Raw genomic sequence first — 286430 nt, 5'->3', positions numbered from 1 at the left:
GAGCAGTGTGCATAGGGATTTGTTCATAGTTTTTTTTTATAGTCTGGCCCTCCAATGGTCTGAGGGACAGCGAACTGGCCCCCTGTGTAAAAAGTTTGGGGATCCCTGATGTAGATACTGGTACATTTAAAAATCTCAAGGAATTTTCACTATTGAAAATACCTACAGTACCAGCACCCTGATCAAGAGACAAAACATTATTACCAGTATACATAATCCCTCCTTGTGCTTCCTTCCAATACTGCTCTTCTGACCCCCGAATGTAAACACCACCTGATTTTCTTACCCATACTTCATTTTATCAATCTTGGAACTTTACATAAATGCAGTCACTCAGCATTATTCTTTTTTTTTTTTTTTTTTGCAGATTGAGAGAGAGAAACAGGCAGGGAGAGAGATGAGAATCATCAACTATAGTTGTGTCATTTTGGTTGTTCCTTAATGAGAGTGAGGGCCTCAAGCCCAGCCAATGACCTCTTGCTCAAGCCAGCGACCTTGGGCTCAAGCCAGCAACCTTAGGATCATGTTGATAATCTTGTGCTCAGGCCAGTGATCCTGCCTCAAGCTGGTGAGCCCGTGCTCAAGCTGGCAACCTCAGAGTTTTGAACCTGAGTCCTTAGACAATGGATAGATAGTGTTGACACTGTCCACTGCGCCACCACTAGTCAGGCTTAGCATTATTTTTTTATGATGGGCTTCTTACACTCAACATTGTATATATGAAATCTATTCATGTTGTGTGTAGACACAGTGCTCATTTTCATCGTATTCTATTGTATGAATACATCGATGTTTATTTATCCATTTTTTAGGATTATAAATCATTTTTTTATTTATAATATCTTTTTACCAAGCATTATTTTATTTTATTTTTGACATTTTTTATTGATTGATTTTAATTTATTGTTTTTACATAGATTCTAGTGTTGCCCTGAAGGCATCCCCCCTCCCCCATATTCCCCTCAACATCTCCCTGGCCTCCCTCCCAACAGCTCCCTCCCCCCTTCCCTTCAGGTTTATCCCATTCTATCATCCCCTTTTCCTCTACCCTCTTTTCCTCTGGTCTCTTTGATCCCTCCTCTGTCTTGATTCCGTTCCTCAGTTCACATTGTTCATTGGATTCCTCAAATGAGTGAGGTTATGATATTTTTTTTTCTGCCTGGCTTATTTCACTTAACATAATAGTTTCCATGTCCATCCATGTTGTCGCAAAAGGTAAGATTTCCTTCTTTTTCATGGCCCCATGGTATTCCATTGTACTATGTATTCAAAGTATTTCAAAGCATTCCACTGCTTTTTAATCCACTCATCCACTGACAGACACTTGGGCTGTTTCCAGATCTTCGCTATTGTGAACAATGCTGCTATAAATATGGGGGTATATTTCTCCTTTTGAAACAGTGCTATGGTGTTCTTGGGGTATATTCCTAAAAGTGGGATAGCTGGGTCAAAAGGCAGTTCAATTTTTAATTTTTTGAGGAATCTCCATACTGTTTTCCACAGTGGCTGCACCAGTCTGCATTCCCACCAGCAGTGCAGAAGGGTTCCCTTTTCTCCACATCCTCGCCAGCACTTATTCTGTGTTGTTTTGTTGATGAGCGCCATTCTGACTGGTGTGAGGTGATATCTCATTGTGGTTTTCATTTGCATTTCTCTAATGATTAGTGATGTTGAGCATTTTTTCATATGCCTATTGGCCATCTGTATGTCCTCTTTGGAGAAGTGTCTATTTATTTCTTTTGCCCATTTTTTGATTGAATTGTTTCTCTTCCTGGTGTTGAGTTTTACAAGTTCTTTATAAATTTTGATTATTAACCCCTTATCAGACATATTGTCAAATATGTTCTCCCATTGTGTAGTTTGTCTTTTTATTCTGTTCTTATTGTCTTTAGCTGTGCAAAAGCTTTTTAGTTTGATATAGTCCCATTTGTTTATCCTATTTTTTATTTCACTTGCCCGTGGAGATAAATCAGCAAATATATTGCTGCGAAAGATGTTGGAGAGCTTACTGCCTATGTTTTCTTCTAAGATGCAGTGGTGTAGCAAGGGGGGGGGCAAGGGGGTCTATCATGCCCCGGGTGCCACTCACAGAGAGGTGCCAAATGGTCTCCAAGACAAACAAGAAAAGCGTAGTAGAAGCGTAGTTAGGGGGGAGGGGAGCCAATAAAGTGTCATGCCCCGGGCACCAGTTATGTTCCCTATGCCACTGCTAAGATGCTTATGGTTTCAGGGCTTACATTTAAGTCTTTTATTTATTTTGAGTTTATTTTTGTAAATAGTGTAAGTGGGTGGTCTAGTTTCATTTTTTTGCAGGTAGCTGTCCAATTTTCCCAACACCATTTGTTGAAGAGGCTGTCTTTACTCCATTGTATGCTCTTACTTCCTTTGTCAAATATCAGTTGTCCATAAAGGTGTGGGTTTATTTCTGGGTTCTCTGTTCTGTTCCATTGATCTATATGCCTGGTCTTATGCCAGTACCAAGCTGTTTTGAGTACAATGGCCTTGTAGTATAACTTGATATCAGGAAGTGTGATACCTCCCACTTTATTCTTCCTTTTCAAGATTGCTGAGGCTATTCGTGTTCTTTTTAGGTTCCATATAAATTTTTGGAATATGTGTTCTATATCTTTGAAGTATGTCATTGGTATTGCATTGAATTTATAAATTGCTTTGGGTAATATAGACATTTTAATGACGTTTATTCTTCCTAACCATGAGCGCGGTATATGCTTCCACTTGTTTGTATCTTCCTTGATTTCTTTTATCAATGTTTTATAATTTTCTGAGTACAAGTCTCTAATCAGCTTGATTAAATTTACTCCTAGATACTTTATTTTTTTGGTTGCAATAGTGAAGGGGATTGTTTTCTTAATTTCTATTTTTGACATTTCATTGTTGGTGAATAAAAATGCCTCTGATTTCTGAGTATTAATTTTATATCCTGCCACTTTGCTGAATTCATTTATCAGGTCCAGTAGTTTTTGACTAAGACTTTAGGGTTTTCTATATACAATATCATATCATCTGCAAATAATGATAGTTTTACTTCTTCTTTTCCAATTTGGATGCCTTTTATTTCTTCTTCTTGTCTGATTGCTGAGGCTAGGACTTCCAGAACTATGTTGAAAATGAGTGGTGAAAGGGGTCACCCCTGCCTTGTTCCTGATCTTAAGGGGATTGCTTTTAATTTTTGCCCATTGAGTATGGTGTTGGCTGTGGGTTTGTCATAGATGGCCTTTATCATGTTGAGGTATGTTCCCTGTATTCCAACTTTGCTGAGAGTTTTGATTATGAATGGGTACTAGATTTTATCAAATGCTTTTTCTGCATCTATTGAAATTATCATGTGGTTTTTCTCCTTCCTTTTGTTTATGCAATGAATCACATTGATTGATTTGCAAATATTGTACCACCTTGCTTTCCCAGAGTAGATCCCACTTGATCATGGTGTATAATTTTTTTCATATATTGCTGTATTCAGTTGGCTAATATTTTGTTGAAGATTTTAGCATCTAGATTCATCAGAGATATTGGCCTATAATTTTTGTTTTTTGTGTTGTCTTTGCCTGGTTTTGGAATCAGAATTATGCTCGCCTCATAAAAGGAGCTTGGAAGTCTTCCTTCCTCTTGAATATTTTGAAATAGCTTGAGAAGGATAGGAGTTCTCTTTGAATATTTGGTAGAATTCACTTGTGAAGCCATCGGGCCCCAGGCTTTTGTTTGTTGGGAGTTTTTTGATAACCGTTTCGATCTCATTTGTTGTAATCAGTCTGTTTAGGTTTTCTGATTCTTCCCTATTGATTTTTAAAATATAATTATATTATATGTTTCAAGGAATTTCTCCATTTCATCTAGGTTGTCTAATTTTTTGGCATACAGTTCTTCATAGTATTTTCTTACAATCCTTTGTATTTCTGTTGGGTCAGTTGTTATTTCTCCACTCTCCTTTCTAATTTTATTTATTTAAGTCCTCTCTCTTTTTTCTTGGTGAGTCTGGTTAAAGGTTCATTGATCTTGTTTACCTTTTCAAAGAACCAGCTCTAGGTTTCCTTGATCCTCTGTATTGTTTCTTTAGCCTCTATGTCATTTATTTTTGCTCTGATCTTTATTATTTCTTTCCTTCTACTACTTCTGGGCTTTACTTGCTATTCTTTTTCTAGTTCTTTTAGATGCAGGGTTAAGTTGTTTATTTGAGCTTTTTCTAGCTTCTTAAGGTATGCCTGTAATGCTATGAACTTCCCTCTCAGTACTGCTTTTACTGTGTCCCATAAATTTTGAGTTGTTCTATGCTCATTATCATTTGTTTTTAGGATTTTTTAAATTTCTTTTTTGATCTCATTGTTAACCCATTCATTATTTAATAACATGCTATTTAGTTTCCAAGTGTTTGAGTATTTTTCAGTTTTTGTGTTCTGGTTGATTTCTACTTTCATGCCATTGTGTTCAGAGAAGATGCTTGATATGATTTCAATCTTCTTAAATTTGTTGAGACCGCTTTTGTGCCCTAACATATAGTCTATCCTAGAGAATGTACCATGAGCACTTTAAAAGAATGTATATTCTGCTGCTTTAGGGTGAAATGTTCTGAAAATATCTATTAAATCAAGCTGATCTAGTGTGTCCTTTAAGTCTGCTGTTTCTTTGTTACTTTTTTTCTTGAGGATCTATCTAGTGATGTTAGTGGGGTATTGAAATCTCCTACTATTATAGTATTGCTTTTTATCTTGCTCTTTATATCCATCAAAGTCTGCTTTATATATTTAAGTGCTCCTATGTTAGGTGCGTAGATATTTATAATGGTTATATCTTCCTGTTAGATTGTTCCCTTTATCATTATGTAGTGACCTTCTTTATCTCTTACTATAACCTTTGTTTTAAAGTACACTTTGTCTGATACAAGTATTGCTACCCCAGCTTTTTTTTCATTTCCATTTGCATGAAATATTTTTTTCCATCCTTTTACCTTCAGTCTATGTGCATCTTTTGTTTTAAGGTGTGTCTCTTGTAGACAGCATATGTATGGGTCCTGTTTTCTTATCCATGCAGCTACCTTATGTCTTTTAATTGGATCATTTACATTTAAGGTTATTATTGATATGTAGTTGTTTATTGCCATTTTATTCTTTAAAGCTGTATTCCTCTTTTGCTATATTCTTTTCCCCCTTTGATCTGTTTACAATAGGCCACTTAACATTTCTTGTAGCATTGGGTTGGTTGTAATGAATTCTTTGAGTTTTGTGTTTTTGTTTTTGTTTTTTTGTTTTTTTGTTTTTTGTCTGGGAAGCTTTTTATCAATATTCCTCCTTCAATTTTAAATGATAGCCTTGCTGAATAAAGTAGTCTTGGTTGTAGGCTCTTGTTCTGCATTACTTTGAATATTTCTTGCCATTCCTTCTGGCCTCAAGTGTTTCTGTTGAGAAGTCAGATGTCATCCTTATGGGGGCTCCTTTGTAGGTGATAGCCTTTTTTTCTCTAGTAGCTTTTAATATTTCCTCTTTTTCACTTAGCTTTGGTATTTTAATTATGATGTGTCTTGGTGTAGATTTCTTTGGGTTTCTCTTTAATGGAATTCTCTGTGCTTCTTGAACTTGTGTGAGTTTTTTTCTGCATCAATTTAGGGAAGTTTTCAGCTATGATTTGATTGAACAAAGTCTCTATTCCTTGTTCTTTCTCTTCTTCTTCAGGAACCCCTATGATGAGGATGTTATTTCTTTTCATGTTGTCACAGAATTCTTTTAGAGTTTCCTCAAACTTTTTGAGTCTCTTTTCTTTTTGCTGTTGTGCTTTCGTGCCTTTGTTTATCTTGTCCCCTAACTCGTTGTTTTGATCCTCAGCTTCATCCATCCTGCTTTTAATTCCTTCCATTGTGGTCTTCATTTCTGATATTGTCTTTGTCATTTCTGACTGATTCTTTTTTATTATTTCAATGTCCTTTTTTATACTTGCTATCTCTTTATTTAGTTGTTCATTATGATCATCTATTGTTGTTATAAGATCTTTGATCATCCTAACAATCATTATTTTAAACTCTGCATCTGATAATTTGGTTATATCTGACTTATTCAAGACCTTTTCTGGGGATTTCTCTTGATTCAATTGGGTTTCATTTCTTTGCCTTCCCATTTTGTCTGTGTATAAGAAGGGTGTGGCCCCTGTAGTCCAATGGGTGTGGCCTCTGTGTTCCCTAGGTGTGGTCTGTCTGCAGGCCCACCACTCCTTCTGCCTTTGCCTCGGGCATTCAGGTATGAGTGTTGCCAGCACCAGTTGGCTGCGGCTGTTGCTGAGGTTTCCACCTCTTCTCCAAGGGACAGGCTGTGTTCATGTGCCCAGGTCTACAAGCCTTGGCTTTTGCCTCACCGCCACAGATGGGGTTGTGCTCTGCACCTGGGGTCACAAGCCTCGGCACTGCAGGCAGGGGTGAGCACCTTTGCTCAGTCATGGGTCTTTGCCTATTCCCAGGCTTTTGCCCCACCCCCACAGGCACAGAGTTGCGCTCACACATCAGGTCACAAGCCCCGGCTCTGTGGGCCCGGTGGGGCTGCGTGCCCACGCTCAGCTGTGGGTCTCTGCAGATCCCTGGTTTTGCCTTTCCCCTGCAAGCAGGATTGCAGGTTGGCTTGCAGCTGGCTGGACCGCTTTTGTGTGCCCCTTCTGCCCCCACTCGGCATGAGTCACACTGGGCCTCAGTCATGGCCAGCCAGGCTTCCACCCTCGCCTACGGGAGTTCACTTCCGCGTCCCTCCACTGCCCACCCTTTGGCTAGCCTTCAGCAGTGTGGTTGGGGACACTGCACTTCAGACCCTAGACTCAATACTGTATTCCTTAAGGCTCCCTCTTTCTAAGCCAGTGGTCCCCAACCTTTTTTGGGCCATGGACCAGTTTAATGTCAGAAAGTATTTTCATGGACTGACCTTTAGTGTGGGATGGATAAATGCACAAAATAAAATTATGCAACTGGCGTAAAAACTGTGGTATTTTTAAATATAATTGTCAAACTTACGATATTTATTGGGCTAAGTTAAAGGAGGAACAAGCATGTCCTCATTATTCAGGCTGTATTTAAATTTGTTATTCTGACAACATTTCATGTCTGACATCAATATGTAATATGATAGGTTCAGGCTCGCTAGCAATTATGAACCTACGACAATAAAAATAAACATGAATCCACTATGTACTCATATGTAACTTTATTAGAAGCGTCCTCTTAACATCGCACCAACAACATAACATGAGTAACATCCTCTCTGCCTCCAAACACTTTCCAGTTGCTATGGTAATGTTTAAACATGCCTTAAAAGCCTGACCAGGCGGTAGTGTAGTGGATAGAGCATCGGACTGGGATGCAGAGGACCCAGGTTCGAGACCCCAAGGTTGCCAGCTTGAGCACGGGCTCATCTGGCTTGAGCAAAAAGTTTACCCGCTTAGACCCAAGGTCGCTGGCTTGAACAAGGGATTACTCGGTCTGCTGAAGGCCCACAGTCAAGGCACATATGAGAAAGCAATCAATGAACAACTAAGGTGTCGCAATGCGCAACGAAAAACTAACAATTGATGCTTCTCATCTCTCTGTTCCTGTCTGTCTGTACCTGTCTTTCCTTCTTTCTGACTGTCTTTCTGTCTCTGTAAAAAATAAAATAGAATTAAAAAAAATAAACATGCCTTATAAATAAGATACAACACAAAAATAAATATAAAGTGCATGAAAAATACAACTCACCATTGTTATGAATATTGTAAGTTAAGGGTTATTTATTATAATGTTTATATAGAATGAGAGATAGTAGCCTATCTCTCAACAACCATGATGCTAAATCAGTGGGAGCCCTGAGCTTGTTTCTCTGCAAGGAGACGGTCTCATCTAGAGGTAATGGGAGACAATGACACCCAAAGTGTGTTGCTTATGTCCAGTCTATTCCATAATATTGTTTTGGTTGCTGTCACTGCAGAAAATCCCGCTTCATGCAAATAGGATGTCGGAAATGGCAACAGGGTTTTTAGTGCTTTTGTGGTGATCTCGGGGTATTCTGCCATGATTTTAATCCAGAACACCGGCAGAGTTGTAATCTCGAACATATTTTTAAGGCTGCCATCATTTGAGATCTCCAGTAGCTGATACTCTTCTTGCATAGACACACTGAATTCACCTGGTTTGTTGGCAAATGGATCGCGGATCCATTCCTTGGCAATTCGTGGGTCTTTTGTGGTTGGGAAGTAGCATTCAAACTCTTTTAAAAGCAAATACAGGTGATCGTGCACCAGCTGGGACAATGAAGGCTTGGGCTCAGTCTCTTCCAAAATTCCCACGAATATTTGAAACATCTCAAATATACCCCTGTTCACGCATCATCCCCACAAACCCAGTTTGGCTTTAAATGTAGCTACTTTATCTGCCAACTTGAAGACAGTTGTCATTTTCCCCTGAAGTGACCAATTGAGTTCACTGAGGAGGTTAAATATGTCACACAAGTAAGTGAGTTTTGCGACCCATTCCTCGTCACTGAAATGTGCTGCTAGCGGTGACTTCTTTTCTGAGAGAAATCTCTGCAGCAGCTCTCGTAATTCAAACACTCTGGCCAGGGACCTCCCTCGGGATAACCATCTTATTTCTGTGTATAAGAGAAGGTGTCTGTGCTCCGCGTTCATTTCCTCACAAAGCTGCTCGAACAGGCGTGAGTGAAGGGAGTGTGCTTTGATGTGTTTAATAACTTTAACGACAGCATTCAATACGCTGTTAAGTTCCGGTGGTATATTTCGGCTAGCCAGCATTTCCCTGTGAATGACACAATGCGTAGACTCGCATTCAGGTGCAACCTCCTTAATCCGAGTAGTTAAACCAGACATCCTTCAGGTCATGACAGCAGCTCCATCTGTGCATATGCCGACACAAAAAGACTATTTCAGTTTTCCTGATATATAGTCATCCAGCGATTTAAATAGTTCTGCGGCTGTGGTTTTGGTTTGTTGACAAATGGATCGTTATGTGCAATGATAGTGCACATAACATATCCTCATGCACATCCTCTTGATAAAGATAACGCACATAAACAAGTAGCATTGCCTTGTTGTCAATATCTGTAGATTCGTCAACCTGGAGAGCGTACCACGGTGATTTATTAATCCTTTCCAACAATTGTGATTCAATGTCCTCTGCTATTTCCTTAATGCGCCGTGTGACGGTGGTAGCTGAAAGAGGCATCTGTGCTATCTTTATTACTGCAGCCTCTCCTAGAAGTTCACGACAAATGTTTTTAGTGGCTGGAAGGATCAATTCTTCACCAATGGTAAATGGCTTCTTAGCCTTAGCAATACGATTAGCCACCAAGTATGATGCTCTCAGTGCACTCGCATTTATTGATATAGTGGCCACCAGTAATTGTTTCTGTCCTTCTTGTTCATGCTTTTTTTCTTTTGAAATACTCAGAAGGCTTGTCTTTTAAAGTAGGGTGCTTGGTCTCCAAGTGGCGAAGCAGTTTTGAAGGTTTCATTGCCTCATTACTTAGCCAGTCGCCACATATTATGCAGAGCGGCCTTGGTGCGTGAGAATCACCAGTTGTGATAAATCCATACTTCAAGTAGGACCCCTGGTATTGTCTGTTAAATGAAGCCTTCTTTTTCTTCGAGATTGTAGGTTCTTCTTCTGTCTCCTCACTGGTCCTTTTCCACTTCGCAAAAAAACTTTTGATGGAATTTTGGTTTTCACTCATTTTCCTAGTTTATGGGTTTAATTTTAGCAGCAACGTATCACGTGACCGAGACAAGCGTCAAGAGTGAGTCTTAGACGGATGTAACAGAGGAAATCTGGTCATTTTTAAAAAATAAAACGTCATTCAGACTTAAATTTAAATAAAACGGAAATAATGTAAGTTATTTATTCTTTCACTGTGGACCAGTACCAAATGGCCCACGGACCGGTACCGGTCTGCAGCCCGGGGGTTGGGGACCACTGTTCAAAGCGACTCTGCTCTGAGTGCCATGGAAAAGCTTGTTTGGCTGGTGTCCTGCTTCCCTTTGCTAGTGTTGCTGGTTCCAGGGGAAGTATTCACTTCAGATTTGGGGAGTGACTCAGCCCAGGGGTTAGGGTGGCTGTCCCTCAAAGTGTTTCTGCCTCTGCCTCCTAGATTACACTCTCTTCCTGCTTCTCCAGTCCTCTCCTCTCTCCCCCTGTTGCCCGGCCCCGGGGGAGTGATTGTGAAAGAGGTTTTCTGCATCGTCCCTTTAAGAAGAATACTGGGTCTGAGAAATCTGTCTTTTTCTCACAAACATTATCCTGACTTGTTTCACAGCTAAATACTGTCCATACACTTCTTCTAGGCTCTGGGGCTGCAGGCTGGGGCTTTGTTCCTGGGGCTTAGTGCCCTCCTCTCTCCACTAAACTCACTTTCTGCTATGCCAGTCTCTCCAGGCTGCCATTTGCTCCGGGGAGCTGGGCAGCCCTCTCCACGTTTCCGCTTTTCCTACCAGTCTCGGTGTGGCTTCTTCAGTGTTCCTTGGTTGAAGAGTCCTCTTAGTTTAGTCCAAAGTTGGTTTTTCCAGATGATGGTACTTAAAATTAGGTTGTAATCCACTTTGGTTCTGGGAGGTGGAAGTTGGTACGTCCGCCTACTCCAGCGCCATCTTGCAGCCCCCTGTTTATCCATTTTATTGTTGATGGACACTCTAGCCAGAAAGAGAAAAGCTTCAAGTGCTATTGGATTGTGATACTAGTTCAGTGAGAGACTTTACCTAGGCATTTGTCTTTGAATTTTGTTCTAAATTGTGTCTTTCTTTGAATGTGCATAATTATATGTAATGATGGTTACTAATTAATTTTTAAGGTTGCTACAGGAGTTTTAAAGTATATTTTGTGGAAAGGTTTACAGAGTGATGAATATGTTCTGTGCTCTTTGGGGCTTGTCACGCCATATCTTTCTTTGTCCTAGCAACGGTCATGGGCAACACCTTCCACTGATGACAGCTTCCTAAACTGCAACCCTGATGTGTAAAGAAAGTTAATTGCCAGTTTTTCAAACCAGGCATTACTGCCAAATGTTACAACCCAGAGCATAACTTATACTTGGGCCAGTGATAAAAGTCCACTAATTTAAATGTTAATCTCATAGAGAAAACACCTTCAAGAAACATCCAGAAACTCTTTGACCAAATATCTGGGCATTGTGGCCAAACCAAATTGACACATAAAATCGACCATCACAGATACCCTACATTTTGGATAAGTAAATGTCCTAGTTTTTAAAGAGCTTGTCATAAATCCTGAGTTTGTGTTAAATTTTATCAAGCAATTACTTTTATATTACTATTCTCATTTTGGTCTATATATTGTTAAATAAGATGTATACCTGTATAAGATCTGTCATGCCCTCCCTGGTTGGTTGGCTCAGTGGTCGAGTGTTGGCTTGGTGTGTGGATGTCCCAGGTTTGATTCCCAGCCAGGGCACACAGGAGAAGCACCCATCTGCTTCTCCACCCCTCCCCCTCTCACTTCTCTAACCCTTTCTCTCTCTCTCTCTTCTCTCTCCTTCTCTCTCTCTTCTCCTTCAATTGAGCCATGGCGAGTTGGCCCTGGGTGCTGAGGATGGTTCCATGGCTTCCGCCTCAGGTGCTAAAAATGGCTCCGGTTGCAACAGAGGGCCCCAGATGGGCAGAACATTGCCTCCTAGTGGGCTTGCCAGGTGGATCCTGGTTGGGGTGCATGAGAGAGTCTGTCTCTGCCTCCCCATCCTCTCATTAAAAACAACAACAACAAATAATGTCATATAAAACCATTCTTGCATTGTTGAGGTAAATCCAACTTGATCAGGAAAAAGAAATGTCTCTCAGTTCATCCTTTGCTCACCACTCCTACTGCCATCACCTGTGTTGGGCTGTTGGGCAGAGAGCAGAGGGCCAGCCCAGTTCCAGGACTGTGATGAAACAGCCTCTAGCACCTTCCTGTCTCTATTGCCAGCCCCAAGAGGGGCCCACAGGCTGTAGGAAGAGCCTTGTGCAATCCATCTTGTGGGTAGGGCCTGACAGCAGCCTGAGTCACAGTCCTCACCCAGAACAGGGTGGGGTTGACAGGACCTCCTAGCCCTTGAGTGGTCAGGGGGCCTAGGGTAACAGAAGCGAGTCAGAGAGTGGGGGAGAGACAGACAAACATACTCACACACACACTCATGCACCAGGTATGGTCTTAGTCCTAGCCCAGCCCACACTCAAGCTATACAGAACTTTGCAATGTTTTCTCTGGCTTTATTGAAAGTTTTCCCAAACTGAATGAATCTTTTTTTTTCTGCTTGTGCTCCTCTCATTCTTCAGAGCATAGGTGTTCTGAGTCCATTAAACTGCAAGGTTGAGGGCACAGTCCTCCAGACTGCCAGGTCTGTGTAGGACTTCTGACCCCACTTGCCAGGGACTTACCAAACTGTGCAGTCTGAGGGGACTGCCCCACAAGACTGCCTCACTCCAGAGACCAGTTGCAAGGTGAGGGGGTCTCAGGACCACTGTCACTTCAGACCAGCTGGCAACATATTTGGGGGTCCCCAGAACTAATCCGTTTTGATAATTTGTTAGAACAACTCACAGAACTCAGGAAAGCTCTATAATTAAGATTACAGCTTTATAAATTTTATTTTGTTTTTTTGGGGTTTTTTGTTTGTTTTTTTAAGTGAAAGTTTACAAATTAAAAGCAGCCAAAGGAAGAGATGTACTGAGCAGGGTCCAGGAGGGGAGGAAGGAGTAACTGTCAAATTTGGGCTTGTGTGAGGTGATTTATGGAATATTCAAGTAAGCAAAATGTTGGTCTGGATTGGGTGCTGTCAGAAAGTGAGGGTGATTTTTTGACTGAGTATCTTAATAATTTTTATCTAAAATTGGTAAAGAAGCAGCAATCTTTCATGCTAAACAGGAGAGGGCAAAACTCGGTCATTTTTGGTCATTCTGGATTTCACAGTCAGTTTGTGTTTGTCTCTGATGGTGGGCTGGCATCTGTCTCCCTCCATCACAGTTGTGTGGTGGTGCTGTCATCTGACGCTGGGTCTATGGGACTGTGTTCTGCAGAACACCCCAGTCCAGCAGCTAGTCCCAGATCAATCTGGGGCTGACTCTTTTCTTCTCTGCCCTGAGTTTCATTGGTAATAAAATAAGAATTATTCTACTGAATATATTGGGGAAGCCGTGAGAATTAAGGGAAATAAGGTAAAATGCCTGGCATAAACTAAAACACAATAGTTGTGTAAAATAATAAGAAATATATATATTTGTCTCTGTTCCTGTTTGTTTGATATGCAGCTCCTAAAAGTCCTGCAGAAAGAGGTGCTAGGAGATCATTTGTTCGGACATTTACTCTTTAACCCCACTTCCTGACAAAGAGCCCCTATGGGAAATCGGGAAATCGTAAGTGTGGCAGCAATACAGAGAAAGGATTACACAGGGCTGAACAAAAGTAGGCTTACAGTTATTAGTATGCAAAATACAGTTTATCCTGCATTATTAATTATTGTATTATTTTCCACACAAACAACTGTAAACTTACTTTTTCCCCACCCTGTATATTATGATAAATCCCACTTGGATAAGTCAATTATCTCAATACATCATATTCATAAAATAAAAGGGGAAAACTACATAATTATATCAATAGACACAAAAAAGCATTTAACAAAATCCAACACTTTTCATGATAAAAACACTCAACAAACTAGGAATAGAAGGGAACTTCCTCAACTTGCCAGAGGGCATCCAAGGAAAACTACAGTTAATGCAATACTTAAAAACCATTTTTAATTGGTTTTAGAAAGAGAGAATGGGGGAAATAGAGAGAGAAACACTGATTTGGGAGTTTTTTGGGGTTTGTTTTTTGTTATTGTTGTTTTTTTTTACAGAGACAGAGAGAGAGTGTCAGAGAGGGATAGATAGGGACAGACAGACAGAAACAGAGAGAGATGAGAAGCATCAATCATCAGTTTTTTGTTGCTACACCTTAGTTGTCTATTGATTGCTTTGTTATTCTCATATGTGCCTTGAACCGGGCCTTCAGCAGACCAAGTAACTCCTTGCTCGAGCCAGCGACCATGGGTCCAAGCTGGTGAGCTTTTGCTCAAACCAGATGGACCCATACTCAAGCTGGCAACTTCGGGGTCTTGAACCTCGGTCCCTCCGCATCCCAGTCCGATGCTCTATCCACTGCGCCACTGCCTGGTCAGGCAACAGTGATTTGTTGATCCACTTATTTATGCATATTGATTGATCCTCATATATGTCCTGACCAGGGATTGAAATCCCAACCTTGGCACGTCATTACAATGCTAGTGCTCTTACCAACTGAGCTACCCAGCCAGAGCTAATGTCATACCTAATAGTTCCAGATTGAATGCTTTCCTCCCAGATTAGGCTCAAACAAGGATATCTGACTCTTTTATTTAACATTATACTGAAAGTTCTAGTTGGGACAAAATAAATAAATAAAAGGCATTTAAATAAAAAAGGAAGAAGTAGTTGCAGGGGGCATGATCTTCTTATATGTAGAAAATTCTAAGCAGTAAAAAAAACTTATTAGAACTAACAAACATTAGCTAATAAACAACTTCAGCAAGATTATAGGCTATAAGATCAATATAAAAAACTGTATTTCTTTATAATACCAATGGACATTCCAAAAATAAAATTAAGAAAACTCAATTTACAACATCATCAAAGAAAATAAAATGCTTAAGAATTTAATCAAGCCTGACCGGGCGGTGGTGCAGTGGATAGAGCATCAGACTGGGATGCGGAGGACCCAGGTTCGAGACCCCAAGGTCGTCAGCTTGAGCTCTAGGGTCATGGCAATACCCCCCAAATTCATCTACAGATTCAATTCAATCCCCACCAAAATCCCAGGCTCATTTGGTTTGAGCAAGGTTCACCAGCTTGAGCCCAAGGTCACTGGTTCGAGCAAGGGGTCACTCGGTCTGCTGTACGCCCCCCCCCCAGTCAAGGCACATATGAGAAAGCAATCAACGAACAACTAAGATGCCACAACGAAGAATTGATACTTCTCATCTGTCTGCCTTACTGTCTGTCCCTCTCTCTGACTCTCTGTCACAAAATAAATAAATTAAAAATAAATAAGAATTTAATCAAAAAAGTTTAAGACTTGTGCACAGAAAACTACTAAACCTTGTTGAAGGAAATTAAAGAAGACCTAAATAAATGGAAAGATATCACATGTTTATGAATCAGAAGATTTTCAATTGTTAAAATGGCAATACCCCCCAAATTCATCTACAGATTCAATTCAATCCCCACCAAAATCCCAGCTGTCTTTTTTACAACAAGCTAATTCTAACATTCATACGTAAATTCAATAGCCAATACAATCTGGAAAATGTAGAGCAAAGTTTGGAGGACTATACTTCCTGATTTCAAAACTTATTAAAAAGCTAGAGTAATCAAGACAATGTGAAATCAGCACAAGAATAGATAAACAGAAATAGAATCAGAGTCTAGAAATAACTGTCACATTTACCCTTAATTGATTTTCAACAAGGATATCAAGACAATTCAATGGGGGCAAGAACAGCCTTTTCAACAAATGGTGCTGGAATAATTGGATATCCACGTGCAAAAGAATGTAGTTAAACTTGTACTTCACACCATTTATGAAAGTTAACTCAAAATGGATCGAAAACCGAAATGTAAAGCTAAAGTTACAAAAACTACTAGAAGAAAACATTGGTGTAAATCTTCATGACCTGGAATTAGGCAATGGTTTCTTAAATAGGACAACAAAAGCACAAGCAACAACAACAAAAAATACATAAATTGGCTATCATCATAAAAAAAAACACACCTTCTGTGTTTCAAAAAATATCATCAACAAAGTATACAGACAACCCACAGATGGAGAAAAACTGTGAATCATACACTAGATCAGGGATTTCTATGTAGAATATATAAAGAATTCTTACAACTTAACAATAACAAGATAATACTCCAATTAAAATGGGCAAAAGATTTGAATAGACATTTCCCTACAGAAGATATATGAAAGGCATATAAGTATGTGAAAATTTATTTATCTATTTATTTATTTATTTATTTATTTTTAGGTGAGAAGAGGAGAAACAGTGAGACAGACTCCTGCATGCACCCCGTCTGGGGCCAATGCTTGGGTCCCAAACTATTTTTAGCACTTGCGGTGATGCACTCAGACCAACCAAGCTATCCTCAGTGCCTGGGGCCACGCTTGAACCAATTGATCCACTGGCTGCAGGAGAGGAAGAGAGAGGGGAAGGATGGGGAGAAGCAGATAATCACTTCTCCTGTGTGCCCTGACCGGGAATCGAACCCGGGATGTTCATACACCGGGCCAATACTCTATCCACGGAGCCACTGGCCAGGGCTATAAAAAGATTAATAACATCCTTAGTCATTACAGAAATTCATAGGACTACTACTTCATACCCACTAAGATAATTATAATAAAAAAGACAGACCATAACAAGTATGGCAAAGATGTGGAGAAATAGAACCCTTCTACAATGGTGACATGAATATAAAACAATGCAGCTTCTTTGGAAACCAGTCTGGCCCTCAGGGTGCTGGGGCCCCTGAGGAGCTTCAAGACTGTGCCCCTGGAAGCCTGGCCCCTGGGGCCTGGTGCTTCAGAACCATCCTCAAGGCCTGCAGGATGACACCCTGGCTGTTCTGAACATTGTAATCACTGAGTTGCAGTAGGCGATCAAAGTCTTCCTCCTTGTAGGTCATGTTGAACAGGGAGTAGGGTGAGGTGGCTTCAGTGAGATCCACCTGGCCGGCCAGTAGCTCTGTAGGGCTGCGCTGGACACCTGCTCAGGGATGAGAGAGAGTTAGGAGCAGCACCCAGAGGCCTTGCAGCTGGGCAAAACTAAGTCTCAGAGCTGGGCACAGGGGTGGCTGCTCCCAACTGAAGGGCTCCTTGGTTCTCTATGTCCTTTGCCCAGAAATACAAACATGGATAGCAGGATACTATTTTGAGATATGAAGAGCTTGCTGCTCCCCACATTTTCTTGTAGCAAACACTTCTTCCATTATTCAGATAAGCTCGTATGTCTATATCACCTTCAGGGGTAAACTGGAAACAGCCAGAACAGAGTCAATTAGGTTAGTAAACGGATTCTCACTAATGATGGAAACTAGAAGCAGAAAACCAAAGGGCATTTGCTTTGCAAGAACCCGCCTTTGCTGAGAGAAAAAGACAATTGTGAGATGTGTGTTGAGCATGTTAAGAGTAAGGCTGGAAGGTTTAAAATTATGGTGCAAAGTAGAAAACCAGGAATAATGCACAAAGGCAGAAATTTGGTTTTCCCACCAAAATGAGAGAAATGTCTGAACAGTTGGCTTGAAAGGAATGTGATAAAGGTTTAGATAAGGGTCACCAATAGAGGCCCAGCTCACTGAGAAAGGACCCCAGCCTGGGCTAGGATAGGATAATAGAGGCCAAGTGAAACGGCAGGTAGGTTTAGGGGACTCTGGGAGAGTGGGAACCGGGGCCTATCTCTCCTGCTTGTCTAGCCTGGAGAGCTTTTATGAAGTCCTCCAACAACTTGGTGCCTGAGCAGCTGGCTGCAGTCAGCAACACCACAGGTGCCTCTGGATGCAGGGATTCTTTGAACTCCACGCCACAAAGCAGGAGAGCTGAGGGGCCCAGGTATAGCTAGGAGAGTTTGGTTGGGGGGGACAAGGAACTTGGGGTCATGACAAAGAGGACAGCAGCACAGTGACTGCAAACAGAGGGCCCCTGAAGGGATGCAGGCATCTATACAGACACCAGGGAACTGCCATGCCCAAAACTGGATGGAACTAACCTCAAGACTCTCCTCCACCTCTGTTGGCCATGGGGTCTTTGGGGAGGGCCTAAGGCAGTGTGTCTGAGAGGCCAAGCTGCCAGCCTTTTATGGAGGGAGGGGCTGTCTCACCTGGGGCTGAATGGTCCTTGAAGGAAGCATTGACCAACGGGAAGTGCAGCAGGAGAGGAGCTTCGGGGCAGGCGGGGTCTGAGAAGAGGTAGCACTCCTTGGGCTGGCATTGGTCCTGTGGGCTGAGCTCCACGTGGGGGAATGGCAGCCCCTGGCCTTGACAGTACACCTCAGTCTGCTGCAGCGTCTGGTTGGGGAGAGGACCCCAGAGAGAACCAGCTGCTTCCCGGTCATCCCAGGTTGGCCCTCTAGCAGATGCCAGGATGGCCCCAGCCCAAACTGACTGCTCAGTGTCAAGACAGCCTGGTTCTTGCTTATGATCCAGTTAAGCTCAGAGGGAGGCAAAGGATGCAGGTAGTCTGCAAGGCTATTTGGTTAAAATCTTCAGGTGCAGTACGCCCCCGCCCCCATTTAGGATTGCTGTTATTGGGTTACGCAGTCCCAGAACCTGGAGGGCTTCAGCAGGGGAACCACTCCTGTATCAGGACCCTACCCCCGCCTTCCCGGAATCCCCAGTGAGGCTCTCGTGGGATGGACATGGACAGGCCAGGGTCTCCCCTAGCTCCGACAACTGTTCCCCTTGGGGCAGGCATGGCAGACTTTGTTCCTGTCCACCTGTCCTGTTAACCTGGGGCCCTAGCATCTCCACAGCCCTTCCCAGCCAAGGACCCTGCAGGAGCTGGTGGGTCAGAACCCTGTCACTCCTCCCTCCCCATGGGGACACAGGTGGCCCGGGCTAGTGGCCCAGCGCCCTGCTGCTCGCCCCTGGAGCTCAGCCTGACCAAGCAACCAGGAGCACCTCAAAAGGCGAGGATAGGGAGTAATCGAAGGAGAGTATGAGGTCCAGCCTGCGGCCTGGCCGGAACATAGAGGCAGAGCTGGTGTTGAGGAAGTAGCCGGCATCCACCAGGCAGAGGTGGGGCTCCTGTGGGGTCAGCTGGCCAGGGGTGGAGTCTAGACGGCTGTCTGATGGGGGAGGCAGAGGTAGTCAGGGGCAGCGACTCTGCCACAAATCATTCACTCGCAATGCACCCACCCTCATATTGCATTTGATTCCACGTCCCCTTCTTACCTCTGGTATCACTCCTTGAATGCACATGACACCTGCCCTTCCCAAGTCCTCCAGGCCACATACCCCAGAATTGGATGCTATGACCCAAAGGCCTCTGCCAGTCCCAGCCATGGCCCATCTCCACCCATGGGTCTAACCTTGTTGCCTAAGGATGTATAGCAGTAGCCTCTACCTGCCCAGACAAAGAAATCTTTCTGATCACGGTAGTCCCGGTGCAGCTGGAGGCCCTGGAGGAAGTTGGAGCTGCGCTGGAAGAGCGGCCTGTCTGTCAGGAAGCCCTTAAACGCCTGGGCCAGCGCTGTTCCGGGCTGCAGCCACAAGGCCTCCTGCCATGAGGAGGTCCTCAGGGAAGCAGGGCGGTCCTCTGGGCCCAGAGAAACAGATATTGGTCCAGTGAGGAGCCTAGAGATGCCTGGCCTGCCCCCTCTGACAGCCTCCCACTCCCAGCATCTGGAAGGGAAGCAGCCTCATCCCAGGCTCCCCTTGCTCCTCCCTTTCCTACCCAGGTTCCTGATTTTGTCCTTGATTTGCTGCTTCCAGGCATCACTAGAGCTGGTGAGGTCATACCAGGCGTCCAGCAAGTTTAGGGAGAAAACATTGCTCCAGATACCTGAAGGCCAAACCCTCGTGAAAAGTCAGTCTCTAGCCTCAGTGCCCCGCCCCCCATGGCTTAGAAGCCAGGGGCCCCCACCCCTGGGTGTAGGTGGGAAACGGGAGGGTGAGCAGGCATCCTCTGAAACGCCTCTTCCCCCCAGTCCAGTGCCTGCCCCCACCCGGGGCTCTGCCAGACCTGGGGGCAGGAGTCACGTCCAGTCAAGGAGGCCTAGCACGGGCCTGGCCAAGGCCTTCAAAGTGGCCGCCCTCACCTTCCAGGAAGCAAATCCGGGACTCAGGGAGCCTCCTCATCAGCTGCCCCATGAAGAACTTGGAGCCGAAGAGCTCAGAAGGGACATAGGCCCCATACTTCAGGAATCCAACCTCATAGGGAGAGAACTCGACCCACTCTAAGGGGCAGGAGGGAGAAGAGAAAATGAGGGAAGAGTGGGGGGGGGGGCAGCTCTGACAGGAGCCAAAGAATCTACCCCCAGCTGGCCTCCTCCTTTCTGCCTGCTGACTCCTAGGCTGACCACTTTCCCCACCGAGCCCCTTGACCATATTCTCACCACCACCATCACCACCACCACCAACCCACCCCCAGGACAGAAATTCCACTGTCTGGTTCATCAGCTCACCAGAACCACCACCTTCCAGAAAGCCGCGGCCATCTATGCAGGCGTTTCCTGTTTGAATTCTCTGGGGACCCACAGGGTACAGAGTTGATATGCATGTGTACATGTTTGCATGTGTACGTCCGTGTGTGCACATATGTGTATATATGTTGGAAGGTGGGGTGGACAGGACTGAGGATCGTACCCTTGAAGTCTAGAGTCTCCAGACTGTTCTCTTTGACATTGAGGCTCAAGTAGAGGGGCAGAGGGTTTTGGCCGCGCTCCAGTGCAGCTCTCTGTCCTGACAGCTTCTGTTCCATCACCTAGGGTGGGGGCATGAAGGCCTAAATGAGGTTAAGAGCACCCTAGAGGCAGTAACTCCATCAGGACAGGGGTGGGGTGGGACACAGGCTGGGGGTAGTTTGGGTGGATGTACACCTTCTGTTATGATTCCTGCCCCAATGTTTTGCCCAGCCCTACATACAGGGTCACCATGTGGGGCTAGCAGGTTGTGCACCTGAATCTCCCAAGAGTGCCATTCACAAGGACCACAGCACAGTATCAACAATGACACCCCCTCTGCATCCTGTGGTCCTAGTGGCCCCATGTTTATGGGATGAAGGGTGGACACAGACACAAAGGGGCATATATACCTGTGTACATGTATTGCTTCCTAGAAAGAACCCTGGAATCCTCTTTTAGGTTGGAAGTTGAACTGACAGGAAGAGGAGGAGGGAAATTGATGAGATGGATTGGAGATGGCCTGAGTTAAGGCAGTGGCAGTGAGGTTGGAGAAGTGTTTTAGAGGTAGAATCAATACCACTTGAGCCTGACCAGGTGGCGCAGTTGATAGAGCATCGGACTGGGACATGGAGGACCCAGGTTTGAAACCCCAAGGTCACCAGCTTGAGCACGGGTTCACCTGGTTTGAGCAAGGCTCACCAGCTTGGACCCAAGGTTGCTGGCTTGAGCAAGAGGTCACTTAGTCTGCTGTAGTCCCACAGTCAAGGCACATATGAGAAAGCAATCAATGAGCAACTAAGTGCCGCAACAAAGAATTGATGCTTCTCATCTCTCTTCCTATCTTTCTGTCCCTATCTGTCCCTCTCTCTGTCTCTGTCACACACACACACACAAAATACCACTTGGCCTGGTTGGATGTGGGGGCCTGGCCTGTCACGGCTTCAGGTGCAGGGTGAAACTCCTGACACATCTTTTCAAATGTAGAAGGCCACACGGATTTTACAATCATAATTAGTTTAGAGTTAGAGTGTGGTAGTGGTTAGAACAATGACAGGAAACTCCTGGTACAGACTAGGGTAGATGGGGGGCAAATAGAAGATACTCTCTTAGAGTAGTCAAGAAAATGCATCTTGCCTGACCTGTGGTGGCACAGTGGGATAAAGCGTTGACCTGGAACACTGAGGTCACCGGTTCAAAACCTTGGGCTTGCCTGGTCAAGGCACATATGGGAGTTGATGCTTCCTGCTCCTCCCCCTTCTCTCTCTCTCTGTCTCTCTCTCTCTCACTCCTCTCTCTCTAAAAAATAAATAAAAAAATAAATAAAAAGAAAAAAGAAAATGCATCTTACTTGATGTCATGGACTTTTGCCCAAAGAGACAGTGAGGAGCTCATCTACAAGGAAGTTCAGACCCTAATATATTTTCTAGGTAATTGTTTAAGAGTGAGGAAAATAATACTGGTTCTTTTAAGCTGGAAATTTTGTCCCATAACTATGTTTCTTTTTCTTTTTTTTTTTTTTTTTTTTTTTGTATTTTTCTGAAGCTGGAAACAGGGAGAGACAGTCAGACAGACTCCCGCATGCACCCAACCGGGATCCACCCAGCACGCCCACCAGGGGCGACGCTCTGCCCACCAGGGGGCGATGCTCTGCCCCTCCGGGGCGTCACTCTGCCGTGACCAGAGCCACTCTAGCGCCTGGGGCAGAGGCCAAGGAGCCATCCCCAGCGCCCGGGCCATTTTTGCTCCAATGGAGCCTTGGCCGCGGGAGGGGAAGAGAGAGACAGAGAGGAAGGAGGGGGTGGGGGTGGAGAAGCAAATGGGCGCTTCTCCTATGTGCCCTGGCCGGGAATCGAACCCGGGTCCCCCGCACGCCAGGCCGACGCTCTACCGCTGAGCCAACCGGCCAGGGCACTATGTTTCTTAATATAAGCAGGAATTATATATTGAATATGTAATCTATCTGTATTAGCTGCTGTGCTCATTTAAAAGTCAGCTAAAATACAGTACAGCAATTTTACCTCAATGCTAAATAAATAAATAATAAAGGGAGAAGGAGAAAGGACTCCCCCTTTAGTGCACACTGTAAGCTCTGCCCGGGGGTGCGCTGCCCCTTCTCGGTTCACCTCAACGCAGTTCAAGTTCTAGCCCCTCCCAAATGCTTTCCTGACATCCTTGCCTCCCCTTCTGTGCCCCCACCCCTTGTCTACTCTTGCCTCCTGTTTATAATATCCTCTTCAGTCACACTCTAGGCTCTGTCTTTGATAGCAAGGACTGTGGCTTGCCTTTTGGGAGTTCCAGGGCCACAGAAAGGTCTCATTCCTTCCTGGACCAGAGAGGAAGACAGGGTACATCTCAAGCATCAACAAGGTTAATGGTGGTGGTTGCCTGGAGCCCCACTTTGGGAGGAGTCCTTTGCCACAAGCCCTGGGCTGTTTCTGACAGAGCAGTGCATGTGCCATGAATGTGCCATCCCTCTCTCAGGTTTTCTGAGCTGGACGGCACCTTCCTCAGCAGCTAGACCTAGGGGCTTCCCAAGCTGCCGTGTCAGCCCTTATTCTCAGATTTACTTAGAGAGTCTGTCAAATATACAGATTACTGGGTCGATTCTGAGAATGAGCAGAAGCCACTGAGGAATTTGCTTTTTTCAAACCTCCCCCAGCATCCCTGGCTGGTTGGCTCAGTGGTGGAGCATTGACCTGGCATGTAGAAATCCGGGATTTGATTCCTGGTCAGGGCGCACAGGAGAAGTGACCATCTGCTTCTCCTCCCCTCCCCTTTCCTTTCCCCTTCTCTCTCTCTCTCTCTCTTCTTCTCCCGCAGCCATGGCTTGATTGACTCAAGCACACTGGTCCCAGGCACTGAGGTTGGCTGGTGGAGCCTCCACTGCAGGCACTAAAAATAGTGTGGTTGTGAGAGGCCCCAAATGGGCAGAGCATCGGCCCCAGAAGGTATCTGCTGGGTGGATCCCAGTCAGGCACATGCGGGAGTCTATCTCTGTATCTCACCTACTCTCACTTAAAAATAATTAAACAAACAAATAAATTAATAAAAATAATAAAATCTCCCTGGTGGTTCTGAGGATGAGCCAGGTGTGTGTCTCAGGACTCGAGCCCAGCCTGTCCAGTGAGGAGTCCCTTCTCACCCTGGCAAAGCTTCAACACTCTGGTGAAACTTCCTCTTCCCATCAGCCCTCTGTCACTAGATGAGAGCAGTCATGTATCACCCACAGTCATCTTCTCCCTCACTTCCTCAGTGACACCCAATATGACTTGAGTTATGGAGATTCCACAGGAAAATCTCCCCAAATGGCTTAAGCTGTGCGTACTGACAATTTGTCATATACGCAAGTCCGTCCTGTAGATGTGAATGTGTCTAGGTGTTGATTCATACCTGCAATTTTTACTCTCAAAGTCAAAAGAAGTTAGGAATCCTGTTTGCCTGGTTGTGACACATACGATGAGGGGAAATGCGTTCTTTTACTACAGATGCATGATGTCTGCCCTGGGGAAGGTTTGAGACAGGAGCAGCACGCCCTCCACCACCTGAAACTGGCTTCTTTTCCCATTACCAGCTCCTGGGTAAGTTGCCGCAGGCCACTGGATCTCTAGCCCCCTGGTTCCCAAAGTGAGGATCCCTAACCCAGCATGACACCACTCAGACGACTCAGGGCTCCCTCCTGAAGTGAGGGAGCTGGGTGCAGCATTGGTGACATGTTGACGTGGTTGGTACAGGATGGGACTAATGAGTATGTAAGACTTTTCGTCCAAAGTTAAAAAAAATCCGTAAGACCTTAACTCAGCAAAAGATAAGAGAAAACTGAATTTCCTCTTGAACGATGAGCAGCTTCTAAACTTTAGTGCTCGGCAGCAAAAGGCTAAATAAAGAAAGAGTGTCAGATAGTTTGAGAAGCTCTTATTATAACTAGTGTATTTTACAAGGTTTTTTTTATTTTAACAAAAACAAGCAATATTATAGAAGTATGTGAACTAATAAAGTTGTTCTGAATAAAATTCAAGGTATGATATTTCTCTGATAATGCTTAATACTAATGAAATTGTAATTTGTTGTGAATGGAGTTATAATTTCTGGCATTTAAAAATGGCTTTTAGTACTGTAGATTAGTATAGTATGAAGGTACTTATTTTCATCTAAAGACTTAAATTTGAAATCAACACTAAATTTGTCTGAATAAGTAATTATTTTAAAAAGCATACAATAAATGTTAGCTTTAAGAGAGAAAGCATAATAACTAAGAAAAAAAATATTTGAAACCTTTCCTGTTGAGACACTTAAAAGCCATATGGGTACTCATTTTAAAGAATACATTATAGTTTAATAATACCACAAGAATTTTTATTCTTGTGAACAGGAAAAAACTAATTAAGTTTGTCTTTTAAAAAATGACTATAATAAATCATATACATAAAACTGTGCATTGAGTCATTACTGGAGGATCAAATGTTAATTAAATTAAAGTCTTTATCAAACTGCATTTTCTAGCACCTTGTAAAGAGAACTCCTAACAATCTTCTCCTATTCTACAGTAACTAATTGGTGCCACCAGGCAGAAAAGTCAGATAATAAAACAAACATCCTCAAAACTGAATATGAACTTAAACAGTAGACATAAAGAATACATAGAATGTGTTAATAAAATAAAAATATTTTAGGTAATTAGAATTGGTTTTATAAATTCAATGTCATTTCAATGAAAATCCCAATAGCATTTTATCGTAAAATTTGACTAGCTGATTCTATTATGTATGTAGAAAAGCAAAGAGCCGAAAATAGCCAAGATCATTCTGAGAAGAACCAAAGTGGCAGGTGGGGATAAATTTGCCCTGTCAAGTACCAAGATTTATTCCAAAGGTGGAGTGACTAAGCCAGTGCGATACTGGCACAGGGATAGAGAACCGGTCCCATCAGAATGGAATGAGGAGCTCAGGAGGTGGCCTGTGAATGTATGAAAGCTGCCAAGTCAGAAGTAGCAAACCAGTGGAGAAAAAAGCAGTAAGTGATATTGGGAAAGTTTGCTATCTCTATGTGAAAAAATAAAGCTGGGATCCTAGTCACGTAATACCTGAAGAGAAACTCTGGGAAGACTAAAGTCCTAATTGTAAAAAACGAATCTTTACATCTTTTATAAGAATATATAGGAAGATAGTGCACCTGAAACCTGTATAATTTTGTCAACCAGTGTCACCCCAATAAATTCAATTAAATAAGCCAAAAAAAGAGAACATATACAAAGATATATGTCTCTTTGGGGAAAGATATGATACATTGGATATTGCTAAAATTATGCATTAAAATCTATTAGAACTGATAAAGGATTAATATCCAGAATATATAAAGAATTCCAACAAAATAATATAAAAAGAGGAATTAAATAGAAAAATGTAAAAGAATTTGAGTAGGTAATCTATGACAAATATACTTGAAAATATGATCAATCTCACTAAAAACCAAAGAAATGAGAAATTTCATTTAAATTTATTATAATAAAATTTCATTTCACACCCATAAAATAAACAAAATTTTTAAAATGTGAAGTGTGCCTGACCAGGCGGTGGTGCAGTGGATAGAGCATCAGACTGGGATGCCAAGGACTCAGGTTCAAGACCCCGAGGTCGCCGCTTGAGCGTGGCTCATCTGGTTTGAGCAAAGCTCACCAGCTTGGACCCAAGGTCGCTGGCTCGAGCAAGGGGTTACTCAGTCTGCTGAAGGCCCGTGGTCAAGGCACATATGAGAAAGCAATCAATGAACAACTAAGGTGTCACAATGCACAACGAAAAACTAATGATTGATGCTTCTCATCTCTCTATTCCTGTTTGTCTGTCCCTGTCTATCCCTCTCTCTGACTCTCTCTCTGTCTCTGTAAAAAAAAAATTAAATAAATAAATAAAATAAATAAATAAATAAAAATGTGAAGTGCACATACAGAAAAGAAACCATGATACACTGGTGGTAGGAATGTAAATTAACACAACTCTTTGGAGGACGAGGTTGCAATAGCTAAGAAAGTTGAAGGGACATGTACCCGGTGGGCTAACAACTGCACTACTGAGCTTAATACGTAACTTTAAAGTGTAGAGAATCTCTAACATGTGCACTGGAAGACCTATACAAAACCATTTGAACCATTTGTGTAAATAATATATTTTTCTTAAGGGTATGTATTTTAAATAAAAGTATACATAGTAAAGGTATATATAATAAAGGTACATATTGATATATAAATTATGTTATGTAATTATATATTATATAATGCAATAAAGTCTACAGATTGCAGATATGCATGTGATCACAAACCTAAATTCAGAATGGTGGTTACCTCTGGGGATGGGAGGAAAATGGGATAGGGGAGGGGTCCACTGGGGACTTTAACTATTTCTGTTACATTTCATTTTTTAGGCTAGCTGGTGAGATCATGAATATGCATTTTCTTTTCTTTTTTTGAGAAAGACAGAGAGAAACAGAGACAGGAAGGGAAAAACACAGGAAGGGAGAGAAATGAGAAGCATCAACTCATAGTTGCATCACTTTAGTTGTTCATTGATTGCTTCTCATACATGCCTTGATTGGGGGCTCAAGCTGAGCCAGTGACCCCTTTGCTCAAGGCAGTGACTTTGGGCTTCAAGTCAGTGACCTTTGGGCTCAAGCCAGTGACTTTGGGATCATTTTTGATGATTCCACGCTCAAGCTGGTGAGCCTGTGCTCAAGCCAGCAACCTCGGAGTTTCAAACTTGGGACCTCAGCATCCCAGGTTAACACTCTATCTACTGCACAACTACCAGTCAGGCACTTTGTTCATTTTCTTAGGTCTGAAGATTATTGTAACAAATACTTAATATAAATATTTTTAGCCTAAGCGGTAGTGCAGTGGATAGAGCATTGACCTGGGATGCTGAAGACCCAGGTTCAAAACCCCAAGGTTGCTGGCTTGAGTGCAGGCTCACCAGCTTGAGCATGAGGTTGCTGGCTTGAGCATGGGATCATAGACAGGACCCTATGGTTGCTGGGTTAAGCCCAAAGGTTGCTGGCTTGAAAGTCAAGGTCTGTGACTTAAGCCCAAGGTCTCTGGCTTGATCAAGTGGTCACTGGCTCAGCTGGAGCCCCCCAGTCAAGGCACATATGAGAATGCAATCAATGAACAACTAAGGAGCCGCAACGAAGAGTTGATGCTTCTCATCTCTCTCTCCCTTCCTGTCTGTCCCTGTTTGTCCCTGTGTCTCTCTCTCTCCTCCACTAAATAATAATAATATGAATATGAATATTTTAAAGTAATAATTTTAATAAAAAATAAGAATGGATGGTTATTTCCAAGAAGCATTGTGCTTGATAGCAAGAATAAAATTTTCGCCCTGGCTGGTTTACTCAGTGGTAGAGCGTTGACCCAGCATGTGGAAGTCCCAGGTTCAATTTCCAGCCAGGGCACACAAGAGGAAATTGTGTGCTTCTCCATCTGCTTCTCCATCTCTCCCCTTCTCTTTTCTCTCTGTCTCTCTCTTCCCCTCCCACAGCCAAGGCTCCATTGGAGCAAAGTTGGCCCTGGCGCTGAGGACGGCTCCATGGCCTCCGCCTCAGGTGCTAGCATCATCCCCTGGTTGGCATGCCGGGTGGATCCCAGTCGAGTGCATGCAGGAATCTGTCTTTCTGCCTTTCTGCTTCTCACTGTAGAAAAATACAAAAAAAAAGAAGGAAAGAAAAGACTCTTTCCTCTGCTAATATATTTGATAGTCTACTTTTTGCTATGCATGTTAAATATACCTTTTGTGTTTTAGTTGTTTCAAATGTTTTAAAAGAAACTTTGTTCAAATAATTCTATGTGGTAAAAACAATAGTGTGAAAGAAATCAGATTTTAATAATTGTACCAGTTAATATAAGGTTTCTAGGTAATATACTAAGCTTTCCTTAAAGAAGCTATATATAAAAAATTTATACATTAAGTTTGTTTTACTGGTGTTAGGATAATAATTAAGAAATATAGTAGCTACTTGGAAATGCTGAGGTCGCCGGTTCGAAACCCTGGGCTAGCCTGGTCAAGGCACATATGGGAGTTGATGCTTCCTGCTCCTCCCCCCTTCTCTCTCTCTCGGTCTTTCTCTCCTCTCTCTCTCTGTCTCTCTCCCTCTCTCTCTCCTTTCCAAAATAAAAATAAATAAATAAATAAATAAATAAATAAATAAAAACTCAAAAAAAATTTTAGAAAAAAAAAAAAGAAATATAGTAGCTAAAACTAGATGCTTATTCTATGCCAAGGTACACTGAATGCTCACAGAAACCCTGTTAGGGAAGTACCATTCTCATTCTTATTGTACAAATGAGAAAATTGAGGCACAGAAAGGCTAAGCAACTTGCCTAAGGGCACACAGCTAGTAAGAGGCATAAGGAGTAGAACCCAAGGAATCTGTCACCAGAGTCTGTGCTTTTAACACTACCATGAAGATGAAGAGAAAGAATATGTTTCATATTGCAGTATAAGTAAAAGAAAAGCTGTCTGAGCAACCTCACTGATTCAAACACATGTAAAAGCTTTGTCTGCTGAGCTGGCTTTGGTATTGTCTGGTTCCTAGCTCTTGGGAGATCCAGAAATTTCAGTTTTATGGCAATTTAATTGAAAACTAACCTGATTCAAAAAGGCGGCACTTGAACGTAGTGTGAAGTGTCCTATCCTTTTCTATGAATCCCAATTTGCCTTAACTCTTTTGATGCTGTAGCTGTTTCAGTAAAGGTTAGTTCAAACTAATGATGTAGAATGCTTTGACCAAATGAGCTGGTCTACTATGCCTTGTAAAACAGCAGCATAGGGCTTTTAAAAGGTAGTCAATAAAAGTTGCTGAAATTTTGGCTTTAAAAAAAAAAGGCAGCACCCCAAAGTTGGGCACACACTGAAACACAGTGGTTCCCACATTCTACACTAAGGGTCTAGGACTCCTACCCTGCAGATAATGCACATGCGCGTCAGCTAGCTGCATGGCTGCCCCAGCCGGCCCTTGCACTGGGCTCCACCCCGCATGCAGAGGTGCTCTACCTGGCTGTGCAGCATGTATTCTAGCACCAGAGCCCACAGGTCCACAAAGGTTGTAGGGTGCCCCTGCTCCTCTCTCAGCTCCAGCTCCCGGTGGTAGTTTGCCAGGCGCTCTGGGGAGAAGGCTTCCAGCTTGTTCTTGGCCAGGTGCTTCTGGGCATATCTGATGGGTTCCTCGAGGTCCCTCTGCGACCACTCAGGGTCCCCATATAATTGGGCCATTGTCCTGGGAAAACAAAAGGACGGTACAATAACATGCTGAGGCCCAGCTTGGGTCCTGCAGCTCCTCCTGTCCACCTGTGGCTTCTCCCAATGTGCTGCTCTTGCCAAAGCACCACCTATCTGGAAAATGTCTCAGGGCTTTCTCTCCTTTTAATTCAGCGCTGCCCAATATAAATATAATGTGAACCACACATCCAGAAATTTTCTAGTAACCATACTTTAAAAAAGTAAAAAGAAAAGAAAGAAAGAAAAAGAAAAGAAAGAAAAAAAAAGAGGAAAAAAAAGTAAAAAGAAACCTGGCCTGTGGTGGCACAGTGGATAGAGCGTCAACCTGGAATGCTGAGGTCACTGTTTCGAAACCCGAGGCGTGCCCGGTCAAGGCACAAATGCTTCCTGCTCCTTCTCTCTCTCTCTCTCTCTCTCTCTCTCTCTCTCTCTCTCTCCTCTCTTAAATGAGTAAACAAAATCTTTTTTAAAAATATTATAAAAAAGTAAAAAAAGATAATTAAAATTTAATTTTAATAATATATTTAATTTAGTTTAATATATCCAAAAATGATCATTTCAACATGTAAGTAATATTAAAAACATTCTTCCAAACAGTCTTCAAAATTCACTGTGTGATTTACACTTATAATACATCTAAATTTGGACTAGGCGCATTTCAAGTGGTCAATAACTAGAGATGCCTAGTAGCTACTGTATTATACAGCACAGCTCCAGACTCTACTGCCGTCTTCATAGGTCTGTCTGGAAGCTCTTTGAGACAGCTTGTCAACAACTGTCACCTAAACTTCTCTGAGGAGATAACTCCTTTTACTCCTTTGAAGCCACTCTTCAGGAAGACTCAAAGGAATGCATCTCTAACAGTAGAAACTATAGGCAAAGGGGGGTGTAGGGAAGCAATTTTGTCTTTAGGTAAAATAGCATCTCTTGACCTCTATTTCCTCATCTATGCTATAGGAACAATAAGAGAAACTACCCTAGAGAATGTTAAGAGTATTAAAGGAGGCCCTGGATGGTTGGCTCAGTGGTAGAGCATCGGCCTGGCATGCAGGAGTCCTGGGTTCAATTCCCGGCCAGGGCACAAAGGAGAAGCACCCATCTGCTTCTCTACCCTCCCCCCTCTCCTTCTTCTCTGTCTCTCTCTTCCCCTCCTGCAGCCAAGGTTCCATTGGAGCAATGTTGGCCTGGGCACTGAGGATGGCTCTGTGGCCTCTGCCTCAGGCGCTAGAATGGCTCTGGTTGCAACAGAGCAACACCCCAGATGGGCAGAGCATTGCCCCCTGGTGAGCGTGCCAGGTGGATCCTGGTCGGGCACATGCGGGTGTCTGTCTGACTGCCTCCCTGTTTCCAACTTCAGAAAAAAAATACAAAAAATAAAATAAAATAAAATAAAATAAAAAAAGTATTAAAGGACGTAATAACAAAGAAAAACAAAGAGCTATCAATTTGGAGCTCCTAAAACACATCAGACATGTTAAGTGTTTTACTTGGGCTGTCCCACTCCAATCCTGTGAAGGATGTACTGTTAGTACCACCATTTTGGAGACGAGTCAACTGAGAATCAGAGAAAATAAGCTGGTCAAGGTAACCCGCCAGTAAGTGGTGTTGCGGAGACTAAAACCCAACTCCTTCTGAATTGGCTGCCTTACACCTCTTCAGTAGCAAAGAGTGGACATCCTATAATGCCTCATTCATGCAGGACCATTGTAAGGTCTACTTCCTCCCTTTTGAGAAAGCCACTTGTCACTCATCAGACCATACTGCTCACACCTACTTGGTTTCCCCATATAGAGAGTCCCTCTGGCATCCATTCCACTCCCCTCTAGGACCTTGTCATCTCTGCTTCTCCAGTCCCCAAGGCTCTTACCAGGTAGCTCCTGAGATGCCACTGAAATAGGTGACACAGTCCAGGAGTCCCAGCTTTTTCAGAGCCAGCAGGTGGCCATAGAGAGAAGTCATGGCCCGGACACCTCCTCCTGTGGCCATGATGCCCACGATGGGGACCTGGACCACACAAAGACACAGGCTGGCTTAACAAAGATAGGGTTAGAGCTGCCCCCTGCCTCCAGAGAAGGGACCTGGTCAGGACCATGGTCAGGGCCTGGTGGGGTCAGAGTTAGAACCAGCACCCACTCCCTCCTCAGGAAGTGACTCCTCTCAGACCTGCACAGAGCTCCAAAGGGAGTGAGAAGCATACCCATGCCCCAGATCTCTTCCTACATGCTCACTTCCCAGTCTCTGTGGACTGGGGTGTCTGAAGAGGGCACAGTAATCGGGTACTCCCTTAAGGTCAGTCTAAGGTATCTGCACCATCAGCCCCTACCCCCGATCCCCACAAACCTCATCTTCCTGTAGGTCTCTGTCCAACTGCAAGGCCTTCCTCAGGGCCTTGGCCACCACCTGTTTTCTCCTGCTCAGAAAAGCTTTCTCCTCCGCACACAGATCGAAGCCCAGGCGCACGGCCAGCTCCTTAGGACTGGGGTGGCAGAGGGTCCAAGGATGAGGGGGTACTGGCAGAGCTCAGCCACTGGTTGGCCAAGCCCACAGTACCTGCCAAATAACCTCTCTGCTCCCAACCCCGAGGGCCGCTCTGTCCACAGCAATCCCCTGCCCCATCACCACCCCTCACTGTCCCTGACAGATATCCATGTCCCTTACCAGCCCGCAGCCTTGAGCTGTAGCCTCACTCCTGGAGTCTGAATTCAAAGCAAGAGATCTTATTCAGAATGTCCTAGACTTTGAGAGAAATGTTGAGTATCCTCTGGGGTCCTTGGGCTCCCCATCTTTCTTCCCATTGGCATTTCCCACCCAGGTGAGGCTACTTACATCTGTAGCTGGAATGTCAATGGTCATCTCCTTCCCCATAGTCAAGGACTTGAGAGGCACAGTGATGTGCCCATCTGAGTTAACTGTATTCCAGCTATTGCTTTTGGAGCTCTGGAGGGAAATATTCATTTATTCATTCATTCATTCACTCAACAGATTCTTACCGAGTATCTAAACAGTGATCCAGACAGATACAGTTCTTCCTTGATAATACAGAAATAATTACAATATTGATAATTATTAAAATTATAATTACAAAAATAATAGCTAACATTTAGTGTAATAATAGCTAATATTTAGTTATTGTTCTAACTGAACCATGCATGAATTTATAAAGAACTTATAAAGAAATGGGTAATAAACTGATGTTAATAACTGTTGTAAAGGAAATAGCAGTGTGATAAGATAGAGTCACCAGAGGTGGGATATGTGGGGTCTATTTAAGGTGCAGCGGTGAAGGACTGCCCCTCTGAAGAGGTGCCATTTGAGCTGAGATCTAAAAGAGGAGGAGGAGCAGGAGCTGTGGAGGGAGCCAGAGGAGGACAGGGAAAGCTTTGGCACGCTGGAAGAGCAAGAAGAGGCAAGTTATGGCTGGAGCATCATGAATGAGGGGGAACACTGATCAAAGTGAGGCAGCAGAAGTGGGTGGGGGCCGGGCTGGGCAGGGCCTGTGGGCAGTCACCATCGGAGGATCACTGGAGAAGCCATTAAGGGTTCGAACAAAAGACATGATGTAACAGCCCCCCACCCACCCCAAGCCCTTCTGATCCTCCTATCTGCCAAGGGCATGTACCTAACTGGGGGAGGCTAGCAGGGGACTGGTGTTGGCAGGGGACAGGCCAGAGAGGGGCCTGCAGCAACTGGAGCTGGCCCAAAGCTTAGGTTAGCAGGACAGTTCCAGAGTCAAGCCCCAAAGACCCACCCTCAGGCGTCCACTCAGCTCTGCCTCTTGAGCCCCTAAGTAGTGAAAGCAGAAGGCAGAGGCTGTGCCCAGGGCAGATGTCTGTGTGTCCTCATATGACCCTTTCAGCACCAGCTCCAGCTCCAAGTTGTCCTGGTCTAGGGAGAGAGGGGGAAGGTTAACACGTGGGAGACAAGAGCCCCAGCAAGGACCCAGAACACTGGCAGTACTGCCTGGGCATGCTGGAGGCCCCTGGCTGGACCACAGCAGAAAGGCTTCTGGAAAGGGCCCTTCTCAGCCTGCCAGGCCCCCAACCCCATGGGACTCCCGCCTCCTGTGACACACCCGTCTGGTCTGCGGGAAGGAAGAGGCAGCTCTTCCCTGCTGCTCACCTCCTGCCCTGCATGGCTTTCCCAGCCTCCGCCCCTCCACCCCACATTCCAGGCAGAGGTCAGACCTGGTTCTGAGCAGGTCTCACGTGAGACCACGGCTATGTTTCCCGTGCTCTCCAGACGGACGTCCAAGTGTGACAGCTCTCGAGCCTGGGGCAGACCACATCATGGGCAGGGGGCTCTGCTGGGGAATCCGAGGTCCCCTCAACCTCACTCTTTGAGCCCCACTGTCACAAATCCACCACACACAGAACAAGAAGTGGGGTTCAGAGTGGGACTGGATGCAGAAACCCTTCACCAGGGGTTTGCAGATGTGCTGCCACTGCTAAGCCAGATGCCCTGGAACAGCCAGGAGAGCCCCCGCTCCGCCCACCCCCACACTCTCCTAGATTTACCAAACTTCTGGAATCTCTGCAGGACCCCCAGCTCTAGGCACAGTGTTTTCTTCTCTAGGTTTCTCTACAGCCTCAACCTGGAGGATGCATTAATTCTACAACTGCTCCCAAAGAGTATTATATGAACTACGGGTCTACAGGGTAATGGAATGGATCAGAGAAACTCTTAACATGTTAGCTACTAGAGCACCTCCGGACCGTGCTCCTGTCCTGACTTGCCAAACGAGCCTGCTGCATTCTCTCTGCAATGTGTGCCCGCTGGTAGCGGCAGCCGCTCAGATCTTGCTATTGCCCCTCCTGTAGAAGTGCCCAGTCCATCACCATAGCCCTGGTCTCCATCGCCTCAGGTAAGAGGCATCCGCAATAAGGATGATGATTTTAATGTGTGAGCTTGCTGTGTTTTAGGAGAACTCACTCCAACTCTCCACTGTCTCAGGAAAGAGCTGACTGACCGCTGACCCTATCCCAAAGCTCCCAGATTGGAAGCACACCACCCTGGAAACTGCCTCTGGGCCTCAGTGTTAACAACCTGAGCCAGGCCTGGCCTGCATGACTTTCTTGCCAGGGCTTCCTCTCCCAGAACTAAGAACTATGAGTCATCACAGGTGACCAAACATACCAGGAAGCGCTTACAATTCCCCCAACACTCTCTCAGCCACACAGCCTTGGGCCGGAACCTTCTCACGGCAGAGCCTCAGCCACCCCTTTCCTTGTTCCCTCTAGCCCCAGACCCCTGTGAGACCCCTGCCCCTGAGCACATTCCCAGGTGACCACCTAGCTGAGAGGCCAGTGGTGGTCTTACCACAAAGCCCTGTCCTTACTTTGCCCCTTCTGGCCCACCCCACCTCCACCTCCGCTCCCACTCCCAAGCCTGGGGAAGGTAATGGTTACCACAAGGACATTGTTGGTGATGAGGTTTTCTGCGCAGTCTGACCTAGAAAAATCAAACCATCCACAGTCTGGCCTTGCAAAGGCAGAAGCTCCCTGAGCTGACCTGTCCTTTCGAAGCTGAGGCTCCACCCACCTGGGCACTCCCTGGATGGCACTGAGGGTTCTCTAAGTCCTGAGTACTATTCAGGGTGTGGGGAGATGCTTCTGAGGGGTGAAGGTGAGGAGAGAGAGAGAGCAGGGCAGAGGAAACATTGACCTCCTTCTCGGTTCTCCAAAGGGATCCCCACCCTCCAGGCTGACAGAGGTGGGGAGATAAGGGACAGGGACTCTGGGCTGGACAGACCAGTGGGGAGATCTGAGTCAATGACATTTCCCTAAGTAAAGCCTGGGTCTTTAGACACTCCCTGGGCTATGGGAGACTACTCACATTTTTTCCATCAGGAACTCTACATCCAATTCCTCCTGTCCCTAAAATAAAAAATGAGCAAGTCATCAAAAGTTATATAAGTCTTTACAGCTGACACAGTTCTTTTACGTTCACCGTTTCATCATTTCAAGTTTCTGAGGGAGGCATGGTATTATAATTCTTCCCATTTTACAAATGAGTAAGTTGGCAGAGAGCAGGCCTCTGGCAAGACTGAGCCTGGAGAAGAGGAGTACAAGTCAAAGGAGGCTTGAGGATGCTCGGGGCCCGTTTCACCTTTCTCTTGAAGGGGATCCAACCCCAGAACTCTGGCCACCCCCCACCCCCCCAGTCTTCACCTGCTGGAGAAAGAACACAGAGACCTTCGTAACGCAGGCCTTGGCCACATGGGAGGTTAGAGGCAATAAGTAGAAGTGATGAAACCACAAACGTCCAAAGGGTTGATCACACTGAACTGTGTTTTGAGGAACATTAGGAAGCTCTCCACCACCCCAAATTCAAAGGCAGTACAATTTCTTCATTGAGTGATTCAGTCCCTAACAGTTAGGTGTTGCCTTTCCTATTAAAATATAAAGGAGTTTGCATCTTTTTGTAAATGAATTTAACCTGGCCATATCTTAAAAGATGGGAGAAACTGAGCAACTTCCTCAGCCTGGATCCCACTGGGACTCCCCACGCACCTGGGGATGCAAGAAGGTCTTCCGGAGCAGCTTGCCAGGGAGGACTTCTGAGATGTCATAGAGAAACGTGAAGCAGGCATCATCTTCTGTGACTGAATCCTCATCATAGACACTTAGCTCCAGGACATTCTAGGGACCCGAGAACAACTTAGCCCATTATTTACTCATAGCTGTAGCCCACATCTGTTGGGCCCTTACTTGAAAATCATAGCCAGGTGCCTGACTGCTGGTGGTTCAGTGGATAGAGTGTTGATCTGGGACGTTGAGGTCCCAGGTTCAAACCCCTGAGGTTACCGGCTTGAGCATGGGCTCATGAGCTTGAGCACAGGGTCACTGGCTTGAGCACAAGATCATTGAAATGATCCCAAGGGTGCTGGCTTGAGCAAGGAGTCACTGGCTCAGCTGGAGGCCCCCACTCAAGGCACATATGAGAAAGGAATCAGCCTGACCAGGCGGTGCACAGTGGATGGAGCATCAGACTGGGATGCAGAGAACCCAGGTTCGAGACCCCGAGGTCGCCAGCTTGAGCGCGGGCTCATCTGGTTTGAGCAAAAGCCTACCAGCTTGAACCCAAGGTCGCTGGGTCCAACAAGGGGTTGCTTGGTCTGCTGAGGGCCCGTGGTCAAGGCACATATGAGAAAGCAATCAATGAACAACTAAGGTGTTGCAACGCGTAATGAAAAACTAATGATTGATGCTTCTCATCTCTCTCTGTTCCTGTTTGTCTGTCCCTGTCTATCCCTCTCTCTGACTCACTCTCTGTCTCTGTAAAAAATAAATAAATAAATAGTCTACGGCCACACCACCCTGAACGCGCCCGATCTCGTCTGATCTCGGAAGCTAAGCAGGGTCGGGTCTGGTTAGTACTTGGATGGGAAAAAAAATAAAAAAATTTAAATAAATAAATAAAATTTTAAAAAATCTATAAAAAAAGGAATCAATGCACAACTAAAGTGCTGCAACTATGTATTGATGCTTCTCATTTCTCTCCCTTCCTCTCTCTTCCTCAAAAAAAAAAAAAAAAAAAATCAAAACCGGGAAAGATTACAACGCCTCCACACTTTGTACTTCAAAATAAAAATAACAGTAAAATTTACAAGCAATAATTTCCTCTGCTAATTGCTGCCTTTATAAAATAATAAAATTGTCTCAGAAAAACACATAAAAATAACATTCTTTCAAAGAATTCCCCCTCCAATTGCACCCCTGCTTTGCTGGTTTCTTAATACACTGTGTATACCAAGCCCTGTACTAGGAGTGCATTATTTAACTTCACAACAACCCAAATCAGGAGGGGAGTCTTACCATCTCCATTCCATAAATAGGCATAGTGAGAACCAGCCACTTGCTGGAGGTTAGGCCCCCAACAGCTGGGTTCACACATTCGCCCATAGCACATCCGGACTGGAGCACAAAGACACTCACTCCCAGTTTCTTTAATCCCAGGAGGAAAGTGTGTTCCACCCCAAGAATCCTTGCTGAGCAAGGTACAGCCTCAGGTGGGTGGCCTGACCCTTACCTTGACCTGACTCTGGATTAGGAAACTGAAGGTCTCATTCCATACAGGATGACTGGAGTTGGTGATCGTTTTGGTCTTAAACTTTATTCCAGGTGCAGTTGGAAGTTGTAGGACCACATAGGGGTCTGCCTCGCTCACTGACAATGTAAAGAGAGCCATTGTAAGAGAGAATTCCTCACATCCCTCTCCCGGGGCCTTGCCAGATTCCTACCAAGTCTCCGGAGGCCACAGTGGGCAGACCAGACCAGCCAGTCCCGAGGCATCTGTCTGGGCCTTTCCCATAGGACCCACACACCCCAACGGCCTTGAAACCCAGGAGACAGATACTCACACAGGTCAGCCCAGCCCAGGCCCCGTGCCTCCAGGACCCTCACGGTGAGCCGCCAGCAGGCAGAGGCCTCCTCCTGGAGAGAAAGAGCAAAATGAGCCGCACCAATCTGGGCCCAGGATTCCCCTGAGAGGCTTGTGACATTGCCAAGGGCTCTGGAGCCAAGCCACCTCTGTCCTGGGGCGCTGTCCTGGGCTGCAGGAGTAAGGGAGCGGCAGACCCCTGAGGTGGTGTGGAATTTGTGACACTCTCTCCCCTTTGGGGACAGGATTGCACAGTATACTGAGGAAAGCAGGAAACTGAGGACTAAGGAATGGTCACCACACTGGATATGTCAGTGTGGGGTCGGCCACCCCCAGAGCTCCAAGGGAAGGCAGACCTTTGGTAAAGCATGTCACCCTGCTGTCCAGCATGCCCACCATCCTCTGGACAGGAAGTGAACTCCAGGAAAGCTGACACTTGGGCAGCCCAGTGGTTTGTGATAGCCACAGGTGTTCACCCTCTCACAGGTGGAAATTAACCTCCATACCTGCCTGACCAGGTGGTGGCAAAGTGAATAGAGCGCTGACCTGGGATGCTGAGGATTCAGGTTCAAAAGCCCAAGGTTGTCGCCTTGAACATGGTCTCACCAGCTTGAGTGTGAGGTCATAGACATGACCCCAAGGTCTCTGGCTTGAAGCCCAGGGTTGCTGGCTTGAGCAAGGGGTCACTGGCTCAGCTGGAGTCCCCCAGTCAAGGCACATATGAGAAAGCAATCAATGAACAACTAAAGTGATAGAACTATGAGTTGATGCTTCTCATCTCTCTCTCTGCCTGTCTGTCTGTCCCTGCCTTTCTCTCTCTCTCTCACTAAAAAAAAAAAAAAAGAAAAAGAAACTCCACACCTGACTAGGTGGTGGTGCAGTGAATAGAGCATCAGCCTGGGATGCTGAGAACCCAGGATCGAAACCTCAGGGTTGCCAGCTTGAGTGCGGGCTCACCAGCTTGAGCACAGGGTCACTGACTTTTTAGATCATAGACATGACCCCATGGTCGCCGGCTTGAGCAAGGGGTCACTGGCTCAGCTGGAGCCCCCCCCCTCTTCAGGGCACATATGAGAAAGCAATCAAGGCCCTGGCCGGTTGGCTCAGTTGTAGAGCATCAGCCCAGTGTGTGTAAGTCCTGGGTTCGCTTTCCGGTCAGGGCACACAGAAGAAGCGACCATCTGCTTCTCCACTCCTCCTCCTCCTCCTCCTCCTCCTCCTCCTCCTCCTCCTCCTCCTCCTCCTCCTCCTCCTCCTCCTCCTCCTCCTCCTCCTTCTTCTTCTTCTTCTTCTTCTTCTTTCTCTTTCTCTCTCTCTCTCTCTCTCTCTCTCTCTCTCTCTCTCTCTCCATATATATATATATCTTTCTCTTCCTCTCCCACAGCCATGGCTCGAGCAAATTGTCCCTGGGCACTGAGAATGGCTCCATGGCTTCACCTCAGGTGCTGAAATAGCTTAATTGCCAAGCAGCAGAGAAACACCCCAGATGGGCAGAGCATCACCCCATAGAGGGTTTGCTGGGTGTATCCCAGTCAGGGTGCATGTGGGAGTTTGTCTTTCTGCCTCCCTGCTTCCCATTTAATATTAAATAAATAAATAAATAAGAAAGCAATCAGTGAACATCTAAAGTGCCTGCAATGCCAGTGGCCATGACCAGGCAGGTTCACATTGGATTTGGGCGAACTGCAGAGCCAGAGAGGGTTGGGCCATTCTGTTCAATATAGTCTCACAACAGCGGACAAGCACACAGTCAGGGGAAACTGCCTCTCAGGCAAACAAACAGCAAAATGGCCCCTCAGAGTGGTGGGCAGGCAATCTGAGCATCCCCAATCTCCCTGAGCGAAAGCACTCATAGCCTTATATAGGCCATACACATGTGGTGCAGTCATGCAATCACGTACCAATCAGGCAAAGTGCTTGCAGCTGGTAACCCCACGAGCAAGCCTAACACAGATGCCCCACAGTGCCACAACTACGAGTTGATGCTTCTCATCTCTCCCTTCCTGTCTGTCTCTCTCTCTCTCTCATTAAAACAAAACAAACAAACTATATATATATATATGCCTCCAAGAGCATCAGCTGTTACTGTAAGCAGTGGATGAAAGGTCATTGTCTATTAAGATGCTGGTGAGATCATGTCAGCCTAATGAGGAGGAGGAAGAGACTAAATGGGCAGAAGCTGGGAGGGGCAGAGAAGATGAGCAGAAGGTGGCAGGAGGAGAAGCAGAGGCCAGGTAGTGTGTGGCTAAGTCCTGCTGGGGACAGGGCACCGGGGGACTCCTATTACTGAGGTCCTTGGTACTGCTGGGATCCAGGGTTTCTATTCTTCTAGAGGCCTGGCTGTGTAGACTTTTCTGGGCACCCTGAACAAGTTTCTTATAAGCCCCTGTGATCTGAGGCAGACGCAGTACCATGCTTGCAAGGTGGGCATTCGTTGTGGCATGGTTCGGGGACTGTGCGGAGAGGAAACAAGCCGCCTCCTGCCTTGCACCCTCCCAGGACCTGTCCCATTTTGGTGCTTGTGACCAGGAGTCTCTTCTTCCACCAGGAACCGGTCTCTGCTCTACACAGGTGCTCCTCAGTAGGGGCTGACTCGGTGTCCATGGTACATAGCTCTCCACTCCCCGCAGAGAACCTTATAGGACAATAATGGACCACAGCAAAGCCACTGAGTACACATGTCCCCACCCCCACTCTTCTCCACTGGGCCCCTTGACAGAGTGTCCCTGTCATCCCTGTCATTCCGGCAGAGCACATATAATCCCCCAGGGAGGCAGACTCGTTTCTTCCTTCCTGGAGACTAACTCCAGTGACACCAGCAACATTTCAACTTTGCAGGTCTTAAGCCAGAGATTGACATTGGAATTTAACGAGTTTTTAGATACCTGGCTCCATTTCTCCCTGTGCCCCATTTCTATCAACGCATGCCACAGAGAAGGTCCTGGTTGGGACCCTGAGGTCCTGCAGGGGAGTGTGTGTCAATGTCCACTTTAGCATGGAGGGCAGGGGCAGCCCACCCTCTCAGTCCTCGTGGGGCTATGAAGAAGTGCCCCAAATGCTCACTGTCCATCCAGTCACATCGCCCAGTTTGAGCACTATTGCCCGTTTCCCCCTCCAGTCACCAGAATCCCTTAACCTCAGAAAGCCCCCCACTCCCATTTCTCTTCACCTCTAAGACCATCGCTAACACAGAGCACCCAGAGGAGGGGCTCTGACAATATTTATGACTGATCATTACCGGGACAACAGAGCAGAGTGGTCAAGGGCAGGCTTCCAGCCAGCTGTCTGGATCTAAACCCTGGTCCTCCACTTACTTGCTGTGTGACTCTGGACAAGTCACTAAAATTCTCAGTGCCTTTGTTTCCCCATATATTGTGGGATTAATAATAGTATCAACCTCACACAGTGTTCTGAGGCTAAATGTATTAAAGCTTATAAAATGTTTAGCAAAAGAGCAAGCAGTGTCTAGATAATTGCTCTTATTACTATTTATTAAGTGCTTGCTATGTTTTTAGGTGCTGTACTAAGCACATTACATATACGAACTTGATTTATCCTCCCAACAACTTTATAAGATAGTATTCTCATTTCCTCTCATTTTACAGGTAAGAGAATTGAGGCACAGTTTTAACTTGCCCTCAGTCTCTGAATTGTTAGGATTCAAACCCAGATCTTCAAGGCCTGAGCTCGCAACCCCTGTGCTAGTCTACCTTCCCAGGACTTTGCCTCTTTGTAAAGCCATGTAAAATTTCCTCACTGACTTGTGAATATCTAGACACTAGAATTGCATAGATTTGTTTTAGCTAAATATGATTATTGAATTAACATGTTAACTAACAAAATTCTTTTTCTCCTGAGGGCATTGGAACTTCATCTTCGCTTTTGAATGATTGTCTCCTTGAAATACTGGCTTAATTGATGACTGACCCTGGACACTTATAGAGTTCTCCAGCAGGGACCCCTAACCCAACTTCCTGTAAGATCCTGGGATTCCTGTAGGATCCTGGGAGTGCCTCCCTACAGACAGTTCCAGCCACTGTCTCTCCCCTGGCACGGAGACTCCAGGACCTACTCCATCCTCCTACCTGTGGAGAGGACCATGGGGGGTGTGGCCCAAGGGAATCCCCAGACTAAGGTCCAGAGTATCTGGGACCACTGGGTCTTTAGCAGGAAGAGAGAAGTGAGCAGGCTACATTCTTCGCCTGCTGGCACGAGGGAGCCCGGTGCGGCAATGAGGAGGTTGGAGAGGAGTGGAAGCTGCAGCAGTCCTGGGCCCCGCACCTCCTGAATCAGGCTGAGCACAGCAGGAACATCCCAAAGCAAGTTCTAGATGCTCAGCCTGCTCTGCCAGTCAAGCACCTGCTGCCAGAGCAGGCTCCAGTCTTCTGTTCCAGTGGGAAGGAGCCCTGGGTGAGGATGCTGCTAAGGTTTGCCTTGAAGGCTGGGCGTCAGGGGCCTGTTCTGGGAGGCTCAGCCAGCTCTAGGAGCGTCAGCAGGAGACAAGGTGCTTCCCATATGTGAGGGCAAACTCAGGCTCCCGGGTCACTAAGCACTGGGCTTTAGTTTGCCTCTGCGCTGGGCCTAGAGCAGGCAAAGGGTGGGAAGGGAAGGCTGCACAGCCTTCTCCAGGGACATGAGGATGAAAGAGGACACTTCAGAAACCTCCCCAGCTTGGTGTGCTGGGGCTCATGGTCCTGACAGGAAGCAGAGGAAGCCAGAGCTTTCCAGCACCTCCACCACCCTGTTCTTGCAGCTTTGAGTTTCTCCCACACCCCCATCAGGGCATTTCCACTGCTATCCACCTCACAGAGTGCCCTCCAGGTTGACACCGGCTGGGGCAGCAGGTGTTGTCCTGCATTGGACGGGTGCCTCTCTATCTTTCCCAGGGTTCCTTGGTGTGTGACCTGCCCCAGGTGAGCCTTTTCCGGGAGGAACAGCCTGGAATAGCTTGTCTAGACTCAATCAGACCTGGATCTCAAGGCCGAGGCCAGAAGCCTGGTAAGGTTTGCAAATAAGATATATGCCTCAGGATAGTGAGCTTGGCACACTCAGCCGCTTCGTGGCCACCGACTGGGATTCCAGGGGAGACCTGAGGAGCCAGTCGCTCTGGCCTTAGTGCCTGGCAGAGAATGAGAAGTCTGGGCTGAGGGGAAGCACATAGCAAGGTCGGGGTGAACAGTTTGTAAGCTTCCTTGGCCTGCTTGCGGCTTCATCACTCGGGGGCGCAGTAAATAATTGGCAGTGGATGGGGATTTGGGCTGGCAGAGTTTTGAGGCAAACTCGGTAGTTCCTGGGCTTCATTCAGCCAGTTCCACAAAGTCCACTGCCTACAGTGCTGGGCTGTGGGCCCGGTGAGATCTCCTTTCGTGACACGCAGCCACTGTGCTCCTCTAAGGGAAGGAGGGAATGGTTACCTGAGGAGGATGGCCGGATGGTCCCCTGGGTTTCAGTCTCTCCATGTCAACCCTTTCAGCTCCGCGTCAGGCTCAGCTCCTGCCAAGATTCCAGCTCCCTGGCTGTCTGGCAGCAATTACTGCAATGGGATGGAACTGACTGAATCCGCCAGCCTCTGAGGAGACATGATCCTATAAATAGGTTGGGGCTCCACCCTCAGATCACTCCCTCAGCCTAGAACCTTCTCTTCTTCCCCAAGAGGCTGGGTCAACCAGCATCTCCAGAAACTTCTGGCAGGGCTCCAGGACTGACAGGTGGGGCACCACTTTCAGAGGTGGGGTGTCATGTCAAGATGGCAGATGCCACAAGACAGGCAGGTGAGTCCCAGGAACAGTGGCAGGAGCCTGCTCCTCGGAGGCAGTGGGCCTCAGGTGGGATGGGGGCAGGGCTGAGGAAACCCCTACAGCCCAGCCCCAGCCTGCGCCAAGCCAGCCTCTTGGGGAGGAGGGCTGTGCATCTGAAGGCAGACAAGGGGCCAGGCCTCCTTGGCAGCTCCACACAGCCAGGAGCCTGCGTGTATAATAAGGGCAGCAATGGAAAAGGCCCTGACTGTACCTGGAGAGCTGTAAGGAGCTCTGGACCCGGGTTCTAGGCCCCTTACCATCAACCTTACCTTCACTTCTTCCATTTGGCCGGTCCTAGGAGTTTTGAGAATTTTCATTAGACTCAAATGGCAAGCTTGGTAATAATGGTAAAAGAGACCAATCAGAAAACTCTTAGGCAATATCATAGAAAGAAAATTTAGTGAAGTCATTTGTTCAAACTATTTAATGTACACAAGAATACTATATGTTCTCCTGAAATGACATAAATTCAGTCATGGTACTGTCAATTCACTATGTAATTAAACAATTTGTTTTCAAAGGCAAATGAAATGAAACTAATGTTAAATTATTACAAATGGATCTAAAACATTAATACAGAATCAGCCAAAAAAAAAAAAAAGAAAGAAAATTGTGGTCTAAGAACAAGTAAAAAATAATTGAATGGAAAATATCTCAGCCTGACCTGTGGTGATGCAGTGGATGAAGCATCCACCTGGAACACTGAGGTGGCTGGTTCGAAACTGCGAGCTTGCCTGGTCAAGGCACATGTGGGAGCTGATGCTTCCTGCTCTTCCACCCTTTCTTTCTCTCTCTCTCTCTTTCCCCTCTCTAAAATGAAAAATTTTTTTAAAGAAAAAGAAAATACTTCAAATTTGCATGAAGCAGATATAAAATCTATGAAAAAGTAGAAAATGTAGAAAACTACAAACAACTTATTCCAAAATGAGTCATAGATGAAGCAGTGCATGAAGTCCCCAGCTGATGAGAGGCGAGGGATTATACTCTCTGGATTGAAAGCCCATCGCCTCCCCAGCATCCATCTAACATGGAGTCTTCTGTAGCCTCCATGACCTGGGCCAGTCCCAGAGCCATCCCAGGGCTGCGAGTCCTGAGGAAATACATCCTCCTGGGGAGTGACTTCACATCTCCCTGAACCGATGGAGGCTTCATCTGAAACCACATGGAGGGGCCTAGGGAGGCAGAGCTGCAGTATCACCCGCCATGAGGTGATGCCCAGTCCAGCCCTCCACACCAGTATGGGAGGGTCAGGCAGCACCACGCCCCAGAGGGTTCAGCTGGTTGTGCTAGAAGAGCAGCATCTTGGTTCTCAGTTTTCCCACATCTGTGCAGTGACAGTGAGGTTGAAGCTGGGCCTATTGAATACCATACATTCCTGACTCAGAAAGTTTTACAATGAAATTAGGGCCTATAGATCGGATTTAGGGTACTCTCCCCAGTTCCTAAAATTATAGTCAAAATTATATGGGTACAGCCTGACCAGGCGGTGGCGCAGTGGATAGAGTGTCGGACTGGGATGCGGAGGACCCAGGTTCAAGATCCTGAGGTTGCCAGCTTGAGCGCGGGCTCATCGGGTTTGAGCAAAGCTCACCAGTTTGAGCCCAAGGTCACTGGCTCGAGCAAGGGGTTACTCGGTCTGCTGTAGCCCCCTGATCAAGGCACATATGAGAAATCAATCAATGAACAACTAAGGAACAGCAACAAAGAATTGATGTTTCTCATCTCTTCCTTCCTGTCTGTATGTCCCTATCTGTCCCTCTTTCTGACTCTCTCTGCCACAAAAAATAAATAAATAAATAAATAAAATAAAAAATTGGTACATATGCATGTCAGTTCTTCTGGAAAAGGGTCTAGAGCAGCACTGTCCAACAGGAGTGTCAGTGAGCCACATATGTCATATTAAATTTTTTAGTAGCTACATTTAAAAAAGCAAAAAGAGTCTGACCAGGCAGTGATGCAGTGGATAGAGCGCCGGACTGGGATGCAGAAGACCCAGATTCAAGACCCCAAGGTTGCCAGCTTGAGCACGGGCTCATCTGGTTTGAGAAAAAAAAAAAAAAAAAAGCTCACCAGCTTGGACCCAAGGTCGCTGGCTCAAGCAAGGGGTTTCTCAGTCTGCTGAAGGCCCGCGGTCAAGGGACATATGAGAAAGCAATCAATGAACAACTAAGGTGTTGCAACGCGCAGCGAGAAAACTAATGATTGATGCTTCTCATCTCTCCATTCCTCTCTGTCTGTCCCTGTCTATCCCTCTCTCTGTCTCTGTAAAAAAAATAAAAATAAAAAAGCAAAAAGATACATGTAAAAATACTTTAATAATCCATAGATACAGAAAATAGGGTAGCAATAGCCAGAGGGAAAGGGGTGGTAGAAGTAGTGGGAGGAAGGACAAAGGGGGTAAAATGAGGGTAGAAAGAAACTTTTCATAGGGTGTGGGGGGGCATAATGGGGTGTGTAGAGGGTGTCACATTGAGTGGGACACTTGAAACCATGCCAATACAATAAATTAAAAGTAAAAATTTTAAATTAAAAAATTACTTTAGCCTGGCCAGGTGGTGGCGCAGTGGATAGAGTGTCAACCTGGGATACTTAGTACTTAGGGTCAAAACTCCAAGGTTCCAGGCTTGAGCACAGGGTCATTCAGTTTGTGTGTGGGCTCACCAGCTTGAGTGCAGGGTCACTGGCTTGGGATCATAGACATAACCCCATGGTTGCTGGTTTGAGCCCAAAGGTTGCTGGCTTGAGCCCAAGGTCATTGGCTTGTGCAAGGGGTCACTGGCTCAGCTGAAGCCTCCCCTACTCCTGGTCAAGGCACGTATGAGAAAGCAATCAATGAACAACTAAGGTGCTACAACTACAAGTTGATGCTTCTCATCTCTTTCCCTTTCTGTCTAAATGTCCCTCTCTCTTTCACTAAAAGAAAGAAAGAAACAAAAAAACTTTAGTAATATATTTTAGAATAATATCCAAGATATTATCCAAGATATTATCAATACACTATGTAATCAACATATAAAATGATTAAGGAGATACTTCACATTTTTTCATACTGAGTCTTCAAAAAACACTGTGTTTCACACTTACAACAAACCTTATTTCAGGCTATATACATTTCAAGTGTAATGTGGCTAGTGGCTACTTGATTAAAGAGTACAGGTTTATAGGGGGGGCCAGCCACAGAGTTCTACATGGATGAGGGAAAATAGAGCCCTCCAATAGCAGTTGCAAGACTATGTGCCAAGACCTAATGATTTTACTTGGTTAAACCCAAGATGGAAAGGGGGAGAGGCTAGAACATAGAAAGCAAAGTACAAAGTTGTTGGCTTAAGTTTTACTGATCTCCTTGCCCCTGATTCTGCAAGGCTTTGATTAGGAATTTGGCACAAAAGAGGTAGGCCAAGAGGGAAAATGGTTAGGGAAAGAAGACAGAAGAGAAGCAGAAGAAACCTGGAGGCAGTCAAGTCTGGAGCAGAGCCAGCAGGCACAGCAGGGCAAGGCTGAGGCCACATATTACTCAGCCAGGCCAGTGGGGTCTTCAAGAGAGGGACATACCTATAGGAGGAAGTCTCAACACCTCCATTTCCCATTCTGTCATCCCTCTCCCTTGCTGGTATGGAGAAGGAACAAACTGTTCCCTACCCTCAAGGTTCTTTTAGCTGTTCTAATAATCACATAGACATGAGATAGGTTAGCAAGAGAAAATAATCAAATTTAATACACATTTATTATGGAAACCTCATATCCATGAGAGAATCAGAGACACAACAAGTGAAGAAGTTCAGAGACAGATAGGGAACATGAGAATATAAGACATCATGAGGAGATTCTGTTTCATGATGTCAGAGTAATGCAATGTGAGAGATACTCCTGATCTTTCCCCTTGAAATGTCAACAGATTGAACAACTATAACACAGAGAAGGAATCCCAGCTGGACTCGCAAGTATGCCTGAAAGATCCACACACCAAATGGACTAAAGCCCACATTCAGTAGAGACAAAGAAAACTAAAGTGCAGCCCCCCAGCCTCCCAGATCCTGCCTCCCTCACCTTACAGGTACAGAGAATGGCAGAGACAAGCCCTACAGCTAGCTCTCCAGACCCACTCTCTCCCCTGGAGAACAGAGGTGCTCCACTTCTGGTCCCCTGGTCTGTTGAGACATGGGGAGGAGCACCCAGAGGCCTGAGATTGCTGAGATTGCCACTGCTAGAGCTATAAAGCCATAAAGCCCTCACAACACGCCCCACCCACCAATGCAACTGCAGCCCCAACTACATCATTGCCACAGCAACATATCAGTGGAGGACAGTCCAGGAATTTCACAGAGCTAAAACTTGTAATACAGTGACACCTACTGGAAGAAACAGCAACCTCTCAAAACCAAAAATTATTTTTCCTTTTATTTCTTATTCTTTTTTCTCCTTTTCTCTTTAGAATTTCCTTTTTTTAAAATTTTTATATATATTATTCTTATTTGTGTGGGGGTTTTGTTTGTTTTGAGGGGTTTGTGTTTTGATCTTTGTTTTCTGTTTTTTTCTTTTTTAATTGTCATTATTTTTAAATGTGTTATTGTATTCTCATTTCTCTCCCTTCCAGTCTGTCTGTTCCTCTCTCTGTCTCTGTCAAGACATTAAAAAAGAAAAAAAAGGGGCCCTGGCCGGTTGGCTCAGCGGTAGAGCATCGGCCTAGCGTGCGGAGGACCCGGGTTCGATTCCCGGCCAGGGCACACAGGAGAAGCGCCCATTTGCTTCTCCACCCCTCCGCCACGCCTTCCTCTCTGTCTCTCTCTTCCCCTCCCACAGCCAAGGCTCCATTGGAGCAAAGATGGCCCGGGCGCTGGGGACGGCTCTGTGGCCTCTGCCTCAGGCGCTAGAGTGGCTCTGGTCGCAACATGGCGACGCCCAGGATGGGCAGAGCATCGCCCCCTGGTGGGCGTGCCGGGTGGATCCCAGTTGGGCGCATGCGGGAGTCTGTCTGACTGTCTCTCCCGGTTTCCAGCTTCAGAAAAATGAAAAAAAAAAAAAAAAAAGGGGGCCCTGGCCGGTTGGCTCAGTGGTAGAATGTCGGCCTGGCGTGCAAGGGGTCCCGGGTTTGATTCCCGGCTAGGGCACACAGGAGAAGCGCCCATCTGCTTCTCCACCCCTCCCCCTATCCTTCCTCTCTGTCTCTCTCTTCCCCTCCCGCAGCGAGGCTCCATTGGAGCAAAGATGGCCCGGGCGCTGGGGATGGCTCCTCGGCCTCTGCCCCAGGTGCTGGAGTGGCTCTGGTTGCAACAGAGCGACGCCCTGGAGGGGCAGAGCATCGCCCCCTGGTGGGCAGAGCGTTGCCCCCTGGTGGGCGTGCCAGGTGGATCCCGGTCGGGCGCATACGGGAGACTGTCTGACTGTCTCTCCCCATTTCCAGCTTTGGAAAAATACAAAAAAAAAAAAAAAGAAAAAAAAGGGAAATCTTCAAGTGTCAATAATTACCTTAAATGTAAATGGACTGAACTCACCAATAAAGAGGCACAGAGTAGCAGATTGAATCAAAAAGCAGATCCCAATCATATGCTGCCTTCAAGAGACACATCTTAAGCTGCAAGGACAAAAGTAGACTCAAAGCGAAGTGTTGGAAGTGTTCACCAAGCAAACAATATTCAAAGAAAAGCAGGTATAGCCATACTCATATCTGACAATGCTGACTTCAAGACAGCAAAGGTAACCAGAGACAAAGATGGACATTTCATAATGATAAAGCAGACATTGTATCAAGAAGACATAACACTTCTTAATATATATGCACTGAACCAGGAAGCACCAAAATATATGACATCTACTAACTCATCTAAAAATAAAAGCAGACAAAAACACAATCATACTTGGAGATCTCAGCACACTATTGATGGCTTTAGATAGATCATACAAACAGAAAACAAATAAAGAAATATCAGCCTTAAATGACACACTGGACTAAATGGACATAATAGACATTTACAGGACATTTCATCCCAAAACATCAGATTTTACATTCTTCTCCAGTGTGCATGGAACATTCTCAAGGATAGACCATATGTTGGACTACAAAACTAACATCAACAAATTCAGGAAGATTAAAATTATACCCAGCATATTTTCTGACCATAAGGCTTTGAAATTAGAATTCAACTGCAAAAAGGAAATAAAGAAACTCAAAGTAATATGGAAATTAAACAACATACTTTAAAAAATGAGTGTGTCAAAGAAGAAATAAAAGCTGAGATCAAAAGATATATACAGACATACAAAAATGACAACATGACATATCAAAATTTTTAGGATGCATCAAAAGCAGTAATAAGAGAGAAGTTTATATCATTACAGGCTTATATCAAGAAACAAGAGCCTGACCAGGCGGTGGTGCAGTGGATAGAGCATCAGACTGGGATGCCGAGGACCCAGGTTTGAGACCCCGAGGCCGCCAGCTTGAGCAAGGGCTCATCTGGTTTGAGCAAAAATTCACCAGCTTGGACCCAAGGTCGCTGGCTTGAGCAAGAGTTTACTCCATCTGCTGAAGGCCCGCAGTCAAGGCACATATGAGAAAGCAATCAATGAACAACTAAGGTGTTGCAAGGAAAAACTGATGATTGATGCTTCTCATCTCTCTCCGTTCCTGTCTGTCTGTCCCTATCTATCCCTGTCTCTGACTCTCTCTGTCTCTGTAAAAAATAAATAAATTAAATTAAATTAAAAATCAGTGACTAAGAATCCTCAAGGCAGTGAGGGAAAAGGAGAACATAACATATAAAGGAAGGTGTCACAACTCTCCTACAGTTCTGCTATTCATCAGCCTCCACTGGTGGAAAGTTAGTCCCCTACTTGTAACACAGACATGCTTCCAAGACCCCATGTTTCCTTGTCAGAAGTCCAAGATCCACTCAGAAAGTCATCTATACACAGTTCTCCTTTCCAACTCAAAGGTTCAGCCAATTAGAAGAAAACTTTTCATCATCTTTCTTTAATTCCTGATCCAATGACAAAGAATTTTTTGAACCACTCTTGTTGATGTAAGGACAGAATAAAGACACACTGCTAGAACAGAACCTGTAAAAATTATATGACAATTCTACTACTACAACAATAACTAATCAACAAAAATAACCTTGGAAAATTTGATAGTAAACTTGAGGAAAAAGTTTCTTAAGATATACTTTTAGCCTGACTGGGTGGTGGCGCAGTGGATAGAGCGTCGGACTGGGATGCAGAAGACTCAAGTTCGAGACCCCAAGGTCGCCAGCTTGAGCAAGGGCTCATCTGGTTTGAGCAAAAAGCTCACCAGCTTGAGCTCAAGGTCGCTGACTTGAGCAAGGGGTTACTCGGTCTGCTGAAGGCCCATGGTCAAGGCACGTATGAGAAAGCAGTCAATGAACAACTAAGGTGTTGCAATGTGCAACAAAAAACTAATGATTGATGCTTCTCATCTCTCCGTTCCTGTCTGTCTATCCCTCTCTCTGATTCTCTCTGTCTCTGTAAAAAAAAAAAAAAAAAAAGAGATATACTAGTAAATATATCAACTAAAAGAAAAACACTGAGAGAAAAAGAATAGTTTCTGTTGAGAATGTCATAATAAAATGTGAAAATAATTTAGAACATGTTTGCTAGTCCCATTTCTTTCTCTCCTTTCACTTACCATAGAAAAGAAGCACATGTCTCTACCAAAGGCGATATCTAAATATATTCATAAGCCGCCTGACCAGGCAGTGACGCAGTGGATAGAGTGTCGGACTGGGATGTGGAGGTCCCAGGTTCAAGATCCCGAGGTTGGCTGCTTGAGCGCAGGCTCATCTGGCTTGAGTAAAAAGCTCACCAGCTTGGACCCAAGGTCGCTGGCTCGAGCAAGGGGGTTACTCGGTCAGCTGAAGGCCCGTGGTCAAGGCACATATGAGAAAGCAATCAATGAATAACTAAGGTGTTGCAATGAAAAACTGATGATTGCTGCTTCTCATCTTTCTCTGTTTCTGTCTGTCTGTCCCTATCTACCCTCTCTCTGACTCTCTCTGTCCCTGTAAAAAAAATAAAAATAAAATAAAAAAGATATATATATTCATAAGCCAAGAACCTTTCTTCAAGAAGCACATAATCATTTTATTTTGCCTGGGAAACAAAATACCATCAGACCAAAAGATTTACTTATGTCCCAATTAGAAAAATAAAATAATTGCAGTTATATGAAATATAAGTAAAGCTTTGGCTTTTCTGTTTCTTTTGTAATTCTTCTAATGCTTCTTTTATTTTAGTCAAATATTTAGGTACAACTTTGGAACTCACTGAATTCACTTTTAAAATTTTATTTCCCGACACAAATGTGATAATGAGCTCTGGGGATTAATTAAATCTACTATCAACGAGTATTTTCTTTTCATGCCTTTAAAAATGTACCCTGCATTTCATAAAAGTTTTCAGGGTATTATAACAGACCAAGACAACTCAATTGCATTGGTATAATTTTTTTTTTTTTTTTTTTTTTTGTATTTTTCTGAAGCTGGAAACGGGGAGAGACAGTCAGACAGACTCTCGCATGCGCCCAACCGGAATCCACCCGGCATGCCCACCAGGGGGTAACGCTCTGCCCCTCCGGGGCGTCGCTCTGTTGCAACCAGAGTCAGTCTAGCACTTGAGGCAGAGGCCATGGAGCCATTCCCAGCGCCCGGGCCATCTTTGCTCCAATGGAGCCTTGGCTGCAGGAGGGGAAGAGAGAGACAGAGAGGATGGAGAGGGGGAGGGGTGGAGAAGCAGATGGGCGCTTCTCCTGTGTGCCCTGGCCGGGAATCAAACCCGGGACTTCCGCATGCCAGGCCGATGCTCTACCACTGAGCCAACCGCCCAGGGCCCCACCCTTTTTGATGTGGGGTGGTATAATCCCATCATGCCTCAGATAAGTGACTTTGTATTAGAGGCTTCCCTATTTTGTATATTGGATTAAAAGGTTTCGATTTCTGCACTATAAAATGGGGGCAGAACAGGAGCTTGTTCTCTTGGTTCCTGAGATTAATATTAGAGGAGAGAGCAGAGAGGAGAGCAGAAAGAGGCCACGTGGAGGAGGCCAGGAGAAGCAGCCAAGATGGTGGAGTGCTGAGAGAGAAGCCAGTTTGTGCAGAGTTTGTGCAGGGAGAAGGAAGGAGATGGGGAACAGAGGTGAATAAATCTGGTGAGCTAGAAACCTTTGATTCTAGGAAACTCGGATAAGTCAGTAGCTTTGTGAGCACTGAATGAGTGGGTTTTGGAGCCCAGTGTGTGTTTTTACTTGCCCTCCCGGTGCAAGCTAGGATTAAAGATGATGGCCCACCAGTTTTTGGCTCCATTGTTTCTTTTTTTTTTTTTTTTTTCCTAGTAATTGGACGTTAGATGGGAGAGAGATAAGAGGTCAAGAGAGGCCCTGGCCGGTTGGCTCAGCGGTAGAGCATCGGCCTGGCGTGCAGGGGACCCGGGTTCAATTCCCGGCCAGGGCACATAGGAGAAGTGCCCACCTGCTTCTCCACCCACCCCCCGCCCTCTCCTTCCTCTCTGTCTCTCTCTTCCCCTCCCACAGCCAAGGCTCCATTGGAGCAAAGATGGCCCGGGCGCTGGGGATGGCTCCTTGGCCTCTGCCCCAGGCGCTAGAGTGGCTCTGCTCACGGCAGAGCAACGCCCCGGAGGGGCAGAGCACCGCCCCCTGGTGGGCAGAGCGTCGCCCCTGGTGGGCATGCCAGGTGGATCCCGGTTGGGCGCATGCGGGAGTCTGTCTGACTGTCTCTCCCCGTTTCCAGCTTCAGAAAAATACAAAAAAAAAAAAAAAAAAAAGACGTCAAGAGAGACTTTAAAAAAAATTTTATTTATTTATTTATTTATTTATTTACAGAGACAGAGAGTCAGAGAAGGGGACAGATAGGGACAGATAGGAATGGAGAGAGATGAGAAGCATCAATCATTAGTTTCTCGTTGTGACACCTTAGTTGTTCATTGATTGCTTTCTCATATGTGCCTTGACCATGGGGGCTTCAGCAGATTGAGTAACCCCTTGCTCAAGCCAGCGACCTTGGGTCCGAGCTGGTGAGTTTTGCTCTCAACCAGATGAGCTCGCGCTCAAGCTGATGACCTCGGGGTCTCAAACCTGGGTCCTCCGCATCCCAGTACGACGCTCTATCCACTGTGCCACCGCCTGGTCAGGCCGTTGTTTCTTTTCCATCTGTCCAAATCCAATGCGAACCTGCATGGGCCAGGCTGCTGTGATGTTGGCCATGCCTAGAAGGGGTGAGGGGACGGGATCAGAGAAGGTGAAGGGATTAGTCAAATTATATATACGTAACACATAGATACAGATAACAGGACAGCAAATTCCAGAGGGAACTGGAGGAGGGAGTCAGGGAGAGGAGGACAAAGAGGGTGTCATGGAGGGCACTCTGCTGGTGGGTGAGGGTGTTATATTGAGTGGGACATTTGAATTCATGTTAACACAATAAATTTTAAAACAATAAAGAAATATTAATTTATTCTCTCTGAATGCAGTAAAATCTATTAATAACATGGTAGTTGTGATATTATTATAAAGATATAAATTACTACTTTCTAAAAGTATTTTTCCAGCAAAATTATCCTTTTTCCTTTCCTTTTAGTCTGTATTTCTATAGTTGTTTTATTATAGTAACATTTTAGAAATTCAGATTCAAACTGAAATTTAAAGTTCATATTGCTCACTACCTTATTTTAGAGAAAAAGTAAATTTCTATCCAGACAAATCAACAATCTTATTCTACCCATGTAATTAATATAGAGAATCTGCTATAAATAAAGCGGCTTTCCTTATACCATTATAAAAATAATTTTAAGGAATTAAACTGTCAATACAAGTAATCTTCGCATAATTGATGGCAGGAAAAATTTTAAAATTCAAATTTCTCTAATTCAATGCTATTATGGGCTGGGTTGTGTCTCCAAAAATTTATATGCTGAAATCCTAATCTCCAGTACCTCAGAATATGACCGTAGTTGAAGTCTTTATAGAGCAGGGGTTGGGAACCTATGGCTCATGAGCCAGATGTGGCTCTTTTGATGGCTGCATCTGGCTCGCAGACAAATCTTTAATAAAAAAAATAATAACGTTAAAATTATAAAACATCCTCATGTATTACAATCCATTCATTTCCTACTGCTCATGTTCATGGTTGCGGGTGGCTAGAGCCAATCACAGCTGTCCTCCGGGACAACACCAAATTTTTATTTTTATTTATTTATTTATTCATTCATTCATTTTTAGAGAGAGAGGAGAGAGAGAAGGGGGAAGGAGCAGGAAGCATCAATTCCCACATGTGCCTTGACCAGGCAAGCCCGGGGTTTTGAACCGGCGACCTCAGTGTTCCAGGTCAACACTTTATCCACTGCGCTACCACAGGTCAGACAACACCAAATTTTTATTGGATAATGCGTAATGTACATAGGTCGTTGTATGGCTCTCATGGAATTACTTTTTTTTTTTTTTTGTATTTTTCTGAAGTTGGAAACAGGGAGGCAGTCAGACAGACTCCCGCATGCGCCCGACCGAGATCCACCTGGCATGCCCACCAGGAGGTGATGCTCTGCCCATCTGGGGTGTCGCTCTGTTGCAACCAGAGCCATTTTAGCGCCTGAGGCAGAGGCCATGGAGCCATCCTCAGCGCCCGGGCCAACTTTGCTCCAATGGAGCCTTGGCTGCGGGAGGGGAAGAGAGAGACAGAGAGGATGGAGGGGGGGAGGGGTGGAGAAGCAGATGGGCGCTTCTCCTGTGTGCCCTGGCCGGAAATCGAACCCAGGGTTCCTGCACGCCAGACCGATGCTCTACCACTGAGCCAACCGGCCAGGGCCCTGGAATTACATTTTAAGCTTAGTGGGGTTTTTTGTTGTTGTTTTTTTTTACAGAGACAGAGAGAGAGTCAGAGCAAGGGATAGACAGGGACAGACAGACAGGAATGGAGAGATGAGAAGCATCAATCATTAGATTTTCGTTGCGCATTGCGACACCTTAGTTGTTCATTGATTGCTTTCTCATATGTGCCTTGACCGCAGGCCGTCAGCAGACTGAGTAACCCCTTGCTTGAGCCAGCGACCTTGGGTCCAAGCTGGTGAATTTTTGCTCAAACCAGATGAGCCCACACTCAAGCTGGCGACCTCAGGGTCTCGAACCTGGGTCTTCCACACCCCAGTCCAACGCTCCATCCACTGTGCCACCACCTGGTCAGGCCGGAATTACATTTTAAAATATGTGGCGTTCATGGCTCTCTCAGCCAAAACGTCTCCCGACTTCTGTTATAGAGGAATTAAGATTAAATGAGGTCTTATGGATGGACGCTAATCCAATCTGACTGAAGTCCTTAAAAGAAGAGATTACAACACAGACACAGGGATCAAAACATGAATTCACAGGAAGATGTTGGCCATCAACAAGTCAAAGAGGAGGCCAGCCAACATTGTGATTTCAAACCTTTAGATCTCAGAACTGTGAGGAAATTTTTGTTTAACTGCATAGTCTGGGGTACTTTATTATGGCAGCCCTCACAAACTCATTCAGATGCCTACTAAAAAGATGCACTAAGAGAACTAATCCATTCTGTTTTGGCGCTATGACTATTATTTATGAAAGATACATAATAGAAGAGTGAAAGGAATCTAATTTTTTACTTTCCAAAATTCCAATCTGTCTTGGAAAACTCTTATGGCTTGATAATACCATTCAGGTTATTTAGGGTTATTCAAACCCTATTATTAACTTCTTCTTGTAAAAGTTAAAGTATGTAGAATAATGTTTTGTTTTGTTTTGTTTTTTACAGAGACAGAGAGAGTCAGAGAGAGGGATAGATAGGGACAGACAGACAGGAACGGAGAGAGATGAGAAGTATCAATCATCAGTTTTTTGTTGTGACACCTTAGTTGTTCATCGATTGCTTTCTCATATGTGCCTTGACCGTGGGCCTTCAGCAGACTGAGTAACCCCTTGCTCGAGCCAGCGACCTTGGGTCCAAGCTGGTGAGCTATGCTCAAACCAGATGAGCCCACACTCAAGCTGGCGAGCTTGGGGTCTCGAACCTGGGTCCTCCGCATCCCACTCTGATGCTCCATCTACTGCGCCACTGCCTGGTCAGGCCTGCCTGATAGTTTTATCTACTGGCAATACTTTCTCCGCAGGGAGCCAGCATAGTGACCTAAACAGATATGATTGCTTTAGGGCACATTGCAAGGTTTTTTTGTTTGGGGTTTTTTTTTTTTTTTTTTGTATTTTTCTGAAGATGGAAACAAGGAGGCAGTCAGACAGACTCCCGCATGCGACTGACTGGGATCCACCTGGCATGCCCACCAGAGGGCAATGCTCTGCCCATCTGGGGCGTCGCTCTGTTGCAACCAGGGACATTCTAGCACCTGAGGCAGAGGCCATGGAGCCATCATCAGCGCCTGGGCCAACTTTGCTCCAATGGAGCCTTGGCTGCAGGAAGGGAAGAGAGAGACAGAGAGGAAGGAGAGGGGAGGGGTGGAGAAGCAGATGGGCGCTTCTCCTGTGTGCCCTGGCCGGGAATCTAACCCAGGACTCCTGCACGCCAGGCTGACGCTCTACCACTGAGCCAACCAGCCAGGGCCTGCAAGGTTTTTAATATAACTTATAAGGCCCTGGCATTGCTCAATGATGAAGAATACTAAATGAGAAAGGTTATCTTACACAGTAGAATGGCATTAGATATGCTAACTGCAAGGTGGTTTATATACCATAATAGACTCAGAATGTTGTTTATATTCCAGATGAGCAACATAGTGTCAGCCAGGCCTTGTATGCCTTGGCAAAAGAAACCTGGGAGATGGAACCTCTCACTGGAGACCCTCTCCAGGAAGGGCAGGCGTTCCTAGCATCAGGATGGCATACGATGCTGCTTGTTATTGTTGGTATAGCTTGCTCTCTGTTAGTTTTTGCTGCACTCTCTAGTGCCGTTGTGTGATATAGATAAAATGTACCTCACTACTCACACAGGGGTGCTGGAGGAAGATGCCCATCGCATACATTGTGAGGCATGCAACCCTAAGGGGTGGAGTGTAGGGAAAATAGTTAAAGTTAAGCTTGTTCATTTGGTTTTTGGCTGTGTAGCTATAATTCATTTTGCAAACAAGGACAGAAGACCTTGAGCACTACCTTAATGTTAGCACCTTATGTCATTAAGGACATGTTTAGTGGCTAAACGCTACTTCTGTCTAGGCAGCCCATAAGAAGCTGGGGGCCCTAGCCTGGAGGACGCTTTTCTGGAGCAGTCGCTGACAAAGAAAAGGTTTACTTGGGGAGGAGTTTCTCCCTCTTTTTTCTCACATGCCGCTGCAAGAAGTAGCTCCTTTCCTTGCCTGTCTCTCGCAGGCCGTGCGAGACTAAAAAAATCCAGGAATGAGAAACCCTTCTCCAGCTTCGTACATGTTCTCTGGTCTGACCGAATCTGCAGGGCCTTGACCTCTCGCACAACCTCAACAATGCGTTCAGGTAAGCTTTCTAACACTTCTTAAAATTCTTCATTTTTATTGATTGATTTCAGAGAGAGGAGAGAGAGATAGAGGGGAAAGAGGAATGGGAAGCTTCAACCCACAGTAGTTCCTCCACTAGTATGTGCTGTGACTGGACTAGCCCAGGCTTTTGTACCTGCGACCTCAGCACCTCAGGTCGGGGGGTTTCTAACATTTCTTTTTATCAGTCTTCTCATCTGTGGAACAGGAGTGATAGCAGTTGTTACCACATTTTTGTTATATCTGATCAGAATTCAAAGATGTTTAGCATAAGGTCTGGCACACATTATTGCTCTGGCTCAATGGAAAAAAATCCGGTAGCGTTCTGCTTAGAGCATGTTGAGATATTAAACATACCATGGCCGTACAGGGCCTGGCCTCCTGATCAGTACCTGGAATAAAGAATGACCCTGTAATGTCCTTTGGAAAATCTTGCTTTAGATCCCTTTGTGGCAGATTTTCATAGAATCTGGGGTCATGCCCTGAAATTTAATATAACAGAACATCAGAGCTGATAGAAATCCCAGGAACTAGCTGCATTTTAAAAGTATCTGAAAAACTGAAAGGCATGTTCAATATCACACAAAAACCAGGAATGTGACTGTGTGAGTTGGGAGTAAGGCTATACAGAATAAGGAGGAAGTTACTCCAGATAGAAACTTGGTTCAATCTTGCTGGCTGTCCCTTTTATTTTTTTAATTTATTTTTATTTTCTTTTTCAATTTTTTAATATATTTTTTATTTATTGACTTTGAAGGAGGGGGGAGAAGTGGGGAGCATCAACTCATAGTAATTGCTTCCTGTATGTGCCTTGACCAGGCAAGCCCAGGGATTTGAATCAGCGATCTCAGCATTCCAGGTCGATGCTTTATCCACTGCGCTACCACAGGTCAGGCTTTGCTGTCCCTTTTAAATCACTAGACTGACTATCTATCTATCTACCTATCTATCTATCTATCTATCTTCTATCTATCTATCTATCTATCTATCTATCTATCTATCTATCTAATCTATCTAGACCAGCTATGTTAGTATTCTAGGTGTCCAGGCACAAGATGGCAGTGGCCTGAACTAGGATGGAAGCAGTATGGATGGAGAGAAAAGAAGCTTAAAAGAAATTACTAAACTAGCTTTTCTAACACTGGAAGGGAGAGAGGAAGAAGCTGTCAAGGATGACACTAAGTTTCTGGCCTGAGATGGAGTAAGTTGGGAGAGTAAGGGAGAGTCTAGATTTCAGCTTTGGAGCAGCTGAATGTGTGGAGGTGATGGGACACCCAAATGAAGATGTCAGTAGACAGATGCGGTCACAGAGGGAAAACACCCAACTGGCTCTTCGAAGGGCGAGCACTTTTTTTTATCTTAATTTTTTATTGATTTCAGCAAGAGAGAAATGGGGGCTGGAGGGAGAGAGAGACACACAATCAGGAACATCTAGCTATTCCTAAATGTGCCCTGACTGGGTATTGAACCTGCAACCTCTGAGCTTTGGGACAGTGCTCTAACCAACTGAACTATCCGACCAGGGCGTGAGCACATTTTTTATTGACAATGACTCCTTTTTAACTGCCATACTGCTTAATGTCTGTAACTCCTCTCCCATTCCAACATAAGCTTCAAGAGAGTAGTGTCCTGTCCATCCTTTTTATTGCTAGGTACCGCATGCTCCGTGCTAGGTGTAACAAATGTACGTATTGAATAAATACCGGCATAACGAATGAATGCATAACCACTGCTCCTTGCATAGGAACCAAGGTTTGCTTCACCTCTGGGTCTCTATTACACAGCCTGGATTAACTATCGGTTCAATGAAGATCTACTGAGTTCATCAAGGTGATATGGAATGGCATGGGCACAATGCAAGGGTGAGAAAGAGCTAGTGGTAGGCAAATTGAGGAAGAGCTTGGAGTCCCTCTGAAACTCTTCTAGGGATCTATCTATCTAATCTAATCCACCTAATCTAATCAAATGTCACTCAATCAACCCCTGATTTAATCAGAGGTTTGATCTAAATCAGTTACTCAAGCAAAACAGCCGCTAACCTAACCAACCCCGAAACTGATCAGCTGCTAATCTAATCAGCACCACCTGGCCAGCCATGCGTTTCCTCTTTTGCAGGATGAAAAGCTCTGACAGGCGGCCCTGGCCGGTTGGCTCAGTGGTAGAGTGTTGGTCTGGCGTGCAGGAGTCCCGGGTTCGATTCCCGGCCAGGGCACACAGGAGAAGCGCCCATCTGCTTCTCCACCCCTCCCTCTCTCCCTCCTCTCTATATCTCTCTTCCTCTCCTGCAGCCAAGGCTCCATTGGAGCAAAATTGGCCCGGGCACTGAGGATGGCTCTGTGGCCTCTGCCTCAGGCACTAGAATGGCTCTGGTTGCAACAGAGCAATAGCCCAGATGGGCAGAGCATTGCCCCCTGGTGGGCATGCCTGGTAGATCCCGGTCGGGCATATGCAGGACTCTGTCTGACTGCCTCCCCGTTTCCAACTTCAGAAAAATACCAAAAAAAAAAAAGGAAAGGAAAGCTCTGACAGGCTACAGAATGATGCCCACTCTTGTGTTTCCACCTAGCCTCAAAGGGAACCACACTTACATCTGTGTTCACCCTAGTCATCTTCAGAACCTTACTTATTTCCAGCCATCCAGGGAGTGTTGGAAATGGGATAGAAATCGAGTACAATAGACTAAACTAAAATTTCTCCTCACCTAGGAGCACAAGCTGAACTGGCCAGGTCATCTTTAACTCCCAACGCTTCACCCTGGTTGGCTCCCACACATTTAAGCTTGAAGATGTTTTCTCGTTCTGTAGATGAGGTCACCCCTGCACCTGCTGACTAATTTCTTGGCTAGAGCACCAGACAGACCTCCCCATTCCTGCCCTCCAAACTTGTCTCATGTCTTCCCAAACCTAATTTGAGTCAGTGTGGCATTTCTTATAATTCTGTGAATGAAGCTTGTACCAGCTCTGTACAAGCTCACATGACTGCTTTCTTCACAAAACTTGCTGGTTGGGAGGGCAGACACCAGCTCCCCCCACCCTGGAGGTGGTGATCCAATAGTGCAGCAGGGACCTTGTTGTATGCAACTTTTCATATACATTTGTAGTTTCCTTGCTAGGATGTCCATGGCTTTTGTAAGATTTTCCAAAAAGATACAAATAGGTTAAGAACCCCTGGAGTAGAATGTTACACCCCTTTTCATGGTTGGTAGGTAATGAACCATCTCTTTAGACTATGGGATCCTTGAGAATCTACCATGTGCCGTTACTGCTCTAAGCACTGGGGATACAGCAGCAAACAAACAAAACTTTCTGCACTTGAGGGGTTTACTTTCCAGAATTCAGAGATAGCCTGAGACTGTATGAGGCATTAAATGAAAAAGATTCTGAGTTTTTTGTTTTTTTGTTTTGTTTTGTATTTTTCTGAAGCTGGAAATGGGGAGGCAGTCAGACAGACTCCCGCATGCGCCCGACCGGGATCCACCCGGCATGCCCACCAAGGATCAATGCTCTGCCCATCTGGGGCGACGCTCTGCCGTAATCAGAGCCATTCTAGCGCCTGAGGCAGAGGCCACAGAACCATCCTCAGCACCCGGGCAAACTTTGCTCCAATGGAGCCTTGGCTGCAGGAGGGGAAGAGAGAGACAGAGAGGAAGGAGAGGGGGAGGGGTGGAGAAGCAGATGGGCGCCTCTCCTGTGTGCCCTGGCCGGGAATTGAACCCGGGACTCCTGCACACCAAGCTGACGCTCTACCACTGTGCCAACCAGCCAGGGCAGATTCTGAGTTTTGAGCTCTATGAAGGTCTAAAATTTCTGTGAACTCTATGAGTTCCAAGTTCTAAGAAATATATGAAGTTCTAAGTTTTTTTGTTTGTTTTGTTTGTTTTTTCAGGGGAGAGTGTGAACGCAGTCCCCCACTATCACAAATTATGCAGTAGAATTTCCCACATTTGGGGAAATCGCAGGGGTCAGCACATCTGGAGTGCAATGGATAAGCCTTGCCCTGGGAAAACCACCTTCGTGATCATGGTATCTCCTCTGCCAGTTAAGTATTGAAGTTCTAAGTTTTGAACACTATGGAGAGCCCAGTAAACAAGTTATTGATGATGGTGGTGGGCACAGCAGTGGTGAAGACAGGATCAGCTCAGGGACCAGCCTGAGGCTGCCCCAAAGGGAGCCACGTACTGCTGAGACAAGAGGCAGGGGTGGTGGTGGCCTATGATGAACAGCAATGCTGCTCCCACCCCGTGCAAACCAAAAGCACTGGTCCTTTTGAGGCCTAGCTCCCTCAGTCATTCCAGCTCATGTCCAGGTGGACACCTGGGGGGTCCCAGGCCAGGCCAGGGGCACAGGCTGGGACCCAGGCACCTTCCTCCCAGCTGGAAGCCAGAACTAGGGTCTGCTTCCTAGAGTCAGGACGCATGAGGCTTCCTTACATAGGTGTCCCTGATTGAAAGAACGGTGCCTGCCCTGTGGTGGTGCAGTGGATAAAGTGTGGACATTTGCTGAGGTCACCGGTTCAAAACCCTGAGCTTGCCTGGTTAAGGCACATATGAGAAGCATCTATAAGTTGATGCTTCCCACTACTCTACCCCGTTGCCTTGCTCTCTGTCTCCTTTCTCTAAAATCAATCAATAAAATCTAAAAGGTAGGAAGGAAGGAAGGAAGGAAGGAAGGAAGGAAGGAAGGAAGGAAGGAAGGAAGGAAGGAAGGAAGGGGAAGGGAAGGGAAGGGGAAGGGGAAGGGGAAGGGGAAGGGGAAGGGGAAGGGGAAGGGGAGGAAGGAAAAGAAGAAAGAATGAAAGAAAGAATGAAAGAAAGAAAGAAAAGGAAAGGAAAGGAAAGGAAAGGAAAGGAAAGGAAAGGAAAGGAAAGGAAAGGAAAGGAAAGGAGGAAGGAAGGAAGGAAGGAAGGAAGGAAGGAAGGAAGGAAGGAAGGAAGGAAGGAAGGAAGGAAGGAAGGAAGATGAATTTGGGTCCTGGAGAGCGTGGTTGTGTGTAAGAGAGTGAGGCAGGGGTGCAGCCAAAGAGTGCACTCCCGGGGCAGTGGGCAGTAGAGCATGTGTGTGCTGAAGGGAGTGTGCCCGCTGGGCCATGAAGGGCCCCAGGCAGCTCAGCACTGGGTGGATCAGGGCTGAGGAGAACGAGGCTGCAGAGCCAACAGCCTGAGGGATAGGAGGACCTGGAGAGCCCCAGACCAAGCCTGGCTAGAGTAACCTCCTCTCCACAGATCTAACATCTACCCATGCTGGAGAGACTCCAGATACTTGGAGGATCCCAGGAGCATCAGAAGAGATAAGAAACAGGGAAAGAGATTGCCCAGATCATCAGTTACATCTGAGTTCCCAGCAGGCTCCCTCCACCGCCGCCCACCCCTGACCAACAGACTGCTGCTCTCCAACCTGCCCTCATTAGGAACACGCACACACATGCAGCGCACTTTCACTCTGCCCCGATAGGTGGATACACCCTACACACCCCGCTGGGAATGGTGAGATTATTTGCATGAGGTGAAAGCTGTTTACATGACAAGGGAATGTGGCCCAAGTTTAAAGAGTGCAGCATAAGTGATGAACAGGGAGCCAATGTGCACACCCACCAGCTAGAGCCTGGCCAGGATAAGCCATCCTCATAGCCTTCAGGACACTGAGCAGAGAAGGGTGGTGAGCTGTGAGGAGGGGCGGGGAGGCCAGAAACCAAAGGAAGGTTAGCAAAAAGGACAATGGAGATAGTGACCCAGAGTGGCAACCCATGTGGCGCCCCTTTATTCTTGATAGCACACTGTATCCAGGAACTGGGGACCGGGCAGGGGCTGGTGAGGAGAGGGTGTCAGGGACTGGGCCACATGCACAAATGTGGATTGGATGGATGCATCTTTGCTTTTGGTCTCAGTTTAAGGAGATTACCCTGCACCTCAGCTCTCACGCTCCATTCTGGTGAGGGTCTGCCATCCTTCTGCATGTGGGGTGGGCCCTGCGGCTAGCCTATTGCCTTGACCCCCTCTACACGCTCCAATGTAAAATGAGCACTGCTTGCTACTGCCCCTCGCCCCCAAGAGCCCCAGGAGAGACACACTGCCCCATCTCCTCCCAGAAACACATATGAGAAGGCTCTGCCCCAAGTCCAAGCAGCAATTCTGCAGGAGTTTTTTTTGAGGTCTGGGGGACATTAAGGCAGGTCCCAACAAGATGGGAAGCAGAAGCCCCAGAGTCCACTCCTCCTCTGCCCAGCCCTGGTCTGGAGCCCCACAGTCCCTCTTGTGTCACAGTCCCCCACTCCAGCCTGGGTCAGCCTCCATCCTGGGCTCCAGCCTGCTGCCGGCCCAGAGCCAGCTGGAGGGCCTGCTTCATAGTCTCCACATTGTTCAGAACGTTGTATCGACTCAGGGCGACCAGCCTATCAAACTCCTCGGGCTTATAGGTGAAGTTCATCATGCCATAGGGGGTGTCTGGTCCATTGATGTCGAAATCCCCAAAGGCCTTCTCCTCAGCTGTTTGTCGCTCCACACCTGTGGGTGCGAAGTGGAGGAGCTGGGGCACTCTGTGGTTAGAAGCTGCCAGCCCAGAAGGCCCCCTTGCCCTAGGACATCTGGCTAGTTCTTTGTGGGCCCTTCTTGGGCTCACATCCCTGCTCTCTTGCCCATCAGGAGGAGCTGGGTCAGTGCCAATGTTGAGGTCCAGGAAGCAGAAGGCAGCAGTGGCCAGCTTAGGCCCTCTAGGAGGGCAGTGTGCTTTGCTACCTTTGTAAGGGGATCCACTGTTGGAACAGCACCCCATCACCACCCCAGGGCTCTATGAGCCAACCCAGGCCCAGGGCCCCCTCACCTGGGGCCAGGTATTTGCGGAAGGTACGGTTGACAAGGGGAAAATGCAGCACAATGGGTGCACGGGGGTCCTCGGCATCGGCAAACAGGTAGCACTCCCGGGGCTTCTCCAGGTCCTCAGGGAGCACCTCGATTCTGGGGAAGGGGATACCTCGGTCCAGGCAGTACTTCTCTGTCATCTGTAAGACCTGGCAGGGAGACAGGCTTCTGACCCTGCCTGATCCCCACCTGGACTCACACAGGGCCGCCTCTCAAGGCCAGCTCTGCCTCTTAGTAGCTTCAGGCACATGACATAACCTTTTTGTGTCAGTTTTTTTTTTTTTTTTTTTTGTATTTTTTTGAGGTTGGAAATAGGGAGGCAGTCAGACAGACTCCCGCATGCGCCCGACCGGGATCCACCAGGCATGCCCACCAGGGGGCGATGCTCTGCCCATCTGGGGCGTCACTCAGCCGTAATCAGAGCCATTCTAGCGCCTGAGGCAGAGGCCACAGAGCCATTCTCAGTGCCCGGGCCAACTTTGCTCCAATGGAGCCTCAGCTGCGGGAGGGGAATAGAGAGATAGAGAGGAAGGAGGGGGGGAGGGGTGGAGAAGCAGATGGGCGCCTCTCCTGTGTGCCCTGGCCAGGAATCGAACCCGGGACTCCTGCACGCCAGGCCAATGCTCTACCACTGAGCCAACTGGCCAGGGCTTCTGAGTCAGTTTTTTTAATTTATAAAATAAAAATGAGAACAACTCTCTAGTGGGTTTGTTGTTCAGATTTACAACAATCACCAGCAGCATTCTCACTGACCTTCCTCCCTGTCACTCTTCACTACTTCCCTTCTCTGACCCTCCCCGCTCCCTCTGAGGGGGCTGATTTCAGTTTCACAAGGTTGAGATCAAATGATTACAGACGATCATATTGGACCCGAGAGGAGGATAAGGAGGGAGAGCAGTAGGAAAAGTAGGAGGAGGAGGAGGAGGAGGAAGAGGAAGAGGAGGAGGCCAAAGAGGGAACAGTGGGCCCAACAGCATGGTCAGAACCCACACCCAGAGGGTGAAACCTGTCCACCACCTCACAGGATTTGAGATGCTTCCTGAGGGAATCCTGATGGCTCTGTTGTTACCATAGTAACAAAAGGACAGCAGACCCAGCCCCAGGCCCTGATGGGAGCAAGGAATGCTATCAGGTACAGGCAGGTTCTTCAGCAGAACAGAAGACAACTGAGGACCGTCTTTGGCTCCTTCTCCCAACTCTCACTCCCTCTCATAACCTTAGTAACCCTCTCCACCAACTGGGAAGACCAGTGCCACTCAGTGTGCCCAGGGCGCCCCCTGCACATTAGAACCCAGGCCCTCCACAAAGGGCCATCCCCAAAGGCACACTCAGGCTGCCTTAACAGAGGACCCCTACCCCTTACCTCAAAAGGGGCATCCAGGGAGTAGTCAAAGGATACAAGGAGGTCCACCGCTCTCTGCGGCAGCAGGCTCAGCGGCAATGGAGAGTTGATGGCAAAACCCCCGTCCACCAGGTACAGGCAGTCCCGCATGGGAGTGAGCTCATTGGGGAAGGCATCCGGGTGTGTGTCTGCACAGGTACAAATGCTTGCTTTTCTTAGCAGCCCTCTACTCTTCCCACTGGGAATGCCCCTCTCTATAAAAATCTTGCTTCTGCCTCTCTCTCTGACAGCCTCTCTGGGGTCTTCCGCGCCAGCCCCAGCCCAGCACAGTCATCCCTCCATCAGCCGCTGGACAGCAGAAGCCCACACCCCAACCCCAGTCAAAAGGCAGTGCTGGCCCCCTGAGCCAGAGGCACGGCAGCAGGCGGACCTCACCCAGAGCAGCCCACCTTTCCAGGCCACAAACTCTCTGCCGGCCACATAGTCCTTGTGCAGACAGAGGCCCCGGGTGAAGTTGAAGTTTTCCGCAGACGTAAAGCGGGAGGTGAACAGGTCTAGCACAGCCTGGGAGAAGGGCCCCTGGGAGGTGAAGAGCCTCGTTCGCAGCCTCGTGGGGTCGTGCAGCGGGAGCTTCTGGTGGTCCTCTAGTGAGGGTGGGGCGGTGAAATACAGGGATAAGTGGGGCCATCCTTTGTCCAGCGGCCTCTATGGCTCAGGGGAACCCCCTCCATCTCCTCCTGACATCCCTCCTCCCTGACCCCACCTCCCAGGCCTCTGACCACTGCTTCCCAGAACCACTTTTAAATGACTTTTTTCTGTCACGTTTCTTATTTTCTGAAAGTTGCCTATGGCATTGTTTATTAAATAATAAGTTATTTCCCCCCTTTTTTGAAAATTAAGTTGTATATATAAAATATAATTTCCAATCAGAATTTCACCCATTAAACACCCATCGAGCAGCGGCTACATGCCGGGCACTGCGATAGGCACCAGGGATGCCAAGCTGACGAGGGCCTGGCGCCCGGGACCCACACCTACGTAAGGGGAGTCACAGGAGAGGAAAGGAGTTCTAATGTCCGACAGTAAGGACGACGGTGTGCTCATGTGGTCTTGCAGGGACCGTGGTGGTCACACTGTCAGCAGCCCAGAGGGATGGAGTGGGACAGAGAAACTCCCTGACAAAATGATGTCTCAGCTGAATCTAAAGAGCTGAGCAAAAGTTACCCAGGGGAGAAAGGTGGGAAAAGGTATTCCTCGGGCAGGGAGCTGACAGGCCACTTAAAGAGCAGACTGAAGAGGAGCGGTGACATGCGGGGACAGAGTGTCAGCCAGATGCCCTGTGGTCCTGGGCTGAGTCGGCCTAACTGGAACCCAAGCAGCTGATTCAAAGCTGTAGCCTGATTATACAGCACTCACAGCGCCCACTGGGTTTTCTGCCTGGGGCCCTCTCCCAGCCCCCACCCACATTGCCTCTGCAGAGGAGTTGTTTCCTTGGACTTCTCTGAAACCAGTGCGACAGCAGCCCTTCACCATCCTCTCCCTCATTCTCTATGCCTCTGCCAGGGCTCTATTGCTGGTAAGACAAATGGGGTGTGTGTGTGTGTGGGGGGGGGTAAGTCTGATCCCTCACCTGTGATGTTCATACTGCCTCGGTGCCGGTCTAGGAAGCCAAAGCTGGAGCCGGCGGTCTTCTGGAAGATCTCGTCCAGGCTGGCTGCAAAGGCACTGCCCCACACACCTAAGGAGACAGGCATGGCCCAGGTCCTCACATCCTCTCCACCCACATCAGGGCCTGGCCTGGTGCCTGCCTGTCCCCAGCCCTCCAGCTTAGACTCACCCTGCAGGTAGCAGATTCGGGGTTCCGGCCAGAGCTTCAGCAGTCGCCCCATGAAGAACTCGGAGCCAAAGAGCTTGGTGGGAACATAAGCTCCATACTTGGGGAAGCCGACCTCGTGGGGAGTAAACTCACACCACTCTGGGGACCCAGAGTAAAGGGAATGTCACCAGGGGCTTCCCACCAGAACCCCAGCGTTCCCCCTGGCCCTTGTGACTGTTCAAGAATTTTTGCCTTGCCAAGAGCAGGAGGCAGCAACCCCACTGTGCTCCAAGGCTCCCAAATGTACCCTGATAGACTGGCCTCTTATATGATCCAACCAACAATCGCCTCCGCCTCCCTCCTATGTCTGCACACCCAGGCACCTGCAAAGTCTTCCCCGCTGATGTTGGTGCGGACGTTGACACTGGCGTAGATGGGATAAGGGTTCTGGCTCTGACGAACTGCTTCCTGTTGGCCAGATAGCTTGGTGGGGTTTTCCTGGGCAGGAAAGAAGGGAAGCTGACTGGCTTTGTGGGAGTTCCCTTTACCCATCCCAATGTCCTCAGGCTGGCACCCTGCAGATGTCGAGCCCACCAGAGACTGTGGTTGCCAAGGCCCAGGGCTCTAGAGACAGCTCTCTAAGGGACGGGCTTTAGGTTGCAGCAGAGGTAAGTCGACTCTGGGTTTTGTGCAATTCCAGGATCGTTGGGAACACCCTTCTTTCCCATTCAAGAAAGTATATAAAAACCAAAGAGTCTGAGTGATATTTTAAAAGGAATAACTAAAAATTCAGTCTACTTTCTTTTTTCTTTTTCTTTTTTTTTTTGTGGCAGAGACAGAGAGAGTCAGAGACAGGGACAGACAGGAAAGGAGAGAGATGAGAAACATCAATTCTTCTTTGCAATTCCTTAGTTGTTCATTAATTGATTTCTCATATGTGCCTTGAGGGGGGGGGGGGGTACAGCAGACTGAGTGACTCCTTGCTCGAGCCAGCGACCTTTGGCTCAAGCTGGTGAGCCTTGCTCAAACCAGATGAGCCCGCGCTCAAGCTGGCAACCTCGGGGTCTCGAACCTGGGTCCTCCACATCCTAGTCCAATGCTCTATCCACTGCGCCACCACCTGGTCAGGCTCAGTCTACTTTCTTAAAAAGGCAAATCTCTAGAAAACATGAATTCTTTTCTCAGAAATTAGAATAACTTGATTTCTTTTTCTTTTTCTTTTTTTTGTATTTTTTTCTGAAGCTGGAAACGGGCAGGCAGTCAGACAGACTCTCGCATGAGCCTGACCAGGATCCACCCGGCATGCCCACCAGGGGGCGATGCTCTGCCCATCTGGGGTGTAGCTCTGTTGCGACCAGAGCCACTCTAGCACCTGAGGCAGAGGCCATGGAGCCATCCCCAGCACCTGGGCCATCTTTGCTCCAATGGAGCCTTGGCTGCGGGAGGAGAAGAGAGAGACAGAGAGGAAGGAGAGGGGGAGGGGTGGAGAAGCAGATGGGTGCCTCTCCTGTGTGCCCTGGCCGGGAATCGAACCCGGGACTCCTGCACGCCAGGCCGACACTCTACCACTGAGCCAACTGGCCAGGGAATCACTTGATTTCTACGTATTTATTGTTTTTATTTATTATTATTATTATTATTATTATTATTATTTTCTTTACAGAGACAGAAGGACAGGTAAGGACAGATAGACAGGAAAAGAGAGAGATGAGAAGCATCAATTCTTTGGTGCAGCATCTTAGTTGTTCACTGATTGCTTTCTCATATGTGCCTTGACCAGGGGGCTACAGCAGAGTGAGTGACCCCTTGCTCAAGCCAGCAACCTTGGGCTCAAACCAGCAACTTTGGGCTTCGCTCAAGCCAGCAACCATGGGGTCATGTTTATGATCCCATGCTCAAGCCAGCAACCTCGCACTCAAGATAATGAACCTGCACTCAAGCTGGCGACCTTGGAGTTTCGAACCTGTGTCCCTGTGTCCTAGTCCGATGCTCTATCCACTATGCCACCACCTGGTCAGGCTTATTTTTTGTTTTCTAACTTTTTATTTATTTTATTTTTTTAGTGAGAGAAAGACAGAGAGAGACAGACAGAAAGGGAGAGAGATGAGAAGCACCAACTCATAGTTGCTGCATTTTAGTTGTTCATTGATTGCTTTCTCATACATGCCTTGACCAGGGGACTCCAGCTGAGCCAGTGACCCTTTGCCCAAGCCAGTGACCTTTGGGCTCAAGCTAGAGACCATGGGGTCATGTCTATGATTCTGCACTCAAGCCAGATGAACCTGAGCTCAAGCTAGTGACCTTGGGGTTTTGAACCTGGGTCCTCAGCATCCCAGGCTAATGCTCTTTCCACTGCTCCACCACCTGGTCAGGCAGAAATCACTTGGGATATACATCCACAAATAATAGCCATACACCAGTGGGCTAGACCCCCCACGGCTGGGACCCTCACTCAGCTCTGAATCTCTCATCTCCCAGTGCATTCTGGGCTTGCAGTTCTAGAAGCCTCAACTGTAGTTGGAATCACTTGGAACACTTTCAAAACACACTTGTGCTAGTGCTCCAGCCCACAGCAATCAAAATCAGTGTTGCCAGAGTGGGGCTTAAGCCTGGGCTGTGTTTGAAAAGCTGCAAAGGTGATTCTAATATGCAGACAGACCTGAGAATGCAGACCAGCCTATCCCTCCCTAGAGGTTAGGAGCCAGGAAATATGAAGGGGTGTCTGTTCCCGCTCTCCACCAGGATCTCACTCTTTTCCCTCAAGGAGCTCAGACCTAAGGGATAACTTTACAAATCTCAGATCTTAGCCTAAAAACTAAGGAAGAATTAGTGCTGGAGGGGAGAGGTAGGAAGGAACCATGTTTATTTGTTCCCTGTTCTTCTCTTACCTCCTGGTATAGGATATATTCAATGAGGAGGCCCCAGAGATCAATGAGGGAAGCCCTGCGGCCTCTGCTTTCCAGGTTCCCCAGTTCCTCGGCATAGTATTGTAGGCGCTCCTTGGACATTGCTCCAATCTTACTGCTGCAGACCCGAGCCCGGGCACACTCAATAGGGCCCTGCAAGGCCACCTGGGACCAAGCTGGGTCCTTGTAGAGTGTGGAGATGCACCTGGGCATGGAGAAAATTTGGGGCAGTTAGGGGCAGAGGAGCACAGCAAAGGGAGAGAGGAATGCAGGTGTCTGTGAGTAATCCTCCTCCCCCATCACTTGTATCCACTGCCCTGCATACCCCACTCAGGGGGTCCCTAGGGACTCAGTCCCTTCCTGCCCCTCCTAAACCCCTTGGAGGGAGGCTCCCCACCACCCCACTAGGGACTGCACCAGATCAGCAGGTCACGCCCCTGCCCCTTCCTTTACTCTGTACCCTGCTTCCACCTCACTTACCAAGTGGACCCAGAGACCCCACTCAGGTAAGTCACAGTGTCCAGGAGGCCAAGCTCCTGCAGCCCTGCCAGGCTGCCATACAGAGAAGACATGGCACGGGTTCCTCCTCCAGAACCCAGCACAGCCACCACAGGCACCTGGGTACAGTAATAATCAAGATAACAACGACTACCACTGCCATTTTTATATTATTGCCTATAATGTCAGACACTGATCTAAGAGCTTTACATGTATTATCTCATTGAATCGTCACAGCAGCCCAATGAGATCTCCATTTTACAGATGAGGGAACTGTGGCACAGGAAGGTTAGATAATGTGCCCACAATCATATATTGATAGTTAGCAAGTGATGGGCTAGCAATCCAAAACAGCACGGCTCCAGAGTTGGTCAACCATTACGCCAGGAAGGGATGTACCTGCAAGGTATATTGGGTTCACCCAAACAGCTAAAACAGGGCTTCTCAGTCTTGGCACCACTGATAATTGTGGACCAGGTAATTCTATTCTATGAGGAACTGTCCTGTATGTTGTAGGAGGGTTAGCAGTGTCCCTGGCTGTTACCCAATAGATGCCAGTATCATCCCCCTCCCCCTCCCCAATTCGTGACAATAAAACTTGTCTCTAACTTTGACAAGTGTCCCCAGGAGTGTGTGTTGAAATTGCCCCCGGTTGAGACCCACGAAGCTAAAGTGACAAAACCCCCAAGCAGCTTGACCTGCCCAGCATGAGAGGTACCTGTGGGATCAGACTAGAAGTTTTTTGGTTGCTCAGCTTTTCCATCAAGGTTTCACTCATTTCACCCCAGATTTCTGGTTCCTTTCCCTGTCCTCCTTTATTCTCCTATCTTTAAAAAACTGTCCAGCAAGGGCACTGCCCCTTCAGAGAACTGGAGGAGACATAGCTCCCTGTAGGCAGCATCTGTGCCCTCCTTACTCTGCACCTATGGAATGGAGATTAGCACAGAGTGGGCATTACCCAAACAATCTAGTCTTGCTCTCAGCTTGTCAGCACCGGGCACAGGCTGTGTCTCCTGAGTACACCTGCAGCCCAGAAAAGGCCACTTGTTCCTGATTTACCCCAGGTCTCACCCCCAGCACTTTCCTCCCATCTACTGTTATGGATTGAATTGTGTTCCCACTCTCCACCCTACCACCCAATTCAAATGTTGAACCCACAGTGTGATTTCTTTTTAAGTGAGAGAGAGACAGACAAGAAGGGAAAGAGATAAGAAGCATCAACGGGGTCGTTGCAGCCCTTTAGTAATTCATTGATTGCTTTCTCATAAGTGCCTTGACCAGGGGGATCCAGCTGAGCCATTGACCCCTTGCGCAAGCCAGCAACCTTGGCTTCAAGCCAGTGACCTTTGGGCTCAAGCCAGTGACAATGGGGTCGGTCATGTCTATGATTCCACGGTTAAGCCAGTGATCCCACACTCAAGCTAGTGAGCCCGCGCTCAAGCCAGCAACCTCAGAGTTTCAAACCTGGGTCCTCCGCGTCCCAGGGCAGCACTCTAGCCACTGCGCCACCACCTGGTCAGGCCCCAGTGTGATTATTGAGGAAAGAATAAAGTTAGGAAAAAATTAATAGGGTCTCTTTTCAGCCTACTGCTACATTATTTAGATCAAGAATCTAAATCTTGAGGAAAAACAATAAATATATCCTTGACATTTAAACTTTTAAACTTCCCTATAACTCTTCAGTCCTGCATTATACATTCTACAGACTTTCATTATACAGTACTTGTGGGTGCATGGACTCTAATCAAATGTAAGACCTCCTCAAAGACAACTTCTGTGTGACCAGACTGCCTGACACTCCACGTGACGACAACCTGAATTCCATTATCATAAATACAGACACTAGTTCATTCATCGTAAGGAACCAAATAGCTAAGAATGTAGGGCCCCTTTCTCAATGTGACTCATTTACACCATAAAAACAAATAATATTTCTTCGTTCCTCAAAACATTTCCAGACTTATTCCTAGTTATGTTTCCAATTTGCAAACTCTAAGACACTTGAATAAATCTCTGTCATCTATTTCTAGCCAGAGCCTTCTTTGCTAGATTATACTCGACACTATATTTAGAGAAAGGGCCTATAAGGAGGTGACATAGGTTATGTGTAGTCATGGTGTGGGGCCCTGATCTAATAGGACTGGTGTCTTTGTAAGAGGAAGAGAGATCTCCACCCCTGCACATGCACAGAGAGTGAAGGCCATGTGAAGACATGGCAAGAGGTGGCCATCTACATTCGGGAAGAAAGGCATCACCGGAAACCAGCCCTGATGGCATCTTGATCCTGAACTTCCAGCCTCCAGGTAAGAAAATAAATGTTTGTTGTTTAAGCCCCCCAATCTGTGGTGGTCTGGTAGGGCAGCCTGCGCTGACTAATTCACTTCCCTTGGCCAGAACTGTTCAGCCCTCATAACATATGGGCTCCTACCCCCTTCCCTTCTGCTTCCCACGCTTCCCCCAGGCTTCTTGTCCTGTCTTAGCCATATAGTCCTCTCAAGCGAAGAGACTGGATTTGGTTCTTGTGACGCTGGAGTTGCCTCCATTCCATACCTGGCCACTGTCGGGAGCCTGGCTCAGTCCTAACACCTGCTGCAGGGCCTTGGACACAATCGGCTTCCTCTTGTCCAGAAACTCTCGTTCCCCATCACAGAGGTCAAAACCAAGCCGCAGGTCAAGGTCCCCAGAGCTGCCTCAGGTTGGGTGGAATAGGAGTGTTAGGTGACTGTTCAGTGGAGGAGAGCCTCGGGGCGCCAAGCCAATTTTTCACAGGAGCAGACCCACACTGCATGAGATCCCTCAGAAAGATCCCATCAGGACAGCAAACACACATACCCCTCACCCTGCAGCTAAGCAGTGCCGGTAAGAGGGCCCCCACACTTCCAGCCCAGCCCCAGACCCTCACCCCTAGCTTCCAGCCCAGCCCACCCCTACACTTCTAGCCCAGCCCAGCCCCCACAATTCCAGCCCAGCTCAAGAGCCTCCCTCTTGAAGCGAGCCTTCCTCACCTCATTTCTGCCTTCATAGTCAGAGCCACCTCCTGGCCCTGAAAGAGACACAGCTGTCCACATCGGTGGGATCATTCCACTTGCAGCCCCTGTTGCTCTGGTATCTCTGGCCCAGATGTGGATCATGGCTGAGCTCCTGGGTGGTCTGATCTTGACCCCCTCTCAGGCCCCTCCCCCAGATTTTTTTGGTGGTCACAAAGCAGGCAGGTGTCCCTCAGACTCCCAGGCTGAGCCTTACCTCCTCCATAGCCACCATGTGCTGTTTTTCCTGACCTAGGGCCAGGGAGGAGAGCAGGATGTGCCCCTCACCCAGATTTCTGGTCTCAGCCTCCAACTCAGCACTGGGGTCACTCTGCAGGGAAGAAAACACCAGGTAGCTCCCAGAGTGAAGGAAATGTGCCTGCTGTGCGGCAGCCCTGGAGTGCTGCTTGAGCAAGACTGATTCTATCAGAACCTGGGCAAGGTTCTGGGTTCACTCACTTACCTGCAGGCCCGTGAGCTTCTCTCCCAGCTCCACATCCAGCCTGGAGCAAAGCACTGGATTCACGTGGAAGGTGAAGGTGGCCAGAGGGCCTGCCTCCGCAGGAGGCTGCAGGGGCAAGATCTGTGGTTTCTCGTAGGCCCCAGGCACTGCCAGCCGAATCTGCCTAGACCCTGGGAGCAGAGGGCCCAGGTGAGTGGGTGAGAGCAGGGGGTGTGTGGTGTGTGTGTGTGTGTGTGTGTGTGTGTGTGTGTGTGTGTGTGTGTGAATACCTCATCACCCTGCTCTCTCTCTGGCACTGTGACCCATAGCAAAGGCATCATGAAGGACACTCGGGATCCTCTAATGTGCCCTGGTTAGAACTGGGAACCTGGGGAAGTGGGAAACACGCATGCCTAGGAGAGGCAGAAAGGCGGGGTGGGGGAGGACCCCCTGCCCCGAGCTAATGGAACTGATGATTTTGAGATCATTAAGTATATAAAATATAATTTTACAAAAATTATAGTTATCATATATTATTACATTAATTACCAGTTTTCTACTGGTAGTTCCCCTATCTCTTGCCCCCAGTCATCCTCTGTGCTCATCATCTTGGAGGGGTTTGTGGCCAGGACTCAGGTCTCCCAGTCCTTTGTTTCCAAATTATAAGATCTTGGAGAACACAGATGGTTTGCAGAGGATGTAAAAGGAAGAAGTGGGTTCCTAGGCACAGAGAGAACAGGTGGCTTGGAGAAGCAGGGGATAGCCAGCCCAGGCGGGAAGGTGAGGCCAGGATGCGGAAGGCAGAGAGCCTGTGGCCCAGGAGCAGCGTTCTGGGGAGGAGAGAAAGCAGGCCCTCGGGGAGAAATGGCTGAGCAGGAGACCCAGGCAGAGGGGACCCAGGCACCTCAAGAGCAGACACCCAAATGGAACGCCTCTCCTTACACACACTCCTTGGCATTAAATGAGACCTGAAGACTTGACATGCCCCGGGGGGAGAGAATTAGAGAAAGTAAGAAAAGCATACTTCTCTCACACTGTGGTTTATGGACCGAGATTGATATGTGTGGGAGAAAAAGGGGCCACATACTAAACTAGACAGGCTCAGGGGAGGCCTGCAAACTCAGAGACCTAAAGTAATCACATAGGATGGTCTAAAACAGGGGTCCCCAAACTTTTTTCACAGGGGGCCAGTTCACTGTCCCTCAGACCGTTGGAGGGCCAGACTATAAAAAAAACTAGGAACAAATCCCTATGCACACTGCACATATCTTATTTTAAAGTAAAAAAACAAAACGGGAACAAATACAATATTTAAAATAAAGAACAAGTAAATTTAAATCAACAAACTGACCAGTATTTCAATGGGAACTATGCTCCTCTCGCTGACCACCAATGAAAGAGGTGCCCCTTCCGGAAGTGCAGCGGCCGGATAAATGGCCTCAGGGGGCCGCATGCGGGGCCCGCAGGCCATAGTTTGGGGACCCCTGGTCTAAAACTTTCTAACTAAAATCAGTTTATGGCTGGTGGGTAGTCATATCCTAGGGCAGTACTTTTCCCTAACAAAAGTCAATGTTTACCTTAAAACTGAGCTTATCTATTGTCTTTTACATCTATAATAATATACCTGATAACATGCCTTTAAAAATAAGGGTAATATAACTTTGAAATTTAACAGTCATCTTTTCCAGACCCCATAAAGTTACAAGCACCACACTACAGCAGAGACCACAAATCCCTTCACTGTTATTATTATCCTGTGAATTGTTTTTGTTTGTTCTTTTATTTACTGACTTTAGAAAGGGAAGAGAGAGGGAGAAACAGGCACATGGATCTCTTCCTGTCTGTGCCCTGCCTGGGGATGGAACAGGCAACCTTTATGCACCAGGCTGAGCTCTAACCAACCGAGCTATCATGTTAATTGTTAACTATCGTATACCTGCTTATGCAAAATAAATATGTATATTTTTACTTAATCCCAGAGATTTCCCCACTTTGCTTTCTTCTGCCTCTGTAATCTATCACCAATGAATTTCATAATCCTCCCTTACATCTTCCCTTTTGATTCTGATGTATAAAATAAGTGGTGAAACTGCCATTTTTCACCTGACCAGGTGGTGGCGCAGTGGATAGAGCGTTGGACTGGGATGCGGAGGACCCAGGTTCGAGACCCCGAGGTCACCAGCTTGAGCGCGGGCTCATCTGGTTTGAGCAAAAGCTCACCAGCTTGGATCCAGGGTCGCTGGCTCGAGCAAAGGGGTTACTCGGTCTGTTGAAGACCCGCGGTCAAGGCACATATGAGAAAGCAATCAATGAACAACTAAGGTGTTGTAATGCGCAACGAAAAACTAACAATTGATGCTTCTCATCTCTCTGTTCCTGTCTGTCTGTCCCTATCTATCCCTCTCTCTGACTCTGTCTCAGTAAAAAAAAAAAAACAAAAAAAAAAAACCTGCCATTTTTCTAGAGCATTTTCTCAATCTGTTGATATTTTGGTTTCTGGCAACATTTTTGCTTGTTGTCAGTTTGGCTAAAAATAAACTCATAATAAAAATTCTTACATGTTTGGACATCTCTTATGTTGACATATGCATGTGCTGTTCATGGTGAGAAACAACAGCCTCTGGGGTGGAGAGAGCGGATGCCCTGGAGGGTCACCGACCCGCTTTTGGTCCTGGCTCCTCCACTCACTGGCTGTATGACATTAAGCAAGTTTCGCCTGACCAGGCGGTGGCACAGTGGATAGAGCATTGGACTGGGATGCCAAGGACCCAGGTTCAAGACCCCGAGGTCGCCAGCTTGAGCACGGGCTCATCTGGTTTGAGCAAAAAGCCCACCAGCTTGAACCCAAGGTCACTGGCTCCAGCAAGAGGTTACTCGGTCTGCTGAAGGCCTGCGGTCAAGGCACATATGAGAAATCAATCAATGAACAATTAAGGTGTCGTAATGTGCAACGAAAAACTAATAATTGATGCTTTTCATCTCTCTGTTCCTGTCTGTCTGTCCCTGTCTATCCCCCCCCTCTGTGTCTCTGTTAAAAAAAAAAAAAGTTTCTTCTTTGAGCCTCAGTCTCATGAATTAAAAGAGGACAATGATTTTTACCTACTTTACAGGGTTGTTATGAGGATTAAACGATAAAACACATATCAAATGCTTAGCACAGTGTCTGACTCATAGTAAGTGTGCCTTCCATGTTACCTGGGCGGGACTTGTCGTGTAGGCTCGGACTCCCAGCCTCCCTGCCTCTCAGGATTGGAGGGGACCTTAGCTGTCACACAGCCTCTGCTCGACTCCCCACCTGACTCTGCCCCTGAACAGCTGCCCTCTGTGGCAGATGCATGGGTGGACCCAGCTCTTCACTTCTGGAATTCTCCCTCTTTACCATGTGACTTCAGTTACTCCCATTACAAGCTAACTAAATTCCCCGCCCTCCATCGTTAGGGTCAGCCTTGGGACTTGTTATGACAACATACTGTTAGTGGCCGTGATGTGACTAAAGGCTTGAAAAGCACTTGTTAAATTGGGCTTGCTATCTTGCACCTCTGCCCTGAGAACATGCCCATGCTAGTCCACTGGTCACGGAAGGTGGATGAGGGACACGTGGTACAGAGCCAAGTCACTCCCACCAAGCCCAGCCTAGATCAGCCAAACCCCAGCTGACCACCTGATGTGTGAGCTAAGTAAATACTTCCTGTGAGATTTGGGTTTGTTTTTTGTAGAGCAGTAGTGGGACTGATACAATGTCTATGCTGAATACTTAGTAGTGGGACAAAAATATTCTGTACTTCCAGAGGCAATCTGTTTCATCTTTGGGCAGCTTTAAGGAGTGAAAAATGGAAAACTTTGTGTTCAGACCCATCTTCTTGAAATCAGCAGCCCCCTCAAACCCCCAGGAGAGAAGGAAGGACCCAAGGCTACAGGCCAGACTCACCATAGTTTTGGTGTGAAGCTGTCCCATCTCCCCTGAGGGAGCCCTGGATTTTCAGACAGGGCTGAGCCTGAGGAAAGCAGAGACCTGTGGGAACCAGACAGTGACAGGGCCCAAACCAGAGGTAGGGAAAGTAAAAAGGAGAGGTATCCAGGACAATGTCCAGACAACAATCTTCCCAGGACTTGTGCCTTATAGGCAGGGTCTTCTGCAGCAGCCCCTAGTCCTAGGACTCAGAGGAAGTGGTCGCTGGTGGGAAAGGGGGAGGAGGTGAGGCCCCTGCTCCTGGCTCCTTTGGCAGTCTCGGAAGCTAGCATCCCAAGTGGGTGATATGCTGTGTACAGGTACGAATGCTGGCTTTTTGGCTGTCCACTCAGCTATGAGGCAGTTTCTTTCTCCCTTGTTGCTAGAAATGCCTGCTCAGCACACCTCCAATCTGAGGAGGGGTTGGCTGTCCTTCAGAGAAGCAAGTGAGTGTGATGGGCTCAATTGTGGACTCCTCAATATCCCCAGCCCTGGGCGGCTCAAGCTGGCCTTCCCTACTTACCACCAGGACACCATTGGTGATGACTTCAGATGCAGGTACCTGGCTGCAAAGGATGGTGGGCTCATTGGACATCTGGGCCCCTTAAGGTGACTGTTAGTATAATCATGTGACTAAAGCAATTGAAAGAGCCTGGGGAACATGGCAGGGTTTGAGGGGTAGGGGCGGGTGTTGGCCAATACTCAAATGGGCATCAAGACCAGGACATCTCCTCTTAGGCTGGCCAGCACAGGACCTGGTGACTGACAGCTGGGCGCTGTCCATGATTTCAGAGTAGATGGGAGGGCATAAGCTCCACCTGGACTCACCTGTTCTCCAGAACAAACTCCACCTGCAGCTCTGGTGAATCCTAATGGCGGGAGCAAGGAAGCACCAATGTTCCATGAGCTCCCTCAGGGATCATCCCTGTCCCCTAGCCCTGCTCAGCTCTAGGGACTACAAGAATAGACTGTTGTTGTGGCTTCTCTGGGCACAGTAAGGGTAGTGGCATCTCCATGAGCAGCTCCATCCATTCAAAACTATGTGGATGCTGTTCTAGATGCTGAGGGTTCAGACAAAGTGGTCTGCTCTCAAGAAGCTTACCTGCTGGCTCTCCTCAAGGAAGAATTATTTGAGAGACTCCTCGGAAGGATCAGTGGTACAGCGTGGAGGGTCTGACTTGGAGGCCTGGTGTGCACTGACCGGGACCCCCTCCTCAGTGCCCTGGGTGGGGTGTCCTCTATTTGAGCTAGGCTCATTGCTGGCACAAGTGAGGCAGCTCACCTGTTGGTTGAGTAGGAAGGTGTGTCTGTGGCGTTGGCCGAGCTTGAGGCTCTTCAGGTCAAAGAGCAGCAGGGAGAGTTTATCGCTGTCCAGGACGTCCTTGTCATAGAGGGTGAGCTCCAGGACATTCTGAAGACAGGGAAGGCAGGAAGTGGGAACTTGAAGTAGGGCAGGCACTCAGGGGGGCCTTCTCCCTCTGCCACCACAGCCCTTTGCTGGCCCTCACCTTCACAGCGCCTTGTATCCGGTAGTGGAAGGTCTCGTTCCATTCAGGGTCACTGCAGTTGCCTATCGTCCTCGTCTGGGTATGGCTGGGAGATGCTGTGGGCAGCCACAGACGCACGTAGCAGTCAGCTTTGGACACTGTGGGTATGATAGGGGAGGGGTCCTAGCTTTAAGCTCTTATAGATGAAAAGGTTGCTTGGAGGAGGCTGGGCTGGGAGGGGAAGGGGCAGAGCCAGGAGAGGAGGCTGTCCACGTGGCAGAGTGGGTTGGAGAGATGAAGGGAGAGCCCTTATCCTGGACTCCATCTCCACCCGTTGTACCTCTCATTCAACTGAATCGAAATCCTGCCCAGCACACCTCCCCTCTGAGGAGGGTTTGCGTGTCCTTCAGAGAGGCAAGTGGGTGTGTGGCCAGTTGAAAAGATCACCTGGCAGCACAGACCACTGTGTAACTAATTCCCAGGAACGATTTGGTTCAGGGACACACTCCCCACCCAGTGTGAGCAGTGGCATGGAGACTTGGTGGACTGTAGACGTTGACTTCTGGCCATAGCAGCTATCACACACTCTCCTAGGCGGTCACCACTCTACTTGCTGGACTCCGGGAGGAGTCAAGGTCTCACAGTGCTCCCCTCAAGCTCCTGCGGGCCAGCTCTGGGGCCGTGTCCTGGGCTCCTTCACCTGCCCCCACAGTCAGCACCAGCCCCTCTGCCCCACTCCAAATATACACGCACACACTCAGACCAGGCCCTGCTGCGGCCTCAGAGAAAGCAAGGGGAGAAAGGGTGAAATTGGGGGGTCACTCACGCAGGTCTGTGCCCTGGATATTTCTGGCCCTCAGCACCTTCACCTGGAGGTCATAGTATGGGTGGGTTTCCTGCTGAAACAACAGAACTCAGGGGACTCCGATCCAGGAGGCCAGGGGTGGGGCCTGATCTCCTTGCAGTGAGGTCCAGCTCAGGTTTTCTCCGTCCCATCCCAGAATAGCAGCCTGGCCCAGGACCACTGAGGTTGCTGTGTCCGGGACCTGGGAGGCCTTGGCAGGGCAGGCGTTGGAAGTTCAGCATGTTGGTAAAGCCTGGACCTTGGAATCAGTCAGGCTGGCTTCAGATCTAAGCTCCAACATGGACTAGCTGAATGGACTTGAGAAAGTTACTTGATCTCTGTATGCTTTAGTTTTCCCATCTACAAAACGGGGGTTAGGAAGACAATCTCATAGGGTTGTGGTAAGTTTTCAATAAAAAGTCGTGTGATGTACTTGGCCTAAGAGTTCAATACATGTAGCCATTTTTACTAATTATGGTTGTCATGCACCACAAACGTTCACTCCCCTCAGACCACAGTGCCGCTGCTGTAGCTTGAGAGGTGAAGTGATGTACGTAAAGGGCATTAAATATCAGAAGAGAAAGTTGTGGTCAACCCCACTGACTAGCTCCTCCTGACAAAGGCTAGATGGCCTAGAAAGCTGAGGGCAGCTGAAGGGAAACCAAGAACCACCCCGCTTGTACTGGTCAGACGAGACTGCATCCAGAGCTCAGGAGATAAAATATCCTGGGAATGGGGCGATCTCTCAAAACCCAACACCCAGGCTAGGGCAATCCCGGCAAAATGCTGCCAGCCGCGTGTCACATGGCCTCCCCCTCCATTCCTAATTGGGAGGATTATTTTCAAGATCCTAGGTCTTGGCCAATCTCTCCAATTTAGACTCCCCCAGGTTGTCTGGAGCAAACTGGTTGCACCCCAACCCCCGGGCTGGCCTGTCTTCACAGCAGACTGCACTCCTAGGACACCCCCAGTCCACCTCTCAGGGCACTTTACCTGCCAGCGACTCCACTGATGTCTCCTCTTCTCTTTCTTTCGCGGCAACATTATCCCCAGGAGGGACAGCCCCTGGCTTGCCAGCCACCGTGGCCAGAGTGCCCAGTGCATGGCCCAGCAGCCCACTTCCCAGCAAGAAGCCGGCTGCTTTCCAGAACCACGTTGTTCTCTTCTGGATGCACTCACTGCTAGCTCAGGTCTGACAGGTAGCAATGAGGTGGGGAGGGTGGAGCTGGCTGCTCTGCCGAGGACTCAGCCCTGAGCCCGAGGCTGGAGGTGGGGTTTGACAGGCTCCAGGAAGTGACTGGAGTCCAGTTTCCAGGAGGCACTCTTCCCAATCCCAGCCCCTGGTTGGTTATCACTGGGCTGCTCATGGAAAATAGACACCTGAGCCCCCCACCCCCCATATGATTTGGTTTAGTGAGAGTGGGCAGAACCACGTTGTTCATATTTCCAACAAGGCTTCTAGATGATCTGACAGCTGGCCCAGGGAACAGCAGCCAGGAGGTGCTACATCAGGGCTGTCCTGTCCAGCTATCAAAAAAGCCTAAAACCTTTCAAGTCCCGCCTTCCCCATAGCGTGGAAGCAGAAGCATGGCATTCTCTGGTTCAGTGTTGGATTTGGACTCCAAGGTGTTTTTAATCTCTCCTGGCTTCCCTCATTTGTTCTCAGGGGTTGCTGTGTACAAGACCCGCACCAGGCCTTACTCAAAGGTAAGGAGAGCCCATCAGTGTCCTGAAGAAATTCACAACTTCATGACTCCCTGTGGCTTCTGCCCCGGCCCTCTTCCTGGATCAGTGGAAATCCTTGGATGGTCCAGGTATAGAAGGGACATGGTCAAGTGGTATCAATAAGGGCAGATACAAAGAAGATCTGCCAGTCCTTAAACTACTAGAGATAAAGGCTTTAAAGTTCTCTGTTGACCAGCATACCCCTTATGCTGCAGATGGTATACGATGTCCCACTTCCTGTGGCCGACCATCTAGGTGGCGAAGACAAGGCCCAGTCTGCAGAAGAAAGCACCCCTGGGGCACTGAGCTGTTGGAAGATACATTTCTGTTCCTCAACCAAGACCCAGTTATCTCCACTTTCCTCCCCAAGGCCTGAGGTGGAGATTGGAAAAAAAAAATCTGAAAAACAGGCTATTCAACTTTAAAATAAACCCTGTAGGCAAGTTCAGGCAGGAAATTCCCAAAACAAAAGATAACATGACACCCATGACTGGACCCCAAGGGGTGGACCTCTTTCTAAATTGGAGCATGAAGCCAAGACCTCACTGGGATCACAGAAATGTTAGAGCCCAACCCCCTTGGTGACCTGTACACACAGCATGTAAAGACCCACAGGCCCACCGAGGAGCCCGAGGGAGGGACATGGAGTGAGCTGGTCTGGCATGCAGATGTCCCGTTTGAGTGCTCTCTGCTGGCTGTATGTACCACACTGCTGGAAGTCATCTGCCCATGCCTCAGTCAAGTTATGCCTCTTGTTTCCAGATGATTTTCATTCCCCGAAAAAACTCAGGATGGCCACAGAAGGCTCAAGAGGGGGAATAAGGTCTGAATAACCTTTCCGGAGCTGACCCAAGTGAACCAACATTTCTCCACTCCTCAAAACATCACTGGGTCTGTCAATCCTACCAATTCCATAGCTTCCATGACCTTCATGGTCATTGTAGACTGCAGGAAGTGGCACAAAGCCCTGGAATTAGCTGGTTGCAGTGTGTCCAGCAGAATGCTGTGATGCTGGAAATGTCCTGCATCTGTGCTGTCAGTACGTCAGCACACTGCTGTGCTGGACGGCACACCGAGGCTCACGTAACAGATGTGTTATGTTGATCTTCTCATAGGCCCTAATTGACTTATTCTCGGTTCTTAGCTAAATTATGATTCTCGTTATTTTCATCAAACTCCACAGGAAGGGGAAAAAAAGAGACCCAGATAGGCGTAGTTGGTTACTTTATGATGTTTATTACAAGACCCTCTCAGTCCTCAGGACTACAGCCTTCTGCACAGCACTTTGCAGAGGGCAAAGACAGTCTAAGGAAAGAAGACTGGAATTTGGGGAAACTGGGTCATTTATGTATTCCAGAAGGGGAGAAAACACACATTCTTTGCTTCAAACTGATGTGCCACACAGGTAGGGGGAATGAAAGATACAAACACAGCAGGCCAGGAAGGCGGGGGGGTGGGGGTGGGGGTGGGGGTGGCGGCCTGCTGATCACACTGCTGCTCCATGAGGAAGCTTGGGCTTTGCTGGTGCAAACAGGGCCAAGGGCAGCACTGCCTCCTGGGGTGGCTGCGGCCAGTTGAGATGTTGGTTCCTGTGAAGTGTTCTCGGCCTCCAAAATGTGAGCAGAATCCCCCATCTCTGTGAATGAGTGTCGATGCCACTCACTGTCCCTTTGGACCCTCCACAGAGCATGTGTCTAGGAGAAGCCGAGTCTACAACAGCAACAAGTCAGTCTACAGCAATGGCCAGAAAAGCACAGTGCTGTGGCTTAAAAAGGATCACTGCATGTCAAGGATAGGCCACTAACCAGGGTCAGTGCTGGGTACCGTCACTGTCACTACCATTAAAGACACTGAGGAAACAAGACAGCAAGTCTGCAAACCCAGGGAAGACTCTCCGCATGTCCTCTTCCTGCAGAGCTACACTCTCCTTTCGGCCTCTAGGGTGCCCTGTGGGAGGCAGGGCCTCCCCCCACAGGTGCCCAGGGGATCTGGCAGTGAGATACTCCATAAACCCACGTGCTGCTGCCCACCAGCCACAGCACTCCTGCAGTCCCTGAGCACCTCACAAGTGTGCCTGACATTACCTCACTGTCCGTGCCTGATCTGACTATGCCCTGAGTGTAGCAGAGGTCCACCTGCCTATAACATCTCCGTGCCTCCTGACCTCTGCACAATACAGCTGGAGAACGCTGGCCACGCCAAGCTGTAAGTGGATGGCACTGGCTGGAAAGAGAAAGGCTCCCCAAGCACAAAGCCTCACTCATAAAGATGAAACCAACCTGCCCTGGAGCTGGCGGGTGAACCAAGATGGAGCCTCTGCAGATGGCAGCCCAAGAAGTCATACACCCAGTGCGGTGCTGTCCGTCCTTAGAGCTACTGTCACACTTGGCCCCAAGGGGGTGGGGTGCACAGGGCCTTTCCCAGGCCGAGAAGGGCGCTCTCCTAGGCATCCAGGCATAGAGCAAGGAGGAGCTATTTACACCGTACCTGACAGTCAATTAATTATCAATGCATCCCTAGAAAATGGGACTTCCTCTAGCTTCTCACTTTGCCTTGCTTAAATATTAGTTATTCCCGGTGTCAGGAAAATACGGAAGAAAGCTTAAGTGGAGCAGTGAGGGGACAGATATAGAAGAAAAATAGTGAGAAAGCAAAGGAGACTGAAAAATAAAGAGATGAGTGGGGAGGCTCCTGGGGACCCAGGGCATAGTGACCATGGAGAAATGACTGTAATGCCTAGAGAATGCACGTTTGGCCTTTGCAGCTAGAGAAGCTCAGGTACTGCTGACTCCGTCAGCCGTGCTGAGGGCTTCTTGTGAAGTCCTGCATGTGTCTTACTGTGTAGAAAACTGAATAAACAACCCTGGGGTTACAAAAGCTTGAGACAGTTTCCTTATTCAGGTGATTGGTATGCAAGAGCAAGACGGTGCCCATCGCTACATCCTCCAGTCCAAGCAGGTATTAAAATTCTCTGGAATTGGCTGCAACATAACGGTATATAAAGTATAACTAATCTCTTTTCCTACTAAAAGCCGGTGACACTAGACCTCAAGTCTGATTAATTCGGAGATGTTCCAGGGCTCAAGGTAGCCAGTAGTATCCAAATGGGGAGACACCTGGTGGTGGCCGCAGCCTCCGATTCCTAAGCCGGTTTCCCTTTCCCTCTCTGGGATGGCCAAGCTGTCCATATGCCGAGTCCTGGGCGTGCAGGGCTCAGGTGTCCGCTGGGTTTACCTCTTTGGAACAGAAGTAGTGCACGACCACTCCATTGGGGTATCTCGCAAATGCACTGCAGGAAGACAAATGACTTGAGAGTGAGGACTGCCTCTAGAGACTACTACTTACTACTTCTTACTAGAAAGGGCACCTGACCGGGAGCCATGCCAGAAGCAGCCCACCCTCACTGCGAAGGTTAGCTTGTCCCTAGGGCCTCTGGATTTACGTAGCCATAATCTCTGACCAATAACTAAACATAGATGAGGTCCACTGAGTTTGAGTGCACGGGGATCTTTCTTGTTAAGTCATCGATGTGTAACACACAGGCAGATGGAGTTGTACACCAGCCTGGCTCAGCACCAGCTGGCTGAGTCAACAACGCTTCTCAGAATGAGTTTCAGGCTAATTTTAAAGAAGGACAGAGAGTTAGGTCTTTCTAAGGAAAATAATTCTTCCATGTAAGAAAAAGGACAAATTACTCTCCCTTAAGGGAAAGGGGTCTGACTAGAGTATATGTCTTTTTTTTTTTTAGAGTATATGTCTTAAAATATTGTAGTATATCCAGGCTCAGGATTTTATCCAAATCATGAGCCAGCAGGTTCAAAGATCTTTTTCTTCCTTCAAAAGTACATCCTTAAAAATAAGAACTTTCTCCCCACATACAACTCTCCCATACCTACTACCTACACCCACAACTTCTAGCTTCCAGAGGGGAAGGACTTAATGGGCAAGAAGTCAACAGCCCCGTGCCATCATCTCAGGTTTTTAACTTCTCAAAACCCACCCCTGAAAGCACCGACTGCCATCTTCAGCCTCAAGAACTAAATATGCAACAACAGTTAGCAACTGTGCTTTCCCCTTCAGTTAGAGCACAGAACTATCGTACAGCCTGAGCACGGAGCAGGCTCACCTGTTCCCAATCTTCTTCTTACACACCATGCACACCTTCTCCTCCGTGATGATGCACTTCACCTGCTGGTGTAAAATCCGCTCTTCCTGGACCTGGGAGGGTAGAGAGATGGGGAGAGAAGTCCTATTGTCTGGACTGCAGAGATTCCTCTAATTGAAACACTTGTGACTAAATGTCAAGTTGGTTAAAGTTGTGTTAAAGGAACACAGAGATGTGCTTTTGTCTAGAGCAGGGGTAGTCAACCTTTTTATACTTACCGCCCACTTTTGTATCTCTGTTAGTAGTAAAATTTTCTAACCACCCACCAGTTCCACAGTAATGGTGATTTATAAAGTAGGGAAGTAACTTTATAAAATTTATAAAGCAGAGTTACAGCAAGTTAAAGCATATAATAATAATTACTGCCCTGGCCGGTTGGCTCAGCGGTAGAGCGTCGGCCTGGCATGCGGGGGACCCGGGTTCGATTCCCGGCCAGGGCACATAGGAGAAGCGCCCATTTGCTTCTCCACCCCCCCCCCTCCTTCCTCTCTGTCTCTCTCTTCCCCTCCCGCAGCCAAGGCTCCATTGGAGCAAAGATGGCCCGAGCGCTGGGGATGGCTCCTTGGCCTCTGCCCCAGGCGCTAGAGTGGCTCTGGTCGCGGCAGAGCGACGCCCCGGAGGGGCAGAGCATCGCCCCCTGTGGGCAGAGCGTTGCCCCTGGTGGGCGTGCTGGGTGGATCCCGGTTGGGCGCATGCGGGAGTCTGTCTGACTGCCTCTCCCCGTTTCCAGCTTCAGATATTAGAAGAAAAAAAAATAATAATAATTACTTACCAAGTACTTTATGTCGGATTTTTGCTAAGTTTGGCAGAATAAATCTTTATAAAACAACTTACTATAGTTAAATCTATCTTTTTATTTATACTTTGGTTGCTCAGCTACCGCCCACCATGAAAGCTGGAACGCCCACTAGTGGGCGGTAGGGGCCAGGTTGACTGCCACTGGTCTAGAGGAATATGCGGTAACTGTCTTGTACTAGCCCACTAGGTTTGTGAGGCTCATACCCGCAGGAACTCTGCATGGAGAAGGTTCTTGAGCACTTGATTGAACCGTTTCTTTTGTGCATTTTCTTCCAAGACTTTTTCCAGAAAGATGCGTATATCATTAATCTGAGTGTTTGCTGGCAGAAGGTTGAGGGCCTAAGGATGGGAACAGAATGAAATGGGACAGGAGTGAGAATGAGAAATGACTGAAGCCACAGAGCTCAAGAACCCCAGTCCCTTTCTCCATCCCCTCCTCTAGTTCCATGCTCCCTGCAGAGCAGGGAGAGAAGGGGGGGAGGAGGTGGAAGCATCAACTCCCATATGTGCCTTGACCAGGCAAGCCCAGGGTTTCGAACTGGCGACCTCAGCATTTCCAGGTCGACGCTTTAACCACTGCGCCACCACAGGTCAGGCTCAATAAATTTCTACATGCTTCTGTAGCATTTCTTCTTTGTTGAAATTCGTATACAATACAGTGGCATAAATGAACTTTATCAGTAGCCATGAGTACACTATCGCTTCACACATAAGACTAATGTGAATCAACTTTGTTTTAGTTAATTTGCTATGTCAGTATGTATACATTAAGTGATTAAAAATAGAGAGGCACACATGCGCCAAATAAACATGTGCTTATGTGTCGAAACTTGTGATAGAAATGGACAGAACTTTCCGGTAGACCTTTATATAAAATAAAGTAAAATATTATTTTATTTTTATTTTCTTTCTTCTTTTTCCAAGTGAGAGGAGGGGAGATAGAAAGACAGACTCCCACAGACTCCCCAAGACGAACTGACCTTGGTGGTGTCCAATTTGCTGTGGTGCAGCTCGAGGACCTGCAGGGCAGCCTGGAGGTTGGCTTGTGGCTCTAGCAGTTCCAGCTTGATTGGCCCCAGGCAGTGAACACTGGGGGGTGACAGGTACATCCGCAGCAGGGACAGATACACCTGTCTCATAGAGGTACAAGCCATGCATGTCAGCCTGGCAGCAACCACCCCTCAGAACACCCAGCATGACCACACCTACAGTTAAGAGGGGGAGTCCATGCCTGACCAGGTGGTGGCGCAGTGGATACAGCATCAGACGGGATGCTGAGGACCCAGGTTCGAGACCCTGAGGTCACCAGCTTGAGCACGGGCTCATCTGGTTTGAGCAAAGCTCACCAGCTTGGACCCAAGGTCACTGGCTCGAGCAAGGGGTGATTAGTCTGCTGAAGGCCCGCGGTCGGGTCACACATGAGAAAGCAATCAATGAACTAAGGTGTTGCAACACGCAACGAAAAACTAATGATTGATGCTTCTCATCTCTCTTTGTTCCTGTCTGTCTGTCCCTGTCTATCCCTCTCTCTGACTCTCTGTCTCTGTAAATAAATAAATAAAAATGAAAATAAAATAAAAAGAGGGAAGTCCAGGTGCTCTCTGTCTCGGCAGCATGCCGTGCCTTTTCCGGCTCCCTCCTCTTCTTTCCCAGGCATGTTATCTTTACCTTTCTTGTCCTTTTTAATTTTTTATTTATTTTTCTTGTGGGAGAGACAGAGAGAGTCAGAGAGAGGGATAGGGACAGACAGACAGGAAGGGAGAGAGATGAGAAACATCAATCCTTCATTGCGGCTCCTTAGTTGTTCATTGATTGATTTCTCATATGTGCCTTGAGGGGGGGGAGGGGGCTACAGCAGACCGAGTAACCCCTTGCTCGAGCCAGCGACCTTGGGTCCAAGCTGGTGAGCCTTGCTCAAACCAGATGAGCTCGCGCTCAAGCTGGCAACCTCAGGGTTTCAAATCTGGGTCTTCCGCATCCTAGTCCGCATCCCAGTCCGACGCTCTATCCACTGCGCCACCGCCTGGTCAGGCTGCACTTCTTTTTCTTAAGCTTCAATGGCTCTTTCTTTTGCCTCTGTACTTGTTTCCTGAGCCCATTTCTTCTACCACACATTTCTACCTCTGTGACTTTCTAAATAAACTTTCTCTTAGTTTAAGTCTTGACTCTGAATTCTTTCTTAGCCAGAACACAAGTATCGAGGTTGCTAAGTTGCAGTCTGGTCTGACCCCACCGGCCTAACACCTAATGCAGTGCTTGCCGCCAACATAACTACTTTTAGTGAAGACACAAGTAATAAAATCCTGGCTGCTTCAGACACTAGAAGATCCTCAAAGTAGCACTTCCACTGGCAATGAAAGCAACCAGGATTTGGTTTCATCAGTTTCCCAGATAAATTTATGCACGTGTTTCAAGCTTTTCTCTAAAAAGAAAACTTTTACTCCGATTAGAAAAAAATACCAAATTCATCACATTGATTTGGGCAGTTACAGAACAAGCCTGGGTCCTGAGTCAGCACTGTTTTTCATCTGCAGCAACAGAAGAAATTCAGCAAAGTAACATCTGTTAGTGCCCACCATCTATTCCTCCTTTCCCAGGCATCAGTATTCAGACTACCCACTGAGAACTGCACACCTTACCCCTACCATCAACTTGCAGTGTTAAAATTATGAGGCCTTAACTTGGACAGAAATAGGAAGGGCCTGTGGGAAGAGCTCTGTGGTGGCCCAGCGGATTAGCGCACGGTGCTTATACAATTATGTATGTTCATGCAAAGTGGCTCGCCGTGTCTGCACATATTGGATTGTAATCTTTTATGTTTCTCAGATACATCCCTTTTGGTGACCTAGTTGACTTTTGTTTTATGGTCGACATCAAGCTGTATGGCCCAGGATTTGTTTCCATCCCTAAACCCAGGAACAGACCCTGAAATGGTTTAAGGCAAATAACATTTGCCATCCCACTGGCCACACTAATTAGTTTAGGGTAGGGCACATGACCAACTGGTCAGAGAAGAACTAGGAAAAGTACTGGTAAAGGTGAGAGGACTTACATGAACTTTAATTTCGTAATTCGTGGCTCAGGATTGGATTTCGACAGTTGAGCTCTGAAGCTGCCTGCAGAGTATGACTTTGCCCTTTCGGGTGCTGGAACCGCCTGCTGAGCCAGCAGCCCCCCGTGCTGACTGTACTGTTTGATAAATGTACTCCTTGTATCGTTGTTAAATAATACTCCCTGTACTATGATTGTGCACCCAAAGTCAGCCTTTGTGTTCTACACGCCTGAGCTGAAACTAGGACCTGATAAATGTTTAATCATAGATTACCCATTGTTCTCCTCTCACAACCCCACATGTTTGACTACTGAGTCAGCCAACCACTGAAAGTCCAGCTGCCCCCACCAATCAGAAATAAATGATAAAAGTTTATGGTCTTGTCTCCCCCAGCAACCCATCTCTTTCATCAACAGCTCCTTGCAACTTCTCCCTTTATAAACTGTTCCGTATTCCCTCCATTTTGGAACATATTCTTGGTTCATATTAAGGACTACATTTACCAGTTTGCAAATCATTATCTGAATAAACTCTCTTAAATTTTATTAAAAAGGTATCTCCAGTCAGGGGTCCCCAAACTTTTTACACAGAGGGCCAGTTCACTGTCCCTCAGACCATTGGAGGGCCGCCACATACAGTGCTCCTCTCACTGACCACCAATGAAAGAGGTGGCCCTTCCGGAAGTGCGGTGGGGGGCCGGATAAATGGCCTCAGGGGGCTGCATGCAGCCCGCGGGCCGTAGTTTGGGGATGCCTGAATGAAGGTCATGGCCTTCCTCTTCCATGCCAGACTTGGTGGGTGCTGTGGTGAGAAGTGTGTTCTCTGGACCTTCTGGGATAGGTGAGCAGATCCTACACAATAACTCCACTCTCACAGTCCCTTGTCATCTCCCCTGGATCTCTATCAGTAAGGACTGTGGTAAGGACACCTCCTTTTGGGTTACACTTTCATCTTCAGGGACCTGCTGGGACTTGAGTCCAGTAGCAAAAGAGGGTCTTGGGAGTGGGTCCTAAGAATAAGCATTGTCTTGCAAAGCAACTGCCTCAGGAGAGGCCATTACCACTTCCACAGGCAATGCAGGGTAATCCCTTCAGATGGGAGCAGAAAGCCTGCTTCTGCAGGTATAGAAGACTCCTCAGAATTTAGGGGCTCAAAGTCCCCAGCTCTGTCAGTCTTTGGACATGTCCTCATTCCAATTTTCATGATACCATTCCTTCTCAATTAATGCTCTCAGTTAAACAGTGGACACCTTCTGAGGCTGGAAATTCAATATGCACTGTAATTTAGCCACTCACAGGATGAGATTCTGGGTTCGGGTTCCAGCAAATCCAGCCCTGTAGGCAACAGGATACAAGGGTCTTTTTCAGGGTAGACAATGAAGATTTTGGGTCATTTTATGAAGTTTTTTTTTTTTTTTACAGAGAATCAGAGAGAGGGACAGACAGGAACAGAAAGAGATGAGAAGCATCAATCATCAGTTTCTCGTTGCGACACCTTAGTTGTTCATTGATTGCTTTCTCATATGTGCCTTGGACCGCGGGCCTTCAGCAGACTGAGTAACCCCTTGCTCGAGCCAGCAACCTTGGGTCCAAGCTGATGAGCTTTGCTCAAACCAGATGAGCCCATGCTCAAGCTGGCAACCTTGGGGTCTCGAACCTGGGTCTTCCGCATCCCAGTCTGATGCTCTATCCACTGTGCCATCGCCTGGTCAGGCCCATTTTATGAAGATTTTGAGATGCAAATTGAAGCCCTGAGCTCATCTTTTTCTTTTCCACTTTGTCCAGCACAAATAGGAGCAACCGGCCAGGCTCATTACACTCTTTAGTTTGACTAAAATGTTTGAAGGTAGAAAATATAAAAAAGGTGTTGGTCTACAGTAATAGCTGTCATAGAGTGCTTAAAACTCATTATCTTCACCTTTTAAAGATTTTGGTAAAATCAAAGAGTCAAATGAAAATATAAAAAATTAAGGACTGTGGTTTCCCTGAGAGAAAAAGAAATGCCTTGTATTTGTTAACCATTGACAAAATGCCAACACTGCAAAGTGACTCAGCTCCCTCATTTCCCTTGGCTTTGAAGGCTGAGCCCTTGCCATATTTTTTGGCAGGTAGGAAGGTATAGCATTCCATTTACTAGGAAGCTATAGCATTTTCAGTTCCGGACAACCCAGAGCATGACAGCCTTGCCCCACTTAGGGGATTAACTGTTCCACAAGGGAGCGAGAGGCCCATCCCCAGACTATGGGGGGAGATGCTTCTATGCTTCTACTTTAAGGCATGTGCAGTGGACCCAAGATGGTGGCCATAGAGGCTGTGAGTCTATCCTAGAATAAGGATCTGAATGGTTAGAGGAGGGACCATGAGAAGCCCAAGAAGATTAAGAAACTGGTTGGTTTAAAGAAAAGCTAGTCTTGCCTGACTGGTGGTGGCGCAGTGGATTCCCAGTTTGAAACTCCAAAGTTCCCAGCTTGAATGCAGGCTCACCAGCTTGAATATGGGGTCACTGGTTTAAGTGTGGGATTACTGATGTGATCCATGGTCACTGGCTTGAGCCTAAAGGTCACTGGCTTGAGCCCAAGGTTGCTGTCTTGAGCAAGGGATCACTGGCTCTGCTTAAGCCCCCCAGTCTAGGCATGTATGAGAAGCAATCAATGAACAACTAAAGTGATGCAACTATAAGTTGATACTTCTCATCTCTCTTTCAAAAAAGAAAAAAAAGAAAGAAAAGCTAGTCTTTCCCAAAACATAAACACAGAATCTGGCAATTTCTTTTCTCTCTCATGTGTGCATGCACTCACTTGGAAACACATGCTTGCCCCGTTCGTTTATGGGTTCTCGAAGCAGCCATTCTGCACGGGCTGGCAGCTGCACACACTCCCAAGTATGGGCTCCGAGCAGGGCCTGGACTGGACTAAGCTTTGATATGGGTTGATCCATGGCACAGAATATCTGGACACCTATCTTCCTCCTGGGCCTCACGAAGACTAGTCTTACTGTGAAAGCCTTATCCCCTCCATCTGTGAGTCCTGCAGAAGCCATCTCTGAGACTCTGTAAAAGAATGCCATTTTCACCAGCAACAAAACCAGAGGAGGTTGGGAATGCCAAGAGGGACAGTGGAATGCATGTGCTCCCTGGGGCCAGGGTCACTACTTACATCTTTGTTGCCATCTTTGTTTTGGTCATAATGCTTGCGGCAGTACCTGCAAAGGAGAAAGAGCTTAGACAAGGCCAAAGAGGCCAGTCTAGAGAAAAGTAATCAACGCTGCCTGCCTGAGCAGCCTAACAAGAGCCAAAATCAGAGCCCAGCACAGAAAGTGACTCTCCCTCCACTGCAGAGTAGAGGCTTTCTTGGTCTCCTACACATCTCATCTTTCTGGAGGCCTGCTTTTAGACCACTAGGGAGATGGGATGACAGGGCCAACATACTCCTCAGCCATTTTTGTATCCTTCAGGATGTGGACATAGATGAAGAGAGCTTGTTCATGTTTTCCCATGCGTCCCAGCAGGAGAGCACGTTCTTCTAAGAGGCCTAAAGGGGAAAAGGAAGAAAAGTAACAATCACCACCACTACGCAAGCACAAGGCCAGGGGCTAAGCTATTAGAGAAATGGATACTGGAACAATATAAACCAAGAGAAAATATTTTTATTACTTGGGATATGTTTGAGGTAAATATGACTCAAATTTTAAAAAGGGGAGGGAGCTGTTTTAGGAAGTACTTTATTCCATCTCTTTGCGACCACTTACAAGCACATTCAGGGCATAGTAAGCAGCTGCAATGTGCTAGGAGGCACTTCAAGCAAGGAAAACAAACACTTGCTCTCTGTTCTCACTGAGCTAACACATCAGATAAACACAGGCCTTTTTCAGACAAATTATGCCAGATTACAAAAATTGCTAAGTAATGAATATGGCCAAGAACATGGACTGAAGCAATAAACAGGTTTCAATCTGGCTCTCTATTAGCATATGGCTCACACCGAAGAGACTTCTCAGTCACAGTACAAAAGAGAGTCCTCAGAGGGGACAGAACAGGAGCACTAGCCTGAAACAAGTGGTTTTTTCCAAGGTCCAACTTTTTAGCGACTGGGGAGCTGGTAGAGGGAAAGGTCCATTTTGGCATCACTAGCTGAAGTGGCCCCTGGTCCCACTCCCAACACTCACCATCGAAAGGAAAATCACAGATGAGCCGGCCTGGGTCATAGCAGTCAGAAATTTCTAAGAACATAAGGAGCTTCTGTCGATATTCTCCCAGCTCCCCCTCTTCCTCTCCAGCAGGAACTGGAGTTTTGCCTTTAAAAGAACAAAACTCAACATGAAAAGATGCTGTTGGGCAGCAATGTACAGTTGTCAAGAAAAATAAGGGGGACAGGGTTCAATGATGTCACCACAATCATCAGAAAGGGCTTCCAGAAGTGGGGGAAAGGGCCCCCAGAGTGGTTTCCAGTTGGCCTTATGATAGTTTATGGTCTCTACATGGCCAAACACTCTGGTAGGCAAACCTGTTTCTTTATCTTGAAGATAGATCTGTTCCTTCTCCCTCCCCCAGGGGTGTTGCCCATAAATGCTTAGAGATGCCCAGATTGTCTACGGCCATACCACCCTGAACACGCCCGATCTCGTCTGATCTCGGAAGCTAAGCAGGGTCGGGCCTGGTTAGTACTTGGATGGGAGATGCCCAGATCCAGACGATACTGGTCTCAGGCTCTGGGTCACTTAGCTGCCTGGGCTCCTCTTCGCTGCCTACCTGGGGTCCGCAGAGAAGTCTGCTTCCCCACATTACACACAGCACCCTGGGTTGCAGCTTGCCTGTAAGGCCAGGGACCCCGTGGCTCTCTAAGGAAACTGGTACCTGCAGGGAAGGTCAGAAGATACTCCTTCATCAGACCTTGCACCTTCTCACAGTACAGCTGGATCAGGCAGTTGTGGAACCGCGAGCCCGTCTCCTCCCAAACGTGGATGACATGTTCCTGAGGAGAGACAGGTCTGCCTGGTACCCTCACTGCTGTGACCCAGCCCAGCCACCCAGTCTCCCTCACATTTTTTGAGGTCCAACAGGTACCATCTAGATTGTCCTCTAATTAAGCTGTAAAGATTACCAAGGGACAGTGCTTCAAAAACCACCAGGAAATTTTACAATACATCCCAGCAACACTGGGAATTCTTCTCTTGATTTCCAATCAGCTCCTTTATTAATTTTCTCATAATCCTCCAATCAGCCCACGTAACTAAGGTTCAATACTTGCATCCTGGTACTTAAAGCTGATTTGGTTGTCCTGTGGTCACAGCTGAATGAGGTTGTATAAACATGGCTTTGAAATGCTTTTTCTCAAACAGCCTTCTCTTTATCCCTCTGTACTTTATCTAGATTTAGCAGGTATTAACAAAAGTAACATTTCTAGCTGGCCCACTGGAGTCTCTTCCTCAGAGTGTGTTGAAAAAACTTTCTTTCTTACATTTCTAGCAACCCACAAATGACACAAATCGCCATCTGAACTGTGTAATGACTGACCCATGAGACCCTGGACTCTGGGTGTGAAGCTTTTTAGTTCAGACTAAACAATATCTTACCAGATAAGGAATAGCCAGGCCCTTAAAATTTTCTACTAAGAAGCCAAGCACTCGGTCTCGCGGCAGTGACTCCACCTCTGGGAGGTCTTCGGTAAATATCTGTTAAGACAAACCCCAGTTCCAGCCGCAGAACCACTGGACTGCAACGCTTCCAAGTGCACAAGCACACAAGGGGACAGACTCTGGGAGGGGAGGGGGCGTGAGGCTTCTGCAGCCGTCAGTGTGAGATGCAGATGGAATAGGCCGCAGGTCTCCTGATACCCGTGTAAAGCTCTTCCCACTACGCACACTGCCCTTTCACATTTCCCAGTTTCATCTTTTGAACACCAGAGAAACTGCATAAATCCTTCCCCTCTCCCCACCCACTCCTCTCTGAGTAGAATCAGGACCAACTGTGGTGCCAGATACACCTGAAGATCTCTCATGACCTACCTTCAGGCCATCCTCTGGGAAGTCTCTCAGCACCCACACTGAGTAGGAAAAAATCAAGTGCAGGTTTTCTGTGCCTGGAGGAAAAGTAAGACTTGTCTGCCCACAGGACTGGGAAGGCAGGTGGCCCGGCTGCCCCAGGATTTACTGTCTAGAGAAGATAGCTCTGTCCAAGCACCAGGCACTCAGGGCTGCTTGGCCCCACTGGGCTGGCTGCAGACCATGGGGCTGTCATGGCTTCACCACTGCGGAACATTGTACTGCCAGGCCCAGTGTCCCCTCATACCCCAGTGCAGGATGGACAGGGCCCAGGTTTGTTTTCCTCTCCTCCCTTTCCTGTGTCCCACAAACAGGGCTCATAGAGTCCTACTTCTATCCCTGTGAATCAGGAAGAAGCTCTCTCTCCTCCCACTGGGGACTCAGGGCCTGTGAGTGGACTTTAGCAAGTCTGTGAACAAGGGGGAGGAGACTGACCAGCCAGAATCAGAGATGGAGGGAGATCAGGTCCGTCTGGACATGATCCCTTTCTGACTCCCCTTCTAAAAGCTGGACTTACCCAGATGTTGCAGATACTGCACCGTCCTCTCATGGCCTTTCAGAGGAGAGTTTGCTTTCTTGGACTGGTCCACCAGTACCTGCAGAGCTGGCCACGAAGCCCAAGAACAAAGTCACGAGCTTCTTCCAAAAGACTCACCCAGATTCGCTGCCCTCAGTTTCCCTCCCCACCTCTGGTCACCTTTCTCGTGCAGCCCCTTCTTCTCGTACAGGATGATCAGCTCACTGTACTTGTGCGCCTTCTTCAGCACGTGCTCGCTTTCTTCAATGTGGCAGTGATTGTTCTCCAGGCGCAGCAAGGGGGCCACCAGGGCCACGTTTGTCTGCAGAGGAAGCACGACTTCAGCAGAAACTGCTTCCTGGGGAGCCCCACCCTTCCCCAGCCAATGTCTGCTTCAGGCTGAAAGGCCAGGACTTAACAAAAAGCAAGAGACACCAAACAACCCTTTTTCAGTACTACAGGTAGTGGCTGTTATAGCTTTTATACTCCTTTACACACGTTTTAATAATTTGGGGGGGCGGGAAGGGGAGATAAGGGATATTTCCCCTTATCTCATAGCGATGAGGAAATACTGTTCACACTGTATCACTAGCCCCAATCTTACCAGAGAAGACCAGCCCAGTGTGACTCTGGGTCAGTATCTTGACTTAAACTCTTAATTCCAAGAAGCTCTCAGGCATCAGGCAAAGACGAGGTGGTTCCCAACATCAGAGATCTCACTCTTATTAACAGCAGGTACCCCAAAGTGGCGCTCCTCCAGTTTCAGTAGGCTGGGGGACTGTGGGGACCTGAGTGCTCAGAGAACTCACGTGGAGGTAGCACTTGAGCAGCGTGGTGTCAATGATTTGCAACAGCTTCTTCTTGGATTTGATGGTAGGAGTGCCTTCCATGAGCGGGGAAGTGCTAGACTGGTGATCGGAGTCATTCAGCTTTTTTACCAGCTGGCTTCGTTTCTGCAAAAATCAGAAATGTGGGATCAAGGCCAGGATAAAAATCTTCCTTTATCACTGATCTACTGAATAATTCCAAATATCTCCAAATCAGCTCATACCTATCCACATTCTAATCTCACATTAGCAGACAATTTTCTTTTAAAGTTTAAATATTTAATGGCTCTTTAAAACTTAAGTATATTAACAATGTATTGCTCAATTGTACTTTAATAATAATTATTACAATTCAATTCAGATGACATTTTTAAAAATGTAGAATCATTTGGTTGCAGGAAAATTTAAAAAAAATTACAAGGACATTTTTTTTACAAAGATATGACAAAGTACTCAATGAAAGATCTTCAAGCACAAAATGTATATAATATTGGGATCAAATTCTATGGAGGGGCCCTGGCCAGATGGCTCAGTGGTAGAGAATCAGCCCAGCGTGTGGATGTCCCAGGTTCAATTCCGGTCAGGGCACACAGGAGAAGCGATCATCTGCTTCTCTACCCTTCCCCTTCTCTCTCTTTCTTCCCGTCCTGCAGCCATGGCTCTACTGGTTCAAGCACATCAGCCCCAGGAGCTAGAATAGCTCTGAGGAGCCTCCGCCTCAGTCACTAAAAATAGCTCGGTTGCAAGCATGGCTCAAAATGGGCAGAGTATCGGCCCTAGACAGGGGTTGCCAGGCAGATCCTGGTCGGGACACATGTGGGAGTCTATCTCTCTATCTTCACTCCTCTCACTTGGAAAAGAAGAAAAAAAAATTCTATGGAGGAAGTGGAACAAAAATTAAAATTCAAGGAATAGAGGAAACAATGTTAAATTTTTTTTTTGAGAAAAAGCTTTTTAAAAATAACTGAAATCCATAAAGCATTAAAATTTTTTTTTACTTATTGATTTTAGCGAGAGGAAGAAAGGGAGGGACAGGGAGGGAGGGAAAGAGAGAGACAGACAGACAGGAATATAGATCTGTTCCTGTGTGTGCCCTGACTGGGGATGGAACTGGCAACCTCTGCATTTTGGGACAATGCTCTAACCAACCAAGCTATCCCGCCAGGGCACCAACCTTTTGTTTTTTTAATTTATTGACTTTTAGAGAAAGAGGAAGGGAGAGAAACAAAAACATCTATCTGTTCCTGTATGTGCATTGACCAGGGATCAAACCAGCAACCTCTGCGTATCAGGACAATGTTCTAAGCAATCGATCTACCCAGCCAGGGCTAGAGCATTTTTAATGTACCATAAACAGTGCTAAGATTTTCCTTGATACAGATTCTCCTCATTTAATCCTCAACAGACACTCCCTGTGATAAGCACATAATTTCTATCAGGGATCAAAGCAGAGGACTGCCAAAATGCCACAGATTATAACAATTATTTATTGAGTATTTACTACATACCAGCACTGTGTCAAGCACTTTGTATATTATCCTATTTTAAACCTAAAACAAATGCAGGCATTATTATCCTCATTTTACAAATGAAGAACCCACAGCACAGATGTTAGATACCTCATAAGGGGCAGAGGCAGGTTTCTTTCTTTTTTTTTCTTTTTTTGTGAGGCAGGTTTCAAATCAGGGTCTGAACCCAAAGTCCACGTTCTTTTATTTATTTATTTTTGACATTATTGAGGTATAAGTTACATACAGTAAAATGTACCCTTTTAAGATGTATTTTGACAGATATAGACATGCATGTAACCACCATACCAATCAAGGAACAGATTTCTATCAGCTCAGAAAGTTCCCTTCCCAAACAAGCCCAGCCACCCCCTACCCGACTGATCATATTTCTACTGCTGAAGATTAGTTTTTACCTACTTTAGAACGTTACATAATGGGGTCATCCAGTTTGCTATTATTTTGTGTCTGGCAACGCCCATTGTCTTATATGCTGTGCCATCGCTCTGGCACAATACTAGTTTCAGCTACCTCCATACATTCCAAACATCAGTGGTGAAGACCAGAGAAGAGCATGTGCCTGGGGTCTGAAAGCTGAGACACTGTAAATGGAAGGCCTTTTGTAAAGCCACAGGCTTGGCAGACACTCTGTCCCAGAAGCCTTTTATGACTTGGCACATGGGCCATGCAGTGTGTGCATAGAGGCAAGTTTGCGTGTTCCTTGCAGGCTGCCAGCCACAGCTGGGTACCCCTGGGGCCCAATGTCAAGGAAGTGCCACAGTTATGCACGCCTCATCAGACCTGAGGGACATCCACTGACCCAGAAGCAGGTGGTGGGAAGCTGGCGTATAATGTTCCTAGCAATACTGCTCAGTACCTACCCCGGGGACCCCTTACAAAGGTCTACAGAGCATGTAAAGGGAAAAAATACCAAGTTCTCTGATTCTGAGTGGGTGCACAGGAAATAAGTAATAGCCTTCTGTGAAAGAACTCTGGGATTAAAAAGCTTCAGTGAAGATGTTAGTTTTTGTGCTGACTTTAAAATTTCACTTATCCGTCAACAACAAATTGAAAAAAAAAATTTTTTTTAATCTAAATACTTCTCTAAAAATGTTATGGAATATTTATTGACAAGGAAGCATTTTCTCAATATATGGCTAAGTAAGCTATATAGTTTGATGTCCCTTTGTAATAAATAAACCAATAAATAAATAAAACCTAATTCACAAATACATAAAACAGTCTGGAAGGACAACACTAAAATGTAGTTACTTCTCTCCAGGTTCTAGGCAGAGTTACAGGTGATCTGTATTTTTGCTTTATACTTTTCTGTTTGCTGCATAGAGAGGTATTTTCTCCAAAATTATGTACACTACAAAAAAGTTTATTTTAAAAAATTTATTATTTTCTATCAAATAAAATTTACTCTTCTTAGTTTCTGAACAGCTTAGTCAGTGTGAATTTACCAGGAATCGAGTGTTTCCTGGCATCAGGATTTGGCAAAAAGCAGCCCAACGGTACAGGCAAGCAGGGAAAAGGAGCAGAAAGACTCTTCACCCACCCAGACGTCAACAGCACTCACTTATGGAATGCCTGTGGCATTACAGAAGGCCCTCAATTCCCTGCCATAAAGAAGCAGGTATTGGGACTTCCAAGGAACTCTTTCATACACCTCTCTCTTATCCCTACCTGTGTCAGGTAGTCAATCAGAGCTAAGTGAGCCTTCTCCAATTCAGCCCCGGAGAGCACAGGCAGGGGATTAGGATACTGCAGCTGCTTCCTGTAGTCTGTGGGCAGCAGGTCGGGGTACAGGCCCATCACATGGGTAGGATCTATATGGAAGGTAAACATAATTCCCCAGAAAGAAGCACAGCAATTTAAGGATAAAATAAAACAAGTTCCAGACTGCTTTTATTTTTAAAAAGAGCTACTATGCTCATAAAGACTCAGCTCTACACTTATAATTTGAGCAATATATATATATTTATTTATTTTATTATTATTTTTTTTTACTAAAACACTACAAAAATGGTATAACTCTATTCCAGGACACAGCCACAGACACATACACACAGAGACACATGCAGAATTAGAATAGAAAATTTATTAACTCTCTAAAAGCACAAGAGAAAAAACTTTCTAAGGAAAAACTGTTAAGGCATTAAAGTTGAAAAGATAAATAAACTGAAAAACAAAAAATTACATGTCAAAAGGAATATTACTAAAACAAAAAGACCAAACAACAAGCTAGGGTAAAAATTTGCAGTATATAGCAAAAGGCTAATAGTTACTCTATAAAACAAACTGAAAGAAATTGGTAAAAAAAACAATTTCATTTGATATAAGGGGAAAGACATAAAACTGACAAGAGAAGAATATAAATAAGTAGGAAAATGTTCTGCTCCATTAACAAAGTGGTACCCGTTAAAAGTGTCAGGTGAGTCAATATTATTTTACATTGGTTTTAGGTGTACAGCATAATGGTTAGACATTTTATATAAGAAGCAATCTCCCCAATAAGTCTGGCACTCACCTGGCACCATACATAGTTGTTACAACATTGTTGATTATATTCCTAGGCTCTACTTGACACCCTGGAGACTATTTTGTAACTACCAATTTGTATTTCTTTACTGCTTCACCGTCATCCCCCCATCCCCCAACCCCCTTCCCCTCTGGCAGTCTGATCAGTCCATTCTCTGTATGGATGAGTCTGTTTCTGTTTGCAGTTTTGTTTATTTTGTTCTTTAGATTCCATATGTAATTGAAATCATATGGTATTTGTCTTTCCTAAGAGATGAAAATTTAAGCATCCTCATAAAAATTTTAAAAAAGGTAATTTTGTGAGATGATGGATTTGTTAATTAACTTGGTTTGAGAAATGTATAAGTATACCTAAACATCATGGTGTAAAATTTAAATATATTATGATGTTATTTTTCAATTATACTTCCCTAAAGCTGAAACCAATAAAAATAATAAACTATTTTAAAACAATAAAAAATGTCAGGTGAGATTTTCATATCCATTTAATTAGCAAAAAGGGTATTTTTTTTTATGATACTATCCACTGCTTGCAATGTTGTGAAACTGAATCATTCTAACACTGCTAAGGCAAAATATACTGCTATCTCAAAAAAAAAAAAAAAAAAAAAAAGCACTCACAGCCCCAAATCCAACTTCTAGGGGTTAATCCTAAAAAAAAAAGAGCCCTGGCCAGTTGGCTCAGTGGTAGAGCGTCAGCCTGGCATGCAGGAGTCCCAGGTTCAATTTCCGGGCAGGGCACACAGGAGAAGCGCCCATCTGCTTCTCCACCCCTCCCCCCCTCCATCCTCTCTGTCTCTCTCTTCCCCTCCCGCAGCTGAGGCTCCATTGGAGCAGAGATGGCCCATGGCCCGGGCACTGAGGATGGCTCCATGGCCTCTGCCTCAGGCGCTAGAATGGCTCTGGTTGCAACAGAGCAATGGCCCAGATGGGCAGAGCATCGCACCCTGGTGGGCGTGCCGGGTGGATCCCGGTCGGGCGCATGCAGGAGTCTGTCTGACTGCCTCCCTGTTTCCAACTTCAGAAAAATACAAAAAAAAAAAATGCAAAAGATAGGGGGAAAGCAACATCTGCATGTTACAAGCATTATTTGTAACAACATGATTTTGGAAACAATATATACTTCCTTCAACAGCAAAATAATGTACTTTTCACTCAACTTATAGAGTATTATGCAATCATTACAAATTATAATTATGAAAGGCACCCAGAAACATGGAAAAGCACTAATAATTTTTAAGTAACAAAAGCTATGAAAGTATAACTATATCTGTTAAAATATATACATGAAAAGAAGCTTAGATGAGGAAGAGATAAAGAGTCAAGATTGGAGGTGAAGTTTTATCTTCACATTTAATAAATTTTTTTTTACAAGCATTACTTAATAGATTAAACAAACAATGCTGGAGGAGCACTCTGTAATGGGCTGGAGTTCTGCACCTGCTGACCAGAAGGGGAAAGCTACACAGCCTTGCCTTGAACCCTCCAGAATCCACATTATCTTCAAGATACCTGTGTCTGGTCAGAATATTCTGCCAAGCCAGGAAAACCCTGTTCTTCAAGATAAGAGAATTATGATAATATGAAAAAGGCGTAAAAAGGGTCAACTGAACAGGGCAGTTAGCAGTTCTACAGGAGAGCCACACAGAAGCACAGTCTGAGGGAAGAAGACGGCTGCTGGGATGATACTATCCACTGCTTGCAATATTGTGAAACTGAATCATCCTAACACTGCTAAGGCAAAATATACTGCTATCTCAAAAAAAAAAAAAAAAAAAAAAAGCACTCACAGCCCCAAATCCAACTTCTAGGGGTTAATCCTAAAAAAAAAAAAAAAAGCCCTGGCCAGTTGGCTCAGTGGTAGAGCGTCAGCCTGGCATGCAGGAGTCCCAGGTTTGATTCCTGGGCAGGGCACACAGGAGAAGCGCCCATCTGCTTCTCCACCCCTCCCCCCCTCCATCCTCTCTGTCTCTCTCTTCCCCTCCTGCAGCTGAGGCTCCATTGGAGCAGAGACGGCCCATGGCCCGGGCACTGAGGATGAATGTGTGGCCTAACTGAATGTGTGGCCCTTGCTGAGGCCTCATCCACATCCTGTCGCCAAGGTTTGTGCTTACAAATGTGATTATTCTACTTAAAACCTTGTGTTATCATCTGAAGCCTACTAAACAAAGCCCAAACTCCCTTGTAGTATTTAAGGTCCTCTAAAATCTGGCCCCAATGTCCCTTTATAGTGTGATGCAGCAGCACTACAATGTCACCTTGGGGTCTGGTTCTCCCTCAGACACTGGATTGGATCCTCCACCTCTCCTTTGCATCCTCTGGAGCTGGGCTCTGCCCCTTCCTCCTGGGCAGACCTCTTCACTTACTTCTCTATGCCCCTGGAAAACTCCACCCTTAGCCAGTGTTTTACTTAGCTTTATGAGCAGGTTCTTTGTGCACATATTAATTCCTGAAGCCCAGGATCAAAGGCTGAGCTGGCATGGCCAATACTTATCTGATTTGCCTTTGGAATACCTTGTTCTCTGAGTCCAATTAAATCCCCAGTCAACAGACATGTAATTAACAATGAAATTATGCCCCTTATACAGAACAGAAGATAGGATCAGCTGGTCTAGCCATATAGATCTGGCTGTTCCCTGAACATAGGTGGCATTCTTCCAACTTCACTATATTTGTATTAGCTTATTCCTCTGCTTAAATACTCTTCTCTAGATTTCTGCAAAGCTCATTAAATCATTTTCTTAGGGTTATAAATTAAATGTCTTTTTCCCAAAGACACTTTTCCTAGCTATTTTATCTTAAATTGTAATCCTAACTCCTATTTTCAGTACTCCTTATCTCCCTCCCCATTTCATTTTTCTTATACTTATCACTTTCCAACATATTATAATTTTGTTCATTTATTTTGTTTTCTGTTCCCTCCCCATCAGAAAATAAGCCCTACTACTTGATACCTAGAATAGTCTTCAGTACATGGTAGAACCTTGATAAAGTTTTGTTGAGTGAAAGAATAAATGAGTAAATAATGAGTATAGTATTTTAATCAATTCAAGATTTAAATATGGGTTTCAAGAAATGTAAGAACTGCCTGACCAGGCGGTGGTGCAGTGGATAGAGCGTTGAACTGGGATGTGGAAGATCCAGGTTCGAGACCCCGAGGTCGCCAGCTTGAGCGCCGGCTCATCTGGTTTGAGCAAGAGCTCGCCAGCTTGGACCCAAGGTTGCTGGCTCGAGCAAGGGGTTACTCGGTCTGCTGAAGGCCTGCGGTCCAAGGCACATATGAGAAAGCAATCAATGAACAACTAAGGTGTTGCAATGCGCAATGAAAAACTAATGATTGATGCTTCTCATCTCTCCGTTCCTGTCTATCTGTCCCTGTCTATCCCTCTCTCTCTGACTCTCTCTCTGTAAAAAAAAAAAAGAAATGTAAGAACTATCTCACACCCACTCTAGCCATTCCACACCATCACATTCAACGAGAAAGAGCCGAAAATGCCAGGGCCTCAATACAGTGAGTCTTTTCATCAAGCCCTCCTGCAAATACCTGTAGCACTTACCTTTCTACCTTGCATTAGATCTTTTTATACACAGCTCTAGATTGCTATAACGAAGTAACTCTAGAGGTTCACATTTTTACTGGAACATCTGAGAGAATTTGATGAAAAGTACTGATCCTCTCTTTAAAAAAATCCACATTTGAATAAAACCTCTTTTTTTTCTTCTTTTCCAAGTGAGAAGAGGGGAGATAGAGAGACAGACTACTGCATGTGCCCTGACCTGGATCTACTCAGCAAAACCCGTCTGGGGCTGATGCTCTGCCCATCTGGGACCATGCTCACAACCAAGCTATTTTTAGCACCTGAGGCAGGCTCCACGGAGCCATCCTCAGCAACAAAGCCCAATGTGCTCCAACCAATCGAGCCATGGCTGCAGGAGGGAGAGAAAGAGAGAGAAAGAGATAAAGGGGAAGCAGATGGTCACTTCTCCTGTGTGCCCTGACTAGAATCAAACCTGGGACTTTCACACGCCAGGCTGATGCTACCACGGAGAAAACTGGCCAGGACCATGAGCAAAACTTGACATCGAGTCCAGGGTGGTTCACAGATTTGCTAAAGTCCACTCATAGGCCCTATGTCCCCAGTGGGGGGAGAGAGAGCTTCTTCCTGATTCCTAAGGGATAGAAATAGGACCCTTATGAGCCCTATCTGTGGGACACAGGAAAGGGAGGGCAAGCATTCTCACAATTAAAAAGAAAGCCTTAAATCCAGAGAGACCGAATGAAAAGGAGCTGAAAAGCCTACAAACGTGTCTTCTTTTAGTGCAAGTAGTGGCTTGTTAGTAGCTTCAAAAATCACTATACTATATCAAAAACCACTTCTCTATTAAGTTAAGCCATCTGGGGAAGCTGAGAGTGAAAAAGAAGCAAAGATGTTTCCCTATATTATTATTTTTTAAAGACTTTATTCAATTTTCAGAGAGGAGAGAAAGGGAAAGAGGGAGAGAGAGAGAAAAGAGGGAGGAGCAGGAAGCATCAACTCCTGTATGTGCCTTGACCAGGCAAGTCCAGGGTTTCGAACCAGCGACCTCAGTGTTCCAAATCTATGCTTTATCCCACTGCGCCACCACAGGTCAGGCTCCCTATATTATTTTTTTAGGAATCTCATAAAGAAATCTATACCCAGGATCACATTTTTTACTGTGATGGAACTATACTGCTCACAATAACTAGGGGATATTTTATTGCTTCATATTCATTTTGAAATATCCCCTAATTTTTGTGAGCAGTATAGTTTCCACTAGAATCAAATGTTGAAGATTTGTATCTCAAAGGAAAAGCAGACCCCCAGGGTTTAAGACTGCAACAAACTATAGTTCTGGGTACCAAGACCAGCAGGAATTTAATTTTAGTAGGACTGTTGTATTTACTTGTGTTCTGCTTATACAGTTGCTTAGGTTTAGAATGGTCATTCCAACCTTATTTTGCCCCTAAACCCTGTTATTTCCCATCAATATTTGTTACAGAATATAATGTTTTGCAGAACCATACTTACGGCATCATAGTAAAAATGCCTGTACCTCAATAAACATAAAAAAGTGTACCCTGGATGAATATTCTGGCCACTGGAAAGGGATCTAGCCTCCTTACTTAATAAAGGGGTAGTCTGTCAATATACTGGCCTCATGTGATTTTGGTCAAGGGAAAGCCTATCACCAGTAGTATGATCATTTCTGCAAGCACTAAGATCATCCACTATTGGACCACAGGACTAGACCTTAGACCAAGGTTTGTCAATGTAGGTACTGCCTGAGAGGTCCAGTCAATAGCCAGCTGTCCCCTGCCACCAGTATGCACCCTCCTGCTACCAGAAAGGATCCACTGGGCCTTAGCTTTCCTATTAAACTATTCTTTGAAAGCAGAATTCCTGTCTGATTAGTTCTGCTTGGGCCCAGCAGAGTGTACTAAACTCTTTAGGAGCTCAGTATATATTTGTGGGATGAGTAAGTTAATAGGTAGTAGCTTCACTAGGATTGAATTTAAAACTTTGAGATTGGGTTCAAGTAACATTGGTATATGAAAAAATAATCAGAAATTCTATCTTATTCCAGTGTCTTTTCAAAGAACTGGTAGATAAATGCCCCAACTCATTTCATTCAGAGCAAGGATAGTAGATATTTATGGATTTCAGCTTGCCCAGCTTCCAAATCCATTTCCTTCGAGTGAGCTTCCTCTTCCACACCAGGTATTGTCTGAATGGGAGAATAGTTCTAGACACTCACCTTTGCTTTCAGAAGCAAAGGGGGACCACAAACTCCTTTCCCACTCCTGCTAGTTAGAGGGAGTCAGACTATGACCTAATCCTGGACAACCAAATCACCGACCTTGAGAAAGTGATTCAAGGATGACAAGCAGCGCAGCACACATCATACATATATCCTTTCCTACATGCTCCTCTTATGTAAGGATATTCACCCATCAAGAGGTGGGTCTGTGTTTCCTTACCTTAAACCTGGAAGGACCCTCATAAATTAATAGAGTATGGAGAGTGACAGTCATAAAAGGTAGTAAGGCTTCTAGCTAGGTCTCTTGGATTGCTTGCTCTGGGAAAAGCTATTCACTCTGCATGAGGACACTCAAGCAGCCTTGTAGAAAGACACCCCCAGTCCACAACCAGCACCAACTTGGAAGCTATGAGTGAGCCACCTTCGAAGATCCTCCAGCCCAGTCAAGACTTCAGATGACAGTAGCCACGCCTACATACAAATGCAAACACATGAGCAATCCCAAGTAAGAACTGCCCAGCTGAGCCCTTCCCAAATTCCTAATCAGCAGATATCAAGAGAGATAACAGATAATTTGTTATTTTAAGCTACTAGGTTTTGGGGTGGTTTGTTACATGGCATTAGAAAGTAATATAAGCTGGTAGGAGATGATTTTTATTAAGGATGCAACAACAGGGGAGGTAGTGGCAGCAAGAGCTAAGGAGGCGGCTGTGCCAATGGAGGGCTGTCCAGCCTGTCTACACTACAGAGGGGCTGCTGATCAGCTTCCTGTCCTATATCTTGCTGGGAGGTCTTCCAGAATTTCCTTGGTTCCTATCATTCCTGAGCCTAGTTCCCCATTAATTGTTTTTCTTTTTCTTATTTATTTTTATTAGAATTATTGAGTGTAAGCTTAGTAATTTTTTCTTTTTAATTTAAAACATGAAGATTATCAAGCTGTTTTTTGTTATTTTTTTACAGGGACAGAGAGAGAGTGTCAGAGAGAGGGATAGACAGGGACAGACAGATAGGAACGGAGATGAGAAGCATCAATCATCAGTTTCTTGTTGCAACACCTTAGTTGTTCACTGATTGCTTTCTCATATGCCTTCAGCAGACAGAGTAACCCCTTGCTCGACCCAGCGACCTTGGGTCCAAGCTGGCGAGCTTTTTGCTCAAACCAGATGAGCCCGCGCTGAAGCTGGTGACCTCGGGGTCTCGAACCTGGGTCCTTCCACAACCCAGTCCAACGCTCTATCCACTGCACCACCGCCTGGTCAGGCGTCCCCCATTAATTTTATGGGATCCTCTTCCTGCCCTTGTATTCCCCTTATATTCCAATAAACCATGCTTAATTTATCCAGGTACTGCTTGAATTATCCAGACTTGGTCTCCACTGCTCACAATCAAGACCTTTAACTGATACGGGGAATTACTTACAGACTAAGGGAAGATGGAAAAAAAGCAACCCAAAAAGTAGAAAAGAGGAGAGAAATAATACTATATAGAGTCTAACCAAGTATATATAGATTTATCCTAATTAAGAAAAAATGAAATATATAGAAATAAAAAGTTTAATAATAGCAAACAATTGGCACTTGAGTATCACACACTGTTCAAAGCACTTTACATAATCTTCACAGCGACACTAGGAGGTATTACTATTTATTGGCCCTGTTTTGCAGAGAAAAAAACTGAAAACCAGAGAGGTCCAGGAACTTTGCCAGAGGTTAGGCCAGGCATGGCCAACATCCAGCCCATGGGCCACATTCGGCCCGCATAATGAATTTATGTGGCCCGTGATTAAATTTTTAATATTCTCCGCTACTCTAAAATCTCAGCTACTCAGAAGCAGAAGCGTCTTTGATTACTGGAAGTCGAAATATTTAAGAAGATAGCGATACGCAGAAAAGAATTCTGCGTGTGACTAATCTAGGGTTAACTTCCAATAATTGGTAGAATAAATTCGAGATACTTCTTTATTTTTTTTAAAAATTCCATTATAAAGATTTACAACTTTTGTACTTGTCTATACTCGATATGAACTGTTCGACGTTTAACGGCGATGTGAAATCCACATTCTTTTAGGTGGAGTTTACCAGTGTGCACCCAAGGTCAAACAATTCATTGTTTTTGTGGTCAAGTGTGCTGAATCAAGTGGCATTGTAGCACAGACAATAGCTGTAGTTGATAACTGAAAACGTGTCCAGGCTGCTTGTAAAACGAAATAATTGTTTTATTTGCGATATAACCCCTTCAAGCTCATTCTATTAATTAAATAGTTTTGATTGATTGTGATACATACAGTTTGGATATTTATAAGGTATGTAATTATATTTTTATTAAAATAATATTGTATATTAAAATTTTTTTCACTCACTTACATTTATTCATAAACAAATTACATAATAAAACTTTGTTTACTTATATGAATCATTTTTATATTTAACATTTTTAATTTTAATATTCCATCCAGCCCATGAAAAAACTTTTCTTTCTAATCTGGCCCGGGGGCAAAAACTGTTGGCCACACCTGGGTTAGGCAGTCTGACTACAAGGTGCATGCTTGTCACCTTGATGCTCAGTGTTTTTAAGACACTGAGAAAAGGGCTTCACAACACTGCCCTGTGCTGGTTCTCAAAATGACCTACTGTTGTCTGACCAGGTGCTGGTGCAGTGGATAGAGTGTCGAACTGGGATGCAAAACCACAATGTCGCCGGCTTGAGTGCGAGCTCATCTGGCTCGAGCATAGGCTCACCAGCTTGAGCGTGGTGGGATCATAGACGTGACCCCATGGTTGCTAGCTTGAGCAAGGGGTCATTCGCTCTGCTGTAGCCCCCAACCCCATCAAGGCACATATGAGAAAGCAATCAGTGAAGAACTAAGGTGCCGCAATGAAGAATTGATGCTTCTCATCTCTCTCCCTTCCTGTCTGTCTGTCTGTCCCTATCTGTCCTTCTCTCTGAATCTCTCTCTCTGTCTTGGTCACACAAAAAAAAAAAAGATCTACTATTTAATTCTACTAAGCTCAAGTCAGAAACTGTGGACTATAATAGCATTCACAGTTGGCAAAGTAAATACTAGATCAGGGGTCGGGAACCTATGGCTCGCGAGTCAGATGTGGCTCTTTTGATGGCTGCATCTGGCTCACAGACAAATCTTTAATAAAAAAATAATAACGTTAAAAATATAAAACATCCTCATGTATTACACTCCATTCATTTCCTACCACTCATGTTCATGGCTGTGGGTGGCTGGAGCCAATCACAGCTGTCCTCTGGGACAACAAGAATTTTTATTGGATGATGCTTAACGTACACAGGTCGTTGTATGGCTCTCATGGAAATACATCTTAAAATATGTGGCGTTCATAGCTCTCTCAGCCAAAAAGGTTCCCGACCCCTGTATTAGATCATTGAACAATCAAACACACATTTGTTCCTCTGAATGACTTCCCGTTACCTTTTCCTAATGGCAAGGGTAAATCACTCTGGAAAAGAGGAAGTCCATCTGTATTTATGGCTGAGATCAGATTCATAAGATTAGGCCTATAAATATGTAACCAGCATGGTCACCGCAAGATCCCGTTAAGTATGAAGATCAATTTAGATGAGCATAAACTTTCCCCTTTCTCAGAAGTCTGGCGTCATTTCTCCTTGTCCTTCTCCCCTTCTCTCCTCATGAGTTCCTTATCCCAAAGCTGCACCCATTTGTTACCTGTGCCAAGCTTAGCAAAGACCTGCATGGATTCATCAAAACGCTTCTGGCAGAAGAGGTTGAAGGCATACAAGTTCTTGATGTGATGGATCTGTTGTTGCTTTTCAGTGTCGGAATCATCTTTCATTTCCTAATGAAATTGTAGAATAGGTAAGAGCTCACTCAACAAGTGTTTATTGAGTATACACTAGGTGTTCAGCAATATCCCAGGAGGCACAAATGCCAATGTGTACTGACAGCCACATGGTATCTGCCCTCAAAGACCGCCCTTACAGTCTAACCATAAAAGAGATAAGCAATTATGTAATTAAAATACAACAGGATTTCTACAAAATATACCTGACCAATATTCCTGAAAACTATCAAGGTCATAAAATGCAGGGAACAACTAAAAAACTGTCACAGATCAGAGGACACTAAGGACACATGACAACTAAATGCAATGTGATTTCTGCATTTAAAGCTAGAACAGAAAAAAGAAACATTAATGGAAAAACTGGAAAAACATATATAAAGTCTAGAATTTAGTTTTAAAAACAACAAAAAAGTCATATAAAAATAAAATAGGCCTGACCAGGCAGTGGCGCAGTAGATAGAGCATCGGACTGGAATGTGGAAGGACCCAGGTTCGAGACCCCAAGGTTGCCAGTTTGAGCATGGGCTCATCTGGCTTGAGCAAAAAGCTCGCCAGCTTAGACCCAAGGTCGCTGGCTTGAGCAAGGGATTACTCAGTATGCTGAAAGCCCATGGTCAAGGCACATATGAGAAAGCAATCAATGAACAACTAAGGTGTCACAACGAAAAACTGATGATTGATGCTTCTCATCTCTCTCCGTTCCTGTCTGTCCCTATCTATCCCTCTCTCTGACTCTGTAAAAAAAATAAAATAAATAAAATAAATAAATAAAATAGGGTAAAAATGATGACAGGAGCACCTGAGAGAGGCATGCAACTTAATCTGAGCAGTGGGACCGGGAAGAGTTCCCGGGAGGACGTAAAGTGAGGCATTCAGAGGGAGCCGGAGCTAAGGCAGGTGACAGAAGGGAGGGGGACAGAGAGTGTGATCCGAGCAGAGAACAGCATGTGTGTGAGGCCCTAAAATACTAGAGAGAGAACACAGCGTGCTCAAGGAACAAAAGACAACACAGCTGGCACAGTTAGCAAAGGTCCTGTTCACAGCTATTTATTATCTCTGTATCTTTCTTATAACCTTTCCACACTCCTATCTCCCTTTCAATCAATCTTTACTAAATTTAAATTCTTCCTTCAAAATGTCTTTCATTTTTTTCTCTTCCTTTCCTCTCCTTTTCTATTGTCACCACCCTAGTCCAAATCATCATCAGCGTGTGGCAACACCGGTCTATGCTCTCCTGCTTGGTGCTTTAAGATTTTTACTTATTCATTGGGGGGGGGGGGGCAAGAGAGAGCAAGAGCGAGAGCGAGAGCGAGAGAGAGAGAGAGAGAGAGAGAGAGAGGGAGAGAGAAAGAGAAGGGGGGAGGAGCAGGAAGCATCAACTCCCATATGTGCCTTGACCAGGAAAGCCCAGGGTTTCAAACCGGCAACCTCAATGTTTCAGGTTGACACTTGATCCACTGCGCCACCACGGTCAGGCCTCCTGCATGGTGCTTTAAAGGCTTTCAAAACCTGTTGCAGCTTCCTCATCTAGCTTATTCCCACACTTTCAAGCCATACCCTCCAATCCAGTCAGGATGAGCTAAAAACATACTGAAAATACTTGTTACCACTTCTTTCACTTCCTTGGGCTCTTCAACGTGCCTTGTTTCCATATATATAAAAGTGCAGCCCTGCTGAATGCAGCAACTTGAAGTGACAGCAGACTCCCTGAAGAAGGCCTGCTTGTCCACACACACACAGCAGTCCACTGCTGAAAGGGATGCTGAGAGCCCTCTAGTGGTCATACTCAACCAGACTGTAATCTTACAGTTACATGTTACTTTACTCCAATGTTGACATTGTCTTTAATTTTTCAAGACCAGACTATATCTATTAGGTTATTTTATTCTATTAATTTTATAATACTATAATTCTAATGAACATTCTACATTTTCCAACTGTGGCAGTCAGACATTGAGCCCAAACCCTCAGACTTTCAGCTCTGTGTTCTTCTACCAGTCAATACCAAATATGAAAAACTAAACCTAAACTACCTACTTAGGAAAACAATGAGAAAGGCAGGCTCACACCCATATCTTAGAAACAAGACTTACTGCAAGCTGCAAAGCCAATTCAAACTGTTTGTCCTGGAGCAGCTGTTGGATTTGGGTTGCCATGGGGACAGGAATGAGTCTCCAGACAAAATGATTGCTGGCTACATATATAATGTTGGATCTGGAGGCAGGAGAATAGCACAGAATATCAGAATAGCACAGGTTTTATGATGACATAGCTGGCTTTAAAACTTTGTAATAACATAGCAGCTATAGTAAAGAAATTCCTTACCCTCCTGAGGTGATGAAACGGGGCCTTTGCAATTCAATGCTCTGGACCAGAAGCCTCGGCTCAAATGTTCGGATCTCCACATATCGAGGCAACACTGCAATGATGTAGGGAGGCTGGTGCTCTGTGCAAAAGAGAACATCTTGTGGTTCTGTTCTAAGACTTTAGATATGTGGACTATCAGCTGTCCATTTCTAAGCTGCCCTTATTTTATTTTATTTTTTTTTAAATAACTTTTTTATTTTTTAAGCTGCCTTTAAATGGGATCTCCAAAAAAGCCCAGTGGTCAAATACCAAGCCAGGATCCTACAATGTGATATATAAAGACAAAAAGATTGTTTGAGTAATGTTAAGAGAAATGTCTTAAAAAAAAAAAAAAAGAAAAGAAAGACAGCCTGACCAGGCGGTGGCGCAGTGGATGGAGCGTTGAACTGGAATGCGGAGGATCCAGGTTTGAGACCCTGAGGTCGCCAGATTGAGCGCGGGCTCATCTGGTTTGAGCAATGCTCACCAGCTTGGACCCAAGGTCGCTGGCTTGAGCAAGGGGTTACTCAGTCTGCTGTAGCCCCACAGTCAAGGCACATATGAGAAAGCAATCAATGAACAACTAAGGAACCGCAATGAAGAACTGATGTTTCTCATCTCTCTCCCTTCCTGTCTGTCTGTCCCTATATGTCCTTCTCTCTGACTCTCTCTGTCTCTGCCACAGGGGAAAAAAAAAAAAGACAAATCTCTTGCACAAAAAGGATGTAGCTCACTTTGCTGAGAGTAACCTGACCTCACTCCCACAGCTTCCCCCTGAGAAATGGATGGAGCTTCACTTGCTCCTTCTTCATCAGCCACAAACTGAGGCAGGAGGGCAAGAGTTCCACATTTCTGGCCAGTGTTGTTTCTACTTGAAATTTTTACAGGTAAGAGATACAAAACTCCACTTAACATTTAATGGCTCATGGAGAAGGCAGCTGGATTGCATTGTCAGTGTAGCTGCTTTCTCGATGAGGTATCTGGAGTATCCAATTCACAGAAACAGAAAGCAGAATGGTTGTTGCCAAAAGCTAGGGATAGGGAAATGTGCTGTTGCTTAGTGGGTACAGAGCTTCAGCTTTGCAAGATGAAAAAGTTCTGAAATCTACTGTACTACAATGTAAGTCTATGTTAACACTACTGAACTGTATGCTTATTAAGAAGGCAGATTTTATGTTGTTTTTTACTACAATTAAAAATAAAAAAAAAATTTAACTAGTAAAATATGAACCATTAGCTGATATACTTGTCATACAGAAATTTAACCTCAAAGAATATATATTGTATAATCATAAGCATAGTTTCTAAGTGTGGCTAATTTGCTATGAATTAATTTTCCTATTTTCTGATAAATTTCATTTTATAATTGAAATTTATACTCTAAATGAATAGTGAAATAAAATTTTAAAGAAGGGAACTCAGAAGTGAGGAAACTGAAGCCAAAGTAAAATGCTATTATTATTACGCTGTTATTTTTCATCTTGCCAAAGATAAGATTTTAAAAACATGCTTTGTATTGGATTTTTAAATTTTATTTTTAATGCTGGCCTCATTTCAAAAAGCTGGTACAATTTTCCTTAATGTTAATTTGCATAAATATGTAATATTTCCCTTTCCTTTTTAAAACTTAACAAGGTTTGATTTTTTTAAAAAAAATGTAATCTATAAAAAGAAACCCTGTTGGTTGTCACACCTGGTTGTTCAGTCTCTCCAGCCCTCTGTGCCTTACCACTCTTTCTAGGTCAGGTGGGCGACTTGCCATCTGGCAGGAGGAAGACTAACTTCTTTGGTTGTTATATCTTATCATTGTTCAGTCTCCTCAACTCTTCAGCAGTGTCTCTCAAAAACAGTAAAGATGGTCTGGATCTCTTTTTATCTTCAAAACTTGGCAGAGTAGTTCATGTGCAGCAGCCATATAATAATTGGCTGACAATGACAGTGATTCATCGATTCCACAAGCATTTACTACAAGGCCACATTCTAGGCACTACCCAAAGTAGATCAAGACACAAGCCCCGAGCTCAGAGCTCTTGCACGAGCAGAGGGCACAGACCACTCACTGCATCCAGAAGGCCAGTGTGGGTGCCATGACAGAGAAATCTCAAAGGACTCTGAAAGCAACAAGGGGGAAGTGACTAATTCTGCCTGCTGGTTGGAGAAGACTTCATAGGGAAGTGCCACTGAATGGGCCTTGTCACATGGACATTGCTGGGTGAGAAGACAGGGAAAGGCTAGAGCGCAGACAGCAGCAGTGAGGGGGAGTCCAGAAGGACTGGAGCCTGGGCGAAATAGTCAAGATGACAGCAGAAGTATAAACGAAGTATAAAACGTATGCCGTTCTAAGAAATTTAGTCTTCCTCCTGTCAGATGGCGAGCCTCCCACCCTACCTAGGAGTGTCCTCTTCTTCAGTGTAGTAAGGCACAGAAACATTTCTGAGAAACACTGCTGGGGCACTGGGTACTCACAAAAGTTTTAAAACAGGAACTCTCACACTGGGGAATCAGAAACACTTCAAGCAAATTACACAAATCTTCATCTAACCTACCAATGTTCTGAAAGGAAAACAAGGGCCCCTAGAACATCCCGAAGTGTCTTGTGAGGCTCTTAGCCCCTCAATCTCATTAATATACATAATCTTGGGCCTTTATAAAATGTTACCCATTTGATTTATCCTCCTTCTGGTCTATTCATCTCTAATCACCATTGGAATAACCAACCCAGAACTCTATGCTTTCAAAACGTTCTACCATTGAGGAGGACATGCCTGCTGCTGACACAATGAACATATTAACTAAAGGAGTACAAAAGTGCCTTTATTGTTTTCTGGAAGATGGTAAGACCAGATGAATAGTTTAATGTCTTTTCTGGCAGTGAGAGATGGAGTCAGGGACTTTGGCAACTCAAAGGAGCAGTAAAATGGCCATGTGAAAAGGGCACTTTGGAAATATAGTAATGACAGCAATATAAGATGCATGTTGTGACCAAGATTTACTCCTGAACATGTCACCATAACATCCCATGTGCTGTCACTCTCTACTGAACCAGACAGTTCGCTATTAGAGGAGAAGGGAGTCTTTCATTAAATATCAATAAAGGTAACTTCAGGACTTCAAAAAATAAAACAAAACAAAAATACAACATTCTACCATTGAGGAATCTACTGGCCTCTCTACCCTTCGCATGGGCCTCTGAAAACTGGCCCTAATCTTCTTATTTTTCCATAATTTAGACCACGTGTGTTAGCCAGCTCAGTCTCTGTCATGCCTTCTCACATGTCTTCTACATTTCTACTCATTTTTCAAATTATCCTTTCTACCTAAAATAAAAAGGATTTTTCTTTAAGCAAGATCCTAAACTCCGTGCCTGATCTAGTCCAATCTTACTCATGTACTGAAACTACTTTCTGACTAATGCACTTCCCCTTTCTGAACTACTGTACTGAATATCAATTCATCTAATTTCACACTTTAAGCAGTGCCTGAAGCAGTTCTGTATCTTTATCCAAAATTCAATTTTTGTCTCTGAGCTAGAGTCCTTAAAGTCTGTATGCCCCACTCCATAGCCGTAACTATAATTTAAATGCTCTTGCTACCAACTGGCAATACTTTCGCAGACAGCTGGGAGCCTGAGGCAGGCATGGGACAGAAACACCTAATGCACAGGACAGAGACTGACACTTAATAGCAGTCTACGCCTCTAAACTACAAAGCAGCAATAACCACCACACAAAGAAACATTTCTATAAAATAAATGTTTATAGAAAAACATTTATTTCTATAATGTATATACCGAGTTATATACATTATAGAAATAAAAAAAGGAATTTCCACTATTTGGCAGAGGAAACAATAAAACCATTAAAAAGAAACAAAGAAGTAAAAATAGCAACAATTCATTCTTTCTTTTTTTTTTTTTTTTGAATTAAATGAGAGTAGGGGAGGCAGAGAGACAGACTCCTACATGCACTATGAACAGGGACCCACCCAGCAAGCCCCCTACGTGGACGGGTGGGGGAATGATGCTCTGGCTATCTGGGCAGTTGCTCTGTTGCTCTACAGCCAAGCCATTTTTAGCGCCTAAGGCTGGAGAGATCCTTAGCACCCTGGGGCCAACCTGCTCACCAACCTGCTACAGGAAAGGGGGGAGTGGAGGAGGAAGGAGAGGTGAAGCAGATAGTCATTTCTCCTGTGTACTCTGACTGGGAATCAAACCTGGGACATCCACACGCTGGGCCAATACTCTACCACGGAGCCAAATGGCCAGAGCTGACAATTATTTCTGAAATGTACAATTCTAGCCTGACCTGTGGTGATGCAGTGGATAAAGCACGCAGTGGATAAAGCATTGACCTGGAACGCTGAGGTCGCTGATTCGAAATCCTGGGCTTGCCTGGTCAAGGCACAAAAGGGAGTTGATGCTTCCTGCTCCTCCCGCCTTCTCTCTCCCTCTCTCTCCTCTCTAAAATGAATAAAATCTTAAAAATTTTTTTTTTAAAAAAGTACAATTCTACTTAGATTTTAACCCCCTCTGGGGCAAAAATCAGCTTCCTACAAATACCAGAATATCCCATTTTTAATAAGCCTACAATAGTCATCTATTATAAAAAGGGAAACTGAGAGTAAATGACACTAAACCACAGTCTGCTAAAGCAATGAATGGATTCCATTCTTGAAGGTGGCACACAACCCCATCCATCCCAAAGTGGGCAGCAGGAGCTGCTGCTGGTCTCACCCATAGCCACTGGAATGTCTGTCCAGTTGAGGGCACACTTCTGTGTGCAGATCCCCTCCTCATTGAGCACCACAGTGAGATCATCCTGACCGACTGCCACTTTTCCATCTGCCAGAGGTGCAACTAAGGGCTCCAGCTGTTTTCCTGTTGGAAAGAGCTCTTTGATTGACCCCTTTCCATCCACCTACAGGAAGAGACAAAGTGAGTCACTCAGCATTCTATGGCCAGAGACATGAACATGGTCGAGAAAAATAAAGATAAAACCCCAAACCTACAGAAGCTAATAACAGTCCTTGTTTGGCATAAGGAAATAGATAACAAATAGAGTTTGTTATGAAAAATGTTGTCATCATTACATAGAACCAGTTATCTTTTCTCTAACATAGAGACAAGCATCTGGCCTGGCAAATAACAATGTCTAGTGCTGGACAGGATGAAGAGCAACGAACTCTTACACTGCCTGTGAGAATGAGAATGCAAAATGGCACAGCCAGCTTGTTTGTTTGTTTCTTTTTTTAGTGAAAGAAAAAGACAGACAGACAGACAGAAAGGAAGGAAGAGAGATGAGAAGCATCAACTCATAGTTGCGTCACTTTAGTTGTTCACTGTTTTTCATATGTGCCTTGACCAGGAATTAAACCTGCAACCCTGGCATGCCAGGTCGATGCTTTATCCACTGAGCCACCCAGCCAGGGCCATGAAAATAATATATATATATTTTTTATTAATTTATTGTGTTTACATAGATTCTGTCACCCGTGTTCCCCAGTACATCCCTCCTGTCTCCCTCCCCATAACGCCCTCCCCCCTTTCCTCCAGGACTTGCTTTTTTTTCATCCCTTCTTATCACCCTGTCACCCCCTTTCCCTCTGTCCGCTTTCCTTCTGGATCCTTTGATCCCGCCTCTGTCTCTGTTCTGCTCCTCAGTTCATATTGTTCGTCAGATTCCTCAGATGAGTGAGGTCATATGATACTTTTCTCTGCCTGGCTTATTTCACTTAACATAATAGTTTCCAGTTCCATCCATGTTGTCGCAAAAAGTAATATTTCCTTCTTTTTCATGGCCCCAGAGTATTCCATTGTGTATATGTACCACTGCTTTTTAATCCACTCGTCCACTGACGGACACTTGGGCTATTTCCAGATGTTGGCTATTGCAAACAATGCTGCCATAAACATGGGGGTGCATTTCTCCTTTTCAAACTGTGCTATGGTGTTCTTGGGGTGTATTCCTAAAAGTGGGATGGCTGGGTCAAAAGGCAGTTACATTTTTAATTTTTTGAGGAATCTCCATACTGTTTTCCACAGTGGCTGCACCAGTCTGCATTCCCACCAGCAGTGCAGGAGGGTTCCCCTTTCTCCACCTCCTCGCCAGCACTTATTCTGTGTTGTTTTGTTGATGAGCTCCATTCTTACTGGTGTGAGGTGGTATCTCATTGTGGTTAATTAATTTGCATTTCTCTAATGATTAGTGATGTTGAGCATTTTTTCATATGCCTATTGACCATCTGTATGTCCTCTTTGAAGAAGTGTCTATTCTTCTCTTTTGCCCATTTTTTGATTGGACTGTTTATCTTCCTGGTGTTGAGTTTTACAAGTTCTTTATAAATTTTGGTTATTAATCCCTTATCAGACGTATTGTCGAATATGTTCTCCCATTGTGTAGTTTGTCTTTTTATTTTGTTCACATTGTCTTTAGCTGTGCAAAAGCTTTTTAGTTTGATACAGTCCCATTTTTTCATCCTGTCCTTTATTTCCCTTGCCTGTGGAGATAAATCAGCAAATATATTGCTGCAAGTAATGTCGGAGAGCTTATTGCCTATGTTTTCCTCTAGGATGCTTATAGTTTCATGACTTACATTTAAGTCTTTTATCCATTTTGAGTTTATTTTTGTGAATGGTGTGAGTTGGTGGTGAAAATAATTTTTTTAATACAAATATTCTAAAAGATTTGGTGGGGGGAATCTCAAAGTCTTAAAAATATTTAAGTTAATACTATAATTAGCTTATAATTCCTGAGCACCAAAGCTTAAAGATAGTAGTCCATGATATTGCTGTTGGATAGAGTCAAGCAGTCCTAATTATCTGTTCCAATAATTGATACAGGCTATGGATAATTCATTATGTAGAGAACTAAGAGTTGAATCTGCCTGGCCTCAGATACACAGATATCTTATGATATCTTATTAATGGATGATACAGAGAGAATGAAAAATAACCAAACATAAACACAAACCCTGTTATGCCAAAAATTCTACTTAAGGCAGTCTCTTGACTTATACTTGAGAAACAAAATAATCATCTCCCCCAAGGCAAACTGATGATATTTGAAAAACAATAATTTTTACCCTTATTAGGTAGTAGTCTCTCTTGAAACCCACACAGATAGAATTTTCACACCATGCCATGGACTTGGGCACATCTGGTACACTAAAGTCCCCCTGAAGAGAGACAGCAAGAGTTCAAATGGAAAGATGTTAAAGGAAAAAACCCCATGATGTTCCTGTAATTCCACCCCCATTCTACAAAATCATCCTCATCCTCATCTGAATTCAATTCTATAAGCACAAGACAAGGAAACTACCCATAATAAAAATACAGCCGGTCCTTCAATAACGTCACTGATGAGATACTGTAGGAATTTAACTCTTGTTTATGTCAATTATCCTATTTCATTATATGTCATTTTGCCTAAAGTTGCAGAACCTGCAATGACATTAAGTGAAGACTTACTGTAAGTTACCCAAGAACTGGACAAGGTGAATTTGGAAAAGATGAAAACCCACTTTGAAATAAACCAATCTATACAGACGTTGTACAATTGTATTAGAGTTGCCTCAGAGACCACGAGACTTTGACCAGTGGGCATGAATAAATAAGCTCTCATGTACATACAGCAGAGCATTTATTTGGAGAGAATTCCAAGACTAAGATCCTGACTTTCACTACAACTGAACCATGAGTTTTTCAAGCTGTGAGTCAACTAGCAGCACCTCCCACCAAACCCACAGACCAAGTAATAGTGGGCTTTACCTGCAATTCATGAAATTCCCTGTCTTTCCAGAAATAGAGCTGCAGCTTCTTCTTTACAGCTACACACATCCGTAACACCTCCTCACCAGTTTCTATGTGCTGAGAAGACAGACCCAGAGCAAATGAGGATATGTACACAATGACTCAATAACTGAATGACAACTAGATTAGAGATTTTCTACCTTGAAATGGCTACTAATCTGAAAATCCCCTGTAATATGAAGAAATTATGTTGCCAAATAAGCTGAGCTAAAAAACACCATTCTCTATGAGGTACTCAGAAACATCAAGTTAAGGAGCACTTCCTACCCATGGCTGCCCATAATGGCCCTCACACCAGCAAATCTTGTGGACATTTCACAATTCAGAGAGGAAAATCCCAGGGCAGGCCTTCACCTACAAAACTGCTTCTCCCTTTTTTCTTAAATGTTTCTCACTCATGGCTGTCTGTACATGCTGGGTCAGAGATCAGCATACATCAGTAGCCACTTTCAATCCCTTAAAGGAGTTTGGGGAAAAGAAAATGTCTGTGCATAAAACAATGCAGTGTTGATGCACACCATAAATACTAAAAAGTCATCAAAGTTGTGAGTAGGGCAGATTTTGAAGAATGTAAGGGTAATAAATTGGTAAAAATAAGGAGAAATGTCTTTCCTGAATAACAAAACTCCCTAATAACAAAGACCACAATGATATGCTTAGAACATGGTCAATTTAATGTCTCACAGTTCTGTTCATGGTACTGTTACAGGTTGGATTTCCCAGTAACGGTTTGTCAATGACAGGTGTTTTTATCCGTGGTTAGTTCCTCCTGTGATACATATGTCTGCTGCTCTCATTAGCACACATACCAGGAATGCAAATAATTCAACCTCAGACCATATACTAAGGGGAAAATTTCTCTAATATAATCCAAAATCAAATATTCTCTGTGGAGGCTCTGTTGGGTTTGGATATCAATGTTATTCTTCTCATCTAATGGTACAAAATATATAAAAAAGACTATTTATTAAACCAGAAAGTCAACTTTCACCTTGCCTACACTTACCTGGAGGTCACATGTGAAGAGTGACGCTCCCTTTGCCTTTGAAACTGTAGTGATTTGTTGAAATGTCAATAGGTCATGGACATAAATATTATTTTCTGTTTAGAAAAAGGTAAAACATCACAATAAATTATCACAATTTTCTACAATAGCCACCTTCAAGGCAAAAAATATGTAACAACCAGAACAACCAAATGGCAAATGTTGGTCAAAGATGCACCTTCAGTATCACTAACAATGACTTATTTGGTCTACTACAAAACATTTAAGAGGTTAGTTTTCTGAACTTGGATATTTTGTTCCTTTAAATTTGGGCTGGTTTGAATAAAAGAGCTCTTCCACTTCCAAAGTACTCTTATACTCTTTCTTAAGTCTAGAAACTTGTGATGCAATATTTGTACAAGAAATGGTTTTCAAAGCTTCAGTAAGAGAAAGAAAATCCTCTATAGATTTAGTAAAATCCATCACAAGGATTTCTTTTCTAGCAAAGCAAGCAAAATAATTTCATTTGGGCCTCCTAATCTAACTTTTGTCATGAAGATTGAGTTACTTTAAATGTTCCTCTCTCAACCTAGAACTTAAGTTTAAAATGATTCATTTGGGCCCTGGGCTGAACAGTCCTGAGTGTGCAGCAAGTTTCTAGTCATCTGCTTGTCAAGAAAAGTCCTCACTGGCCTGACCTGTGGTGGCACAGTGGATAAAGTGTCGACCTGGAAATGCTGAGGTCGCCGGTTCAAAACCCTGGGCTTGCCTGGTTAAGGCACATATGGGAGTTGATGCTTCCAGCTCCTCCCCCCTTCTCTCTCTGTCTCTGTCTCTCCCTCTCCTCCCTAAAATGAATAATAAAAAAAAAAAATTAACAAGAACAGATAAAGTAATCAGTATCTAAAAAAAAAGAAAAGAAAAGAGAAGAAAAGTCCTCACTGGCTGCTCCAGGAAACAATCTGGCCCCGATCTGTCTTCTACCTGTCTCTTCCAACTCTCTACCAAATAACCTAAGTCTGGCCAGGTCTCAGAACCTTTGTTTAAGCTGCTCCCTCTGCTTACAATGCTCTGCCTACCACTTTCTTACTGTCAAAATCCTCATCATCTACTAGATAATGTTGTCCCTCCCATTACTAGGATCCCACAACACTTTTTATAACTTTCCTTTGTAACTTAGCACATTGTATCATGATCACTTTCTGTCATTTCAGTCTTCACAATTAGAATACAAGATAGAAACCATGTCTCATTCAACTTGGTATCCCCAATGCCTAGAGTAGGGCTCAATGAATATTTGCTTGATTACTGAATGAATGAACGAAGGAGTGAATAAGTGAAGTGACACTCCTTGGAGAACAAGAGCTCAAGTTTATGGGGGATGTTGTTGCCTTAGTTTTCTGTGTACCCTACTATACCTGGTTTGGAACATGTCAGTTTCTTTGTTAAGTAACAACTATCAAATTAACCATGAAAACATAGCTTGTGTTTTCTTACCTAACAAGCTGACTAGAATCTTAAACTGGGAAACCACATGGATCTGGAAAACAGCAAATCATTACTCAATTAAACATTTCTGACAAGGGTTAGCAAACGTTCATTTAACTACAGTACTAAAAAGAGACTAAAGAGCCTATAGCAATGACGGGAATCTGACTTATATTTATGTGCACTCAAAATTTCTGCTTGTGAAAGGATCTTGGGCACATGATGGATGAACACAGAACTACGCAAAAATGGGAGGACACAGAGCAGAGGATTCAAAGAATAAATAATGTTACCAAAGTTCTAGCTTTGATAGGCTCTCATAGAAGTCAAATATAAATGTAGCAATTGTCATCACTGCATACCTGCTGAATCTTTTTGGAGAAGTTCTTATTGGATTTCTCTAGTGTTACTTCAAATCTGTTGCAGCCTATAGAGAAGAAACAAATATTCACAGTTCCAAAGACAGAGATACATATAAAAATAACTACCAAAAAAAAATGCTGCTCCATACTGTTCTCCTACATGAATCTTTTTTTTTTTATTCAGTGAGAGGAAGAGAGGCAGAGAGACAGACTCCCGCATGCATCCCGACGGGGATCCACCCAGCAAGCCCACCAGGGGGCAATGCTCTGCCCATTTGGGGTGTTGCTCCATTGCTCAGCAACTGAGCTCTTCCTTAGTGCCTGAGGCAGAGGCCATAGAGCCAACTCGCTCCAATTGAGCCATGGCTGCAGGAGGAGAAAAGAGAGAGAGAGAGAGAAGCAAGAGAGGGAGGAGTGGAGAAGCAGATGGGCACTTCTCCTGCGTGCCTGGACTGGGAATTGAACCCAGGTCATCTGCACATTGGGCCAATGCTCCACCACTAAGCCAACTGGCCAAGGCCAGCATGAATTTTTTAAAAATTCCTGAAAGACTAGAAGTCAAAGATGTAAAAGAGCCATCTGTCTTTACCGCATATAGTAAGTTGCTTCCAACTCCAATTTTAGAACAGAGGGTTTCATGCACTTGGAATTAGCAGACAGTATCACACCACAAATGTTTACTAAAGCTGCAAGGTACTGGTGAGTCTGAAGATCTTATCCTACAAAATAGTACCTTGGCAAAGTATTTCACAAAGAGAAGAGTGTAAAAAGTAACAAATTTAAGAGCCCAAGCAATGAAACCCAGCTCAAAGCATCCTTAGAACCAGAACCGACTAAATCCCAGCTGTTACCCAATGTCCTCGGGCACAGCAAACACACTCAATACCGTCCCCAGAGCTAAAGCAATTTAATGCATCTACACTTACTGCCACTTTCAGGTGATGCCACATCTGTTGGCACTGTTGCAAAAAATGGGAAATAGTTATATACCATAAAAACATGTAAGGTCAGCCTTGCTGGGATGACAAAAATACTCAGCCTCTATAGTCACCAAAGAGTCAAAAAGAAAATAATTAATAATAACAGCAGATATCATTAGTTGGGTTTAAAAATTTATAAGTGTTTTCTGTAACCTCACAACTACCCCCAAGAAATAGATATTATATTCCAATTTCATATCTGAGGGACCTGATGGGTCAAGCAGTTAGGTAGCAACCAAGTGGGACAGCCCAGAAATAAACTAGGGGTTCGCTGGGAAGCCTGTGCTGAGTCCACACCTTGCTACCTGCCTCCGAGCTCCTGGAGAAACTGTTCACCAGCTGCTCTTTGAGGCAGCCACAGAGCCCATGCCACCAAAGCTAGTCATCCTTCCTCCAAGTGTAAGTCTGCAGAGAAGATGAAGAAGGGGCCCTGAAGTTTTGGGAGGTTTAGAAGCATGTCCTGCATTCTGTCATTATATTTCACAAGAAAAAGAATAATTCAGTCTGCTTGCTAATAGAGTTCTCTATTTGAAAAGGGCTTTATTATTACTTCAAACAATTATAAGCAGAATGCTCCACGGCAAAGATTCTCAAACTTTTTGGTATCAGGACCTCTTCATAATCTTAAAAATCACTGAGGCCCCCAAAACTTTTATGTGGGTTATGGCTTATAAATGTTTGTAATATGAGAAATTAAAACTGAAAAAAATTTAAATATGTATTTATTAACTTAAAAAAAAATAACAGTAATAGCCTGACCAGACGGTGGTGCAGTGGATAGAGCGTCGGACTGGGATGCAGAAGGACCTAGGTTCAAGACCCTGGAGTTGCCAGCTTGAGCGCAGGCTCATCTGGCTTGAGCAAAAAGCTCACTAGCATGGACCCAAGGTCACTGGCTCGAGCAGGGGGTTACTCAGTCCGCTGAAGGCCCGCAGTCATGGCACATATGAGAAAACAATCAGTGAATAACTACGGTGTCGCAACAAAAAACTGATGATTGATGCTTCTCATCTCTCTCCGTTCCTGTCTGTCCCTATCTATCCCTCTATCTGACTCTCTCTCTGTCCCTGTAAAAAAATAAAATAAAATAAAAAAAATAACAGTAATAAACCCATTACCTTCCCCATAAATATTTTAATTAAAAAACTATTTTTCTAAATTAAAAAAATGCATTGCTTTATATTTTTGCAAATCTCTTTAATGTCTGGACTCTCACATCTGCTTCTCGATTTAATCTGTGTTGATACATTGTTCTGGCTGACATACAGGACAAAAATCTGTCCTCACAAAGGCATATATAGTTGGACAAGGGAGGACTATTTTAATAGTTTTTCCAGGTAATTGTGGATCATCTCCTCTGATACTATACTAAAACTTGACAAATTAAGTTTCTCACAATGTATGATCTGAAACCTACTAACAAAGTCTTCTGTTCAAGTCCACTGGTCTACCTCACACTTTGGTTCTTTTACTCATGAGTTAGAAACTTCATACACTTGAAAATATTGGGTTACTGAGTTATGCAGATTTTCCAAATGTTGGTATATTTCATTATAGGATATTTAAAAAGAAATCACACCCATTATCCCTCCTCCCATCTCATCAGAAAAATCTTCAATATTGAGAAGCTGTCAAACTCATGGGGGTGGATACAAGTTTTCCACAATTCTAATTTTCTCTTGAAAGCTCTAACTTCATTATTAGCAAAAAAACCTGCCAGTTCTTTTCTTTGAAGAGACAAACTTCCTTTGCTAATTTTTTTTTTTTTTTGGCAGAGAGAGAGTCAGAGAGAGGGACAGACAGACAGGAAGGGAGAGAGACGAGAAACATCAATTCTTCCTTGTGGCTCCTTAGTTGTTCATTGATTGATTTCTCATATGTGCCTTGATGGGGGGGCTACAGCAGAGCGAGTGACCCCTTGCTCGAGCCAGCGACCTTGGACTCAAGCTGGTGAGCTTTTGCTGAAACCAGATGAGCCTGCGCTCAAGCTGGCGACCTCGGTGTCTCGAACCTGGGTCCTCAGCATCCCAGTCCGACGCTCTATCCACTGTGCCACTGCCCGGTCAGGCTCCCTTTGCTAATTTTTGAGAAAATATCTACCAAATACCCAAATAGTCTGAAAAACCAGTTTGTCAGTCATTCTTTTAAGCAAAAATGATGCTCCAAGAAAAAAGTGGCAGTATGGCTCATAACACAAATGCACAAGTACTCTTCCAAACTGAGATAGGCGCTGTGCTTCCTGCCTTGGCACCCGTGGAAAAGCTGTATGTGGACTTCCCATTACAGCACAGAGATTATGAAAAGATGTGTTCTCACAGATCAAAATATAATAAAATTAATGACTTTTACTGCCTCACAAAGAACATTCTTAAGTGAAACTGGCTTTAACAAAACAAAAACCAGAACCACTATTGGTGCATATGGAAAGAAACGACTACTTATACAGTTTGGTACCAACAAGTTTGCTGACCCTTGTCTTGAACCTGTAAGGGGCGAGCAGTTTTAGCTACCATTGCTTTTGTACCATTAGTGCAAAGCAAATGTCAAAAATTGTCAGTGGAAAAAAACACAAAGTTTTAGTGTTACTGTGAACTTAGTTTTGACCTTGTGGATTCTCTGAAAGGATATTGGGGTCCACAGTTTGAGAACCACTGTTCTAGGCAGACAGCACCACTGAAATAACATAAACAAATCTCGCCTGGCCTCTGGTGGCACAGTGGATAGAGAGTCAAACTGGAATGCGGAGGTCGTGGGTTCTAAACCCTGGGCCTGCAGGTCAAGGTACATACAACAAGCAATCAATGAACAACTATGAGTTGATCCTTCTCACTCCACCCTCCTCTTTCCTCTCTGTAAAAATCAATAAATACAATCTTTAAAAAAAACAAAACCTCAGATGTGAACTTATCTAACCCCTTTGTTTAAGATATAAGTAGCCTGACCAGGTGGTGGCACAGTGGATAGAGTGTCGGACTGGGATGCAGAGAACCCAGGTTCGAGACCCCGAGGTCGCCAGTTTGAGCGCGGGCTCATCTGGCTTGAGCAAAAGCTCACCAGCTTGGACCCAAGGTTGCTGGCTCGAGCAAGGGGTTGCTCGGACTGCTGAAGGCCCATGGTCAAGGCACATATGGGAGAGCAATCAATGAACAGCTAAGGTGTCGCAATGCACCATGAAAAACTGATGACTGATGCTTCTCATCTCTTTCCATTCCTGTCTGTCTGTCCCTGTCTATCCTTCTCTCTATCTGTCCCTGTAAAAAAAATTAAAGTTTTAAAAAAAGATATAAGTAGGGTGGGGCCTAGACTTTTTTGTGCTCAAAGGAGATGACTCAGGTCGTCATATCCAGAACCTAAACCCCCTTAATCCCAACCTTTCCATGACATCTTAACACCTGCTCCCTTTCTTTAGAAAGTCTAGTAGCAGCCCTATCCAGGTTTGGAATATCTCAGAAACCAATTTAGTTCTATGGCTGATTCATGGACACCCAGTTCTAGTTCTGGCTCATAAACAGACCAGAGCTGGGCCCAAACTGAATTGCCTTCTAAGGACATAGAAAAAAAGTAAAGTTCCTAAAAAGATTTGATTTCCTAAAGGGGATTAATATTGCTATTCAAGTTGCCTATGGGGAAATTGAGGGCCAGGAAGGTTAACTAACTTGTCAAAGGTCACATGGTGAATTAATCACAGGACAAGGAACCCCACCAGGGTTGCAAGTCAGACTAACACTAATATTATCAGTTTGAGTCTGTAATATGTTGAAAGATCTATTTTATTTATTTATTTATTTGAGGGAGACAGACAGACAGGAAAGGAGAGAAATGAGAAACATCAACTTATAATTGTACCACTTTACTTGTTCACTGATTGCTTCTCACATGTGCTTTGATGAGAAGGGGGCTTCAAGTGACCCCTTGCTCAAGTCAGTGACCTTGGCCTTCAAGCCAACAACCTTTGGGCTCAAGCCAGCAACCTGGGATCATGTCGATAATCCGTGCTCAAGAGGATGAGTCCATACTCAAGCCGGTGACCTCATGGTTTCAAACTTGGGTCCTCAGCATCCCAGGTTGCCACTCTATCCACTGAGCCACCACCAGTCAGGTGGGAAGATTTATTTTTATAGTCTAGTTTTCAATTCCACACTACTTATACAGAAATGGTATGTTAAAAAAGTCACTTTATTATATAGTATAGTCGTCCCTCACCATATTGCTGTTCACCTTTTGTGGTCTCACTGAATTGCAGATTTTTAAATTGTAAACATCTAATTTTGTATTGCAGATTTTTTGCTATATTGCAGGATTTTGCAGTATATACGCATTTTTATATATTTAATATTTTAATTATCTTGCAGTAAAATAAGCATTTTCTAGCCTAAAAATTGAAAACAATATAAAAAATATTAATTAAAACATATTAAAAGAATATTAAACCGAATTAAAATACTACTGGTAAGTACCCATATAGAATTTTATATGTTGTTAAAATGACTAGGTTTAAGAGTGTAGAAAGCATTTAAGAGCATAGGAAGTGTTTATAAGAGTGTGGGAAAGGTTAATAACAGTCTGGGAAAGGTTTATAAGAGTGTGGGGAGGGTTTATAAAGCCTTAAAACATATATACATATAAATAATAAAATAAATATAAGGTTGCTACTTCGCGGATTTTCTTCTATCGCGGGGGGTTCTGGAACCTAACCTCCGCGATAGACGAGGGACACTGTATTTAGTATCTGATGGTAGAAAGAACTGATTATCTATTAGGGAAAAAGAATATTAGGCTCTTATCTCTGTCCTGCACATCCCTTCACTTACATATTGTCTAGGGATGCCTTTTCGCATCAATAGCAGGGTTGAGTGGTCACAACAGAGATCTTATGGCCTGCAAAGCCTAAAATAATTACTATTAGGTCCTTTTTGGAACAAGTTTGCTGATTCCTGATTTAAAAGAAAGTTGAAACACTTAGAAATGAAATAAACCCTCTGTTTTGAACTTCTGGTTTCTCTTCTTAACTCACCACAGAACCTGAGCAAGTGCCTTCCTCTTCCTTTTGCACCAGTGAGGATAGCAGGATATGCCACCCTGAAATATGCTACTTTGGCTTAAGAATTATTTTGAGCTGAAAGCAACTGAGAAGTTGCAGATATATAAAAAAAAATCTCTCTTCTCCTGCTATCTGCCTAAAAGGAGGACATAAATTCACAAAGTTGTTTCTCCTTCCTCTCTATCAGGAAGTACAGAATTTAATTACTGGAAACAACACAACACGCTTATCAGCCCAGATATGGCAGCAGAGGAATCTTCATAACATATCCAATTAGTTCCCCCACATATTTGCTTTCCCACAGTTTGCCACTCTAGAAACGCAAGATCCTTTTCCTTTGGCTACTTCTCAAATTTTCTGTTTTCTTGTAGGATGTTACAAAGGCCCATATTCTAATCATCCTTTGAGCTATTCAACTCTGAATGTTCTCACGTATATGTATAATGCACAAATTAATAGACCTCCACTTGTTTTTCATTTGTTTAATCTTACACTTGTTAATCTATCTTTTGTCAGTCTAATTTACAGGTCCCTAGCCAATGAACCTAAAATGAGTAGAGGGGAAAAGAATTTTTCTCCCTCCCTAAATTAGTAAGATGTTTGTTTCCCCTAATGTTACCTTTGTTTTAGGTCCTAAAGAGAAGGCCCTATTTCCACTTTTCCTTAAGCTATTTACTATAGAAAGTCATATATTAGGGTGAGAGTTATGAAATTTTGCTTTGTCTAATATGGCCAAATAATGATAATTTCATATGGTTCAACCCATTGTGGCATTAACAGCAGATTTCTACAGCCTGAAGCTCCAGGGCACAATATTCAAACATACCAATTTTCCAAAAAGAGAGCAGAGAAATAAAATTAGGAAAAGGAAATGAGGTACTTTTTTCTGTAAGAGGATATTCTAATAGAATATATTTCACATTTTTTTTAGTTACTATTCTACATTTTTACTAACAAAGTCATACTTGATCAGAACTTCAGTTTTTAAAGTCCTTTCAAACATTTTATTGCATCTGATGCCAACAAGTCTGTAAGAAAACAGATGGTTTATGAAAGAGAAAAACAACACTGTAAAGGACCTACTCTGTCAAGTGGCCAAAGAGAAGTAAAGCTGGACTCAAACCAGGTCCTTTTCCTCATAGTTTACCCCTCACAAGTTAATAAGGTCTTTTAATTCAATGGTTCCTATATCTTTCCTGCTACCAGAAATCTTTCCATTTACAGAAAAATCTTATTCCCATCAGTTATATTTCTTATTTCTGGCAGTAAGTCTCCAAAAAATGAGATGGGGAGGAACACCTAGTCTCTCCCCTCACTGTTCTCCCCCCACCCCACCCCCATGGGCACATAGGCATACAGACTGAAAAGAAAAAACCTAGATTCGCATGTTTCTCAAGTTTTCACTGTGCTACTCCCAACCACCCATCACTCTTTCAATGGTTCAGTAATCACTGATTTTATGGTTGTAGAACCATCAAAACTTTTTTTTTTTTTTTTTTTTGTATTTTTCTGAAGCTGGAAATGGGGAGAGACAGTCAGACAGACTCCTGCATGCGCCCAACCGGGATCCACCCGGCACGCCCACCAGGGGCGATGCTCTTTCCACCAGGGGTCGATGCTCTGCCCCTCCGGGGCATCACTTCTGCCGTGACCAGAGCCACTCTAGTGCCTGGGGCAGAGGCCAAGGAGCCATCCCCAGCACCCGGGCCATCTTTGCTCCAGTGGAGCCTTGGCTGCGGGAGGGAAAGAGAGAGACAGAGAGGAAGGAGGGGGGGTGGAGAAGCAAATGGGCGCCTCTCCTATGTGCCCTGGCTGGGAATCAAACCCGGGTCCCCCGCACACCAGGCCGACGCTCTACCGCTGAGCCAACCAGCCAGGGCCACTTTTTTTTACATGGATAGTATGTTATTTCCTTCTCAGTTCTGGAAAGTTTCCACTTACCAACGTCCTTCCGTATCCTATAAAGAAGAAGATGTCCTTGTTTGGTTCCAACAAGAAGCCATTCCTCTGGAAAAGAAAAGAGCTGTGAGAATCTGCTTCAGTCAAACCCTACTTCTTTACCTGGGAGTTGTAATCAGAATCAAAGTGTCAAGAAAGTGTTTTGGGGGTGTTTTTTTTTGGATAGCAGGTATCTTGCAAAACTAAAGAATGTTTATAGTCAAGAAATACTTGAGCTTTGGTGTAGAGCATTGGCCTGGTGTGTGGAAGTCCCAGGTTCGATTCCCAGTCAGGGTACACAGGAGAAGTGTCCATCTGCTTCTCCATCCTCCCCCTTCACTTTCTCTCCCTCCCTCTCTCTCTCTTCTCCTCCCGCAGCCATGGCTCGAATGATTCAAGCAAGTTGGCCCCGGGCACTGAGGATGATGGTTCCATAGCCTCGCCTCAGAGGCTGAAATAGCTCAGTTTGGAGCAATGGAGCAGCAGCCTAGATGGGCAGAGCATCGCCCCCTACTGGGCTTGCTGGGTGGATCCCGGTCTGGGCACATGCAGGAGTCTGACTCTGCCTAAGTAGACCTCCCGTCTCTCACTTAATAATAAAAAAATAAAATTAAAAAATTAAAAACAAATATTTGAGAATCAACCCATCAAGAAGCATTTATTTAACAATTACTAGACATATTAGAGAATACAAAAATACCCCTGGCTTCATTGTTTCAAGAAGAAACTGACCAAAAATATCATGGATATTTATAAAATCATAAAATGGGTAGTATAAACCTGAAACTAGGTATTTAATCTCAGAAATAACAACTAAAAGGCATTCTTTGAAAGTTTAATGATTTAACTTTTGGGAAAATAAAAAGTGCCATAGTATATTAAGCTTATAGAATTATTATCTCAAAAAATGGTCTAGCAGATAATAATAAGTGTTAATGAAGATGGGGATAATTGGAACCCTCATACATTGTTAGCAGAAATATAAAATGGTACAGTCACTTTGAAAAACAGTCTGGCGCCTGGCCTGTGGTGGCACAGTGGATAAAGCATTGACTTGGAATGCTGAGGTCGCTGGTTTCAAACCCCAGGCTTGCCCAGTCAAGGCGCATAAAAGAAGCAGAAGCAATCAATGAACAACTGAAGTGAAGCAACTATGAGTTGATACTTCTAGCTCTACCCCCAACTCCTCCCTCTGTAAAATCAATAAATAAAATCTTAAAAAACAAACAAACAAAAAACAGTCCAGTAGTTCCTCAAAAGATTAAACATAGAGTTAATATATAACCTAATAATTCCACCCCTTGGAATATACACAAAAGAAATGAAAACATATGTTCACACAAAAACTTGTATACAAATGTTCATAGTAGCATCATTTGTAATAGCCAAAAGGTGGAAACAACCCAAATGTCCATCCACTGATGAACAGATAAACAAAATGTGGCATATCCACACAATGGCAGCTGTTAAAGGAAATGAAGCGCTGATATATGCTACACCAGGATGAACGTGGCTTTATGCTAATTGAAAGCAAGACCAAAGAAAAGACTACATAGTGTATGATTCTGTTTATATAAAATGTCCAGAACAGGCAAATTTACAGAGACAGAAAGATTAATTGTTGCCTAGGACAGGTGGGCTTGGGCAGTGGTCCCCAACATTTTTTGGGCCATGGATCAGTTTAATGTCAGAAAATATTTTCACGGACCGGCCTTTAGGGTGGGATGGATAAATGCATCACATGACTGAGACAAGCGTCAAGAGTGAGTCTTTAGACGATGTAACAGAGGGAATCTGGTCATTTTTAAAAAATAAACCATCGTTCAGGCTTAAATATAAATAAAATGGAAATAATGTAAGTTATTTATTCTTTCTCTGAGGACCGGTACCAAATGGCCCACAGACCGGTAGCCCGGGGGTTGGGGACCACTGGGCTTGGGGGGAATTAGAAGCTGAATACTAATAGGTTTGGGGTTTCTTTTCAGGGTGATGAAGATGTTCTTTTTTTTTTTTTTTTTTAACATTTTTTTAATCAATTACATTCAGGAGAAGGTTTTTTTTTTTTTTAAATCTTTTTTTAATTTTTTTATTTTTTATTTATTCATTTTAGAGAGGAGAGAAAGAGAGAGAAAGGAGAGAGAGACAGGGGGGAGGAGCTGGAAGCATCAACTCCCATATGTGCCTTGACCAGGCAAGCCCAGGGTTTTGAACCAGCGACCTCAGCATTTCCAGGTCGATGCTTTATCCACTGCGCCACCACAAGTCAGGCAGATGTTCTAAAATCAACTGTGGCAATACTTGCACAACTCTGTGAACATACTAAAAACCACTGAATTGCTCATTTTAAATGGGTGAACTGCATGGTATATTACAGGGGTCCCCAAACTTTTTACATAGGAGGCCAGTTCACTGTCCCTCAGACCGTTGGAGGGCTGGACTATAAAAAAAAAACTATGAACAAATCCCTATGCACACTGCACATATCTTATTTTAAAGTAAAAAACAAAATGGGAACAAATACAATATTTAAAATAAAGAACAAGTAAATTTAAATCAACAAACTGACCAGTATTTCAATGGGAACTATGGGCCTGCTTTTGGCTAATGAGATGGTCAATGTCCGGTTCCATATTTGTCACTGCTAGTCATAACAAGTGATATGACGCGCTTCTGGAGCTGTGACACGTGCGTTCTGCGACACCAGTAGTACTGTACATGAGCGACGCCACCACGTACACTACTCCACATACAGTACTCTCACTGACCACCAATGAAAGAGGTGCCCCCCAGCCTGACCTGTGGTGGCGCAGTGGGATAAAGTGTCGACCTGGGACGCTGAGGTTGCCTGTTCGATACCCTGGGCTTGCCTGGTCAAGGCACATATGGGAGTTGATGCTTCCTGCTCCTCCCCTTTCTCTCTCTCTCTCTCTCTCTCTCTCTCTCTCTCTCTCCTCTCTGAAAAATTGAATAAATAAAATCTTTAAAAAAAAAAAAAAAAGAAAGAAAGAAAGAAAGAGGTGCCCCTTCTGGAAGTGCGGCGGGGGCTGGATAAATGGCTTCAGGGGGCCGCATGCGGCCCGCAGGCCGTAGTTTGGGGGCCCCTGGTATACATTTCAATAAAGCTCTTATTTAAAAAAGATGGTTGAGGTCCATGGTTCTTGAGCTCTGGTATGTTATCAGAATTTGAAGGTTTGTTAAAACAGATTGCTCAGCCCTGACCTGTTTCTTATTCAACAGGTCTGGAAGTGGGCCTGGGAACTTGCATTTCTACCAAGTTCCGGGTTATGCTGATGCTGTTGGTTCAAGAGCCACATTTTGAGACATTGGTCTACACTACAAGTAAAGAGGTTCTGAAAAAGTTTAAATAATTACCCTGATAGAGCTGTATTAAGTCACTAAGAGAAGTTAAGGACATATACTATTATAGATAGCTTTCTGAACTATAACACAGAAGTCAATCATACACTCTCTTGCTCTTTTGTAAAATAAAACATTGGATGATGGTACAAATAGATAACCAATATTGAGCGTGCATTTTATTCCAGGAAATACTAAGCACATAGCATACGTTATTTCATTAATCCTCAACTATCCTATGAAATCTGTGTGGGTGTGGGCCAGAGGCTGTCTGGAAGGCAGTGGTTATAGTCATAAAAACAAGTCAGAAGCCACCTCAGGAACATTTCCCCAGGTTGATGTCTTTAGTCTTCTAGGAGAAGATAATGATTCTGTCTTTTTTTATCTTGCATCTTAAAGCAAAGGCAGTACACAGAAAGTGAGACCCTGTGTGCTCTTAATCACGTATGTGGAAACCAGGAGTAACACTAGCTCTAACGGAATGCTGGAAATATATGTTGGAAGAGAACATAGAAAAAAAAAAAAAAGAATTCTGTTTACAATGCTTGCTTTGTAAAAGATATTGTTTAGATATCATGGTATCAAGCAACTGGTAATATTAAAGTTTATTTTTAGGATGTCCATTAATATTTCAGATATAAATAAAATAAAGTGGGATTATTTTAAAAATCTTACACATAAAAATCTATAATTAGCCTGACCAGGCGGTGGCACAGTGGGAAGAGTATTGGCCTGGGACGAAGAGGGCCCAGGTTCAAAGCTCCGAGGTTGCCAGCTTGAGTGCAGGCTCACAAGGTTTGAGCACAGGGTTGTTGGCTTGAGCAAGGGCTCACTGGCTCAGCTGAAGCCCTCACCACCACCCCACCCCACCCCCGTCAAGGCACATATGAGAAAGCAATGAATGAATAACTAATGTGCCACAACTACAGTGTGTCCATAAAGTCATGGTGCACTTTTGACCGGTCACAGGAAAGCAACAAAAGACGATAGAAATGTGAAATCTGCACCAAATAAAAGAAAAACTCTCCCATTTTCATACCTATTCAGTGCAGTTCAATGTGGGCTCATGCAGATTTTTTAGGGCTCCTTAGGTAGCTATCCTGTATAACCCCTACAGATTTGTCACTGACTGATGGCCTACCAGAACGGAGTTTCTCCACCAAACTGCCGGTTTCCTTCAACTGCTTATCCCACTGAGTAATGTTATTCCTATGTGGTGGTGCTTCGTTATAAACGCGCTGATATTCACGTTGTACTTTGGTCACAGATTCGAATTTAGCAAGCCACAGAACACACTGAACTTTCCTCTGTACCGTCCACATCTCAACTGGCATGGCCGTGGGTTGCTCTGCTGTATACATGGTATTACGTCATCATCTGCGCATGTGCACATGCTGCCACATCATCCTATAGAAACTGGAAGGGTTTTTCCTTTTATTTGGTGTAGATTTCATATTTCTATCATCTTTTGTTGCTTTCCTGTGACCGGTCAAAAGTGCACCATGACTTTATGGACACACTGTATGAATTGATGCTTCTTACCTCTCTCCCTTCATATCTGTCTGTTCCCCCCCCCCTAAAAAATAAATACTCTATAATTAAATGGTCAACATAATGTTCACCATCTTACCTATGACCCAAACTCTTGCCTGTTCTTGTGTTTTTTTGTTGTTGTTGTTGTTTTTTTACAGAGACAGAGAGAGAATCAGAGAGAGGGATAGATAGGGACAGACAGGAACGGAGAGAGATGAGAAGCATCAATTATCAGTTTTTCATCAGTTTTTTTAGTTGTCCATTGACTGCTTTCTCATATGTGCCTAGATCGTGGGCCTTCAGCAGACAGAATAACTCCTTGCTCAAGCCAGCGACCTTGGGTCCAAGCTGGTGAGCTTTTGCTCAAACCAGATAAGCCTGTGCTCAAGTTGGTGACCTTGGGGTCTTGAACCTGGGTCCTCCGCATCCCAGTCCGACGCTCTATCCACTGCGCCACCACCCGGTCAGGCTGTTCCTGTTTTTCTTTTTTAATTTTATTTATTCATTTTAGAGAGGAGAGAGAAAGGGAGAGAGAGAGACAGAGAGAGAAGGTGGGGAGGAGCTGGAAGCATCAACTCCCATATGTGCCTTGGCCAGGCAAGCCCAGGGTTTCGAACCGGCAACCTCAGCATTTCCAGGTCAACACTTTATCCACTGCGCCACCACAGGTCAGGCTGTTCCTGTTTTTCTTTATCTCCTTTTACAGCCTTACCTTCTACTAGGTCTGCAAGGCCTACCAATTTTACCTCTACAAAGTTCCTTCCTACAGCCCTCTCCCATAGTTTCTCCAGACACTCCTGTGATGGCCTCAACTGGCCTCACTCCACATGTTCTTTCATGTTTGCTGTCAGTTACTTTACAGCAGATCTCTAATGCTGTTACTCTGGGGGTTGAATTCTCATGAAGCTGCACTATCACAATATGAAGTCAAACTGACAAGCATTTAAGAGCCATTTTCCATTCTTACTGAAATATTTTTTTTTGCCAACAGATGTTTCTTATCAAATGTCTACCCTATTGGTCATAAAATAAAATCAGATGAGTTCACTGAAATTGTTTTTAAAATGTTTAATTGAAATCTTATTTGTCCCTTTTCAAGCTTTCATTTGGAGGTGCTGAGGAAAACTGCCTTTATCATATATGCAAAGTACTTATAACAACTTTTATTTATTTATTTATTTATTTATTTATTTATTTATAGAGACAGAGAGAGTCAGAGAGAGAGATAGATAGGGACAGACAGACAGGAATGGAGAGAGATGAGAAGCATCAATCATCAGTTTTTCGTTGTGGCACTTTAGTTGTTCATTGATTGCTTTCTCATATGAGCCTTGACCGGGAGGCTACAGCACACCAAGTAACCCCTTGCTCAAGCCAGTGACCTTGGGTCCAAACTGGTGAGCTTTGCTCAAACCAGATGAGCCCGTGCTCAAGCTGGCGACCTCGAGGTCTGGACTCTAGGTCCTCTGCATCCCAGTCCAATGCTCTATCCATTGCGCCACCACCTGGTCAGGCACAACTTATCTTTAAATAGTAAAAGCACCATACACACACTCATTCCTAATCCTCAAAGTCATAAGGAAAATATAATAGCACAGAACCTTCAATAGACTTGATTTAATTACAGAAATCAGTGGGGGCTCAGGTGGCCAGAGGACAAGAGTCACACTGGGCCTTCACATTCTATGATGACATGCTATCATATAACACAGCTAAACATGCAAAACAAAGAATGAGAAGCCTGCAGAGCAGGGACAGCACAGGGTAAACAGTCCCTTCTGAGACTCAATTCTGCCGATCAGAAACACACACACAAACAGAAAATTCCTGACAGCCTAATTCTCAGATGCATGGTTGGACTTGATCCCTCCTGGGAAGTCAGTAAGACTGTCCCTTCTTGCTCATAATTACCCTATTGAAGCTCTGTCCAACAGTGAAACCATCCCACCTCATGTAATAAACAATTCCATTTCTGGCCCAATGCTGGTCACTGTAGGGAACAAGCTGGGGATCACTTCCCTTCATGGGGCATAGGCCAAAGACCAGTGTTTCTCAAAGTATAAGCCCCTGATTAGCCACATCAGAATCACTTGGACTTATTAAAAATGCACATTCCTGAGCCCTGCTCCCAGAAAGCCTGAGTCAATGATTCTGCATTGGTACCCTGAAATTTGCTTTTTTTTTTTTTGTAGCAGAGACAGAGTGAGAGAGAGAGAGACAGATAGGAAGGGATAGAGATGAGAAACATCAATTCTTCGTTGCGGCTCCTTACTTGTTCATTGATTGCTTTCTCATATGTGCCTTAACTGGGGGGCTCCAGCTGAGCCAGTGATCACTTGATCAAGCCAGAGACTTTGGGCTCAAGCTGGTGAGCTTTGCTCAAACCAGATGAGCCCGCGCTCAAGCTGGCGACCTCGGGGTCTTGAACCTGGATCTTTCACATCCCAATCTGACACTCTATCCACTACGCCACTGCCTGGTCAGGTGAAATTTGCATTTTTAAATTTCATTTTATTATATGAGACATTTATTTCCAAAGTTAAAACTGTAAAAAAAATCTAACTTTCATCCTTGTCCCCTCTACCCTGTTCTCTCTCCCTTCTGCTATAGCTAAGCATTTTAGTTATTTGTGATTTATCTTTCCGTTGTTTCTTTGGATAATATAAGTAAATGTGATGTGTATAAACACAGATACACACACACAAATCTGCATTTTTTTTTTTACCAGCTCTGAATATACATTCAAGTTTGGGAACTAGGTTCTGGAATCAGACATAATTTACTAGATATATGACCTTGGAAAATTTACTTAAATTCTCAGGTTCTTCCTCTGCAAATGGGCTTATTATTTTTATAAAAGCTCAATATGATTTGCACTCAATAAATGAAAGTTATAACCATTAATATTATTATTCATTAGTTAAATAAATATTTAATGGATACCTATTACAATGTTCTAGGCACTGCAAATAAAGCAATATACAAAACAAAGTTCCTACTCTGAAGTAATTTATATCCAAATATGAAGTGAGAGAGACAATGATAATATATAAAATAGTATTAGATGGTAATCCATGAGAAGAGGAAAGATAAGACTGAGTGAGAGAACATCACATTGGTGGCTGTTTTATTCTCTTTAATATGGGACAGTTAGAGAAGGACTTGCTGGTATATGTGACATTTCGGCAGAGACCTGAATGAAATGAGGAATGAGACATGAAATATTTAAGGCAATATTATTCCAGACAGAGGAAATAGCAAGTACAAAGGCCCAGAGATAGGCATGTGCTCTGCATGTTCATGAAACAAGAAAGACTGTATAACCAATACCAGATAGTTGTAAGGGGTAAGAGCATAGGAGATAAAGTCAGGGAAGTAACCAGAGGCCTGATCATGTCAGGTGTAGCCAGTCACAGCAGTCACAGTAAAAACTTTGGAACTTATTCTAATTGTGATAGGAAGAAGCTACTTCAGGATTTTGAGCAGAGAACAGATGCGAACAGAGTAAGTTTCAAAGGATCACTCTACCTCTATGTGGATAAAAAACTGAAAATGGGACAACGGCAAACACAGGATGATCAGTCAGAAGACTACTATAGCAATTTGGATGACAGACCTCATCAAGAGTAGAAAAAGTGGAGACGGAAAAAATGACTGGATTCTAGTGTTCTTCTGGAGGTGGAACAGACGAGCTTTGCTAATGGATTAGATGTGGTATAAGAAAAAGAGAAGTCAAAAATGATGCCAAGACTTTGGCCTTAGTACAACAGGTAAACAAATGCCATTTGCTGAGATATGGAATGCAGGGGACAGGCATGTTTTGAGAGAGTAACCATCAAGTACTGTTCTGGCCATGTTACTAGATACCCAAAATGAAGCTGCTTAAAAGGCAATTGGAGCCCTGGCCACATAGCTCTGTTGGTTAGAACATCGGTCCAACGCACAGAGGTTGCTAGTTCAATCTCCAGTCAAGGTACATACAGGAATGGATCGATATTCTTGTCTCTCTCTCTCCCTCCTCTCTGGCTGAAATCAATAAATAAATTTTTTTAAAAAAAGGCAGCTGGGGCCCTGGCCGGTTGGCTCAGCGGAAGAGTGTCGGCCTGACATGCAGGAGTCCCGGGTTCGATTCCTGGCCAGGGCACACAGGAGAAGCGCCCATCTGCTTCTCCAACCCTCCCCCTCTCCTTCCTCTCTGTCTCTATCTTCCCCTCCTGCAGCCAAGGCTCCATTGGAGCAAAGTTGGCCTGGGCGCTGAGGATGGCTCTGTGGCCTCTGCCTCAGGCACTAGAATGGCTCTGATTGCCGCAGAGCTACGCCCCAAGATGGGCAGAGCAGACGCCCTAAGATGGGCAGAGTATCGCCCCCTGGTGGGCATGCCGAGTGGATCCCGGTCGGGCGCCTGCGGGAGTCTGACTGCCTCCCCGTTTCCAACTTCGGAAAAATACAAAAAAAAAAAAAAAAAGGCAGCTGGACTGTACAACTCTAGACTTTTGGAAGAAGTCATCATCATCAGTACTCTCATTTCCATTTCCCAACAGCTAGATTATGGTTTCTCAAAGACATCAATCATCTCAAACAAATATTGTCTGGCCCTAGATGACCTGGATTGTGAAGGTTCCTGGATGAATGTCAGGTAAAAGGGATAATCACTAGAAAGAATAATATATATTTATTGCTGCTAAAGTCTGAAAATAGTGGTTTTTGTTGTTGTTTTGTGACAGAGACAGAGACAGACAGGGAGGGAGAGATGAGAAGCATCTATTCTTCATTGTGGCACCTCAGTTGTTCATTGATTGCTTTCTCATATGTGCCATGACCCAGGGGGCTACAGCAGAGCAAGTGACCCCTTGCTCAAGCCAGTGACCTTGGGCTTCAAGCCAGAGACCTCTGGGCTCATGCCAACGACCATGGGGTCATGTTGTGATCCCACGTTCAAGCCAGCTACCCCACGCTCAAGACAGATGAACCTGCGCTCAAGCCGGAGACCTTGGGGTTTCGAACCTAGGACCTCTGCGTCCCAGTCCAACATTCTATCCACTGAGCTACCTTCTGGTCAGGCAAAAATAAAGTAGTTTTGAAGCAGGAGGCCATAAATGACCTCTTGTAGCTCAATACCTACCATAGCATCCTAGTAGGCAAGACGCATTTCTCCTGTTTTACAGGAGATCAAAGCAAGTTAAAAGTTACCTACCATTTCAAAACTGTGTTCCTGAAAAGCACAGGTATCAGAAATCTTTACTGTGACAAAGTGGAGTCGGTGACAGAGGCTGAGATATGTGTATTACTAGTTCCACAGGATCAGAGTCAAGCATTGTGACATGCTAAGTAGAGTGTGGTAAACAGCTGCACTCATCTTTTTCAGAAGTATATGTCCTAGGCAGAGTTGGGTACCGCTCCTTCATGCCTCCTTATAGGCAGCATGTGTCTCTAGTATCATTTATCTTGTATCATAATCTTTTTATGTCTTTGTCCCCCCCACTGTGTTTCCTAGAAGCACAGGTACTATGTCTTACTCATCCTTATATTTATGTTCCTAGCAGAGACACTGGTCAATGTAAACACTTAATATGCATTTGATGAAGAAATAGGGGAATGAGTCCCTTTGTGCAATGTCAGGTCTTCCAAATTATTTTTCTCCTCTGATTTTAAGTTTTACTGAGAGTGTTTAAAGACAGAAAATAAAGGCCTTCTTGAGATATCTGGAGGAATCAGGATTCTCTCTTAACCCAAAAGGACAAGGACAGCTTACTATAGAGATGTGATTTTAAAGAGGCCCAGAGCTGCTAAAGGCAACAGAGGTACACATTAGCATGAAGATCTGTAGTGAAAGCACCATGCTGAAGAGGCTGTGCAGAACTCTGCAAGACTGACTGGGTGGCACTGTCCACAGATTATACATAAGATGCCAGCCACCACCAAGATTCCACCAGGCCTATCATCAGTACTTAATATATGATTAAGGGTTCTGGGTCACCTTTTTTTATGGTCCCTGATTTCTAGTATCTGGACATTAACAGGGAAGACTGAAATTATTTGTTTGGTCTTTGGTGGCTGTTAGACACAACCAGTCTTAGGTAAGATCATAACGTTCATAATTAAGAGTTGAAGTTTAGGCCCCTGAAACCTTCTGCATTTTGGAGAATACAAGAGCTAAGAGATGCTTGACCCTCCTCTATGCAATGGCCACTCCCATGAGGATTATGCAAATTTTTATGGATTAAAGTTCAGGACAGCCTGAAATGATGCTCTTCTACCTACAGTTGGGTAACTTGGGACACTTGAATGTCAGGCAATCAACCATTTGGCTAGTGAGAGTTTATAGCATAACAACAGTGAGTTATCTACAATAACAAGAAGTGCACAATGAATGAACACTAAGGGAAAAAAAGGCATATGGTGTTAAATTGTTCAAACCCCCCCCCCCACACACACACACACAACCACCTCCAAACCAACACAATCAATCACCTGGGGGAAGTTCAAGTCCCTGGCGGGCTAAAAACTTTCCGCTGCTTGTATCTCCACTCTAAAGATTTATTGGGAATCGAAATAAACCAAAGCTGAACACAGTAAGGAAAGCTCAATCTCCAACTCTGCACCAAGAGCAGGTGGAACCTCCCTAAAATGCCTGGGTCCCTGGGGATCTCACAAACAGCCCTACCGCCCTCGCTATCTATAATGCTCCGCACGCCTTCTTCCCAGTTCCCTTTCGGACAGCCACCGACCCGAGCCCACACAGCGAGACGCCCGTCCACTTCCCCAGCCTAGTGAAAGGTTCGGGCCGCTCCCGCGCTGCCCGGCTCGGCCCCTGGGTCTCTCGGCTCACCCCAGGCAGCCAGACAGTCGATCTGCAGAGGCAGCTTTTCCAGGATTGGCACCGGCTCAAAGGCATCGTGCATGGCTGCGAGCAGAGAGTCGCCGTGACAGTCACCCTGAGCGTGCCGAGTCGGGTTCGTGAACAGAAGCACGCCCAAGGAAGAATCGACTAGGACCCGGCCAAGGACCCCACTACTGAGCCTTCCGCAGCACAGCCATCACTAACACCGGACTTCCTGCCGGCCTAGCCCACCCCTTCCGTAGCCAAAGTCCCGCCCCTTCCGCCCGGCTCCTGAAGCACCTACAAGTAATGCACCAGCGCTTGTGTTCCCACTTCCCCGAGATCCTTCGTCCTGGAGTAACCATAGGCTTAATTAAAAAGGGAAGATTTTAATCTTAGATCTGTCTTAAGAAGTGTAGTGTGGTAGTGAAAGAATTCAGGTTTTGGCGTCAGACCTGATATGGAGATCTGCCATATAGGAAATTAGCAGTGATATTTAAGGAATTTAATCTTCTATGGACTTATATTTCCTACCTGCAAAAGGATGGCAGTTTTATGTACTTTCCAAGCATTGTAAGCGTTTAGCAATGCCAGACACACTCAGCACTCGATAAATGGTAGTGTATTACCATTATAATCACAGATTTACTTTTACATTTTAAAGGTTGTTCCAAGCCAATGGTTCTCCATGGGTGGTCCCTAGACCAGCAGCATCAGCATCACCTGGGAACTTGTTAGAAATGCAGTTTCAGGCCTTATTCTAGCTTTACTCAATCAAAAACTTTGAAGGGGGGTAGGGTAGGGGTGGAGGTGTCCAGCAGTCTGTTTTAATGTTTCCAAAGATAGTCCATGCACTTGAAACTTTAAGAACCACTGCAAGAATGATCAGTATCTGGCAATTTACTCCCAAGAAAACAGAAGGTTATGTCATAGCATTAAGCATTTTAATTTCGAGCAAAAATGTAAAAGAAAAATAAGGGTGAGTCATGATATGAAGTAAAAAAAAAAAAAAAAGGTCCTGGTCACTTTATTTTTTATACAATGTCAGTTTCTTCACCTGTAAATTATGAATATTTTCCTGACTTTAACAAATTGTTTCTGATGATAATCAAATGAAATATTTTCAATAGTAAGAAACACAAAAATTACTAAACAAATCTTATGTCTCATTTTTACCATAGAAACTGAACATCTTGAAAATTTAGAATTGCCAGCAGCTGTGCTGGAAGATGGTCCAAATAATATCTTGTAGTTCCAGGATCAAGGACCAAGACTGAAAAAAAAAAAAAAATCACCATGGCAAAACAGCTATAGAGAACTGTTAACACTGTCACTATAGTGTGAGTTAGTGAAGATTGTGGTCATGTGGTTATTGGTTTCAACAGATGGGAAGACAATATATAATAAAAACCATGGAAGTAAAATTCCCACAAGAGTTTAGAGGAAAGAAGAGTTTTTACAGAAAGTCTAAAAAGAGAGAAAAACACACTAATTTTGTTAAAATTTTTTTATATTAAAAAATGGCATGAACTTTCTATATAGAACAAAACTCTTGGGAAGGCAAAATAGACAAAACCATTAAAACAGAAATATAATGCTTCAAATGAATCCCATCACCTTGTGATGCTTCTTATAACAAGTCTCTAAACCAACACCAGATACAAGAACAATTGATCCTAAAGAAAAAGCAGCAGTCCAGGGCCTCCATATTACTTCATGCAGGAAAACTTTAACCTAAGCCAAAAGAACCTGTTTCCTTTATATTAGCTCCTGCTTCTGAAGAATTATAGTCCTTAAGGGGGTGCTCTCTCACAAGCACGTAGACGGATTGCCTCTCTGCATCTGGTATAACATCCAGTGAATGGCATGAAGGCGAACAAAGCAGTGCCTGGGACTCTGCAGTGCTGCCTTGGAGGCTTACAAAACAGTAGTTAAAAGTTCCGGAGTGTGCACCACATTGCCAGCAATGGGATGTGTCACAATAGCAGGTGTCAAAAGAGTTAAACTAATATTTCTCTCTAAAGTACATCTGAAATAGAAAAATCTTTAATATATACCATTTGTAAACAAAATTGCACTTGATTTTGCTTTTTTAATGATCTGAATTACACTGTAACAGTTTCTTTCTCCCCCTTTTTTCCTTTCTTTTAATCATTGATAAAAGAAAGAAAAGCCTTTTCTTCTCAAAATTATCTCAAGTCAGAAAGCCTTTTCTTCTCAAAATTACCTCTGCAAGATGTAACCTTGGCTTCCTAGGAAATGGAAACATAACTAACAATTTCCCCCATCACCTCTGTAACTCCCTAAAAATAAGTAAAAAATACAGGCAGTTGCTCCTGGAGATTACATATTATAGTGTTGATGTCACAGTTCTTTAGAAGATGTTAAATTTTTTAGTTTGACAAGTTAAACAATTTAAACATCATAGAAGGTTCAGGAACAACACACATAAGTTGCATCAACATCCATGTCAGGGTGTGGGAGGGAATGGGGCATCAATGTTCTAAATAGAAAACTTGTAGATTTTTCTCATCCTATGAACTTGTTTTCAATAAGATGTTCTCCCAGTTCTGACACCCCTCGCCAGCTCCAATGCCCAAAGATCAAGGAACAGATCAGGATGTCATTGCCTCCTTTAATCCCATGGAGTAGTGTAGAAGACTGACAGAAGATGATCTCTTCCCAGATACTAGCCATCTTCAACTGCACATCTTCCCACTCTTTACTCCATTTTGGATCTTTCAAAGTGTGTGATCATTCGTTCCTTTAAAAAGAGTTTATTCAGAATACATTAATTTTGTATAGTCTACACTCCAAACATCTTCTACATAAATGAGGCACACATGCATTTTCTGTGAGTACTTGTTCATGTTCATTAAATACTTAGAATGTTGGTTGAACCTGAGGAACCAGGTTCAAAACCCCAAGGTCGCTGGCTTGAGCGTGGGCTTACCAGCTTGACCACAGGGTCTCTGGCTTGAGCATGGAATCATAGACATAAGCCCAAAGGTCACTGGCTTGAGGCCCAAAGTTGCTGGCTTGAGACTCAAAGTCGCTAGCTTGAGCAAGGGGGTCACTGGCTCATCTGGAGCCCCTCAGTCAAGGCACATACGAGAAAGCAATCAATGAGCAACTAAGGTGCTGCAACTGTGAGTTAATGCTTCTCATCTCTCTCCCTTCCTGTCTGTCTGTCCCACTCTTTCTTGATAAAAAAAAAAAAAAAAAAAATTAACAATCAAAATTTCTAGGCTTCTGTACATCAAAACACAAATTAAAAGGAATGGCATGGGCAACCAGTCACGGTATACAGAAGTGACCGTCTTCATTTCTATGCCTCTTCCTCCCCTTCTCTCTCTCTTTCTCTTACCTTCCTGAAGCCATGGCTCACAGATTGGTTTGAACAAGTTGCCCTGGAGTACAAAGGATGGCTCCTGGAGCCTCCTCCCCCAGATGCAAAAAAAATAGCTCGGTTGCCAAGCAACAGCCTCAGATGGGCAGAGCATCCCCTTTGTCCATCTGAGGCTTGCTGGGTGGCTCTCTGTTGGGCACATGGGGGAGTCTGTCTCTCTGCCTCCCCTCCTCTCACTTAAAAAAAAAAGAAAAAAAGGAATGTTTTAGTCAATTAAGATGATTAAACAAATATTTAAGATTGAATTTTAATAAAAATATGTACCATCTCTGATTCAAAAATTTAACTTGAATAGTTATAAATATGGGCAAAGATTTAGTCACAAGCATTTCTACTGCAACACTCAAAATTATAATAAAATACTAGAAAGAATATCCAAAAATACAGAATTATATAAAACTATGGTACATCCTTAATGAGTATTATATACTCATTAAAATTACATTAATAAAAAAGTTCTAGAGATCTGTTGCACAATGATATATATACATAGTTAACACTGTGCACTTGAGAGTCGTTATGATGGTCATTTAATGTGTTTTTCACCATAATTTTTGGTGCACTCAAAAAGCTTTCTGAAATCAAGAGACTCTAACCTAATATAAAAATGTGTCCAGGCCCTGGCCGGTTGGCTCAGCGGTAGAGCGTCGGCCTAGCGTGCGGAGGACCCGGGTTCGATTCCTGGCCAGGGCACACAGGAGAGGCGCCCATTTGCTTCTCCACCCCTCCGCCGCACTTTCCTCTCTGTCTCTCTCTTCCCCTCCCGCAGCCAAGGCTCCATTGGAGCAAAGATGGCCCGGGCGCTGGGGATGGCTCTGTGGCCTCTGCCCCAGGCGCTAGAGTGGCTCTGGTCGCAATATGGCGACGCCCAGGATGGGCAGAGCATCGCCCCCTGATGGGCAGAGCGTCGCCCCATGGTGGGCGTGCCGGGTGGATCCCGGTCGGGCGCATGCGGGAGTCTGTCTGACTGTCTCTCCCCGTTTCCAGCTTCAGAAAAGTGAAAAAAAAAAAAATGTGTCCAGAACTAGTACCCATTAACTCGGACTGCAATTCTTTATATAAGACTTTATTGTGAAGCCCTCCAGATGCACTGTATGGAAGGATACTAAAAGATTAAAAACCAGTGTACACATTAGAGGTACTAATTATAATACTATCTGAAGAAGATAGGTAACAGACAACATTGAATAATAATAATAGGTAACTTAAAATAATTTATATCTTCCTTTGGTCTATGATATTCCTTTCTTAATCCTTTTATTATTTTTGCCTAGATTATATAAGGGTTAAACCTGAATTTCTTAAAGACAAAGGAAGTAGAAAGTGGGACAGTATGGTATTTGCTACCCAAATTGAACAAAGACATTCTCAAGTCTGACCACATAACTCTGGAAAAGGGTGGCATACACAGAAAGTAAACATTCTTGAATATTTGCGTTCTAGTATTAGCATTTCTATTCTCATCCCTTTCAATGATACTCAATTTACTAAGTCAAATAAAATCTCCCTGAACAGAGAACGTATGATTCCCTATTAAGTTACCAGGCTCATATTTTATGCACATAATTTTATTACTAACCTCATCTGAATCCAGAAGGGCTGGAAGTGCTCTGTAGGTAGAAAAAGACCAAACTGAATAATGTAAAACAAAGGCATAAATGGTTCATAAAGGGGAATGGAATAATGAATGCAGTTTAAAGCTTTTCTTTCTTCTGGTAACTATCTAAGATTTGTATCTTATTAATGGCTATTTCAGGGAGGAGAATGCAAATAAAAAATAAGACTCAAAGTTACTGAAATTGAGTAGAAAAAAAATTCTATATTGTAATAGGACCAAAGTTAAATGTCATCTTTCTAAGCAAAAATGTCATCTGAATGATTAATATCAATTACTTTTGTTTGTATATTTTCATCTTTTACTTCTAACGTTAACATTCTCATTAGTATGCTCTGCCCCTCACTTAGTATATATTAAAAGTAATACTAACTATGAAATAGAATTCTGATAGTAATAATTTAAAAACTTACACATCTGGGCCCTGGCCAGTTGGCTCAGCGGTAGAGAGTCAGCCCAGTGTAAGTCCCAGGTTCAATTCCCAGTCAAGGCACCCAGAAGAAGCGACCATATGCTTCTCCACCTCTTCCTACCTTCCTCTTTCTATCTCTCCACCTCCTGCAGCTCAGGCTCAATTGATTCTAGCCCCAGGCACTGAGGATGGCTCCATGGCCTCACCTTAGGCGCTAAAATAGTTCAGTTACTGAGCAATGGAGCAATGGCCCCAGATGGGCAGAGCATCCCCCAGTAGGGAGCTTGCTAGGTGGACCCCATTGGGGCACATGCAGGAGTCTGTATATCTCTGCCTCCCCACCTCTCACTAAAAAAAAACAACACAACAAAAACACTTACACATCTGTCACAGAAGAAGGAACATTTTCTTCTACCCACTTCAAATCATCTTCCTGCAGGGAACATACAAATACCAGTTGTTGATAAAATATATAAAATAATACATCTCGAGTAAGAATATAAAGAGATCTTAAAATCTTTACATTTAATTTTGTAACTCTGAAGTAGCACGTTCATATAACAAATGGGACTGCTAACAGTACAGTAAAGTAACTTTAAAAAACTACACAAAAGAGGCCCAGGAGGGTTAGCTCAGTCAATGAAAGCATTGTCCCAAACACCAAGGTTGTGGGTTCAATCCCTGGTCAGGGCACATGGAAAGTGACAAATGAATGCACAACTAAGTAGAACAACAAATGAATGCTTCTCTCACTCTCTTGCCCTCAAACCAATCCATAAAACAAACAACTACCTACATAACCAAAATATACAATGATGTCCTACAACCTTAAATGCTTTCTGCTTAAGGGTCTAAACCTAGCATTCACTTCATGAAAGCTTTGCTCCTTAAAACTGAGATAAAGTCCTTAATGTAGAGTAAATGCACAGTTCTAATTAAAGGAAACCAAAAAATGCTGACTAAAAATCTAGTTTTTACTACAAAAAAGACTTTAGGTTATTAATCAGGCTAAGACTTCATTGATGAAAACTATTAAACAAAACCATCAGACTTCTGGTATGTTTTCAGGACATGGTAGCAAACCATCTAGTTAAAGATTACTTCAGTTCTAGATAGACTCACTTGCTGTCTCTGTTTATAAAAATGTAAACGTAGTATGCATTTAAAAAAATTCTGAAGCGGGTTTACAGCATAGGTAAAGAAACTCACTAAGGACCGTACAGAACCGCTGAGCTCCTCCACGGGCTGGAGGACAGGGCAAACAGGAAAGAAGTCAGACTTACTGCTTTGTTTGCTTTACTATTTCCATTTGATTCTTGTTTAGTACTTCTCATTTTCATTCCTTCTATAGAAGGATAAAAAGAAGATTGGTTAACTATGGCAGTATACTAATGCTTTACAAAAATGGATTCAGAGCTTTATTTTAAGCTTTGCTGTTGAATTATACAACAGATGTTTCTCCATCTTTACATTTATGATGGGAAGTTCAAAGCCAAATTTTCAGCTCATCTCCAGTAAACAAATTGGACATTTAATGTTCAATTATTTCCAGAATTTACCATAGGTTCATCTTAAGATTCATGCCCTTATTTCTGTTTCTCCCTATACACAGCTATAAAGTAATAAACAGTGTAATTCTATAAAAGTATCTTGATTTTGATACTCAAAATGTTACATGGCTGACCCTTGAACAACATGCATTTTAACTGTGTGTGTCCCTTTCTATGTGGCTTTTTTCAATAAACACATTAAATGTATTTTTTCCTTATGATTTTAATAACTACCTTTACTCTAGCTTACTCTATTGTAAGACACATATAACATTCAAAATATGTGTTAAATGACTGTTTATACTGTCAGTAAGACTTCCTTCCTGTCAATGTAGGGCATAAAGTTTCTGGGGAGTCAAGAGTTATACACAGATTTTTGACAGCATGGGGTCAGCACCCCTAACCCCCGTGTTGTTCAGGGTCAACTGTACTGAGTTTATTTCTAAAAACCAGAAAAGAACATTTATAGGGCAAACAAAAAGTAAATTTTATCACTACCAAAGCTTTCTTTCAGCATAGGTTCCTTTTGTTCATCCTCTTCTTCTTCCTCAGATAACGGTGAAAAGGCAAACCTGAGAAAACAAAGGTGGAACATAAGGAAAACGACAAAAACAGATCCACTATATGGATTTTACAGGACAAACTGAAGCTCCCAATTATAGTCATTCATAAAATCAGTTTACCATCCTAAATAATAAAATCATTTTCCCCCTTCAGAAAGCCTGTATTATTAGCAATGGGGAAGCAGGACAGCACTGTATTTATAAGTGCAGGTTCAGCCACATCCTACCTGTGATTTTAGACAAGTGATATATTCTCTGTTCCCCAGTTTTCCCATCTGTAAATGGGATAACAAATCATTACTCACAGGTGTTCTGTGAAAAGTACATTAAGTCATTTCAAAAAGTGCTTAGAGAAATACCTGACACACGGTAAGCATTCAATAAATGTTCATTTACAAGTGCATGTATCACACAGAGGTAAGTGAATTCTCATATAATTTAAATACTCAGCCTTCAATTTGGTAGCTGAGATGGAAGTCCTGATCTTATGTGTTTCAAGTAATTTAAAATCTGCTTCCAAGTGGGAAACTGGGAAGATGAAGGATTAACCCCCCGGTACATCTCAGATATCTCTTCTTCACAACTTCCAAGAGACTCAGTAGACAGATCATGTCTAGAATGCTTTAGCTTCTAACTTGCTTTATACTTACTATTGCCTATTATTTTCACTTTATGTTGTTTTTAAATCTCCCTTCTGCCATTAAAAATTTCTCTAAGCTAGGAATAATAGGGAACATTTGCAACATGTTAAAAGATAAGTAACAAAATTTCAGTCAGTAGCAAAGTTAATGATGAACTTTGAGAAGCATTTTTTTTTTTTAATTTTTTTTTTTAATTTATTCACTTTAGAGAGGAGAGAGAGAGAGACAGAGAGAGGAGAGAGAGACAGGGGGGAGGAGCTGGAAGCATCAACTCCCATATGTGCCTTGACCAGGCAAGCCCAGGGTTTCGAACCAGCGACCTCAGCATTTCCAGGTCCATGCTTTATCCACTGTGCCACCACCGGTCAGGTCGCATTTTTTACTTATTGTGTGCACAAGCACACACTCAAGAGAAAGAAACAGAGAGACAGAGGCAGACAGACAGAAAGAAAGATGAGAAGCATCAGCTTGTAAGTTGTGGCACTTTTAGTTGGTCATTGATTGCTTCTCATATATGCCTTGACTAGGGGGGCTACAGCTGAGTCAGCGACCCCTTGCTCAAGCCAGCAACCTTTGGGATTAAGCCGGTGACCATGGAGTCATGTCTATGATCCCACGTTCAAGCTAGCGACCCTGTGCTCAAGGTAGAAGAGCCAATGCTCAAGCCAGCAACCTCGGGGTTTTGAACCTGGGTCCTTATTGTCCCAGGTCGATGCTCTATCCACTGTGCTACCACCTGGTCAAGCAAGAAGCATTTATTGTAAAGTAAGACTAAGAAGGTCCACTCTCTTGCCTGACCTGTGATGGCACAGTGGATCAAGTGTTGATCTGGAATGCTGAGGTCATTGGTTTGAAACCCTGGGCGTGCCTAGTGAAGGCACAAATGAGAAACAACTACTACCAGTTGATACTTCTATTCTCCCCACCTTCTCTCTCTCTATCCTCTCTCTAAAATCAATAAATAAAATCTTTAAAAAAAATTAACTGTACCCTTGTACACCAACAAGATGGCCCACACTCACTTGTCTCAGTTCAACAGCCTAGCCAACAAAAACCCAGAAATGAGGCAGTAAGATTATTTGGAAAGGAATAACATTGTCATTACTGTAGCAAATAAACAACTACTAAGAAAACTGGAAAATTATCAGAGCTAACAAGGTAATTATAGGAGTGTTGATGGATATGATAAATATACAAAAACTAACAGCATCCGTTATGTATTTGGAAAAGCTACATTTATTATTTTTAAAGTATGCATCCTAAGAGTCACAAAATTACAAAAAAATTTTTAAATAAAATCATAAAACGTAACTGAAGCATTGAAGGACCTTTAAAAAAATAGATATATCTTCAAAGATGGAATTATCAAAAAGATTTCCCTAATTAATTCATTAGTTCTATTAAACTCCAAAAAAATTTGATAGGATTTTCCTAAAATTAAACAATTGCAAAGGATATTAAAAAAAAAAAAAAATAGGGAGAGGGTGGTTTAGGCCATCTAGAGACCAGGAATTATCAGAGAACTAAGACGTTTAAGTATGCTACTGAGGCAGGATCAGAGCAACTGAAGAAAATGAAAACCTACAATCAACTCTTTACAATCTCAATTGTGAAATTTTTAAAAAATTATAAAATAACTTCACCTCAAGCTAGAAAAGGATGTCTTAAGACACAAAACACAATCTATGAAGGAAAAAAATGACAAATTAATTTGACTCCATATTTTCAAGTTTTTTTATAACCAAGAACATCATAAAAAGGTTCAAAGATAATCAATAAACCCTGGTTACAGTTAATAGTTATAGATATAAATGCGATGGGGGAAAAATAGAGCAAGGAAGCACTAAAAAGTGTCTAAGAATTGATGTACAAGGGTATTTAACACATGACTGTAGCTTATGTCTATTTTTACTGCCCACTATGCATGCGTAACATAGCAGGACTTTAGAGGGGCCTACTTACAAGGATTCCCCTTTGGCTGGTGTCTGGCAACCTGGTACTGTGACCTGCTCCCTTACTGATAGGGTGGATCACTGTACCTAGATTATCTGTCCAATACAACCTATAATAAACTTTGCTTGCCTTCTGGAAATCTGGAATTTTGGTATAAATTAAGTAGAGGGTGCTTATGCATCAAGTACCCAATAAAAATCTGAGTGCTGAGTCTCTTAATAGGCTTCCCTGAATAGAAACACTGCTACTGCATTTTGTTGCTAAGGAAAAGAGAGCATGCTTGATGTATCTCCTTAGAGAAGATGAAGAAATAGAAATTTTTTTAGACTCCACCTGTGTCTTTTCCCCTTGCTGATTACATCATTTTATTGTAAAAAACCTTTGCTCTAAGTACAATTATACACTGAATTCCAGAGGTCCTTCTAAACACACGGGTGATCTTGGGACCCTGAACCACCCCAATATGAAGTTGTCCAAATGCCCATCAATATGGAAATAAGTTAATTAGCTATATCAGTGGTGCAGTGGATAGAGCGGTGTTTCCCAACGTGGGGCCCACGCCCCACAGGGGGGCAATTCGATAGTTAAGGGGGGCAATTTGAAAATGGACTCGACATGACTTTAACTCTTTCGCCCCGGGCCATTTAAATGCAATGCTAGATATCGGTGCCAAATTTAACAAAAAATGCAATTCTTAAATAATTGCGGTAAATAATTATTAAGTATAATTTCGTTTGACGAGACCAAAATATCAACTGGGTGATTGGCGTCGTCAAGTAAACTTCGTCCTGGGTTCACCGCGGAGCGTGCCGTCTGCCGCGGGGAACCCTGGACGTTTTAAAAACTCGCTAAACAATGCAGTTATTCTCACCTAATTGGCCCATCGCAACTTCTGTAGTGTTTCACATCATTTAGTTAGTGTTAATTTGAAATAAGTGTCAGTCAAAACTGTTGTAAAAGCTCGTTGATTTAATAAATATACATATATATATTGTATAGATATAATTGGTAAGTATTTGATTTTATTTTTATCAATATTAAACTCTTTATTAAGTACTTCTTGCATCGGGGATAGAAAGCACTAATATTTTATAAATATTATTGGGGCTATAATAGTGCATGCACGACAATTTTAATTTTAGAAGCATAACTTTCCAGAAAATTTTGTCAAGTGGAAAAAATATAGATACCTTTTGATTTGTGGTGGTAGTGTAGTAAATGTGTTATATACATTTAAATAAATATGAATTTTTAGTATACGTTTACTCTATGTCACACTGAATATATTTTAACACATATTTTAATATTAGTTTTTAATTGATCTTATTTTTATTTCTTGTAGCCCATAGTAAAATGAGTGGTGCAAGCAAGAAAAAAAACTCATCAATATTCGGAGGAATATTTAAAATTTGGGTTCAGGCCCTGGCCGGTTGGCTCAGCGGTAGAGCGTCGGCCTGGCGTGCGGGGGACCCAGGTTCGATTCCCAGCCAGGGCACATAGGAGAAGCGCCCATTTGCTTCTCCACCCCCCCCTCCTTCCTCTCTGTCTCTCTCTTCCCCTCCCGCAGCCAAGGCTCCATTGGAGCAAAGATGGCCCGGGCACTGGGGATGGCTCCTTGGTGTCTGCCCCAGGCGCTAGAGTGGCTCTGGTCGCGGCAGAGCGACACCCCGGAGGGGCAGAGCATTGCTCCCTGGTGGACAGAGCGTCGCCCCTGGTGGGCGTGCCGGGTGGATCCCGGTCGGGCGCATGCGGGAGTCTGTCTGACTGTCTCTCCCCGTTTCCAGCTTCAAAAAAATACAAAATAAAATTTGGGTTCATACCCGCTGTTCACGATGAGCGGATTCCTTTTTGTCTTTTATGCCAGCAATGCTTGACCAACGAATCAATGAAACGAGGTCGTCTTGAGGCACATTTGAAGGCGAAACATAGTGCTCATATTAATTCAGATTTGAGTTACTTTAAAACTTTAAAGAAAAATTTTGAAAAAAGAACAACATTAAAGTCTCTATTTACTGCTCATACTTCAACTAATAATCGTGTTCTTGAGGCTAGTTTTCAATTTCTTTATTCATCGCTAAAACTGGAGAAAATCACACTATAGGAGAGAATTTAATAAAACTGTCAATATCAGCATTTCTTAAAACGGTTCTTGAAAAAGATGACAAAGATATAAAAGCTATGCCACTCAGTGACAATACTGTTAGCAGAAGAATAGACGAAATGAGTGAGGATATTGAAAAACAACTTATTGAAAAGCTGAAAACAAGAAAATTCTCCTTGCAAATGGATGAATCAACTTTGAGAGACAGTGAGGCAGTATTGATAACTCACGTAAGATATACTGATAAAGGTCATTTTGCTGAAGAAATGTTGTTCTGTAAAAGATTAGAAAGCACCACTACCTCCAAAGATATATATAATAAGCTAAAAAACTACTTAGATGTCAATGATATACCAATGAAAAAGAGAACATCTTGTGCTGCAGATGGTGCTCCCAATATGATGGGCAAGAAAAATGGCTGCTTAAAATTGATGAAAGATGCGAATCCAGAAATGATTCTTGTGCATTGTGTTATTCATAGGGAAAACTTGGTAGCTAAAAACATCTCGCCTGTTCTGAATGAAGTATTACATACAGTAATAAAGTGTTAATGTTATTAAAGCAAGTGCCAAATGTGAGCATCTTTTCAAGCTATTTTGTGAAGAACAAAATGAAGACCATGTGAGACTTTTACTTCATACTGAAGTAAGATGGCTATCTAAAAGAAACTGTTTGAAAAGATTTATGGAACTGTTTGATACTCTTAGTGATTTTTTAAGCAACAAACCTGAAATGAAGTATCTGTTAACAATAGATGGTAAAGCATTTGTGAGTTATTTAGCCGATATCTTTGAAAAACTAAATATATTAAATAAGCAACTTCAAGGAAATAAAACTCTTGTCGATGCAAAAGCAAAGATATTTGGTTTCATTACCAATATTGAGTTATGTCAGAAACATAGTAACAACAAAAACTTTAAACAGTTTCATTGGCTCCAAAAATGTGAAGTAACTGATACCGCTTTACTTGTTATTGTCAATCATTTGAATATTCTATCGGCTGATTTAAAAGAAAGATTTTCTGATTTAAAACAAATTGATTTCCCAACATGGATGATGCAGCCAATGTTAGTGGATTTGTCTGATATATCAAATATGCAGTATCAAGAAGAACTCGCAGAATTGCAAAACGATGAGTCAGTTAAAGCTTTATTTAATATCAAAGGAGCTATGGCATGGCTTTGTGAGGAAACAGAAATCAAATACGTACCCAAATTCAACCAAATGTGCAAGAAAACTATTGCTACCGTTTCCATCTTCATTTTTAGCTGAATGTGGATTTAGTGCTGTAAATGATTTACTGGTAAAAAAAAGAAATCGGCTAGATATAACACAACGTGGAGACTTGAGACTAAAGCTAACCAAATTGGAACCTAATATAAAATCTCTGTGCAGCAAGCATCAAGTGCAAGGATCACACTAAATTAAAATAATACATTAATATAGAAAAATCTGTATTAAAATTATTTGGAATTTAAATTTATGTTTTTCATTATATGTTTTGAAATTTTACTTACTGTGTTTTGTTAACAATTTCATAGTGATTTCTTCCTAGAACCTATCATTTATGTTTATTAAGTGAACAAATCAATTTTTTAATGTTAAAAATTATGTATGTTACATAGGGGGGGACATAAAAACTTTAGAAAGGTTAAGGTGGGGCATGGCACAAAAAAGGTTGGGAAACACTGGGATAGAGCATAGGCCTGGGACACAGAGGACCCAGGTTCAAAACCCCGAGGTCACTGGCTTGAGCGCTGGCTCATCTGTCTTGAGTGTGGGCTCACCAGCTTGGGCACGGGGTTGCTGGTATGAGCATGATATCATAGACATGACCCTATGGTTGCTGGCGTGAGCCCAAGGTGGCTGGCTTGAGCAAGGAGTCACTCGCTTAGCTGCAGCCCCCCAATCAAGGCACATATAAGAAAACAATCAATAAACAACTAAGGTGCTACAATGAAGAATTGATGCTTCTCATTTCTCTCCCTTCCTATCTGTCCCTCTCTCTGATTCTCTCTTGCTAAAAAATAAAATAAAATAAAAAGGCATTTCCAATATATTATTGGAATATATTATTATATTATTCCAATATATTATTATATTGAGTAAAGGAAGATTCCATATTTGAACAGGAAGTAAAATGTGGAAGGACACATCACATGAGGCCAGTAACACTGGAGATACAGAGTAGGCACAATATTTTAAAAGAGACGAGAGAGAAAGGAAGAGGAGAGGTAAAGCAAAACATTTTTGAAAGACTGATGAAAAAGAAAAGTTTTATACAGGAGTGGGCAAAAGTAGGTTTAAGTTATAATACAAATAAATAATACAAGAATGAACTGTGTTCTGTGTACTCACAACTGTAAGCCTACTTTTGGCTTCCACATACACAGCTATAGCTAGCGAGTGAGCAGATCAATAGATCAATGTAAAGGATGGTCATCAGAATGTCTAGACCAAGGGTCCCCAAACTTTTTACACAGGGGGCCAGTTCACTGTCCCTCAGACTGTTGGAGGGCTGCCACATACAGTGCTCCTCTCACTGACCACCAATGGAAGAGGTGCCCCTTCAGGAAGTGTGGCGGTGGAGCTGGATAAATGACCTCAGGGGGCCGGCCGTAGTTTGGGGACGCCTGGTCTAGACTCTAGGTTCTTTCTGATTAGCATGAGTTAAGATCTCCTTTGTTTTCTTTTACATCATTCTTTCTTTTTTTCCAAGCAACACAAATATTATGTGTATAGTGTAAAAAGACAATGCTATTCTCAAGGGATACAAGAATGTCATATATTTTCTTTCTCAATCTTTTATTGGTATGACCAGTTACAAAATGAGCTGGTTAGTTTTATCATCTTATCCTTTTCCTTCTTTGGTGGTGTGGTTGAATATATGCTCTTAATTGTCTAAATATACAAAAGGGAGAAAAAAAGAGGAAACAAAGGCATAGTCACAAAATACAGGCAATTGCTAAATAATTGAGATTTGCCTATAGTTTTGACAAAGCAAATTCACACATAAATTTTTGTTTTAAAGCAAGAGAGGTGGGGCGGGGGACAGACAGGGACAAACAGGAAGGGAGATGAGAAGCATCAACTCATAGTTGTGGCACCTTAGTTGTTCATTGATTGCTTTTTCATTTGTGCCTTGACTCGGGGGCTCCAGATGAGCCAGTGACCTCCTGCTCAAGCCAGTGACCATGGGCTTCAAGCCAGTGACCTCTGGGCTCAAGCCAGCAAACCTACACTTAAGTTGGCAACCTTAGGGGTTTTTTTGTTTTTTGTTTTTGTTTTTTTTTCCATTTTTCCGAAGCTAGAAACGGGGAGGCAGTCAGACAGACTCCCGCATGCGCCCGACCGGGATCCACCCAGCACGCCCATCAGGGGGGGATGCTCTGCCCATCCGGGCGTCGCTCTGTCTCGACCAGAGCCACTCTAGTGCCTGGGGCAGAGGCCAAGGGGTCATCCCCAGCGCCCAGGCCATCTTTTGCTCCAATGGAGCCTCAGCTGCGGGAGGGGAAGAGAGAGACAGAGAGGAAGGAGAGGGGGAGGGGTGGAGAAGCAGATGAGCGCCTCTCCTGTGTGCCCTGGCCGGGAATCATACCCGGGACTTCCGCACGCCAGGCCGACGCTCTACCACTGAGCCAACCGGCCAGGGCCAACCTTAGGGTTTTGAATCTGAGTCCTACCCACCGTGTCACTGCCTGGTCAGGGCGCACACATATTTTTTTAATTCCAAAGTCATTCACATAAGTTTCATTTACCCTTTCTATTGTTACAAAGTGGACTGGGCTACTGACTACAGTTGTCCCTTGCCATGTCAAGGTTTACTTTTCGCGGTCTCACTGTATTGTAAAATTTTAAATTGTATGTATCTAATTTTGTATCATGGACCTTAAACTATATTGCGGGATTTTACGGTATATAGGTATTTTTATATATTTATTATTTTAATTATTTTTTGCAGTAAAATAAGCAAAATAAGTGTGGGAAAGGTTAATAACAGTGTGGGAAAGGTTTACAAGAGTATGGAGAGGGTTTATAAAGCCTTAAAATATACATAAATTATAAAATAAACATAAGGTCACTACTTCAGGGACCTGCGCCTATCACAGGAGGTTCTGGAACCTAGCCCCCGTGATAGATGAGGGACCAATAGAAATTGTTCTTCCCTCCTGGACACTAGAAAGGTGCAACTCTCATTATAAGTGTCAAATCTATTTACCTCCCTTATTTTCCCATACAAACCCTTATATTATCAAATGTTAGAACTAAAAGGAACCTGATTAAACTGGTTCAATTCCCCCTCATTATATAGAGGGGAAACTAAGGCCCACATCGGTGAACAGAGATAGCATGCCAAAAATCACATGGCAAATTAACAGGAGAGCTGAGACAGAAACCTAACTCTCCTGATTTCAGACCCAGTGAGTGTTGCTTCCACATTACAACATGGCCCAAAACCAACATCAACAGAACCACCCTTATTTGATAACACAGTCACTCATTGGTTAGCAGCATAATAAGAAGAGTCCAAGAACCTCTGGTTGTTTGCAGATGGTCGCCAGAGAACCATGATGACAAAGAGGATCATGGAGAACAGCAACCGCCAGATGGCATCATCCACCCACAGCTCCCGCCAATCCTACCAAAAGGGGGAAAAGTACATTTATTTCATTATCTCATCCCTCTGTTCACAAGCCCTACGGCAAAGAGCAAGAATCACTTATTCAACTTAAATTTACTAAGGAGCCTGCCATGTGCTAGGCGCTGTGCTAAGTGTTGGGGATACAAAGCGAAGAAACATAGTTTTACTGTTGTTAAAGAAAAGGCTCCAACTAAACAGAGCACTTGTGAGTGCTTCATTATAGTTCTGAGAACCTTTGGGATAGAGTTTATTTACAAGGTATGAGATAGTAATATTAGATTTTTATTTCTTATAATTTTCATTTTAACCCTTTGATAGTGAGTTTTTTCATGCTCGCTGACCCCGGAAGTGAGTTTTTTTCCAAAAAATTGAAATTAGTTTTAGTTAAAGTTTTATTAAAATCATGTTTGTTTGATAACCAATTTATGGAAACAAGAACATACATTTGCTTTTTAATGTTGTTTTACACATTTTTAAAATAAATCCATCGTACTCTGGATGGTCAGGAGGCACAAGAACATACATGAACGTTTGTACTATTCAAAGGATTAATTTCTTTTTACCAAAATGGAGCCTTAAGTACCTCCAAAGGAATGCTAATTGCCACAATCACTGTGTTCAGATCTTAGGAACATAACTTGTACTCAGATGGGCATTATTCACACATACTTAATGTTTAGGACTCTGGATTTCTTGAGAATTTTTAGTTAAGACAAGATTAGGTTAAGACAGACTGTGGTTACCACTTATAAAATTCTTTCCCACTATTGGGATATATAATCAGATCCTCCACTCCAAAAACAAACAAAAAAAACCCCTACCATACCAAGAACCACAGTACTTGGGAGGAGGGAAGCATTTTAACCCTCAGAGTGGAGTCCTGGAGTCCTAGCCCCAATTTCTTATAAGGTACAAATCTTACCACTGTCATCAACATCACTGTCCATGTATAAAACAGTCTATTATTCATAAATGCATGTGTTTATAACTCACCGACTGACAGGTCACTATCCTGAACTTCATGGTTGTCCAGATGATAAACACAATAGATGCTAACAGGAAATGAAAAATTAGATATGAATATTGGTTTAGATCCCCAATTTGGTTAAGTGGAATCCCACACATCCCTAACACCCAAAATATCACAATTATTTTTATCAAGTTATTTTAACAAATTTATTCAATACAAATTTGATAACTACTACAAGTAAGGCCCACACCCTTGTCAACCCTTTCTGAACTTAAACAATAATTTTGTTTACCATCTGACTACTTCAGTAATCATTATAACTGGAAAAGGAGGTATTGAAAATCTGGGTTTTTCCATCATTATCAACAATATAACATTTTCCCTCCTTCACCTTTAGTGTAGTAATGCTAACTCTTCACCTTTAGTGTAGTAATGCTAACTTTTCTTTGGCTGGTCAGATGGAAAAAAAAGTTAATAAAATGACTGCAAGACAAACAGAGATGTAGGTACCAATCCCAGGCCAGACCTCTTACTCCCAGTTCAAGGGGCAAAAAGCAGGCAAATTAGCCTACTTTGGCTATGGCCTACCAAATGTCTGTACTTTATACATGCTTATGACATATGTAAAAAATATAATAGTAGGCCCTGGCCGGTTGGCTCAGCGGTAGAGCGTCGGCCTGGCGTGCGGGGGGGACCCGGGTTCGATTCCCGGCCAGGGCACACAGGAGAAGCGCCCATTTGCTTCTCCACCCCCCCCCCTCCTTCCTCTCTCTCTCTTCCCCTCCCGCAGCGAGGCTCCATTGAAGCAAAGATGGCCCGGGCGCTGGGGATGGCTCCTTGGCCTCTGCCCCAGGCGCTAGAGTGGCTCTGGTTGTGGCAGAGCGACGCCCCGGAGGGGCAGAGCATCGCCGCCTGGTGGGCAGAGCATCGCCCCCTGGTGGGCAGAGCATCGCCCCCTGGTGGGCAGAGCATCGCCCCATGGTGGGCGTGCCGGGTGGATCCCAGTTGGGCGCATGCAGGAGTCTGACTGTCTCTCCCCATTTCCAGCTTCAGAAAAATACAAAAAAAAAAAAAAAAATATATATATATATATATATATATATATATATATATATATATATATATAATAGTAATGAACCCTATAGGTGTTTAATAAAATTAAATAAGCTAACAGTAATGTGTTCTAAAAGGAATCCAGATGCTATATGGAACCAAGCTAACCTGCCTCGAGAAAAAGAATGGAGACAGGAGAGAGGTATACTAAGAATTGAAATGATATATAATTGATTTTCAGCTATTATACTTAAAATGAGTGGTTCTCAATCTTTTTTGAACTATAGAACCCTTTGAGAATGTTATAAAGATACTTTCCCCCAAGTGAAATTGCACAAAACTTTCTAGGTAACATTAGAGAGCCCACCTACAGCCTGTCAGGTTAAGAATCTGTCTTCAAAGGGTGCCCTTAAACAGCAGGAAGCAAGTCCCCGACTTACCTGCCACAGCCAAGATAAGCGTGTTGGTGAAATGTCGGTACAGAGAGAGCTTTACAATGTTCCTCCGAAGTTTTAATAGCTTCATTGTTTGAGTCAGGCTAATAAATATGTGTTTGCAGGTCAAGGAAATCAACATTCAGATAAAACAATAAGCTAGTAAATTAATCCTCAAGTTTTAAAGGATCTGGGGACATACTGATAAGAGCTATGGATCTCAGAACTCTTATTCTCAATCTCATAAACATCCCTACCCTCACCATGATTACTAAGAAAGTCTTCATTTTTAATGAGAAACTGAAGAGAAGATAGAAGTAGGATAAAATAAGAATGCAAAAAAATTTTTGAAAAATATAAAAAATAAAGGAAGAAGCTTTCTAGAGAAATAAACACAAATGGAAGAAAATGAGTAACAGACAAGGAAACAGGAGTCAGCAACATCTTCTCTCTTCCTAAGGTAGGTAGCTGTGTTCTTCATGTTCCAGCTAACCCAGTCTAGGATCATGATACACTCATGCCTACAGCGTCTCCGAGCTTCACAGTGCCCTCGTGCCACGTTAAGGAACAAGCAAGCCATCAGCTGCTTAATCAATTTTGAAATAAAAAAATCATGCAATTACAATTGGCTGAAAATCCCAGGCAGTAAGGCTCTAAGCAACAACTCTCCATTTTCAGAGTATTATTCCCAAGTAGAAGTTGCCACAGAAAGACAGGAGGGGAAGTGACACCTGCTCTCATGTCCAACTTCCAGAACTGGCAGGTATTAAAATAAGTGAGTTGGAACTTGGTCTGCCCTGTGACGGAGACTCGGCTGCTCATCATCAGCTCCCTCATCATCAGGTACCCTATTGTATGGTCTAGTCTCTCTCCCCACTCCTCTCTCCACTCTTTCCAACACTCATAGAGGTTTACAAAGCACACTTAAACTTGGAGTATTTGGGCTCAAGACATGTCAATTTCAAAAATTTTTTTATATATGGCAATTCATTCAAATTCACAAAATTACAATTTGTTTTACATTCAATTTTTTTTATAAGTCACAGTCCATTAAGATAATAATATTACATAATTACATATAGGACCAAATACACAAAAATGAAAACAAACTTTTAAAAAACCCAAAAGAAGAAAATCTAAAAACTTAAATCCTTCACTTCAGAGGTCAAGTCCTTAATAAACAAATTTTTAATTTTAAGAAGCAGGAGAAAAAGATTACTCAAATAGAAACTTGTTATCTACTGGTTAACTCTGACTGTAAATGAATCAATATTTATTTCAGAGTGAAATCTTCACACAATTCCAAGTCAGCTTTTGAATGGGGATACAAAACACCCTGTAAGGGTTAAAATCTGCTAAACTTACATAAAATTTTAAGACAGTCTTATAAAGTTCCTGAAACCACATTTTTAAATTAAAATCTTTTCATCATTTTCAAAGCACTTACTAATTCAGAGGCTGAAAGAAAGAGCAGGAGCAGAGTAGTCAGTGATTCTACCACTGAGTACAGTACACAAATAAGTCCACAATTAAGGTAAAAATGCTCATTTAAAAAAGGCAAAAACCAGAGCTTTTATCTTTTTGCTTAATCCACAGTTCACCAGCTTCTGACGCAATACTTAAAATTTTTTTTAAAAATTAAAAAAAATCCTGCTTACCTGAGCCCTCAGGTTGATAGACTGAAAGTACCCTAATTCCCAGACTAAAAATCTGGTAAAAACGCTTTGCAGAAAGATCAATGGAAACCCATATCCAAGGGGAGAAAACGGACCACCATCGAATAAGCCAATGAGAAGGATATCCACCAGCACAGGGCAGTGTCTAGGAAAGCCAAGGGGATAAAGGCCAAGGAAGCAAGATCAGTCTGGGCCTGCAAAGAACAAGAGATGTCGAGAGATACACAGAGAAGAAACCAGCACATGATTCTGCATTTGTATAATCATCTGAAATGATTTGGCATTTGAACCAAAAGAAAATTAAAAAAGGAGTAACACTTGGCACCTACACCGTGCCCCTCTGACAAATTATCACACAGAATATAAAGCTGTAAGCATTTCATGCAAACTGTCAATTACAATCTCAATACAAGAAAACATGCTACTAACTACCATAGAGTTCCTAGCATGCTAAAATCCATTTTAAGAAGTGACCGCACCAAAAAAGTTACAGTAGTATAAGTCTCCATCCCATCCTATCATTTTGATTTTGGCTACAAGTCTAAAAATATCCTTCTCATATTTAAAATTACTATATCATTAACATACTAAGAACTATTGATTATCTGAATTGCAATGTAATTTTACAAAAAACAGCTCTCTTGAAAATAAGATAAGACAAGTATCTATCCCCCAAACTATGCTGCTTGTTTTCACAAGTCTATATTTATAAGAGATACAATTTATAAAACCCTAATTATCCAATCATCAGGGTATTATTGAAAGGATATCCATAAAATAATACAGGCATCAATTGCTGACAGGGCCAGGTTTACTATCAAAGCCAAGGGATTAGCAAAATACTACAGTAGCAGAAGAAAAAAAACCGTAATTGACAGAGGGTTAATATTGCTAAAAGTCTAAGGAAATTAAATACAGAGGACAGAGCGATTTGAAGACCTAATTTGCATCAAAAAGTATTTTATTTAAGAGGCAATTTATTGCAAAACTTATTAAGCCCAGTTTAATTGAAGGAAAAGTAAAATTTATAGCATCTTCTACCTTGAATCTAACAGGTTATTGCAGTGATTTTAAAATAAATAAGAAAATAACGACAATGACTTAGGGAAGCCCACTTCTTCACATTAATCCAGTTCTAACATAATTTCTTTATCACTTATATCTCAGCGCTTTGGTTTCGTTCCCTAAAAGGACTTAATTACGTAATTCTCAAGAATTATGTAAAACTTAATTAGGTACATTTTAGAAAGCCTTGGAAACTCAAGTGCTGGTTAAGCAAGCAGCATTGTCACTTTAAAACAAAAATTAAATTAACCAGTAAGTGCATGATTATAATGTTGCCACTTATACAAGAATCATCTATTGTCTGGGAGGAAAAACTAAATAAATAGCAATTTGGGGACAGGTGGGAAAGAATTTTGTTTTTTGTTTTTTAAGTGAGAAAGTAGGAGAGAGGGACAGACAGGAAGGGAGAGAAATGAGAAGCATCAATTTTTTGTTGCACCTTAATTGTTCATTGATTGCTTTCTCATATGTGCCTAGACCAGGAGTTGTGAGCACTTGCTCAAGCCAGCGACCTTGGACTCAAGCCAGCAAACCCACGCTCAAGCTAGTGAGCCCATGTTCAAACTGGATGAGCCCACACTCAAACCAGATGAGCCCTGTGCTCAAGCCAGCAACCTTGGGGTTTTGAGCCTGGGTCCTCTGCATCCCAGGCTGAAGCTTTATCCACTGCGCCACCACCTGGTCAAGGTAATAACTCATACATTTTAAAAATCATAGTCCAGGTCCTGGCCGGTTGGCTCAGTGGTAGAGCGTCAGCCTGGAATGCAGAAGTCCCGGGTTCAATTCCCGGCCAGAGCACACAGGAGAAGCGCCCATCTGCTTCTCCACCCCCCCTCCTTCCTCTCTGTCTCTCTCTTCCCCTCCTGCAGCGGAGGCTCCACTGGAGCAAAGATGGCCCGGGCGCTGGGGATGGCTCGGGCGCTGGGGATGGCTCCTTGGCCTCTGCCCCAGGCACTAGAGTGGCTCTGGTGGCAACAGAGCGATGCCCCGGAGGGGCAGAGCATCGCCCCCTGGTGGGCGTGCAGGGTGGATCCCGGTTGGGCGCATGCGGGAGTCTGTCTGACTGTCTCTCCCCGTTTCTGGCTTCAGAAAAATACAGGAAAAAAAAAAAATTAAAATAAAAATCATAGTCCAAAGGAGAATTAGAGGAAATAGTGAAGAAGCCCAAAGACATTCATAATTCACCTTTTCAAGACAAAAACAATACTGATCACAAGAATTCAGATTACGTACTGACCCCAGTAACTCTGAGGACACCTTCCATTCCAGAGAACAAAAGATAAAGGGCTCCTGCTACCACAACCTTGTGAAGAGTGACTCCAAGGCGAGGCCTAAAGAGGAAGCAAAGGGATAGTTGAATACAAGTGCGACACACCCTGAGACAAACTCATGTGGGTTAATATAGGCCAACAACTTAACAGAATGCCAGACATGCTTGGGGAATTCACCTGAGAGAGAAAAACTCAGAAGAACACATGCTCTTAAGAAAAAATACTGAATACTAGAATTTTAGAACAGGTCCCCTGGTTCCTGCATTTTTTAAAAAGAAACTATTTATTATACAGAACTCTGAAACATACTCAACAGTATGATGAATCCCTTTAGACCCATTATCCCATCCTAATATCCACCAGCCTATGGCCAATCCTGCCCCATGAACATCCCATCCACTTCCCATCCTCCTGTAACATTTTGAAACGAATCCTAAACATCTTAGCTTTTATTTACGTTTCAGTTATGTTTTTAAACAAATAAGAATTTTTTTAAATAGTAACCATAATATCATTTTCAAATCTAAAAATTTAAATTTCTTAACATAATCAAATACCCTGCTGATGCTCATTAGATAAACAGTACATCACAGAGCTCAAAATCCAACAAAATACAAAAAAAATCTTGCACAGCTTCTGCTTGAACAAGGAAAAGTCTTGGATCCTTGGTATTCAAAATGCTATTGAATCAGAATCTTTATTTTAATAAGCTCCCCGGGTTATTTATTAGTGCATTATACACTAGAAAAGCTCCATAGGGCTGGGATTTTTCTCCACACTGCTGTATCATAGAAACCTAAAATACTTCTTGGGATATAGGAGGTTTTGAAATATTTGTAAAATAAATAAAATTCATAAATGAAACTCCCCCACTCTCCTAGCCAGTGGTCGGCAAACTCATTAGTCAACAGAGCCAAATATCAACAGTACAACAACTGAAATTTCTTTTGAGAGCCAATTTTTTTAAACTTAGACTATATAGATAGGTACATGGTTATTAACTTAATTAGGGTACTCCTAAGCTGGCCTTTTCGCCTGCACTCAAGGGGCCGAAGAGCCACATGTGGCTCGTGAGCTGCGGTTTGCCGACCACTGCCCTAGTCCCATCTAAAGCAAAACTCATTTATATGAATAAATTTTAAAAGAAATCTCCCATTTCTTTAGCCCACTTAGAACAAAACTCCTTGGCCTGACCTGTGGTAAAACATTGACCTGGAACGCTGAGGTTGCAGGTTTTGAAACCCTGGGCTTGCCCGGTCAAGGCACATATGGGAAGCAAGTACTACAAGGTGACACTTCCCTTTTCTCTGCCCACTTTCCCTCTCTCTCTCTCTCTCTCTCTCTCTCTCTCTCTCTCTCTCTCTCTCTCTCTCCTCTCTCTAGAAATCAATAAAATCTAAAAAAAAAAAACCCAATACACTCCTTGAAAATAATTGTGTATACCTGGCTAGATCTAATTTTTGTCCTATTCTTGCTTAACTCACTCCAACCCAGCTCACTCTAAGTCCTATCGCTTCACCAAAACTATTCTTGCAAAGGTCACTAATATCCTGCATGTAGTTTAAATCCAATGGTCAATTCTCAATCATCTTTGACAAATTAATCACTCTTCCCTTGAAAGTCTTCAGGTTTGCCTCCCACAGCACTAGTTAACCTCTTTAATTTTCTCTCCTCTAATTCTACTTCATCTCACTGACTTATAAATAATAGAAAATGTTCAAAGACTCAGTCCTTTCACCTCTTCTCTCTATATATTCACATACTTGGGGATCACATCCAGTCTGAAGGCATTAAATATCCACAACTAATGACTTGCAAATTTATACCTCTGCCCTAATCTCTCCCCCTAACTTCCCTCATTTGGATTTCTAACTGAACTACTAAACTTGCTCCCACTCCAAACTTATTCCACCTAAGATGTTCCTGAACTCAGTAAATAGTTGGCATCATCCTTGATTCTGCTTCTCTTTCACATCATACATTTGATCTGTCAGCAGAGTCCACTGGCTCCACCCTCAAAATATATACAAAATCAGTCCCTGGCTGGTTTGCTCGATGGATAGAGCGTTGGCCTGGCATGTGAAAGTCCCAGGGTTTGATTCCCGGTCAGGACACACACGAGAAGTGACCATCCACTTCTCTCCCCACCTTCCCCTCTTGCAGCCAGTGGCTCGATTGATTTGAGCATTGGCCCCAGGTGCTGAGGATAGCTCAGTTGATTCAAGCATTGGCCACAGAGGGTAGATTCTGGTCAGGGTGCATGTGGGAGTCTGCCTATCTCCCCTCCTCTCACTTAAAAAAAATACACACACACACAGAATCTAACCACATATTAGCATCTCTTCCCCTGGATATAAATATAGTTCCCTCACCAACTTGAGATCTTTGCTTAAACATCACTAAGTAAAAGCATTCCTTGACCACCCTATTTATAATTGCAAGTTCCACCTGCTGCCTTGCAGTTTCCCTATACCTTCTGCCTGCTTCATCTGCTCCACAGTACTTATTGCTGACATTACTTACTCACTAATTTTACCTGTGCCCCCAGCAATGTAAACTCCAAGTCTTTTGTTTAGCTGCTGTATTCCAAGGGCCTAGAACAGTGGTCGGCAAACTCATTAGTCAACAGAGCCAAATATCAACAGTACAACAATTAAAACTTCTTTTGAGAGCCAAATTTTTTAAACTTAAACTATATAGGTAGGTACATTGTTATTAACTTAATTAGGGTACTCCTAAATTGGCCTTTGCTAAAAACATCACATGCTATTAGGTCACATGTGGCTCACAAGCCGTGGTTTGCCGACCACTGGCCTAGAACAATGCCTGAGGCACACAAAAATTTTTTGAATAAAAAAAAGCAGACTGTGACAGCAAGAATGCTCTTCTGATAAAAAATCTGATTTGGCAGAGTAAAGCTACTCTAAGTTTACTCTAGAAGTGTGCTGTTTCAATGTTATTTGCTACAACTGCAGGTTTTCCTACAGATGCTCCTTGAATTCTCAGCTGTGAAATGAAACAGTAACATTTCCCAACTTTTACAAATCACAAAATTTCAGATACCTTTTCTTATTTCAGAACTATTTTTTGTATCAACTTTTACAGAACCACTACACCAGGAAGCTGCAATTGTTTCAATTTAAGCAGTGTTTTCACCTGCTCTTATATGAATACTCACTTGACTATGCCATATCCCAGACTGACTATGATGACCAGGGTCCGGGCCAGTGAGCGCTTAACTGCTGAAAGCAGCTCTGCAAGGATCAAGGCGCCTTGGACTATGAGAAAGAAAAAAGACGGAAAGGGTGCTGTACATCTAGGTTTGAGAAAAGGTACAATTCTAGAACCAAATGTAGATCTCTAACACTTTTCAGAAAAAGCACTGGTATTAGTCCTAATAAAAAGATACTTCAATTTTTACAAAGTATATAAGCTGATGTAACATCATCTTACTCAAGTGGATAGCAATCAGGCTGTGTTCAATTTACCTCCCCCACCACCACCCACTTCACCGAAACCTCAGCAGAATATCTCATCCTACTTGGATAGTAGATAGCATCTAGGAAATATTCTCCCCATTTTTAAAAACTATGAAACATAGCTATACAGAAAAAGCATGGAACACATACACACACAGTTTTCAATTCATTTTCACATCTACTATTTTTGAGACCTTTCAAACACAAGGGAGAGATTTAATTAGTATACCTTGCAACAATAATTACCAATAATTAAATGACTTGATAAGATTTTAATCTATGAAAAAAAAAACTTCAACACAAAACAATTTCTGCCATTATCTGTCCATCTTTCTAAACCAAAGCACCCTCTTATTTCTTGGTATTATTGTATTTCACCAATTCTTAGATACACCCCAACCCCATTTTAACATCTCTTAAATCAAAGTGTGTCTTACAATCAATGGAATATTAAAATTAAATAGGCAGTATTTACTTTCTTTCTTAGATGTATATAATAATGGTGCCTTAAAAATCAATGGCATCCCTGGCAGAACGGTTAGCTCAGTGGTAGAGTGTTGGCCCAGAATGTGGAAGTCCAGGGTTCGATTCCTGTTCAGGGCACACAGGAGAAGCGCCTATCTGCTTCTCTACCCCTCCCCCTCTCACTTTTCTCTCTCTCTCCCTCTCTCATCTCCTCCCCTCCTACAGCCAAGGCTCAATTAGAATGAGTTGGCCCCAGGCACTGAGGATGGCTCCATGGCCTCTGCCTTGGGCACTAAAAAATATGGCTCCAATTGCAACAGAGCAATGGCCCCAGAATGGCAGAGCATTGCCCCCTAGTGGCCTTGCCGGCTGGATTCTGGTTGGGATGTATGTGGGGATCTGTATCTCTGCCTCCCCTCCTCTCACTAAAAAATAAAAATCAATACCAGCCTGGCCTGTGGTGGCGCAGTGGATAAAACATTGATCTGGAATGCTGAGATTGCCAGTTCAAAGCCCTGGGCTTGTCTGATCAACACACATGACAAGCAATCAATGAACTACTAAAGTGAAGCAACTATGAGTAGCTACTTCTCTCTCTCCTCACTCTCTCTGTAAAATCAATACATAAAATTTGAAGAAAAAGAAAAAACAATGGCAATGAGATTCAATGGTGGTAATAGTCTTTCCCAAATGGGCACTACTTTTGTGAATATATTTCAGTAAAATTACTCTTAGATAACTGAATCCACACATTATAAGATTAAAACAAAAGTTGCATCAAAGTTATTCTAGTAATTAATTCAAAAGTTAAACCTAGTTAGTGACTGCTAACCTTAGGAAAATTGTCACATGTCACACCTGTTGATCACTCACAAACTGGCATTTTTTGGTTACATACCAGATTCTCCTTTGTAGCGAATGTTTTGAAATTCCGCATAGAAAACAGCTTTCTCAAGCATCCCCAGGAAGATGACAGCACCGATCCAAAACTGAATTCGCAAGAGATCTCTCCAGTAGCAGGCAGACCATGCCAGCCACAGGACACCGAACAGGACATACACAATACACATTACCATGAAAAACTGTCAGAGAAGTGGGTAAGAGAGAAAAAGGAAGATTAAGGCAAAGCACCAATTTAGAATCAATACACACTCTTCACAAACTATAAAAAAAAATACATATCACACCTTCTAGTTAAAAAATAATTATTGTATTCCTTTGGCTTTTGATATAAACACAAAAAAAATTATCTCCTTTTGAGCAGAGGGAGACTACCTAAGGGCATGTCATCAAGTGACTGCTCATCTGTATTGTACCAGTATTTTCAGCTCAAAATGTAAATTTATACAAAGAGAACACTGGAGAAAAAAAATGTGGCAAAGTTAGGATATATCCAAAGACAGTGAAACATGACAGAGTGGGAAAACTATAAAACGGAAAGGAAGGAGAAAAACACAAACAAAGGAAAGCTGAAAATACATTAAGGATATTCCCACAGACACACACATACACACTAAAAAGGATGAAACTTCATCCCTTAGTTACTATAAGTGAGTCAGAAACCAGAGGGTTGTAAGAAGACCCCTGCTTTGAATTCTTGAGAGAATGTGAAAAGTGAAACAATCTTTGAGCTATTTTTCAAATCTAAAATTCCACAAGTCATCAACCTCTTTATTTTACAATGAGAAAAAGAGGCACAAAGGAATTCACTGACACTCCCACGGTCACATTTTAGTGAAAATTAAGTGCAAAAGTACAAGCAATACTTTATAAACTGTTCAGAAAAAAAATATTGTGCCTGTCCTGTAAACTGTTGACCTGCAACTCTGGAGGGTACCAGTTTGAAATTCCAGGCTTGCCTGGTCAAGGCACACAAGAGAAGCAACAACTACAAGTTTATGCTTTTTGCTCCTCCCTCGCCTCTATAATCAATAAATAGAAATCTTTAAAAAATAATATTGCCACAAAACTTGAATACTCTTTCCACCTAAACTCATTTAATGCTGAGGTCAGCCTGACCGGTGGTGGTGCAGGGGATAGAGAGCATCAACCTGGAATACTGTGGTTGCCAGTTTGAAACCCCAGGTCACAGGCTTGTCTGAGCAGAGTTGCTGGCTTGAGCAGGGGTGGTCCATACAATCCCAAAACTCTCCAGCTTGAACCCAAGGTTGCTGTCTTGAGCAAGCAGACACTGACTGGCTCAGCCCCAGTCAAGGAATGTACACGAAGCTCAATGTACAACTAAAGTGAAAGCAACTAAGAGCTGATGTTTCTTGCCCTCTCTCTCCCTTCCTGTCTATCTCTCTCATGCTCACCCTCAAAAAAAAAAAAAAAAAAAAAAAAAGATATAAGTTCACTTACAATCATCAACGGATATTCTTCAAGTGTGAGGTATTCATAGGGACCCTTCACTTCAACAGTCACTGCCAAAACACAGTCCTCAGAATTAATGTAAAGGATGCAGAAATTAAACAAAATCATCTGATATGTTTGATCAAATTAATGAAAATTCCACTGGGTCATTTACTTTTAACTATTTCAATTCTGGCAAATATTGCATTTGCAGAACGCTTTGAAACTCACTAAGTCTCATTCACTAAGGTTCATGCTGTGCCCTGCATAAGTCTCCATGCCTCTGCTCCAGTTGGTATCATAAGTGGAAAAGATACATCCTTTAAAGACTAGATTGAATGTACTTCCTCCACAAAGCCTTCTATAAGTGAGCTGCCCCACGGGGCATTCCCCATCTCCTCTAAATTCCAAACATTTCAGATACAGTTTTTCTCACAACACATCACTAATATGCTTTGAAAAGCACAGGACCTTATTCCTTCATTCTGTCATCTTCTGTCTTCTTTCTTCTTATCTATATTTTCCTATTGTTATTTTTTACCTACTTCAATTTTGTATGACTTTGCTACATTAATGTATCATTTTTAGAAGGTGCTTTAATAACAACAAAGTGTTTAATAAAGCAGAACAAGAGACAGTAACTAGAATCTGAAAGACAGACGACCTACTGAAGTAAACCTATTTTTAAAATTGATTGTAATGAATAAAACTAGTTGGATAAATTTTATTTTCTGATTAATAAATAAAAACTTATTTAGGCCCTGGCCGGTTGGCTCAGCGGTAGAGCGTCGGCCTAGTGTGCGGAGGACCCGGGTTCGATTCCCGGCCAGGGCACACAGGAGAAGCGCCCATTTGCTTCTCCACCCCTCCGCCGCGCCTTCCTCTCTGTGTCTCTCTTCCCCTCCCGCAGCCAAGGCTCCATTGGAGCAAAGATGGCCCGGGCGCTGGGGATGGCTCTGTGGCCTCTGCCTCAGGCGCTAGAGTGGCTCTGGTCGCAACATGGCGACGCCCAGGATGGGCAGAGCATCGCCCCTGGTGGGCGTGCCGGGTGGATCCCGGTCGGGCGCATGCGGGAGTCTGTCTGACTGTCTCTCCGTTTCCGGCTTCAGAAAAATGCAAAAAAAACCCAAAAAACAAAAAACAACAACTTATTTATATAAGAAGTGATTTCTATCTCCAGAGACAGACTAATAAATGCCTATTCAACAAAAATTTCCCACTAATATGTATTAGGCAGAAAGGACATGCCATTATTAAAAATAAATCAGGCCTAATACTTTTATGAACAAAAGATACATCCCATAATAGCAATCATAAAAATTTCATAGCAGAACTGGTTATTAAATCTGTACCTTCTTAATTTAATAAAAGCAAATAAAATAAGTAGTGACTATTTGTCACATTCTTTGCTTATTCTATGCCAGAAGTCAGCATAATATAGCACATGGACCAAATCTGACCATTCACAATTTATAAATCAGGTTTTTTTTTGTTTTGTTTTTTTTATAAATACATTTTTATTAATTTTAACGGGGTAACATCAATAAATTAGGGTACATATATTCAAAGAAAACATGTCCAGGTTATCTTGTCATTCAATTATGTTGCATACCCATCATCCTTGTAAATCAGCTTTTAATAAAAAAAGTCACATCCACTCACTGACATACTGTCTGTAGCTGCATTTACACAATGGCAGAGTTGGGTAGTTGTAGGAGAGAGAACATTTATTATCTGACCCTTTAAGAAAAAGTTGGCTAACCCCTGTTATATACTAAAATATAACTTGAGCACTTACTATATAATACACACTAAGGAAAACAGGGGATGATCCACTACCATCCTAGTGGATTAGGGAACAGGAAGTTAGTTTAAAAGCAACAAAGAACTCTCCCTCTGAGTCAGACCCGGAAGGATAACTTTGTATTTTCCAGAATAAAGTAAAAGCCATCCGGTTAGAATAACAGAGTCAGGCATAAAAATGCATAATACATTTAAAGAACATGTAGTCTTGAGACTCTACATAATACTATCTCGTAGTTCTGACACAAGGCAGCAAGAGGTAAACTGGGACAAGTCATACAGTTCTATAGGCCTTGCTGCAGAATGTGGAAAGTTTATAGGCAATAGGAAAACTTCAACTGTTTTAATGAATGGAAGAAAAATGATAAAAATTCTTTTAGAGAGAAATTTTCACATGATGTAATTTAATCTGTACTTTCAAGTTTCTTCCTAGCTTCAAACAACAGATAAAACGAAAAAGAAAACAAAAAGAACATAAGCTGGAAAAGAGTATGTGTGTCAAGACCAAATAATGGCATCTCAGAAATTCAAGAATGGTTCAACATTAGAAAACCAGCTAACATAATAAACCACACAAACAGATCAAATGAGGAAATCTCTATGGTCTTTTACTCAACATAATAAAAGCATCTGATAAAACTGAGCATTCATTCTTAATACTAGAAAAAGAAAAATACACGTAGTAAAACTGGACTAGAAAGGGACAGCTTTAACCAAATAAAGAATATTCTGAAAAAGATCTATAGTAAACATGATACTTAATGGTGAAATGTACCAAAACAATAAGGATAAGTAAAGCCACCATAAATAATTGTTTCTATTCAATGTTCTCCTTGAGAAAGCAGAGGAAAGAAACTACAGAGGGGAAGGAAGAAACGAAACAAACAAAAAATTACAAGAAGTAAGCCCAGTTAATAAGCTACTGCAAAATTCCAGGTGAGAAATGACTCCATCAAATGGGTAGCAAAGGTGGAAAGGGGAACATCAAGAAAAACTGAGACAGCTAACATACAAAATTATATGCCCCAGGTGTACAACACAGTAATACTGTGATTTTGTATCTCAACTATAATTGAAAAAATTTTTTTTTAATTCAGATGTTAAAAAATTACCAAAGTCCATTAATTTTAAAATTAAGTTTTAAATTGCCAGGTTTTAACTTGGTAACCTAGTTTTGACAAGTCTATTTCAGAATACCAAGAGCATGATACTAATTAAGAATTTTAAAAGCTAGAGGCTCAAATGAAGGAAAATGAAATCTAGTATCTATCACAAATAATAAGAAAGCATATGTGTCTAAGACTACGTATCTGGTACATCTTGGGTACAGAAAAATGTTAATTTCCTCAATTTTTCTACTTTAGAACAAACATTCTTAATTATTCCCTCCCTTAAAACATCTACACCATGCATGACACAACTAGATAATAAAACAAATGGTAAGCAAAAACACAATGTACTTACTGGTAAAAAGTGGATTTTCTTTTGCCGATTCCTTTGAGGATAAAATGCCAATATGTACAATAAAAATGTATGGTGCATCTTGCCAAGTTTTCAACGGATCATGCATTGCCTAGAGAGAAAAATGGCATTAAAACTTCGAGTCTTAAGAACTAAGAGCAAAATAATACAGCATGAAAATTTTGTGTCAGATTGTACTCAGAAACATGGTTAAGTCCTCATGTTCATTCATTAATTACAACAGTAGATTCAGCACAACAAACAAGCCTACTGTTTGTTTTATAAATAATACAAAAGGTTAGATGATAAATTTCTGAAAGGCCAAACATCTTTTATCTTGTTATACACAAAAATCACATGTTTTACTTATCAATTTTTCTACAAGGAAAGCCTCAACTGAAATCACTAAATTAAATCTCTGTGTAAGCCATGCTAGGATACTAGGTTGTATTTCAAAACATAAATATCCCAAACAAACAAAGATTTTTTAAAAAATCACCTAAAAAAATAATACCCATTGACAACATTAGTGAATTATAAACAGCATTTCCTGAATCTAATTCCCTTTGCTTATGCCCTTTCCAAGACTACCAGAATCTCTGATAAGGTCTCACATTTATATCATCCTTAATCTTGGCTAGACTACATGGAAAGCAACAGTCATGACCCGCAAAGTTGAGGAAGTAGAGTTAACAGACTCCATGTTTAGAGAACTGGTTAGTTAGAAGAATCTGAAGAATCTGTCACAAGGTCTGTTAGTTTGTGCAGAGCCTTAGGAAAAAGTCTTCAAAGGATTTGTTGCCATTCCTTCTAGAGGGACTATGAACCTTTAAAATGCAAGACTAAAGACTTGAGGATAAGAGATCAACATAGAAAACGACTGGCTGCTCTTTCCTATGTGAAAGGAGGTATTGCTACTTAGACTTGCAATTTATTACCTTCTTGTCTTGAAACTTCTATCCAGAGACCACTGGGTAAGCTTCACTGATCTATGAAACTCCTCAGAGTGGATAACAGATTTTGTGCATTCAAGCATTTTCCTGTGGAGCCACAGCTTTGCTCAAACGCTCAAGCTATCCTACAACCCAAATAAAGGCTAGACAAGAGTTCAGAAATAACAGTCCATGACACAAATCCAAAGTATCAAACAAAGCAGATTAAATAATTTTTCAACTATATATTTACTAGGTTATCTTAGTAACTTAAGAACACAAATGCCATGATGAATCATATACATTTACCTCTGTCCGATGACAAAATTCAGAAGCAGTTTGTGAGAAAACTTTATAGCTTCAAAGTTATATCTCTTCCTAATTACTCATAATTTTTTTTCTTTTCTTTTTTTTTTACAGAGACAAAGAGAGTCAGAGAGAGGGATAGACAGACAGGAATGGAGAGAGATGAGAAGCATCAATTATCAGTTTTTCATTGCGCCACCTTAGTTGTTCATTGATTGCTTTCTCATATGTGCCTTGACCGCAGGCCTTCAGCAGACTGAGTAACCCCTTGCTGAAGCCAGCGACCTTGGGTCCAAGCTGGTGAGCTTTGCTCAAACCAGATGAGCCCACGCTCAAGCTGGCGACCTCATGGTCTCAAACCTGGGTCCTCCGCATCCCAGTCCCATGCTCTATCCACTGCACCACCGCCTGGTCAGGCTCCTAATTACCCATAATTAATTGAACCTTTACTGAACTTTCTTGCTCAATAAAGCTTTGATGTAATAAGCTGTTCTGCTAATTTTATATTTCTTAAAACTAACTCTTACAAATTTCAAAAGGGACCGAAAAATTCTTATATGCCAAAATTTATATTTAATTCTAGAATTATATTTTGACACTGTAAAAATAACATTCATATGCCAGACACTGTATTAAACTTGTAATTTTATTATATTCTTTAATCCTCACAATAACCCTAACAAATAGGTACTATTATTAGTTCTTTCGACAGGTGTCCTTCAATAGGCAAATTGATACATCAACTGTGGTACAACCAGACTCTGGAATATTATTCAGCACTAAAGAGAAATGAACTATCAAGCCACAAGGCATGGAGAACCTTAAATGCATATTACTAAGTGAAAGAAGCCAATCTGAACATGGAGAACCTTAAATGCATATTATTAAGTGAAATAAGCCAATCTGAAAAGCTGTATATTATGATTCCAACTATTAACATTCTGAAAAATGCCAAAACTTTGGAGACAGTAAAAAAGTCAGTAATTACCAGGGGCTTAGGAAGAGGGAGGGATGAATAGGTGGGGCATAGGGAATTTTCAGGGCAATGAAACTATTCTGTATAATAATATAATGGTGTATACCTGTCATTATACATTTGTTAAAACCAAAACAATGTACAACACAAAGAACTAACCCTAATTTAAACCATGGACTTTGATTGATAAAGATGTGTCAGTGTTGGTTCATCAACTGTAATAAATGCTCCACACTGGTGTAGGATGTTGACGTTGGGGGAAGTCTGAGTGCAGTTGTGGAGGGGGTATGTGCAAACTCTCTGCTTTTTGCTCAATTTTTCTGAACCTAAAACTGCTCTAAAAAATAACCTTTTAATTGAAAAAATATTATAATAGTAAATACATTACTGCTTAAATCAAACCAGAATACTGAGTTAAGCAAATATTAAATCTTTTCTCAACTGAAGCAACAAGGAGAGGTCCTTTCCTCCAAAAACATGTTTTGTTTTGTTTTTTGTTTTATTTATTTATTTATATTTTACAGAGACAGAGAGTGAGTCAGAGAGAGGGATAGACAGGGACAGACAGGAACGGAGATGAGAAGCATCAATCATTTGTTTTTCATTGCGCGTTGCAACACCTTAGTTGTTCATTGATTGCTTTCTCATATGTGCCTTGACCACAGGCCTTCAGCAGACCGAGTAACCCCTTGCTGGAGCCAGCGACCTTGGGCTCAAGCTGGTGGGCTTCTGCTCAAACCAGATGAGCCCGTGCTCAAGCTGGCAACCTCGGGGTCTTGAACCTGGGTCCTCTGCATCCCAGTCCGATGCTCTATCCACTGCGCCACTGCCTGGTCAGGCTAAAAACATGTTTTATCAGAGCTTTTCTGAAAAGGGAAGAGGTAATAAATTTGTTGTATGCTTTTGAATTATAAAGTACTCCCTCAGGCCCAATTTTTAGGAAGAATAATCAAAGACAGATAATTCTTTCACTTCTATTATAATCTAAATCAGGCGTCCCCAAACTACAGCCCGCGGCCACATGCGGCCCCCTGAGGCCATTTATCCACCCCGCTGCACTTCCGGAAGGGGCACCTCTTTCAATGGTGGTCAGTGAGAGGAGCACTGTATGTGGCGGCCCTCCAACGGTCTGAGGGACAGTGAACTGGACCCCTGTGTAAAAAGTTTGGGGATCCCTGAAATAGTTTTAGATATTGCTTGTAATATTCAACAAGGTCATCTTTTTTTTATTTTTTATTCATTTTTAGAGAAGAGAGAGAGAGGGAGAGAGAGAGACAGAAAGAGAGAGAGAAGGGGGGGAGGAGCTGGAAGCATCAACTCTCATATGTGCCTTGACCAGGCAAGCCCAGGGTTTCGAACCGGTGACCTCAGCATTTCTAGGTCAACACTTTATCCACTGCGCCACCACAGGTCAGGCTGTGTCATCTTTAAGCCATCTTTCATCACCAGGAATAGGGCTCAAGCTCTGAGTAGAACTTAAAAGTATGTTATACACCGAAGACCAACGAATAAGACGCAATTCACATAGCTAATATGAATAAAAATGTTCAGTTTTAATCCTTTTTTAAAAGTACAATTTACAACAATTTAACCTGACAAACCGCATAAAATGCTTTAAATAAGAATAGCCATTTTTTGTCAGGAAAGAGGGAAACTCCATCTTATTTTCTTTTGACCATAAATTGCTACAACATTTTCCCAGAGCACTATGACAAAACATTAAAGAACTTAAAATCATATATATACTTGGACCCAACAATTCTACCTCCAGGAATTTAAGCAAAAGAAAATATAAATGTGCACAAAGCTATAACTAGACATTATCAATGTGACCTCACCCATAACAGTTGAAATCTGGAAACAACCGAATGCACATCAACTAGGTGTTAATTATAAAAATCACAGTAAAATTAAATAGCACACAGCCAAAAAGGTGAAGTAGTGCTGCTCAATGTACTAACTTGTGAAGTAGAAAGAAAATTACAGAGCAGTATATAAAATATATAATCTCATTTTGATTAATATGCATGTGTTCAGTGTAATAACATTAAACTTCTAAAAAATAAAATTACAAAGGACTTTTACTTTTAAATTATAGAAGCAAAATGTTCACCAACATGGAATTGTTTTGAAACCAGAAAACACAGATCTAAAAACAAATATATCTACAAAAATATTAAATGTAGTGCTGTTATAATTACAAGATAATGAAACATAAATGTCCGATAATAGAAAATCTATAAACAAACTGCAATGTATTCATACAATAAAATATTATGCAGGCATTTGAATAATGATGCCACAAATATTTACTGAACTGGACAGATGTCCACATTATATTGCTAAGCTAAAAGTTACAATATAATACATGTTGTAAGATTCTCATTTTTTGCCCTGGTTGAATAACTTGGTTGGTTAGAGCATCATCCAGAAGCACAGAGGTTGCCAGTTCAATCCCCAGTGAGGGCACTTACAGAAACAGATCTATATTCCTGTCTGTCTGTCTCTCTCTGTCTCTCTCTCTCTCCCTCCTTCTCTTGCTATAATCAATAAGTAAAAAAAAAAATTAAAAAAGAAAAGACTCCCATTTTAGTGGCCTGACCAAACGGGCACAGTGGATAGAGCGCTGGACTGGGACATGGAGGACCCAGGTTCAAAACCCCGAGGCTGGCCCTGGCCGGTTGGCTCAGCGGTAGAGCGTCGGCCTAGCGTGCGGAGGACCCGGGTTCGATTCCCGGCCAGGGCACATAGGAGAAGCGCCCATTTGCTTCTCCACCCCTCCGCCGCGCTTTCCTCTCTGTCTCTCTCTTCCCCTCCTGCAGCCGAGGCTCCATTGGAGCAAAGATGGCCTGGGCGCTGGGCATGGCTCTGTGGCCTCTGCCTCAGGCGCTAGAGTGGCTCTGGTCGCAATATGGCAACGCCCAGGATGGGCAGATCACCCCCCCCTGGGGGGCAGAGCACCGCCCCTGGTGGGCGTGCTGGGTGGATCCCGGTCGGGCGCATGCGGGAGTCTGTCTGACTGTCTCTCCCTGTTTCCAGCTTCAGAAAAATGAAAAAAAAAAAAAAAAAAAAAAAAAAAAACCCAAGGCTGCCAGCTTGAGCACGGGCTTATCTGGATTGAGCGCGGGTTCACCAGCTTGAGTATAGGGTTACTGGCTTGAGCAAGGAGTCACTTGCTCTGCTGCAGTCCCCTAGTCAAGGCACAGATCAAAAAGTAATCAATGAACAACTAAGATACTACCAATGAAAAATTGATGCCTCTCATCTCTCTCCCTTCCTGTCTGCCTATCCCTATCTGTCCCTCTCTCTGACTTCCTCTCTCTGTGTGTCAAAAAAAAAAAAAAAAGCTTGATCAGGCAGTGGCGTAGTTGGACTGGGATGCAGAAGGACCCAGGTTCGAGAACCCACGGTCGCCAGCTTGAGCGCAGGCTCATCTGGCTTGAGTAAAAAGCTCGCCAGCTTGAACCAAGGTCGCTGGCTTGAGCAAGGGGTCACTCGGTCTGCTGAAGGCCCGTGGTCAAGGTACATATGAGAAAACAATCAATGAACAACTAAGTTGTCACAACGAAAAACTGATGATTGATGCTTCTCATCTCTCTCCATTCTTGTCTGTCCCTAGCTATCCCTATCCCTCTCTCTGACTCTCTCTCTGTCTCTGTAAAAATAAATAAAAATAAAATGTAAAAAAATAAAATTCCCATATTTAAGTAAATTAAATATAAATATGCACAAAGACAAAAGACTAGAAGTATGTTTATTGTCTCAGTGTGTGTGGTAGTATTAGATTTTTCATTTATGTTCATTTTCTAAATTTTTATAGTAAATATATATATTAGCATATATACATAGTATATATATATATATATATATATATATATGCAGATATATACAGTCTACCGGAAAGCTCTGTCCGTTTTTGGAATAAAACAAAATACAAATTTTTCTTACCGTCAATAAACTTTATTAAATAATATAATTGCCATTATTATTAATGATTTCTTGCCAGCATGAGGACAGTTTGTATATCCCATTTTTGAAAAATGTTTTATCTTTTGATGCGAAAAATTGAACCAGTGCTTGTTTGATATATCTTCATTTTTGAATTTTTTGCCCTTCAAAAAATTTTGTAAGGACAAAAACAAGCGATTGTCGGAGGGTGCTAAGTCCAGGGAATATGGTGGATGCAACAGAATTTCCCAGCCTAGTTCTGAAATATATATATATATTTTTGTATTTTTCTGAAGCTGGAAATGGGGAGAGACAGTCAGACAGACTCCCGCATGCACCCGACCGGGATCCACCTGGCACGCCCACCAGGGGCGACGCTCTGCCCACCAGGGGGCGATGCTCTGCCCCTCCGGGGCGTAGCTCTGCCACAACCAGAGCCACTCTAGCGCCTGGGGCAGAGGCCAAGGAGCCATCCCCAGCGCCCGGGCCATCTTTGCTCCAATGGAGCCTTGGCTGTGTGAGGGGAAGAGAGAGACAGAGAGGAAGGGGGGGGGGTGGAGAAGGAAATGGGCGCTTCTCCTGTGTGCCCTGGCCGGGAATCAAACCCAGGTCCCCTGCGCGCCAGGCCGACGCTCTACCGCTGAGCCAACCGGCCAGGGCCGAGTTCTGCAATTTTTTGACGAGTCCCCAAAGCAGCATGTGGCCTGGCATTATCATGATGCAGTATGATGTTCTTCCTATTGAACATCGCTGGCCTCTTTTCTTTGACTGCTGTCTTTAAATTATCCAGTTGCTGACATTACTTCTCCGAATTGAGCTTTTCTTTTGGTTTTAAAAGCTCATAATGTATTGATCCTCGAATGCCCCATCATATACACAACATTCTTTTATTCAGAGTCAAATTTGGTTTAGAGGTGGAAGGACTAGGTTTTCCGGGTTCACAATACGCCCTTTTCCTTATGATGTTTTCGTAGGTAATCCACTTTTCAACCCCAGTTATCATCCGGTTCAAGAAGGGCTTGATTTTGTTCTGAGCAAGCAGAGATGTGCATATGACGACTCGATCATCCAAATTCTTCTGACTTAATTCATGTGGCACCCAGCTTGAATATTTCCACACCAATCCTACCTTCCAAATATGGTCTGAAATGGTTTGCTGAGCTGAATTAAGCCTTTCTGCGATCTCTGATGTTGTCAGAAAAGGATCTTGCTCCAACATGGTCTTAACAACATCGTCATCAATCAAAGATGGTCGCCCAGAACGTGGCTTATCAGAAAGGTCGAAATCACCTGTTTCGAATTTTTCGAACCATCTTCTGCATGTCCTATCAGAAACTGTACCTTCACCAAACACTTTCAATAAATTTCTACATGGTTCTGTAGCATTTCTTCCTTGTTGAAATTCGTAAAAATTACAGTGGCGTAAATGAACTTTATCAGTAGCCATGGGTACACTATTGTTTCACACATAAGACTAACGTGAATCAACTTTGTTTTAGTTAATTTGCTACGTCAGTATGTATACATTAAGTGATAAAAATAGAGAGGCACACATGCGCCAAATAAACATGTGCTTACGTGTCGAAACTTGTGATAGAAACAGACAGAACTTTCCGGTAGACCTGATATATACATAATATATATGTTAGCAATAAGAAAAAACTCAATGGATATTCACTGTTTAAAAAAAAAAAAGTTATGAAGTCTGCCGTGCCTAACTTATTTTTAGGATAAAATTCTGTAGACTATAATCAAGGCAACAAGGGTGGAGAGATTTTCAGGAATGACAAAATAAAATATACTCTGGAAATACACTCATCCATAAAAGCAACAAGAATATGGGCAAAAACTATCAAAATCAATTTTTTTGGAAGTTTGGAAATGAATTAAAACTTTTAACAATCCTAGAACTGTTTCCTCAAGAACAGCTGAAGAGAAATCTCAGTAAGAAAACCAGCTGAATCTGAGCAGAAAAAGCAAGCTCGTGGTGTTTTTGTTCACTATAATCCCATTGCTCCTGTGTTCCAAGCTTCTTGAAACCAAAGTACTCACAACTATAACAGCTGTGAAAAACAGAAGTTTGGCAACCACTGGAAAAAACAAGTTTGGAAGTCCTCCAAAGCCCCACTGTCAGAGCTATCTGGAAAAGCTCCATTCCTAGGGTTCAGTTTACATGACCTGACTCAGAGCTCATTCAGTGGGAAGAACACTGTGCTCATGATACTCTCAAAAACACGCACAGCAACTGCTAAAGATCACAGTGGCCCCAGTCAGTGCTACTAGGTGGGGCCATCAAGAGGCTGACTAAACACTTAAAAAGGAAAAATTAGAAAAAAAAGATGTCCACAAGGGTTTTTGAAAAGCTCCAAGATATTCCTGGAAATCTAGAAGGTGACGAGTACATGCAGGGGTATGCATGTATGTGTGAGACTGCACATATAACCGAGAAAGACCTGAAGAGCCCGATTGTTCACTTCTGGCTGATCTTAAGGCTCTGCACAAGAAGTAAGTAAAAGTTCAGACTGCTTTACATTGTGACAGAAGCCAGACGTAGGTCACAAATTGTATGATTCCATCTGTATGAGATGAACAGAACAGGCAAGTCCTCAGAGACAGAAATGGTGGCTGACTAGGGCTCAGGGAAGGATGGAATGAGGAGTGACTACTAATGGCTATGCCACTACTTTTTTGGGGTGATGAAGATGTTCTGAAATTAGATAATGACTGGTGGTTGCACAACTTGTAAATATACTAAAAATCACAGATTCGAATGTTTTACAAGAGTAAATTTTGAGATATCTATATTATGTCATAATAAAGTTATAAAATTAAAAGTTTTAAGCAGTTTCGTTATCCATGACCCACAAAGTACAGCTATCATCTTTCCTCTATATTTTTAACTAGCAAAATTTTGAGGAATTAGTTATTGTGAATTAGAAAGTAAATTAGAAAGTGAATTATAGGCCCTGGCCGGTTGGCTCAGCAGTAGAGCGTCAGCCTGGCATGTAGAAGTCCCAGGTTCGATTCCCAGTCAGGGCACACAGGTGAAGCACCCATCTGCTTCTCCACCCTTCCCCCTCTCCATTCTATCTATCTCTCTCTTCCCCTCATGCAGCCAGGGCTCAACTGGAGAGGAGTTGGACCGGGCACTGAGGATGCCTCCATGGCCTCCGCCTCAGGCACTAAAATGGCTCCAGTTGCAAAGGAGCAACGGCCTAGATGGGCAAAGCATTGCCCCCTAGTGGGCTCGCTAGGTAAATTCCGCTCTGGTGCATGTGGGAGTCTGTCTCTCAGCCTCCCTGCTTCTCACTTCAGCAAAATACCAAAAAAAAAAAAAAAAAAAGTGAATTATAAAAATTTAAAGGCATATTTAGTCTTCAACCTACTTCAATTTTCCTTTTTTTTTTTTTTTTTTTGTATTTTTCTGAAGCCGAAACGGGGAGAGACAGTCAGATAGACTCCCGCATGCGCCTGACCGGGATCCACCCAGCACGCCCACCAGGGGCGTCGCTCTGCCCACCAGTGGTGACGCTCTGCCCACCAGGGGGCGATGCTCTGCCCCTCCGGGGCATCGCTCTGCCGTGACCAGAGCCACTCTAGCGCCTGGGGCAGAGGCCAAGGAGCCATCCCCAGCGCCCGGGCCATCTTTGCTCCAATGGAGCCTTGGCTGCAGGAGGGGAAGAGAGAGACAGAGAGGAAGGAGGGAGGGGGTGGAGAAGCAAATGGGCACTTCTCCTATGTGCCCTGGCCAGGAATCGAACCCGGGTCCCCCGCACGCCAGGCCAATGCTCTACCGCTGAGCCAACCGGCCAGGGCTACTTCAATTTTCTAAAATCTCTTTCAGTTATATTCCATCACAAGATAATTTTAGATGGAATTTAAGGTTGTTTCTCATAAGTTTCTTCCTACTTACAAGTAATAGTTGTGAAAAATAACATAACTGGAGCCACTTCAAAATGAAGTTGGAGCTGTCACTGCAGAGGAACTGCTTTGCACATCTTACTCCACAAGTCTTTAGAATGGGCCAAAGCAACACTATATTCTAAACAACTATTTGCAAAGCTAACAGAAAAGCAGACAACCAGACTGAAAAATAAAAAGACATTCTTTAGAGCAAAAGAAAATATTAGCTTATTTACTTACAGAAATTCATTCCTTGACTTACTATCATCAATAGATATTCCTCCCTTCAATTCACATAATTTTTCCCCTTCCCTTTCTCTCAAATGCCCCTTGCCTTTACCTCCTAATCAGAACACTATTTGAGTTTCTGCCGGAATCAGTGATTCCCAGAATTGCAATTCTTTCTGATCTCAAAGAAGTGTTTTTGCACCTCACCTTGGCATTTTTAGGTGAACATATTTATGGGGTAATAATTACAAAAACAATACAGAATGATTGTAGCAAATATGGAAAATACAAAAAACACAAAGAAGAAAATAAAACTCACATACATAGTTATTCAGTAACAACCATTATTAACATTTTGGTGTATAGCTTCCACTCTTAAGTTTCTTTTTAAATGTCAGTATACCTAAATAATTCAAAATTAACAAACATAAGAACACTGAAATATGTGTTCAATGACCCAAATTCCCTTCCACACTTACAATTTTATCTCCAGTAAAGGTAAGATTTGTTCCATTCTCCTTAGCCTTTAAATATTAAAAAAAGAAAAGAAAAAAAATTAATTCAAAATTTTTACTTTACTCTTAGAAATATTTAACAAGGAAAACAATTACCTCCTGTTTTTCTCCTAAAAGAGGCAATCGCACAAAATCCCCAGGAAAGCTCTATGAATGAAATATAATACTAAAATTAAAGATGTATAATAAAATTGTAGTTCAAAATCCACAAAAATGATTAAAGCACACTATAAGAGTAAATATAATATGGCATTGATAGACAAAAAGATTTTCAATTAACCACAAAAAACTGAATAAAACCCTGCTGGGAACTAAAATACTACCAAAGCCAACTGGCCCCTCAATTCTATAGGAATTATAAGAATAACAAAACCTTAAATCAGTGGTCCCCAACCTTTTTTGGGCCACGGACCAGTTTAATGTCAGAAAATATTTTCACGGACTGGCCTTTAGGGTGGGACGGATAAATGTATCATGTGACTGAGACAAGCATCAAGAGTTAGTCTTAGATGGATGTAACAGAGGGAATCTGGTCATTTTTTAAAAAATAAAACATTGTTCAGACTTAAATATAAATAAAACGGAAATAATGTAAGTTATTTATTCTTTCTCTGCGGACCGGTACCAAATGGCCCACGGACCGATTCCGGTCCGTGGCCTGGAGGTTGGGGACCACTGCCTTAGATAAAAGATATACACTTAGGATACAGGGATCCTAGTTCTTATCATTCTACAGATAAGGAAAATATGGCTCAAAGATATAAAGCTTTATGTAGAAATTGGATTTGAACCTAAGATTCCTAACTCTTGGGCTCACTGCTCCTTCTACCATACCCACTTCATGGCTATAAAAAACCTACTCTAATTATAACAATTACCTTTCTTACCAGTTATTAGCAGATGAGGCATTCTCCTTCCTGAGTAATTAGACCACATTTTTCAACTCATTAGACTGGAAGAGAGGAAACCTTACTAATAGGGGTATATGCCAAGACCCTAGAAAGATTACAGTATATCTAAAAGTAGGAAATTTGGGGCAACAGTAAAAAATAGGAAGCTTTCCCAATCAAATCCGGAAAGGCCAACTGAATCTCCTATCCTGGGGGATAAATTTGGAGAACCAACAGAAAATTCTCTCTCAACATCACATTGTTCCTACCATTTTCTTATTCTACCATTTAAAAGATATTTTCTTTTTCCTCCAAGTCCATAAAATCTAAGCTATGATAAAAATTCAATCTTTATAGTACAATTATCAATTATTTCATTTATTACTAACTATTCAATTAAATCCTTATCAATAAACTACTTCTAGTAACTAGACAGAAAACCTAGCTTTCCGTGAACTTTTTGCCTCTTCAAGGCAATTTGCTAAACATTCAGAAGCAATGTTTAAATGCAGTAAACACAAACCAATGGCTATAGTTAAAATAACTTTTTTTTTTTTTTTATTCATTATAGAGAGGAGAGAGAAGGGGAGAGAGACAGAGAGGGAGAGAGAGAGGAGAGAGAGAAGGGGGGAGGAACTGGAAGCATCAACTCCCATATGTGCCTTGACCAGGCAAGCCCAGGGTTTCGAACTGGCGACCTCAGCATTTCCAGGTCGACGCTTTATCCACTGCACCACCACAGGTCAGGCACAATAACTATTTTTAACACCTGCAAATATATTCTTTTTTAAAAAAATTTGTGTCAAATCCTATTTCTAGGAAAAGGGAATTTTCAAAAACCCACTTATATCTGTGAAATTCAACCCTCTGATTGCAGGTCTACAGCAGTAATATCTAAAAACACTGCTTTCTCTGGGGACATACATCAATTAGATGAGATAACAATAGAATTAAAAATTGGGGGTTTCAAATGCTCATCAATGGATTAATAAACACAATATGGTACATATGTATAAGAAAATATTATTCAGCCTTTAAAAGGAATAAAATTCTGATACATACTATATGGATGAACTTTGAAAACACTTTCCTAAGCACAAGAAGCCAAAATGTTGTATGATTCTACTTCTATGAGATATTTAGAATAGTCAAATTCAGAGACAGAAAGTAGAATAGTTGTTACCAGGAACGTGTATGAGGGTGTTACTGTTTAATGGTTATGAAGTGTTAGTTCTGGAGGTGGCTAGCGGTGACAGTTGCAAAACAATGTGAATGTACTTAATGACACTGAATGACACACTTAAAAAGATTACAATGCTAAATTTTATATTATGTATATTTACCACAATAAAAAGAAATCAGGGGGTTGCGTTTTACCACCAAAAAAAGTACATCCTCTTCTATGATAAGAAAATATGTAAGTGGCTGGCTATGCATCTATCAAAACATGTTTCTAACTTATTTCTGTCAGAAGAACTGGGGAGTAGTAGACAATAGAAATCACCATTTCTCCTATTTCCCTCCAACTACTACCAAACATTACCCGTATCTTAAAAAGTTCACTGCAGTTCTGGAACAATTTTGACGATGTTTGATATTTCCCAGATAAGCCCTTTTTTTCTCTAAGGTTTTCCAAATATGTCTCCACATCTCCTGCCTAGAAAAATAGAGAAAATACAAAGTATTTAACTTACTTTTCATCCGTAAGATATTTACAACATACAGATCACCTATAATACAAATAGAGTTTGAGATTTACTATTTTAAAATTTAGGAGCACTAAAGACTATATAATAATACCCAAGACTAACAATGTTAGACTCTGAAGTCTAGTCTATAGTTCACAAAGGGTAGATCCTGTAAAAACTCTAGTAAGACTGGGAAACTGTCAGACTCTAGAGTTTTGTCACAAGAAAATATACTCATAAGAGTTATTTGACTAAATTGATACCACCAACTAAAAGATATATTTGTGCTCATCAGCTAAGATAGAGCACCAAATCGTAGCCATTCACAGCCCACTGCTGATAACGTGAAAAAACTCATTTTTGTGGCTACATCGATCAGTTCTGTGTGTTTTTCCTTGATACCTACATGCCTAATCTTGCCCTCTTTTTTATAAGGTCCAGTATCACATCTCCATCTGTTTGTCATTTCCATAATTTTGTCCTGTGACAATTCGAAATAATTTTTACATTCTTAACTTGTACTACCTATGAAGCTCTTGACCAGTTTATTACAAGTTTCAAATATATGAAGTTTGAAGTTTTTAACTGTAAATTCAATTAGTAATTGATTAGGAGAAAAAGATCACTGAACAATATTTCAAACCATATTCTGACGATATCATCATTTCTCTCTAAATTCTTAAGTACTTTTAGTACTCCTCCTATCAATCCTACCCAATGTGTATAACAAATGCAAAAAACAATTACCAACACCACAAAAAGATTATTCAAACCCTAATATAAGGCAAAAATTCAAAATGCTTAAGGCTGAAAAATCGACTGAATGGGAGACATTTTTAAAAGACCAATCAGATTACCTTTGAAAGAAGCCTCAAGAAAAGTAGGGGAAATGTAATTAAAAAAATTTTTTAAGTGAGAAAAGGGGAGATAGTGAGACAGACTCCCACATGCGCCCTAATCGGGATCCACCCAGCAACCCCCATCTGGGGATAATACTCAAATCAACCGAGCTATCCTCAGTGCCCAGGGCTAACGCTCAAACCAATCCGAGCCACTGGCTGCGAAAGGGGAAGAGAGAGAGAAGGGGGAGAGGGAGGAGGAGAGAAACAGATGGTCGCTTCTCATGTGTGCACTGACTGGGAATCAAACCCAGGGATGTCCACATGCCCCGCCAGCACTCTATCAACTGAGCTGACCAGCCAAGGCCTTTAAAATTTTTAAAAAACAAAGAATGCAAACAGGAGGGTGGAAACAGAATAAAAAAGGCCTGAAAAAATCCATTTGGAGCTGTAAATCTTCAATGCTCAATTACAGTGTATGACAATTCTGAAAGTGTGGTCCATGGACCGTTTCATTCATGAGGTCTAAGAGGTCAAAACTATTTTCTTCTCCCTCTCTTCTTCTTCTTCATCTTCAGCATCATCATACATCTGTCTTGTATTGATAGTGCAAAAGTAATAATGGGTATAACTGCTGCCCTTTACCACGAACCAAGGCAGTGGCATTTAATTATAGTCACTGTACTCTTCAGTAACAAACTTACAGTTCAAAAAAATACCAGCTTTATGTAAGAATGTCCTTGAGGAAGCGGTAAAATGTGTTAGTTATTAAATCTGAACCTTTGAGTACATAACGTTTTTTTAACATTCTATTAGAAAAAACGGGAAGTATGCAAAATATTATAAATAACTATGTCAAGATAAAGCACTTTGCAACTGTTTTGACTTATAAGCTAAACTGTCTACTTTTTTTGTTTACTTGAAAGAATAACTGACAAACTAGTTATTTAGACATGGTTATTTGGGAGATATTTTCTAGAAAGTGGGCAAAAGGAAGCTGTCACTTCAATGAAGACAACTGATAGTATTCACTGCCGATGATAAAACTTGAACTTTAAAGCAAAAATTGGAATTTTGGAAAACTTTTTATCTGTCTCTCTATGAACTTAACAGTTTCCAGTACTTAAAGAGGTTCTGATGAGACTGAGGGCGATACTGACAAATATAATTTTGAGTTAGTATTTGGAAAATTTATATACTAACCAACTAATATTTTCTAAATGACCAATGAATGCCATTACAAAATCAAACATGGGTAAGAGGCCATTCAAAGTACAAACACACCAATTTATCTTACTCTAACAGAATAAAAAAAGAAAAGTTCACTTCTGGTTTCAGATTCCACATTACAGCTAACCTTTAAGAAACTCCACTTGTTACTCTTTGGTACAGAATCAAAGAATATCCACAATTATCTGAAAACATTTTAAAAATACCATTCCCCTTTCCAGCTACATATCTGTGTGAAGCCATATTTTGTGCATATACTTCAACCAAAGTAACTTATTGCAACAAACTAAATAAAGGATACAAGATTCCCACTGCTGTCCACTATAACAAAAATTACAAAGAGATTTGAAAAACTACAAAACACCACTCTTCTGTTTTAATAGTTACTTCTCATTAAGAACTTTTTATATTAATATGCAGAGAAGCCTGACTGGTGGTGGCATAGTGGATAGAGTGTTGACCTGGCACGCTGAGGTCCTAGGTTTAAAACCTCGAGGTGGCCAGCTTGCACTGGCTCATTCAGCTTGAGCACAGGCTCGCCAGCTAAAGCGTGGGGTTACAGGCTTGAGCATGGAATCATCAAAGTGATCCCATGGTCGCTGGCTTGAGCCTAAAGGTTGCTGGCTTGAGCAAGGGTCACTCACTCAGCTCAAGCCCCCGGTCAAGGCATGTACGTAGGAGAATCAATCAATAAACAACTAAAAGTGACTCAACTATGAGTTGATGCTTCTCATCTCTCTTCCTTTCTCTCTCTCTATAAAAAAAAATGCAGTGAGTTGATAATTGCTATTTCAAAATTAATAAATATTTCTCCATTTTCTCAGGGTTTTTTAATGTTTTTTTTGTGACAGAGACAGAGGGAGACAGAGAGAGGGACAGATAGGGACAGAAAGACAGGAAGCAGAGAGATGAGAAGCATCAATTCTTCGTTGTAGCACCTTAGCTGTTCATTGATTGCTTTCTCATATGTGCCTTGACCAGGGAGGGGGGGCTATAGCAGAGCAAGTAACCCCTTGCTCAAGGCAGCAACCTTGGGTCCAAGCTGGTGAGCTGTGCTCAAAACCAGATAAGCCCACGCTCAAGCCAGCAACCTTGGGGTTTCAAACCTGGGTCCTCTGTGTCCCAGTCCGACACTCTATCCACTGTTCCACCGCCTGGTCAGGCTATTTTCTCAGTTTTAATTTCTCATATAGTAACCTACATGAACAAAGGCTTTTTGAGGTCTGTATAATATTTAAAAATGTAAGAGTTCTGAGACTAGAGAATTTAAGAACTGCTGGCAGCTAGGTCAGTAACTTGGGAAGCAGGGATTCTAGTTTCAGTTTTTCTCCTCTACAGTTACATGACACTCCCTCCTCTCTCGAGTTGGGACCTGATGATCTCTAAATCCAAAAAAAAAGTCTGTAATTTTATTTTCCTTACCTTAAAGTTGAAGATTTCATTGTAACAATCAGCACTTTTCAGATACCAGGTTACATTCAAAGATACTGCACAAGGTTCTCCATCAACTATAAAAGAAGAATTTTTGTGAAATACTCAATGATCATGCCTTCTCTGAACAGAAGGTAATGAATATATGCAAAAGGAACTGGATAGCCATCAGAGAAAATTAAGTATTGTTACCCACACACACACAAAAAAGCAGCTATTAACGTTTGAAACTGTATCTATTTTTATGCTTTGAAACCTTGATTTTGCCCTGGCCAGTTGGCTCAGTGGTAGAGCATCAACCCAGTGTGTGGAAGTCCTGGGTTCGATTCCCGGCCAGGGCACATAGGAGAAGCGCCCATCTGCTTCTCCCTGCTTCTCCACCCCTCCTCCTCTCCTTCCTCTCTGTCTCTCTCTTCCCCTCCCTCAGCCAAGTCTCCGTAGGAGCAAAATTGGCCCGGGCGCTGAGGATGGCTCCGTGACCTCCGCCTCAGGCGCTAGGATGGCTCCAGGCACAGCACAGCAAGGCCCCAGATGAGCAGAGCATCGCTCCCTGGTGGGCATGCCAGGTGGATCCCAGTCGGGCATATGCGGGCATCTGTCTGACTGCCTCCCCACTTCTAACTTCGGAAAAATACAGAAACAAAAACACCTTGATTTCAGTTTCTCTGTTGGGAAAAACCTGGAAACAATAAAGCAGTCCTAAGTTAAAACCAATCTTCTATTACCATTCAATTATTTTTTGAGCAGAGCACTTAAAGAAGATGCTACATAGTACTGCCTTAGGCCAAAATGGGAATAGAAGGGAAAAATTTCTAAGTCCCTTAAATAGGTTACATTCTAGCTGGAAAGATAGAGTAACAACATTAGAGATGTCACAAGGCAATATTCAAAATAGTTTGACTAAGGAAAATATTCATGACTTAAACCTTGAAGGATACCAAGATTGGATAGAAACAACTATGGATAAAAAGCAGACCTGTGTGGGGAAGGTAGGAATAGCAAAAGCAAAAATAGAAGAGTATTAGATTTTTTTCAAAACCCATCTTGAGAGCCCTCAAGGAACTTTATGTAATCACAAAAGCCTCATATAACTTATTAAACATAGCCTGAAACACAATATTCTAGTGGACCAAGACATCAGTCTAAAATTTTAGGAGTGTAAATCTGACTATATGACGGATTAGCTGTCTCACCTGGGAAAGTCAGCATTACCTTTTATCTTCTATTCTTGCTATAGATGAGAAAATATACTATACATTCCTACTTTACACAAACATGACAAAAGATAAACATGGAACATCAGGAACCTACTTTTGGTTCCTAACAAAAGAAGCACACCTAAAGTTATAACCTTTCCCTTTTCTTTGTTTTAAACTGTTTTTGCAAAATAATCTTTAAAATGATACTCTTTTACAAGGCTCAATTAAAATACATAAAAATCTGATGTGCTGCCTGACCAAGCGATGGTGCAGTGGATAGAGCATCGGACTGGGACCCAGAGGACCCAGGTTCGAAAACCCGAGGTTGCCAGCTTGAGCGCAGGCTCATCCTGCTTGAGCACAGGCTCACCAGCTTGAGCGAGAGGTCGCTCACTCTGCTGTAGTCCCCTGGTCAAGGCACATATGAGAAAGCAATCACTAAACAACTAAGGAGCTACAATGAAGAACTGGTGCTTCTCATCTCTCTCCCTTCCTATCTGTACCTATCTGTCCTCTCTGACTTTTGTTCTGTCTCTATCAAAAAAAAAAAAAAATCTGATGTGCTGAACAGAATTTATGGGAATGAAAAAAGAATACTGCAATCTTGCTATGAACTATGAACTCAGAAGAACCATACAGACATGGGATTAATTAAATAACGCCAATAAGAAGTTTACCTAAACAAGAGACTTGAGAAGCTTCCCTAAATAAGAGACTTGCAAGGAAACTTGGCTGCAAAAATACTACTATTTATGTTAAAAGACACCAGTTAGAACTTTGAATGAATGGTTTAAGAGATAATGAAAATGTAAATGACAATTCATGTAAAGCTATATAACATATCCATAAAAGTATAAGATCAGAAACATGGTAAATATGAGAAAGCAAGAAGTAAAATGAAAGATAATGGTAAACTTAAAGGAGCTGCAAACCCTCCCCAAAATAAGAAATGTATACACTTCAAAATATGTAACTTGACAAAACACCATTAGATCAAAATACAGGTGAGAAAAAACTGTATATAATAAAAGGAAAGAATAGTATATAGGCTGTCAGACAAAAGACAAAACAATGCTACACCTAAAAGCTACTCACTAGTAAACCAATGTCTCCAAGTAGATTTGATTTAAATCAAATTTAAGTCATTAATCAGGAGATTATATCATCATGGTCAGTATGTTCTTCATAGAAATTCTACCTGCCTCCTTCACCCCCAATAGACTATAAACTCAAGCGAAGGGCCTTTTCTATCACTTCCCTGCTGTCTCAAACAGTGCCTGGCACATAGTAAGTTTTCTATAACTACTTACAAAATGATTAAAAGATGAAATCATCGAACTATGTCATCCAGCTTTGCACTTTCAAGGAGAGAGATATACATAGAAGCAGTCATAGGTAACTTAGATTTTTATCCCTGATCTTGAAATGGAACCATCCATGATCATTTGTTCTCTAAAATAAAACCAGATTCAGAAATAAAAGGAAGCTTTTCTTTAATACACAATGGGATATTTTGGATTCAGAGACAGTGGTTTTTTGACTGAACAGACTGGTTTTGTTCTAAATAATTCCTATTTCCTGATAATGTCTTTGAGTTTCCTCTTGCAAAGATCCAAGTTGTAAAAGACTACTTTTGTAAACAATAGATTTACTGAACATATTCATCCAGAGCCAATGATCTGACAAACCTACGTCATGTGTTCAGTAAATATCTAACAGGCACACAAAAGCAAAATCAGTGTTATCTCTATAATTCAGAACAGGTTAAAACACCATGCTAGCAATCAACCAACACAATTTTCTAACTATACAGCTGACTCTTGAACAACAGGATCTGAACTGCATGGGTCCATTTACACATGGATTTTTAAAAATTTATTTATTGATTTTATGGGTGGGGTAAGCAAGAAGTATCAGCTCATAGTTGCGTCACTTTAGTTGTTCACTGCTTTCTTGTCATATGTGCCTTGACCAGGCAAGCTCACGGTTTTGAACTGGTGATCTCAGCATTCCAGGTCAACACTCTTATCTATCTACTGCGCCACCACAGGTCAGGCCACATGGATTTCTTGATTGACTTACTTATTTACTTATTTTAGAGAGAGAGAGAGGAAGGAGAGAAGAGGAAGGAGAGGAAGAAAGGAAGAGAGAGGAAGGGGGAAAGAGGGAGGGGGAAAGTGAAGCGGGGGGGGGGGGAGAAGGGGGGGCAGGAGGGGAGGAGGAAGGAGATGAGGGAGAGGGAGAGAGGGAGGGAGAGACAGTAAGGGAAAGAAACATTGATTTGTTGTTCTACTTATTTATGCATTCATTGGTTGATTCTTACATATGCCCTGACTGGGGATTGAACCTGTAACCCTGGCCTGATTGGGACCATGCTTTAACCAACTAAGGTACCCAGCCAGGACCTAGATATGAATTTTTTTCAATAAGTATCTGTACTGTTTTCATCAGCAGTTAAAGAGTTCGCAGATGCAGAGAGTCAACTGTACGCATTGATCTAAACCACTTTTATAGGGCAGTAGTTTTCAGCCCCCGGGAGCCGGCCCAGCAGAAATTTTGTGCCAGTTCACGAAAGAGTGAACCATCCATAGGGTTTATAATCTTCACACAATATCAGGGTGATTAACTCTTTCACAACCGCCACGAAATTTCTGGCAGAACGACACCCCTATGCAGACTCATGGTTGGAAAACACTGATATAGGGGACTTGAACATCCTCTGATTTGGGTAAGGGGGTGGGTAAGGAAGGTACTGGAATCAATCTATCCCCCACAGATACTGAAGAACAATTTAGTTTTGGGAGAATCAAAAGTTATACATGGATTTTTTTACTGCATGGGGAATCAGAATCCCTGACCCACTCATTTTTCAAGAAATCAACTGTATATAGTAAACACCAGAAAAGCCAGAGAAGAAAACAGTTTACACAAGTATTCTGAAGATTATTCAGTGAAAGAGACATAGTTATACTACATATGTTTATTCCTAGACAGTGCTGGACTATTAAATTTCAGAAATTACGTTGAGAGTAAGACATCAGTGATAGAAAACAGAATTTAAAAGTTAAAAGATCACTCAAAAGCTCAAACAGAAACTTCATGAAATGCAAAAACTCACATTTCAGGAATATAGTGGTATTTTTGAAGAGGATCTTTCCAAAACTAAAATAATTTTTCCCCTGCAAAGATAAAGGAGAGAAAGATAATTAGTATGATATCACTTTAATTCCCAAGGTATAAAAACTTAAACTTTATAAAATGTTCTAGTTAGTTTTCTTAACAACAAAAAGGCATCAATAGACTCCCTTATAATAAATTTCTACCATATCAAAACTGCAGCATTCTGAAGCTTGATACCAACATGATTTTTCCCCCGCAGGCCATGAGGCAAGGACTCAAGCAGGAAGGCTGCAAAAGTCTCAACTTAAACCTTCATAGGAGGTACATCTTAATCACCTCATCTCTTTTACTCACTCATCACTGGCCACAATAACCAATCATATCTTCAAAAAACTTTTCTATGAGCAGATAGCCAGATTTAACTAATTTTAGTAACAAGAAAATACCTAAAATTGAGAACCTGAAGATCTTCACCAAATGAACAAAAACTTTATGATTGCCATATAAAAGCTCAAGTAGGATTTGGACATTACAACCAGTGAGCACAGCAGAATGAAACACAAAGGTCACTGTGGTTTTAATAGGACTAATGCTTTTCGGCATCTGCTCCCTGCATCTGATCTTTGTCTGCTCACAAGGACTGGAGCTCATAAGTAAAAGTTGAGAAAGGGGGGAGGAGACAGAAAAAGTAAATAAATTTGGTTAATTGTCCAAAAGAAAGACTAGCCTTATTATATCAAATTTTAGAATACTATTTCTTCCAGTTTAACCATTTTAGTATTAGAATACATTAAAATTTTTCTTGATTGATATTTTTTTTTTAAAGAAAAACACTGATTTGTTGTTTTACTTGTCTATGTGCCCTGACAGAGGCTCAGGGCGATGCTCTAACCAACTTAGCTACCCTGCCAGTTCCTAGAATACATTTTTTTTTAATGCTTCCTAATCACACGGCAAGGCTTAGAATAACCATTTCAAAGTTCAAAAGAAATCATACAATTTCGTAAGTAGACCCATACAGCAACAAAAAAGTGCAGAGGGAAAGGAAGACTCCTATTCACATATCCCTCTTATCCAACCCAGGGTCACTGAATTCTGTAAAACTTCAGCTGGAAAAGAAACCACTTTCCACTTATACATCAAGTTTACCTGTCACAAGTAAAGCACTGAAAGTTCTCTGATTTTGCTGAGACACCATTCCGCCTCTCCTCTCCACTCCTGCCTGATTCTCTGACATTCCTGCTAAACTAACCACAGAAGTTCACTGCTTTCCGCTCCAGGGAGGTGAGTTCTTGTTAACCAGCGACAAGGACACTCACGGCGATCCCATCCCTTTGGAAGCAGACTTTCAGGGAACCTTCATGAACCCCTTGGGCCGCCGTAGCCCCACCCCTCCCTCCTACGGGCTCAGTTGCTTCAGAACACTCACCGACGGTATCGGAATGTGCCACCTGGATCGATCGGCAGCAGCGACAGGTACCGGTCCTATACCGAAAAGAGACAATGGGGACGGCTGAGCCCCGAGAAGAAGAAGAATGATAGGCAGAACCTGAAGCCACGAAACCGCCGCCATTTTCACAGCCATGGAGTGTCTACCGAAAGCATCTCACCTTCTTCCGGTTCGTCCCGCCCTCTTCCGGCTTGCTCTTTGGGGTCAGTCATCCGGGTCTCCAAACCTCGCGATGCTTGTTTGTTTTGTGACTCAGCAGCCCCTCCCTCCGTCACTGCTTTGGTGCGAGGAAAAACTGCGCAGGCGTCGTCCTGTCATAACCTGATCACCTTGGCGAGTTAGAATGATTTCTAGAAGTTACACCGCCTCATTCGGCTCTTCTGTCTCCCAGCAGTTAACGGGTTTGGGGACCAGGCAAGCATCCATCTAGCGTTTAGCTTTCTCCTCCTCCTGTTCGCTCCAGCCCCTTATTCCGCCTAAGTCAAAGTCAGATTTCGGGGCCGGAAGTCCGGGAAAGCGTTTGTTTGGGGGTCTAGTAGTGAGTTCTCGGTCTTTGGAGGTAATTAAGCAAAGACTGGAATTTGGCGGTGGTGCAATATAGGCGATTCCAAAACTGGATGGTGTAATACATAATCTCTTTTACCAGCTCCTTCTAGCCTTGAAAAGTATAAAGCTACTGTAGAATTTGGGTGAAGAACACAAAGCTCCAGCAAAGACCTGGCAGCACTTTCTACTCAAAATTAAAAACGAGAAGAAAGTGGGTCAGTTTGCAATATATATAGGGTGACTGTCACTGAGATAAACCAGAAGCTTGTCCAATCAGGCAGGCTGTCTCAATACTTCCTGTTTCTCTTGTTCTTTGAGTTTTCATCCTCACGCCTCCTCTGCTGCAAAGACAGTTTTAGTTCCTAACAAAAGCTGTTTCTCATCAGCCTGTATTTACTAAGAAAAACTTGCCAAATTAAAAAAAATAAAAAGTCCCTGTAGACACTCTTGGGCCTGGAAGTTCCAGGAGGAAAAGTCAAGTTGTCACTGCGTAAGGACTCCTATTTCCTAGAAACTGGACGGGGGTGAAGTGCTGGTGGTAATTTAGCAAGTGGCCTATTGCTAAAAGATCGCCCAGAGACTTGGACTGAGAGCTGGGAGCCTGTGAAGTGACTTGGAAGCCATGGAGGTATCCGGAAATGAGGAAATCAGGTAAAGACCCAGTGATCCTGCAGGGACTGATTCCAGGGCCCACAGAGGCAGGCAATAGTACCTGAAAGTACCTGTAAGCAACATTCTGGCTTTGAAGGTTTTATTGTTTGATTGCTCTTATTATTTATAGCATGCTCTATATTTGTGCACTTAATATTTATCGTTTTTTCTCAGTTCCCCAGGGAACTGATATTAATTGATATTAATAGCTAGACCCTAATAAAATACTTTCAGGATGATTAAAAAAACCAGAAGAGTTTTGTTAGATCAGAACTCTAACACATGAATTTCAAGCATGTTGCTTACCAAGTTCAACTATACCCACCTCTTCCCACATCATTCCAGAGCTTATTCTTCAAAGCTGGAAAGAAGGAGACGGCAAATTTCTTCATCTTTGCACACTTGATTAAAAGAAACAGTAACAAAGACTGAGTCAGTGAAGGATTTGATTACTTCCATGAAAAACTTTTTTTTTTTAAGTGAGAGGAGGGGAGACATTCTTGCATGCACTCTGACCCGGGACAACCCGTCTGGGGCCAAGTTCAAACGAGCTATTTTTAGTGCCTGAGGCTGCAGCTCAGACCAACTGAGCTACCCCAGTGGGGGTGGGGGGGGGCACGCTGAGAATAATTGAGCCACTGGGTGGAAAGGGGTAGAGGAAGAGAGCAGGGGGAGAGGGTGGGGAAGAGAAGCAGATGGTTGCTTCTGTATGCCCTGACTGGGGATTGAACCCAGGATGTCCATACACAGGGCCAACGCTCTATCCACTGAGCCAGCAGGGCCAATAAACCATTTTTTAGTATGGCCAAGAAAGTGTATCTGTTCACGCTTGTTTATATAATATTTTGAAATTGATGTTCAGTTATAGCTTTAATCATGGACAATCTAACTACAGCTGCATTTAACCACACCTCTGCATGAAAGGCAATGTTTTTTTCCCCTTATACCCTGTGGTTGTTTTAATGGGCATATGTTAAATACAATCTTAACTAGCAATATACATACAGCTTGTTCATGTTCTATATACGTTCTAAACCAGAAACAACTTTCCTGGAAACTTGGTATTAAAAAACACTGACACCTAGATTGTCAGCATTGTCTTAAAAAGCTAATGATTTTTCTTCTACACCTATTCCTATTCTTAGCCTAGCACCTTACACATATCTCTGTTGTAGCATTTGTCAGGTTGATTTGTAATTGTTGGTAGGCTCTCACAGAAATCTTGGACACAGTCCTTCGTATCTTCCTTAGAACCCAGCACTCAGTAAGAATATTCTGAAAATACTTTTTTGAATAAATAAATGGATGGGTTGTTTTTGTTTGGTTTGGGTTTTTTGTTTGTTTTTGCTTTTACAAATTTTGTTGTAGTCATAACCTTCACTCATTTTATTTACTTTTAATTGAATTTATTGGGGAGACATTGGCTAATAAAATTATATAGGTTTTAGGTGTACAATTCTATAATATATTAACTGTATGTTGTACTTTCTGTTCACCACACCATGTCAAGTCTCTTTCCATTATTTTTCACTCATTGTTTTAAAAGAATCCTTCTTCATAAGTGATTTTTCTATTGCTTTCAGAGTAAAACTGGAGCTTAATATTTTAATGTTTACCTTGGATGATTTAAAAAAGAATCTTGTTCTGCAGCACATGTTGTTGTGTTATGTAATGGCAATATCATTGGCATTGCAGAGATTTACTTCCCATGTTCATACTATAGATAGAGAAAGTACAAAAATTAGGCCCTGGCTGATTGTCTCAGTGGTAGAGCGTTGGCCTGGTGTGTCTCAGGTTTGATTCCCAGTCAGGAATAGAAGAAGCGACCATCTGCTTCTCCACTTCTCCCCTCCCCTCCACCTTCTCCTCCTACAGCCATGGCTCGATTAGTTCAAGCGCATCAGCCCTGGGCGCTGAGGATGGCTCTGTGGAGCCTCCACCTCAGGTGCTAAAAATAGTTCAGATGTGTGCATGGCCCCAGATGGGCAGTGTATTGGCCCCAGACAGGGTTGCCAGGTGGATCCCAGTAGGGGCATATGCAAGAGTCTGTCTCTCTATTTCCTGTATTCTCACTTGGAAAAGAAGGGAAAAAATGAAAGTACAAAAATTAGATTAGAAAACCCTATGTTAAATAACTTTCTTAAAATGTCTGTTTATTTAGTGTTGAAGATGAAGCTGTAGATAAAGACGTTTTCAAAGACTGCAGCAAGATTGCTTTCTACAGGTAAGAAGAAGAAATATATTACTTAGATGTGAACATTTCTCCTAATATTCTAAAATTGATATTCAATAAATTTTTGAGAGCTGAGAGGCTTTCTAAGGAAAGAGCCATTTAGGAAATTCAATGATTAAGGAATTTATAAGACATTTGCTTTTAACTTTACATACTTACTACTGTAGTATTTAAATTTTTCAGTAAACAGATAGCTTATTTTAGAAGTCAACTGTTTGTCTGACCTGTGGTGGCGCAGTGGATAAAGCATCGACCTGGAAATGCTGAGGTCACCGGTTTGAAACCCTGGGCTTGCCTGGTCAAGGCACATATGGGAGTTGATGCTTCCAGCTCCTCCCCCCTTCTCTCTCTCTGTCTCTCTCTCTCTCTCTCTCTCTCTCTCTCTCTCTGTCTCTCTCTCACCCTCTCTCTCTCCTCTCTAAAAATAAATTTTAAAAAAATTTAATAAAATAACAGAATTATAAAAAAAAAAAAAAGTCATCTGTTTTTAAACTGATGTTAAAATTTTATGTCTTTGGCCTTGGTTGGTGGCTAATCATCAGCCCAGCATGTGGACATCCCAGCTTAGATTCCCAGTCAGTGCACACAGGAGAAGCAACCACCTGCTTCTCCCCAAATTTCTCCCTCCTCTTTCTTTTCCCCTTCCTGCAGCCAATGGCTTGATTGGTTTGAGTGTGGCCCCAGGTGCCAAGGATAGCTTCTTTGGAGCACATCAGCCTCAGGTGCTAAAAATAGCTTGGTACTCAAGCCTTGGCCCCAGATGGGGTTTCCAGGTGGATCTTGGTTGGAGCACATGTGGGAGTCTGCCTCACTATCTTCTCTCCTCTCACCTAAAAAGAAAAAAAAATTATGTCTTTGGCCTGCCCGGTGGTGGCACAGTGCATAGAGCATCAACCTGGGATACTGGGGTCCCAGATTTGAAATCCCCAGGCTGCTGGCTTGCACCCAAGGCCATTAGCTTAAGCCCAAGATTGCTGGCTTGAGCCAGGGGTCACTGGCTTGGCTTGAGCCCCTGGTCAAGGCACATATGAGAAGCAATCAATGAACAACTAAAGTGACACAACTATGAGTTAATGCTTCTCATTGCTCTCCCTTCCCATCTCTCTCCTCTCTCTCAAAAAAAAAAAAATTTTGTCTTTGAATAGATAATACATTTACATGGTTCAAATAATATAACAAGATGTATGTCAAATAATATTATTTTCATTCCTGTCCCTTTCCACCCAATTCCACATCTTGTCCTTGTAACCAGATTTATTCATTTATCCTTCCAGTATTTTCTGTAACCTAATACTAATTTTCTAAAATTTTTTCTTTATATATATAGAGAGAGAAGGGAAGAGAGAGAGAGAAAAACATCAGTTTGTTGTTTGACTTATTCATGTGTTCGTTGGTTGTTTCTTATATATGCCCTGACCAGGAATCAAATCCATAACCTTGGTGCATCAGGACAATACTCTAACCAACTGAGCTACCCAGCAAGGGCTAACTGCATATATTTATATATCACCACCCTCCTTATACCAAGAAGTTTTCTACGTCTACTATTACATACCTGCTTTTTTTTTTCTGCTTCACAGTTTATTCTGAAGAGCTCTGCATGAGTATATGGAACTTGTCCTCTCATTTTACAGCTGTGTAGTATTCCATTGGGTAGATGTACTATAATTTATTCAGTTTTTCTCATATTGTTAGACTTTTGGGTTGCACTGCCACAATGAAAAGCTATACATATGTCATTTCCTAGACATGCAAGTGTATTTACAGGATGAATTTCCCGTAGAGGGATTACTGGGTCAAAGAATAAATATATTTGAAATTTTAGCTGTTACCAGATCCTGCCACAGGGACTGTATCGTTTTGTACTTCTATCACCACTATGTAAGATTGCCTGTTTCCCTAGAGCCTGTGATCCTGAAGTTAAAATCATCAAAAGTTGTATCATGCCTGACCAGGCGGTGGTACAGTGTATAGAGTATTGGCCTGGGACACTAAGGACCCAGGTTCAAAACCCCAAAGTTGCAGGCTTGAGCACGGACTCACCAGCTTGAGTGTGGGGTGGCTGGCTTGAGCAAGGTCACTGGCTTGAGCCCAAAGGTCACTGGCTTGAAGCCCAAGGTCACTGGCTTGAGCAAGGGGTCACTGGCTTGGCTGGAGCCCCCTGGTCAAGGCATATATGAGAACACAATCAATGAGCAACTAAGGTGTCACAACTATGAGTTGAGGCTTCTCATCTCTCTCCCTTCCTGCCTGTCTGTCCTTGTCTGTTCCTTAGTATCTCTCTCTCTTGTGTGCACACTAAAAAAAAAGTTGTATTGTATATTACAACTTTCTAATTTATTCACATTGCTTTAGAAGAAGAAAGTATTCATTTTAATTCAAACAGTACCTTACAGGGAATTCTATAGTGAATTTTTTAAACTTATTAAATTCTATAGTGATCACCTTGTTAAACCACTAGATTATATTAGATTTCCTTTAGAATGTATTGAGTTTCTAGTAAAGTGTACATTTTATGAAAAGAGGAAGTAAAATTAATAAGCTAATGTCATCTATGAAAATTTTTCCACCTTCTCAATAAAGGGGACAAAATACCAATCCTTGAGTAATGTTATATGTTGAATGATTTTATTAGTATTTTTAAAATTACTACTAATTTACTGGTACTCTAATAACAAAGTACTCCTCTTAGTACTTTATTGGAATACTAATTATGTCTGTGCCCAATTCACTATCATAGTAAATTTTAATCAATTTTCCATGGTAATATAGTCTATTGAATGCTGACAGTCACAAATCTCAGGTGTCTGTGTACTCCATTTCTGTAGGCGTCAGAAACAACAGCTCTCCAAGAAGTCCACCTATCGGGCATTACTAAACTCAGTCACAATAGGCAAAGACAGTACCAGGTTCCAAATCATCAATGAAGCAACCAAGGTGAGATACAAGTATTTTCTACAGATAACTATTTATTTCTATATTTATTTTGGTTGAATGAAGTAAATTTCCACAAAGGCTAATTAAAACTATGTATGTTTTAAATATATAATTTATTAGAGAAGTACTATATAGTCTTTTTCATAGCTAAACTAATATTACTTTAAAAATAATATGAATATCAACATATAGATTGCCTGTGTATCAGATGCTTTCCTAGATGTTTTACAATTGTTATTTCCTTTTAATTAGTCTTCATAATACACCTAAAAGGCACATCATATTACCTGCAATTTTCAGATAAGGAGGTTGAAGTCTAAAATGTCATTTGCTTTAAATCACAGCTAGTAACCAGAATTTTCACCTGCATCTGAGAACTCTTATCAAGCACCCAAACTCTTTCTATCACTATCACACAACATACAGTTGAGCGTGCAGCCTCAACTGAACATGGTACAGATTCAGTGGACATGGTACAGATTCAGTGAGTGTCCAAATCTCATAATGTGGGTGGGCAATGGGAGCAAGCAACTCTGTGGTTGAAACACCTGTCACAAATGTTCTATCTCTTGAGCTGCTTCACTACCAAAGCACCACAGCTTTTATGTACTGAAAAGATTAGAGCAGTATTATATCCTAAGTTCTTTTCCCCATGTGTCAGGTCACCAAACTACTTCAGATGAGCCATACAGACGGCCAATTCATAGAGGATGTACTGTGGACTGGGCAAAGAAGTGTGGCTATGCACAAATACCTGACATTTCCAACCTGACCCTCATTTCCAGACCCTCCCCAATCTTTGCTAGGCATCCTAAGCTTCTAAGACCTTCCAGACCAATCTAACTTAATTGGAAGCTTATGAAACTCAAAGACATAGTTAAAGCCATGTGTTATAGGTTCCTAATAACTTAGGTAGTAACTCCACCAACTCACTAACAAATCCCAGTTCTGGAAAGCAGACTGAGAAGAAATCCCCACTTTCTTTTTTTTTTTTTTCTTGTATTTTTCTGAAGTTGGAAACAGGGAGGCAGTCAGACAGACTCCCGCATGCGCCCGACCAGGATCCACCTGGCATGCCCACCAGGGGGTGAGGCTCTGCCCATATGGGGCTTTGCTCTGTTGCAACCAGAGCCATTCTAGCGCCTGAGGCAGAGGCCATAGAGCCATCCTCAGCGCCCAGGCCAACTTTGCTCCAATGGAGCCTTGGTTGTGGGAGGGGAAGAGAGAGACAGAGAGGAAGGAGAGGGGGAGGGGTGGAGAAGCAGATGGGCGCCTCTCCTGTGTGCCCTGGCCGGGAATTGAACCCTGGACTCCCGCATGCCAGGCCAACGCTCTACCACTGAGCCAACCGGCCAGGGCCAAATCCCCACTCACTGCAAAGCTGTGAGTGATCTCCTTGCGACTATCAAAGCTCTGGTCCTATAGTGCCACCCTGAGTAATCGTCTCAGAGAAGACAGAAAAAAACTACCCTGAAAAATCAGGGGGTTCTCAATCACATTTTTAAGGCTTTTAACTTAGCAAAGGATCCCAACTTAATCTCAGACAGAAGGAGCAATTACGCAGTGAAGAAGGCTACGTTCCTTATGAAGTTTTAAAGATTTTAACTTATTTCACAGATGTGGAATTTTCTAACATAGCTTTCTTGCCTGAATTCAAAATAGAGGCTAGAATCATATCAACAGTTCTGCATTCCCTATTCCTGTTCCCTGTCCCCAACTTCTGGTTACTTAAGGATGTAGTTATCCTAGCAGTACACTTAGTTCATCCCTCTTAACTACACAGATGAGGTTAGCCTTTCTCCAAAATTTAGTGCTACTTCTTACACCATCCATTTTTTTCTAGAGGAGTTTGCCCCCTTTGGGTTCTAAGCTCATGGTACCCCTGAAGTCATAGGTCCTTGTAATGCCAGTGGCCAAGGCCAGGCAGGTTCACAATAGATTCGGGCAAACGGTAGAGGAACTGCAGAGCCAGAAAGCTTTGGGCCATTCCTATTTAATAGATTCTCACAACAGTGAACAAGCAAACAGGCAAGGAAAAACCACTTCTCATGGCAGAAGGTGAACAAACAGCATAACAGCCCCTCATGCTGTAGCCTTACGTAGGCTATACACATGTGGCTCTACCACGTACTCACACACTAATCATGCAAAGCTCAAGCGAGCAAGCCTAACACAGCTGTTTTCCTTACATTCCACCCCTTTAGGGTTGCTCCCCTCACAATCTACATGACAGGTATCTTTTGCAGTGGTTCCTGTGTGAGAAGTGAGGTACATTACAGAAACTGAAACAGTACAGACTACAGCAGTTTTACAAAGGCACAAGCTATACCAAAAATGACAATATTTACAAAGGTGCCCTTCACAATGTTTCTGTGAGCACTCTGCCCAGGGAGTTAACTGGAGGCCCACCTCTATCCCCCTACCCCACAGTGCCAGAAAGGCCACCCATCATAGATGGGGGGCCTGTACAGTCCAGAGCCATGTCCATTGAAGAAAGTATCCTTGGTGCATCTCTGCAAGTTGATGGAATTAGTTTCCCCGTGAAGGAGGGCCTCTAGAGGTGCCAGCCCCCCCCCATCAGGGTCTCTCATTACTTTCCATAAGCAGTGTTTCCCTCCAGCAAGGGAACCAGTGCCCCCCTCTTGTCTCAGTCCCTACTTTGAGTCCATGATACTGCTCAGTGATCAGTCCATGATAGACAGCCCAGCTGTCTATGCAGATCACCCAAGAAAAAAGTTCATTACAGGCAACTAACCATACAGCTCTTAATTAGCAGACCTCAACGCCTTTCCATAAGCGCTTTGTCCTTTGCCACAAGCCCCATCCAAACCCCTCAGCTAGTTTACAGGGCTTGGCGGGGTCAAACACATTCAAGGCCTGTGCCTCCTTGACAGTTCTTTTAGCTGTTGCTGCTGCAAAAAAACAAACAAAAAAAAACACCTATTATTTTCTAAGGTCAACACCTGCTGCATATTGGAAGGGGACCAGTGGACTGCCAATTTCACATGGGGCCTCCAGTTCCCAACCCTTCCCTGTTAAGTCCCTCTATTCAAACTGGAACAACAAATCTTGGGGATGCTTCTCTTTCACAGCTGTCTCCATCATATAATCCTGCAACTGTGTAACCTGAACCCTAGCCATTTCTTGGCAGCTTCCAGGGCTACCCTCTCCCACCACTTTTTCAGCAGCTGAAACCTCTGTTGTGGCTTAAGCTGCTGCCAAAGCCCTTACATGACCCTATTAGACCTGCCACCCAATTTCTCTTTATCTGCCCAGCTGCAGTCAAATCTACCCACATCTGTGTTCAGGTAACCTTTACAGACCTGTTTCTCTTGTTAGTTGGGAGGGCAGCAAAGGCAGCAGCCCATACAGCCTTATGGCACCATGCTGCCTTCACCTCCCTAAATTTGCCACCAACTGTATAACAGTATTGATGGGCTGCCCCACATAGGGGTCCAAGATAGCCACTAGTGACCCAACAAGGGTTGATAGCACTACAGAGAATAAGGTCCCTCATCCCTGCCATAAATACTTCCTCATTTGCCCCACGGGCCTCAGATTGAATGCAGCATTCCTCATACCCAGTTCCTGGAGGGCCTGCTGCAGTTCAGTATAGGACTGTCACCAACTCACTGCACCTGTAAGTCTCCAGCATTTGGCCAAACCGTATGAATGGCAACTATCACCCATTTTAATAGGGTCTGGTTTCTTGGGTTGTCATGACAGGTATGAAGATACTGCCTCAAGGAGGAGTATGTGGTAATGGCAGCTAATTTCTCCATCTCTGTTCCAGAGAACATGATGCCATCCACCCCGTGTCCCACAACTGCAGCAACCAAGCTGCCAAGGACTCAGTAGGTTTCTGCCTGAATTTCACCCCTAACTCTATCAACTCTGGGTATAGAGCTGGACCAGATTGCTCCACTACTTATAGAGGAAGTTGTGCCTGCCCCTGAGGCACTTTTGGCTACTGGGTTTTTAACTTCTGGGTGACCACTGGCCAGTCTCCGAGTCTACTGATGGCAGTTTTAGCCCAAGCCTCCTCCTCCTTCAGTGACTGCTTTGGCTCTTGCAGCTACTGGCTCTTTGCCTGAAGCTGAAACTGAAGCTTTTGAACCTGCAGCTGTGTCTCCCAACAGCTGCCAGTGCCAGCATTTGGCTTCCAGGGCAAACTGGAGTTCTCTAACTTGCAATTCCTTCTCCACCAATCATTCAAGTTCAAGCAATTGTTGGTTCTCAGCCTGCAGCTCACACTGAAGCTCTCGAAAGTGGTTGGCCTCCTTCTCCAGCAACTGTTGCAGTTCAAGCTGTTGTCAGCGTTCAGTCTGCAGCTCATCCTGGAGCTTTTGACCTTGCACAGTCTCTTGTAGAGAGATTTCAGTTTCTTCTTGCTAGGCTGTAAGAAACACCCAGCCCACAGCCCCCAACAGGGTAGCCACAGGGAACCATATGCTAAGAACAGCCACTCCTCTATTCCACCCTTCAAAGGTGTCAGTGGCTTCATACCGAGCTGATCTGAATCCTGCCAACTAGGCAAGATGTAATGCCAGTGGCTGAGGCCAGGCAAGTTCACAGTGGATTCGGGCAGATGGTAGATGAACTGTGGAACTGGAAGGCGTTGGGCCATTCCCATTTAATAGATTCTCACAATGGCAGACAAGCAAACAGGCAGGGGAAAACCACTTCTCACTGAAGTAGGTGAACAAACAGCAAAATGTCCCCTCACAGTGGTGGGCAAACATACTCCCTGTGGGCAAGCCGCCATAGCCTTGTATAGGCTATACACACGTGGCTATTGCCACATGCTCATACACTCATCATGCAAAATATAAGCAAGCAAGCCTAACACCACTGTTTTCCCTACATTCCTCTACTGCTGATTGAAGTCTCCCAAACTATACATCCTTTTGTAGCTTAGTTTGATAGCTGTTCCTGGGAAAACATGGAGCAGCACTAATTTCTTTCCTAGAGAGCCACCTGCTATTTTCATGTGATCTGATAGCTTGACACCCTAGCTAAACCCCTGTATTCAGGGTCAGCAGAGGCAGTTGGCTCCAGGAAATGCACGAAATCTGTGAGAGACCTTCCAGGAATCATTGGGCAAGCTACCAAAAGTCAGGTACCTTTCCTATCTCATTTTTTATGTCATTTGTTCAATTTTTATTCCTGTCCCCAATCTGTCTAACCCTAGAGAGTTATAGCTGTCCCATGGTCAAGGCAGAAATCCCTTTCTGTTCTTGGGGATACTTAGTATATTGAATACCACCTGAACACTCACTCCATTGTCATGATGACACATGCTGAGGCAGAATAAATGGGGCAGAAGCACCCTGAAAACCAGCGTGAGCCAAAATGCAAATTCTCAGTACAGCTTGATACCGGTACAGTTAGTGGTAGATCCCCACACATGGCCTTTTATAAGACTATAGACCAGTTTCTCTGTACACACCTCTCTTTGGATCCTGAAAATGGAGGGATAATGCTGTTCAGATCAGATTCCAGAGCCAGAACCCACCGGATCTGGATGCCTTCAATGGAAAAGAAACCACAGCCCAAGAAGACCCACAGGATCTCAGCACAAGACTGCACATGTCTTAAAAGGGTCAAACTGAGGAGTCCTACCAGCAAGAGCAAATTAATCAGAATGTCAGCAACATGGCTTTGAAGACTGACAACCTTGAGAACCCCTTGGAACAGACCTCATTTTCAGGTATTGGAAATATCAGGGCTATCTAGGGAATCTACAGGCTCTGACCTCAGGCAAATGCATACAGGTGTACATTCATGGTCAAAAGTAGGTTTACTGTTGTGAGTATGTGAAACAGAGTTTATTCTTATATTATTTATAAATTATTGTTTATTTGTATGAAAACTATAAACCTACTTTTACCCACCCCTGTAAGTGTTTTGGGAAGTTATCCTGAAATTCTGAGCCGAAATCCATTTTTTTTTTTTTTTTTTTTTTTTTTTTTGCATTTTTTCTGAAGCTGGAAACAGGGAGAGACAGTCAGACAGACTGCGCCCGACCGAGATCCACCCAGCACGCCCACCATGGGGCGACGCTCTGCCCACCAGGGGGCGGTGCTCTGCCCATCCTGGGCATCGCCATGTTGCGACCAGAGCCACTCTAGCGCCTGAGGCAGAGGCCACAGAGCCATCCCCAGCACCCGGGCCATCTTTGCTCCAATGGAGCCTCGGCTGGCTGCGGGAGGGGAAGAGAGAGACAGAGAGGAAGGTGTGGCGGAGGGGTGGAGAAGCAAATGGGCGCTTCTCCTATGTGCCCTGGCCGGGAATCGAACCTGGGTCCTCCGCACGCTAGGCCGACGCTCTACCGCTGAGCCAACCGGCCAGGGCCCGAAATCCATTTTAATGACCTTCTAGTCACTTGGACTTGAGATAACTGATAGGAATATAAGATTGTACGCCCTGTCAGTTTGCTAGGGACTAAAGGAGATCCACACAGTAATCTAAGTTGTATGAACCTTGTATCTCATTCACTGCATAGGTTGTTTCTGGGATAAGATTGGTGTTTCATGGGTGATTTCATATTAGGATATGGTATGAGTATGGTCTGGAGATTTAAAACAACCTGCATACATGCACTTATTCAGAATAACAGCTTTTTATTTCAGGTTCAGAGAGAAAAAGCCCAAAGTCTAAGAGGAGCCTATTTAGCTCATTCTGCAGTTCTCAGATTTCACTGATGAGGCAGATTGTGACAAACCCAGCACTCTTAGTGCCTGCCTGCCCCCACACCATTAAAACTTGTACTTAAAGCAGTAACCTTGTTAGCAAGAGCTGTTAATTTTTGAAATCCTTTTTCCCAATCCCTTATCCCCAGTCTGCCTCTTAATAAATAACCAGGAAACAGAACAAGGCTTCATTCAAATAATCTTAGGCAGCTCCTGCTAAGATACCAGAAGAAGATACCATAGACTGGATGTCTTAAAGAATAGACACCTATTTACTTCTCACAGTCCTGGAGTCTGAGAAGTCCAAAATCTAGGTGTCTGTTGAGGACCCTATTCCTGGCTTATAGATGCTACCTTCCTTACTGTATATTTACAGGGTGGAAAGAGAGCTAACTCTCTGGTCTCTTTTGGTAAGAGAACTAATCCCATCATGACCCCACACTCATAACTTCACCTAAACTATGTCATCTCCCAAAGGCCCTATCTCCAAATACCATCACACTGAGGGTTAAAGCTTCAACATGTGAGTTTAAGATGTGGGGCACAGTTCAGTCCATAGCAAGCGTGACGCTCCTGGGACTCAGTAATGTTGCAACACAAGTTGAAGTGCTGCCCTGCGTGTTGTTTCCAGGTCATGCTCTGGACATCTAGGCTTTGAAGAAAAGCTGGTTGCAGGTTCAAATGCATGTTTTCTCAATAGGGTCCCAGTGTAGTATCTTGCCTATTTCTGATGACAGAATAATAGGGTAGATATTTGATAAAGAAGCTTCTGGAAGAAAATCTAAAAAGAAAAGAGTTATCAATAAAGTGTTAATTGTTTTATTTAGAACTGGGTTTTTATTATTGTTGTTATCATTTCTTTTACCTTCAGTGAACATTTTAGCTGGATTGAAAAACAGAGATCTAGTCTTATGGCATCAGAGTAAGGAAATGTATGCTATCTTCTGAGTCTAGCTAGACAGCCACAGACCTGTCTTTGACCTACCTACTTCATAATTTTGATGCTTTCTCATGACATGTTTACTTTATTTTGCAGCCTATTTGCAAGTTTTCAAGAGACAACACTTCTAGCAGCTTCTCCAAGGATGCAGGGATATCTCTGATCACCTCCTTGAAGTTACCCCTACCTCTTTATCTAAGCCTGATGAAAATAGGATTTTGCCAAACCAGCCACTTTCTCAGCAAATGAGGCACAACTACTGTTTGTTAACAAATACTGTTTCTTCAGAAATGGCCAGGAATGGGCAGCTAATTTGGAAACTGGCCAAACAATCAGAAGCACACCTGGACAGGCTAATTGCCCTTGGGGAATGGACATTACCCCTGCGTGAACTTGATAACATCCTCCGTGGAAAATCAATGTTTGCAATTAACCAACTGGCTACAACTGTAGAAGGAGAAATTGGTGCCCTACAGCAATTTGATGAAATCTTAGACCATTCTCTGAATCCTGGGAGGTCTTGATCAACATATGAGAGAGGTTATCACTCACTCTTCTAGGCCTTTTAGGTTAACTGTTACTGTCAAGTAGATACACCTAGTGCCAGAGCAAAAACAAGAACTCTTATCCATCAAGGAGAACTTTATGGGGTCATAAATTCCCTTCTTAATACCCACTGCCACTTAAATACATGTCTTAGGTCTATTTATTAACTCAGCCACAGTCACTATGAGTTGCGATTCCCAGTTCTGGGTGAACAAGAAGTTTTGTTTTAATATAATTGTGATCAGCTGCTACTTGAATACATGGACAAGGCTGTTTCTACCACCATAATTTTACAAACATATTTTTGCCCATATGGCCAAAAAAAACTAGATTAATGGATGGCAAACTACCGGTTTTTTATTGAGTATGGGAGAAATAAGATAGGAAAAGGGAATTAATACTTGTTCCCAAACTATGAGAAGTAAGCCTCTGAATAAGGGCTTATGAAAAACCAAGTAGAGACTTGTGATAATAAAATGAACCTCCAAAATGTATTCTCTCTGGGTATTTATCTCATCTTTGTGTAGGTGAACATTTACATGTCTTAAATATTTTTAAGGGAGTAAAACCCATGCTGCCTCACCTCATTTAAAAATGTTGTTACATGTTTATTTATTTATTTTACATAAATACATCTTCAATTTGAGTGTAACTGCTACTATTATCTAAGTATTAACACTAAATAATTCTTAGTTTAAGTAATCTAACTTCTGTAGTTTAACATATTTTTTCATTGTCATTTCCAGTCATCACTAATAAGAGGTAGAGAATGGATAATTTATTTATGTTTTATTGTTTAATTAATGTCCAAGCAGGTCCCTAGGGAAGAGCAGGAATATCTAGGAATTCTTAATGTTTTAGATAGAGGAATATAACATTCATGTCCAGACATGCTACAGAGCAACGTTTTGGTGGAAGAGTTGGGCAGTAACTGGCAGTTAAGAGCCCAGGGAAATGGTTTATAAACCGTCATCACAGAACCCTGAGGATTCCATGGTGTCTCAGGGCTCAATGCAGGGATGGAAGGAGGCTTAAAGGTAGGAGCTGTGAACTACTCCCCACTATCTTCAAACCTAGTAGCTTTACTTATTGGACTTGTGAGAGTCTACTGCTTTAAAAAAAATTTTTTTTTAAGCCACTAAAAACAGCATGAGGCAGATTATAGAAGCAAATGTTTACTAAGTGTAAGGGAATTATGTGCTTGGAACATGAGGCTATGTCAATGATTAGAGATAAGAATGAACCTAGATATTTACCTTGAAAGGGTTGCCTAATTAGAAAAATTGGCTTTCTTAATTAAGTTAAAATGACAACAGAATGGTGCTTTGACTCTGCTTTATTTGGTCACATAACATCACTGTGTTAAAAGCAAGGTTATTGCTACCTTCTCTGATATATATAATTAGGATTCTTTCCTGGGATGCAGCCTCAAGAAGAAAGCATACAAGACCAGACTTTGGTTTTAAAAAACAATTTTTAAAAAGAAAGCTATTTTACTAAAAATGGGAGGATTTCAGAGTGCATAAACTAGATGCAATGTGTTAATCATATACAGACAACCTGTGTACCCTCTGCTTAGCAGGAGCTTGCCTTGTTTTGCAAAGTCCCTGAGGCCCCGCTCACGTCCCCCTTCCTCCAGAGAGATGTCCTGGAGCCCTTCTCCTGGCAGTCGTCAGTAACACTCCCTTCCTCGCTCTCCCACAGCGCTGTCCTTGTCCTTCTACCACGGCATAAAATGTATGTATGTTTGTCTCCTCTAAAGTGCAGCCTAGCCATCCTTTTCACAGAAAAGGGCACATCACAACATTAGTTGCCAAATGTTAGTTAAATTGAATTTGAGAAAACAATGGAAATATATGTCTAATTTGGTAGAAAATACATACTCTAACAGGATTTTAGCTTTATACTTGGAGACATTTTCAAATTTAGAATTCTGACAGGGCCCTAAGTAATTCAAATATATAAAAGAACTTTAAACATGTAAGCAATAATTACAGTATGATTGAGGTAGGGGAAGGGGAGGTGTTAGTCAAAGACTACACAGCCTTTCAACTATAAGATGAATAACCGGGGGAATGCTAATGTGCAATATAGTGGTTTCAGTTCGTAATACTCTATGATATACTTGAAAGTTGCTAAAACAGTATCTTAAATGATCTCATGACAAATAATTATGAGACATGATGCAGGTGTTAGCTAAGGCTATGGGGGTAATCATTTTGCCATTTAATTGTATCAAATCAACACATTGTACACTTGAAACTTATACAATGTTATATACCAATCACATTTCAACAAATCTGGGAAAAATACATCATAATCGTGTCTTAAATAAATGTCTGTAAAAGCAGCCACAGCCACTGTGCTATTTACCCGCTCACTCTTCAGTGTCATGTCACTGTTTTAAGTGTCCTGACTACTTTTCTGTATATCTACATGTATATTTTGGTGCTGCTTTTATATTCTACTTTCTCTTACTTTCACCACATTGTATCTGCTCTATGCTATGTCATACAGCCTACCCAGCTTAGCCTTTCATGTAGCAGACATGTAGTAACAATTGATGTCCCCAGTTGTAGCCAGAATTTGGTATCACACTTGATGAAGGATTTGCAATCCACCAGTGTGTCATGGCATGCCAGTTGAAAACCACAGTCTTAAAATATTCCTTTAATCTAGATGCCTTATTTTTTATCCATTGTGCTACCACAGGTCAAGCTAGATGCCTTATTTTTTAAGCTTAATCCAGCTTCTACTCTTTTGGGTTTTGTTGTTGTTTTGTGTCTTATTTTTCAAATTCTGTATTCTCTTTATAACTCTATGTAGCTTCCATCTCCCATTGTAAGCAGAATTTTACCTAAGTTCCCCAACCTCTTAAGGAAGCTGAGAATATCCCAGCCTCTTGAGAAAGTTCCCAAGGCAGTATGCCCAGGTGTACAGAAGTACCTTGATTTTAGCGCAACAAACCTCATGTATCTACCTAGAGAGCCCCAATGACCGCCAGTTTACTCTCTATTCTTTTCTATTCTGTGGCTTGTACCCTTCATCTTTCATTCAGCTAGAAGATAGTTACTCTAGTTTTAACACCAAACTCTTATTCTCAAAATACCTATAGTTTGTTAGAGATAGATACAGTGGTCATATGTCTCAATTTTGTGAGAGCAGTTTCCGTTTATGCTTGTCATCTCATATAATCATTAACCAAGACCCTTTCACTCTTAAAGTCCTAATCTGGACAATTATGTTTGCCTAGCCATAGAACACATAGAAGGTTTTTGGCTGTACCACAGGTAGAGCTAAGCAAGTACATAGATTGGGGAGATTTTTTCTTCATGATTGCCCTTATTCTCCAGTTTGCTTGGCCTCTAATAATTTAAATATAGCTTTCTAATTCTTGTCATTTGACTATAAAACTGACCATCACTGGGAAATTTATAGACACTAATCTCATATGTCTGTACCCAGGTTCCTCTTTTGGCTGAAGTTTTTGTTTTAGAGGGAAATATTTTCAGGCTTAAAATCAATGAAGAAACACCCCTGAAGCCCAGGTATGAAGTTCCTGATGTCCTCACCAGCAAGCCAAGTACTGTAAGGTAAGCCAAGAATGAAGATATTTTGAATACACCCTCAATATGTTATTTCATCATACCTTGAGTAGTAGATTTTGTGTGCACCTTATATTTTGTCTATTCAAATCTACAGTCATATTCAGAATTAGTTTCCATATTGCATTTTGTATGTTATTGAATGTTTTCTCTTCATCCGCCATTGGACTCATAAGCACTTATTAATGGATAAGAGCCAGAGCTTTTGATCCTGTCCTCCTTCTTACAAAGCAAACAGTAGATCAGCCAGACTTTTGGGAGCAAGTAGAAGAAGAGCTATTTAATTTCCTCACTTAGATTAGCAGCAGTGCTCCAGAGATCTTACACACTAGCCAAACTCCCATGCTTACAGTAATCTATACAGTTAAACTGACTCACTTTTAATTAAGGGTAGTCTCAGAAGTCTAACAGGTAATTTGACTTAGAGGCAGAGATTAATTAATAAGCAGTGCTGAGGTGAACAAAAATCTTTGGGGATTAAAGCATTTTCATATACCTGCAGAATCTTTATCCCTCCTCAGCACATTTTCCAGTGATATTTCATGTTGGTTCTGCCTGTTGAGCTCTGTTACTTTTTTCATATTATTCCACTAAAGGAATATAAGATTATACCAAGTGCTTTAATTTTTACTACATAATTATCATAGTTTTATGTAGATTATTTTTTTCCATAAAAATAAAAGATCAACAGATTATAAGAAGAAATTAATTTAGTTACCATAGAACCATCATAAATGTAAAAATATATCTACTCATTGAGCTGCTACTGTATGCCGGTACTTAGGAAACAAATTAAAAAGAAACAGTTCTCAAGGCTTGGCAGTACACACATCTCCATTGGCCACAATATATTATTTTTTACTATCCTGGAGGATTCATTTTACTAGTAGATCATTTAACATTATTATAGCTGTTTTCATAAGTAAAATTAGTCTGGAGTTTTCTTGTGTGTGTATGTATTTTATTTTTTAATTAAACTTATTAGGGTAACAGTGGTTAAAAATATATATAGGTTTTAAGTATACACTTCTGATACGTTACTTGTATATTTCATTGTGTGTGACCACCACCCAAAGTCAGATATCTTGTCACCATATATTTGGGCCCCTTTACCCTTTACTGCCTCTTTCACCTCCCCTTCCCCCTGGTAACCATCATACTGTTGTTCATGTACATGAGTTTTTGCTTGTTTGTCTTGTTTATTTTTTAGCTTTATATTATCTCACATATGAGTGAAATCATGGTTCTTGACTTTTTCTGACTGACTTCATTTAGCTTGATATTCTCAGAATCCATTTATGTTGTCATAAATGACTATATTTCATCTTCTTTTACAGCTAAGTAGTATTCCATTGTATATATGTAACCACATCTTCTTTATCCAATCATCTATCAAAGGATATCTCAGTTTCCATGTCTTGACCACCATGACATTCTTCAATGAACATAGAGTTGCATACAGCTTTTTGAATAAATGTTTTCTAATTGTTCGAGTAGACCCAGAAGAGGGGCTGCTGGGTCATATGGCAACTCTATTATTAATTTTTTGAGGAACCGCCATACTGTTTTCCATAGTGTCTATAACAGTTTACATTCCCACCAGCTGTGAATGAGGGTTCTTTTTTCTCCACAGCCTCTCCAACGCTTGATATTGTCTTATTGATAATAGTCATTCTAACAGGTGTGAGGTGGTATCTCACTGTAGTTTTAAGTTGCATCTCCCTAATAGCTAGTGAGGTTGAACATGTTTTCATATATCTGTTGGTCATTTGTATGTCTTCTTGGGAGAAGTGTCTGTTCAGGTCCTCTTACCATTTTTTAATTGGTTTTGGTGTTGAGTCATATGAGTTCTTCATATATTTTTGAAAATTAACTCCTTGTCAGAGCTGTAATTTTCTTTTTCTCTGTGCTATCTTTGCCATGTTTTAGGGTTAGGATGATATTAGCTTTGTGTAGTAAATATGATATATTAGCTCTGCTTCTGTTCCAATTTCTTTGTATAAGTCCTTTGACTACTGTGATAATTAGAGAGCTAAAAATTATATTTCTCTCTTTCCCAGATTCCCATGTAGCTAGTTTCTGATATCATTCAGGTTCCACCAATCAGATGCATTTAGAGGTATCTTGATTTTAGACCTGAGTTTCCCATTTTGTTGGTATGGCTTTGACAGCTATAGAATGGCTCTAAAGCTACACTAGTTAGTACAGTGCTTTCCTGATCTCTGATTGCAGCTACAGTGGCATGATCCTGGAGCCCCAGCAGTTGTCACAGTGACTTCTGAATGCCCAAATTCCTGATTCTAGCTGAGATAGAAGTTCCATTGCCCATACAGTTATGTAGTATTGTTCTAGTGGTCATTACTGGACACCCACCCAGAAACCTCAACATTTCCCATTATGTTGTAAACTCCTAATTCCCTATATTAAGTCATTTACTTTCTGCCAGATTTGTTTCTGTTATCTACAGTTGAGTCTTCAGTGATATAGTTAATTGTATCAGCAGTGAGTAGATAGATACTCAAAAGATGGGAATATGAAGTTGGTTGGCTGATCTAGTTGGATTTGAAGGCTGTGAGGACATTATTATCATTAGAGGATGAGAAATTAGTGTTATGGGTTGAATTGTGTGCCCCTTGCCAAACTTATGTGTTAAAACCCTAACCCCTTGTTTCTCAGAATGTTACTTATTTAGATACACAAGGCCTTTGAAGAGGTAATTCAGTTAAAATTAGGTCATGAGTATGGGCTCTAATGACTGATGTTCTTTAAGTAGAGAAGATAGCTAACACAGAGGGATGACCATGTGAGGACAGAGCAAGAAGATGGCCATCTGCACCAAGGATAGTAGTCTCAGAAGAAAGAACAACTGCTGACACTTTGATCTTAGACTTATAGCCTCCAGAATTGTGAGAAAATAAATTCCTGTTGTTTAAGCCACCCAATCTGTAGTATTTTGTTGTTGTCAGTCCTAATAATAATACAACTAGTAATAAACCACATTAATTCCATGGCAAAGTTACATAAATTATTACCTGTAGTAAACTGAAATAAAGTGCCTAGTGGAAGCATGGCACTGGCAAACCAAATGGTGAAACCATAGCATAGCATGATTTCATACAGAATTCAAAACTGTCGTGGTTGGATAGCTTGGTTGGTTAGAGCATTGTCCTGAAGCTCAGAAGTTGCCAGTTCAATCCCCATTCAAGGCGCATACAGGAATAGCTTGATGTTCCTTTCTCTCTTTTTCTCCCTTCCTCTCTCACTGAAATCAATAAAATAAGTACATTAAAAGGAAGGGAAAAGGAAGGGAAGGGAAGAGGAGGGGAGGGGAGGGGAGGGGAAGGGAGGGGAGGGAAGGAGAGGAGAGGGAAGGAGAGGGGAGGAGAGGGGAGGGGAGGGAAGGAGAGGAGAGGGGAGGGGAGGGGAGGGGAGGGGAGGGGAGGGGAGGGGAGGGGAGGGAAGGAGAGGAGAGGGAAGGAGAGGGGAGGGGAGGGGAGGGAAGGAGAGGAGAGGGGAGGGGAGGGGAGGGAAGGAGAGGAGAGGGGAGGGGAGGGGAGGGGAGGGGAGGGGAGGGAAGGAGAGGAGAGGGGAGGGGAGGGGAGGGGAGAGGAGGAGAGGGGAGGGGAAGGGAGGGAAAACTGTAAGGTGACCCAGCTACTGTGAAGAACTTAAGAAAGAAAACACCAGTCTCAGGTCTTTAAATTTTTAGCTCAAGGCATTGTCAGAAACCTAACGGGTTTCTATGACAATCTAAAGGTTCTTATATCTGTTGTAGGTACAAAGTCCTTGTAGTTGAAAATAAGATACAGAGTTTGATTCCATGAATTAGACCATAAAGCTGAATCTATCCTCTCATCAGGTCTGTGAATTTAGGGCATTAACTGGGGGAAGGTAGAACCCCTCACAACTGAATAGAAACATTTGCGAAGATTTGATAGCTATGAATACAAACCTCAAAATTCCACTGAGCTTCCCATTCCAGCAGAAGCAGCTCTTTCTTCTGTGTCTGATTATGCAGATCCTCCCTTGCTTGGACATCCGGTGTTGACCTCACCTAAGATATACTATACAAGGGATTCTAATGCTCCTTGTACCCCACCTCTACCACCTGTCATGCCTCCAGACCCACTATCAGAATCAGAGGCCAATGTGCTTAGGGAGCAGCCAATTACAGTCAAACTCAGGAAGAGAAGGCTTACTCACCTAAAAGATTTTAAGATTTTATATTGACAAAACATGGGAAATATACATGGAAATGATTTCTCAGGGATTTCTACACCAGAGGAAGGAACATGATTTTAGCATCACACTAAATTTATTGACATGGTTGCATGTACTAGAGAATCAAGATTTGATATGCTAGCTGGAAGTGGTTCTAATTATTTGGTTGGTTGGTTACCAATATTCTGTATTCAGGTATATTGAACTCTGCTGAATAAAGCTGAGATAGCAGAAATTCCTTGTCACAATGTAGAAAAGATGACCCATAGACTAAGGCAGTGGTAGTCAACCTGGTCCCTGCAGCCCACTAGTGGGCATTCCAGCTTTCATGGTGGGAAGTAGCAGAGCAACCAAAGTATAAATAAAAATATAGATTTAACTATAGTAAGTTGTTTTATAAAGATTTATTCTGCCAAACATAGCGAAAATCCGACATAAAGTACTTGGTAAGTAATTATTATTATATGCTTTAACTTGCTGTAACTCTGCTTTATAAATTTTATAAAGTAAAGTTACTTCCCTACTTTATAAATCACCATTACTGCCTGACCAGGTGGTGGTGCAGTAGATAGAGTGTCGGACTGGGATGCGGAGGACCCAGGTTCGAGACCCCGAGGTCACCAGCTTGAATGCAGGCTCATCTGGTTTGAGCAAAAGCTCACCAGCTTGGACCCAAGGTCGCTGGCTCAAGCAAGGGGTTACTCAGTCTGCTGAAGGCCCATGGTCAAGGCATATATGAGAAAACAATCAATAAACAATTAAGGTGTCACAACGAAAAACTAATGATTGATGCTTCTCATCTCTCTCCTTTCCTGACTGTCTGTCCCTATCTGTCCCTCTCTCTGACTCTCTCTCTCTTTGTCTCTATAAAAAAGAAAGAAAGAAAAGAAAAATAAATAAATAAATCACCATTACTGTGGAACCGGTGGGCGGTTAGAAAATTTTACTACTAACAGAGATACAAAAGTGGGTGGTAGGTATAACAAGGTTGACTACCCCTGGACTAAGGAATATAAAGATGCTGAAGTTGCTATATCATATGCAAACAGCTCATCTAGCCCTTAATTCTGTTCTCCAAGAAGATTTAGAAGATACTCCCTTCATTGAGAAATACATTGTTTAGGGAACATTTGGAAAGCATTGTAGTGAGTGTACATCTTTTGCGAACTAGAGATAATGGTGGGAAATAATGCCCTTAAAGTGGCCTCTTTGATTTCAGTGGAAGTGATGAGACTTCAGGTGGCAGAGTCAAAGTCGCAGCATTTAGTTGTTAACAGACAAGGTTGACATTCCTCAGGGGAGTGAACAATAATATTGAGGCATCTATTAGACTGAAATAAATGGACTAATGTGCTACTTGATGGAATAATCAAAATAATTCTATTTGTGTTTGATAGACAATGAGACAAAATCTCTCAAACAATTCCAAATAGTTAGTTTCTAGAACCCAAGCATCTTGCTTGAGGGGGAGGCCTAGAATTCATCAAAAAGGATGTTGTAAGGATATAACAAAAACAAACTACCCCTCCTAATCTTCCCTAAAGAGGCCTGTGACCATATACCAGGGTGACTATTCACCAGAGAAATAAATATCTAAACCTTTGAGGGATCTTAAAGTGCTGCCTCTGAGCTTACCTTTATTCTGGGGATCCAAAACAACAGTCTACACATCAAATTGGGGGCTGAGGGGAGCCAGGTGATAAACAGGCAAACAAATGTTTGACCTGGTTCCATCTCACTGTGGACTCAGGGTTAGTAACCCCATCTGTGTTATTTCCTTAGTTTCTGAGTACGTTGTAGGAATGAGAAAGAAAAGCAAAGTGTTTAGATTCTATGCACTAGTGTTACTCAACTATCTGGACCAAGGTAATAATGATGATAACAGCTAACATTATTTTGTGCTTATTATGTGCCAGGCACTGTGACAAGTGCTTTACCTGCATGATCTTGTTTAATTCTCTCAAAAAACTGTATTTATTCTTTTCCTTTTTCTTTTTTGACAGAGAGAGACAGAGAGAGGAACAGATAGGGACAGATAGACAGGAAGGGAGAGAGATGAGAAGCATCAAGTCTTCGTTGTGGCTCCTTAGTTGTTCATTGATTGCTTTCTCATATGTGCCCTGACAGTGGGGCTCCAGCAAAGAGAGTGACCCCTTGTTCAAGCCAGCAACCTTTGGGCTCAAGCCAGTGACCATGGTGTCATTTCTATGATCCCATACTCAAGCCAGTGAACCCACACTCAAGCTAGTGACCCCACGTTCAAGTCAGCGACCTCAGGGTTTCGAACCTGGGTCCTCTGTATTCCAGTCCAACGCTCTGTCCACTGCACTACTGCCTGGTCAAACAACTCTATTTATTCTTGCTTTTATTATTTCCACTTTACAGATGAGGAAGCTGAGAAGTATAAAGATTGATTAACTTGTCCAAACTTATACACCTAGTGCATGGTGGAGCAATGTTCAATCCAGGCTCTCTGACACCAAAGCTTGTTTTCTCAGTTATGGTTCTCCATTGCCTTATCTATGCTCTGTCACATGAATATTGATTTGCTAATTAATGGATTTGAATTGAGAATTGCATTGAGCTATGTAAACCTATAATGATTTGTTTTCCTCTTCTTGCTTTGTTTTCTAGGCTTATATCATGCTCAGAGGACACAGACAGTCTGATATTGGCAGACGGAAAAGGAAATCTAAAGTGTCATATCACAGCCAACCCATTCAAGATAGACTTGGTGTCTAAAGAAGAAGTTATAATGAGCATAAACTCCCTGGGCCAATTGTACTTTGAGCATCTGCAGATTCCTCCCAAGCAAAGGTATTTTTGCACATTACTTGACACATATAGAATTTAAGAAAACCTGATTGTGAATACCAGTTGCCTAAATCTATAATATATCAACATAAAAAATTGGTTTGCCTTTTTGCTGGAATATTATTCTGAGAAGTTTTGTTTTTCACCTGCGCAGATGAATGCAGGCTTCATGACAAGAATGATTCTCAGACTTTTGCAAATATGACACTCTTAACACATCCTGTATGTTTGACTGATGGCATTTTCAACCCTCTGCACTCTTCTTTAAAAAGCACTCTTTTGACTTGATAAATGTTCATGTGAACTAACTTGTCTCGAGGATTTCAAGATAGCATGAGTTACCCCTGATTTGTCTATGAGAAATGTTGATATAAAACACATTATTAAAAGTAAAGAGGTAGAGAAAGATATACTATGCTAACACTAATAAAAATAAAGCAAAAGTAGCTATATTAATTTCAAAATGATCTGACTTCAGAACAAGAAAAGATAATCAGGAACAAAGAAGGACATAAAGGAGTCAATTCTTTGGGAAGACATAACTGTCATTAATGTGCGTGCACCTAACAATAGAACATCAAAATACATGAGGCAAAATTGATAGAACTGCAAGAAGAAATAGATGAATCCACTATTTATTTAATTAGATACCTTAACACCCTTCTATCAGAAATGGACATATTTAGCAGAGAAAAAATCGGTATGAATATAGTTGAATTCAACAGCCAAATCAATCAACTGGGTATAATTGACATCTATAGATTTTTTCCATTCAACAACAGTAGAATAAACATTCTTCTCAGCCTCACATGGAACGTTCATCAAAACAGACCATATTTTTGGTCATAACACACATTAACAATTTTAAAAGAACAGAAACCATACAATGCTTACTCCAGACCTCAATGGAATTAAACTAGAAATAAATAGCAGAAAGCTAGAAAATTCCAAAATACTTGGAGAGTAAACAACACACTTCTAAATAACACATAGATCAAAGAAGAAATCTCTTTAAAAATTTTTTTTAAAAATATAAGTGAGAGGAGAGGAGGCAGAGACGGACTCTCACATGCACCCCAACTAGGATCCACCTGGAAATCCCACTAGGGGGCAATGCTCTGCCCATCTAGGGCCGTTGCTCTGTTGCAACCAAAGCTATTTTTTAGCACCTGAGGTGGAGGCCATGGAACCATCCTCAGCTCCCAAGGCCATCTCACTCGAGTCAATAGAGCTATGGCTGCAGGAGGCAAAGAGAGAGAGTGAGAGAGAAGGAGGAGGAGTGTAGAAGCAGATGATTGTTTCTCATGTGTGCCCCGCTGGGAACTGAACCTGGGACATCCACACACCGGGCCGACACTCTACCACTGAGCCAACTGGCCAGGTCACTCTTTAAAATTTTTAAATATTTTGAACTAAATGTGCTTGACCAGGTGGTGGCATAGTAGATAGACCCATGTTTGAAAACCCAAGGTTGCCAGCTTGAGTGTAGGCTCATCCAGGTTGAGCATGTGCTCACCAGCTTGAGTGCAGGGTTGCCAGCTTGAGCATGGGACCATAGACATGACCCTTTGGTCACTGGCTTGAGCCCAGAGATCACTGGCTTGAAGCCCAAGTTTGCTGGCTTGAGCAATGGGTCACTGGCTCAGCTGAAGCCCCCTGGTCAAGGCACATATAAGAAAGCAAACAACAAACAACTGAGATGCTGCAACTATGAGTTGATGCTTCGCATCTCTCTCCCTGCCTGTCTGTCCCTATCTATCTGTCTGTCTCTTTCTCTCTCTCTAAAAAAAATATTTTTGGACTAAATAAGAATAAAACATCAATATTTGTGGGACGTAGCAAAGCAGTGCTTAGAGGGAATTTTTAGCCTTGAATGCATATTTTAGAAGAGAAAAAAAAGATCTAAAATCAATAATCTAAGCTTCCATTTTAGAGATTAGAAAAAGAAGAGCTGGCCCTGGCCGGTTGGCTCAGTGGTAGAGCATCGGCCTGGCGTGCGGAAGTCCCAGGTTCGATTCCCGGCCAGGGCACACAGGAGAGGCGCCCATCTGCTTCTCCACCCCTCCCCCTCTCCTTCTCTGTCTCTCTCTTCCCCTCCCGCAGCCGAGGCTCCATTGGAGCAAAAATGGCCCGGGCGCTGGGGATGGCTCCTTGGCCTCTGCCCCAGGCGCTAGAGTGGCTCTGGTCGCAACAGAGCGATGCCCTGGAGGGGCAGAGCATCACCCCCTGGTGGACAGAGCGTTGCCCCCTGGTGGGCGTTCCGGATGGATCCCGGTCAGGCGCATGCGGGAGTCTGTCTGACTGTCTCTCCCCGTTTCCAGCTTCAGAGAAATACAAAAAAAAAAGGAAAAAAGATGAAGACATTATAAGAAAAGAAAGTTGGCCCTGGCCGGTTGGCTCAGTGGTAGAGCGTCGGCCTGGCATGCAGGAGTCCTGGGTTCAATTCCCGGCCAGGGCACACAGAAGAAGCGCCCATCTGCTTCTCCACCCCTCCCCCTCTCCTTCTTCTCTGTCTCTCTCTTCCCCTCCCACAGCCAAGGCTCCATTGGAGCAAAGTTGGCCCGGGTGCTGGGGATGGCTTTGTGGCCTCTGCCTCAGGCGCTAGAATGGCTCTGATTGCAATGGAGAAACACCCCAGATGGGCAGAGTATCGCCCCCTGGTGGGCATGCTGGGTGGATCCTGGCTGGGCGCATGCGGGAGATTGTCTGACTGCCTCCCCGTTTCTAACTTAGGAAAAATACCAAAAAAAAAGAAAAAAAAGTTATAGTTATAAGCCAATATCTATTATAAACATAAGTGCAAAAATCTTTAACAAAATATTAACAAATTGAATCCAACAATTTATAAAAAGAATCATACACCATGACCAACTGGGATTTATCCCAGGCAAAGCTTGTTTATCATTAAAAAATTAATTAATGTAATCTATTACATCAAGAAGCTAAAGAAGAAAAACCATCTGCCATGGCCAGATGTCTCAGTTGGTTAGAGCATCATCCCAAAGCACAGAAGTTTGTGGGTTCGATTTCCGGTCAGGGCATGTACAGGAACAGATCAGTGTTCCTCTCTATCTCTTCCTCTCTTTGTCTTTTAATAAAAGAAAAATTATACAATCATATCAATAGATGCAAAAAGGACATTTGACAAAACCAATACCCATGCATGATATAAACTCTCAACAAACTAGGAATAGAAGCTAACTTCTTTAACTTGATAAGAACATCTACTCAAATCCTACAGCTATCATCATACTTAATGGTGAGAAACCCAAGGTTTTCCCTCTAAGTTCAGGAACAAAGCACAGATGTCCCTTCTCACCACCACTTTTCAGCATCATATCTGAAGTCCTAGATAAAGCAATAAGACAAGAAAGGAAATAAAGTTATACAGATGGGAAAGAAAGAGATTAACACTCTTTGTTCACAGATAACATAGTTGTCTGGAAAATCTGAAATTCTCACACACATACATACACACAATTTGTTTAATAAACAATTATAACAAGGCTGCAGGGTACAGAGTTAATGTACAAAAGTCAATTGCTTTTCTATAAACCATCATTGACCAAATGGAATTTGAAATTAAAAACACATTATCATTTACATTAGCACCCCCCAAATGAAATATTTATGTATATAACTAAGAAAGTATGTACAAGATCTATATGAGAAAAACTACAAAATTCTGATGAAAGCAATTAAAGAACTAAATAAATGGAGAGATATTCTATGTCCTCAGATAGGAAGACTCAATATTATAAAAATATCAGTTCTTCCCAACTTAATCTAGAGATTCAACACAATCTCAATCAAAACTCCAGAGAATTATTTTGTTGACAAACTGATACTATGGTTTATGTGGAGAGGCAGAAGATCCAGAATACCAAGTCAGTGTTGAAAGAGAACAAAGTTAGGGGCTGACACTATACTATTTCAAGACTTAATATAAAACTACTGTAATCAAGACAGTGTAGTATTAGTGAATGAACAATAGGTCAATGGGACAAAATAGAGAGCCCCAAAATAGACCAACATAAACATAGTGAATTAACTTATCTTTGACTAAGGAGCAAAGGCAGTAATACAATGGAGCAAAAATATTCTTTTCAACAAAAAGTCTGGAATGACTGGACATCCACATGCAAAAAGAAGTAAGAAGAATCTAGATACAGACCTTATATCCTTCACAAAAATTAACTCAAAATGGATCATAGACCTAAATATATTAATAAAATGAAAAACTATAAAACTCCTAGAAGATAACATAGGCGAAAACCTAGATGACATTGGGTATGGTGATGATTGTTTGGATATAACAACAAAGGTATGATCCATGAAAGAAGTGATTAGCTGGGCTTCAGTAAAATTTAAAATTACAACTCAGTGAAAAACAATGTCAAGAAAATGAGAGGACAAGCCACAGGCTGGGAGGAAATATTTACAAAAAAACACAGCCGATAAGGGACTATGACCCAAAATATATAAAGAAGTTTTACAATTCAGCAGTAAGAAACCGGACAACCCAATTTAAATATGGGTGAAAGACCTAAACAGACACCCCACCAACGAAGATATACAGGTGGCAAGTAAGCATATGAAAAGATGTTCAACATCATACGTCGTTAGGGAATTGTAAATTAAAACAAGATACCACTACACATCTACTAGAATAGCCAAAATTCAAAACACTGACAACTAAAATGCTGGTGAGGATGTGGAACAATAGTAATTGCTGGTGGGGATGCAACATGATAGACACTTTTTAAGATAGTTAGACAGTTTTTTACAAAACTAAACATACTCTTACCATACAATCCAGCAATGTTCTCCTTGATATTCACTTAAAAGATTTGAAAACTTAGATCCACACAAAAACCTACACATGGATGTTTGTAGCAGCTTTATTCATAATTGCCAAAACTTGGAAGCAACAAGATGTCCTTCAGTAGATCAGTAGATAAATAAACAGTTACATCCACACAATGGGATATTATTCAGCTCCTACAAGAAATGAACTATCAAGCCATGAAGGGGCATGAAGGAAATTTAAACACATATTACTAAGAAGAGAAGCCAATGGTTTACAAGTATATAGACTTTTGAAATTCTGATAAAGGCAATATATGGAGATAGTAAAAAGATTAGTGGTTGTTAAGGGTTAAGGAGGAGGTAAGGATGACTAAAGCACAGGAGATTTTTAGGACAGTGAAACTACTCTGTATGATACTATAGTGGTGAATACATGTCATCATACATTTCTCAAAACCCATAGAATGGACAATACCAAGAGTGAACCCTAATTGAACTATGGACTTTGGGTGATAATGATGTGTCAATGTAGATTCATCAAATGTAACAAATGCACCACTCAGGTGGAAGATGTTGATAGTAGAGAGACTGTACGTGTGTGGAGACAGTAGGTATATGGGAACTCTGCATTTTCTGCTCAAGTTTGCTGTGAACCTAAAAGTGCTCTGAAAAATTAAGTTTATTAATTAAAAATATTAAAAGGCAACCTACTAGTTGTCTTAAATTTCACCATAAAATTTTGATATATAGAAGAAATAAAAACCTAATAATATGCACAATATAGAAAGAGCAAATACAAATAATTAAGAGAAGGAACAAGCAAATAAAAATGGGTGATACAAACTGCAGTAGTGCATATTAATATGATAAATATAAAATTTTTGATATTGAGTTAAAGCATGCCACAAAAATATATACAGTGTACTTCTATTTGTATAAAAGATTTTTTTAAAGCCAAACCAAGGAATATATGTTTGAGGATTTGTACATTTGTGGCAATACTATTTAAAAAATCAAGAAAATGATTTCACACAAAATTTAGTAAAGTGGTTACCTCTTAAGAGTGAGGAAAAAAATTGACGAGAGGCACAGAAGAACTCCAAAGGAACAAGTTTTCTGTTGCCTGTGCTCACTGGTGGATTTGTAGTTGTCCAATTTAGTATTATTCTCTTAACTCTACATCTATATCATATACTCTTCTATATACATGCTGTATTTCATACTAATGAGAGAATTAATGTACAATAAATTCACTGAAGAAAAAATAGAAATACCATTTAATGTATCAAAAGGTAGTCTACTTATTAGTGATATAAATTCAAATTGAAATGCATTATTTTTTCTAAAAGTTTGATTGGCAAAGGTTTAAGAAATCAGTAACTTTCAGTATTATGAAGAATAAGGAGAATTGAGCACCCAAATACAATTGTAGGTGATAGAGTAAGTTGTCAGTCATTTTGGAAGGCAGTGCATTATGCTGCTCTGTACTACAGTAACACTGGGTGAGGGGAGCTCTGTTCTACCCTGCTTATGTTTGTTTAAATATTATGAGCATGTATTACATTTATAATAAAAAACTGATGAAGGTATTTTTAATAAGGTTAAGAACATTTAAATACATATTTGTATAAGAAATCAAGTTGTTGGATTAATGTTCAGTATAAATACTCAATTTCATAAACTTATTTTTATTTTATAGTGAGTTTTTAAATAAGTTAAAAGATATAATTTAAGCCCTAGTCAGGTGGCTCAGTGGTAGAGCATTGGTCCAGCATGTGGATGTCCTGGGTTCGATTCCTGGTCAGGGCACATAGGAGAAGAAACCATCTACTTCTTCAACCTTCCTCCTCTCCTTTCTCTCTATCTCATTCTTCCCTTCCTGCAGCCAAGGCTCCATTGGAGCAAAAGTTGGCCCAGGCGCTAAGGATAGCTCCATGGCCTCCACCTCAGGCACAAGAATGGCTCCGGTTGCAATGGAGCAACGGCCCAGTTGGGCAGAACATTGCCCCCTAGTGGGCTTGCTGGGTAGATCCCTGTCCAGTGCATGCGGGAGTCTGTCTCTCTGCCCTCTCGCTTCTCACTTCAGGAAAAAAAAATTACAGAAAAAAAAGATATAGTTTATAGGGTCACAAAGTTGGAAATGAAAATCTTTATCATCAAACAAAATTTTGTCGGTTTTGCCATATATGAATCAATTTTATTTATGTTAAAACAGAGCTACCAGAGAAAAGGAGGAGGATGCATCAGTTGATACCTCTCAGGTAATCTAGATTGAGTAATTTGTCTTTTTTTCTCTCTCTTATTTTCACTTTCATCATCATCATGTGGCCTATAATGTATAATGTATCCTGCTCTTTCCTTTTTCTACAGATGGGTACTTTGTTAATTTTCTACTACATGTAAATGGGACTGCCTGTGTTTTGCTCATCTTCTCATTGATTCATTCATTCATTTGTTCATTCATGTATTATTCATTTGTAAAACGGGTAATTCCTGCTTTGTGTCAACCCCAAAAATGCTAGGCAAGGGGAGTTAGCAGTGAATAAAACAAATCATGTATCTTCATGAAACTTAGAATCTATTGGTAAAGACAGACACTAGATAATTGCAAGCATGAGGAGTGTTACAAAATGGTGCTCTAGGAAACTACAATAAGGAACTTGACCAAGATGAGGGTCAAGGAAAGACCTCCTGAAGGAAATAATGTTAAAGCTGAAATTGATGTATGCAGATAAAATAGCTAGTCAAAAAGATGGGGAAAGCACATTTCAGGCAGAAGGAATTGCATATTCAAAAATCTTTAGGTACAAAGGAGCACATTGGAAGAAATTAAATACATGCATAAACACATATAACTTTTAGCAGGAGAAAGGATAGCAAAAGAAAGGGTACTGTGTAACAAAACTTGAGAGATAGGCAGGGACAATTCTGTGGAGAATCTTGTAATAATTCTTTTATTCAACAAACATTTGTTGAATACCTCCTCTATGCCAGGCTCTGTTCAAAGAATTGGTGATATATCGTGGAACAAATCAAATTCCCCCATTATAATAAAGTTATTTACATTCATCTAAGTCATGTTAACCTTTTAGGTCTTTAACCAAAGAGCAAAGAAAAACTATGGAAAGGTTTTAAGCAGCAGAGAAATGTTCTGATATCTATTTTTTAAAAGGTTGGAGAACAGACGTTTTAGAAAGCTCCTCTTCATCCAAAGTCACATACATCTTTAAAGGAGCCCTGACAGTCATTATGGCTGCTAGAAATGATGAAAACTTTATCCAGTGGAATAAGGACAAATGCTTCTTCCTTTTGAGAACTGACCCAAAATGCTGAGTATGACAGGAAATACTTTTTTATTTCAAACAGAGACAATAAGGACAACTAAGACATAGCCTTATACAGTTTTGTGACAATGTCAAATCAGCTTTGGGGAGATCTCTAACTTGATAGTTTATAGACAATGGTTTTGAGTCACACAGCCCCTTGCAAGAATCTGATGAAAGCTGTGAATTATCTCTATAGAAAATTTTTATTCATACTGTTTGAGAGTGTTCACTAACTATAAAGCTCAACCATAGACCCTAGGATAATAATCCCTCCATTAACAATTCACATATAGCTAAATAACGTGTTATCTAAACAATGAATGGGTCAACAGTAAGATCCAGGAAGAAATCAAAAGATACCTTGAGACAAATGAAAATGAACACACAAAACCCCAAACCTATGGAATACAATGAAAGCAGTCCCAAGAGGGAAAGTCATAGAAATACAGGCCTACCTCAAGAAACAAGGAAAGTCTTAAATAAAAAATCCAACTTTTCACCTAAGTGAACTAGAAAAAACAACACACAAAGCCCAAAGTGAGCAGAAGGAAGGAAATAATAAAGATTAGAGCGAAAATAAATGGCATAGAGACTAAACTAAGCAAAACAAATGATCAAGGAAACGGAGAGCTGGTTCTTCAAAAAGGTAAACAAGATTGACCTTTAACCAGACTCATGAAGAATAAAAGAGGACCCAAGTAAATAAAATTAGAAATGAAAGAGGAGAAGTAACAAAAATAAAAAGGATTTAAAAAAAATATTATGAGCAACAATATGCCAGCAAATTGGACAACCTGGTCAAAATGGATACATTTCTAGAAACATATACTCTTCCAAAATTGAATCAAGAAGAATCAGAACATCTGAACAGACCAATTATAACTAACAAAATCGAAGCAGTGAGCGTGGCCAGTAGCCCAGTGAATAGAGCATTGACCTGGTGTATGGACAATTCAATTCCCAGGTTCAGTTCCCAGTCAGGGCACACAGGAAAAGTGACCATCTGCTTCTCTTCCCCTCCCTGTCCCCCTTCTCTCTCTTTTTCCCTCTTGCAGTGGCTTGATTCGTCTAAGTGTTGGCCTCAGGCACTGAGGATAGCTTGGTTGATTTGAGCCCTAAGTGGGAGTTGCCAGGTGGATCCTGTTGGGCACATGTGGGAGTCCGTCTCACTCTATCTGCTCCTGTCACTTAAAAATAAGAAAAGAAAGAAAGAAAGAAGGAAGGAAGGAAGGAAGGAAGGAAGGAAGGAAGGAAGGAAGGAAGGAAGGAAGGAAGGAAGGAAAGAAAAAAGAAAGAAAGAAAGAAAGAAAAAGAAAGAAAGAAAGAAAGAAAGAAAGAAAGAAAGAAAGGAAAGAAAGAAAGAAAGAAAGAAAGAAAGAAAAGAAAGAAAGAAAGAAAGAAAGAAAGAAAGAAAGAAAGAAAGAAAGAAAAGAAAGATCAGAGCAGTAATCAAAAAATTCCCAACAAACAAAAGTCCTAGACCAGATGGCTTCACAGGTGAATTTTACAAAACATTCAAAGAAGCACTAACACCTACTTATCTTTTTCAAACAATTACAAAAATTTTAAAAGGAGAGAAGACTCCCAAGCTCATTTTACAAAGCCAGTATTATTCCAATTCTAAAAGCAGATAAAGACACTACAAAGAAAGAAAATTATAGGCCAATATTCCTGACAAATATAGATGCAAAAATTCTCAATAAAATATTTGCAAAATGGATTCAGCAATACACTAAAAAGATCATACACTATGCTCAAGTGGGATTTATACCTGGGTTGTAAGTTGATACATTATCTGCAAATCAATGAACCTGATACACCACATAAACAAAATAAAAGATAAAAGTCACATGACCATATCAATAGATGCAGAAAAAGCATTTGATAAAATTCAGCACTCATTTATGATAAAAGCTTTCAGCAAAGTGGGAATAGAGGGAACATACCTCAACATAATAAAGGCCATCTGTGACAAACCCACTGCTAACATCATACTCAATGGAGAAAAATTAAAAACATTTTCCTTAAGACCAGGAACAAGACAGGGATATTTGCTGTCACCACTCTTATTCAACATATTACTGCAAGTCCTAGCCACATTAATCAGACAAAAGGAAGAAATGAAAGGCATCCAAATTAGAAAGAAAGAAGTAAAACTGTCACTATTTGTAAATGACATGATGCTGAATATAAAGTACCTTAAAAATAGACTCCACCAAAAAAAAAAAAACCTAATAGAACTGAAATTTGAATTCAGTAAAGTAGCAGGATACAAAATTAATATTTAGAAATTGATTGCATTTTTATATACTAGGAATAAATTTAACCAAAGAGGTAAAAGATCTGTACTTGGTAAATTATAAGACACTGAAGAAAAAAATCAAAGAAGATACAAATAAATGGAAGCATATTTTGTGTTCATGGATAGGAAGAATTAACATCATTACAATGTCCATATTTTAAAATGCCCTGACCAGGTGGTGGCACAGTGAATAGAGTGCAGATCTGGGACATTGAGGACCCAGGTTTGAAACCCCAAGGTTGTCAGTTTGAGCACAGACTCACCAGCTTGAGCACAGGGTTGCTGGCTTGAGCATTGAGTCATAGACATAACCCCATGGTCGCTGGCTTGAACAAGGGGTCACTGGCTCAACTCCATGCCTCCCCCGCCCCCTGTCAAAGCATGTATGAGAAGCAATCAATGAACAACAAAGTGCTGCAACTACAAGTAGGTGCTTCTCATCTCTCTCCCTTCCTGTGTGTCTCTCTCTCTCTATCTCTCTTGCTAAAAAAATAAAATGAAATGTTCATACTACCAAAAGCAATCTATATATAATATTTAACACAATCCCTGTCAAAATAACAATGGTGTATTTCACAGACCTAGAACAACTGAAAATTTTTTGTGCAACCACAATAAAAACCTCAAATAGCCTCAGCAATACTGAGATAAAAGAACAAAGTTGGGAGTATCACGCTACCTGATATCAAACTATATACTACAAGGCCATTTTTTAAAAACTTTTTAAAAACATCTTTTAAAAACTTTTTCATTCTACTAGAGAACAGGAGACTTTTGTAAAGCTGAAAATATTTAAAACTAGATCAAGAGATTATGAACCTGATGGTTGCCATCCCAACTGACTTCTCAAGCCAGCAACAGGAACATAGCTAGCAGTTTGGCTGATTGAAGCAGGGGCAAAAGTGCCCATCTCAGCCAAAATCTCTGCTGAGGGTCCTCAAAACAGCCCTAAGTTATTTGATTCTAAAGTTTTGCCTCATGTATTTATAAGCAAAAAGAATAGCCGACATATGTAACGATTGCATTTTCAAAGTGTTTTCACATCATTTTGGCTCCTATAAAGATACCCTGTCAAATGGTGTGGCAGTCCCTCAAAAAATTTAACATAGAATTACAATATGATCTAACAATTCCATTTATGGGTATATATCCAAAAGTGAAAGTAAGCAGATATCTGTATACTTCTGTCCTTCATAGCAGTATTATTTACAGTAGCCAAACATTGGAAGCAATCTGGCAATCTGAGTGTCTTTGACAGATAAATGTATCCACAAAATGTAGTACATACGTACAATAGAATATTATTCAACCTTAAAAAGGAAGAAAATTCTGACATATGCTACAAATGGATGAATCTGGGAAACATACTAATTGAAATAAGCCAGACACAAAAGGACAGATATGGTATGTTTCCACTTAATATGAGATATCTAGAGTAGTCAGACGCATAGAGATAGGAAGTAGAATAATGATTGCAAGGAGCTGGGGGCAGGGAGGAATGGGGAGTTATTGTTTAATGTGTACAGAGGTTCAGTTTGGAAAGATGTAAAAGTATAAGAGATATATTGTGATGATGGTTGCACAACAATGTAAATGTACTTAATGCCACTGAACTATACATTTGAAATGGTTAAAATGATAAACTTTATGTATGTGTATTTACCACAATAAAAAATATGTTCATGTCAACTGTAGTTCATAAGGATGATTACTGACATTTATATGGGACACAGATCTAATTTGTTAAATATATTGACATCACAAACTGGTATTGAAAGATGAACTCATTTTTTTTTTTTTTGGTCTAATTTTTTAGTAATTCAAATAAAATGTGCTATTGTGGGAATCAAATTTGTTGCAATGTATAAACTTAATTTGTTCCCCTTTTTGTGCCAATAGGAAAATCTAGAAGAACTGGGCCTGTGGGAGGAGAAATTCAGAAAATTTGTGGATGTCAAAGTTAATGGTAAAATTGAAACTGGTATAGTGCGAAGACAGATCTTTCCAAAATAACCAAATGTCTCTAATAGTCCCCGGAGCTTTGGTGCCTAAACAAGTGACTTTTGTAGAATGAACAGAAATATCAGATTTGAGTCCCCTATTCTTCAATAATGCATCACAACAAAGAAATAGTGATTATACACCTTTTGTGGGGAGTATAAAAGAAATATAGTTCTCATGGAGTTTATGGTCTTGTGGAGGGGCTTACATCAGCACACTATTTGCACTATCCAATACATCAGATCGCTGCACATTCCACGTTCTATTTTTATGAGTCAAGTAATGAGAAAACAAATTCTAGAGTTCGTTAGCTCCAACATTCCAAGCTAGTGGTTCTCAACTTTTTCCAGGCCTCCTCATCATTCCCATGAGTAGCACATGCCCACCTGTGAGGTTTCTCCCTAGGTTTAGTGTGTGTGGAGTTTGTATCTTTAGGAGATACCTTTCAGATACTTGGGGCTTGCAGAACTGGAAAAAATACTTCCTTCTTACCCTGTGGAATGACAGGCCCACCCTGATTCCTTGAGAATCCCTGTTCTAGCTTCTATATCTACAGCCTAGTATATGATCAGGACTGACAGTGTGCCCAACATTTATAAGTGATCGGGCCCTCAGACTATTATCTGTAACATCATAACTTTGCCTTTTGCATTTTTGTATCCCTACAACACCTGAATACAGCATCTTATAGAGTCAGCACACATGATTTACTGATTGATTAGGGAAAGCTCATTTCTCTAGTCATCTTTCTACACTCATAGTTAATTGACCCTCTTTAACTGATTGCCCCATTGAGAAGCAAAACTTAGTTAATATCCTGGTTCCTACAGGTCCTGCCTCCATTGGTTTGGATTTCTCCCTGCCTGAATTTGAGCATCTCTATGGGATCCCACAACATGCGGAATCACACCAACTTAAAAATACTGGGTAAACTGAAAGCAAGAATTCTTATGGGAAAGGCAAATATGTGGGATGTCTGAACCAGTGCTAATATGTGACCGGCCTTTTCCTCCTTGATATTGCTTATAGATCTTCAAGAATCCTCCTTGAATGATTAGTCAGGGTAGTAGTTCTCAATTTTTATTTTATTTTTTGGCAAAAATTAGACAATTATAAAAACTGTAATACTGAACCTGAAAATATAAAGGAAGTAAAAATGTGGAGCAGCTGTGGTTGAAATAGGGGAGAGATTTTCATCACACCACTTCCAGGACTTTGTTTTCACCTCTCAAGGCCTTTCTATGGAACCCTGGGAGAGTGCACTGTTCACGCCACTGACCTAGAAAAAGGCTTTTACCAAAAAAAACGACAGTGAGCCAAAGATTGGTAAAGTGTGGCATTTCATATCATCTTTGATTCTCTCAGGGAGATCATTTCAAATTAACACTTATCTGGCAAATAAGTGCCAGAGGCATAGGACTACCTGGAAGCAAAACCAAAGAGAAACAGAGGCTGATCAAGTGTGCCAGGTTCAGATTTTTACACGACAGGAAGGCACAGCGACAAGTACCTCAGAAACCGTGCTGCACTCACACCAACCTGAACTCTGTGTTCCCCGCCCCAATTCAGGTCCTGATTTTTTCCCTACTCAGCACTATGTCAGCATATTAAGATACTATCATCTTGTTTTAGCGACAGAAAAATACTCACAAAATTTGTCAAAGGTAATTATTGTGTGCTTGTAGAGGATTCACAGGAAACAGTCCTAACCTCACAAAGATATTCAGAAAAGATATCTAAGATATGAGATTATGCATGTCAGTTGTCAATTGAGGGGATGCCAAAGGAAATCAAAAGAGGAGGATCCTATTCACCCAGGTTGGGTCAGAAACCTTAGGGAAGTGGTAAAGTTGAGCCTTGAAAGGTGCACAGGATCTAACAGCAGAAGAGAATTGAGCTGCACTCTTCATTAATAATATATTTGTGATGGTAATTAATCCTCCTTGTGTGTTTCAGTGATAAGGATGCTTACCGTCTCTATAATCTGGATGTCTATGGATATAAAATACATGACAAAATGGGAATTTATGGTTCAGTGCCTTATCTCTTAGCCCACAAATTGGGCAGGACTTTAGGCATTTTTTGGTTGAACTCCTCAGAAACACTAGTGGAAATCAATACACAGCCTACAGTAAAGGTAAGCTGTGGACCATGGCTGCATGTCAGACTTACAGAAAAAACAAAACTAGTAAAGTGTAGTCATAACTCTGGGCTTTCTAGTGGCAGTTCTCTGCCACCAGTCTTTGCAGTATACTCAGTGAAAGTTAATAGTGTGTCTGAAAGGAACAGACTGTTATTCCCATATGGATGGACATTGTAGGTTAAAGGAAGTTTTTCAAACTTTCATTCCATTTCTTTCCAGTACACATGTACTCAGATGGGCTCCGATGCTGCTGAACAAAAAAACACATCTCAAACTGATGTGCGTTGGATGTCAGAGAGTGGAATTATTGATGTTTTTCTACTGACAGGGCCTACACCTTCTGATGTCTTCAAGCAGTACTCGTCCCTTACAGGTACTTGCATGTGGAAGTGCCTGTTTCTTGTTTCATATATTTCCTCTATCCCATGTATCATCACTGTAAGTTAATATTTATTGCACACCATATAGAATTCATAAACAACATTCCCAAGCTTTTTAAGAAGCAAGCATTTCTCCTCCCACCCTCATTCCATTCAGCTTGGTTAAACATTGCACTGGGGCTAGAACTCTCCATTCTCTCATCCTTAATACTTGCCATCCACCTTTCTTGGAGCTTATAACCCCTAGGCCTTTTCTACCTTTATCTCAGATGACCTGTATTCCAACCTTTTTTATGTTCTCCATTAAACTATAACACTGACTTTAACTCTAAAGCCTTTTACAAATTTATATATTGGTATAAAAGATATACAAGTTTCGTCCCTGGCTGGTTGGCTCAGAGGTAGAGCGTCGGCCTGGCGTGCAGAAGTTCCGGGTTTGATTCCAAGCCAGGGCACACAGGAGAAGTGCCCATCTGCTTCTCCACCCCTCCCCCTCTCCTTCCTCTCTGTCTCTCTCTTCCCCTCCCACAGCCAAGGCTCCACTGGAGCAGAGGTTGCCCGGGCGCTGATGATGACTCTGTGGCCTCTGCCTCAGGCACTAGAATGGCTCTGATTGTGGCAGAGCGACGCCCCCTGGTGGGCATGCCAGGTGGATCCCGGTCAGGCGCATGCGGGAGTCTGTCTGACTGCCTCCACGTTTCCAGCTTCAGAAAAATACAAAAAAAAAAAAAATTATATACACACACACACACACACACACACACACACACGTTTCTACACCTCAATTGGTGCAGAAAAATAATTTGTCAGAATCCATCACTACTTCATGATAAAGACACTCAGAAGACTGGGAATAGAAGGAAGCTTTCTCAACATGATAAAAGGCATTTATTAAAAATTTACAGCTAGCATCATACTCGATGGTGAAAGACTTTAAGCTTGGCCTTAAGTTCAGAATCAAGACAAGGCTACCCATTTTCACCACTGCTATTGAACACTACTGGAAGTTCTAGCAAGAGCTATTATGCTAGAAAAAGAAATAAAAGGCATACAAATTGGAAAAGAAGAGTAAAATTATTTCTATTTGCAGATAATGTGATCCTGTGTGTTAGAAAATCCCAAAGAATCCGCACAAAAACCACTAGAGCTAATAAACGGATTTGCCATAGTTGCAGGGTGCATGATCAACACACAAAACCAGTTGTGTTTTGTACACCAGCAATGAGAAATCTAAAAAAGAAGTTGATAAAATAATTTCATTTACAGAAACATCCAGAAGAGTAAAAGAGTTAAGAATAAATTTAACCAAGAAGGTGAACGACTTATACACTGAAAAATACAAAATATTCATGTTCTGGTTTGTTGCAGCATTAGTTACAATAGCCAAAAGGTGGAAACAAGTGTCCACCAAAGATGAATGGATTAACAAATGTGATATGTACAGAAAATAGAATATTATTCAGTCATAATAAGGAATGACGTTCTGATACTTACTGCAAAATGGATGTCTTGAAAAAATTATACAAAATGAAAAGGCCAGACACAAAAGGACAAATATTATGTGACTCTACTTATAAGAAGTACCCACAATAGGCAAATTTATAGAGACAGAAAGTAAATTAGCAGTTACCAACATCTGGAGGGTCAGATGGGTAATGGAAAGTTATTGCTTAATGGCTATGGAGTTTCTGTTTGGGTGATATAAGAGTTTTGGAAATAGCTCCTGGTGATGCTTGTACTACATTGTAAATATAATGCCACTGAACTGTACTCTTAAAATGGCATATTTTATGTTATATATATTTTATCACAGTTTTTAAAAATTGGTAATATAATAAACTAAAAAACATTGAATCCTATGCTTTAAGTAGGTGAATTGTATGATATGTAGATTACAGCTCAATAAAGTTGTTAACCTGACCAGTCAGTGGTGCAGTGGATAGAGTGTCAGACTGGAACGCAGAGGATCCAGTTTCGAAGCCCTGAGGTGGCCAGCTTGAGTGCTGGCTCACTGGCTTGAACGTAATAGGCTCACCAGCTTGAGCATGGGGTCGATAGCTTGAGCCCAAAGGTTTCTGGCTTGAAGCCCAAGGTTGCTGGCTTGAGCAAGGGGTCACTCACTCTGTTGTAGCACCCCTGCCCCAGTCAAGGCACATATGAGAACGCAATTAATGAACAACTAAGGTGCCGCAACAAAGATATGATGCTTCTCATCTCTCTCCCTTCCTGTCTGTCTGTTCCTATCTGTCCCTCTCTCTGTTTCTCTCTGTCTCTGTCTCTGTGAAAAAAAATAATAATAAAGTTGTTAAAAATAAAAGTACTAGCCTGACCAGGCTGTGGTGCAGTGAATAGAGCATCGGACTGGGACACAGAGGACCCAGGTCAAAACCCAAGGTCGCCAGCTTGAGCACAGGCTCATCTGGTTTGAACAAGGCTTACCAGCTTGAGCCCAAGGTCACTGGCTTGAGCAAGGGGTCACTTGGTCTGTTGTAACCACCCGGTCAAGGCACATATGAGAAAGCAATCAGTGAACAACTAAGGTGCCGCAACGAAGAATTGATGCTTCTCATCTCTCTCCTTTCTGTCTGTCTCTCTGTCCCTATCTGTCCCTCTCTCTGTCTGTCATACACACACACACACACACACACACAAGATAATAATAAAAGTACTGTAGCATTACTTTTGCTCATTGTATTGTTAAAAGTACCCAAGTCCAGTCCATGTTTAAGAGAAGAAGAATTTGATTCCAATTTTTTTTTTGTATTTTTCTGAAGTTGGAAATGGGGAGGCAGTCAGACAGACTCCCGCTTGTGCCTGACCGGGATCCACCCGGCATGCCCACCAGGAGGCAATGCTCTGCCCAACTGGGGCATTGCTCTGTTGCAACCAGGGCCTCTAGCACCTGAGGCAGAGGCCATGGAGCCATCTTCAGCGCCGGGGCCATCTTTGCTCCAATGGAGCCTCAGCTGCGGGAGGGGAAGAGAGAGACAGAGAGGAAGGAGAGGGGGAGGGGTGGAGAAGCTGATGGGCGCTTCTCCTGTGTGCCCTGGCCGGGAATCGAACCCGGGACTCCTGCACGCCAGGCTGACGCTCTACCACTGAGCCAACCAGCCATGGCCGATTCCAGTTTTGATGGGAGGGACAACAAAGAATTTGTGGATATGAGAAGCCAGTCATGTTGGAATAAGCACTGTCAAAGCCCACCTACACTCCCTCTCAACATTGTTGTTATGGAGAATAAGCCTGATACACATAGGAAAGTGGGTCAAAAGCACTGGATATGCTACCATGTGTTCAAAAATATCTAATTTATAAGTTTATAGATTATATATTGACTCCTGATGAGGATTTAACTCAATAATATCTTTCCTTCCTCTCCCTCCTAATATTGTTATTATCATAATTTTGGTTAAATCAATATTCAGCGTTTACATTTTTCAAAATGCCCAAGGGTGTCAGGTACTTTATCCATCTCACTTTTTTCCTGGAGTCTTCCCTTCCAGATCACCCCATCCTGCTCCTGTCAGGACTCTGACTCTCTGGGCTCCCTGCACAGCCCTCATCCTAGGACTTACATTTGCTGCTTTCTGATGTTAGATCCCTCCTTTATTGGGCCCCATTTTTTCTCTTTTGTGTTTTATTTTCTTCTTATTTTTGTTTCTTAATTATTTAAAGTATCTTCTGGTGGTTTCCTAAGAAAGTGTGCATTAGAGGTACACTTTCTGGAACTTTGCGGGTTCAAAAACACCTTTTTTCTAACTTTATTGATAATTTGGTTAGCTAGACTGAAAATTATTTCTCTCAGAATTTGAAGGCACATCTCTATTGTCTTCTTTTCTTAAATTTTTTTTTCAGAGACAGAGAGAGAGTCAGAGAGAGGGATAGATAGGAACAGACAGACTGGAACAAAGATGAGAAGCATCAATCATTAGTTTTTTGTTGCAACACCTTAGTTGTTCATTGATTGCTTTCTCATATGTGCCTTGACCATGGGGCTACAGCAGACCGAGTAACCCCTTGCTCAAGCCAGCAACCTTGGGTCCAAGCTGGTGAGCTGTGCTCAAACCAGATGAGCCTGCGCTCAAGCTGGCGACCTCAGGGTCTAGAACAGGGGTCCCCAAACTATGGCCCGCGGGCTGCATGCGGCCCCCTGAGGCCATTTATCCGGCCCCCACCACACTTCCGGAAGGGGCACCTCTTTCATTGGTGGTCAGTGAGAGGAGCATAGTTCCCATTGAAATACTGGTTAGTTTGTTGATTTAAATTTACTTGTTCTTTATTTTAAATATTGTATTTGTTTCCATTTTGTTTTTTTACTTTAAAATAAGATATGTGCAGTGTGCATAGGGATTTGTTCATAGTTTTTTTTATAGTCCGGCCCTCCAACGGTCTGAGGGACAATGAACTGGCCCCTTGTGTAAAAAGTTTGGGGACCCCTGGTCTAGAACCTGGGTCCTCAGCATCCTAGTCCAACACTCTATCCACTGCGCCACCCCTTGGTCTGGCTCTATTGTCTTCTATCTTCTTGTTCCACGATCCCTCTGAATTCTGTTCCTTTGCATAAGATCTGTCTTCCTCTCTGAAATGTCTTTTTATCATTTAATATTTTGAAGTCTTTAATATTTTGAAATTCTGAAATTTTATCATAAAATGCCTTGATATAGACTTTTAAAAATAGTCATTTTGCTGGTTATTAGATGTGGACTTTTTTAGTCTTGAGGATTATATCCTTCACTTCTAGAAAACAGTCTTTTATTATTCCTTTGAAAATGTCTACCTCTCCTTTTCTTCTTTCTGCTTTATAGATTTAATAATCTCCCTCCCCATTTTTGTCTATTTTCTGGGCAGTTTTCTCCATTTTATGTTCTAGGCCTTCCATTTATGTTATATTTTTAATTTCTATAAACTGATTATTATTCCTTGTTTCTAATATCTTATACTTATTTTGTGCTATCCTGGTTTTATTTTATGGCTATAATATCTTTTGTTATCTACCTGGAGATACTAAAGATAATGCGTTGATGTTTCCTTTAATTCCTTACTGTCCTTTTTTCTATTTCCTATGCCTGCATGCTCTATCTATTCTCTGTTCTGTCTGGTATAATCCTACTTATTTCTCAAGATCCAAACTAAGTGTTACTCTTTGAAGCCTTTCAAGATGCCACACTTCACTGCAGGTAGAATTTTTTTTTTCTTGTTATTTATTTATTTATTTATTTATTTATTTATTTATTTATTTTTAGGAAGAAAGACAAAGACAGAAAGACAATGAGAGGGACAGACAGGAAGGGAGAATTGAGAAGCACCAATTCTTTGTTGCGGCTCCTTAGTTGTTCACTGATTGCTTTCTCATATGTGCCTTGACCTGTGGGCTCCAGCCAAGACAGTGATCCCTTGCTCAAGCCAGCCACCTTGGGGTCGTGTCTATGATCCCACGCTCAAGCCAGCGACCCTGTGCTCAAGCTGGTGAGCTTGTGCTCAAGCCGGTTGAGCCTGCACTCAAGCAGGCAACCTTGGGATTTCAAACCTGGGTCCTCTAAGTCCCAGGCCGGCACTCTGTTCACTGCACCACCATCTGGTCAGACACTGCAGTTAGAATTGATTAACCCTTTTTACATCCATAGCACTAGTCTGATACCTTTAACATAGCACTTACATCTCAGAGAAGAGCAGTTTATTTATGTGCCTGCCTCATTAGCCAAATTGTCACCTTTATGAGGATAGGGACTGTGCTTTCTTCTCCTTGACAGTCTAAGAACCAAGCTGATACTTAGACCCTGTAGGCATTTAGGAAATGTTTATCAAATGTAGAATTATCATTGTTCTGGTAGTTGGCTCAGTTGTTATCATCCTCTTTCAGGCATACAAGCCATGCCACCTCTCTTCTCCTTGGGGTACCATCAGTGCCGCTGGAACTATGAAGATGAGCAGGATGTCAAAGCAGTGGATGCAGGATTTGATAAACATGACATTCCTTATGATGTCATCTGGCTGGACATAGAGCACACCCAGGGCAAAAGATACTTCACCTGGGATAAGAAAAGATTTCCAAACCCCAAAAGAATGCAAGAGTTGCTCCAAAACAAAAAACGTAAGGTAAAATAAACCATCATTTTGAACCTTTTAATTATAAGCACTTTTTAAAACTGGTTTGGCACATTAGTGGAGAACTATCTGATTTTTAAAATGGCCATGAAAATAGTACCTTCAAGTGTAATTGAAACTGTGATAACAGAGAAGCAACGGTTAAAAGATGGTGATGCCCCCCACCCCCCCTTGGTTCGAGATCTCCATGAAGAGGCCTAGCATTCAGGCCCATGTGTCATGGCCTCCCTGTAGTGTTGTGATAGATTGCCCCGCCCATGCAAAATTTGGTTCTGATGTTGAGATTGATGACATCACACTGGCACCAAGATTAATTCGTCACATAGTAAAGCATTCTGGTGGGGAGCAAGGTTGGCTCCCAAGCTCATTTGAAATTGGCTTAAGAGAGCTGGGAAAGGAGACTGACTCAGCTTTTACCATAATCAGAGAGTAAGACTAGGGTGAAGATTCCTGTGCGTGTGCCAGGGCTGTGCGGAGTGAACTTTCTGCTGGCACCAGGGTTGGGAGCCTCAGGGCTATCTTTGTCAGCACGCACAGACGTAGGAAGAAAGGTAAGGGGAGTACTGGGGCTTGGAAGCTCTGAACAGTTTATCAAAACAGCATTGATTTTTTTTTTTTACATCATTTTTCCTGCGTGCTTCCCTGATGGATTTTAGCTAGGAAAGAACTAAAATAGAAAATGGGGATGGGAAAAGATACTGGAAAGTATGTAATGCAAGGGTGGTGGTGGTGATGGTGGCAAGAGCAATAATGAAAAGATGAGGGAGAGAAGAAAATGGAGATGGGGCTAGATGAGGGTTCCTCTTATGTATCGTGTAAGTGGATCCTTGTACTCCTCTCTGAGATTCAAGCTTTTCAGTCCATTCCTTTAATCCCCAGGCCTTCCAGGGCTGGCCAGAACCAATCCTGTTAAGTCCCAATTACCCAATTAATAAATAGCTACCATTTATCTAGCACTTATTATGACCCACAGAATATGAGAAAACACATTATCCCATCCAGTCATCACAAAATTATGAGGTAGATTTTGTTATCCCATTTGTCAGATGAAGAAACTGGGGCCTAGAATGACTTCATATTTTTCACAAAGGCACACAATGAATAAGGAGCAAGGCAAGAATATGAACCCTGATCTGACTGATTCTAGAACTTATGTCTTTAAAAGCGGTTATTTATTGAGGCCTTCAAGATACTATGCTCTCTTTCTCTCTCTCTCTCTCTCTCTCTCTCTCTCTCTCTCTCTCTCCACCCCCCCCCAAATCAATGAGTAAAAAAATCTAAAAGAAATAAATTTTTTTAAAGCCTGGCCTGTGGCGGCACAGTGAAGAAAGTGTCAGCCTGGAACACTGAGGTTGCTGGATCAAATCCCTGGGCTTGCCTGGTCAAGGCACATACAGGAATCAACTGCTAAGAGTTGATGCTTCCTGCTCTCTCCCTCTTTCTCTTTCTTTTTTTTTTTAAATTTTTTTTTATTTTTCTGAAGTTGGAAACGGGGAGGCAGTCAAACAGACTCCCACATGCGCCCGACCGGGATCCATCTGGCATGCCCACCAAATGGCGATGCCCATCTGGGGCATTGCTCTGTTGCAACCAGGGCCATTCTAGCACCTGAGGCAGAGGCCATGGAGCCATCCTCAGCGCCCAGGCCAACTTTGCTCCAATGGAGCCTTGGCTGCGGGAGGGGAAGAGAGAGACAAAGAGGAAGGAGAGGGGGAGGGGTGGAGAAGCTGATGGGCGCTTCTCCTGTGTGCCCTGGCCGGGAATCGAACCCCGGGACTCCTGCACGCCAGGCCGACACTCTACCACTGAGCCAACCGACCAGGGTTTCTTTCTCTTTCTCTTTCTCTCTCTCTCTCTCACTTTCTCCCTGTCTCTCAAAATCAATCAATAAATAAAAATCTTTTTTAAAAAATCAAGGTACTATGCTAAAGAGGAAGGGAATGTGAAGATGAGCTCTCTGGGGGTCTCATGCTGAGTAGAGGAAAAGCAAGTGAACAACAACCACACACAGGGCAGTAACATAACAGCCTAAGAAAGGTCAGGGTGGGGGGTGGATTAAGGGAAAGAAGGATGCTTCCTCCTGGCCTCAAGCAGGCATTTGTGCATTTTAGATGAGCCCTGAAGGAATAGTCTCCAGTGGAGAAGGGGAGAGAGGGAAGAGGGCAGTGCAGCAGAGACTGGAGCACCCACTGGTACTTGGAAAGCAGTGCAAAGGCTGGTTTGACAAAAAACAAGGCATGGGAAAGGTTTGAGTAGTGGGGAATCTGACTTTATTATAGGCTGTTTGTATGCATTTGAAGACACTAAAAGTTTTTGAATAAGGGGTTAGTATACAGAACATTTGAAGGACTCCTACAACTCACCAACCAAAAGTCAAACAACCCAATTCAAAATTAGGCAATGCCTGACTAGTGGTAGCACAATGGATAGAGTGTCGACCTGGGGTGCTGATGTCCTAGGTTTGAAAGCTAAAGGACACCAGCTTGAGCACGGGGTCACTGGCTTGAGCCCAAAGGTCACTGGCTTGAAACCCAAGGTCACTGGCTTAAAGGGGTCACTGGCTTGGCTGGAGCGCCCTGGTCAAGGCACGTATGAGAAGTAATCAATGAACAACTAAAGTGTTGCAACTATGAGTTGATGCTTCTCATTTCTCTCCCTTCTTATCTCTCTGTCAGTCTCTCTCTTTCTTTCACTAAACAAACAAACAAATAAAAACGTAGAATATAACAAGTGTTGGTGAGGATATACAGAAATTGAAACACTTGTACATCAATGATGGGAATATGAAATGATGCAACCTCTATGGAAAACAATAAATTAAAATTTATCAAAAAATTAAAAATAAAATTACCATATGATCCAGCAATTCTACTTATGGGTATATACCCAAAGAATTGAAAGCAGGGACCTGAGCAGAAATGTGTATTCTTATGTTCATATCAGCATTATTCACACACAATAGCCGAAAGGTGGAAGCAACCCAAGTGTCCATCAACACATGAATGGATAAAGAAAATGTGGTATATACATACAATGGAATATCAGTCAGCTTTAAAAAAGGGAGGAAAGTCTGACATATACTACAATTGTATGAACTGCAAGGATGTTATGCTAAGTGAAATAAGCCAATCACCAAAAGACAAATATGTACTATATAATTTCACTCATCTGTAATATCTAGAGGGCTCAAAATTATAGACAGAAGAATGGTGGTTGCTAGGGGTGGGGGAGGAGGGAATGGGTAGTTGTTCTTTAACGGGTCTAGAGCTTCAGTTTTGTAAAATGAAAAGAGTTCTGGACATTAATTGTACAGGAATTGCTTAACACTACTGAACTGTACACTTAAAAGTGGTTAAGATGGTAAACTTTATGTTATGTATATTTTACCGTAATTAAAAATTTTTAAATAGGCCCTGGCCGGTTGGCTCAGCGGTAGAACATCAGCCCAGAGTGTGGAAGTCCCGGGTTTGATTCCTGGTCAGGACACACAGGAGAAGGGCCCATCTGCTTCTCCACCCCTCCCCCTCTCCTTCCTCTCTGTCTCTCTCTTCCCCTCCCGCAGCCGAGGCTCCACTGGAGCAAAGTTTGTCCAGGCACTGAGGATGGCTCCATGGCCTTTGCCTCAGGTGCTAGTATGGCTCTGGTTGCAATGGAGAAACACTCCAATTGAGCAGAGCATCGTCCCCTGGTGGGCATGCTGGGTGGATTCTGGTCGGGCACATGGGGGAGTCTGTTTCTCTGCCTCCCTGCTTCTCACTTAAGAAAAATATAATAAATAAATAAATAAATAAATAAATAAATAAATAAATAAAAATTTTTAAATAAAAGTTTTTGAGCAGTGGAAAATTCAGCTTTAGTTTTTTGAATAGATTTGAATAGAGAGAAGGAAGGATATGGTTTTGAGGCCCTAAACTAGGTGGAAATAATGGTATTAGGCAAGGAGAGATGCTAGAAACTCAGAGCTGCAACCACAGTGTTTCTCAGACCTCCTTCCTCAGCATGCCAGAACCTTTGGGTTTGGGTTTTTGTTTAACATGCTATTCTCTTGTTTTCTTTATCTTTGCCTCTAGATTTCCAGGAAGCAGAGACTTTGCCTACTTAATCCTTTATGTATAGCACCCAGCATCACAGACAGATAGAAGCTGAATAAATACTATATTAAAACATGTATTGGTTAGGCAACAATAATTGGGAAGGAGCATTGGCCTGGTTTTCACATTAGTTTATATTTCTATAAGCACATGAAATATTTCAACACTAGCAGTAGTTGTATCTGAGTAAAATTTGAACCCAAGAACTATGATGAAAACAAATAAGTGAATATATGGCTCATATGAAACTGGTGAAATCTTCAAACCTTTATGTCCTTTTGACAGCTTGTGGTCATCAGTGACCCCCACATCAAGATTGATCCTGACTACTCTGTGTACGCTAAGGCCAAAGAACAGAGCTTCTTTGTGAGGAATCATGAAGGGGGAGACTTTGAAGGGCTATGCTGGCCAGGTAAGATATTATTTTATACACTTATTTCCCTAGTTCAGTCCCAATTAATTCAGTCCTATGAAGGTTTCATGGCTGCTGTTGTTATTCCTTGAAGATGTCTCTTGCTACATTTTAAACACTTTTAAGAAAGAGATGGTGTTGCCTTCTTTTATATCTTTCATAATACCTTATACAGTGTGCTTTGAATACATTTATCAGTGAGTGAATGAAACATAAATAAACCTCAGTGGTATGTTATTTCATTAAGCAAATAGAAATGAAAAGCTAGGGAATGAGCAAAGGAGAGGAGACAGAAAGAAAGAGGGCCCTGCAGTCTCCCTTCCTGCCCTTCTTCCCCTGCTAGCTCCTACTTTTGACTTTCCATACTTTGATGAGTGACATCAGCTGCCTCTGGCAACTCTAGATTCTTCATTTCAGAAGTTATTAGTTTAAGCCTTGGTAGAGACTCCTCAAGAACATAAGGAAATCACCACTCTATCGTATCTTAGCCTTCTATCACAAATCCATCACAGGAGAGAAACCCCATGCCCCCACCCCCACCCCTTTATCAGTAATGAACTTCCCTGTTTTCTTTAAGAAGAGAGTCACACAGGATACCTGCCATCCTTATTTGGGCTGTCTCAGTGAGGGGCAGGCTCTGTCTTGATACTTGTTCACTGGATACTCCTGGCCTCCGGGGTTGAAAGATAGTGGATTGTCACTGGAGTCCAGCATTGCCTTCACTCACTTCTCACCAGACCCTGCCTCTATCAGCTGTCTTTTACATTTGATGCTCATTTATTACTGAGCTTTCACATCAGTATTCCTCCTTACAACATGCCTTACTTAGCATGAGGACCACTGTTTGTAACAGGCTGTCTGCGCTTCTGCCCCCACAGGTCTCTCCTCTTACCTGGATTTCTCCAATCCCAAGGTCAGAGAGTGGTATTCCAGTCTTTTTGCTTTCTCGGCTTATCAGGTTTGTTTTATTTGTGTGCTCTTTCCTAGTTACTTGAAATGATGAAAGAAGGGGGGAAAGGTTATTAAATGCAATTACTCTGCTTCACTGAGTAGCCCATGATGAATAATGTTTGTATGAAAAGGAAAGAGCTTGACCAGGTGGTGGCACAGTGAATAGAGCCTCAAGCTGGGATGATGAGGACCCGGGTTCGAAACCCCGAACTCACCAGCTTGAGCCGAGGCTCATTGACATGACCCCATGGTCATTGGCTTGAACAAGGGGTCACTGGCTCGGCTGGAGCCCCCCCCCAGTCATTGAAAATATGAGAAGCAATAATGAACAACTAAAGTGCCACAAGTACAAGATGCTTCTCTTCTGTCTCCCTTCCTGTCTGTCTCTGTTTCTCTCTCTCACTTAAAAAAAAGGCAAGAATGTCAATCACTTATAGACTGGAGGTGCTGGGAGAGGTGCCATATGAATTATTAAGTGCACAAAAGCTATGATTTTAACCACTATTATAATAGACTGTATGATATATCAAAGTACTTAATGATAGAGGATTTAATATATTTTTAAGTTACTATATTTTTTGTATAAAATAGCATTATATAACTATTATTTCAAGGGGATAATGATATATGTGAAAATACCTTGCAAAGTATAACATGTCATTCATAGTAAGGTATAATAATAAATTAATTCTTTTTTCCCTACATTTTATTTCATAAAATATTATTTGTTAATCAAATCCCCAAATTTATTGAAAGGAAGGGAGCATCATAATTACGAGTTTAAAACCCTTGAACCCAAGTGTCCAGGTTGCAGCCCAGCTCTGCCACTTCCTAACTGTAACCTTGGACAGGTCACTTAACTGATCTAAGCCTCAGTTTCTCCACCTGTTGAATAGGGCTAATATGTAGCATCCACCTTATAAGGTTGTCATGAGAGTGGAATGTATTAACACACTGATGAGTTAAGCACTGGTTGGTACAGAGTAATCATTGTCATTGAATGAGACAGTATACTCTTTAAGGGAGGAACAACTTAATATCTATTCATTAATTCATTATTGGACACCAACTCTCTGCCAGTCAATTCCAGCTGCTATTAAATATGAGTAAAAGAAAACAGTAGAGAGAAGTAAAGTGAGGATTACCAAGATGCATAAGCCCTTAAAGAACCTATAATTATTGTCCAACTCACTATGTGTTCCAATCAATGTGTGTTTTACAAATCTTTATTTTAAACATCCTGAATGGCATTGCCCTTTTGCCCTGGGCTGGCCGCAGGTGGGAGTGAGCTGCCTGAGCTCCTAGGGTTCAGAACTCATGCTATGTGCAGCCTACAGTGGTGACATCTAGAGGCTCTCCCTTCCTTAACAGATGTTTCTGAAGCAGGGCCTGAGTAGGGGCTGCCACCATTTTCAGGAGGTGGATTGTCATACTGCCTTTGTCTTATGTCCTGCAGAACACAGAGACCAGTTTGACCATCAATTCCACCACCCATCAATGGGGATATTTTCCCATAAGGTGATTTCACAGCCTTGGCCTCAAAATCCATTAGGACAGATATAGTCACAGCATGATTCTTTCAGGACAAGGACTTCATTCCCTTGGCAGGCAGCACAGATACAGGAGCTGATTTCTTTCTGGAATATTCCTCCAGGGCCTGCTTCAAGTTTTGTTTCACAGTGCTGGAATAGGCAAAGTCAGTGGAGGTCACCAGGTCCTACAGAGGCTCTGCCATTTTGTGGTCAATGAATTGACCCTAAGGTTATATGCAGAACCTACCAGCTTGCTGGCCCACACAAGGAGGAGGGTTAGAAGGGAAGGGAGGGAGGTTTGCTATACACCAGTGATGAGCTCTTCCAGCGTCAGCTTTCCCTGTGGAGTACCTTGAAAGGCTGCCTTTAACCACCCAGACATTTTCCTACCAGTACTAAGATTTGCTCTAAGAAAGAGCATAAATTAATTCTTAAAATCTTATATAAAAAACACAGAGAAAAGTGGAGAGGCCACATCTATAGAACCGTTTTCAACCAATTGTGAAGATGATAATGATGCCTAAAACAAATTGGGTGTTTGCTGTGTGCCAAGCAGTGTGCTAAACACTTTCTGTGCATATACCATTTTATCTTCACACTAACCCTCAGAAGGTGGAACTATAATTAACTCTACTCCCACAGATGAGGAAATTAAGGCATGAACAAATTTTAAAACCTACTAATTTCACCCATCTAGTAAGTGGTGGACTCAAGATTTTTTTTTAGGTGAGAGGAGGGGAGACAGTGAGTCAGACTCCCACATGCACCCTGACTAGGATCCACCCTGCAACCCCATCTGGGTCCAATGCTCAAGTACCAAGATGTTTTTAGCACCCAAGGCTGATACGCTCAGACCAACCAAGTTATCCTCAGTGCCCAGGGCCACTCTTGAACCAATGGAGCCACTGGCTGTGGGAGGGGAAGAGGGAGAGAAGGGGGGAGAGGGAGGAGGTGAGAAGCAGATAGTCATTTCTCCTCTATGCCCTGACTGGGAGTCAAACCCAGGACATTTATAAACTGGGCTGATGCTCTATCTACTAAGCCACTGGCCAGGGCCTGGACCCAAGATTTGAACACAGTTCTGTTTGTCTCCAAAGCCAAGCTCTTAACCACTCACAAATAGTTTCTGAGAATCATGTATTAGAACACAGAAAATAGCTTTGAGCAGGGATGAACACTGCTTGGGACAAACGCTCATTCATTTCCCTATTGTCTATGACTCTCATGCTACCAAAACAGTGTTAAGTTATTGAGAAAGAGGTCTTATGACCTTCAAAGTTGAAAACCTGGCTCTTTTCAGAAAAATATTGCCTGCTTTACCCGAGAGGATGCTAAAGAAGAACAGTCAGATAGTTAAATGTTTGAAAACCATATATATATAGAAATAGATGAAGATAAAGAATCAAAAGAAAACACATAAGCCTCCTCCAAGCATTTGAAAGACTGTCATGTGAGTAAGGCAGTAGATATCCCAGGAGGCAAGCTAGGCCCTGTAAGAGGATTTTACCAGGACCAGGACTTTCAGAAAATAATGGAATGAACTGCCCGAGGGACTCCCTGCCACTGTAGTTATTGAGCCAAATGCTGAGAAACTAGGGATTTTGTAAAGGGATTGTAACACCATGTTAACTAAATAGATGACTCAATTGCCTCTTCCCACTCTAAATTGAATGATTCTATATAGAACACAAACTATAGATTATGCTAATAAACCGGCATTTTAGCTGTCTTTCAAAGTATTATTGGGAAGGCAGGTTTTTATCATGTATAACTACAATTGCCCTTCCCTTACTTAAGAGTTGTAGCAGATGATGGATAAAATAGAGCAATGTTTTTCAACCACTGATCCACAAAAGAATTAACCACCCTGATGTTGTGTAAAGATTATAGACCCATAGACATAATAATCTTCACACAACATCGGGGTAGTTAACTCTTTTGTGGACTGGCATGAAATTTCTGGCAAACCAGCACCAATCCATGGACCATCAGTTAAAAATCACTGATATAGAGCCTAATTGTGAACATTCACAACCTTTCCTGTGGGGGTTCTCTGGAGTGGACTTGCTGGGCAATATGTATCTCACAGACAATAGAGCATAGCATTCATTCATCAACAATACTTATTGAGAACCTTCTGTGGTTCAGTTACTAGGTCTTTGGGATATTTTTATTCTAGCAGTGGAGCAGAGGACAGAGTACAGATAATAAATAATAAATATAATAAATAAATAAGTGGAGTAGGAAAGAGGAATAAAGGCAGCTATCATATTAACATCATCACTATAGAAGTATTATCTTAACCAAGATTTACTTTCTAGGGATCTTCTGATATCCTCTACATATGGAATGACATGAATGAGCCTTCCGTCTTTAGAGGGCCAGAGCAAACCATGCAGAAGAATGCCATTCATCACGGCAACTGGGAGCACAGAGAACTTCACAACATTTATGGTTTTTATCATGTAAGACATTCAAGAAGAAGCCAACTGTACCCATGGAACCAAGGGACCAACACTCTCAAACCAATTGAGCCATGGCTGTGAGAGGGAAAGAGAGAGAAAGAGAGATAGGGAGAGAGAGAGAGAGAGAGAGAGAGAGAGAGAGAGAGAGAAGGGGAGGAGGAGGGGTGGAGAAGCAGATAGTCACTTTTCCTGTGTACCCTGACCAGGAATCAAACCCGGGACTTCCATATGCTGGGCCAATGCTCTACCACTGAGCCAACTGGCTAGGGCTCAAAAAACCATGTAACTGTGTTTTGATGGCCCTCCCACCAACTAGTATTTTCCAGTGGGTGCTCCTGTCTAGATATAGCCAGAGGCAGATTTTAAAGCAGGTACACTGGGCGCATGCCCTCCCTGACTTCTGAAGGGCCCCGCAAAACTCCAACTTTACACTTTTTTCTAATGTAAGGGGCCCAATATTTTCTTCTGCACCCGGGGCCTCAAACAACCTTAATCTGTTTCTGGATATAGCAATGTTCAGGTAGAATGTGTTTACTTCTCTCACAGCCTCTTGCTATAATTGTAAACTGCTTTAGAGAATTTCTTTCTGTAGGCCAAGGCCAGTTACTTAACCCTTCTGAATCTCAGCTTTTTCATATATGAAGACTATCTCAGAGGTTGTTGTGCAGATTATTAAAGAAAATCTTATAAAATGCCTAACAATAGTAAGCACCAATAAAAGCTAGCTTATTATTTACTATAGTTTCTTTGCTATTTTAATCAAATACATTTTCTATTCTTTCACTAAGGGAATTTAGAGTAGTTTCACTACATAATAAAAATTGTTTGATGGATTTATCTTAATATTCTCCATTTCACATTTCCAACTACTATTTACTTTTTTGCATGTTAAATAGTTTATTTGGGATAGACATGCCCCAATCCAATCATCTGTTTGAACTTTTTCTCCTTTGACTTTGTAGCAGAAGGCTACTGCAGAAGGACTGATACAGCGATCTAAGGGAACGGAGAGACCCTTTGTTCTCACTCGTTCTTTCTTTGCTGGATCACAAAGATATGGTAAGGAATGGCTCTTATGATCAGACTTAAAAACACAAGTCTTTTTTGACTCTTTATAATATATAGAGCTACTACTGCCTTCCTGCTCAGTCTCCATTGGGCAGGCCTTTGATGTGCCCTGAAGTATGTATTTTGTCTTATGAGCAGAGTAATTTTAATTAAGTTTAGTTACTTATTTACCATTGAAGAAATGACCACTTAACTGTTGGGTAAATGACTTCAGAGTATCTCAGTTTACTGGGATGATCATCTCTGATTTTGTATCTTTGACTTATCAAAACCAGGAAAAGTATACTTCTAACACATTCCTCCAACCACCTGTTCCACTTAGCAATATGACTTAAAATAGACCTGGCTATTGCCTGTGGTCAGGGTCATGTATAACTGGATCCAGTTTACTACTAATGCAGATCTAGTTCCACTTAACCACCCTGTGGCAGGAAGACTATTTTAAGTCCTATGGCCTTGCATAAATAACTGGGGGCTTAGGTCTTAATTTGAAGAATCCAGCCTTTACTATACTTTAGACATTACTAGGGCTCCTACACCACCCCTGCAAACCAGCCCTGTGGTACTCAGGAAAGGCCAAAGTATTGTCATCTCAAGCAAAGATTCATGTACAGAAATACTCAACCCAGCATTAGTTCTTGAAACAAAAAAATAAAATCCAGATATGTAAAGGAATAGTTATAAAACTATGGTATTATTCATGTTAGACTGTCGTAAAGCTATTTAAAATAACTTTAATTGCATGACAACATGTTTGACATTATAATAAATGAAAAAAAGAGAAATGCCTAAATGTATATATATATATTTTCCCAATTGTGTGTGTGTATAATATATAATGCATAGTATATATAGATTACTATATATTAATAAGTATAGTACCTTGGTGATTATAAGTGATTTTAAGTCTCTTCTTTTTACCTATCTCTATTTTCCAAATTCTCTACAAGCATCATTTTTAATCACTAAAAAAAAAGTACTTTTAATGAAAGCATTTATAAGCAGTGGTTAAGATAAGAAAAAATATGCATACTGAGTAATCTTTGTTGGCCCACTGCCTAGTCTTCAGTGCTCTTTGTTTGAAGCAATAGGCTTTGCCCCAAAGAGTAGTGAAGTGAGTGAGGCATTACAGAGAATACTATTGTGTTGTCATATGCTGAAACCACTAGCCAGAGACCTGATAAACAACCACGTGAGACATGAAAATATCTTCATGTTTATATGAACTTTCTTTCTTGATAAGCATACCATCATGTGGATTTCAAAATCTTTATGTAGATATATGCATATTTTATTTAAAGTCAAGAAGAAATTATTAGAGTACTGTTTAAAAAGAACAGTCCTTTGAAAATATTTTTTTGCAGGCCGTGGGAGAGCATACAGTTTCCATGGCAGATTAAAACAAAAATAGCTACCAAAATTATTTAGGTAGAACTAGACAAAAATGCCTCATGAAAAAATCTACATTTAGTAAAATAAGATTGATGGATCTTTTATGGATCTCTTTGGTGATATATAATCTATTTTCACAAACTCTTATCAACTATACAGTGAAGAAAAGCACTGGCATTAGAGTCAGACTCCCTGGGTTCAAATCCTGACTTTACCACTTGGTATAACTCTATAACTCTGGGTAGATCATAATACCTACTGTTTGCCATATTTCCCTCATCTGTAAAATGGAGTTAGTAATAGTGTTTACCTGCTAGGCTTGTTGTGATGATTAGCTGGAATACTATAAGCAAAGCAGCTCAGAAAGTCCTTGATAAATGTTAACTGTTGTTACTGCTGCAGCTATTATGTCTCCCCTATATGATCTGTACACTTTTCTCAAATTATAGAAGGTTTTTCTTGGGGGGGGAGGATTGGCATATAGTTCAAAGGAACAGAATAAAGAATCCAAATAGAGTTCAATATGTATATGATCAGTTGATTTTCAACATAATCACTAAGGCAGTCCAATGGAGAAAAGAGTTCTGAATATCATGTAGGGGGTAAAAAGAAGAACCTCAACCCTTACCTAACATCATACACAAAAAGTAACTCAAAATGGAAATATAGACCAAAATTATAAAAGCTAAAACAAACAAAAAACTTCTAGAGGGAAACATAGGAGAAAAGTCAAGCCACAGACAGAAAGAAAATATTTGCAGTATACATCTTTACCTGTCAAAGGACTTGTATCCAGAATATATAAAGAACTTTTACAATGAAATAATAAAAAGACTATCTCCTTTAAAAAATTAGCAAAAGATTTGGATACCATACAAAAGAAGACATATGAATGTTCAATAAACACATAAAAAGGTGTTCAATGTCATTAATTACTAGGGAAATATAAATTGCAATCACAGAGAGACACCACTACACACCCATTAGAGTGACTAGAATTAAAAAGACTGACATTGCCAAGTGTTGACAAAGGATATAGAGCAACTGAAACTCTCATCTATTGCAAATGTAAAGTGGGACAACCACTTTGCTAAACAATTCCGAATTTTCTTACATTGTTCAACACACACTGAGTATAGACCCAGCAATTCCCCTCCCAGGTATTTACCCAAAAGAAATTAAAATATATGCCACACAAAGATTTCTACATAAATATTATAGCAGCTTCATCCGTAGTAGTCCAAACTTGAAATGAATCCAAAATGTCCATCAATAGGTGAATGGATAAACAACTTGCTGTATATCCTTACTATGGAATACTACTCAGCAAATATACTGCTCACAAAAATTAGGGGATATAAAATAAAAAGAAGTCAACTATAATATTATACTGAAAGAAAAACCCTAGACTGCAAAAGAAGATATAGTATGTTTCTATTTATATGAAATTCTAGAAAAGATGGATTTGTAGTCAGAAATAAAATCAATGGCTGGGCAAGGTGGGGGTCACTGACTGGAAAGAAGTGAACTTTTGCTGTTATGGAAATGTTCCGTGCCTGCTTGTGATGGTGGTTACATGGTGTGCACATTTTTAAAACTCATCAGACTTTTTACTTAAAATAAGTACATTTATTTTATGTAAATTATATCTTAGTGAAGCTGATTTTTTTAAATGTTCCTCCTAAAATTAGACTCCAGTTAGACTTCAAAAATAAGCATGATTTCAGAATATTTTCATAAATTGTTCTGTCAGTTTTACATTAGCAAATTAACATATTTTCATTGTGAAAAACCAGAATTTGTATATTTTAAAGTAAGGAAGAAATGTTTCCTTTTATATTAGTTTGTCTATTATAAATAAGGAATCTAAACATGAAATCAAGGACATGGGCTATTTTGTGATTTCTTTAAATATTTTGTTACTGGTGTCCAAAGGTGCTGTGTGGACAGGCGACAACACAGCAGAGTGGAGTTACCTGAAAATTTCTATCCCTATGTTACTCACTCTCAGCATTACTGGGATCTCTTTTTGTGGAGGTAAGCTGATACCCTTGGGCTTGAAGTGAGAGAACATAAAATGTAAGAGTATTTTCATCAAAGCTGGTCGCAAATCCTTTTCATTGGCTGTTTAGGGGAGGGATAAACATGGGAAAGAGAAAATGAGGAAAGTGAAGGGGAGCAGGAGAGAGGAGAGAAAGGGTAGCTTCAGGGATGTTTGCATCTTATCTGAATTGAATACGTGAAGTCAGAAAGGAAGCCAGAGTACGGCTTTCCCTCACTCTCTTATTGCTGTCTCCTTATCCACTCTAAACACTGAGTTTCTCTTCCTGAAACATGCCTTTTCTTCTTGAAAGAAAAATGGAAAGTATTACAAAGAATTTTGCAAATCAGAAATCCATCTTAAAGAAATCCTTTTTACTCAGCAAGTTTAAAATTCTGTGACATATTTTTACTGTTAAAAAAAAAAAAAAGATATGCTCAGCCCTGGCCAGGTAACTCAGTTGGTTAGAGCATTGTCCTGATATACCAAGGTTGTAGGTTCGATCCCTAGTCAGGGCACATATAAGAATCAACCAATGAAAGCACAACTAAGTGGAACAACAGAAGGATCTCTCTCTCTCTAAAAATCAATCAATAAAAAAATATAAAACACATTAAAAATATGCTCTTGGGAAAGATAAATTTAGTAAAAATAAAATTCTCTCATAAGCTACCTTCCCCCATCCTAATAATTCTCTGCAGATGAGAAATCTAAATATGGCAGGTGCTCAGCATGGCTACAGTTCCAGCTGATCCTTGTTTTCTATAGGAATAGAAATGACTTAGTATCACTTTTTGTTAGGTGTGTTTTTAAGGCATTGGTCCACATGCAAGGAATATGTACTCTGCTAAGAGTGAAATTTTACTTAAACCTCTAATTCTCATTATCTGTTTCTCTTTAGTTCTATAATTTTTACCTTTCTTTAGCTATTGCTTTCAAAGGAAATCAGTTGCCACCCCGCCACCCCCATCCCACCCCTAAATACAGGCATATTGACTCAGGTGACATTTTACAATTTCTGGGTTACCTGAGTTCAGGAACATACCTGCATGTTGATCTTGCAGTAAAGTCTCTAATCTTTTGACAAGACGAGAATATTAAAAAAGCATATTGTTGCCTGACCAGGCAGTGGCACAGTAGATAGAGAATCAGACTGGGATGCAGATGACACAGGTTCGAAACCCTGAGGTCGCCAGCTTGAATGCAGGTTCATCTGGCTTGAGCATGGGCTCACCAACTTGACACAGGGTCACTGGCTTGAGCCCAAAGGTCCTGGCTTGAAGCCCAAGATCGCTGGCTTGAGCAAGGGGTCACTCACTCTGCTGGAGCCCCCCAGTCAAGGCACATATTAGAAAGCACTCAATTAACAACTAAGGAGCCACAATAAAGAATTGATGCTTCTCATCTCTCTCCCTTCCTGTCTGTCCCTATCTGTCCCTCTCTCGGCCTCTCTCTCTCTCTCTCTGTCACAAAATAAAAAAAATAAAAATAAAAAGCACATTGTCAGATCCCCAAACAGACTCTTTTTTATTATGTGGCCCTAATTTGAAGCCACAGTTTTATCCTGTCATTTTGAGTGCACACACAGTACCTTTCTTCTGTCAGTCTTCAAGGCCTTAATTTTACTTATGTGCATCATTTGTTAAAAGTCTGGTTGCCTTACAAACCTTTTTTTTTTTTTTTGACTAATGAATTAGCCGATATAGGCGGCTTCATCGGGAATCCCAAAGCAGAGCTACTGGTGCGTTGGTACCAGGCTGGAGCCTATCAGCCCTTTTTTCGTGGACATGCCACCAGAAACACCAAGCGACGGGAACCCTGGCTCTTCGGAGAGGAACACACTCGGCTCATCAGAGAAGCCATCAGGGAGCGATACACCCTCCTGCCTTATTGGTATTCACTATTCTACCGAGCACATGTGGCTTCTGAACCCATCATGAGGTAAATAGGCTTCACCAGTCAGTGGCCCCAGCAACTCTATAGTCTAACCAGCCTCTGGAAAATGGAGTACTTACACAATGATATCAAGAGAAAATGTGAAGGAAAACCATGTGTTTAATCAAGTGTCAATCAGTTTATTGAGCACCACTGTGAAGATAACGTTTTGATTCAAGTGTTAATATTTGATATGAAACAGAGATAGAGATTTTTCAAAGAAAAATTAAATGACTTTGTAACTAAATTCATCCAGTATTTAACCCATAAGCACCTTCTCATAAAGAACCATTTATTCTGCCAGTCTTAAGGTCTATCTTACTCTTAGGGCTTAACTGTTCCAAGTTTGAGGTGAACATTTTTCCTGCTGTATAAATTATATTCTGATTCTATTTTGAAGGCAGGTATGAAAAACAACTTTCTAGGTTAGAGGTGGAATCACACAGAGATATACATAGTACACTAAAACTTCTGGATCAGCAACTCCTAAATCTGGCTCAGATCAGAATTGCCTGGGAGGTTTCTAAAAACACAGATCCCAAGGCCACGCCTCCAGACCCACTAGGAACCTCCATGGGTAGGCCCCAGGGGTCTGTATGTCAGAAGCTTCCCTGTGATTCTAGACATCAGCCAGCCTAAAAACCATGTTTTATTACCATTTGGGGTAGGAAAGGGAATACATTATTACAAAGGCTAGTGAATAAACTAAAAATAAGTCATGAAAAAAATATCTCTTCCTCATGAAATTGAAAAATAGTGGAACCATTAAGTTCACATTCAGATACATAGATACTGAAAGTTTACTCTATAAGCCCAAATGTATTCTAGATAGTACAAAAATAACAATAAAACAAAACCATACAACAGTTTCTCAAACCTCCAAAAATGTTGCCAGCTTGAAAGCACGAAAAAAATAGTTCTTTTCATTTAAATTGGTAATGATTAAGGATGAATAACAGGCAACGAGAGCACGAGAAACGGCACAGGGTTTATATCATTATAAAATGGTTTCCCAAACATTTAATTTGCCTTACACCAAACATGTTATGCATTTGGACTTGCACAAAACTCTGACTCTGCCTGTCAGAGCAGTATTTACTTAGTGTTCAACGATCAGCGGAAAAATTGCAGGTACCAGAATTCCCAGTCTATCTTTGGCACATTTAAGCTAATTGATAGCTCTTCCACATAAGAAAAATACAAGTAATCATAGCAATTGCTCATAAAATCTTAAGTCATATGAAAAGAGTCTTGGCTCTTTGGCTTTTTCTGGTTTCCTTTGAATAGTCACAAAACTGAAATGTAAGTGATTGAATTGTAATAAACATTTATGATGCTGAAGTAAGAATTTCTTTTCCTTTCCTAGGCCTCTGTGGGTAGAATTCCCTGATGAATTAGAGACTTTTGGTGTGGAAGATGAATACATGCTAGGTGAGCATTGCATAATTATAGTTATGATACTGTAATTATGTTCTTTTTCTTTTTTTATGACAGAGACAGAGAGAGAGAGAGAGAGAGACATAGAGAGGGACAGATAGGGACAGACAGACAGGAAGGAAGAGAGATGAGAAGCATCAGTTCTTCGTTGTGGCTCCTTAGTTGTTTATTATTACTCTCTTTTATGTGCCTTGACCCGGGATGGGGGGGTTCCAGCAGAGCCAGTGACCCCTTGCTCAAGCCAGTGACCTTAGACTCAAGCCAGCAACCTTGGGCTTCAAGCCATTGACCTTTCGGCTCAAACTAGGGACCATGGAGTCATGTCTATGATCCCACACTCAAGCCAGCGACCCTGCACTCAAGCCGGATGAGCCTGCACTTAAGCCAGGGACCTTGGGGTTTTGAACCTGGGTCCTCTGCATCCCAGTCCAATGCTTTATTCACTGCACCACTGCCTGGTAGGCTGTAATTATGTTCTTCTTATTATATTTTCTAGTGTAATTACAAGTGCTAAAAAGTCCCCAATTTCAGAGAGCCAAAAATAAAAGACATTTTATCACCAAGATTTTTAGTGTATTAACGGGATCATAGCTATTCTATTGTCATGTTGCACCTCTCATAATATTAACTTTAAATTACATATCATTAAAGGGAAGGGAAGGGAAGTAGGAAAAGTAGACCTGATGGCTGTAGTAAAGACCCAAAAGAACTTATTCTATATGCAAAATAGGACAGGGTGGGCAGTGACTCTTCTTTAACAAGGGTGAACCACCAAATCCAGAACATGGAAGTCTATCATCTTGACAGTAGGGCACAAAAAGCTATGCTCAACAGAGAGTGGAAACCCCAAAATATAAAATACCTAGCTCTTCAGGTTTCCACTCATCCTTAGGTGTTTGCTGAAACAGCTACTTCCTTGGAGCAAATTTTCCTGATCAAATTGCTTCCTAATACCTAATTCCACCTACTTAGGTCCAAGTCAGTCCCTCTTATTACATAACTTTCATTTTATTTTGTACTTTCCTTTATTGATATTTGAACTTGTAATTATTTTTTTAATACCTATCTTCACTAACTGTAACTTCCATGAGGACAGGGACCATGTCTGTCTTGTTTGCCACCATATCCCCAGAGCTTAGCACAGTGCCTGGTTCTCAGTAGGCACTCTATAAATATTTGTTGTATTAAAGAGAGAATTCATAAATAATTAAATTTTACAAGTGTGTGGTGTCAAAATCAAAACAAAATGAATAATTTTGATGGCTTTTAGTAGAATTTTAGCCTTCCTAACAATAATTGCCAAGGAATAAGATCTGAGTGTCCACGCTGACCACACTTCTGGATAACAGTAGTAGGCTCACCATCATCTACATCACTCATAGCAAACAGTGAAGCACTTGGATAAGTGCAGTGGTGCTTTCAGACTACTGACACACTAGCAGTTATGCACAAGAAGAGACTGTGGGTTCCTCCCTTTAATCTCAATATACTATAAGTGGATTAATGACAGGCAATGATACAGTCACCTCTGGGAGACCCTGCCCTCTTTCTAGCAATCATTGGTTCAACTTTCTCCTCCTTTAAGAAGTTTATAGTGCCTGACCAGGTGGTGGCACACTGGATAGAGCATCAGACTGGGACTCAGAGGACCCAAGTTTGAAACCCGGAGGTCGCTGGCTTGAGCACAGCTCATCCAGCTTGTGTGCGGGCTCACCACTTGAGTGCTGGGTTGCTGGCTTGAGCATGGGATTGCAGACATGACCCCATGGTCACTGGCTTGAGCCCAAAGGTTGCTGGCTTGAGCCCAAGGTCGCTGGCTTGAGCATGAAGTCACTTGCTTTGCTGGAGCCCTCCGGTCAAGGCACATATGAGAAAGCAATCAATGAACAACTAGGGTGCCTCAATGAAAACTTGATGCTTCTCGTCTCTCTCCCTTCCTCTCTGTCTATCCCTATCTGTCCCTCTTCTGTTTCTCTCTCTGTCACACACACAAAAAGAAATTTATAGTCTGATGGTCTTTAAAACTACAAAAGCACTCAATAAAAAGGAAAGGATGTTTTCAGACCTCATATAATATTATTAAACTTTATTTCCTCTTCATTTTTCAGGAGGTGCTTTATTGGTTCATCCAGTCACAGAGCCAAAAGCTACCGTGGTTGATGTGTTTCTGCCAGGATCAAATGAGGCAAGAGTAAATGACAATCACATATTTTATGTCTCTTGTAGATCATTCCTCATTCTGATGAATTAGCTCTGTTGGGGTGTAGATTTCCTCATTATGCAGTGCTGAAGACAGCCTAAATGACCATAGCAACTAAAGAATCTTGTAAGTCTTGACCACTGTGCTCAGAGGTCAAGACTTAATGAAAGGGCAGGGAGAGGGATGAGTAGGTGCTGATAGAAAGGAGGAGCAGGATAGTTCTTTAGCTTCACACTTTGACTTGTGTAAGTGACTCCTTATAAACACACTGAAGTTGTAGGTAGGAAGAAATTTTCAGTCCACTATGAAGCATCAAACTCTGGGGGAAACTAGTACAAAAAGACTTTGCTCTTTGGTTCTGGCTCTATCTGAATCCTGAGTTTTTGGCACCAAAACCTGGTCTCCAGATATTCACCAAAGTGGATAAAAAGTAACAACAGTGACTTCCCTCTCTGCCCTTCCGGCCTTCTTCTGCTCTTATATTAGTTATTGTCATTGATTATCATTACTATATAAAATATCATCCTGAACCTGCACGAGCCCAAGGCACCGAACCCAGGCAGGGCATGGGGAGAGGTGGGTATAAGCCAAACAGCTGTGGAGCAGACAGCCAGCCATGGGACATAAGAGCTACAGCCCCCAGAGACAGACCAAGGATATAACCAAAGGGGTTAGGAGGAAAGACAGGCAGAAACTTGAGGCATTAGACCGGGGAAAGAGTGTATGGAATAGAGAGCAGGAAGGAGACAGATCCGGGAGGTGGTCCTTGAGCACTGGAACATCGCCACAGGCTAAAGCACACAGGGGGAAGAGCCATGAAGGATACTGAACTGACGTGGGACCACCACACCAAGATATCCTTGTACTGTCAAGGCAAGTGGTGAGGTAGCTGAGCATGCCATGCTCACTGCTCTGTACTGTCAAGGAGATCGGTGCTATTCTCTTTTCATCCAGGTTTACATGTATGGTTGTTGTATTGGTTCCTTTTTTTTTTTTTTTTATGCTTAGGTTGAATAAAATGATTTAATGTATATATATTTTTTATTTTTTTATTTTTCTTTTCCAAGGGAGAGGAGGGGAGATAGACTCCCACATGCGCCCTGACCGGGATTACCCGGCAACCCCCATCTGGGGCTGATACTCTGCCTATCTGTGGCCATGCTCGCAACCAAGCTATTTTTCGTGCCTCAAGCAGAGGCTCCGTGGAGCCTCAGCAGAGCCATTCTCAGCGCTGGGGGTCGAAGCACTTGAACCAATTGAGCCATGGCTGCAGGAGGGGTAAAGAGAGGGAGAGAGAGGGGAGGAGGGGGAAGGGTGGAGAAGCAGATGGTTGCTTCTCCTGTGTGCCCTGTCCGGAATTGAACCTGGAATTTCTACATGCCCAGCCAGCACTCTACCACTGATCCAACCGGCCAGGGCCTAATGTATATTCTTTTTATATTTACATTTTGTGTTGGTTTCTCGAGGCTGCTGTAACAAATTACCATAAACCCCGTGGCTTAAAATAACAAAAATTTATTCTCTCACTATAATGGTGGCTTAAGGCCAAAATCAAGGTGTCAGCAGGGCTGGTTCCTTCTGAGGCTCAGTGGGAGGGTCTATCGCATGTCTCTCTCCAGCTTTAGGTGGCTCCCCACATCCTTGGCGCTCCTTAGTTTGTGGCTGCATTACTTCAGGCCACACCTCCATCTTCACAGCGCCTTCTCTTCTAAGTGTCTGTGTCTCCTCTTCCTTCTCTCTCATAAAGATAATTGTGGTGACATTTAGGGCCCACCTCGATAATCCTGGATAATCCTAGATAATCTCATCTCAAGATCCTTACTGTAGTCAAATCTGTTATCACAGAGGGTAATTTCACTACTTCCAGGGATTAGGAAGTAACCAAGCTTTTCTCTAGAATGTTCATGAGTTATGGTCTTTGCCCTCTGTTTCTCCAGTAATTTGCAGTACTGAAGCTGAGGGCTCTTTACAAAGGTTCCCTTGCCAAGTAGAAACTTGAGAAAAATGTTAAATACAATAGCTAAATAAATTGTCCTTTCAGGCATTTCTGCTAAGAGTTGTTCAAATTGATTCTAACAAAGCAAAAGCTTTCATTAAGAGGAACAAGCTCTATCGCCCCCTAGTGGGTTTGCTAGGTGGGTCCTGGTTGGGGTGCATGCAGGAATCTGTCTCTCTGCCTTCCCTCCTCTCACTAAAATAAAATTAAAAAAAAAAAAAAAAAAGATAAAAGAGGAAAAAGCTCCCTTTCTGACTTAGCCATACAGTTTTATTAACGGCCTGCAATCATTGCAAGCACATTGTTGTGACTATGTAATATATTCCCTCTACACTATTTCCCAGAGCATTCTGTAATTGTTTCTCTTGCTTACATCTTCCAAAAGCCTGAGTGGAGAGCCAAGCCATTCTTTGCCAGATCTTTACCTCGCTGGTTATCTGGTACCACGTCACACTGTGCAAGGGAGTATCTAAGGTGCCTCACTGTCATTTTCCCCGTATTTCTGTATGGCCCATTCCCTCTCAAGTCTTCCCTCGAGTAGTTCCTTCTCAGTGAGGCCTTCTCTGATCACTTCTTTTTTTTTTTTTTTTTTTTTTTTTTTTATTTTTCCGAAGCTGGAAACGGGGAGAGACAGTCAGACAGACTCCCGCATGCGCCCGACTGGGATCCACCCGGCACGCCCACCAGGGGCGAGGCTCTGCCCACCAGGGGGCGATGCTCTGCCCCTCCGGGGCGTCGCTCTGAGACCAGAGCCACTCTGGCGCCTGGGGCAGAGGCCAAGGAGCCATCCCCAGCGCCCGGGCCATCTTTGCTCCAATGGAGCCTTGGCTGCAGGAGGGGAAGAGAGAGACAGAGAGGAAGGAGGGAGGGGGGTGGAGAAGCAAATGGGCACTTCTCTTATGTGCCCTGGCTGGGAATCGAACCCGGGTCCCCCGCACGCCAGGCTGACGCTCTACCGCTGAGCCAACCGGCCAGGGCCTCTGATCACTTCTTTAAGATTATAAACTACCCCACTGCCCCTTTCCAGCCTTCTTTCATCCTTTATTTTTCTCCACAGAACGGTGCCAATTTCTAACATTCTATATATTTGCTTAGATGTTTTGCTTATTATCTGTCTCTCCCATTAGAATGTTAGCTTTTTGAAGGCTGTTTTTATTTGTTTTTCATTCACAAAATTGTGTTATTTATTTATTGAGTGATCCCTAGTACAAGGCACTATTCCAAATAACAGCAGTGAACAATGTGCAAAAAAACCCTTTGTGGAATTTTTAATATAGTGCAGAGACAATGGATACAGTATTTAAAGAAACCCTGCAAATTAATAGTCAGTGCTCACCCTAGGTGTTCTTCTTCCAGTCAGACTAGATTTCAGGTTAGGAATTACTAATACTAACTAGGGAAATATGGAAGGATGATGAGACCACCTCTCTATATTTGAAATAGAAATACAAAGTTGAATTTTGTTTACTGTAGTAACTATGAGCTATGCTGCTCAGGCCCAGGCTCCCTTAGCAGAGCAGATGCTGGTCTTACAAGGGGTTTTTGGGAAGCTGGAAGTTTAGGAATGGGAGGCTTCGAAGGGTGCGAATGGGATGACGTCATCCACAGCATGGTCTTTTGGGTGAGGTTGGTTTTGATTGGTTGCTCTCAAAGGCCTGTCTTTTGGAGTTGGGCCCCTTTAAGCCAGTTTCCATGTCACCCAAAGACTGGTGACATGACCCCACTAATCTTTAAGCACCTCTTTGCTTTCTAGCCCCAGTAAGCTTTGTTTTCTTTTTATTGAATTTATCGGGGTGACATTGGTTCACAAATGTATACAGGTTTCAAGTGTATAACTAAGTGGTAATCAGCCTGGTCCCTATCGCCCACTAGTGGGCATTCCAGCTTTCATGGTAGGTGGTAGCAGAGCAACCAAAGTATAAATAAAAAGATAGATTTAACTATAGTAAGTTGTTTTATAAAGATTTATTCTGCCAAACTTAGCAAAAATCCGACATAAAGTACTTGGTAAGTAATTATTATATGCTTTAACTTATTTTAACTCTGCTTTATAAATTTTATAAAGTAAAGTTACTTCCCTACTTTATAAATCACCATTACTGTGGAACTGGTGGGTGGTTAGAAAATTTTACTACTAACAGAGATACAAAAGTGGGCGGTAGGTATAAAAAGGTTGACTACCCCTGGTATAACTCAACAAAACATCATCTGTACACTGCATCATGTGCCCATTTGAAAGCTGATTTTTATCTCTTATGTTCACTGCTATATCCCCAGCATCTAGGTGGGTACTTGGCACATAGTAGGCCTTCAGTAAATACTGGGTGAGGAGCTTGGTGACTGAGTTTTAGGTCTGGTCTAAATGGCATTTTGTACTGGTTATACCCTTTCTAGGTTGGAGATCTTTATATATGACACCAGAGCACATACCCTATACCTCTCATTCTAAATAGTTATTGAAACGGTAGGCAGGTAATCCCAAAATCTTCCTTGAGTCAGTTTTCTTTACCTTTCACTCCTACCAGCTCTTTATCTAAAGCTACTGGAATTCATCAAAGAAAGACATTACACAAAAAGAAACCTAAGACAACAGCCCTCATAAATACAGACACAGAAATACTTCCTATAACATTAGCAAATTGAATCCAGCCAATGATAGTATATCATGATGAGGTGAGGTTGATCCTATTGAATTAAGGATTGACTGTAGCTAACCAAGGTTGAGTCACAGCTCTCTCACATTCACAGCAGGACAGTGACAGATGCAACAGCCCAGAAATATTCAGGATGTGGTGAATAAATTCATCCAGGAGGTGAATTTATGAAACAGACTCTGTGGCTGCCAGAAATTATACTGGACTAGAAGAGAGAAAAAGAGATTTTTATTTTTGCACTGCTTCTGATGGTATCTTAAAGATTTATTTCATCAAATGGCTTTGTAGGACCTTTTTGGTACTTTGGCAACTAAACCCCCATGACAGGAACCCCAGATAAGAGTTTGAACCTCGTCCCTGTATTATACTCTGTAAAAAAAAAAAAAAAATCCTATAGTAGTAATTCAAGTGTCCATTTGTTTTTCTCCAAGATCTGTTTCCTTCTTTGATACTTTCCTTTTCTCCTGCCTCTTCTGTAATTAATTTGCTTGCAATGTGCTTTCTTTTGTTGTTTCTGTCTCTTGTTCATCTTTTTTCTTTTCTTTCTTTCTTTCCTTTTTTTTTTTTTTTTTTTTTACTATTAGACACATTAAGTTCTTATAAACCAACCAACTGGACTGTAAAATCCATGAGGTCAGGAACTGTGTCTTTTTGTTCACTTGCGTATACCTAGCAGTGCCAGGTACATGATAGGTTGTTTAATAGTTCTTAGATAGATGGATGGATGGATGGACAAATGAGTGGGTTTCAGTCAAATTAGTCAATCACAGTAGTAGGTTAGTCCTTTGGGATCTCCTTAAAGATATGTATCTTCCTAACTTCTACTCAAGACTCTTTTTTTAATTATACATACTTTAGCTTCCTGGTTATTTGAAATCAAGATAAATGAATGTTTTACTGAATAATAATATTGTGAGCAGAGTTGTTCATATGCTCTTTTTCATTGGGATCTGTTCCTTTTCAGGTCTGGTATGACTCTAAGACATTTACTGCTTGGGAAGGAGCATGTACTATGAAGATCCCAGTAGCCTTGGACACTGTGAGTTGTTTTCAGACTGTTATCTTTACCGATTGTGCTGTATTAGTCTGCTCAGACTGTCATAACACAGTACCATAGGCTGGTTGGCTTAAACAACAGAAATTTATTTTCTCATAGTTCTGGAGGCTCTATGTACTAGATCAGGGGTCCCCAAACTACGGCCCCCTGAGGCCATTTATCCGGCCCCCGCCGCACTTCCGGAAGGGGCACGTCTTTCATTGGTGGTCAGTGAGAGGAGCACATTGACCATCTCATTAGCCAAAAGCAGGCCCATAGTTCCCATTGAAATACTGGTCAGTTTGTTGATTTAAATTTACTTGTTCTTCATTTTAAATATTGTATTTGTTCCCGTTTTGTTTTTTTTACTTTAAAATAAGATATGTGCAGTGTGCATAGGGATTTGTTCATAGTTTTTTTTATAGTCCGGCCCTCCAATGGTCTGAGGGACAGTGAACTGGCCCCCTGTGTAAAAAGTTTGGGACCTGGAAACACTGAGGTTGCCGGTTCAAAACCCTGGCTTGCCTGGTCAAGGCACATATGGGAGTTGATGCTTCCTGCTCCTCCCCCTTCTCTCTCTCTCTCTCTCTCTTTCCCCCCCTAAAATGAATAAATAAATAAATTAATTAATTAAAAAAAAAGTTTGGGGACCCCTGTACTAGATTATGGTGCCAACCAATTAAGTTCCTGGTGAGGACTCTGTTCCTGGCATGTAGACAGCTGCTTTTTTGCTGTGTCTTCCTCACATGACAGAGGGAGAGAGTGAGGTATAGGACAAGGTGCCACTCTTATGACCTCACTTAATTACTTCTGTAAAGGCCCTATCTCCAAATACAGTAACATTGAAGGATGGGACTTCATATGAATTTGGGGTGGGGGGACAACACACAAAAATTCAGTCTATAACATTTGCCTACATAGAAAGAATCAAAGTGGCCTTGGCCAGGTTGCTCCAGTGGATAGAGCATTATCTGGGTGTGCTGAGGTCGTGGGTTTGATCTCCAGGTAGGGCACATACGAAAAGCAATCTATGAGTGCACAACTAAATGAACAACTAAGTAGAGCAATGAGTTGATGCTTCCTCTCTCCCTTCTTACTGCCAACTGCGAGTCAAGCAGAGGGTGGACATCTTAACTACTCCAGCCTTACTCCCAGCATCATTTATATTCTTGTACTCATCTCCTGGCTTGTACTGCACTCAGAGCAAAGTACAATCAGTCGTGTGGTCCAGGGAGCTTTCTTTCAGAGGACTGTACTGGAAGAGAGGAAACCTACAGGGCGTTCCCTGCTGGGAATGCCATTCCAGAAGCCCATAGGTTTGTGTTCTGCCTACAACCCCATTGTTAGAGTCACTTAAAATGCCCTTGGTGGCTTCTATCACAGGAGTTTCACAAATACCCTCAGAACTGAGTCAATTCATCCTGATGATGCAGGGAATCAGGGAGCAAGGTGGTATAGGTTTCAGTGAATAAGAACAAAAGTCATCTTCCCCAAACAAAGAAACTACCATCTTTTATATACACACATACCCATATACATCTGGGCCAGCTCGCACAGACAGACAAATTCACAGGCCCTAGAATAAGTATGTTTATAGGATATGGAGAACAGGTAATAAATTGTCAAAGGGTGAGAAGTTTTTTTAAGTGTTGGAACTCTTTTTCCTTTTAATACCAGGGCCCCATATCTGCCATCTTTGTGCTCACAAATTTATATTGCTTTGAGTCTATACTTGTGAAGAATGTGAATCTTGTACAATGAAACATTTTTAAATTCTACTTTGAAATTGCCTTGTATGAATACTCCTTTCCTGAGAGTGTTGCTCTGTTACAGATCCCAGTGTTTCAACGAGGTGGAAGTATAGTGCCAGTAAAGACAATTATAGGAAAATCCACAGGCTGGATGACCGATTCCCCATACGGACTCCGGGTGGCTCTAAGCACTAAGGTATTCGGAAAGGGTTACCTTTACACATCTTGTTTGTTACCACTCTGTCTCTTCAGAGTGTGTGACACTATGTAAAAGTTGTGACCCCCATTTATGGGTTAGGTGCTTCAGATGTTTATCTAGAATCAAAGTTTTGGACCATTGCCTAGCTTATCTGTCTTGCCTGGAATTGTTCTTAAAGGAGCTCTGAGAACTAGAAATGACAGAAATCTCCTCTGGGGGCACTGTGACCCTTGGTGCTTTGCAACTTGGCATTGATTCCTGCTGGACTGAAAGGTCATCAGGGCCTGGGCAGCCTGCCACAGGGATCAGCCCTGAAATTCGGTCTCCTGTATAAGGGTATCTGAATTGCTGCAACATTTCAGGGACGCCACCCCCCACACAATGACTTCTGTTCTCATCAGATGGCCCAAACAACGAAAATCTCCTTGGGTAAAGCCTGGAGATTCTGGAATTGATCTGTCCTTTTGAGCCAACTGAGGCCTATAGCATATTCCTTCCTATCCATTTGCCCAAATACAGTACCAAACACAAATTCTTACTCATGCAAATATTATAAAATAATTAAGCTTTCTTTTTCTTACATTCTTCTTTTCCATCTCTTTCACTTAGGCATGTTATTTGGGGGGGGGGGGGGGGGGGCGGGGACGGGTATGCAGCTCAGGCGCATAAGAGACCACAGAATAAAATACAAGAGACTCAAGATCCATAGCACATCAAGCATTGTCAATAACAGTAATCTGCTATATGGCGTGCTATGACACTGTGTGACATGCAAAAGGGGTCCTACTAAAAAGAGTAGTACCTAGATACCATTCTCTACATGAAGAGTCTTCTGGAAATAACTGACCTCATTCGTTATATACTAATCTTTTTTTAAACTTCAGTTTCATTCCATGAACTTTCATGACCTGTTGTCACATTATAGGATTTTCAGGGAAGCCACCCATGCCACTGACCATGCTTCACAGTTTAAATTTCTTTCAACAAGGCCCAGCTCCTTGTGCCCCTCTTACTTATATTATTTATTATTTATTTATATTATTTCATTAATGGGTATTATATATATTTGTATCTCTACTTTATACAGCTTAAATATTAAACTTTTGTTCAACATATTTTTTCACAAAATTTTAAATCTATGTATTACTTCCCTTTAAGAGTGGCATCTTTCCCTTGAAAGATATTATATAACCACATTCTCCGTCTGTGATTACTCCCCAGGGTTCTGCGGTGGGTGAGTTGTATCTCGATGATGGCCATTCGTTCCAATACCTCCACCAGAAGCAATTCTTACACAGGAAATTTTGTTTCTGTGCGGGTGTTTTGAGCAACAGGTAATGACCGCTAAAAATCAGTGTGTTTTCTAAAGTAAATTATGCTACCCTTTTGCTATCCTAAAATACACAGTTGATATTTTAAGGAACAATTTAAGAAAGTTAATGATAAAGGCCATTTGTAGAATGTTTTTCCTTTTTTCCCCCCAGCTTTATTCAGGTATAATTGACAAATAAAATTGTAATATATTTAAAGTGTATAATGTGATGTATGATATATGTCTACATTGTGAAAGGATCCCACTGTGGATTTAATACATCCATCACCTCATATATTTACATTATTTTTTGATGAGAAGACTTAAGTTCTACTCCCTTAGCAAATTTAAGTTATATTATACAGTATTATCAACTCTATTCACCATGTTATACACTAGATCAGAGGTCGGGAAACTTTTTGGCTGAGAGAGCCATGAACGCCACATATTTTAAAATGTAATTCTGTGAGAGCCATACGACGACCCATGTACCTTATGCATTATCCAATAAAAATTTGGTGTAGTCCCAGAGGACAGCTGTGATTGGCTCCAGCCACTCGCAACCATGAACATGAGCGGTAGGAAACGAATGGATTGTAATACATGAGAATGTTTTATATTTTTAATGTTATTTCTTTTTATTAAAGATTTATCTGTGAGCCAGATGCAGCCATCAAAAGAGCCACATCTCCCTGGCCGGTTGGCTCAGTGGTGGAGCGTCGGCCTGGTGTGCAAGGGGTCCCGGGTTCGATTCCCGGTCAGGGCACACAGGAGAAGCACCCATCTGCTTCTCCACCCCTCCCCCTCTCCTTCCTCTCTGTCTCTCTTCCCCTCCCGCAACCAAGGCTCCATTGGAGCAGGGATGGCCCGGGCTCTGGGGATGGCTCCTTGGCCTCTGCCCCAGGCGCTGGAGTGGCTCTGGTCGCAACAGAGCGACGCCCCAGAGGGGCAGAGCATCACCCCCTGGTGGGCAGAGTGTCGCCCCCTGGTGGGCATGCTGGGTGGATCCCGGTCGGGCGCATGCGGGAGTCTGTCTGACTGTCTCTGCCCATTTCCAGCTTCGGAAAAATACAAAAAAAAAAAAAAGAGCCACATCTGGCTCGCAAGCCATAGGTTCCCGACCCCTGCATTAATCCTCAGAACTTATTCATGTTAGAACGGAAAGTTTGTACATGTTTACCAGCCTCTCCCTATTTCCCCCACGGCCTGTCCCCCAGCACCCTCCATTCTACTCTCTGTTTCTATAAGTTTGACTTAAAAAAAAAAAGGATTCTACATCTAAATGATCTAAATGATACCATGTAGTATTTATCTTTCTCTGGCTTATTTCACTTAGCATAGTGTCCTCCAGGTTTATCCATGTTGTCACAAATGGCAGGATATCCATCTTTTTTAAGGCTGAAAAATACATTTCATTATGTTCTATATCACATCTTTAGCTGTTCATTCCTGACAATTAGATTGTTTCCATACCTTGGCTATTGTGAATAATGCTGAGTGAACATGGAGGTACAGATATCTCTTCAAGATAGTTATTTTATTTCCTTCAGATATATACCCAGAAGTGGGACTGCTAGTTCATATGGTAGTTCTATTCTTAATATTTTGAGAAACATTGATGCTATTTTCCATAGTGGTTATACCAATTTACATTCTCAGCAACAATGTAGGTTTTCTTTTCTTCACCTTTCCACCAGCATTCTTCTTTTTGATAATTTAGACACACTCACAGGTGTGAGGTGATTTCTCATTATGATTTTGATTTGCATTTCCCTGGTGACTAATGATGTGTGAGCACCTTTTCATGTACCTATGGGCCATTCATATGTCTTCTTTGGAAAAATGCCTATTTAAGTCCTTTGCCAATTTTTAATTGAGCTATTTTGTTTTTTGCTATTGAATTATATGAGTTTCTACTATATTTTGAATGTTAATTATATATTTGGACATACCCGTATTGGATCTGTGGTTTACAAATATTTTCTCCCATTCCATATGTTGCCTTTTCATTTTGTTGATGGTTTTCTTTGCTATGCAGAGCTTTTTAGTTTGATGAGGTCCCACTTGTTCATTTTTGCTTTTGCTGCCTTTGCTTTTTGTGTCAAGTCCAAAAAAATCACCACCAAGACCAATGTTAAGGAGCTTACTCCTCATATTTTCTTCTAGGAGTTTCATGGTTTCAGGTCTGACATTCAAATATTTACCCATTTTGAGTTGATTTTTATGTATGGTATAAGAGTCCATTTTATTTTTTCTTTCTTTGTTTCTTTGTTTCTTTCTTTCTTTGTTTGTTTCTTTCTTTCTTTCTTAACTTTTTTTATTTTTTCGAAGTTAGAAGCAGGGAGGCAGTCAGACAGACTCCCACATGCACCCGACCAGGATCCACCCGGTATGCCCACCAGGGGGTGATTCTCTGCCCATCTGGGGCATTGCTCCATTATAGCTGGAGCCATTCTAGCGCCTGAAGCAGAGGCCGTGGAGCCTTCCTCAGCACCCAAGCAAACTTTTACTCCAATGGAGTCTTGGCTGCAGGAGGGGAAGAGAGAGAGAGATAAGAAGGAGAGGGGTAAGGGTGGAGAAGCAGATGGGCACCTCTCCTGTGTGCCCTGACTGGTAATCGAACCCATGACTTCCACACGCTGGGCCAACGCTCTACCGCTGAGCCAACCAGCCAGGGCCTTTTCCTTCCTTCCTTCCTTCTTTCCTTCCTTCCTTCCTTCCTTCCTTCCTTCCTCCCTCCCTCCCTCCCTCCCTCCCTCCCTTTCTTCCTCCCTTTCCCGCCTTCCTTCCCTCCTTCCTTCCCTCCTTCTTTCCCTCCTTCCTTCCCTCCTTCCTCCTTTCCTTTCCTTCCTTCCTTCCTTTCTTTCTTTTCTTCTTTCTTTCTTTCTTTCTTTCTTTCTTTTTCTTTCTTTCTTTCTTTCTTTCCTTCTTTCTCTCTTTTTACTTTCTTTCTTCTTACTTTCTTTAAACATGTGGGTATTCAGCTTTCCCAAAACTATTGATTGAAGAGACTATCTATCCTTTCCCCATTTTATATTTCTGGGGTTTTTATTCTGTTCCACTGATTGATGTGTGTTTTTATGACAATACCTTACTGTTTTGATTACTATAGTTTTGTAATATAGTTTGAAATCAGGCACTGTAATGCCTCCAACTTTGTTCTTTCTCAAAACTACTTTGGCTATTTGGGGTCTTCTGTAGTCCCATGTGAATTTTAAGATTGTTCTTTTAATTGCTATGGAAAATGCCATTGGAATTTTGATAGGGATTACATTGAATCTGTAGATTGCCTTGAATAGTACAGAGATTTTAACAATATTAATTCTTCCAACCATGAACACAGAATATCTTTTTACTTGTTTGAATCTTCTTCAATTTCTTTCATCAGTGTCTTAGAGTTTTCAGTGTACAGAATTTTCACCTTCATGAGTAAATTTATTCCTGACTATTTTTTGATGTTATTAATACATGAGATTGTTTTCTTAATTTTTCTTTCCAACAGCTGATTGTTAATTTAGAGAAACACACTGATTTTTGTATATTGATTTTGTATCCTTTAACTTTACTGAATTTGTTTATTCTAACAGGTTTTTTTATGGACTCTTTAGGGTTTTTTCATTCTTTCTTTCACTTAAGTGAGAGGCAGGGAGGCAGAGAGATAGACTCCTGCATGCGCTCCAACTGGTATCCACCTGGCAGTTCCCGTCTGGGGCTGATGCTCTGCCCATCTGGGGCTGCTGCTCTATTGCTCAGCATCTGGGCTATTTTAGCACCTCTGGTGAGGGAGCCCATCCTCAGCTCTGAGGGCCAACTTGCTTGAACCAATTGAGCCATGGCTGCATGAGGGGTTTGGAGAGAGAGAGAGAGAGAGAGAGAAAAGAGAGAAGGAAAGAAAAAGAGGGGGGAGCGGAGGGGGAAGGGTGGAGAAGCAGATGGTCACTTCTCCTGTGTGCCCTGACCAGGAATTGAACCCAGGACTTCCACACGCCATGCCAACACTCTACCGTTGAGCTAAAAGGCCAGAGCCTTTAGGGTTTTCTACATATAGCACCATATCATCTCCAAATAGACACAGTTTCATTTTTTCATTTCTGATTTGGATGCCTTTTCTTTCTTTTCTTTCTTTATTCCCTAATTGCTTTGGCTAGGCTGTTCAGTACTATATTGAATAAAAGTAGTGAGATTTAGGTCTCCTTGTCACTTTTAAATATGATGTTAGCTGTGGGCTTGTCATATGTGCCTTTATTATGTTGAGATATGTTGCTTCTATATTCAGTTTCTTGAGAGTTTTTACCATGAAAGGATGTTGAATTTTGTCAAAAACTTTTTCTGCATCATGTGGTTTTTAAAATTAAATGTATTGGAGTAACATTAGTTAATAATAATATATAAATTTCAGGTATACAAGATCATATGATTTTAATCCTTCCCTTTGTTAATATTGTGTATCACATTTATTGAGTTGTTACGTTGAACCATCTTTGCATCGCAGGGGTAAATCCCACTTGATCGTGGTGTATAATCCTTTAAATGAACTGTTAAATTCAGTTTGCTCGTATTTTTACATCTGTATTCATTAAGGATGATGGCCTGTAATTTTCTTTCCTTGTAATGTCCTTGCTGGCTCTGGTATCAGAATGCTGGTCCTGCAAAATGAGTTTGGAGGTGTCCCCTCCTCTTATATCTTTTTGGTAAGAGTTTGAAAAGGATTTGTATTAATATTTAAGGTTTGGTAAAATTCACAAGTGAAGCCATCTTGTCCTAGAGTTCTCTTTGCTGGGAAGTTTTTAATTAGTGATTTAATCTCCTTACTAGTGTTTGGTCTATTCAGGCTTTCTATTTCTTCATGATTCAGAACAGGTAGGTTGTGTATTTCTAAGAATTTACTCACTTTTCCTAGTTCATCCAATTTGTTGGCTTAATTGTTTTTTGTAGTTTCTTATAATCCTTAATATTTCTATGATATAAAATGTAATGTCTCCTCTCTCATTCTGATGTTATTTGAGCCCTCTCTTTTTTTTTCTCCCCGTTGGTGTGTCTAGTTCAAGGTTTTTCTATTTTATTTATCTTTTTAAAAAACCAGCTTTCAGTTTCATCAATCTTTTCTATTGTCTTTTAAGTCTTTATTTCATTTACTTCTGCCCTGACTTATATTATTTCCTTTCTCCTACTAACTTTAGGCTTAATTCTTTTTCTAGTTCCTTGAGGTGTAAAGTTTGGTTGGTTATTTGAGATATTTCTTTTTTCTTAGTACAGTATAGGCATTTATTGCTTTAAACTTCCCTGTTAGAACTGTTTTGCTGCATCCCATAAATTTTGATATATTGTGTTTTTACTTTCACTTGTCCCAAGATATTTTATTTTCCCTTTGATTTCTTCTTTGATCCATTGGTTGTTCAGGGCATGTTATTTAATCTCCACATATTTGTGAATTTTCCAGTTTTCTTCTCATAATTGATTTCTGCTGTCATACAATTATGGTCAGAAAAGATGCTTGATATAACTTTAGTCTTCTTAAATTTGCTAAGACTTGTTTTCTGGCCTAACATATGATCTGTCTAGGAGAATGTTCCATGTGTGCTTGAGAAGAGTGTGCATTCTGCTGCTGTTGAATGGAATGTTTTTTATCTACCTGTTAGGTCTATCTGGTCTAACATTTAGTTTAAGTCCAATGTTTCCTTATTGATTTTTCTGTCTATATGGTCTAGTCACTGTTGAAAGGGGGGTATTGAAGTCCCCTACTTTTATTGTACCGCTGTTTCTCCCTTCAGCCCTGTTAATATTTTATATTTTTAGTTGCTCTGATATTGAGTGCATAAATATTTACAAATGTTATATCCTTTTAATGAATTCACTCCTTTATTATTATATGATGATCTTTATGGTCTCTTGTACAACCTTTGGCATAAAGTCTGTTTTGTTTGATATAAATATAGCTACCCCTGCTGTCTTTTAGTTTTTATTTGTATAAATATCTTTCTCCATTTCTTCACTTTCACTCTGTATGTCTTTAAATCTGATGTAAGTCACTTAAAGGCAGCATATAGCTGGGCCTTGTTTTTTCTTTTTCCTTTTTTTCTAAACCATTCAGCAACTTTCTCTCTTTTAATTGAGGAATTTAATCCAAATACATTTAAAATAATTATTGATAGGTATAGACTTACTATTACCACTTTGTTAATTGTTTTATAAATTCTTTGTTCCTGGGCCCTGGCCGGTTGGCTCAGCGGTAGAGCGTCGGCCTAGCGTGCGGAGGACCCAGGTTCGATTCCCGGCCAGGGCACACAGGAGAAGCGCCCATTTGCTTCTCCACCCCTCCGCCGCGCTTTCCTCTCTGTCTCTCTCTTCCCCTCCCGCAGCCAAGGCTCCATTGGAGCAAAGATGGCCCGGGCGCTGGGGATGGCTCTGTGGCTTCTGCCTCAGGTGCTAGAGTGGCTCTGGTCGCAACATGGCGACACCCAGGATGGGCAGAACAACGCCTCCTGGTGGGCAGAGCATCGCCCCTGGTAGGCGTGCCGGGTGGATCCTGGTCGGGCGCATGCGGGAGTCTGTCTGACTGTCTCTCCCTGTTTCCAGCTTCAGAAAAATGAAAAAAAAAAAAAAAAATGAAAAAAAAATTCTTTGTTCCTTTCTTCCCCTCTTTTTCTTTTCCTTTATAATTTGATGATTTTTATGAAGTGGTATACTTTGATTCATTTCTCTCTTATTGTAGGTTTTGGATTTTTGGTTACTATGAGTCTTACATAAAATGTCTTTTAGTTATAACAGTCCATTTTAAGCTGATAACTTTATTTTGAACATATATAAAAGCTCTAAATTTTTACACTCTCCTCCCACAGTTTATGTTCTTAATGTCATAATTGATATCTCTTAATAATGTGTATTCATTAACAAATTGTTATAGTTATAATTACTTAAATACTTTTGTCTTTTAATCTTTATGCAGGAGTCATAAATGACTACCCACAGCCATTTGACAATGTAATTATAGTGTATCTTGGTCTGGAGTCTCCTGGAGTATTTTTTGTTTTCAATCATTCTATGAACCTCTCTTCCTTATGGTTTTCATCTTTCTTTCCTTCCCTCTCTAAAAAATTTTTAAAAAGAATTAAATTTAAGTTCTCATTAGTTCCATTTATTCATCCATTCAACCATTCATTAAGTATCTGATTTACAATTTGATTGCCATGTCCAAATCACATCTGTAACTTCAGTGTCCTTAGGTGATTTCTCTCTAAATGACTTGTTAAAAAATAGAGATTGGTCTGGCTACTGTTACTTAGCCCTCAGCACATAGAATCCTCTGTTTCTATCTCTTGACCCTAGTAAATATAACTCTATGGTTAAGGCTTCCATAGGAAAAGAAAGGAGGGGAACTAACAAGGCTGGGGATGTTGGACCTGGCAACCAGTGCAAACCCCTCTTTCTCTCCTTTTTCTAATGCCATTTATATATATTTCTTTTCAGTTGTGCTGATGAGAGGGGTCATTATCCCAGCAACTGTGTGGTGGAGCAGATCTTTGTCCTAGGCCTCAAGAAACAGCCATCTTCTGTGAGCACCCACTCATCTGGTGAGGAAACAGGCCACTTATTTTCGTAAATACAGAATTATCTGAGGTGAAGAGATGATTAGCCCTGAAACTGACATAATGTCCTTAGCCAAGTGGACTCTACACACTTTCTGGTAGAGAATATACTAGTACCTAGAGGAGCAAGGCCATCCTGCTTCTCGTCATAAACTGGTCTTCCTGCTCTGCTCACTGTAAGCTGTTAATATTTTTCTGAGGGAAATTAATTTGGGCTTGAAGTAATATTGTGGCTTCTCTATTTTTTTTTTAAACTGTAGCTATCTGAAGCCCTACTTATATTTATGGAGTTTCTTAAAGGGCATAGGATGAGATATATTCTTTCTAACCTACTGAATTTCTTGGACAAATCACTTTGTTCCTTACTATTTATTTTCAAACAATCTTTCATTCAAAACAATGAAGCATTTCATGTTTAAAAAATCCATGGAGGCTCTGGCCGGTTGGCTCAGCGGTAGAGCGTCGGCCTGGCGTGCGGGGGACCTGGGTTCGATTCCCGGCCAGGGCACATAGGAGAAGCGCCCATTTGCTTCTCCACCCCCCCCTCCTTCCTCTCTGTCTCTCTCTTCCCCTCCCGCAGCCAAGGCTCCATTGGAGCAAAGATGGCCCGGGCGCTGGGGATGGCTCCTTGGCCTCTACCCCAGGTGCTAGAGTGGCTCTGGTCATGGCAGAGTGACGCCCCGGAGGGGCAGAGCATCGCCCCCTGGTGGGCAGAGCGTCGCCCCTGGTGGGCGTGCCGGGTGGATCCCGGTCGGGTGCATGCGGGAGTCTGTCTGACTGTCTCTCCCCGTTTCCAGCTTCAGCAAAATACAAAAAAAAAAAAAAAAAAATTCCATGGAAGTCCATGGGTGAAAGTGGTGGGTAAAATTCTCCTAAGTAGGGTATAAGGTTTTGTGACAGACTCAGAAACTTTTTAGATACAAAGAAAAGAATTTTCTCTCCTAGATATTCATCATTTTCCCTTCTATTGCCTTGATATCTAGATGGTAAAGATCAGCCTGTGGCTTTCATATATTGTGCCCAAATGTCCACCCTGAGCCTGGAGAAGCTGTCATTGAGCATTGGCAATGACTGGGAGGTCCACATTAAATGATAGAGACGTGCATCTGGTGACAAGTGCAGGGAGAAGCCTGCACCCTTCGGCCTTTCCTTTTGCCTTTTTTTAAGATTTGTGCTGCATGCTAATTGACTTCTCTGGCTTAAAATAATCTTTCATTAGTCATCAGTTTGCTAATGAACAATAGATATCAGATTTTACATTTGAAGCTGCATTAGCAATACTCCTTATGTCAAATGCCACCTCTTCTCCTAGATGCAGGGAGCCCTGAGACATATATAGAGTTCATGCATCTTCCATTGCTTCTCAGGCCATGGCCCTATGGGAAGCACTGTGGCCCAGTGAGTAGCTTCTCTCTGAGCATGGCAGGATGGATTTGCTTCATGTGAGATGTGGGCCAAGCTCACCCAGTGTGGCCCAATTGTGGAAGCTTGTCTCTGGCCAGGCAGCAGAGTCACTCTGGCTATAGCAGCTGAGTTGCTCGAGGCCTATCTCCAGTGGACAGCAGCCTTCAGTGCCCCCCACAGTTATCTTTCACCCTGTACACATGAGCAGAACAACCCTTTTCTGTTTGTACTACATATGCTACAGCAAAAGGAAAGTGTTCCCTAGAGACTTAACTCAGAAGTACAGAGGGTTCTTTTCCCTGTCATGCTTTTGGGCTCCAAAGTTCCAGATTAATCTTTTAAAAGTCTAATTTCTTTATCTTAGTTGTTTTTATTAAATACAGTCTACTAAGCAAAGAATATTTGTAACATGAATAAGCTATAATAATAATAATAAAATGCCCATGTCTCCACCACTGAACTTCAGAAATAGAACACATGGGTAAGGCAAATGAGGCATTTGCCTTGGACACAGAAGGAAGGAAGGAAGGAAGGGAAGGGAAGGGAAGGAAAGGAAAGGAGAGGAGAGGAAAGGAAAGGAAAGGAAAGGAAAGGAAAGGAAAGGAAAGGAAAGGAAAGGAAAGGAAGGAAGGAAGGAAGGAAGGAAGGAAGGAAGGAAGGAAGGAAGGAAGGAAGGAAAGGAGGGAGGGAGGGAGGGAGGGAGGGAGGGAGGGAGGGAGGGAAGAGAGAAAGGAAGAGAGAAGGAAGGAAGGAAGGAAGAAAGAAAGAAAGAAAGAAAGAAAGAAAGAAAGAAAGAAAGAAAGAAAGAAAGAAAGAAAAGAAAAGAAAAGAAAAGAAAAGAAAAGGAAAGAAAAGAAAAGAAAAGAAAAGAAAAGGAAAGAAAGATGGAGGGAGGGAAGGGAGAGAGGGAGGGAGGGAGGAAGGAAGAGGGAAAACATAGTAATCAAAATAAAAATCACATTTGTTACTGAGTTCTCCTTTTGCCTCTGGCTCCAGTACAGCTTGGTGTGGGATAGAATGTCACTGCATACCATTCTTCAGGATGCTCCCTGCTCTGAGGATTCCAGTGACTTCCTGCTGCCTATAGCGGCATCTGTTGGGCAGCCACATGTCCTCAGCACTCCTCAACACGCACATTTTCTTATCAGGCTTCCTCCACTTAGCAGTTTGCCACCTCTATGCCTTCTGTTCCCTGGGCCCCGATCTCCACCCCCTTCACTCTGCCTATGCACAGCTTACCATCTGTCCGGGCCCAACTCAAATCCTATTTTTCCACAAAGCCTTCTTACTACCCTAATACCCCCATTCCCCTGTACTCATGAGTAGGGATTGTCCCCTCCTCTGAAATCCTGCCGGTTATAATGTGCTCTAATTTAGCATTCTCAGGGATCATCCCTTAATGTTTCAGGTTTGTGTGCCTTGTTCTCTTACTAGATTATATGTTCCTCAAGAGCATGTTATATTTGTCTTATATCTGCCAGAGTACCATTATATATTGGCTTCTAGTAACTATTGACTGTAATTGGTTAACTGATGGATTTGATTGATTAAAAAATGAGAACTGAATATATTTGTTTCTGATTTATTTTTCTGACTAGTATTCTTTCCTCCAGAGGTAGTTAACATTGTGCATTTCCTCATGGACCATTACATTGTATCAGTTGAGATTTGAATTTTGCACCATATATGATATAAGCTTACAAAGATATATGCAAATTCTTTGCTCCTATTTCTGTAAGTTTTGAAACTAAGGAGAAAGCAAGAAGCCTACAGCCCTGGCTGGATAGCTTGGATGGTTAGAGCATTGTCCTGAAGCACAAAGGTTGCTGGTTCAATCCCTGGCTGAGGAACATACAAGAACAGATTGATGTTCCTGTCTCTCTCTCTCTCTGCCTTCCTCTCTCTCTAAAATCAATAAAAAAATAAAAATAAAAAAAGAAGCCTACATTAGCTGAAGTTGTATTTCCCAGCTTCAAATTTTCCTTGCCAGCCTACAATAAGGCTTAACGTAATAACTATCAATATGTACTCTTACCTAATAAAAACAATGGTTTTTAATAGCATTTATAGCTGAATAATTAAGACCAACATTTAATGCATGTCTGTTTTCCCATTTAAAATATTTTTTGGAGGAAGGAATGAAACAAAAACTAGTAGAGTTAGTTAGT

The 286430-nt window shown here is 42.4% G+C and overlaps 5 protein-coding genes and 1 non-coding gene across 12 annotated transcripts; 1 reads left to right on the top strand and 5 right to left on the bottom strand.

The window, feature by feature from the left end:
• Positions 1–16080: 16080 nt before the first annotated feature.
• PLA2G4D (phospholipase A2 group IVD) lies at positions 16081–43630 on the bottom strand. The gene is made up of 20 exons (XM_066341527.1): positions 43495–43630; positions 38061–38133; positions 37730–37866; positions 36211–36339; positions 35534–35574; positions 35107–35149; positions 33886–33970; positions 33450–33586; positions 32528–32638; positions 32360–32397; positions 32042–32177; positions 31569–31705; positions 29477–29699; positions 20404–20521; positions 19857–19994; positions 19493–19600; positions 19163–19354; positions 18718–18884; positions 17919–18105; positions 16081–16808 (listed from the first exon to the last, which is right to left on the bottom strand). The coding sequence occupies exons 1-20, from the start codon at positions 43537–43539 to the stop codon at positions 16582–16584; spliced, it is 2472 nt and encodes an 823-aa protein (XP_066197624.1). The 5' UTR covers positions 43540–43630; the 3' UTR covers positions 16081–16581.
• Positions 43631–62253: 18623 nt separating this feature from the next.
• Positions 62254–62417, bottom strand: LOC136377677 (U1 spliceosomal RNA). The gene has a single exon (XR_010746354.1). It is a non-coding gene; the product is annotated as a U1 spliceosomal RNA (small nuclear RNA).
• Positions 62418–64101: 1684 nt separating this feature from the next.
• PLA2G4F (phospholipase A2 group IVF) lies at positions 64102–82713 on the bottom strand. Its single transcript, XM_066343508.1, has 20 exons — positions 82528–82713; positions 81517–81586; positions 80712–80848; positions 80486–80614; positions 80032–80072; positions 79727–79769; positions 79183–79249; positions 75276–75445; positions 75030–75143; positions 74792–74829; positions 74337–74472; positions 71769–71905; positions 71271–71493; positions 68766–68880; positions 68404–68541; positions 68197–68304; positions 67016–67210; positions 66588–66754; positions 65187–65373; positions 64102–64870 (listed from the first exon to the last, which is right to left on the bottom strand). Exons 1-20 carry the CDS (start codon positions 82636–82638, stop codon positions 64650–64652), a joined length of 2547 nt encoding a protein of 848 aa, XP_066199605.1. The 5' UTR covers positions 82639–82713; the 3' UTR covers positions 64102–64649.
• A 1762-nt stretch (positions 82714–84475) lies between these two features.
• Positions 84476–145203, bottom strand: VPS39 (VPS39 subunit of HOPS complex). Of its 3 annotated transcripts, XM_066343770.1 has the most exons (26): positions 144989–145203; positions 133273–133338; positions 126237–126269; positions 125311–125375; positions 124958–125000; positions 123482–123576; positions 122434–122532; positions 121749–121841; positions 119401–119584; positions 114648–114768; positions 114416–114536; positions 112187–112316; positions 101854–101996; positions 98639–98782; positions 98010–98151; positions 97830–97916; positions 97277–97350; positions 96845–96943; positions 96126–96243; positions 95438–95566; positions 94701–94803; positions 94429–94474; positions 89203–89352; positions 88427–88561; positions 87386–87477; positions 84476–86548 (listed from the first exon to the last, which is right to left on the bottom strand). In XM_066343770.1, exons 1-26 carry the CDS (start codon positions 145059–145061, stop codon positions 86473–86475), a joined length of 2661 nt encoding a protein of 886 aa, XP_066199867.1. In that variant the 5' UTR covers positions 145062–145203; the 3' UTR covers positions 84476–86472. The 3 variants fall into 3 exon arrangements, with proteins under 3 accessions (XP_066199867.1, XP_066199868.1, XP_066199869.1); XM_066343771.1 differs by lacking the exon at positions 126237–126269; XM_066343772.1 differs by lacking the exons at positions 121749–121841; positions 122434–122532; positions 123482–123576; ... (1 more) ...; positions 125311–125375; positions 126237–126269.
• Positions 145204–147202: 1999 nt separating this feature from the next.
• TMEM87A (transmembrane protein 87A) lies at positions 147203–200717 on the bottom strand. 2 transcript variants are annotated; one of them, XM_066343773.1, is made up of 20 exons: positions 200529–200717; positions 199098–199158; positions 194772–194857; positions 191136–191249; positions 188799–188849; positions 188667–188711; positions 177898–178006; positions 174640–174701; positions 173177–173360; positions 171513–171612; positions 168301–168394; positions 166769–166840; positions 164329–164437; positions 162859–162917; positions 161759–161862; positions 152464–152537; positions 151699–151760; positions 150796–150848; positions 149968–149998; positions 147203–147743 (listed from the first exon to the last, which is right to left on the bottom strand). In XM_066343773.1, the coding sequence occupies exons 1-20, from the start codon at positions 200682–200684 to the stop codon at positions 147702–147704; spliced, it is 1668 nt and encodes a 555-aa protein (XP_066199870.1). In that variant the 5' UTR covers positions 200685–200717; the 3' UTR covers positions 147203–147701. The 2 variants fall into 2 exon arrangements, with proteins under 2 accessions (XP_066199870.1, XP_066199871.1); XM_066343774.1 differs by lacking the exon at positions 166769–166840 and adding an exon at positions 166124–166192.
• GANC (glucosidase alpha, neutral C) lies at positions 200644–284790 on the top strand. Of its 4 annotated transcripts, none has more exons than XM_066343766.1 (25): positions 200644–200718; positions 201607–201746; positions 203908–203970; positions 206808–206916; positions 218560–218687; positions 225555–225737; positions 232759–232804; positions 238071–238137; positions 239003–239099; positions 240129–240309; positions 240535–240688; positions 246556–246791; positions 251177–251303; positions 252182–252261; positions 256108–256251; positions 257214–257310; positions 260647–260748; positions 262450–262693; positions 264054–264118; positions 266233–266315; positions 271939–272013; positions 273844–273957; positions 275182–275294; positions 282740–282843; positions 283842–284790. In XM_066343766.1, the coding sequence occupies exons 2-25, from the start codon at positions 201718–201720 to the stop codon at positions 283949–283951; spliced, it is 2751 nt and encodes a 916-aa protein (XP_066199863.1). In that variant the 5' UTR covers positions 200644–200718; positions 201607–201717; the 3' UTR covers positions 283952–284790. The 4 variants fall into 4 exon arrangements, with proteins under 4 accessions (XP_066199863.1, XP_066199862.1, XP_066199864.1 ...); XM_066343765.1 differs by lacking the exon at positions 200644–200718 and adding an exon at positions 200736–200963; XM_066343767.1 differs by lacking the exon at positions 200644–200718 and having other exon boundaries at positions 200736–201746; positions 266233–266309.
• Positions 284791–286430: the final 1640 nt, after the last annotated feature.

Source organism: Saccopteryx leptura, chromosome 6, assembly GCF_036850995.1.
Source record: "Saccopteryx leptura isolate mSacLep1 chromosome 6, mSacLep1_pri_phased_curated, whole genome shotgun sequence".
Lineage (NCBI taxonomy): Eukaryota > Metazoa > Chordata > Mammalia > Chiroptera > Emballonuridae > Saccopteryx > Saccopteryx leptura.
Note: the sequence above shows the minus strand (reverse complement) of the source record. Positions and strands in the feature narration are given on the sequence as shown.

Excerpts from the sequence above, each read along its gene's own strand:
- PLA2G4D (XM_066341527.1), bottom strand. The coding sequence starts at position 43,539 with ATGGAGAGACTGAAACCCAGGGGACCATCCGGCCATCCTCCTCAG. Across the intron at positions 18,885-19,162 it reads AGATTTCTTTGTCTGGGCAG|ACAGCCGTCTAGACTCCACC; the intron begins GTAGAGGCTACT and ends CTCCCCCATCAG. Across the intron at positions 18,106-18,717 it reads CCCTATCCTCGCCTTTTGAG|ACGCTGCAGCAGACTGAGGT; the intron begins GTGCTCCTGGTT and ends CTCCCCAACCAG.
- PLA2G4F (XM_066343508.1), bottom strand. The coding sequence starts at position 82,638 with ATGCACTGGGCACTCTGGCCACGGTGGCTGGCAAGCCAGGGGCTGTCC. Across the intron at positions 80,615-80,711 it reads GGATACAAGGCGCTGTGAAG|AATGTCCTGGAGCTCACCCT; the intron begins GTGAGGGCCAGC and ends CCCTGTCTTCAG. Across the intron at positions 67,211-68,196 it reads AGGCAGTATGAACATCACAG|AGGACCACCAGAAGCTCCCG; the intron begins GTGAGGGATCAG and ends CACCCTCACTAG.
- VPS39 (XM_066343770.1), bottom strand. The coding sequence starts at position 145,061 with ATGCACGATGCCTTTGAGCCGGTGCCAATCCTGGAAAAGCTGCCTCTG. Across the intron at positions 114,537-114,647 it reads CGTTTCATCACCTCAGGAGG|ATCCAACATTATATATGTAG; the intron begins GTAAGGAATTTC and ends TCCTGCCTCCAG. Across the intron at positions 89,353-94,428 it reads ACAAAGATGGCAACAAAGAT|GTGTATCTGTCCCTGCTGCG; the intron begins GTAAGTAGTGAC and ends TCTATGAGACAG.
- TMEM87A (XM_066343773.1), bottom strand. The coding sequence starts at position 200,684 with ATGGCTGTGAAAATGGCGGCGGTTTCGTGGCTTCAGGTTCTGCCTATC. Across the intron at positions 174,702-177,897 it reads AGAAAATCCACTTTTTACCA|TGACTGTTGAAGTGAAGGGT; the intron begins GTAAGTACATTG and ends GTGTTTTGGCAG. Across the intron at positions 147,744-149,967 it reads CCCTTCTGGATTCAGATGAG|GAACGAATGATCACACACTT; the intron begins GTTAGTAATAAA and ends CTCTTTTTAAAG.
- GANC (XM_066343766.1), top strand. The coding sequence starts at position 201,718 with ATGGAGGTATCCGGAAATGAGGAAATCAG. Across the intron at positions 238,138-239,002 it reads TGTGGATGTCAAAGTTAATG|GTCCTGCCTCCATTGGTTTG; the intron begins GTAAAATTGAAA and ends TGGTTCCTACAG. Across the intron at positions 275,295-282,739 it reads GCGGGTGTTTTGAGCAACAG|TTGTGCTGATGAGAGGGGTC; the intron begins GTAATGACCGCT and ends ATTTCTTTTCAG.